The sequence below is a fragment of the Schistocerca gregaria genome, chromosome 2, assembly GCF_023897955.1.
Source record: "Schistocerca gregaria isolate iqSchGreg1 chromosome 2, iqSchGreg1.2, whole genome shotgun sequence".
Classification (NCBI taxonomy): domain Eukaryota; kingdom Metazoa; phylum Arthropoda; class Insecta; order Orthoptera; family Acrididae; genus Schistocerca; species Schistocerca gregaria.
Window position 1 is genome coordinate 1,027,244,408 of NC_064921.1, and position 288,358 is coordinate 1,027,532,765.

Sequence of the window (288,358 nt, forward strand, 5' to 3'; positions counted from 1 at the left end):
GCGCTAGAGGTGTTAACTAATCTTCGGCGTTGCTTTATGCAACCACCGCAACTCCTGACGTAAAGTTATGACTTCTATTAGGTTTAACAGTCATAAAACCTAAATCTTCACCTCATTTCCAAGTTCGAACTTGGTTGCTCACTTGAGTTGCTCCGAGTGACGCGATGCAATACACTGGACATTGACCGCATTTGCAGGTGGATAGGGGCTTAAATGAGTCTCCGGGCTACCCGAAAACGATTTACTTTCCTACTAACCACTGAAAGCCAACAGTGAAATGGTTGCTTCGGTAACGTTAAGACAGATTACATTACTTTATGTGTCCTATAACTGTGCTTCCTCGGTTATGTCCATGATTTTGATAGCGAAACAAAATCTTAACCTTTCTCGAGTCCATCTCTCTCAACACCACATGTTTACTGTTCAGGTTTTGCGCGACTTGCACCAGAGCCGTGTTTTGCACCGCTACATTGAGTTAGCAGCGCCGAAACGGCCTTCTTCATCGCATGGAACAAAGCTCCGGAAATAACCTTACCTTTAATTATCCTCACAATGAAACACGAAATTAACGGCGCACTCGGCATCCACATAAATGAAGCACCAAACAAAAGCTACATGCTGAACACATTTCAGTAACTGGGCGTTTAGAAGGCGTACGTTATGACCACCGAGTATTGTGTTCCCAGTATTTATATACAATGGGCGTCTAAGCGTAAGGGCCACAAGAAGAGTTTTTCAGCTGTTTTACGCGGCTTAGAGAGCATTATGACTACCAGCAAGCGTATGATAAAAGAGTATGTACGTAAGTACACTAGCTCTGTTTTAAGAAGAAATTTAAACAATAAATAAATCCATTTTCTTAATTACTGTCGCATTATTATTTTTCTGAATGACTTCAGTCGAATGCTAGGTTGACTTAGTCAGAGAACACCATCGCTTTTCATTCTTGCACTCTTGTCAGTTCGTCTCTTGAGCATTTGGTTTCCTAAGGGTCACGAAACTGTCATGTTCTCTTCTTTTCATTTCTTTCTTCTACAGCGAAAGATAAAGTTGTCGAAGTGTCTGCACTAACGATTTTTGATGCCTTTGAAACATCAATATCTGGGAGCATACGTCCGAAATGAACCATGTGTTACGTACACTCACAAGTGGACAGCAGTATCAAGTAAGCATTTATATGTGGAAATAAGAAGAGTTTCGGGAACCACTCAAAAATTCCGTGGCGCATAAAGCGCAAAAGTCGAATTGATGAATTAGAATTTTCACAGCCTTAGTGCTCCAATGTAGTAAAACAAATCATTTTTCGTTTGCATTTTTTATAGCATCATGAGCAGTGTTTTATAATCTTATGGGATCTTCTAGCTTATGTTTCTGTTGTAGTAAATGGTTCAAATGGCTCTCAGCACTATGGGACTTAACATCTGAGGTCATCAGTCCCCTAGAACTTAGAACTACTTCAACCTAACTAAGCTAAGGACATCACACACATCCATGCCCGAGGCACGATTCGAATCTGCGACCGGAGCTGTCTCGCGGTTACAGACTGAAGCGCCTAGAATCGCACGGCCACACCGGCCGGCTGTGTTTTACTAAGTTCCCAGCTGTCATCCATTGGCGTTTCTACTGAAAATTAGAACAACATTTAAATGTATCCATAACCCAATACAAAGTTCCAAATCTGTAACCGTTTCTCACGAAAAATGATGTCATTAACGATGCTCTTCCTCTAAACGTGACACGCCTATGAATTAAGGACTGTTGTAACGCAAAATGAGAAGAGGCGAATAATAAAAATAATGTATCGTCTGCTGCGGAAACTAAAGCACTACTACCGAGATAAATCACGTGTTTCCTGTGTTTTGTTACGTTTTCCAGTCCTTTGAATCTACACGGGCGCCAAAATTCTCTCTGGGGCTATTACAAATACTCCAAGAATAAGGGAACATTACTCGGAACATGAGTACATCCTAACTCATCTATTAGTACCAAAAACAGAATCGTTGATCAATTTAATTGTATAGCGTTTCACATCTCATCGCCGGTGATGGTATTACTAATAGATCTTTAGCAAAATGTGACATATACATTTATGCTTGATCTCATTCAAGGATTCTAATCGTCTGTTTCACTCAGTATCACAGTGATATACAGATGATAATGGAAGAAAGCCAGCGTGCTTTAATTACGGGTTGTCGTGAAAATGTTGAACTCAGGATTCAATACAAAAGGTTTCTAGCGCCCCTTATAATTGATAAGTGGTATAACTACGGTGCATACGGAGGAAGATCTGCAGCAGATAGGCACTTGGTGCAGGGAGTGGCAACTGAACATTAACGTAGACAAATGTAGTGTATTGCGAATACATAGAAAGAAGGATCCTTTATTGTATGATTATATGATTGCGGAACAAACACTGGCAGCAGTTACTTCTGTAAAATATCTGGGAGCATGCGTATGGAACGATTTGAAGTGGAATGATCACATAAAATTAATTGTTGGTAAGTCGGATAGCAATTTGAGATTCATTGGGAGAGTCCTTAGAAAATGTAGTCCATCAACAAAGGAGGTTGCTTACAAAACACTCGTTCGACCTATACTTGAGTATTGCTCATCAGTGTGGGATCCGTACCAGTTCGGGGTGACGGAGGAGATAGAGAAGATCCAAAGAAGAGCGGCACGTTTCGTCACAGGGTTATTTGGTAACCGTGATAGCGTTACGGAGATGTTTAGCAAAGTGGCAGACTCTGCAAGAGAGGCGCTCTGCATCGCGGTGTAGCTTGCTGTCCAGGTTTCGAGAGGGTGCGTTTCTGGATGAGGTATCGAATATATTGCTTCCCCCTACTTATACTTCCCTAAGAGACCACGAATGTAAAATTAGAGAGATTCGAGCGCTCACGGAGGCTTTCCGACAGTCGTTCTTCCCGCGAACCTGGAACACAAAAGGGAGGTAACGACAGTGGCACGTAAGGTACCCTCCACCACACACCGTTGGGTGTCTTGCGGAGTATAAATGTAGATGTAGATGTAGATGTAGGTATGAAGACATTTCTCCATCCCACTGTATAATAACAAGCAAAATATGTACAACGTTTTATAAATGCTCTTCCTGACCAATGAACTACGTAAATAAAGGTTTGGATAACAACGTCTGAATACGTAATGTTTTGGTAGTAGATAAATAACTCTCTAGTATTATGCGACCTACTTCTATTTTGTCTTGGTATCCAGCTGTCACTGGTGTGCAATTAAGCAGTTACTTTCTTTTTCTGCGAACGTAAATCGTTCGCTACAAACGGTGTTCCCCTACTCATTTTTGCATGAGTCAGCCACACTGACTGACAAAGCAGTCCTACCAGCAAACGAACCTGTCAACAACACAATGGGCTGGGAGACGAAAAGTATCTCTCCGGGAAATTCACGGCTTCCTGACGTCAATGGTTCCAGGTAACTTCCGTCGGGACGCCGAGCACAAGTCATACAGTCGAGCAGCGAGCGAAAGACCCACACGTAACGGTACATCACCGAGCTACAACGAACAAGCATTAGTTCAGGTTAGCCGAAGACGAGAGGCATTTCTGCGAGCGTATGTCACGCACCAGGACCCACGGCGTCGCAGGCGGTTCAGCGGCAGCGGCGTTGCAATTCCGCGAGGTGGCGTCCACTGGCGGAAGGGGGAGGGGTGAGGGAGGTGGTCTGTTAGCGCGGGACTGCGGGGGGGGGGGGGGGGGGCAGGAGGGGGAGGTGAGGCGCCGTGGCACAGAAACTGCGATTAAAGTCTCGGTCACGCGCCGGCCGGCAAGCCGCGTGCAGCACGCCTCACGGTTTAGTCGCCCACGGAAGCTTCGACGTTGCGCAGGAGTCAGCCCTGGGAGCGGAACGACACACCACTTCCGACGAAAGCTTCAGCCATCCCAGCAGGACAGGTACCCTCTCGTCTGCTTTATCAAGCCTATGAAGCCGTATAACCTCCATCGTGCGAGTAGTACTAAAAGTAAAGGAATGAGTAGAAACTACGACAAATGGGCACGATACGTTTCGACAGAATACTGACATCATCAGCAATCTGTTCCTTATCTCATATGTGGCGCATACTCACATTTGTATGCCTATCACCTTTCTCCTTTATTTTCTTACAAGTCACCTATTGAACACGTTTAAGCAGCCTGTTTAGATTTACCCTTTCTCCCACATCCTTCCTTCAGTTCAATTTTTCTTCTTACCTCTATTTCAACATCCACATTCGTAACTACATTCTTTCATTCACCTTATTTACTTCTTAATTTTCCCACTACATTTTATTCTGTCTTCCATTCCTTTTTGATAAAAGTTTTCTTTTCGTAAACTAAGTTATTTTTCAGTGTTCTATAGTTCTTCTTATGATGTGCTAATAATTAAAATTTTCCCCGTTACATGTATTGCTTACGAATCACTTTACATTTAAATGTTTCGGATGTGCTTTGGTTGCCTACATCTCGTCGCAACCTTCTTTTTTCCTCTGATTTCATTACTTTCTTTCATTCACACTGACGCTGATGTTTATGGTTCATTCCGGGCGAATAACTGTTTGCTATGTTCAGTAGCTAGAGAGTATTGTTGTTGTAAACATGCCGGCCGGTGTGGCCGTGCGGTTCTAGGGGCTTCAGTCTGGAACCGCGTCACCGCTACGGTCGCAGGTTCGAATCCTGGCTCGCGCACTAATTTGTGTGATGTCCTTAGGTTAGTTAGGTTTAATTAGTTCTAAGTTCTAGGGGACTGATGAGCACAGATGTTAAGTCCCATAGTTCTCAGAGCCATTTGAATCATTTTGTTGTAAACGTGTCTTTTCTTCTATTTGCTTTTACAATACACGTATTTCTGCCTGGAACACCTCGTCATTTTGCTTCAAAATCACAGACAAATGGCTTTCTATATCACATTAAAATTTTTCGTGCGTAAGAGAACATTAAGTATATTGATAAAATAACAAGTTCTGCAATCTAACCAATCATAAAACGTTACTGCAGCGTGTTTCAACCATTTATACCTTACCATCTGGCACATACCATCTACATTTCCCGTTTCCCATTAGAAGGCAAAGATGAGCATAAGTCTCTCAAGAAGGAGTATTCGCGGTGTAGATAATATGTGAAATGTAAAGACACAATATACGGTTCTGGGATTTAAAGGCGTACATCTTGCAGTGGCATAGTGTTCTACCAAAAAAGCGAACCAATCACGCCTCACATAATGAATCAAATTTCCGATTTTACCATTTCAAATTCTTCAAAGTCCACTGTCGCTCTTTCGCGATGCTGCTAGGCTGTTGTCACCGAGACATTAAATACAACACAGAGTTCAGCTTAATCACAGGATTATGACTGCGGCTGATGTGGAATATCTTTCTTTAATGAAATAGTAAACTTTGAGGTTATTGTGACAGCTTGATAGAGTGTCACCAAAGTTTGTTGTAGTTGAGCACTTCCTGTGCAAGTCTAGCACTCATTTCACAATGTCATATATAATCAATACAATACTTCTCGATTTTTGCCTGGGTAAAAGTCTGCGTTGGCATTATTATATTTATATTTCTGCCGATCTCCTGAATACATGGCACTCAATACATCAGAACGGTACTACACTGTGGTCAGATCGAAAAATGTTAAATGTTTGTGCATGACGATAAGGTGTTGAGGATGGAAACGCTTAGCAGGAAACACTGCATCAAACGTTGACTATTTACAACGTACACAGCCATACTAATATGTACACTTGTAAACCTTGCAAAACTGTTTTTTTACAATGTTGTTTTGGATTTTAAGAACTGTTTAAAAACACGATTAACTGAATACCCATCCTTGAGCAAAGCGGCTGTTTTCTTATTCGTTTGGCCACTTTAATTTGTCTATTCGGTGTGATAATACTACAACCACTGCAACACTCCAATCCCCTATTTAATTACTGTTGCGCTGGTGTGAAGTGTTACATACCGTATATAAGGCAGTATAAACGTGTCTGCTATGGGCAGCATGCACGATAACACGGCTCATAAAATCTTCGTGCATGTTTTACACATAATTCCTTTCTGTTTCCTCTAATATTTTCTGGTGTGGTGTAGATATCACTGGACACCAATACAGTGCAGCCGATGTTAAGCAAGCATGTTGACGTATATATTAGCAATTGAAAATTAGTCTGAATTCCATGTTGCATCGCCAGCTACGTCATTAAAAATTATGCGTTTCGATATCACGTCTTTTTGTTTATCTCCCTACTATTGTTGTTTACATACTCGTAACAATGCTGTAGCCATACCGAACTCTTATGACTAGTTGTTTAAACTTACAGAATATACGTACAAACGTACAGAATATGCATACCAGTACCCCTACATTTGTTAACATGTGTAACATCAAATCAAATGGCCCTGAGCACTATGGAACTTAACTTCTAAGGTCATCAGTCCCCTAGAATTAGAACTACTTAAACCTAACTAACCAGAGGACATCATACACATCCATGCCCGAGGCAGGATTCGAACCTGCGACCGTAGCGGTCGAGCGGTTCCAGACTGTAGCACCTAGAACCGCTCCCCCATCCCGGCCGGCGAGTAAAATCTGTTTCATCTGTTAAAGACGTATGTTTACAATATGAAAACACCCATACGTCATTCATCACGATCCCGACATGTGCAGTAATCGCCAAATTGACAGACGAGAATTACAACCAGTTGCGCCTCTTTGTTAATTCGACACAGACGTAACAGAAATAGTAAAAGAGTCCTGTTTTGCTCATGTGAAATACTCAGGAATTACGCCGACAGCATCCCTTTTGAGATCAGATTTGTTTGTTCTTGTTTTCTTCACTCAAGAAATTAATGAAACTGAGATCAGCAAACTCTTGAAGTTTTTTTCATTACTCATGTATGGTATCCGCTGAATACGTTAGTAAACAATAGTTCAATCACTACGTTCCATCGATCTCTGAGTCGCCAAATGACTGGCTGACTCTTCTTCCACCTCTCATTCATTCTCCGACTACAATAAAACTTCAGATAACGTAAAGAAAAAGACTCCAGATTTCCGAGTTTTCAGCCGAGTGTATTTTATTATTTTTCTCACGATATTTCCAAATCTTCCTTAGAGGGCATTTTGTGACGATTCACTCAAAGTTTGAAATTGTCAATTGTTATCTTCAGTGCGGAGGCTCCCTTGTTACTAGACTAGGGCTAGTAGAAAAATTGGCATACCAGTAATATCCCTCAGGCTGTGGTTACGTATAACTGGCCATTTTATCCTGTCTAATAGAGGTAGACTTTGCGGAGCTTGAAATGTTTGGACTGAAACAAGTGGCAAGTTGAAACTTCGTGAATGTCCTTGAGGAGAGCAAGGACAGCGGAACTCGGCGTGGAAAAGGAGGGGATCCGGGTCTGATACGGCAAGCTGAGGAAGACAGCCAAGGAAACAGTTGACATCGCCGAGAAATGTGATAACATCCCATCTGCTGCAAACTCGGCAACCTGGAGGTTATCAGTATGACAAGAAAACGTGTATTATCACCCCATCTCTAAGGAAGTATTACGTCCTGGTGAGCTAATATACTGTAAAAGGTTGCGAATGTAATCGTGTCTTATTGAGGAAACAGCCATCGTTACATCCCTCTATAGTTCCCTAAAACTTCTTACAGCCTGGGCACGATAGTCTTTGGAGGCGCCGTGGCGTTAATTCACAGATAATCTGTATTGGATCTTAATATGTTTTCAACAATGCCTGTATCAGCCGGAGTGATGAAATAGTGTTGCTGCTCGGGAATTCTTGCTTAAGGGTTAGCTATATCAGGAAATGAGAGCTTCTTTTATTCATAATGATACTGAAGAAAAATTAGCAATGCAAACTCAGTAAAAGAGAGGGGGGGGGGGATGAGAAGGGAGAAAGGTGGAAAGATTGATAGATGTAATTTTTTAATTCAACTGGCATTTCGTACTGCGAGTAACTTCTGTATCTCGATATGTCTAGATGTAACTGGGAAATGTGTTGGCTCCAATCACAATGAATGTTTGTATTTGATACTCTTTCTCTTTGAAAAAGATCTGGTGCATGTGTAAGTGGATAAGATGATTGCAACGGACGAAAACATTGCAAATTATTGGCAGCCACATACAGCCTTACTGCTTTCACTCGGCGTGAAAGACAGTCAGCAGGTTAACGCCGGCAACGAAATGGCACCTCTTTACAGCGTGGTCCACTGACCTTTCCCTTTCTCACATTTTAACAGAAGCAAGGACTGTAGTATACCTATGGCTGATTCAGGGGAAGTACAGATACGACGATCGTGAACAGATTTTTGTTGTTGTATCTGTAACGTGTTTTTTTAAAGCCTTTTATTTCTAGTAACCAGTAGTTCAGTCTACTTGCTGTAGATGCTCAAATCTTTGCTGTGCACACACAATGACGAATCACTACAAACCAACCTTTAGTGCTGGAATGTGCGGTACATATAACCAGGGCGTTTGACGTTATGTGAGTTCCGTCCGTTCTAGAGGAAGTGCCATAATTTCGTTATTTCGTTTTACTGCTTCTGTTTATGAGAAACTCGGATCAGTAGCTACTCTCTAACTGCAGCTAACTCGCTAAATAAATCGCCTTAGAAAAAAAAACAAAACAAAAAAACAGACCTTTCGTTAGTTTTTAGCGTATCCTTGTCAGTTTCAGCTCATCCTTTTGGTAGTTGCTTGCAATAACTTAATCGTATACATATTCGCGTGCGCAAATGCTGATAGGACTCTCACTATCTCTTATATATTGGGCACTGTATGTGTAGTTTGTTCGCGTAATGACGTACGTACAGTAAAACACCAGTTGAGCACTAGTTTTACAGAAAAGGAAATCGTAACTGTGACTGGAGTTTCCAGTTTCAGCATTTGCTTACAACTAAGAGAAACCTCCAGAAAAATTGGTCAGAATCGTGTGATGGGAACTGTTCTTAATGTAATTCTGGGACACTACATGGAGTATTACTGGATGTAGTTGCTTTCTTAGAAGAGTGCGAAATTCGAGATCACTATTGCTAGTTCTTTAAACCGTTCTACCGCAGTAACTGGACTTAGATTACGTAGACGTTTACTTCTCTCAGTAACCGTTAATATATTATAATTAGTGTGAAGTACGGGTTTTGTAGTAGGTTTGTGAGTAGTGGGTTACGGTGTGAGATTTGTTCAAAATATTTTCATTGGGCGAATGGAATGTGGAAGCCAGTGGGCGTTCTAGAGCTGGTAATGAAGAATTTGTAGCAGAAATAATAATAGGGGAGCAGGAGCGTAATATCTGTGCCATTCAAGTGCAGTTACAAAATGCAAAGATGGTACTAAATAGGATGGCGAGGGAGAAGGGCGCTAGGAATGGGGAGTGGCAGTTGGTTCAAATGGCTCTGAGCACTGTGGGACTTAACATCTGAGGTCATCAGTCCCCTACACTTAGAACTACGTAAACCTAACTAACCTAAGGACATCACACACATCCATGCCCGAGGCAGGATGCGAACCTACGACCGCAGCAGCCGCGTGGTTCCAGACTGAAGCGCCTACAACCGCTCTGCCACCTGAGCCGGTGGGCAGTTGGCAAGAAGGCTGCTAGAAAGGGGAGATATTCAGACAGCTGTGCTTTGCTTACCACCAACAGATTTGACCAACTGTCAGAGTTAGTGGAGAGAAGCTTCTTGTAGCTGTAGACGTAGGAAACATTCAGTAGACCTCAGCAGTTAAGGACCGTAAAACAGTTGCAGTTTCGGATAGAAAGAAGAAAGTTATGCGATTAGGTAGTTGACGTTGCAGAGGTGTAGGCCAGCAGATACAGGAAGTGTTGGGGAGTGAGTAACAGGTCACCAAAACTGTGAAGCCCGGTGCAAGGTTGGCTCAGGTGAGCGTTACCTTAGGGGAGTTACATAGGAATTTTACGAAAGAGGATAAGGTAGTGATTGTGGGTGGAGCTGGGAATAGTCTTGATAGGGAAGGGGGGGATGATGTAGGTGGTGACCTGGAAAAGATAACTACTCATAATGATGTCACAAATGCTCACTTCGCGCAATTGTTCCAGCGTCGTGATCGGCCTCAATGCTGCTGTTAGGCAAATTAACATGTGGCTTGAAAAGGCACTGATAGCGGATGGCGTGACTCACATTGCAGTGGTGCCAGTTTCGTCGGTCAATAGATCAGGTTTTAATAGGCATGGCCTGCACCTCAATAGGTATGGGAGGGTGTCGCTGGTAAAGCTTAAAGGTGACAGTGTGGTGGGATCACGCACGGGAAAATTCCTGTAGTATTTGGTGTTAGAGCTGCACATTTTTTTAGGCAAGTCAACTGTTAGGTATCCCTGCTTAAAGGAAGTCTCTCTAACGAAGAAATCACCTCCAAGGAAGGTCAGGCATCAAAGTAGTGTAGGAATCAGTATATTTCAGTAATATGTAAGAGGTATTAGAGATAAAGTCAGTGTACTGCTTGCACTTATTGACTCGGACATTACTGGTATATCAGAGCACCACTTAAATAACGTGACAGTTCAGAGGCTTCCTTTACCAGGATACAGATTAGCTGGCTGTTTTACAAGGAGTTCTTTGCAGTGTGTGGCGCAACGGCCCTGTACGTAAAAACCAGTATTCAGTATTCTATTTGAGTCGGTATATGTGTCAAACCAATGCATTGAACATGTATTTTAATGTTGCGCAGCGGCAGTTGAATTTAGTGAAACTACAAATCGTTGTTATGTATACGTCCTCCTACTCAGACTTCAGAAACTTTCTGCTCAATCGAAAGAGGTTTCTTTGTTTACTTTATAGGAACTACCAAAAATTAAATGTATGTAGTGACCTCAATGTTAATTTTGTATTTGCTTGTGCATGAATAAGGATGTTGGAAGATCTTCTAAATTCATATGATCTGACACAGACCGTGTTTTTTCCATCCAGGGTGCAGGGGAACAATAGCGCAACCACAGACAATATTTTTATTCATCCTTCATTCCTAGATTGGCATTATGTTAGTAAAAGGGTGAACAGACTTTGTACTCAGTCAAACGTTATATTAATTACAGACTAGATATAAAACTAATCGAACGGCAATATAGAATTTTTTGAACCTCGTTAAGGAACAAGAGTGGGGGGATGTTTATACAGCTGGTAACACCGATGACAAATACAATGCTTTCCTTTGATCGTTCTTCATGCTCATCGAGCAGTAAAAGGCAGCCTTCGTCGCTGAGTTGTGAGATAAGAATATGACGTCGAACAGAGTGGGAATTATATCAGAATATTAGAAGTAATCACAGTCGAGCTACAGTATCCCATTACAAACTGCGCTCAAAAATGTTATAAGGCAGGCAAATAGTATGTGGTGCACAAATAGGATAACTACTTCAGAAGATACATTTAAAACCATATGGTCAGTCGTGAAGCAAGTGTCTAGTCAACAGCACAAGGTCGATGATATTAGGACAGTATGTAACAAAAATGTTTTTGTTATGGGTAAGTCGGCTACTTCTGGAAATGGCTGGTGAATTAAATAAAATCTTAGTTTTTGTAGAGAATGCATAATTATCTTTTGCATAACGGCTTTCCGAGACTGATATCTGAAATACTCCCCTGTCATACTGACAAGAGGAAAATTGGGTTAATAATTAAATAAATGAAGACTAAGAACTCCCATGAAGATGATAGAGTATCTAGCAGAATACTAAAGTACTGTGCTACACATGTTAGCTCTGTGCTTTGCCATATTTGTATTTTTTTCTTTAGGAATGGTCAGTTTCCAGAACGATTTAAGAAGTCAGTCGTAAATCCGCTTCATAAAACGGGAGATAGGGATAATGTAGACAATTTATACCTATTTCAATGACATTAGTATTTGGTGAAGTTACTGAAAAGGCTGTCTTTGTAAGGATAACTGATCATTTACCTCCACATAATTTGCTGTCAGTTGTACAGTTTGGTTTTAGAAGTAGTTTAAGAATTGAAAATACTATATTATCTCTTCCCTCTTTGATACTGATAACATTAAACAAACTATTTTGAACGACAGGCAACTTTTTTATTTAACTAAGGCGTCTGATTATTATCACAAAATATTGTTCCAGAAATTGGACCATTATGGAATATGGGGGGTAGCTTTTCCAAATAGAGCACTGTAAGAGATAAGTTCATTGCCTGTAGAAAATAAACTACTGCTAAATCACGGAAAGCCTCAGTTAATGCTGTAATATTTACTATTAGAACACCTTCTGAAGTAAGTGATAGCTCAAAACGAAAAGTTGTCTTCTTTGCTTATTTTCATTCGCTTATGACTATGGTATTATAATTTGAGGTACGTCTTTCCATCTCAAAAGGTATTTTTGGCTCAGAAACGGGCTGTTCGGACAATGAGTGGTGTAAGTTCGCGAACCTCTTATCGACCTCTGTTCCTTGGTCTGGGTATCCTGACATTAGCCTCACAATATATATATATATATATATATATATATATATATATATATATATATATATATATATATATATGATGTCTTTTCTTGTTTACAGTATCAATTAGCAACTTACATTCAGTTACTACTAGGCAGAAATCCATTCTGTATTTGGATCGTACCTCCCTGATTCTTGTGGAGAAGGGCGTACAGTAATCTGCTGCATCCAGTTTTAAAAACCTACGACAAGAGGATAGTGTGGAGGGTAAAAATCGTGGAGGAAGACCAAGAGATGGATACACTAAGCAGATTCAGAAGGATACAGGATGTAGTAGTTACTTGGAGACGAAGAAGCATGAAGAGGATAGAGTAGCATGGAGAGCTGCATCAAACTAGTCTCTGAACTGAAGACCACAACAACTACAACAACGCCAAGAAGTCAAAAATCTTAGCAGTAATCCACGCGCCAAATCTAAACTGTAGAATTTCCTCATGGGTCACTTCTTCTGTTCTGTCGAGAAGTTCCTTCAAAAATTAACCTGGCTTCTATGTTTTATTGTTGATTGCATCTATATAAACTTATAGCTTGTTGTTCTTCTTAGGATTCATAAACGTTTTATTTTATCTATTAATACTTCCTGTTGTAACGTCATGTACTGACACGTTCCATGACCATGGAGATTTGCCCCTCATCTGGTCCTAAGAAACTACCCGCGTAAAATAAAATAAGGAATATTACACTGATCTTCCTGTAGAGTAGTGGAAAGTTCATGTTAACAACGGTCAGATAGTGATCACGCACGGAATGAAGAAGTGAAGGAAATCTGTTACCTAGTAATCAAAGTAACGCATGTTGAAAAAAACAAACACCACTCGAAAGCAATGGGATCTACTAGCATCACCATTGGCCTTAATATGCGGAACATATTCTTGAAAATGTAGGTCTGTAGCGCATGATTTTGTGGACGGAAGTAAATGATGATATGTGGGGAATTCGAAAAGAAGAAAATGGAAGTGTTTGATACGTGTTGTTACAGAAACAAACAGAAAATTAAGTGGACTCATAAGCTAATAAATCAATTGGTTTATCACACAATAGCCAAGGAACGGACAACACTACCTGGAAGAAAGGACAGGGTGACAGGAAATGTCTTAAGACATGGCCTTCCTTTAGCAGAGGATAAAAGCGGTAGGCGACATTGCGTCTAAGTGCTACTCTGATGTGGAGACCTTGGGGCAGGCTAACAAATAAACGTACACACACACACATACACACACACACACACACACACACACACACACACACACACACACGAACTGTCTTATACTAGTGGAATGTTGTTCAAACTCCAGAATGAGATTTTCACTCTGCAGCGGAGTGTGCGCTGATATGAAACTTCCTGGCAGATTAAAACTGTGTGCCCGACCGAGTGCTTCGGTAGCTCAGTTGGTAGAGCACTTGCCCGCGAAAGGCAAAGGTCCCGAGTTCGAGTCTCGGTCGGGCACACAGTTTTAATCTGCCAGGAAGTTTCGTTGTTCAAACTGTTGTGTATAGTTCGGAAGCGATTTCTCATTTGTGAAGAACCCACTAGCCCACTCGACCTTACTCCATGCTTTAGAATGGCGGTGCTCCTTCGGCGATGCTAATGTTTGTGACACTCGGTAAGCTGAGGTACGCATGCTGTGTGATGGCTCCCTCTAGCGATGGGCAGGGGTGAGAATGGGGCGGCTGATTACTACCTGTCGTCTATCGAAATGGCAAGTGATCTGTGGCACTGTGGCTCATCTCCTTGTTCTTTCAATCCGCAACATCTTGCAGCGACAGGTGTCAGCCATTGCTGATTGTGGCTGAGGCGGTTTTCTGCAAACTGGGGCCGGAAGGAGTGGCCGAGCGGTTCTAGGCGCTTCAGTCTGGAACCGCGCGACCGCTACGGTTGCAGGTTCGAATCCTGCCTGGGGCATGGATGTGTGTGATGTCCTTTGGTTAGTTAGGTTTAAGTAGTTCTAAGTTCTAGGGGACTGATGACCTCAAATATTAAGTCCCATAGTGCTCGGAGCCATTTGAACCACTATTTGCAAACTGGGATAAACATGTTAGCCGCTCGATCCTGAATAATTTAGCTCTGCATCACTTCGGTGTTGGAGTGTCTCACGTCTCAGGCATCTTTGGTAAATTGAGTTGATATCGCACATATTGCTGTCATGTCTTCAACTGTCACTACGCAGACGAATACACAATGGCAACATCTCTGTCACAAGCGACGTTGAGCAGTTTCATTAGCTATGCTGAGAGGATCTCTCTGTATCTCTGTGTCTATCTGTTTCTCTCTCTCTCTCTCTCTCTCTCTCTCTCTCTCTCTCTCTCTCTCTCTGTCTCTCACACACACTCTCTCTCTCACACACACTCACACTCTCTCTCTCTCACACACACTCTCTCTCTCCCTACATCATAGTTAACTATCAGTAATGCTGTTGTACATTGGTGAATGCTGCACCATCATGTAGAATTAACAGTTGGAATAGCCACGGGACAGGAAAGGCGAGTACTACTGAGTCGCATGCATGCATTGACTAGATGATGATCTCCAAAAGTGGAAACTAAATTCAGGATGTTAAAATTCGCTCAGTTCTTGGATTACATATTGGAAGTGAGATAGGCAGATTGCAGCGAACGTCATCAGCTATTGCTGAAAGCTTCTTCCTCACTTGTGACAGTTCTCGAGGCCTGTCCCTCCGTATGTGTGCATATCTTAGCAGTTCGTTCTTTTTGCTAGGGCCTCTTTGATGGACAGGATGTATGCAAACAAAACGAATGCATTACAGTATTAAATTGTAACAGTTCTCCGAGGTCAGTAACATTTCTGGACTGTCGTTATGGCCAATCACGGGAAATAAGCGAATACAATGAGACAAACCTGTTACGACTATAATCTGCGAAAACGTATTTTTTAAAATTTATATTAAGATCTGTAAGGCGTATTTTCTGATAGAGTTCATGTCGTCGGGCTGGTTCTATCAGAACAACGTACATTATCTGATCATCTGTGCCATACCGATACATCATAATATCCTTACCTCATTAGTAATTTCGTGCGAGCAACACTATCAGTAACACGGACTAACACATCAATAAGACGACCAACAGTTAGGCTTGTTTGAAGTAGCGCTAAAGAAAACTTCTGTCGAACATTTAACAGTTTCTCCAAAACTAATGTAGTTTCGTAATACTATGCCTTACTCAGGGAAATGTCAAGTGTAATGAGACTAGGGAAAGCCGCAAAATGAGCGTGAAATGAAGGATGTGGTTGCGAGGTTTTTGTATGTGGATAGCAATAAAAACGGCGAAAACGACAGACAATTACCACAGTCAAACATTCTTCTCCTAAACGACCGTCAAAAAGTTTGAGAACGGTAAATCTAACAGTGCTGAAATTAAACAAACTCCATTTGCAGTGTATGTCTCTAAAACGGTAATATCAGTGGAATGCGCTCACATGGAGCTTCAAATTTACTTTGGATTGTGTAAGGAAAAGATAAGTCTTTGTGTTCTCACAAAAGATACAGTTCTGTCCTTTCGGTAATGGAGAAGTATCAAGGAAAGTTTGATGAATTCGTTGCTCCTTTAGGTTGTCTTTAGAATCGTCACATAAAACAGTAATTGCAGTCGATTATATCACTAATGGATGGACATTTTTCAGAATTCTCTACAGGTTTCTCGATAACGCAGAATTCTCGAAAACACCAACTTTGGTTCTGTTGATATTTCATGCACTCACGAACCTCGTCTGATTATAGCAATCCCAGGACTCTACACGTGTTAACGTATTCGTGCTTACTTCACATACCTCGGTGTATTAGATCTCACTTCGTTTCCAGATACTTGTTTATTCGTTGCCGTATATTTTCTATTTCCTTGTTTTGCTTTTGTACCTTTTCGCTGTATTCTTTATCTTTTTTCTATTGTTATTTGTTTGTGCGCACAGTGGTCTTGTTCGTACATTTTAGTTATACACTGCACAGGCTATCCTATTTCAGTCATGACAGAAGCAGCATTGAACAACTGAGAACACGAGTGTCACATTTAATTTTTTAAGGAATCTGTAGCTACGAATCTATTCCATTAACGTCCTACGTCTTTTTCAAATTCTTCCCTTGGCGTTTATAGACTTCTTCCTTGATTGTAAACCCCAGCGAAAGTTGCTTGACAAAATTAGCTGCGGAACGTAACTCACTGCTCTGATGTAAGACAATATTTCTTCATCGATAAAGGAAACAAGAAATGTCACAGGCTGTCAGGTCAAGTAACTCTTGTGAATGAGACACCAGTTGCACTTCTATTTGCCGAATGCCAACTTTTCTCGCTACTGGGCGAGTTTGCGCCTCGTATACGTGCTAAAGGAAGCTTCGGAATCGACGACGAAATGACGTAAGCAAACCATTGTGTCGTATTTCATTCAAGAGATCCATTACGCTGGGCAGTCACAAGAAGGCAGGTCTCAAAGAAAAAGACAGCTTATGCCTTCTCATAACTTCCGCTTTGTTCGACGACCGTTAATGAGGAATCTCTACAGCACACTTTTGCTTGGAGCTCTGGGTTCCACTTCTCGCTACATGAGGTCTTTCCTCACAGTCTCCCCCGGTTAATTTTTTCGAAATAAATCGTTACTACTCCACCCATCTAGGTTTTTAAAGATTTGTCTGCTTTTGCAGCACGCAACGGAAAACACTGCTTTGTGAAAAATGGACAGTATCAGGCCCGTGTGGCCGAGCGGTTCTAGGCGCTAAATCTGGAACAGTGCGACCGCAACGGTCGCATGTTCGAATTCTGCCTCGGGCATAGATGTGTGTGATGTCCTTACGTTAGTTAAGTTTAAGTAGTTCTAAGTTCTACGGGACTGATGACCTCAGAAGGTAAGTCCCATAGTGCTCTGAGCATGGACAGTTCTTTGAGCTGTAATCGATTTTAGCGTCATATGTGCATCTGCATACATACTCCGCAAAGAACTGTAAAGAGCGTGGCACAGAGTACTTAACACTGTACTATACATTAGGGTTTCTTGCTGCTCCACACGTGTATGTATCGCGGGAAGTATGATTACTTCAGTGTCTCTGTGCGTTGACTAATTTTGGTTTCTACGGGAATTACACCTTGGCGGGGGGGCTTAAGTATAGCTCCACATCCTTCACTTAATACTGATTCTTCAAATTTTGGGACTAGACTTTCACGGATTAATTTGCATGAGTCTTCAAATGTCCGTCAATTCAGGATTTTCAACGTTTCCTTGACGCTCTCCCTTGAGTCAACGAAACCTGTGAAAATTCATCTCACCATTCTTTTAATCAGTGATTTATAATCATTGTATTGACTGTATTTTCCCCTTTTACTACCAATGGAACAAAGTCCGCCACTTGCCTTGCCTACTACGGAATTTACGCCATCATTCAGTTTCATATCCTTACAAATGGTTACACAAAGGTAACCTGTGAATCTTTGATATTTTATTCATGTGATACTACTTTAATTTCCTTCTGTGAAGTTCACAATTTTACATTTCGGTGCATCTAAAGCAAGCTGCCTATCTTAAGTTGCAACACTGTTAAATCTTTTCAAGAGCTGACTGAATATTATTTTTCAAATAGTATTTCATTATAGATGACTGCATCATCTGCGAAAAGCCTGAGGTTACAATTGTTATTAATACAAAACATGAAAGCAACGGTTCCAACACTCCCTGGGGCACACGAATTACTTCATTATGCAAAAGTCGTGCTACGTCATCCCTATTTTCCTCATCCCAGTTACCAATTCGCTTGATACCCCATACGAGCGTAGCTGTGGTACTGAGACAAATGCTCTTTAGAAATCAACATTTTCTGATGGTACGTTATGTGGGTATTTCGCAATATTTTATTTTGTCAGTAATCCTGTTTTATTGTAATATTGCTGTTACAGAGCGAAAACTACACAGGAGACACTCTATAAATCTTTTTTATACTGTAGCTCACCGAAAAGTAGAACCCTTATAGGCTAGTCTAAAACATCTATAGTAGTACAAAATTAGGATATGAAAATTACAGCAGGAAATAATATTCTTCGAACGTAAAAGGTGTCATAATCCAAAACTTGGTATTATATCCGTGTATTTCAGCTCCTGCTACCATTATACGTAAAGAGTTATTTGTCACTTGTTAGATTCTAAACCAAAGCATATTTCATATAATTTGTGGCTCTGTCATGAAGAATCAGTTCTAAGATTTTTGTGGTTCACTGAGAAAAAAATTTTGGAATACATTAGAAAAAATTACTGAATAAGATAGCGGATGTCAGTTCTTCATATACATAAATAATTCCAAAAATAATCTGACAGATGAAATAATCCGAAAGTCCTCGAATACGAAGAAGCTCGTAAACTTCTCCTGTGAAACTGTTCTACATACGTTGCCGCTGGTTTGAATAAAAATATATCCAAAACCTTCTAACATCAGGTGTTCAGAGATACAGCAAGTGGTAGAATGTTGATAGCCAGTGGTTGACTCATTTTACACTGGACATCCCAGGAGGAATGTCCACTACTTTAGGGATGTGACAGGAACGCTTATCTGAAGCGAAAAACTTCATGTGGACATATGACACATTCCGAATGGTTTCCAACAAAGAACGCATTTAATGTACATTTGTTTTTGGGCTAGTGGTTCAATTGCCTCTAAGCACTATGGGACTTAACATCTGAGGTCATCAGTCCCCTAGACTTAGAACTACCTAAACCCAACTAACCTAAGGACATCACACACATCCATGAACGAGGCAGGATTCAAATATGCGACCATAGCAGCAGCGCGCATCCGGACGGAAGTGTTTAGAACCACTCGGCCACAGCGGCCGGTTTGGGCTAGTGGTGCACACGCATGTGTCCTACCTATCCACCCTCTTTGACGTTTTATTCGAGCCCAATCTACCCCGTTGCTTTCACACTCTTTGCTTGGAAAGTCTTCCGGCCATTACAATAGCACATTGAATGTGGAGTGATCCATAGGAGTAGTAGTGCGCCGGCCGCTGTGACCGAGTGGTTCTAGGCCCTACAGTCTGGAACTGCACTGCTGCTACGGTCGTAGGTTCGAATCCTGCCTCGGGCATGGATGTATGTGATGTCCTTAGGCTAGTTAGGTTTAGGTAGTTCTAAGTCTAGGGGCTGATGACCTCAGATGTTACGTCCCATAGTGCTCAGAGTCATTTGCACCATTTCGAAGTAGTGCAAGGGATTGTGAGTATATCAGAGAAAGTCATCGGTTAACTGTGTCTGTATACACTCTGGCTAAAATGCCACACATCTGCACTAGTGAAAAATACGAGGATATGGTGTAACAAAACAAATGTGTGTGAAATCTTATGGGACTTAACTGCTAAAGTCATCAGTCCCTAAGCTTACACACTACTTAACCTAAATTATCCTAAGGACAAACACACACATCCATGCCCGAGGGAGGACTTGAAACTCCGCCGGGATCAGCCGCACAATCCATGACTGCAGCGCTCTAGACCGCTCGGCTAATCCAGCGTGACGATATGGTGTATATTAACTGCTTCAGTTAAGGCCGTGCTCCTCGTACTGTTGAAGGATACCGTAGGCGCGTTCCAATACGTCGAATTCATGATCGGTAGGTGGTTACCAGATATTTGTACACACTGCTTGAAATGGATATTCTTCTGAGTTCTCATTTCTCTTCTGAACTTGTAGTTCAACATGCTGCACTGAAACAGCAACACAATGCTGAAATGCTTAGTGTAGTCCTATTACCAGCACACGGCGATGTGAAAGATAATGCTTAGAGCTGAAAGTGTTAAAAATGCCTGTGTCTCATGTAGTAATGTTTAGTAATGCTGTACATACGTATTGTGTACTAAACCGGGGACCTAGAAACGAAGGAGAGGCTTCGGCCCCAACGTAGCCCTCAGTGGTTCACAACCCCACAACAAGCTACAGCAGTCCACCCACCCCACCGCTGCCACACCGAACCCAGGTTTATTGTGCGGTTCGCCCTCAGTGGAGTCACCCCCCCCCCCTCCCTCCCCCCTTCACCTACCTGGTAACGTCTCACAGCAGACGAGTGCAACCCCAAATGTTTGTGTAGCAGAGTAATGATGGCGTACGCATACCTGGAGACAGTGTTTGGGCAGCAGTTACCGACATAGTCTAACTGAGGCGGAATAAGGGGAACCAGCCCGCATTCGCCGAGGTAGATGGAAAACCGCCTTAAGAACTACCCACCAGCTGGCCGGCAAGCCCGGCCTCCCCACTAATCCGCCGGGAGGATTCGTGCCAGGAACCGGCACGCCTTCCCGCTCGGGAATCAGCGTGTTAGACCGCGCGGCTAGCCCGGTGGGCTTGTAAATACTGAGTGTTCAAAAAACAGTATAAATTTGAAAACTTAATAAACCACGGAATAATGTAGATAGAGAGGTAAAAATTTACACATATGCTTGGAATGACATGGGGTTTTATTAGAACAAAGAAAAACACGCCATACTGCTAGACGCGTGAAAGATCTTTGACGCGCGTCGTTTGGTGATGATCGTGTGCTCAGCCACCACTTTCGTCATGCTTGACCTCCCAGGTCCCCAGACCTCAGCCCATGCGATTATTGGCTTTGGCGTTACCTGAAGTCGCAAGTGTATCGTGACCGACCGACATCTCTATGGACGCTGAAAGACATCATCCGACGCCAATGCCTCACCATAACTCCGGACGTGCTTTACAGAGCTGTTCACAACATTATTCCTCAACTACAGCTATTGTTGAGGAATGATGGTGGACATATTTAGCATTTCCTGTAAAAATATCATCTTTGCTTTGTCTTACTTTGTTATGCTAATTATTGCTATTCTGATCAGATGAAGCACCATCTGTCGGAAATTTTTTGAACTTTTGTATTTTTTTGGTTCTAATAAAACCCCATGTCATTCCAAGCTTATGTGTCAATTTGTATCTCTCTATCTACATTACTCCGTGATTTATTGAGTTTTCAAATTTATACTGACTTTTTGATCACCCGTCATGTACAGGTCGACCAAAATATTATTGCACCTCATCTCGAGTCAGCGTGAAATCGGAGTTGATGGTGTACGCGCAACTCATTTGAAAGTGTTGATAGTGCGACGCGCTTTTCTTGGGGACACTGCACTTGCTTACTGTAATATGACCGAGTGAATCCGGTGACGATCAAGTGCTATATTATTCAGGGTGATCTTTTCCATCATGTACAAACTCTAGGGTTCGATTGGTGAGAGGATGAGGAACAAAAAAGGACTAATAAACTTATGTCCGAAAATGCATCGTTTCCGTGCTAGAGATCAGTTATCCAATCATACTTTGTTAGAGAGACTGCGGTGTACCATGCAGCCACAGACACAATACGCATGCTGTCCTCCTAGAGGGTGGTGATGCTGCTCATACGTCAAGCCCTAGCACTCTCTCCTGTCATAATAATTGGTAATGCTGTGTCCGATACGTCTTGCTGATTCACATTGTAGTAGATGTAATACAGAGCTGTACACAGTGGTTCATATTCGCGCCGAGAGCTTGCCGATATGGTGCTTACTTACTGAAAGGCAAATGACAACAGGCACAGGCAGCAAGGTTTTACCAGGAGACCTATTCCCCCCCCCCCCCCCCCCCCCCAACAGTGTTTCGCTGTTTGTCTGAGACAGGGTCGTAACAGAAACAGGGAATCTTGAGGGACGTACCCGAAATGTTCGGACACCAGAGATGGATGACAATGGGATTAACACTGTGGAAGGCGACCGCCGTATCAGTAGCACGCGGTTGGCCCGTCCGTAGAGGGTAAGCCAGGCGACCGTGTGCAACATTCTTCACAACAGTTGTTGCTACCTTCATCACTTACAGCGTGTACGGCGATTACTAGCTGGCTGGTCCCGGCGAAGGTTGGAGTCCTCCCTCGGGCATGGGTGTGTGTGTGTTTGGCGTTACGATAATTTAGGTCAAGTAGTGTGCAAGCTTAGGGACTGATGACCTTAGTAGTTAAGTCCCATAAGATTTCACACGCATTTGAACATTTTTTCGATTACTAACGACAGACTTTCCACATCGGGAGCAGTTTTGTTACTAGTTACTTCACTAAGCATTTGTCTCGTCCATGCTATACACATATGAGGCCACTTTTGTGCGGAGCAGTATCTTCAGCTTTCATAACAGTCATCTGTGGGATAGTATACAGAGCTCCCATGGTATAGCGACAGCGAATACTTATCATCGATGCAGTCGGAATGTATGGGCCGGGATAACTGGCGACTGCAGTTTGGGACCAGTCTTCCACGTCCCCTAACAGGCCGGAACTACCGGCGTTTCTTGCGGGTGACTTTGCTTCTCCTGCTGGAAGAAGTGGCATTGATGATTCGAAGGGTTATATAGCTGCTACATGATGGTTCTCCAGACCACTTCGCCGTTAACGTCCGGACGCATCTCAATCGTGTCTTCCCTGGTCAATGCATTGAGGAGGGGGTCCAGTTGCGTGGCCTGCTCGTTCACTGGATGTCGACCCGTGAGATCTCTGGTTATGGGCCATATCAAAAGTATCGTGCATGCACAGCCCATTCCAGATGTGGAGGCACTGGAGCAGCGTTTTCATGCTGCCTTTGACACTGTTCGGAAGCGGCCCGGCTGATGTGAACGTGTGGGACACAAAATACTACGGCGCGTACACGCATATGTTGAGGCACATGGAAACCGTTTTCGGCACTACGCTGACTGTGGCGGCATGGTGCAGCGCGTATTAGACCGCCGTCTCTGTAACAATGTATGACTGAATAAATGTTCTGTAACATGGAAACCAGGCATTTCCGTTCATAAATTCATTAGACCTTTTTCGTTCCGTATCTTCTCGTCGATCAATCAACAGAGTTTGTAGACGGTGGAAAAAAATCACGCTTTGGTGGCTAAGATGTAAATGTGTGAACCTGACAATGCATTGAAAACCGCAGAAAACAAACAACAATATACGTCAAATGCGTTCTGTTCAGGAAAAGCACGTGTCCATATGAAGTATTTTGCTGTAAATGATCGTATCTCTCATCTCCCTCAATATTGACCATTCCTCTTGGGGCATTCTGTGTTAGTTTCAGTATTCATTTTCCAGTAAGATGACTGCGAGCAAAGATTGATTAGGGCGCCTAAGAGATATTTTACCAGAAAATGACCATTATCTATGTAATACAGTGCCTTTAGAGTAGCACTTGTCCCGAACAGCTCTGAAAATAATGTATAAAGTACTTTAGGAATTAGTACTGAAATTTCTAGTGAAAACTGATTTAGCATACAGTTAGAGGAATAAAAGAAATACCATGTTACAGTAACGCTAAAACGTCTGAAAATCAAATATCGTGTGTTATTGCCATTACTTGTGTCTCGGTAATTCCAATTACTGCAGGGCAGCGGCACATATTTGCTTCTATTGCTCACCCAAAATCTTAATTATTGAATGCAACCGAAATTTTATGTGGATTGTTCGTGGGCCTGACTTTCATCATTGCGTAACCACGCAACCCAAGACGAAACTAGTACAAAATTAACTCCTGCAAAATAATACTCACAAAAATATATAGAAACAAAACAAACAAATTTTGTAAATCAAATTTCATAAAAATGTAATTGAATTGAGCATTTACAACGTGAATCCACATGAATGATTTAGGCCTTAGTCACAACTCAGTAATACCACAGCAAATGGAACCTAATAGCGACACCAAAAGAACACAAGCTCATTAATTTTTAAATTCGTGTCAACTATCTACATTGACCATAGAAAATTAGAACAGTATACTGCAGGGACAATGTTGTGATAGAAAATATATCTATATGAATGAGTTTTGACTAATTTTTTTGAAAAAATCAGTGGCTCATGATTGTGATTATAATTCACAACAGAGAAACAGCTATTAGTTGGGTGTTAAATATTCCATACGAAAAAACCGCACATAAAATCAATTTAAAGCAATAAGCTGTCAATTCTTCAGTGGGTATGATGTTATTAAGCGGCCAGTCTACAAAAGCGAATGGGGCCTAACTGAGGTACAGCAGTTCTTCAGCACATTACCGTAGTTCTTATATGTAGACAGATGTTGCCAGTTTCTCCAGCTTCGTTAATGAGCAGTTCCACACTTGCAAGGTCTTATTGCATCTCACAGATAACCCCCTGCACGCAGCTAATCTTCTTGATATGCCCGTTTTCAGATGGAAATTTTTGGAAATTTGTGGTAAGCTCTTATGGGACCAAACTGCTGAGATCATCGGTCCCTAAACCTCCACACTACTTGTTATAACTTAAACTAACGTACGCTAACGACAGCACACACACCCATGCCCGAGGGAGGACTCGAACGGGGGGGGGGGGGGGGGGGCTGTGAGGACCGTGACAAGGCGCCCTAGACCGCTCAGCTGCCCCGCGCGGCTACAGATGTTCAGCGCTCCATTACACGTCTGCACACATTCATACTTAGCCACCCTCCTGCTAACGTGTGTCTGTCTCGCAACAAATACTTATTTCAAAAGTTTTACAATGCGGTAACTAGAGATGACGTTTTCGTTGGAACTACTGGTTTTTGGTTACACCGGATGTTTTAGCGTCCACTTTAAACCAACAGTTAAAACTAATCAGAACAGTCGATTTCAGAAATAACCGATTTTCAGTTTTTTATTGCTATTGCTTCTAGTAATAAACGAGACTTTAAACAAAGATTGAAAAATTCTAATGAAGGCGAAGGACTAGGAGATCACGATATGTGTATGTTTGAAAGTGGGATAAAAATATGTACCACGGATTGTAAAGGTGAGGGAGACTCGTGCGATGATAGCGAGAGCCAAATGTCAGAAGCTGATGACTTCCCTGCATCATCACTTTTGCATGATATTAGTTCGGTCATGCTGCTGATACTGGTGCATGGCCACAATAGGTTACATTGCTGAAGTGCGCCATAGATCTCTATCACTTGAAAGCGTACAGAACTTAAAAATATTTGACGTACACCGTCCCTCATGGTATTCCTGGAATCTGTGTGAAAAATCTACAGACTTATCTTGCCTAAGATGAATCTACATTAAATTCGCAAGCACGTGGTGGTAAGATTCCACCAAAATCGTTTACAAATGCGCTATAATATTTCAGAATTTCCGTGATCAGTCCGTGGTATATGCGTCAGTGCTCCTACTGGACAAGTACTACGTACACGCTTCAGCTAAATCAATCTAACACAGATCCTATGACCACATCCCCCCTCCGGGTCCGGGAGTTAGAATAGGCCTGTCGTAAGAGGCGACTAAAAGGAGTCCCTCCCCCTCAAGGGGGTAGTTAGCACCTGCGTCCGGAGACGAACGGTTCCACGACCTATATTTGCGGTCATTTTCGTTTGTTAACTTCTTCTGGTTTCTTCCTTCTTTTGGTTCGTTTCTTTCTTTGTTCTTCTCCATCTCACTGTCTTACTCTTTCCCTTGCCTTCTTCTCCTGGCCTTCTTCTCCTTGCCTTCTTCTCCTGGCCTTCTCTGGTCTTCGCCTCGGCGTTTGAGACAGCCTGTCCTTTCTTCCCCTCTCTCCTTTCTTTTTCCTCTTCTTCCTTCCTCCCTGTGCGTGCCTGAAGGCCGACCCACGCTGTGACGCTGGGTAGACAAGTAAGGCACGCACGTACCCCCTGGTAAAGGCCAGGCCCAGGGAGGGGTGATTGCCTGAGCTGACACCTTCCGACCATGCCGATTGGTCCCTCCGTCCGTTTCTCGGGAGGTGTGCCCTTAGGTGTGAACACTCACCTAAGGCGGGAGTGCCCTCTGAGAGGGTCCCCACAAGAAAGGAGTGCGCCATCGGGGACCCTGGCAATCATGGGGGATACCTCCGCAATGGATTTCTCTTCTTCTTCTCTCTCGACTTCTGCCCACAAACGGAAACTTGACAAGCCACCAGTGACAAAAGTACTACCGCCTGCCCCACAGTTCCTCGTAGTTTTTCGATATGAGGACGGAAAGGATTTTTCCTCTGTCAACCCTTTCATTATCCAGAAGGGCGTAGATGCCATAGCCGGATGGGTCAAGTCTTGTACCAGGTTGCGTAACGGTACCTTGGTACTAGAAACTGAGAGCGCCTTTCAGGCACAAAAACTGCTTCGGGCCACACTCCTGTACACGTTCCCTTTCCGGGTGGAGGCTTATCGCACTTTAAATTCATCTCGTTGTGTGGTATATACTATATCACTCGACGGATTGACTGACTAGGAGATACAGTCTTTCCTCACTGAGCAGGGCGTGACGGCTGTCCATAGGGTCATGAAAAAGGTCAACAATGACCTTGTACTGACCCGGACACTTTTCTTGACCTTTGATAGTGTTCAGCTACCGTCGTGTATCAAAGCGGGCTACAAGGTTATTTCTGTTCGCCCCTATGTCCCGACACCTACGCGCTGCTACCAGTGTCAGCGTTTTAATCACACTCGCCAGTCTTGTTCCAACGTGGCTAAATGTGTCACTTGTGGCAGGGATGCCCATGAGGGTGACTGTCCACCTCCGTCTCCTCGTTGTGTGAACTGTCGCGGTGACCATGCAGCGTCCTCCCGCGACTGTCCCGTCTAAAAAGAAGAACGCTGTATCCAAGAAATTCGGGTCACAGAGAAAGTGTCCACCTCGGCTGCTCGCAAGCTATTCGCTAGTAGGAAGCCCACGCTGCTCCCAGCGAGGAAGCACAGTACTGTCCTCGCCTCTCCTCGGACTACTAGGGACGTGGCGACACAGACATTCGATCTGACCTTCAGCACTACGGTCGTCCGTTCGGCCAGTGCTAAGATCGCCCGGTCGACGTCTCCTCTTCCTCCCGTCACCCCTCAGACACAAGCACCTTCATCAGCTTCTGCCAAGACGAAGACCCAGAAGTGAGATGCACGGGCCTTCAAGAAGGAACCGTCTCATGCAGACCTCCTACGTACCTCGAACTCTCAGCCATCGACCAATACTTCCACAAAACGACCTTCCAAGAAGGCTCATAGGAAGCACAGTTCTCCTTCCCCGCCACGGTGCATTTCTTCTCCTGCGCCACCCAGCGGTTGCCGCCCCAGGCCGTCATCCGTTTCGCCTGGCCGCACCGCTGGTAGCCGAACATCTGGCCGTTCACCAGCGGAGCAAGCTCCCCCTCCCGGCCATCTTAACAAGATGGCCGATGAACCTATGAAACAAATGGACGATGACTGTCCGCCTCCTGCTAGCGGCGGCAGTGCTCGCTCGAAGCTGGGCCCTCAGCGGCCTTCTAGATGACCCCTTCTTGCATCTTCTTCTCACGATGGCAGTTATTCAGTGGAATATTCGCAGAATTCGCTCCAACCGAGAGGACTTGAAGCTGCTGCTCCGCCTGCACCGTCCGCTCGTCGTAGCCCTCCAGGAAACGAAGCTACGCCCATGCGATCACTTTGCCTTGGCACACTACACCTCTGTGCGTTTTGACCTACCCCCTGTGGCAGGTATTCCGGCTCATGGAGGGGTTATGTTGCTGGTCCGGGACGATATCTACTATGATCCCATCACATTGCACACCGGCCTGCAGGCATTTGCCGTCCGCATTACTCTCCCCACTTTTACATTTTCCATTTGTACCGTTTACACTCCATCGTCGTCTGCCGCTACCAGGGCAGACGTGATGCAAATTATTGCTCAGCTACCTGCACCATTTTTGTTAACTGGAGACTTCAATGCCCACCATCCCCTTTGGGGCTCTCCAGCATCCTGCCCGAGGGGCTCCCTGCTAGCAGACCTTTCCAACCAGCTCAATCTTGTCTGCCTTAATACTGGCGCCCCTACTTTTCTTTCAGACACATCTCACACCTATTCCCATTTAGACCTCTCTGTATGTACTACCCAACTTACATGCCGGTTTGAGTGGTATGCACTTTCTGATACATATTCGAGCGATCACTTCCCGTGTGTTATCCATCTCCTGCATCATACCCTCTCTCCGTGCTCAACTAGTTGGAACATCTCCAAAGCAGACTGGGGCCTCTTCTCTTCCAGGGCGACCTTTCAGGATCAAACCTTCACAAGCTGCGATAGTCAGGCCGCACACGTCACGGAAGACATTCTCACTGCTGCTGAATATTCCATCCCTCACACTACTTCTTCTCCACGTCGCGTACCGGTCCCCTGGTGGACCGCAGCATGTAGAGACGCTTTACGTGCTCGTCGACGTGCTTTACGCACCTTTAAATGCCACCCTACAGTGGCGAATTGTGTCAATTATTTCAATTTCCTTCTTCGTACTTACAATCGCATCTGGATTGAGGGACATGTTCCCGCATGCTGGCGCGAGTCTATTGTTGTACCGATTCCTAAGCCGGAGAATGACAAGCACTTGCCTTCCAGTTATCTACCAATCTCGCTTACCAGCTGTGTCTGTAAGGTGATGGAGCGAATGGTTATCTCTCGTTTGGTTTGGCTGCTCGAATCTCGACGCCTACTTACCAATGTACAAAGCGGATTTCGTAGTCGCCGCTCTGCTGTTGACCATCTGGTTACCTTGTCGACCTTCATTATGAATAACTTCTTGCGGAAGCGCCCGACCGCCGCTGTGTTCTTTGATTTGGAGAAGGCTTACGACACCTGTTGGAGGGCGGGCATTCTCCGCACCATGCATAGATGGGGCCTTCGCGGTCGCCTCCCTCTTTTTATTCGTTCCTTTTTAATGGATCAACAGTTCAGGGTACGTGTGGGTTCTGTCCTGTCAGACACCTTTCACCAGGAGAATGGGGTGCTACAGGGCTCAGTTATGAGCGTCGCTCTCTTCGCCATAACGATCAATCCAATAATGGATTGCCTCCCAGCTGATGTATCAGGATCCCTTTTCGTGGACGATTTTACCACGTATTGCAGCGCTCAGCGTACATGTTTCCTGGAGCGCTGTCTTCAGCATTCTCTTCACCGTCTTCGCTCCTGGAGTGTCGCCAATGGCTTCCGTTTTTCTGCCGAGAAGACGGTCTGTATTAACTTCTGGCGCTACAAAGAGTTTCTCCCACCGTCCTTACGACTCGGTCCCGTTGCTCTCCCATTCGTGGAGACAAGAAAATTTTTAGGTCTTACATTTGACAGGACACTTAGCTGGTCTCCACATGTGTCATATTTGGCTGCCCGTTGTACCCGTTCTCTAAATGTCCTCCGTGTTCTCAGTGGCACGTCGTGGGGAGCGGATCGAACCGTCCTACTTCGCCTATATCGGTCGATCGTGCGCTCCAAGCTGGATTATGGGAGCTTCGTATACTCCTCTGCACGGCCGTCCATCTTACGCCGCCTCAACTCCATAAAACATCGGGGTTTACGTCTTGCGATCTGAGCGTTTTATACTAGTCCCGTCGAGAGTCTTCATGCTGAAGCCGGTGAATTGCCACTCACCTTCCGGCGCGATATACTGCTTTGTCGTTACGCCTGTCGGCTACTGTCAATGCCCGACCACCCATCGTATCGTTCCTTTTTTGACGACTCTCTCGGTTGTATGTCTCTGCCCTGCTACCCCCTGGAGTTCGCTTTCGTCGCCTCCTTCAACGCCTTGATTTTTCACTCCCTGCAACCTTTAGAGTGAGCGAGAACCACACGCCACCTTGGCTCCAGGCTCAGGTTCGCGTTCACCTTGATGTCAACTCGCTCCCAAAGGAGGTTACCCCCGGTTCGGTATACCACTCCCGTTTTGTCGAACTTCGTTCGTAGTTCATTAATATGACCTTCATTTATACAGATGGCTCTAAGACCAATGACGGGGTCGGGTGTTCTTTTATTGTCGGGGCACAAAGTTTCAAATACCGGGTACATGACCATTGCTCCGTCTTCACAGCTGAGCTCTTTGCCCTCTACCAGGCTGTTCTTTACGTCTGCCGTCACCAACATTCTGTTTATGTCATCTGCTTCGATTCTCTGAGCGCCATCCAGAGCCTCAGTGATCCGTATCCGGTTCACCCTATCGTGCACCGGATCCAACGCTCTCTTCAGCAGCTGGTGGACGACGGGTCTCCAGTTAGCTTTATGTGGGTTCCTGGCCATGCCGGTATCCCTGGGAACGAAGCTGCAGATGCCGCGGCCAAGGCTGCGGTCCTCCAGCCTCGGACGGCTTCTTATTGTGTCCCTTCATCAGATTGTAGCACGGTCATTTGTCGGCGCATTTTATCGCTGTGGCATGCCGATTGGGCTGCACTAACGGACAACAAGCTTCGGGCCTTGAAACCTCTCCCCGCGGCTTGGACGTCCTCCTCACGTCCTTCTCGGCGGGAGGAGGTCGTTTTGGCCCGGCTACGAATTGGACACTGCCGGTTCAGCCATCGCCATCTGCTGACGGCTGCGCCGGGGCCGTTCTGTCCATGTGGGCAATTGCTGACGGTCCGCCACATTTTAACGTCCTGTCCGGATTCTACTACACTGCGTCTTGATCTTGGCCTGCCATGTATTCTGGATGCCATTTTAGCGGATGACCCAGGAGCAGCTGCTCGGGTTCTTCGTTTTATCAACTTGACAAACCTGTCTAAGGACACTTGATTATGCTGTTGTTTTTTAATCCTATGCCTGTTAATACGTCTTTTATAGTGTTGTCCCTTTTAGTTGCTGTTTTAACCTTGTGCCTCGCGGTACATTCCTAACTTAGTCAGGGCGCTAATGACCATTGTAGTTGTGCGCCCTAAACCTACAAAAAAAAAAAAAAAAAAAAAAACAAACAACTATGACCACATGGTGGGTGGACTCAACGGTCATAGGCCACACAAAGAAACCTCAGTAAAATCTGAATTAAATAGTCGGATAATTTGACGGCTATTATCTGCTGATAAACGGAGGATAGATAGTAGCCGAAATAACAATCACAGGACTACCTAAGCTAAAAATGTTACAGCAGCACGAACAAAGCTGAGTTTACAATTAGCCCCCCATCGCGGATTTTACCTCGAAATTTATCAAAAAAAAAAAGACTTTCACTTCATCGCGGACCGGTTCTGTTTAATTATTTGGGAAAATTTAACCTGCTTCCGAATAACTGTCCGTTTGTTCTAAAACACACAGCGGAGCTTACCTAAAGCGTGCGATACTCACCGTGTCCCAGACGGCAGTGTCGCTCGATCAAGTTTCTGCAGTGCAGTAATTAATAGCAATTAGTTGCTCGCAACAAATTGTGGTGTAATTTACGCACAGGCACCATGAAAGAAGGATGTACTGTCCCGCTTCAGCCGCTTTCTCCAATAAGGCGGTTCATATGCAAGGGGTGGACGAAAATATGACAACACCAAAAATACAACACATTAACATGCGTAACAGAGTGAAGAAATCTCACTGGCATTAAAAGAGGTTTCATTGATCACGGACTGTGTAGATACACTCCCTGTGTGATTTTCAAGGGAATCATATATAGTTCTTCTTGCAAAATAGTGGCAAGTTGAAGTAACGATGTGAAAGGGCTATAGTGATAAAGCGTCATTGTCTCCAAAGCAGACCACAAAGGCTTAGTAATAGAAGAACGACTGTTGTTACCTGGGGAAATGCGACAGTTCAATCATGTGTTCACAAAACGAGCCCTGGACGAAGCAAGCTGTGTGCACAGAGAACCTCTCGTATTGGAACACAGCATCATTATTGGGGAACAAACATCGTATCTGTGGGGTCCCGGCCACTCGTCGCTTATAGGGTGCTTAAAGAACGCTGCGTTCTCACAACACTGTACAACAGTTCAAGCAAATAAAATTAATAGTTTTGTTTCGATAAAGCAGACTGACAATACTTTGAATTTACAACGGTGTCGCAAGCAACGGGCGACATGCAAATAAGTCGGAGAGTGTAAATTTTAAGTTGACAGATCAGAATAACTCGAAAAATAAGCTTCAGACGAAAAAAAATATAAATCCAAAGTTGATTATTTTCGAGTGAGACATCTGCTGGTGCTAAAATTAGCCAGCCACCCGAGCCCCGTAGGGGTGGGTCGGGAGGCAACTTTAAAATTTCAAATGGAAACCCCAATTTTTCATTGCAGAGTCAGATTCTACATAAAAAACTTCGTACATTTTGCCCAGAGAATTTGTTTTTATTCTTGGTAGTTGGCGCTGTAATTAAAGAAAATACATGTTATTTTTGCGTGGAAAATGGTTACCGATAAATAAAAATGCTTATCTACTTCGCAAATTTTGATTCGCTAAAAGTAAAACTCTCGCTCTCTCCCCATAGAGTGGGGTCTGAAAGAGAGGAATTAGAGTTTTACAAATGTTGAGCCACATATTATTTTTTTTATTTATTTAGAACCATTTTCCACGCAAAAATGAGAACATGGATTTTCTTGAATTACAGCGCCAACTACCAAGAATCAAAACAAATGCTTAATACAAAATGTACGTAGTTCTTTATGTATAATCTGATTCTGGAATAAAAAGTGGAGATCCCATTTGAAGTTTTAAAATTTGCTCCATCCCCACCCCCAGTGGCGGGCTAATTTTACCACCACCAGATGTCCCCATCGAACATAATCAACAATTGGTTCTACACATTTTTTCGTGTGAAGCTTATTTTTCCAGTTATTCTGGTTTGTCAACTTAAAAGTTACACCCTGTACACAATGTACATGTAAGCAACGGATGTGGATCACACGTCACTGCTGTAGTAGTGCCGGTCTGCTACTCTGCGAATACCGTCCGCCCGAGTCTGGCAGGAGCGGCGCTTGTATTCTCTTCGGATAGAGGGCGCTCCTGTGAAGGCGCGGCCCTTGTTAGCGCGCCATTGGCTGACGTCGTCTCCCCTCCTTCTCTGCTCTTGCGAACTTCGTCCTCATGCCGCCGCTTGTCGATACGCCGTAACAGTGTCATGTAACGCATCTGATCATCCTGAACGGACACACAATCGTAAGAAGTAACGCGACTTAACAGAACAACGATGCGGTCCTTGGAATACTACGACATGTTATCACCGAACCACGGCCATGTTTCAGTCCTGGGACGTAAACTCGGCAAAAAGTTAGAGACAGTGTGAAATAAGTCCAGATGACTTTCTTCTAATATTCCACTGCCCAGGTTTTATGGCTTCAGCACAACATTTACCTGTTACGGGCATTAGCATCATTGGTGAGTGGTTCTGGGATTCCAAGTCGTCTTGGAATTCCATGCTTATGGAGCTCCACTTGTTTTGATTTGACGTTCAGGGTGTTCGCGAGTGCGATATTCAGTTCTACAGTGACTTATGTAGCTATCTAGCTATCGTTCTCTTACTTTTCGTCATAATCGTCTTCAACTATCGGCTTTCACGACCACTCAATATACAATTTAGTCCACGTTGTGACTTAGTGGGTGACTCTTTTGTGCTTCCACCGTATGCGACATAAATCTAAGATTTATCTCTCGAAACACCGAACACTTTGGCTGCTTTGGTTACGAAAACACGCACCATTCAAGCACCAACAATTTTCTTCTTTCGAATTCACTTAACTCTGGCATAAAGCAATCACAACTACACAATACACTGCCCAGAGCACGAACTACACGTGCAGCGTATTGAGGACATTGCACAGGCAACGTTCGTGGACAAATACAACACATCAACCAGCAGGCTTGGCTAGCATCTCTATTTATGTTCAAGCATGAGTTTCTAGTAGTGTTTCCATATTTTTGTCCAACCCTATATGTGCAAACGCTGTTAGTACCTAGAATCACTGCGTCATTTTTATACACATTACTGGATGCTTCACTAGACGCCAGAGTTCAAGCTCTGCCAACCTTCTGGCTGACATGTTAGCAACATTCGTGTTATACACTGAAGAGCCAAAGAAATTGGTACACCTGCCTAATATCGTCTAGGGCCACTGCGAGAACGCAGAAGTGACGCACCACGACGTGTCATGGACTCGTCTAATGTCTGAAGTGGTGCTGGAGGGAACTGACACCATGAATCCTGCGGGGCTGTCCGTAAAACAGCAGAGATCTGTTCTGAATAGCACGTTGCAAGGCATCCCAAATATGCTCAATAATGCTCATGTCTGGTCAGTCTGGTGGGCAGCGGAAGTTTTTAAACTCAGAAGAGTCTTCCTGGAGCCATCCTGTAGCAATCAGGGGCGTGTCGATTACCGCTTTTCCAGCTGTAATTGCACAAGTTCGTCAGAATACACAATGGAAATCAATGGATGAATGTGATCAGACAGGATGCTAACGTACGTGTCATCTGTCAGGGTCGTATCTAGATGTATCAGGGGTCTCATATCACTCCAACTGCACACGCCCCGCACATCTTTCCATTCATCAACAGTCCACTGTCAGTATCGACGGGCCAAGGCGAGGCGTAAAGGTTTGTGTTGTGCGGTCATCAAGAGTACACGAGTGGGCCTTCCGCTCCGAAAGCCCATATCGACATTTGGTTGAATCGTTGGGTAGTAGACACTTGTTGCTGACCCACCACTAAGATCTGCAGCAGTTTGCGCAAGCATTGCACTTCTGTCACGTTGGACGATTCTCTTCAGTCGTTATTGGTCCCAGCCTTTGAGGATGCTTTTCCGACCCCGTAGTGTCGGAGATTTGATGTTTTACCGGATTCCTGATATCACAGCACACTCGTGAAATAGTCGTACGGGAAAATCCCCACTTCATCGCTACCTCGGGGATGCTATCGCTCATTCGCCGACTATATCACCACGTTCAATCACACTTAGAAATTGATAACCTGCCACTGTAGCATCAGTAACCGATCTAACAATTGCGGCAGACACTTGTCGCCTTATTTAGGCGCTGCCGACTGCAGCGCCGTACTCTGCCTGTTTACATATCCCTGTATTTGAATACGCATGCCTGTATGAGTTTCTTAGGCGCAGCATTTTACGTCACCTGCTTTTTATGAACCCTGAGAAGATCAGTTTTCCCGTGTATTGCTACACAGATTCCAGTAATTTACTCGCAGTAGTGCGAACAGAGGAGATACGTTCGTGACAGAATACAGCGGATCTTGTAATTACCTAGTTCTGCGAATACAATCTGCGTGCACGGAAAATCACCAAGTGACAGCTATAAATACTCCACATTAACTGGATGCCACGGTCTCAATTGTGAAGGCTTTTCCGTTTATTTCTATGTCAAGATCCTTCTAACCAGCGTCTTGTGCATTTTAGAGCGTTCATCTCACCATAAACAGGTTTAGTCTTTGTTCCATCAGAGGGAATGTGGGAAGAATAATTCTTTAAATGTCTCATCGAGAGCTAAGATAGGTAAATCTCATTTTTTTCTATGTCTATTTGGGTTGTATTCCAATGTCTGTGTGTATTCCTGGCTTCTCCACTGAAAAGTTGCTACTCACATTTTCACAGAGGAAGTTTGCTTGCGCTGATGAGATTCCTTCTACACGTACCTGCCAGTTCAGGTGTTTTTGGTAAATGTTTGTCACTTACGCGATTTTAACACAACTGTGACGCACGTATCGCCCGCTGCGATAATCTAATTTTCGTCTTCTGTTCAAAGCAGTACAATGGCTACATTTTGCAAAAAAAAAAAAAAAAAAAAAAAAAAAAAAAAAAAAAAAAAATGTTCCGACTACCCGATCAACTGCACAAAATCTAGCCTTCGGTAAATGTACGAAAACTAGTGTGAGTGCATACGCACCTTCCTACATATAGACATCTGTATAAAACGAAATAATCCAGGTGTTTCACGAGTGCTGTAATTACAAATTCATACTTCGTGATATGCTGAATTTGAACCGTACCTACACTGAGAACAGGTATTCTTGTGGGTATATTGTTTTCGTATAGTTTCTGTCGGAAGACAATTGAATCATTAGACTATTACAGTCAATTCGTCTCGAATAATTTGAAGTCGGTACACCTCACCCCTTTCCTAAAGACGCATCCAAAATTCTTCATCTTGTTCTTCAGTCTGTCTCCTTGCACTGCCGGATGTATGTGTATAGCTCGCTCTTCAGAACATTCATGAGAACCCCCATCGTTAGCTTCGCAATGCGTCTAATTCAGAGTTAAGGACTGCTTAAATGTGAGAAGCTGCGGTATCATAATTACAATCAAAAACTAAATTCAAAACAATGAACTTAGCTTCAAACAACAAGACTTTCACTATGTCCAGGGACATTTAAAGCCCAGTCAGGTGCCTTAGACGTCATTATTCGCTGTTTCAGAGTTCTAATTAACACTATAGCTATAAAAAAAAAGGGAGCTTGTTGTGACTGCTCTCTGTTGAATCTGAAAGGTCATCGGTTCCGTAACCATACTGGAAACAATATATTTACGTTATTACTTTTTAGATTTTGATTAGTTCCATGCTAACCGTTTTTGTTGTTTACATAGTCAAAATTACGGTCCCCTTATTACTTTCATTTATATTCCTTCTCTTTATTTTACAATCATTAATTGCATGTACGATGGCCTTCACAGATGACGAACAAAGAAGCAATGTGCAACGGTCAAGAATTAACACAGATATTAAACAAAAGTGCTGTACCTGTGCCACCACGAACTGCTGGAACAGCCGATGTTTAATGCTAGCTTTTCAATAACAACAAAGCTATTTATCATGGAAATACTTGTTTATGGATGCAGTGTTATTCCCAAGGAGCGAATCACTATCCGTTGCCACCAAGCAAATGTAACCTAGTGGTAAGACACTGAGCTCCCAATCGTAAGGACAGTTCATATCGCATTCCAACCATCCAGATTTAGGTTTTCGACGCTTTTTCGACGTCCCTTGAGACAAATGTATGTATGATTCCGTTGGAAAAGATACAGTTGATTTGTTCTTCCACTCTTCCCAAATTTGGGTTCGTCGTCGACGGAGGACAAATCCTTAGTTACGCCCCCACCTCCCACCCCCCATCCCCCACCCTCAGCCCCGGTCTGATATCCTGGCGTTATTTTTCATTTAATGAAGGCAGTATTTTTCCACAAAGTATATTTATCTATATTTCTTCATTGCATAACAACACTAACGGAAAAAAATCACAGCAGCAAGAGGGAGTTGGGTGACATAAACGAGAGTTGGAAGGCGTGTTTCTACATTTGAAAGATGATGTCTACTCAGATTTCGTGCCAGTCGTGTAAGAGTAGCGCTGGCAGCGAAACTATGAGGATGCAAACCAGGCTTAAATAGGCGCTGTAACAGTCGTCAGCTTTTGTAGCTTTTGAGTCAGGACGTTGTGAGCTGATGTTAGTCAAGAACGCCTTTAAGGCGACAAAGATGCCATTATCAACACCTCACTGAGTTTGGACGAGATCGTGTAATATGGATACGAGAAACTCGATGTTCCTTCTGCCACGAAAGACTTTGGAGGAATGTAACCACTGTGTCAGTGGTGGTCACGATAATTTGTTTGATCGCAAGAAGCCGGGGCTACGGACAGCTACGTGGCACTGCCGAATGGGACGACCGTCGTGTCCGACGTATGACTTCGGCGCATTCTACTTCATCTGCAGCAGCAGTCTGAGTAGTAGTTGGCACCACAGGGACACAACAAACGGCTCGTAACCGCTTACTTCAAAGACAGCCCCGAGCCAGACGCCCTGTGCATTCCACGTAACCTAGACCACCGCCATTTGCGACTCCAGCGGTATCAAACAAGAGCTCACTGAAGGGCTGGGTGGGAATCTGTTCTGTTTTCTAATAAACGGACTCGATGACACTGATGGCTGTGTGTCGGTTAGAAAGAGGCCAGTTGAGAGCCAGCAAACAACCTGTTTGCTGAACACACAGGACCTGCACCTGGAGTTATGGTCTGGGATGCAATTTCGTATGACAAGGGAGCATTCTCGTGGCTATTCCACACACCATGACTGCAAACTTGGAGTTCAGTCTGGTGATTCGACCTTGCGTGCTACCATTCATGAACGGTATTGCAGAGCGCGTTTTCCAACAGGACAACGCTCGCCCACATGGCGCTGTAGTAACGCACCACAGGGTGTAGACATGTTGCTTTCGCTTGCTCGAACACCAGATCTGTCTCCAGTCGAACCTATATGGGACATCATCGGACGACAACTCCAGCGTCATCCACAAACAGCATTAACAGTCTCTTTATCGACCGACCAAGTTCAACAGGTGAAGAACTCCATCCCATAAACTGACATCCAGCACCTGGATAACACAACGTATGCACGTTTGCAAGCTTGCATTCAACAGTCTGGCGTTTACACCGGTTACTAATGTACCACCACTTCATATTTACAGTGGCTTATCTCACGCTCTTACAGGCCCCTGCTGACACGCAGAGTTCCATGGATTCATGAGGTTGTCTCCATACCCGCACACGTCTACCTTGCAATGTTTACCACTTAAATATACTACCTACACAAATTTATTCGCGGAATGTCACTACTTTACATTAATTATTTTTTGTTGTTGTGATTTTTTTCCCGTTTCTAATAACGGCTATGTATGACAGTAACAGCTTATTGGCATGGAGTGCTACCGTAAGTGTTTGTTTACAAATAGCACGTTTCTTGATGATTTCACAGATCTGTAAACCGACATTAACGGTAGCACATCCTAAGCAGACGCTGCCACTTAATGCATATGGCACGTTGTCGGACTAAAAACTCTGAGTTACAAACCCGAAACTAGTTGTGTGACGAAGAGGAGATCTATATGAATATTGAAGGTACTGGCGGAAGTAAAGCTGTGAGAAGGGGACGTGAGTCGTGATTGGGTAGCTCAGTTGGTAGAGCACTTGCCCGCAAAAGGCAAAGGTCCCGAGTTCGAGTCTCCGTACGGCACACAGTTTTAATTTGCCAGGAAGTTTCATACCATAGCCTTCCTCAAACGCCGGCCGCTGTGGCCGAGCGGTTCTGGGCGCTTCAGTCCGGAACCGCGTGACCGCTACGGTCGCAGGTTCGAATCCTGCCTCCGGCATGGATGTGTGTGACGTCCTTAGGTTAGTTAGGTTTAAGTAGTTCTAAGTCTAGGGGACTGATGACCTCAGATGTCAAGTCCCATAGTGCTTAGAGCCATTTGAACCATTTGAACCTTCCTCAAACATAGGAGTCTCTACGAGGTGATCCACGTTTGTGTGAATCACTACGCACGGCGAAACCACAACGGGATTCCCCAGCAGTGCGGTCAGCCTTGTGAATGGGCGCACCTCTGCAGGCAACACAGGGCAGGACGTACGGAACAGAAAGCACTCATTAACATTCAGATCATGGCGAGGCGAGGTTCCTGTGCGTAGCCAAATGTGGTTGACCGCATGCAGTAGCAAGAACATGCGTCACTTCTTGATTACAACAACAACAAAATGTCTTCTAGGAACTTCAGTAACTCTTTCCTGCCGGCCGCGGTGGTCTCGCGGTTCTAGGCGCGCAAGCCGGAACCGTGCGACTGCTACGGTCGCAGGTTCGAATCCTGCCGCGGGCATGGATGTGTGTGATGTTCTTAGGTTAGTTAGGTTTAAGTAGTTCTACGTTCTAGGGGACTAATGACCACAGCAGTTAAGTCCCATAGTGCTCAGAGCCATTTGAACCATTTTAACTCTTTCCTACTAGGAAACGCACATGTTTTTGTATCTTATGTTTCAGGTTCAGTGTATGTAAAAAGGAAACCAAGAATATTCTTGCTAATTAGCTTAAGAAGATACACCGGTAATATAAACTCGTGCCTGTTTAGTATAAATAATTAATCACGCTTGTGGTGTATCAGAAACTATGGTAAGTGCATTGTTCAATACTCATTTTCTGCTTCGGATAACTAGCGAATAGTAAATACTTCATCTAACGATTTTACCGTCTCAAAGATCGTTTATCGTTAACTGAACCCCGCCGATTTGTTTTCTCCTGGTCTTGAAGGAGACTTCGTGCCACGGTTCTTTTTAATGTTTCTATTCAGTCTGTTTTCGGTTTTTCTCTTCTCCTTGCGAGGATCCAGATTAAATCCTTTTGTACTTCTCCTTCTTCACGCGACCTTTCCATCAGGCGGTACCATTGGAACTTTAGATATGGCAGAAAGTCTTTTCGACACACTTTTAGTATTGACAGATTTGACATACCAGGTAGAGTAACATCATATTATCGGCTCCTGTAACACTGTTCTTGATTTTCACATATTTTAACGTCCACTGCTGGTGTCCGCATATAAGTAGGATTCGAAAAATTTGTTTGTCATATTATTCAATTTTTTTAGGGTATTACCATTCTCCTAAATATTTATGACCAACATTTTCGCATTTGTTCCCTCTGTCGTTACAGTAATTCATACGTCCTTACATTTTCAACTTTTTTCCAGTTTCCTTTATCATTTGTTAAATCAATGACCTTCCTGCCCAAGTACCACGCAATTTCTTTCTAATCTCTATGCTAAGTATTGTTCGTGTTTGCGTCACTTCATTCACTACAGAAATACAATAAATATTTTGGCTGAGTTTAAAGGAAGCTCGTAGAGTTACTAATTGATCTCATATTTGACTAAGGTGATTCTGTACTCCTAGGATATTCGTACAAAAGCTCACCCAGGCACTGGCTGGCGATGAATGCTCGTGTACAATACATGTGAGATGTACGCTCTTTTGTCCACATTAATTCTGCCTACGAACAATTGTTATGGCCACGGACCGATAGGTGTACAGACTAGCATGCTCTAGGTTTTCTCTATTGTCTCCTCAGTCACTACACTTCCTCTTATTTGTCTTATCTCTTACACTACTATCTGAACAGTGAAGCAAAAATACTCGTTGTCAACAAAGTAAAATTCTCTCTGGGCCATCACATTACGCTGCCATGTCTCACAAATCACCTTCTGTATGAGGAAGGCAACGTTGAAACAATCTTACTCAAAATATCAGAGAAATTAAATTCGCTCCAAACTTCAAAAGACAGCTAATGGTCCACCTTTTACCACAACAATCATCCCTCCCACATTCTTTGCAGCTCGCTCTCGTCAGTCCCCGCCCCCCCCCCCCTCCCACTCAACTTTTTCCTTCCCCTTATCGACAGAGTTCTCCATTTATATCCCGTTCTTTCATAACGGCTACTGTTATTGCCATTTCCGTCTTCTTTCTTAATCCCTTCCGCCTCTGATAATACTACACATTGCTTCAAATGTGCTAAGCTAATGTATATAATTTTAAATACCCTTTACTATTACTATTATCATTATTGCTGTTATTGTTATTATTATTAATGTCAATTATTATTATTATTATTATTATTATTATTATTATTATTATTATTATTATTATTCTGATATTCGCTAATATCTTTGGCATTTGTTGTTCTTGGTCAGATGTTAGAGAGAGCCTTTATCTGATCACTTCTAATAAGCAATAAATAAATATGTCTTTGTGCATCTCCAACACCCAAATTTCTGTATTTCATTGAGCATTTACTAAACATTCGACTGCTGAATGTCTTGTGAGCAAGATTAGTGACAAGCAGCAGCCTTCATTCTCTGAGATTTTATCTACAAAACAAATTTATTTCTTAATTTAGTTTCAGTTCCCTCCGTATACATATTCACGGAAGAGTCACTTTTTGTGTACAGTTACTTTTGTCGCTATCCGTAGGGTGATAGGAAACTAGGGATGAATTGTGTCGTCAGTCCTGACTCTGCAAAATAGTAATTAAGAAGTCTTGAGCATAACTTGTACTGAAATGTAAAATCTCATGATCTGAGAGTGTTTAGTATCTTCTTTGTTACTCGTCCTGGCGACATTCTTAGACTGACAAGTGGCATTTTTTTTTGTGGGATACGTTAGGGCACTGACATGAAAGAGCCTGTACGTAGATGGTGGAGGAATGGAGGCCCTGCAAGTATTTGAGGTGGTGGTACAGAAACATTAATATTTCCATAGAAATAGCGACTACGATGCTGTAGCGTTTATAAAATTTTGCGTAAAACACCCGTCTCAAAAAACTAAAATAGTGCAAATAACTCACTGCAGTAAATTATTGATTATAGAACATGCGAATAACTTGCTATAGTTTCAGTTACGTTATGAAAAATATAAGGACCTACTTCGATACACGTGGCATCTTTCTTCACAAAGTCAGTCCATGAAACTCGCATCGAGCTGTGTACAATCATGGAAATATTTTTCATCGCTCATTTTCTCTGTGCGATACTGGAATATTATAATAGCCCTCTAGTTCATTCTGTAGATCCTACGAACTACTGCCATGCTTTCTTCCATTACTATGTTTTATATATACATACATAATATAATTAGATATACACATCTTTTCTATTTAACCGATATTTAGGCATCATTTTTCATCGTTGTCGAAATGTAATACAGAAAATATGAATTATTTCCAGAGTTTCATAAGCCGCGCTGAAAGAGTAACAAATCTTGTTTGTTCTCTTTATTCGTTTGTGAGAGTGATTCTTAATGACCTTCTTATCAGAGGAAACTACTTTCTGGCATAAAGAAAAAGATGCGTTAATAAAGCTTACGCACTGTAATAACGTTCGATGCGTTGTACTTATTGCGGTAACATGGTAGTTAACTTCAGACAGTTTTAACGATCCCGTTATGTACTGCACGTTTACGGATGTGAATACACAGTAATGAATAAAACTATGGCTGCAGCGGCAGAAGCGAAAAATACAGACAAATAAATGTTCACTTATTGTTTCGACGCTCGTAAAGCCAACAACTAAATGTTACGGCAGGTAACCAAAATTAAAATATTAATTAATATAAACCGTACACGTCAGTTCTAACTGTGTTATTCGATATAGGATAATATCAACAGCAGTATGCATTATGAATAAGAAGGCAGGGCAAAGAGAATTGTCATTCTTCTGATCAGAGTTGACACCAAAGCAACGTCGTTAAGTTTTGTGGTTTATGTGTTGATATTACAAGCACAAGATATCGTGCTAGAATGTGTGAAGGAAATGAATGTGTAATACAGCGTGAGAAGGAAGACGAAAAGCGAAGTATGACGGGAAATTGGAACAGACGGCAGAGTAATGAAAAAAGTGTTTAGCAATTAGACTGAAAAACAAGAAATATGAGTTCTACAATGAGTTTTAGTTGGAAATAGCAACTATTTTGTTCAAATGTCACAACACGAGAATTGCTTGGACATGGCCACGATAGACGGGAAAATACCAGTTCGATTACGTCATGGTGAGGCACAGACGCCAAAGCAATATTTAGATTGTGTGACGTACCTAGCACCAGATATAGACTCAGAATAAAAGTATTGTATTGACGGATTGAAGTTTCAGAGAATCATCAGGAAGAATCAAATTGTAAACAAATTTGACACTGAGGGACTCAGAATGATGGTCTCGGGATGTTGATATTGTCATTATGAGGAGGAATGTGTATCTCTAAAAAGGACATTCCTAGAAGGCTGTTAGACAAATATGGATACCAAGGAAATATCTGTAGAAAGAGTATATTCATACTTCAGTCCATAGATAAAAGGAGGAAATACAAAAGTGCTCAGTGAAACGTAGGGATAAAGCCACACAAATCACAGTATCAACTACAAGGAAGCTGAAACGAAATGGCTTCAGGAAAAATAAAAAGAAACAGAAATGAAAGTGCTGAAATGTTCAAATGTGTGTGAAATCTTATGTAACTTAATTGCTAAGGTCATCAGTCCCTAAGCTTACACACTAGTTAACCTAAATTATCCTTATGACTAACGCACACACCGACGCTCGAGGGAGGACCAGCCGCACAGTCCATGACTGCAGCGCCGTAGACACCTCGGCTAATCCCGCGTGCCAATGAAAGTGTAAGGACAGGTTCAATGGACGGAAGCGTCAAAATAACATTAGGTTCATACCGTCTTCTGTGACTGTAATATAAGTCTTACTAAGACCAATAGCGTTTCGCTTTATTTTACAGCATTTTCGGTGGTCATTGTAATAATATGGCTTCTCTTACAGTTTTGTTTGCTAGGGTCCCGAAAAGTTCTCATATCTTAACTTCCTCCTAACAGCATCAAATAATTAGTAATACTCAGCGTTTTTTGCTCCTTACGTCATTCTTAATGTTCTTCTAGACATACATATTAGATTTTTGTACACAGTACTCTCACTGAGACGAAAGGGATTTATGTTTTCATATTGTGTTGGTCCGCCGTCATCTCGCCATTTCGTGTACTTTGTTTTGAAGCAAGAGAAACAAATATGTCGTAACTTCTATATCTGTAAATTATTACTTCACTGTAGTACAGTGGTGGGTGATCTAGGATGGATACATTGGTAGTTTATGTTATACTACTTTTGGTGTCCAGGGGGTTATTCTTTATTTGATGGATGTGTTGTTAATTTAAATTTTCTTTCGTTGTTCGTTTTTTTTCATTTATTATGTGTTTCTTTTCTGCCATTGCCTTTGGATTTGAAAGTTCTCTTGAACACATCGGAGATTTTCTTTTTTACTGAACCTATCTTCATGTCAATTTCTATTGGTGTGGGGTGGTGGCTGGTGACATATTACAATGTTCTGTTGTGTTCCTTATACCTTATGTCAAATGTTATGCTGGCCTATCCTACGTATAGAGAATCACAACTGTTGCACTGGGTTTAGGAAATGCGAGATGTTTAATACGTGTTATTGTCTTCCTGCTCCTTCAGACATTTCTGTATTGAGTAACTGATTTCGTAAGGTACTTTTATTCCTGGTTTCTAAAGGTTGATCCCAATTCTGTGTGTTAGTTTGTTTCCATATGTGAGTGTGTATCAGCTTGTTTGTTGGGTGCCGCTGTTGAGCGCTAATTGTGTAGTGGTGTTGTTGTTGGTATGTTTGTTTGTAGAGAGTGTTGTGGATCCCTGGCTTTGTGTGGTGTTTCTTTTCTTATTCAATTTTCTCACCAGGGATTCTTTCCATCCGCTAGTTTGCTGCTGTTTTTATTGTAACGTCTAGCTCCTTATTGCAGTTTGCCTTTGTGAAGCGATACTTTCTTCAGTCTGTGGAGCTGCTTGTTTTTAGAACTGTGGATAGTTAGCTGTTTGATGCAGTATTCTTTTTGTTATGATTTTCCTGTAAATGATGAATGAGTGGTTATTTTTCTCTGTGATGGATACAATTATATGGGAAGTTTATTTGCCCTACTTCTTCTTTCTCTAAAGTGAACTTCATGTTTTGTGTAGTGTGCTTATCTCTGCATGTAACCACCCATAGTCCCAGAAACAAGCAGCTCTCAGATACATACTCCACGTACTAAACACAGTACAACTTGACAAACACGTGTACACTAATAACTAGACATAATAATTCAAATAGTAAACAAATAACGAATAAGAAGTACCTCAATTTACAGAACTGAATAAGAAAATCCATAACAACATAAAAAGTTTAAAAAACTACAAGACAAATTCATGGATCTACAATATCTACCATAGACACACAAAACACCAACATCACCACTACACAACAAGGACACGATACCGGCGCTCAACAGACAAGATGGCACACACTTACATATTGAAACAGACTGATGTAGAGAACTGGGCAACATAATCTACAAGAACTAAGGAGGACCAATAAATGGAAGGTCAACAGAGAAGAGATCAGATTAAAAACGGCCTAAGGCAGGGATATAGTCTTTATTTCCGATCCTACAAGATCCAAGCCTATATCGAAGCAGTAATGATAAGATCTAAAGAAAGATTTAGAAATGGAATTACAATTCCGACGGAAACGGCAGAAATGAGAAGATTTACTGACGGAATTGCTTTGCTAAGTTAATGAGGAAGAATTATTGGACGGAATTACTAATCACAGATACGGATTGAGAATAAACCGCTAACATAAGTTTAGCGATAAATTTAATACCAAGATTCGGGACCACGATTAGACTAAGAGAAGGTAGTTTGCAATGTAGGAAACAAAATAACGAATGACATCTAGGAAGTGCACCAACACAGAGGAAGAAAACTTTATTCGCCGAAAAAAGTCGTTTAGTATCGAACATATATCTTAATTTGAGGAAGAAATTCCTGTATAATAAAAGTTGGACTAATAAATAAAAGTTTACCTTAATCGCAAAGAATGTTTTGCATTTGTAATGATGTTCTAAAGAATACGTGTTCGTCGTTTTCGTTCATAAACATCCTACTTCCAAAATATTTTAGATTTGATGTTATTGATGTTGAAGCATAGACTGAAGTTCAAGAGAATCCTCTGGATGGATTACCTTGCGAAGAAATGGAATATTGAAGTATTGAAGAATAATAATAAGCGTCTGAAGATCGCTAATGGTGCATATACTGCCATGATGAATACCACAATAGGCAGATCGATTGTAGGTGAATAGGCACCTCTAAAAGCAGTAATCACAGAAGGTGGACAGGTAATCGTAAGTACAAAGAAGGTAACTACAAAGAAACCTTCCGCAATAGAAGAAACACATGAATTGACCAACGACACAGAAATGTACAAAACGTTCAGGGTAAGACAGGAATGCAGCAATATATATCCCTTACAAATGAAGTAAATAGGAAGCACAAGAAACTCAAGGCGAAATGACTGCAAAATGCGAAGAAATCGAAAAATAAATGATCGTCGGGATAGATTCAGTATGTACAAAGCTCAAAACAATCTTCAGCGAAAATAAAAGCAATAACGTTTACATTAAGAGTACAAGAGGAATTCCACTGTTAAACGCAGAGGAGAAAGGGAGTAGAGGATAAGAGTATATTGAACGCCTGGTGTGATACGGTGATACAAAATGAAATGGGACTCGACATGGAAAACATAGGGACTCCAGAATTAGAGTAGCGCTAAACAGACCTTAAGAAGATCAAATATGGTAGAAGGGACAGGTGATATTCCTTCGGAGTTTCTAAAATCACTGAGGGAAAAGGTAGCCATTTTCGGAAAAAACAAGATTCTCGGAAAAGTCATCGATGCAATCCCGAAGATAACAAGAGCAGATAAATGTGAGAACTGTCGCACAGTCATCTTCACAGCTCATGCATCAAAACTGCTAACAAGAAGGACACAGTAGAACGGAAAACAAAACTGAGGATCTAGTAGACGACGATTTTCGGGGAGGTAATGCACCTTGAAGGCCGTTTTGGTGTTGAGCTTGATAATGGGAGCAACACCTTTTAAAAAAATGATGCCACTTTTTTACAGGATTTGTCAACTAAGAAAAAGAGTTCGACAATGTAAAATGATGCATGATGTTCGAAGTTCCGAGAAAACAGGAGCAATCTGTAGGGAACGACAGGTAACAAATTACATGAAGAAGAACTAAAGTTGACAAGGAGAAGCGAAGGTCATAAATTAAACGCTCCGATTTGAAAGAGTGTAAGGTACGAATGTAGCCTTTTGCCCCAACTGTTGATGCTGTATATTGAAGAAATGCTAGAAGTAAAAGAAAGGTTCACGAGTGGAATTAAAGATCAGGCCAAAAAGATATCAATAATAAGATTAGCTGATGACATTGCCATCCTCAGCAAAACTGAAAAAGACATATAGGGCTCGTTGTATGTAAAGAAGGAAGATAAGAGATGAAAGTGATGAGTAGCAGAAATATTAGCGATTAACATCAGCAGGTCGGGGTGGCTGAGCGGTTCTAGGCGCTACAGTCTGGAGCCGCGCGACCGCTACGATCGCAGGTTCGAATCCTGCCTTGGGCATGGATGTGTGGGATGTCCTTAGGTTAGTTACGTTTAAGTAGATCTAAGTTGTAGGGGACTGATGACCTCAGAAGTTGAGTCCCATAGTGCTGAGAGCCATTTGATTAATATCAAAACAGGTAACTATGAAGCTAAAGATGTCTTCCACCTTGGAAGCAAAAAGCACATGACAGATGAGGCAAAGACATTAAACTTAGACAAGCACAGCCAATGAGCGACTTACTTACCAACAGAAGTCTATGTACTGCCAGAAGTCTTAATTCGAGGAAGAAATTTCGGAGAACATATTTCTGAAGCATAGCACTGTATGGTAGTGAATTTTGAATTGTGGAAAAAGGGGATAAATAGAGAATCGAAACGTTTGAGATGTGGTGCTACAGAAATATGATGACAATTAAATGGGATAAGGAGATAAGGAATGAGGAGGTTGTCGGCAGAACCGACGAGGAAAGTAACATATGGGAAACAGTGAGAAGAAGAAGGAATAGGACAGTAGGATATGTATTAAGACTTCTATAGTATTAGGAGGAGCTTAAAAGTGTAGGAGAATACAGAGACTGAAATTTAAAGTACTAATAATTGTGGACGTCGAGTGTAAGTGATACTCTGAGACGAACACGTTGGCAAAGGGGAGGAATTCATGGCGGACCTCTTCAAATCACAAGAAGACTGATGAGGAAAGAAGTTATTTTGACTCTTATTTTGATTCTTGTAGGTGCTTAGGTCATAATGTACCAATGATCAAAAACGCATGTGCTCTCTTTGTGATTGACGTTTGGGCAGTGTTCAGTAACGCTATTAACACATTATTTTGCACAACCATAAACAGATTAATCATTTGCAGTGCAACCGGTGTTATAATGCCCTGAAACCTATGCAAAGAAACAAATTATGTATCTGAAACCTGGCGCAAATAAAAACATTGTTTATCTGCTTAGTGGAAGTTCTTCCCCTTATACTCAGCTGTGCACCTTGCTCATTCCACCCCACGTGGAAGATCACAAACTGGTGAAAAAGGATTCGAAAATCCAAGTTCATTGACCTCTCAGAAAAAAAAGCAGAATTCAGTATATTCAAGTGAACCGGAACGAACTCATTCAGTTCTCTGCACTACTAGAGGTGCAAAGTGTGATGCAAAACACGGTTTGTTAAGTGGGATGAATTGCGTTTTGGAACCTCAACAAGTAAAGGCGAAGGACTAGATGTACTTTCTAAAGTAGATACTTTCTTTTCTGCATCTTTACTCCCAGGTGAGGAACTGACATGAAGTTATTGTTTTTCTGTCTAAGTATCTGTGGTGGAATTCATATAATAATAATAATAAACGAGCTAAAGATATTTTGGGGGATAAATTTTTCTTGATGATGTATGAAGTAGCTGGTAATTTAAAATATAGGAGAAAATAGAGGCTACAAAATAAAACTACAGACAGAAAAGAGATCGATCGAGCTACATGATGCATTGCCTGCTTAGAAGTGGACGAAGTGATAAAGCGATACGGTCTTTGCTAGAGAAAAAGTCGTGAGGACATTTTAAGCCGAAAGTTTGCAGCTATCTGTGTGATCCAATAGTAGAAATGTGTGTCACTTTTATTTACGATGGTGCCATAGGGTCTCGAAAGACGAGAGCACATGGTTGCAGCTGCATAGACACGGTAGGCAAACAAAAGACGTATCCAGCGCCTGTTACCAAAGAATGTGAGGCCTACCATCGACTTAACGAGATGTTTCTTTATAGTCTGTAATTTTCTTCAGGTTCTTCCTCCGCCTCCGCTGTCTCCTCTTGTTTGAATTTAGTTGCAGGTTTCTCTTACTCCAAGTGGTCGTGAGGATTTGAAATGTACTTATCGGTTCACTTTTATCACCTACTTTTATGTGGTACTCAGTTTATAATCCACCTGTGCTAATCTTTTCAATTCTGCCGACCTGTTTGCCGAACAATCTCAACAGTCGCTTCTGCACGGTGCTCTAAAGTAGTGACGGTGATATTACGATTACAGTGATGATGTGCTTGCCTATTCGACATCGTTGTCAGTTCACTGTAAGTTCAACTTTTCCCCAGTTCCACAGCTTTTATGCCATTTCTTTGGTATCTGCGAATGGTTAATATATCTTTAGGTCACAAGTTGGATGGTATTTTCTTTCTGCTTTGGATCTATTTTGTCACCATTCCTTCTACTGCATCCTTTATTATAGCCTCTTCTGATACATATATTTGCAAATTTCTTTTCCTCCCCATAAACGTTCATAATATTTGTCTTTTCTCATTATCCTTGTCGATATAATCTAATTCCTTATTTTATATGTCCACTCAACAGCTGTCATTGTTGTCCATATCCACACTTCAAAAGTCTCATATCACTTGTCCTCGTTCCGTATGTGTCCATGTTTCGGCACCTGCAGGGGAGCGGTCCACACAAGACGTTCCACTAATCGTTTCCTCAACAATCTATTTTTATAGATCACGGAAAATCATGCTCTTTATTGTAAAACATTTAGCTTGCAATAGCTGGACTTGTTATTATTTCTTGATAATGTGAAGTGTTAGTTGCTACTCTGTATCCTAAGTCCTGAAGTTGTCAACTCGTTCCATTAACTCTAACGTAATAGCTTCTGTATTCCTTGTAAAAACCATTACCTTAATCTTCTTCACATTTATCTTCGTAATGTACTCCTCATACCTGTTGTTCAGTTCTTTTAATACATTATTGTCTTTGTCATCTAATAATACGATGTCATTACGAAATATTATAAATCAGATTATCCTTCTCGTCGCATCGCACCAATGTACTGATGGAGACAGTCTTTAACTAAATAATCGAAAAATGTATTGAACAGGTAATAGTCGAGAACTTCCTCTAATGTGACAAAAATAAACACCTACAGCCGTCGTTATGGTTTCATTTTATTTTGCTGCAACCAGTTTCAGTGCTTCAATGCGCCATCTTCAGGCCCTTGTTGATGCAGCACGGGTTGATATATATATATATATATATATATATATATATATATATATATATATATATATATATATATATATATATATCTGGTGTTTCAAAAATGACCGGTATATTTGAAACGGCAATAAAAACTAAACGAGCAGCGATAGAAATACACCGTTTGTTGGAATATGCTTGGGACAACTGTACATTTTCAGGCGGACAAACTTTCGAAATAACAGTAGTTACAATTTTCAACAACAGATGGCGCTGCAAGTGATGTGAAAGATATAGAAGACAACGCAGTCTGTGGGTGCGCCATTCTGTACGTCGTCTTTCTGCTGTAAGCGTGTGCTGTTCACAACGTGCAAGTGTGCTGTGGACAACATGGTTTATTCCTTAGAACAGAGGATTTTTCTGGTGTTGGAATTCCACCGCCTAGAACACAGTGTTGTTGCAACAACACGAAGTTTTCAACGGATGTTTAATGTAACCAAAGGACCGAAAAGCGATACAATAAAGGATCTGTTTGAAAAATTTCAACGGACTGGGAACGTGACGGATGAACGTGCTGGAAAGGTAGGGCGACCGCGTACGGAAACCACAGAGGGCAATGCGCAGCTAGTGCAGCAGGTGATCCAACAGCGGCCTCGGGTTTCCGTTCGCCGTGTTGCAGCTGCGGTCCAAATGACGCCAACGTCCACGTATCGTCTCATGCGCCAGAGTTTACACCTCTATCCATACAAAATACAAACCCCTCAGCGTCGCTACCATTGTTGCACGAGAGACATTCGCTAACGATATAGTGCACAGGATTGACGACGGCGATATGCATGTGGGCAGCATTTGGTTTACTGATGAAGCTTATTTTTACCTGGACGGCTTCGTCAATAAACAGAACTGGCGCACATGGGCAACCGAAAAGCCCCATGTTGCAGTCCCATCATCCCTGCATCCTCAAAAAGTACTGGTCTGGGCCACCATTTCTTCCAAAGGAATCATTGGCCCATTTTTCAGATCCGAAACGATTTAATTTCCTGAATGAATATTTCGATGATCGTGTGATTGCTTTGGGCTATCCGAAACATACAGGAGGCGGCGTGGATTGGCCTCCCTATTCGCCAGACATGAACCCCTGTGACTTCTTTCTGTGGTGACACTCGAAAGACCAGGTGTACCACCAGAATCCAGAAACAATTGAACAGCTGAAGCAGTACATCTCATCTGCATGTGAATCCATTCCGCCAGACACGTTGTCAAAGGTTTCGGGTAATTTCATTCAGAGACCACGCCATATTATTGCTACACATGGTGGATATGTGGAAAATATCGTACTATAGAGTTTCCCAGACCGCAGCGCCATCTGTTGTTGACAATTGTAACTACTGTAATTTCAAAAGTTTGTCTGCCTGAAAATGTACTGTTGTCCCAAGCATATTGCAACAAACGGTGTATTTCTATCGCTGCTCGTTTAGTTTGTATTGCCGTTTGAAATAAACCGGTCATTTTTGAAACACCTTGTATATATGTATATATACGGTTGTCAACATAACTGAATACGCAGATAATCTGAAAATTATGTGTCAGCACTCCAACCATGCGTTGCGTTTCAAAGGCTGTCATAGAGTTTAAGCCCATCAACATATGTCAATGGGTTATAACAATGTCGCCACTCTAGATGCTATGACCGATAGATTACAATAGTCACACGGCATTAGCATGTATGGCCATCAACATATGTCAATGAGTTATAACAATTCTCACCACTCTAGATTCTATGACCGATAGATTACAATAGTCAGACGGCATTAGCATGTATGACCCTTCTTATGGTTGGTTTAGCACAACATCTAAACGTTTTTATTTATATTTCATTTCTGTGTGATATCTATGTCTCTAGTTGAACCTTCTGTGCGCACGTTTCTGTGGTTGAGATTTCTAATCCTTCTATCTCTTTTCTAAAGTTTACTTAGACCTGAACTCCAATTACATGGTTGAAACGAAATATGAAAGTTTAAAGCCCCGTCCATTTCGAGTTATAGCTCAGTATAACATGGATTAAGGTACGATTGGGTCGCGGGGTTTTTGACGAAGAAAATACCCTACAGTTCACCTGAGATTAGTTCCTTTCCACGCAGGTTCTATTTAACTTATTTTTTGAATATAAAAAACGTTGTTTATGTCATACACCGAACTTCCTGGAACGTTAATGAAGAAAAATTTAACCTACTTGCTGGAACGTAGGGTATTTGATTTTGAAAAGCATGATACCAGGAATCACGAAACGAAAGTTATTTTATTGCTTTGCACTTGCTTTATAATTTACAGGAACGTTGTCATTCATTTTCTGGTCTATGTTTCACGTATTCAAAACGTTAATCTGTCAGTGCCTTCTTGTCTTTCACATCAGTTTTGATTCACAGTCTGCAGGAGGTATGAGAAGAAAATAATGTTAAGGTCACCAACTTCTCTGTGGCCCGTGTAATCAAGAAAAAGGATTTACAGTGAGGTACGTGAGTCATGGGATACCTTCTTATATCGTGTCAGATCTCCATTGGCCCGGCGGAGTGCAGAAACTCGACTTGGGATGGACTCAACGAGTCGTTAGTAGTCCTCTGCAGAAATATTGAGCCATGGTGCCTCTATAGCAGTCCATAATTGCGGAAGTGTTGCCGGTACAGGGTTTTGCGCATGAAGTGGCATCTCGATTACGTCCCGTTAATGTTCGATGGTATTCATGTCGGGCGATCTGGGTGGCCAAAATATTCGCTCGACCTATCCACAATGTTCTTCAACAAATCACGGATAACTGTGGCTCAGTGGCATAAAAATTCCATTGTTAGGAAATATGTCAAGTTCTCGAGTGGCTGCAAATGGTCTCCAAGTAGCCGAACAAACCCATTTTAATTAATTATCGGTTCAGTTGGACCAGTGGACCCAGATCGCCCCTGTAAACACAGTTCACTCCATTATCGAACCACCACCAGCTTGCACAGTACCTTGTTGACCACTTGGGTCGATGGCTTCGAGGGGTCTGCAACACACTCTAACTCCACCGTCAACACTTACCACCAGATATCGGGACTCATCCGATCAGGCCACTGTCTTCCAATCGTCTAGGGTCCAACCGCTATGGACACGAGCCCAGGAGAGGCGCTGCAGGCGATGTCGTGCTGTTGGCAAAGGCACTCTCGTCGATCGTCTGGTGCCACAGTCCATTTACGCCAGATTACGCCTCACTGTCCTAAAAGATACGTTCGTCGTCCTTCTCACATTGATTTCAGCCGTTATTTCACCCAGTGTTGCTTGCGTGTAGTACTGACAACTCTACGCAAATGCTGCTGTTCTCGGTCATTAAGTGAAAACTGTCGGCTATAGTGTTGTCCGTGGTGAGAGGTAATGCCTGAAATTTGGTGTTCTCGGCGTACTCTTGATGCCGTGGATCTCGGACTACGAAATTCCCTAACGATTTCCGAAATGGAATGTTCAGTGCATCTAGCTCTCAACTACCATTCCGCGTTCAAAATCTCTCACATCGGACAGCTGCTCATGTGAATCTCCTGAGTACAAACGACATTCCCGCCAATTGATGCCGTTTTATGTCTTGTGTAACCGATACTACCGCCACCTGTAAATGTTGCTGCCACTATCCCGTATCTTTTGACACCTCAGTGTAGCTGATGGTGCAGTGTAAGCTTATATGAGTATGTAATGTTCCTGCCGCATAGCTTCACTACGTTGATAATTAGCTTCTTCGTGTCGAAGATGAATTATTTCATCACTAGAATTATTAAATGAACGGACGGTTGAATTTCATCAAGAACAATGGATTGACAGTCCACTAATCATATTTTATATTCTTTTGTTGAAAGGTATTATTGAACCAAAATAGTAAAACTATGCCATTAGATTACATGAATCTTCAATCTTGGATGATACGCGATGTAGTGTTCGGTATTCTTCCGGCACGCTCTCGTTAAATTCAGTGCAGTATCTAGCTTACTCAGACAGAGAATTCGCACGCAACCACACCTGAAGGACTCCTAATTAATAATTGCTACGCTGGATCGCGCTCGAAAACAGGCAATTGTTCAGCCCAGAGATGCAAAGCTGCGAGTTGTCACAGTTATATTTGTTCTCGCATCGATCGATTTGAAGAAATGGTAAGCTCGCAACGGCTTGAACTTTTTTTAATGAGGGATTGAAACTTTACCTTTAATTATTTAAATTAAAATCAGTTGGTAAGCCTCATCGTTAAACGCTGAAACAACCACGCAACCGATGTTTCAGCCTCTTTGTAACGTCGCTTTTCAAGGCGATCAGACTCGAAAAAAAAATCTTTACTTATACATTGTAAGTCAAATAAAATGCAAAGCAGTAATGTTGGTTCAAGGGTCCGAAATCCAGAAGGTTTTGCTACTTTCTAAGTGACTACCTTTACACATACGCTGCCACGGCTAAACAGGATAAAGTATGTAAATTTTCAACTTTTCGCGGCGTAATGAATAGTCCATTAAATTTCGGGAATGTAGCAGCGCAAATAAAATTTCCTCCACTGATATTTCAGCCATCCTCAGAGTGAGTCACAAGAGTCTTGTAACTCACTCTGAGGTCTAGTAACTCACTCTGAGGATGGCCGGCCGAAATATCAGTGGAGGAAATTTTATTTGCGCGGCTGCATGACGGAAATTTATTGGACTACGATCAACTATGAGTTCATCAAGCAACACGAACTGTACAACATTTCACATCTGTATCTGTAAGACAGCTTGGATAGCCATATGTACTATAAGCCGCGATTCTGACGGTTGGGAAGGAATCCTTTAACGTGGAAATGGCCCTGAGCACTATGGGACTTAACAGCTATGGTCATCAGTCCCCTAGAACGTAGAACTACTTAAACCTAAGTAACCTAAGGACATCACACAACACCCAGTCATCACGAGGCAGAGAAAATCCCTGACCCCGCCGGGAATCGAACCCGGGAACCCGGGAACCCGGGCGTGGGAAGCTAGAACGCTACCGCACAACCACGAGCTGCGGACTAACGTGGAAATGAAAAAGCGGACTTCTGATTTCGGAATTTCACAGATTATAAGCAATGTTACTTTAATCAGCTTACAATTATACCACATGGAGCACACGCTCCGTCCAGAGGAGACCTTCGCTAAGACTGTCAGCCCAAAAAGTTTCGAGGCTGGACTAATTAAAAAAATAGAGAAAAATTAAGATGGTGGTTCTAATGCTTGAGGTGCTCTAGTTTCCTCCACGTGGATACAAAGCATAGAACGTTCATAGAACCATGCGTTACGTTCGCACCTTCTTTGGTCTTGGCGAACCATCTGGGACCCATTTTGCACATTGTCTTTTTGTGACAGGTTCGCAATGATAACACTTAGTCTCGTTACCGATGTTGATTCTTTCCAGAAAAGAATTTTCCACGTTTTTCATTTTAGTCACGTCGCAGCAAGGCTCTACGCATTTCTGTGTGCGTGACAAACTACGCACACACTTTTCTCTTCTTCACAAATTAGTGGAGAATATGATTTAGAAGTGTTCAGTTCTTTGCACCACTGCGACTTGTAGCAAAATAACGTTGAAACACTATGAATGCACGTCCACTACTTAACACCGTCTTCTCACAACTGAATGGCCGAATACACACTCATCTGTCGTTTACAGTTGCTAGTCCTAGCTGCCACCCTAGTTACTGCGCTTATATCGCTTGTACACGAGGCATAAAATCAGTCCCGGAACTTTTTAGAAGGAGGATGAGTATAATAAATGTTGCGAGATAAGGTTGCGGATGTTTATGGCGAACGTCAGCCTCCGGAGGAAGGAAACGCACGGAGCAGGCTATTTTTGTTCATTTCATCAGAAAACAGGAAAAGTTCCTCCTGTGAAATCGGGAAGTGGATATGACAGTCGCTTCATCGTGACCTAGAATCTACATCCGCACATCACAGGCAAGCTTTCAGAGAGTAATTTATTAGTTATGACAAGCAGATATACACAAAATTTTGGTATCAAAATTACACATATGACAGAAAATTGTAAACTACTTTTAAATCAAGATCTTATGGTCGTAAGTGATTTTTGTTTCATACATATCTTATATGGCACAGTCATAACTTAAGATCACGGTAACTGTTCAGATTCTTAACTACTTTTAAATAAAGAGCTGATGGTCGAAACTGATTTTTGTTTCATGAAAATCTTACACCACACAGCCATAATTTAAGCTCATGGTAACTGTCCAAAGGGAAGACCACCTGTTTCAACGTAGGTTTAAAACGACGCATGAAAGTTTATTCATTGTTCCAAATATCCCTGTTGTGCGTTGTACAATAAGACGCGCAGCTGGAAACTTAATAACTAGTTCCTCTTTAGTTTCCACTCTAGTTCCGTAAACTTTAGCTTCACGTAACTTCACTTTACATTAGTACCCGTTAGCACTTCAACAATACAGGGTGTTACAAAAAGGTATGGCCAAATTTTCAGGAAACATTCCTCACACACAAATAAAGAAAAGATGTTATGCGGATACGTGTTCGGAAACGCTTAATTTCCATGTTAGGGTTCATTTTAGTTTCGTCAGTATGTACTCTACTTCCTCGATTCACTGCTATGATTTCATGCGGGATACTCTACCTGTGCTGCTAGAACATGTGCCTTTCCAAGTACGACACAACATGTGGTTCATGCACGATGAAGCTCCTGCACATTTCAGTCGAAGTGTTCGTACGCTTCTCAACAACAGATTTGGTGACCGATGGATTGGTAGAGGCGGACCAATTCCATGGCCTCCACGCTCTCCTGACCTCAACCCTCTCGACTTTCATTTATGGGAGCATTTGAAAGCTCTTGTCTACGCAGTCCCGGTACGAAATGTAGAGACTCTTCGTGCTCGTATTGTGGACGGCTATGATACAATACGTCATTCTCCAGGGCTGCATCAGCGCATCAGGTATTCAATGCGACGGAGGTGGATGCATGTATCCTCGCTAACGGAGGACATTTTGAACATTTCCTGTAACAAAGTGTTTGAAATCACGCTGGTACGTTCTGTTGCTGTGTGTTGCCATTCCATGATTAATGTGATTTGAAGAGAAGTAATAAAATGAGCTCTAACATGGAAAGTAAGCGTTTCCGGACACATGTCCACATAACATATTTTCTTTCTTTGTGTGTGAGGAGTGTTTCCTGAAAGTTTGGCCATACCTTTTTGTAACACCCTGTATATACCCTCATGTCTCGAATGGAAGACGTTCTCTTGTCGTATGAGCAGTGCGATAGTCTACTTTCTAACTAGCATACGACAGCAGTACTCCTTCCGTTCAAATCATGAGGGTATATGCTGTTCAGGTACTAACAGGTGTTAATATACGGTTATTATTCTAAATGTAGCCAAGGTGTCACGGTACTTAAAAATCAACAGCAACGAAGTATTAAGAGAATTAAGCCTTGTCACTGACCGCAGAAAACTTTCGTAACAGGACAGTGAAACGAGTGTCCTTGCGGCTTGCCGCGTGTGCAGGGTGATCGCAAACGGTCTGAATAGCACGTGAGACTGTTGTTAAGTAAGTTGTTCCGAGAAATATTCGTTAAGAAAATATTCGATACGTTGTGCCATTTCCGAGTTAACTAGAAATGAAGTTAGTCAATCAGACCGTTTCGCGCGCGTATTCAAGCGGTCCGCTAGGTACGAGGGTCGCTCCAAAAGAAATGCACAATACAGTTTTCATTCTGCATGTGTAAACGTTTTACAGTGTGTAGATACATCCTTCCCGCTTATTTTCAAACTTAGTTCAACATGTTCCCGTGAGTGGCACCGTCACAGCATGTCTTCAAGATGGCTGCTACACTTGACGTTCGTCAGAAGCAACGTACTGTCATAGAACTCCTGTGCTGTGAAAACGAGACAGTGGGAAACACCCACAAGAGGTTGAAAAAGGTGTATGGAGATGCTGCTTTCGATAGCAGTACAGTTAGTCGTCGGGCAAGCAGGTTACGTGATGAAAGCGGGCTCAGCAATATTGAGGATTGTCCTCGCAGCGGCAGGCCTCGTACTGCACTCACTCCAGACAATGTGCAGAGAGTTAACGAATTGGTGACTGCTGACAGACGCATCACAATGAACGAATCGTCACGCTACGTTGGGATAGGGGAAGGAATTGTTTGCAGAACACTGAATGTATTGGCGTTAAAAAAGGTTTGTGTAAGGTGGGTGCCAAGGATGTTGACAGTGGCTCACAAAGAAACAAGAAAAACGGTATGCAGCGAACTTTTGGAACAGTACTAGAATGGTGGAGATGAATTTCTTGGAGAAATTGTGACAGGTGATGAAACGTGGCTCGATCATTTTTCACCAGAGACAAAGAGGCAATCAATGGAGTGGCTTCATGCAAATTCACCCAAGAAAAAAAAATTCAAAACCACACCTTCTGCTGTGAAAGTTATGGCTACGGTGTTTTTCGATGCCTAAGGACTCTTGCTTGTGGTTATTATGCGAAATGGAACCACCACAAAATTCTGAACCGTATGTGACGACACTGAAGAAGCTTGAAGCTCGACTGAGTCGTCTTAGGCCACACCGGCAAAAGTAGGATGTTTTGCTGTTGCAAGACAATGCACGGCCACATGTCAGTCAAAAAACCATTGAAGAGATGACAAAACTCGGATGGACATTACTGAAACACCCGCCTTACAGTGCTGTCCTGGCTCAATGTGACTATGATCTCTTTGGGAAACTGAAAGACTCTTCTTGGAGCAAGGTTTGAAGATGATGGATTCCTTGTGGACGCTGCCAAACAGTGGTTCCAACAGGTTGGTCCAGAATTTTACCGTGTGGGTATGCAGGCGCTGGTTCCAAGACGGGGTAAGGCAGGTGAGAGGGATGGAAATTATGTGGAGAAATGGAAATATTGTTCCTAAAGGATGTATCTACACACTGTAAAATTGTCAAACATGTAGAATAAAAGATGGATTTAGAAAACCAGTGAGCATTTCTTTTGGAGTGACCCTCGTACGATTAGTGTTAATTGTTCTTATAGCGTAGGTGACAGCGCACGACTCGGCTCAGCTTTTGGCTCGGATTCGATCTTTACTACTGCCCCAAGTTCTCACCAATGTGCGCACTATGGAACTTAACATCTGAGGTCATCAGTCCCCTAGACTACTTAAACCTAACTAACCTAAGGACATCAAGTTCGAAGCAGGATTTGAACCTGCGACCGTAGCGGTCGCGCTGTTCCAGACTGCAGCGCCTACAACCGCTCCGTCACATCGGCCGGCACACGATGTGGACATTTTACCTTGTAATAATACTCTTTTCCTGTCAGTGTTTGTTTTTTTTTCATTTTGCGGAAATGGAGTATCTTAACGTTCGAACTTACATCCTGAAGATACTTTTTTATTTATGTTCAGCATTCTGAGAAATGTCTGAAACTGCAAACAAGGGAACACGAGACCAGACATTTTGTTCTTTGAGACTGGGGTGGACGAACTTTTGTCACTGAATTTGAGTCGACAGTTGGCAATTGCGCGGTACTGTCATGTGCTAATTGTCAGACGCTATTGCTCTTGACGTGTTAGAATGACCCGTAAAAGACAGTCCACGTATTGATATATATGTGCAGTAAATTACTTTCACATGAAATTTATTGTACAAGCCATTACTAGTATCGCTCACTATACACTAACGCAATTTCACTTATTTTAAAAAAGTGTTCCCTTTTCGCACATCTTCGTTAAATAACATAGGAAACTAACAAACTAAAGTATACTCCTCCCTAACAGGCCATGAAGGTCCAACGGCACCGACCGGCCGCCGTGTCATGCTCAGACGTAGTCATCACTGGATGCGGATATGGAGGGGCATGTGCTCAGCACACCGCTCTCCCAGCCGTATGTCGGTTTACGAGACCGGAGCCGCTACTTCTCACCCAAGTAGCTCCTCAGTTTGCCTCACAAGGGCTGAGTGCACGCCTCTTGCCAACAGCGCTCGGCAGACCGGATGGTTACCTATCCAAGTGCTAGGTCAGCCCGAGAGCGCTTAACGTGGGTGATCTGACTGGAACCTGTGTTACACTGCGGCAAGGCCGCTGGCTTAAATAGTATAGCGCACTGTAAATCTCTTCCTGACGTAAATTACCAACATTGGTCACATCAGTACTCTTAAATTACAGCGAATCTTGGAACACAACACCGTAACTAACATCACGAAAGTATAAACAACGTAAGGTAACACAACACTGGGAAAAAAGTTAGGCTGTTAGAAACAACATTGAAATAGCGTCTAAGACTCCACAAATTCAAATTACATGAATGGCTGGCGTCTGTTCTTTCGGACATGTCTGAGAGTACCGACAGCATGTAGAATCCGCAGCTTTTCTATATTATATGTAAATTGAAGGTGGAGACGGGAAGGGTGGAAAGGAAAGGGAGGATGTTACTGCTTTCAGTTGCATTGGTACATCACGCGGAATCAGCGACAGCGAGTGAAGATGTGTACTGGACCGACATTCGAACCCAGGATCTCTTGGTTACTAGGCAGGTGCGGTAAGAAGGACACGGCGTTATCGCAACTGCATGGACTACCTCGGCACGCCTCAACGCACGTTTTCACTCGTCGCCGCTGATTCGCGTAATGTTCAGATGCAGCGGACAGCAGCGATCCCCTCCCTTCCCTTTCCTCTTTTCCCCTCTCCACCTTCAATATACACTCCTGGAAATTGAAATAAGAACACCGTGAATTCATTGTCCCAGGAAGGGGAAACTTTATTGACACATTCCTGGGGTCAGATACATCACATGATCACACTGACAGAACCACAGGCACATAGACACAGGCAGCAGACCATGCACAATGTCGGCAGTAGTATAGTGTATATCCACCTTTCGCAGCAATGCAGGCTGCTATTCTCCCATGGAGACGATCGTAGAGATGCTGGATGTAGTCCTGTGGAACGGCTTGCCATGCCATTTCCACCTGGCGCTTCAGTTGGACCAGCGTTCGTGCTGGACGTGCAGACCGCGTAAGACGACGCTTCATTCAGTCCCAAACATGCTCAATGGGGGACAGATCCGGAGATCTTGCTGGCCAGGGTAGTTGACTTACACCTTCTAGAGCACGTTGGGTGGCACGGCATACATGCGGACGTACATTCCCCGGTTGGAACAGCAAGTTCCCTTGCTGGTCTAGGAATGGTAGAACGATGGGTTCGATGACGGTTTGGATGTACCGTGCACTATTCAGTGTCCCCTCGACGATCACCAGAGGTGTACGGCCAGTGTAGGAGATCGCTTCCCACACCATGATGCCGGGTGTTGGCCCTGTGTGCCTCGGTCGTATGTAGTCCTGATTGTGGCGCTCACCTGCACGGCGCCAAACACGCATACGACCATCATTGGCACCAAGGCAGAAGCGACTCTCATCGCTGAAGACGACACGTGTCCATTCGTCCCTCCATTCACGCCTGTCGCCAGGAGCAACAGTGTCCCTAATTTGCTGGGAAGTGGCGGTGCGGTCCCCTACGGCACTGCATAGGATCCTACGGTCTTGGCGTGCATCCGTGCGTCGCTGCGGTCCGGTCCCAGGTCGACGGGCACGTGCACCTTCCGCCGACCACTGGCGACAACATCGATGTACTGTGGAGACCTCACGCCCCACGTGTTGAGCAATTCGGCGGTACGTCCACCCGGCCTCCCGCATGCCCACTATACGCCCTCGCTCAAAGTCCGTCAACTGCACATACGGTTCACGTCCACGCTGTCGCGGCATGCTACCAGTGTTAAAGACTGCGATGGAGCTGCGTATGCCACGGCAAACTGGCTGACACTGACGGCGGCGGTGCACAAATGCTGCGCAGCTAGCGCCATTCGACGGCCAACACCGCGGTTCCTGGTGTGTCCGCTGTGCCGTGCGTGTGATTATTGCTTGTACAGTCCTCTCGCAGTGTCCGGAGCAAGTATGGTGGGTCTTACACACCGGTGTCAATGTGTTCTTTTTTTCATTTCCAGGAGTATATATATATATATATATATATATATATATGTGTGTGTGTGTAATCGATAAATTCAACTAATTCACCTTCGAATTACACCCATCTGCAGCATGCCACTCTGTAAACACCATGAACAGTAACCTGGAAATCGTACATAATGCAGAGGCATTTATTTTTCCTAGATAATAGAAAACATCTGCACATAGCAAACTAATCAGTCAGTACCACATGTTAATCTGACAAAATAAATTATCTCGCTAACCTAATACGAATATTCTCAATCTATGTGGTTCCCTAGATAGCACGGGAATAATGTTTCTATGTCAATGAAAATGTAACCAGTATTAACCTTAACTTAAATATTTTGTAATCTCCATTAAAATAACTAATTATATAAAGATAATTTGTTAGCAGTGAGCATAGTCCAATAAAAAGTTACGTCACAAATTTCGTAAAAAAAAATCCGGTAAGCAATTATAATCAGTATAAGCCGTTATAAAAGACCAACTTCATAACCTCCAGATTGCGAGAATCGAATTTGACACTACTAATATCTTTAGTTCCATTGTTATCAAGAAACACTTCACATTTCTTTGATTTGAAAAAATTAATTTCTATGGCACTAAGGGGAGCCACAGACTGAAACCTCTGTGGGGGAAGACCAGTACAGGAATACTCGTCTGTCAAACAAACAACTGAGGTCATTGGGAGCAAGTCCTATTCCAAGACAAACTTGTGGCTGGCCGCAGTCAGAAGACTAAAAAACATTCTATCCATTCGAATAATCTTAGCTTCAAGCGAACAACATCTTTAACATGTTGACAATGGCATTTTTTTTTTAAAAAAAGTAAGTAGTGTTAGGCAATGACGTTATGACATCAGCTACGTTTATCAACAACAGCGGTCAAGTCCAAGGAGTAATGATTCACACATCACGTGCAAGAAAAACGAGATTGTTGACAAATCATTAGTAGATTTATAGCACTTTACCAACAAAAACACTGCACGTTATCGCACTTAAATTACTTAACAACATTCTGCAATAGCCCAGAGCAACACTAACTAGGGAATAAAATGGAAAAGGACTGAAACTTGAACCATTGTATCTTAGTCATTAACCTCTCGCCACTGCAACGAATCATAAAGCACTGGTAATACCGAGCTGTACATCGGATTTATACAAATAGCTACGAACCCTCGGTGAGCATCACAGGAGTACTTCCTAACCTCTCTCTTGTACCACGCCCACCTCAATCCGCTCTCAGGCTCCTTACCAAATTTCGCATGTTATGAGAATATTTTAATAAGTCAGCTGAAGCATCTCATTCAAGGAAATCATTTACTTTCTTAATATCCCAGTGCCAGGCGGCGACAAAAAGTCCTAACTGCCGTTAGCATTAAGTACTGGCATAAAGTGAAGAGGCTGTGAAGGAAGCCATGCTGAAGACATTTTACCAACACCTTCCTGAACAGTGAAATAAATTCGTGGTGATTTTCAGCACACCATAACAGTCAGTGTGTAACTAGGTATCACTGACCGTGGTTCAGTTGGACATCCACCACAGCCACAGGCATTTGTTTCAGGGATACGAGAATTTCCTGCAAACATTTTCTGTGGAGTTCGTAGAAGATCCGCCAATGAAAATTTGTGTTGTGATTCAACAATTTTTCTCCACTACTCCAAGTACCCTATTACGATTTTTGTCTAGTTCTACAGATATCCATTTTTTCCTTATTCATTTTACTATTACTATCCCTTGCCTACATAAAAGAAGAGACACTGTCGAACGATATCCATTATTGACGTATTGCAAATTTTCTTTTGTTTCTGACACAGTCACATTTCTGACACAATTATAGATGGTTTCGACCGACATTGTCTATCTTCAGATGTTACTGTATTCGTCACGTATGGCATTTGGTGAATAAAACGTTTATTACATTGACAACGTATGTAATGAGCAATTTGTTCACCAAATTCCACCCATGGCTATACGCGGTCTAGTCGCATTACTGTGATCACCGCGAATGTTCGACGTCAACGTGCTGTAACCACTCGCAGACGGCAAGTGTCAACTCTAGCACCTGCTCTGTCTACCCTAGCCGGTGAACATCTGATGTTTAAAAGAGGGCCAACGGGCAAGGACGGGCGTATTTCCGGACGACTACTTTTGTAAACGGTTCGTATGACGCTCTGCTTAAAGTATACTGTGCATGGCAAAATGGCGATATCCAAAACCGGTGCTGTGGCAATTGTGAGGCACCAAATAGAGTCCTGCATCACCGAGTAAGCGTGCACAAAATACGAGATGGGGCGAGCACAGCCTAACTGGATAGGCTACCCGCACTAGTTCTAATGAGCGAGCATACATTCTGTGGCCGAATACGTAGCACGTAACTTCAAACACATTACACGTGTCATTATCCGTGTGAGACTGCAGCCAGTACGGTCTTCTCATTTGTGGTTTGTCCGGACGACTACTTTTGTAAACGGTTCGTATGACGCTCTGCTTAAAGTATACTGTGCATGGCAAAATGGCGATATCCAAAACCGGTGCTGTGGCAATTGTGAGGCACCAAATAGAGTCCTGCATCACCGAGTAAGCGAGCACAAAATACGAGATGGGGCGAGCACAGCCTAACTGGATAGGCTACCCGCACTAGTTCTAATGAGCGAGCATACATTCTGTGGCCGAATACGTAGCACGTAACTTCAAACACATTACACGTGTCATTATCCGTGTGAGACTGCAGCCAGTACGGTCTTCTCATTTGTGGTGTGTCTCCCTCTGTAATCATGCAGCGCGAGGAAGCCAGTGCATTACGACGTAAGATTGAAACCAATGTTTATACATCGAAGAAAGGGAAGGCCTAAAAAGCCAAGTATGGAGTACATTTCTGTTGCTTGTAGACGAAAGCAGTGCTTCTACTGGGTACGTATCGTGCATAAACTGTTCCAAATTACTGTGTTTCCACTCATTTAAAGAAAAATAATTGCAAGAAACCTCACAAAGATACAACTCCTTCAGGGATACCGGCAGTAATAAAAAATACACTCCTGGAAATTGAAATAAGAACACCGTGAATTCATTGTCCCAGGAAGGGGAAACTTTATTGACACATTCCTGGGGTCAGATACATCAAATGATCACACTGACGGAACCACAGGCACATAGACACAGGCAACAGAGCATGCACAATGTCGGCACTAGTACAGTGTATATCCACATTTCGAAGCAATGCAGGCTGCTATTCTCCCATCGAGACGATCGTAGAGATGCTGGATGTAGTCCTGTGGAACGGATTGCCATGCCATTTCCACCTGGCGCCTCAGTTGGACCAGCGTTCGTGCTGGACGTGCAGAACGCGTGAGACGACGCTTCATCCAGTCCCAAACATGCTCAATGGGTGACAGATCCGGAGATCTTGCTGGCCAGGGTAGTTGACTTACACCTTCTAGAGCACGTTGGGTGGCACGGGATACATGCGGACGTGCATTGTCCTGTTGGAACAGCAAGTTCCCTTGCCGGTTTAGGAATGGTAGAACGATGGGTTCGATGACGGTTTGGATGTACCGTGCACTATTCAGTGTCCCCTCGATGATCACCAGAGGTGTACGGCCAGTGTAGGAGATCGCTCCCCACACCATGATGCCGGGTGTTGGCCCTGTGTGCCTCGGTCGTATGCAGTCCTGATTGTGGCGCTCACCTGCACGGCGCCAAACACTCATACGACCATCATTGACACCAAGGCAGAAGCGACTCTCATCGCTGAAGACGACACGTCTCCATTCGTCCCTCCATTCACGCCTGTCGCGATACCACTGGAGGCGGGCTGCACGATGTTGGGGCGTGAGCGGAATACGGCCTAACGGTGTGCGGGACCGTAGCCCAGCTTCATCGAGACGGTTGCGAATGGTGCTCGCCGATACCCCAGGAGCAACAGTGTCCCTAATTTGCTGGGAAGTGGCGGTGCGGTCCCCTACGGCACTGCGTAGGATCCTACGGTCTTGGCGTGCATCCGTGCGTCGCTGCGGTTCGGTCCCAGGTCGACGGGCACGTGCACCTTCCGCCGACCACTGGCGACAACATCGATGTACTGTGGAGACCTCACGCCCCACGTGTTGAGCAATTCGGCGGTACGTCCACCCAGCCTCCCGCATGCCCACTATACGCCCTCGCTCAAAGTCCGTCAACTGCACATACGGTTCACGTCCACGCTGTCGCGGCATGCTACCAGTGTTAAAGACTGCGTTGGAGCTCCGTATGCCACGGCCAACTGGCTGACACTGACGGCGGCGGTGCACAAATGCTGCGCAGCTAGCGCCATTCGACGGCCAACACCGCGGTTCCTGGTGTGTCCGCTGTGCCGTGCGTGTGATCATTGCTGTACAAGCCCTCTCGCAGTGTCCGGAGCAAGTATGGTGGGTCTGACAATGTGTTCTTCTTTCCATTTCCAGGAGTGTAGTATTACAGCAAACTGTGTTTCAAAGTGTGCTAACGATATCAGACCTTTTGATGCTGATTCCAGTGAAGGTTTCACAGAACTAGGCAAAGAATTAATACATCTAGTTGCGCATTATGGAGAAGATGCCAGCCAGTTAAATCCGGAACGCGTTAGTGATTTACTGATGAACAATAACTATAATTTTGTTCCTGTTGCAAACAATTGAAAAGTATGACAAGTTACGTCTGTAAATAGTGAATGTTCTTTGTATACTTTCTTTGTGAAGATGGTTGTCTTCTAGATTACAGGGACAGCACTTATTCAATGTTTCCTGTTAATGAAAAGAAACACAGATCTTCTTTTTGGAAATGACACTCTTCTTCTATCCGCGATTGTATTGAAATATCATTTTACTTTCCAAGTGCTTTAAGAATTTAGCTGTGTCGCTTACCCGTTCTTGGAAACGTTACTTTTAGTATTAAAGAGAGAGAGAGAGAGAGAGAGAGAGAGAGCTAAATAAATTGTGTGTGTGTGTGTGTGTGAGAGAGAGAGAGAGAGAGAGAGAGAGAGAGGGAGAAGCGTTTGATTTGTACAGTACAGTGCAGCGAGCCGGGGCGGTGCGAGGTGAGACGTCAGCGGTGACCGCTCATGCTGGGTTACCCGCGTGTTCGGAATCCGGACATCAGACTTGGGGCGAGTACGTGGCTAGTCGAGTCGTTTGGGGCCGGGCAGGAGCGGCTGGGTCCGCCCGTCAACGGGCGAGCCGTGACCGGTCAAACACTGAGCTTTGCAGCACTCTAGTACCAAAGGCCGTAGACGAGAGGTGTGAACGACAGCTGAGAAGACATGACGGCCCAGATGAAACTAGGGGCTCCTCAACTTTGCTGCGTGTGGGCGTCCGCGAGAGGCGCCTGCCTCATGCTTCATTCTGAGTGTTATCGTTGGCTATAAAGGCTGGAATTTTCACTCTTATACCGCATGTGGACATCCAATGGGTGGTGGTAGGTGGCCTTGTCACGTGAATCACGTTTCATGCTTCATCGGAGAGGGAAAAAAAACATTCTGAAACAATCGTTGTAAGGCTCCAAGCCGGAGCGGAGAGCGTTCATGTCTGAAGAATATTTTCGTGGCATTCTCTGCTTGACCTCACCATTCTGGTAGGCATAATGAATCGACACAATTACGCGTCTATCCTTTGGGACTACGTCGACTCCTACATGCATTTCGTTTTTCCTCGACACGACGGCATCTACCGGCAGGATAATGCAACGTGTCACACAGCTTGCAGTGTATGTGCGCGGCTCTAAGGGCACCAGGTTGAGTTTGCCCTTCTCCCCCGGCCACAATACCCCCCTGATTTAAACCCAACAGGGAACGTGTAGCCGGCCGCTGTGGCCGGGCGGTTCTAGGCCCTTCAGTCTGGAACCGCGCGACCCCTACGGTCGCAGGTTCGAATCCTGCCTCGGGCATGGATGTGTGTGATATTCTTAGGTTAGTTAGATTGACATAGTTCTGCTTTACGGGACTGATGACCTCAGCTGTTAAGTCCCATAGTGATCAGAGTCATTTTGAACCCGTAGGGCCAACTCGACTAGGCTGTTCGCAGCGTAGCTGGCCACAGTGCTGGAGACGGCATGGCTCTACATCCCTGTCGGTACCTTCCAGAACATCATTGACTCTCTTCCTGAACGTCTCGCAGCAGTACGAGCTGTAAAATGTGGTTACTTAGGCTTTTGACATGAGGTTACATTTATGTGACTGGACAGTGCACGTATCTAGAAATGGCCAATGTAGGACGAAAAAAATTATGATTGTGTGATATATCGTGATTGCGCCACAATTACAAGGAAGTAAAAGAGGAATTGGGTGCTTGCCCCTTTCTAGAGTCGAGCTAGCTAAGTCCAGTAACTTCGCAGTTTTCTTTCCAGATGTCCTATCGAAGTCGAAAAGTTAATAGTGTGTATTATCTTAAGAACTTTCCTGAGCCTTTCAATAGTATTAGAACCGGCTCTCGTAGAATCTCTTGCTACCGTAAGCATCCAATTTCATAGACATTGTGTAGCAAAGTTAGTATGTATGTGGTTTTACATGTGGTTCCTAAGTCGTCACTAGTTTTACTAAATAAGAAGATAACAATTACCAGTTCTCCCGGTGTATAAAATGTTCAGTTCACTTACGTGAATGCAGCCGGGTGACGTATTCGACAACCCCCATATTTCTACAGGTGCACACCTTGTCGCTTTCAAGGCAGAAATGCAACGGGCGAGTCTGTACAAGGAATTTGAAACCTTGATATGCAGAAAGTAAGCGGGAAGACACAAAGACACACACACACACACACACACACACACACACACACACACACACGCGCGCGCGCGCGCGCGCGCTATCGCCTATGGACGCTGTCAGCACTGGTGCCAACACACAATCAGATACAACCAAATCAGAAGTTCTCGACAGTGAATATTAATAACCAACGGTTTAGGTAGCAGTCCCTTTATTGTTTCACCAGGAAGAGAGCAGTATTCCATGCAGAATTTAGGCAAAACCCTCCATCTCTATTTATAACATTATGTAATTTAATCTCAAGGCTTTCCCTAATAACGCCATTGCGATAGCTGGAACTGCATGCCCGAATCTCCGTTTTGTTATATTCCGTAGGATGACCAGTACCAACACAAAGATTTCCGTTAGCAGATTTGCTGGGCTACTGCAAGCGTGTGGAGTTTTGTTCTCCTTACACTGCCCCTTCACAGCCCTGATTGTATGATCAATGTATAACATACCATGTCTGAACCTTGGATAGTGGGCTATAAAAGGTTTCCATAGAAATGTGACCAATAGTGTTCGAAATGTTTCAAGAAACACTTGATGAGACAGTTAGGTCTTCGCTTATTCACCGACGAAAGACCACCTTGCTGAGTGGCGCACTGGTGTTAAGCGAAATGAATCAGAATTTCGACGTATCCTGCCATCAACGTAGACTTACATCTATGTGAGTCGTCAGCCTAAGAGACGTTTTCCTATGTTGTATCGGTATATTATCCTCTAATGTGTTGCCGGCCGGAGTGGCCGAACGGTTCTAGGGGCTACATTCTGGAACCGCCGACCGCTACGGTCGCAGGTTCGAATCCTGCCTTGGGCACGGATGTGTGTGATGTCCTTAGGTTAGTTAGGTTTAAGTAGTTCTAAGTTCTAGGGAACTGATAACCTCAGATGTGAAGTCCCATAGTGCTCAGAGCCATTTGAACCATTTTTCTAACGTGTTGAAAGCAGAACAACACCCAGGGCGTTTGCTTTGTAGCTCATTGCGAGAATGTGATTCTCGATGGTATTAGTAAACAACAGTTGTTGTTCTTGTTATCCAGCACTGGAGTGATGTATTGCATTGTGGGCTGTCCATCACTGTTATTATCCACGACGGACCACAGCGACCTCTGCCATTTAGACGCCTGTCCAGGGCAGTTTGACGGCGGTGGTTATCCCCAAATCTATTTACGCGGCCCATTTTTTCGTTAAAGCAATGGGACAAAAACATTTTCGTTCAGATCGATTCATTGCTTTTGAAAATGTTAATCTATAAAATTTGTAGACTTCTTCGTGTATTTGATGTACTTCTTGAAAACATTTTTTCAGCACTGATATTGATACTTCAAAATATTGTTCTGGAAGAATTTGAATTCTGTAGCTTCTTGATTCTATAGCTTTTCGAGATGATGAAAATCGCTTCTGGTGCAATTTTTGTTTGAACATAAGGGAAAAAAGATAAGCTTTAAGCTATGAATCTGGAGATACAATATTTTTCTCTGACAAATTATCACTTGACGTGCTACATTACAGCTTGAGTTGTTATGATGAAGACTGATCGTTTTACACTTTTGCGAACCGCAACACTGAATATCACGCAAGCATGTCGCGGAAGTGCCAGATCACATGTGTACGTTCAGCTCACTTCCACGAAGCTCCAACTGAGGATGTGTTTCACTGAAGCTACTGCCTTACTGAAGATCCTGCTCACATGGGCCAGTGAACGAGACAAGGGTTCACATCAAAGCGTTCTAAAGCAGAAAATGTTTTAGGATGAGCTTATAGAATTTTTGTACGAATATATCGTGGAGTAAAAAGACTATGTTCCAACTAATTTTCCACAGAGCTTTATTGTTTACATAATTTGTGATCGATTTCGAAGTATTTTACGGATTCATCTTGAGGCGCTAAGGTACAGTTATCGAAATGGAAGACAGCTGCAAGTATATCATTTTGCTCTACCACAGCACACTCTAATATGGTAAATATGTCTTGTATGTACCACATTAGAGGCTATGGTACAGCAACAGAACATACTTTTGGGTGTATTGTATTTCCATAACTGTACCTAAGAGCCGAGAGATAAAGGCGTAAAAGGCTCGAAGTCGATGGCAAATTGTTATAAAGGCGTTCTCAAAAGTAATGCCTTGGAATTTTTTTATTTTGTTCTCAATATCGGTTGACGTTTTACATGTCATTCATATTACTTAGTGAGTGTCACACTTAGCTGATGCAAGTTATAACACTCTGCCGCTGGAGGGCTCTGAATTTTAGCGTTTAACATGGCCATGTGAAACGTAACTGTGCCGGTGCGCTAGAAATAACGTGCTGTGATCGATTTTCTAACAGAAGAAATCGCCCACAGATGGAGAGCCCTTCCCTTCAGCATGATGACGTCACACCAAGTATGAGTGCTGCGACGTCTTCAGATATCCAACGCCTCGTGTTCACTGTAGTCGATCGTCCTCGATACGGTCCCAACTTTGCCACATCCTATTTTCATCTGTTTCCAAAACTTAACGAACACCTTCGACAACTTCCCTTCGACTGTGAGGAAGCGATTCAAGCAGAGGTGAGGTTGTGGCATCGTCAACGAAGTCAAACATTCTACAGTGTCGATATCAACAAATTGGTCCCTCGTGGGGAGAAACGTATTCGTCAACAGGAGAGAGATATAAATATGTAGACATGAAGAATAAAGATGTAGGATATTAATATAGTTTGTTTTGTTTAAAAAGCCTTAATAGACTTCACATGAAAAATTCAGATGCATTACTTTTCAGAACACACTAATGATTTATCTATATTGACTGTGTGTAAAATATGTGATATTACTACTTACTTGCAAAATATGCCACATGACTTTCGTAACGTTCACATAACTTACTTATGATTCTTTCAGTGCTAGCCAGCCTCTAATCCACTAGCTAGATAACCATTCGTATTAATTACTAATGTACTCGTTATGTACCATTAATAAAGAGAACTACCTGCCAAATAACCTAGTACGTTGGATTACAGAATGTACTTTGTAAATCGAACATTTTCTTTCAGTTGCGTGAACATGTATCAAGTTTTAAAGGCAGCAAATATTTTTGTAAATGCGTCTCCAGAGGTGGTTCCGGAATGTGTAATGAAGTTGTAATTTGACCTCTTATGTAATTTCCGATTGTAAACAAAGCGTAAGTCGACCACATAAGGCGAAGAAGAGCTTCAAGTCTCAGGCTAACATTGCATGCACCTACTAATTATACGTCACTTGTAAACACGGAAAATTCGATAGGTAAAGCAATTATCAAATTTGAAGGAGCATTTGCAGCATTCCAAATGCTCTCCATAAAAACGTATTGGCAAATTATATGAATGTATTACCCCAATTTAAGGTGGGTAAAATTCCGAAACACGTCTTTGCTTAAATAGAACTATATGAAAATGCCGTGTTCCTATATTTATTCAAGGAAAATAAACAAAGATAGCGGCCTCGAAAATGTCCATGAAAGCACCTTTGTGCTCCATAACACAATAATTCACATTAGTTATTTGGAAGCAACACGATTGTACTTAAGTCGTCGCAGCTTGATTGGGTAGGAAACCAGTGTACGTCAGCTGTGCTGTTTTCCGAGCACATCGAGCGCAGGGAAAGATCGCACAGCAACGCTGCGAATTCCGACCGGCGTAAACAGTGCGTCAACTCAGAGCTCCACTTACCGCTGACTGCAGCTTTCTGTTGTCGATACCTTGCGCTATGTAACTGAATCGATGTTCCACTTTATTTTACTTCATTACCAATGTTTTGTTGTTACTTATCATTACTTCGGTGGCAAAATTTCCTCCATAACCCCTTTGTGATTCATGTATAAATACAACAATGGACACATGTGAACTTTACAAAATTTTACTATTACATTCCGTTAGTTCGTTTCTGATTTACTTCACTTTCTTGCCAATGTTTTCTCTCTACATGTTAATTTGGTGGCAAATATTTCCTCCACATGGTCCATGTCATTCATGCAATATACACAATGTTGGACACTTGTAAACTTTACAAAATTTTATTACTACATTCCGTTAGTGTGTTAATTACTGTTAGCTATAATATTCTACTTACTACATTCCGTTAGTTTGTTTATTACTAATAACTGTAGTATTCTACTCAAAGCTATGAATGATTCATTTAACTAAAATCGTACTTCAACATTGCGCTCACTATTTAGTGTCCCATTTATCAATGACAATAGTAGTTACATAGTAATATGCTAGTCACTAAATCTGATTGTTACTAAATAACGCGTCTGATGCGCAGTAACAAAGAAATATATTATGTGTCCAATTAATTTCCCCTGAGAGTTTACTTCTAAAATAAGTAATTTTTTTTACTCTATAACAGAAGGAAATCTTAAAGAGTATGTTAATTTTTGCTATGTACACGAGACTTTGTTTATTTTGATCACTCTTGTTATAAATGTTTTCCAGTACCCAAAGATACGTACAAGAGACTGTCCTCTACCCATGGAGGTAAAAAAAGGAGAGAGGTGGCACTACAGACTTAACGCTGTACATTATTTTTATGCGAGAATGAGCCCCGGATCTACTATATTTCCGTACAGGGGCAAAAAACTTGATAGTGGCCCCCCTCTCTTTTCCATGTAGCGTTTGAGATAAAGCGTCAAAAATAAAAAAAATCAATTTTTCAAACCATGTTCATTTTGTAGCGACATCTTTCTGAAGAGTTTGGTCTATAAAACACATATGTTTGAGGAAACGTAAGACGTGTTATTTTGGTCTTTAAGTGTGCCAAAGTGCGGTGCCACGCCTCTTCACACAGCATTCTTCTGTCGCACGTCACTGTATTTTGCTCCGTGGAATTCAAACGTGTATATTTTACAATGGAATCCATCAGACATACAGTCAGAACAGTGGAAATTTAAAAGTCCCGTGGTGCCTCTCTTGCTGCCATTCGGCCGGTTTGACATCCTACACCCCTTTAAAAAAAACTCACAATTAATTGTGATTGGGATTATTTGTGACTGGGGAAATAAGTTGCCTGCTAACTAATAACTTTCTGTGTTGTCCGACATAAAATTAAATATAGCAAACTTAAATCAGTAAAGACAAGAGACAAACTAGACAGTACACATTTCTTCATCCTTAGGTCGCGCATGTTTTTCCCCCTAATCTTGCAACAGTTATACACGGCGTGCATTCCTTTCTGCGGAAGAATCTATTACCTCATCAAACTTCGTCAGATGTTTTGCTATATGAAAAATCGAAATGTTTTCTAATGCTGAAAAACTGTTAATACGAATAGTACCCAAGACTGCTGTGGTTTCTTGATTTGATTACGTCTAAATTGTCACTGTCTGCTAGATAAATTGCAACCCATTCCAAATAAGCGAAACTGTTTTGGCACAAATGGTCGTATTTGTCTAATTCACCAAGTACCCATATCAAATGCTTATTAGGTGTACTAGAAGCAAATAAAAGGGCTTTATGTTAGGAAATAGTTGCACAATTCATTCTTATACCTCAGTTTCTCAAGCATGAGATCGAAAAGTATTAAGAGTACCAAATTTTTATATAAATTTGGAATCGTCATTTCTTCCAAATAATTTGTGTGATGTTCCCGTTTATCCTCCTTCCTCGATATAACAAACAATCTTGTCATCACTAATTCTGTAACTATTCCTGCCATTGTCAGTACTTATTCTCCAGTTAACTTCACTATCCCTGCCAGAATCACCAGTTCAGTTATCCCGTGTCTATTTTCCGGATAGGCGTTTCAACGTGTTCACACAACGCTATTCCGAAAATAGAACTTAAGTGGCTGCTAACCGGGGACTGTAGAACTGGCCGTTAGTCGTATAGCGTTGTCGCAAAAATTTTGTGTCAAAATTCAATTTCCTGGATACACCCAGAAGATAACACCTGATCTTACTTATTTGTTCTTCTTGTTATTGGTTTATTTTCACTCTGGTAATCTGAATCTAGGAATTTCGGTAATAATTATAACAACGCTTATCATTGGCACAACCAATCAACCACATAAAAAAGAGCATTTGGCATTCACGTATTCGGGTTTGATCGGCTCAGCTCTTATAGTCCCGTCTCCTTTCGTCTGCGGGAAAGCTTTGTATTTCTGGATGTGACGGGTTTCTCCTGGTAGAGACGTCACGTACATTAGGCACACATTCAAAAGTCAACCTGCGATTGGTTACAGAGATCAACTTAGAATGTGTTTACAAATCCAGGCCTGTCGTAATTTCAAACAGCCCAAAACATTAGCAGACCACTACTTTACGAGTGATTCATGTTCATTATTTCTGTCGTGGGCGCGCAACAACTGTATTAAATACTACGAGGGTCAGTCAAAAAGTAATGCCTCCTATTTTTTTTCTATGTTTAATTGTCAGGAAATTTAAATGCAATTACATAGGTTGAAAACCACAACATTGAGGATCATTTTGTCATTTTTCAATGTAATCTCCGCCCATCTCTACAGTTTTGGTCCATCTTTGAACAAGGGCATGTATCCCAGCACGGTAAAAATCACAGCTCTGCTTCCTAAGCCATTGACGCACGGATGTTTTGACGGCCTCCTCATCTTCAAAATGAATCCCACGATGAGCTTCTTTTAGTGGCCCGAACAGATGGAAGTCTGATGGTGCCAGGTCAGGGCTGTATGGGGGATGAGGCAAAACTTCCCATCCAATTTTGACAATCTCGTCAGAGGTGTGACGACTGGTGTGTGGTCTTGCATTGTCATGCAAAAGAAGAACATCTGCCATTGATTTTGTTGGGCGAACTCGCTGAAGACGTGCTTTAAGTTTTTTGAGGGTTGTGACGTATTGAACAGAATTTATTGTGCATCCCTGCTCCAAAAAATCAACCAGAATCACACCCTCTGTATCCCAGAAAACTGTTGCCATAACTTTCCCTGCCGATCGCACAGTTTTGAATTTTTTCTTCCTCGGCGAGCTTGTGTGACGCCAATCCATTGACTGCCTCTTTGATTCGGGTTCAAAAAAATGCACCCATGTTTCGTCCCCGGTCACAATTTTTTTCAGAAACTCATCTCCCTCCAAACGGAAGCGCTGCAAGTGTTGGGAGGCTATTGTTTTCCTTGCCTCTTTATTCTGATCGGTTAACATTCTTGGAACCCACCGTGCACAAACTTTTGAGTACCCCAATTGTTTAATAATCGTGATCACACTGCCTTTACTAAGAGAAATAATGCGACACACTTCATCTGCAGTCACCCGATGGTCACCACGAATGATGTCATCAACTTGCTGAATGTTGTGTGGAGTCACTGCACTCACCGGCCTGCCGCTCCGCTTTTCGTCAGTCAACGGTGTTTGCCCTTCAGCTTCCTTACAACGACGAACCCATCGTCTAACAGTGCTGACATCCACTGTCACAACACCATACACCTTCTTCAGTCTTTCATGAATGCGTATGGGCGTTTCACCTTCTGTATTCAAGAATTCAATCACACAACGCTGTCTCAAACGAACATCGATGTCGGCCATCTTACAAACTTCTGCTGTGCTGCCACCTGTTGACACAGATAGTTACTACTGCAGTGGATTGCAGAAGAAGGTTTGAGGAATGGCGCCAAATTCAAATTTTTCACTTAACTTAATTTTTTTAAGTAGAAAAAAAATGGGAGGCATTATTTTTGACCGACCCTCGTAAAAGTATGAGAGCTTACATGAATAACATAATGTCAGGAAGGCAGTTTTCCTGTTCCTGAACGCGTATTTGGTCTAGCAAAACGTCACGGGCAAGTGTCCTCATAGCGACCTATGGGGATATGAATGCGGTGAACCTAATGTTTTGGGCTAGTTAAGATGGCAACATCCGCTTCACGTTTGTGACGTAATACCACCTCCAGGTTTTACCTCCATGCTTCTACACATGGAGGTAAGAAAAGAAGGGAATAGTCAGCACATCACAAACTTGAAGCCGACGTCCGCTGTCTTAAGTAGGCCAAAACATTAGGTTCACCGCATTCATATCTTCGTGCTTCACCTCGATGATAGTTCCCCGTGACGTCACTGTGACGTACTCGTGCCCAGTTTCGACCGTGTTGGGTGCCTTGATTGCGTGGAGACGTGGTTGTTTCATCAAAAATGCCAGCTAGTGCTGTTTACGGGCGCACTAACCGATCCGATCGTAATCTAAAGTTTAAAGGAATCACATTTCATTCGTAGGAGCAGCCGTTCAAGCAATATTTTCTTTTGTATTAATCAATTATTGTTGCACTGTTTACTTTTGTTGTAGTGGTTTTATTTCTGTCATTTGACGTTATATTTGCCTTACTTTACTCAGTCTCTGTTCTTTCTCTTCGTCCCTGTGTTCTTCATTGCCTTCCTAATCGCAAAAGCTCCGACATCAGAGGCACACTGTATCAACGATCTCGTCCTCGCACAACACACGGCTGATTGTTCACATTGTCTCTACTTTATAAAAAAAATTCTAGCTGGAACAGCCGGAGACAACGGCCATGTGTGTGTGTGTGTGTGTGTGTGTGTGTGTGTGTGTGTGTGTGTGTGTGTTGTGCGTATGATTATATGAAAGTGCATGTGTGTTTTGCTTGTTTCCTAAAGAGGGTTTTATCTGAAAATTAATGTTAACACTCCTTTCGTCATGCTTGCCTCCTGCTCAGTACGTGAGTAGCACCCTATCCGTTTCAGAATATAGTTGATCCGTCATGAAGTTTTTGTAAATAATCCACTGCACTTCAACGGGAATAATGATGTATGTAATTACTATACCATAAGGAAAGAATGGCATTAATTACAGGAAATTAAGGTTATCTGTAGCACAAACAGGTTGACACTGCTGCAATCAACAGTTTTGATCACCTACCCATTGATATAAAATTCCTGACAGACAGCAAAGTAAAATTAGAAACTAAAATGAAAACGTGTTCCTTTGACAATTATTCCTGTTCCACAGAAGCTTGTCTATTACTGTAATGTGTGAATCGTGATGGATAGGAATTACTGACTAACATCTGTCTTTCTTTAAAAGAACAAAAACCTAGTAAATGATCAGCATGGAGTCACAGTTTGAAAAAAAAAAAAGGAGCTGATATATATAAAGACTCGTTCCACATTATTATGATTTATCGTGCAAATGTTTGTGTCTGCCGACTCGTCTAATATGGGGTGCCCAGGAAGTTATTTTCTCGGATCGCTAGATATCAATTCAAGCAAATCGTATTAATGGAGTTTATTAGAGTAAGTTAAATTGACAATATTTAACTTTGTGTATTCACAAAGGTGATGACGACATTCAAATAATCAATGCCCTTCGGTATATACAATTTCATTGCAAGCAACACAATGCAGTTCGTAAGTCACTGCTGCAGCATCTATATGACGGCTCGTCTTCCACTCCACAGGCGTCTAGGTAGCGCAGAGCTTATATTCTCTTTGTGTAGAGGCCGCTCCCGCCTTGGTGTCGACCGGAGAGGGGTTCGTCAGCGTGCTGTTGGCTGACGTCGTCTCACAGCCCTCTCTGCTCGTCCGTTGTTGATCCTCGTGCCGGAGCTTGTCGTTAGGCCGGAACACAAATAACACATGGAACATGAAACCAAGAAAGTAACTAACAATCGGTATATCACAAAGAATGGTATAGGCTTATATACTTCTGATACCACAAAATGAAATTCAAAAGTAAGGCCAAGCATAAGATGAAAGTAAACGTGGATTCCAAATCTGCTTTGTTTAGTTATTCCTGAAAAAGTGACGGAGTTACTGGCGGGAAATATTTCGCGAAAAGACGACATAGGCTACTGTTTGGAAAAGTAGGCCTACATCTTACACACTTTACGCCATTGTTATGAAAAAATTACTTACATGCATGTTACAGCAAAATATCCATTTTACAGGGTCTTACGCGTTTGAGACCTTTCCCTTAATCATATTTATAGCATTCCGCAATGCTGGAAGATGTTTAAAAAATTATATCTTTTTTTTCTGTAAATTGCTCTATTGGCCACACACTGAATGACACATCGTAAGTGAGATTTCAAAGTTAGAGAACGTGAAAACTACAGTAAGACTAACACACTGATAATTTAATAAAAGAAGAACTTTATTCTACATGGAGGTGCACTTCTACGCTGTTCTGGGTCTTTGATATGTCAATAACCTTTCACTTTGTTGACGCGCACGAGATACGGCAGCATGCCTTACTTCTTTCCTCATTGGGCGCGTTTATGGGCTAGCGAAGAACATTAAAAATGTTGTGCATACGAGATGAAATCTGTAAATGTGACGAACAAGAAGCAGTACCATTAACCGATCAAGCATTGAAGCTTCATTCGCCACCGATACAAATATAGCAAAAGTGGAATAAAATGCATTACGAAAATATCCTTTTCACATCACATCGTTTTCTTCATGCTTATTCGAAATAAATATCAGCAAAGAGGCCAAACGTGTCGTTTTATTAGAGGAAATATGCACTAAAGAACGCCCTTCTGACATTATGTTATTCATTCAGCACTGTAATTTTTAGTATTCAAAACAGTTGTAACATGCACACAGAAATAATGAGCACGAAGGAATCGTAGACAGTAGTCTGTTAATGTACTGGGCTACTTAAAATGGCGGCAGGCCCCCTACTCCGGCTTAAAAAAATGTTCGAATGTGTGTGAATTCCTAAGGGACCAAACTGCGGAGGTCATCGGTGCCTAGACTTACACACTACTTAAATTAACTTATGCTAAGAACAACACACACACGCCCATGCCCGCGGGAGGACCCGAACCTCCGGCGGATGGGGCCACACTCTAGCTTCAAAACAACGTACAGCTTAAGTCTGCCTCACGAAGTATGTATATCAGTGTGCTGCGATGTAGATACGCTCAGAAACTGCAGTCTTTGCCCTCTACGTGCACTGTTTTTATTAAGATGACGTGGCACCGTTCTTAGTTTTAGGCGAATACACACTAAACTAATTATTGATACTCTTAGACGATAAACTCGCTTCAATCAAACAGCTTTTCTTAAAAGCAAAAGTAAACTCTACGCAGTATATGTAGGAATATACAGACGCGACTTTATCTTCAATTTACTCACAGTAGCCGATTATCAGTTATATTTGATAGAACAATAGAAAAATAATTATAGGCGCACGACTGTTTATCAAACAGAAAAGACGCGTAAAACAATTAAATACGAGATACACTTACAAAAGTGTTATTTAGTAATTAATCACTCCTCACCGTAATTCAGTAAAATCCTCTTTCTTTCATCATCTACAGCTCACATATCAGCTCCTCTGTGGTCATACATTGTTTGCAGAACATCAAAAACTTTAATCACTCGGAATCACATGTTCCCCTTTAGACACCTTTTCCATTAATTGATAGTCCTTGAGTTAATTAAATCTTCGTTTTCATACATTCGATGTCCAGGTAATTTCACGCCATTCTTGTTTTTCTTCCCTCATTCTATTTTAATTCAGTTGTCGTTTTCCTATGATTTTACGCAGGTCACAGCAACCACACAATAGAAGATGTTCATATACAAGATTTACATATAAACAAATTGACAAACTTCTAGTAACATAGATAATATTAATTGCAGACATAAAAAATGTACATTTAAATAAATACGCCTGGAAAAAGTACGTTCCAACACGGTCAAGCAATGTGTGCCCCTGGCTATGGAAGTATAATTCAGACATGAAATGAGTAGCGTACATTAGAGAGCAACAAACGCACCAGATATATGAATCAAGAAAGTCATATATAGATGTAAATGTTGTGTGACTAGGGCCTCCCGTCGGGTAGACCGTTCGCCGGGTACAGGTCTTTTGATATGATGCCACTTCGGCGACTTGCGCGTCAATGGGGATGAAATGATGATGATTGGGACAACACAACACCTAGTCCCTGAGCGGAGAAAATCCGACCCAGCCGGGAATCGAACTCGTGCCCTTAAGATTGACATTCTGTCGCGCTGACCACTCAGCAACCGGGGGAGGACATATATACATGAGTATCGCCGGTAAGTGTCGTGTACACAAAAAGGGTGTCACAGTGGCGGAGCAGTCTACTCAGGTGATTCATATGAAACGGTTTCCGACGTGATTATGGCTGGATGACCGGAATCAACAGACTTTGAACGCGGAATGGTGGTTGGAACTAGACGCATGGGACATCCTATTTCGGAAATCATTAGAGAATTCAATATTCAGAGATTCACAGTGTCAAGAGTGTGTCGAGAACACTACATTTCAGGCATTACCTCTCACCATGGATAACAAGGTGGCCGACAGCCTTCAGTTAACGACTGAGGGCAGCGGCATATGCGTGGAGTTGTCACGGCCAACACAAAAGCAACACTGCGTTAAATAACCGCAGAAATCATTGTGGGATGGGAGACGAACATGTTCGTTTAGACAGTGCGGTGAAATGTGTTGTTAATGGGCTACGACACCAGACCACCGATGCGAGTGTCTTTGCTAAATGCTACGTCATCGCCTGCAGCGGCTCTTCTGAGTTCATGACCATGTCGGTCAGATGAGTCTCGCTTTGAGTTGGTAAGAGCAGATGGTAGGATTCGAGTGTGGCGCAGACCTCACGAAGCCATGAACCCAAGGTTTCAGCAAGGCACAGTGGAAGCTGGTGGTGGCTCCATAATGATGTGAGCTGGGGTTACATGGAGGCGACTGGGTTCTCTGGGGAACTCAACCAACTGGGACCATTTGCAGCTATTCGTGGACTTCATATTCCCTAATAACGATGAAATTTCTGTGGAAGACAACATGCTATGTCTCTGGACCGTAAACGTTCGCGATTGGTTTGAGGAACATTCTGGACGAATGATGCGAATCATTTGGCCGCACAGATCTCCCTACATGAATCCCATAGATCGTATATGGGGCATAGTGGAGAGGTCTGATGGTGCATAATATCCTGCCCTGGCAACATCTTCGCAATTATGGAGGGCTATCGAGACAGCATGCCCCGATATTTTTGCTGGGGACTTCCAATAACTTCCTGAGTCCATGTCACGTCGAGCTGCTGCAATACACTGGGCTAAAGGAGGTCCGACACGATATCACGAGGTATCTGAATCAAATGGTTCTAATGGCTCTGAGCACTATGGGACTTAACATCTGAGGTCATCAGTCCCCTAGGCTTAGCACTACTTAAACCTAACTAACCTAGGGACATCACACGCATCCATGCCCGAGGCAGGATTCGAACCTGCGACCGTAGCAGCAGTGCGGTTCCGGACTGAAGCGCCTAGAACCGCTCGGTCACAGCAGCCGGCCCTGAGTTACCCCACGACTTTGGTCACTCCAGTGTATGTTACACAAAACGGGCAGCGAAAGACGTCTCTCAAGGAAAAGCGACGGCCTTACATCACACGGGTAGTAGATGAAGCACTAATGAATGGGACAACAGAAAGAAATCTTGGTAATGACAAAGTTTAGGACGTGTGTAACATATTATTGATGCCATTGAGTGTTAGAGGTACATAGGTATAAAGAGATTACAAGTTGGAAATTATCGAATGATACAGTGAAACAAATCGAAAATCTAACGACACACAAAGAAAGAAGAGAAATGCCTCAGGATGCCTTTGCAGGATGTTTTGGTACATTATAAGTACCTCTTGTTCTATTTCTCAGATGCTGCGAACTTAGCAAATAACGTAACATCAAATCCCTTAATCTGTTAGTACATAGTGTGAAGGCTAAGTAATAGCTGTTGTTTGAAGAGACGCTTTGACACACAGATTTGCCACTTTGAGGCCTCATTGTAGCATCGACACGTTTGCATGCAGTTTCAGGTGCGTACCTGTGAAATTTGTGAATTGTCGTAATGTATGTGCTATTTATTAATGTGAAGGACAGATATTTCATGCAGGATTTCAGTCCTGCATGGTACATTCTGGGATGCCGAGGGCACAAAATACACATTACTCCGATAAGGAGATAGGTAGATGTGGACAAGTTTTCTTTTCATTCTTAAGCTACTCGGGCTTCTTTCTGTACTTTTACATCAGCACAGCGTTTTACGTGACACGCTACAGAATTAAAGCATATTGTCTTCCACCAGTCGCAACAGCCACTATCGAAGGTTTCTTTCAGCGAGGGCTGGAAACGCAGCTGTGGACAGCTCTTGTACCGGCTCGGATTTGTCAATAAACGCTAGGCGACCGAGCGAGGTGGCGCAATGGTTAGCACACTGGACACGCATTCGGGAGGGCGACGGTTGAAACCTGTGTCCGGCCATCCTGATTTAGGTTTTCCTTGATTTCCCTAAATCGCTCCAGGCAAATGCCAGGGTGCTTCCTTTGAAAGGGCACGGCCAACTTGCTTCCTCATCCTTCCCTAATCCGATCCTTCTATCATATTTTCTTTCAACTCGTTCACTTCAGTCTAAGAAAGATGGTTAAGTAAATGAGCAGGGATATGACCAACTTCAGATATACACTCCTGGAAATTGAAATAAGAACACCGTGAATTCATTGTCCCAGGAAGGGGAAACTTTATTGACACATTCCTGGGGTCACTGATGATCACACTGACAGAACCACAGGCACATAGACACAGGCAACAGAGCATGCACAATGTCGGCACTAGTACAGTGTATATCCACCTTTCGCAGCAATGCAGGCTGCTATTCTCTCATGGAGACGATCGTAGAGATGCTGCATGTAGTCCTCTGGAACGGCTTGCCATGCCATTTCCACCTGGCGCCTCAGTTGGACCAGCGTTCGTGCTGGACGTGCAGACCGCGTGAGACGACGCTTCATCCAGTCCCAAACATGCTCAATGGGGGACAGATCCGGAGATCTTGCTGGTCAGGGTAGTTGACTTACACCTTCTAGAGCACGTTGGGTGGCACGGAAAACATGCGGACGTGCATTGTCCTGTTGGAACAGCAAGTTCCCTTGCCGGTCTAGGAATGGTAGAACTATGGGTTCGATAACGGTTTGGATGTACCGTGCACTATTCAGTGTCCCCTCGACGATCACCAGAGGTGTACGGCCAGTGTAGGAGATCGCTCCCCATACCATGATGCCGGGTGTTGGCCCTGTGTGCCTCGGTCGTATGCAGTCCTGATTGTGGCGCTCACCTGCACGGCGCCAAACACGCATACGACCATCATTGGCACCAAGGCAGAAGCGACTCTCATCGCTGAAGACGACACGTGTCCATTCGTCCCTCCATTCACGCCTGTCGCGACACCACTGGAGGCGGGCTGCACGATGTTGGGGCGTGAGCGGAAGACTGCCTAACGGTGTGCGGGACCGTAGCCCAGCTTCATGGAGACGGTTGCGAATGGTCCTCGCCGATACCCCAGGAGCAACAGTGTCCCTAATTTGCTGGGAAGTGGCGGTGCGGTCCCCTACGGCACTGCATAGGATCCTACGGTCTTGGCGTGCATCCGTGCGTCGCTGCGGTCCGGTCCCAGGTCGACGGGCACGTGCACCTTCCGCCAACCACTGGCGACAACATCAATGTACTGTGGTGACCTCACGCCCCACGTGTTGAGCAATTCGGCGGTACCTCCACCCGGCCTCCCGCATGCCCATTATACGCCCTCACTCAAAGTCCGTCAACTGCACATACGGTTCACGTCCACGCTGTCGCGGCATGCTACCAGTGTTAAAGACTGCGATGGAGCTCCGTATGCCACGGCAAACTGGCTGACACTGACGGCGGCGGTGCACAAATGCTGCGCAGCTAGCGCCATTCGACGGCCAACACCGCGGTTCCTGGTGTGTCCGCTGTGCCGTGCGTGTGATCATTGCTTGTACAGCCCTCTGCAGTGTCCGGAGCAAGTATGGTGGGTCAGACACACCGGTGTCAATGTGTTCTTTTTTCCATTTCCAGGAGTGTAGTACACATATCTTTTATTTTATATTTTATGATCTCGCTGTTTGGTCCCGCCCGCAAATCAGCCAACCAAACGCTAGTCCTTCACACTCATTACTTCCCAGATTGCACCGAGATATTTTGCGTGAACTGCTTCAACAGCAACGAGAAGACAAGGACATGTCTAAGGGGAAGGAGTTATCTTCGAAACTACCTTCCCTATTTGAGGGAATTAGAGTTTACACTGTCGGTATGGGGCAATGAGGTCGCTCAATTGCTCGTATTATAGAAGTAACTGGCGTCTCATTGTTGTTGTGGTCTTTAGTCTTGACACTGGTTTGATGCAGCTCTCCATGATACTCTATCTTGTGCAAACCTCTTCATCTCCCAGTACTTACTGCAACATACATCCTTCTGAATCTGCTTAGTGTATTCATCTCTTGGTCTCCCTCTACGATTTTTATCCTCCACGCTGCCTTCCATTACTAAATTGGTGATCCCTTGATGCCTCAGAACGTGTCCTACCAACCGATCCCTTCTTCTAGTTACTTTGTGCCACAAACTCCTCTTCCTCCCAATTCTATTCAAAACCTCCTCCTTAGTTTTGTGAGCTACCCATCAAAGCTTCAGCATTCTTCTGTAGCACCACATTTCGAAAGCTTCTATTCTCTTCTTGTCCAAACTATTTATCGTCCATGTTTCACTTCCATATATGGCTACACTCCATACAAATACTTTTAGAAACTGCTTCCTGACACTTAAATCTATACTCGATGTTAACAAATTTCTCTTCTTCAGAACCCATTCGTGACTGTTACTGGAGTGGGCATGTCTGCCAATGATTGCGATTCCTGTCTGTGACGCCTTCATGGTGCTGGTTTCTATCACCAGGCTATTCATATTGTCACTGGAAGACATGCAAGCCGTTCCTTCTCCTGTACCTACAAGCTGGCCGAGACTTACGAGACCTGGTGATACCCCTATGATCTGGCAAAGCTATTTATTGGATGAGGATGTCTGTCTTTATGGAGACCCAATAATATTCGCAACTACCCGAATCACGTTTTTGCCATAACACAAAGTAGGAGGATTATTATCTCTGTTTTGCGCTAAATAACAGCATTTTGGACTGGGAAAATTCGTTGAAGTTTCATTCAGTATGGACTCAAGCTTATTGTCAAGCTCAATTTTACAAAATATGTATAATAATACACAAGTCGCAAATTTAAACAGTGAAGTTCAAAAGTATATCCACAATTTAAGTTTGCTCATTTATCAGTCTGGCTATAGCACCATATACCGAGCGAGGTGGCGCAGTGGTTAGCACACTGGACTCGCATTCGGGAGGACGACGGTTCAATCCCGTCTCCGGCCATCCTGATTTAGGTTTTCCGTGATTTCCCTAAATCGTTTCAGGCAAATGCCGGGATGGTTCCTTTGACAGGGCACCGCCGATTCCCTTCCCAATCCTTCTCTAACCCGAGCTTGCGCTCCGTCTCTAATGACCTCGTTGTCTACGGGACGTTAAACACTAACCACCACCACCACCACTATAGCACCATACGGTGCTAGGTGAGCTCATTGAATCACCGTTGTCGCTAGATGGGCAGCACCTTACGCTGTCTGACACCTCACTGCCCACTGCATATTGTTATCCATTGATGCATGGCTAATCCTCGTTACTAAAACAAAAATCTACATTATAAAATGAAACAATTTACGCAAGGTGGTAATGATACTTGCATCATTACAAGGTCTAGTGTATCTTGCACGCAGAGAGGTTGGTTGGAGACCCTGACCTCCTCCTACCCAACACACGACGCCGAGGCAGAGTCACTTTTCATTAGAAAACACTACAGACCTCTTTCCTGCCCAAGCTCTCGCTTGACATCACTGCAGTCGCAAATGGCGGTGGTTTGGGGTCAGTGGAATGCACGCTACAGGGCGTCTGGCTCGGATCTGTCCTCGAAGTAACTGATTTGAAACAGTTCTTTGTGTCCCTGTGATGTCAACTGCTGATCAAATTGCTGCTGCAGATGCAGTTACGTTGCGCCAGGGCCATAGGCCGAACACGATGGTCTTCCCTCTCGGTATTGCCACACGGCTGTCCGGAGCCCAGTCTTGCAGCGACCGTACGTTTCGTGACCACAGTCGCCAGAAAACATGTACAGTGGCTACATTCCTGCCAAGTCTTTCTGTAATATACAGAAGGAACATTCAGCTTCTCGTAGCCTTATGACACGTCCCCGTTCCCGAGCGGTCTAAGGCGCTGCAGTTATGGACTGTGCGGCTGGTCCCGGCGGACGTTTGAGTCCTGCCTCGGGCATGGGTGTGTGTGCGTTTGTCTTTAGGATAATTTAGGTTAAGTAGTGTGTACGCTTAGGGACTGATGACCTTAGCAGTTAAGTCCCATGAGATTTCACACACATTTGAACATTTTGAACGTCCTCGTTCAAACTCGGTGAGGTATTGATAATGGCATCTTTGTCGCCTTGTGGGCACTGTTCACTTACACCAGCACACCACGACCAATCTCAAAGGTAACTGCCGCTCGCGACCGATACAGCGTTTATTTAAAGCAAAACTGATTTCCATCCTCATAGTGGCATTACTACAGCCGCTCTTATGCGAAACCGCGAAATCTGATTAGACGCCATCTTCCAGATGTAGAAACACCCCCAACTACTTTCTTTTACGTCCCACTACAACACTTTGGTGTTGCAATTTTTTCCATCATTATAGTTCTTATTTACTGCAAGCGCTAAGGGTGAAGTATTGTAGCGTAAAGATACCATTTTGTTCAACAATATCTACGTTTTGTTATCGAGGGCGAACTGAATCGTTATTCATAGTTCTACAGTTAAGGTATTCTCTAATAAAAGTAGACAGCAGATTTGTAACGTAAATGCTGTTGGTCTGAATCAGTTTTCGTTGTGTATGACAGTACAAAGGAAAGGTCATGGTTTCATAAAGATTATTGTAAATTGAAATGCTGTTCGGATCTTTTCAATAACACAAAAATGACTGACATAAAATGAAACCACCATCTTTCTTCAAGCACTAACCGCCAAGTACTGTGTAAGTAGGCTGTTTAGGTTTTTTTATTGGTAACGCCGCCCGCCACGTAGCACTCTGTATGAAAATCACTGGCTGTGCTGTGTGCAGTCTGTGGCTGGTTGGCATTGATTTCTCCAATTGTTGGGCATCGGCAACTGGATGCTAACAGCGCGTAGCGTTGCGCAGTTGGAGGTGAGCCGCCAGCAGTGGTGCACGTGGGGAGAGAGATGGCGGAGTTCTGAAATTTGTAAGAATGGATGTCATGAACAGCTATATATATTTTGACTATTAAGGTAAATACATTGTTTGTTCTGTATTAAAATCTTTCATTTGCTAACTATGCCTTTCAGTAGTTAGCGCCTTCAGTAGTTTGAATCTTTTATTTAGCTGGCAGTAGTTCTGTTTCTACACGAAAGCAGAACTGACTTAACGGTATCGTGATCGCCGATTCCTTTTGATGTGGTGAGAGACGCATTCGAATCATTTTATGCGCCAGGATTAGACTCTTCGCTCATTTCAAAATAAGACAAAAAGAATCCACAACACAAAGCAAATTGGAGTACACAAAGCATTTGGTAGTGTCTACAGCGCAGTTTTTTGCTAAGGTTGGCAATCATAGTTCAGGTCCGACCTCTGCCGTATCTTATGTAACCATAGTTATAAACACTCCCCGCCTAATGTTGCCACGATATAGTCTCAACATTATATCTAGGACGAGTTATCAGGCGTCTTCAGAATCTTAATTACTATTCGTCACCATCGACTTACAAGTATGTTATAAGAAAAGCAAAGAGTAAATTTGTAACTTAAACGCTGTTTGTCTAAATCAGTTTTCATTGTTTACGATAACAAAAAGTTTATAGCCTCCTGTTAGTACGATTCACTTCTGAACTATTGAAAAGACATTACCGTAACTTCAGTTTAAAGTAATCTTTTCACTCATTTGCAAGCATTTCATTTAGTTACAGTTTGAATGCAAATCTATACACTGCTGCACTGCCATGCTATGTACTATTGCGTGGACCGTTAGCTGTATTTTGGGAAATATAACAAAATTCTCAGTGGCAAAGCAACCTAAAATAAGTAACGGAGGCATTTAGCCGTGCAGTCATTTATTTCAGGTAAATTTTGTTCAGCACTTCATATTCTTATTATTTAACAAGTTAGAGCAGAGCCGAATTATTCGTTTCAGGTAAGAATTAACCTTAGGGCCTAAACGTGCCTTGTGGGATGGACTTGGGGGACATTACTTAATTGCAACATTTTTTGCATAATACTGTAGGTGCATTTTCTAACAGGATATAGTTTCCGTTCGCGACAGTTACATGTGGCGGTTGAGACTTTGTTGTGGAAGCCATTCTGTGGACTGTCGATAGACATTCTTTGCATTCGACTTCATTTATGTCAGATGGTCAGATTCAATTTAGAGTAAATGGCACCACAACTACTGAATTAATGTTCGTGTTAAAAGCAAGGCTGTTCTAGATCAGAACATATGGGCAACCCTTTAATAGGAATGTGAAAGTTACAGAGTATTGGAATTACAAATTTTTTAGGTAACAAATTTCAACATGAAAATTTTCAAGTTGTATTATTATTCAAATCATCGTTATGCAGTAGAAAATTGAGCTTAAGTGAAAGTCTGCAAAATGGTCGCTTTGCCCTGTATGTGGGGCGAAGTGACCAGAGACAGATAAAAGGATAAGACTCCGATAATGTGGAGTGTGGTTTCCTAAGGGTTACATTTGGACGTCTCTTCCTAAACAGTGTCATCCAATCCTTGCCTACCATCTCTTTCTCTTTGTAGAAGGGATGTGATAGATTAATCCGCTCAGCAACTGAAATTCTTTTTTCGCTACGTATAACGGCTGTGCATACCTTGGGAGTCCTATGATTGTTGTAGTGACTATCTTAAATAATTTGATAGCATCCTAATATACAACCTGTAACAAGAGAATACAGCTTCTTATCAAGTTATTAATAAACTAATGCCTTATTAGACCACTTGAGTACTTTACCCTGTGAGGTGGCTGGCTACATGCCCGATTGCGCTTTACTGCGAATACGAAATTACATAATCTAAGCAATTCATGAACGTTCAGTTTCGAAGACTAAAATAGAACGTTGTGGGTGGCCTTTGTAGGAATTAACTGTCACAAAAAATATATTTTTTTAATACATGCAAATGAATTTTGCCACTTGCTTTCATCAGACGTAGACAAAACACAAAATGTTTCACTGCAGACGAGCGTGCAACTATCAGCGCAACACTCGCTAACAAAACTGAAGAAATGTCTATGAATAGCAATCTCCAAGTGAATAAAACGTGGTCACCCCTTTACCCACACTGGTCACTGCATCAGGGGCGGCCAAGAATTCTGCTCGTGAGCCATGTCCTGCCAAAGAGCGCCATGGCCTTCAGTCTGTCTGGACATTTCTCCGACCGCCTCAGTACGCTGACTGAGTGTCAAGAGTGGGAAGCGGCAAATGCGCCTCATTTAAATGGCAATGCAGTCGCACTGCATATGACTTGGTTTTACATTTCACATTTCTCAACAACATAGATCACAAACAAAACAAATTTTCAGTATAATTTTTTTTGAACATTTTGTATAACTTGTAAGCTATAGTGTGTGTTTCTGACGCGATTAAATAAATAAAGTATAATTTAATTATTTTTGGCTCGATGAAGGCGTAATATAATTTTTCTATAGTACGAACTGTAGGCATATGGACAGGGGCAGAACATTTCACAGATTTTCGACTTAGGTTGCCACGTATTGCTATACTGCTCACACAATGTTGTGTCATTTTTGGAACCTAATTATGGAGACATAGAGTTTCTACCTGAAGAAAACAATGTAGAAGTACTGGGCGGTTTTAACGTAATTGCATGTGTCTTTAAAACGGGAATTACATGACAGATCTGGACATGTATGGGGGAGGCTTCAGTTGAAACGACAAACGGTCTCGAAAAGAGCTCGAAGACGGGTGTAACACTGGCAGTGTTCTCGAAACGTTTAGGAAACTACCCTTGCAACTCTATCACGGCTACAAAGAATCATTCAAATCTTGCTCTTTCTGTAAAGCTACCGAGGTTATGGAACTGGAGTGTGTTTGCCAGAATAAGTCCCTTCTACAATGCGATCTCTTTTTAAATGCAGGACCATCAAATCAGAAGTAATTTTTCTTCTCACCTTGCAACGCTTACTCTGGACATTGTGCAGTCAACTCCACATAAAACGGAAGTTTGCAACCCATGCATGTTTTATTTTCGCCGTGCGGAGTCGCCGCGTGGTTTGAGGCGCCATGTCACGGATTGCGTCCCCCCATCCCCCCCCCCCCTCCCCACCGGAGGTTCGAGTCCTCCCTCGGGCATGAGTGTATGTGTTGTTCTTAGCAAAAGTTAGTTTAAGTTAGTTTAAGTGCTGTGTAAGTCAGGGACCGATGCCCTCAGCAGTTTGGTCCCTTAATATATATATTTTTTTAATTTTCGTTTCTGCACTTATTTTTCCTAAGATAATTCCACAAAGACGGGTTTTACATCCAAAAGTTGTTGAAGCCCTGTCCCCTGACAAAGTGCTATGTGGCAGTATAGAAAGTCTCTATAGTGCCACATTGTTCAGTTCCATCGAAAGCTGTAGCAAGTGACACTGGAATAATGTTCGTTAGACTTCAGAAATTTTACTATTTGCACCACCAATTTCTGCACGTGATGAATGCATTATTCAGAACAATGAATCCCATCTGTCGAGCACTATAAGTTTTTGCTCTTTCATTGTCGAAATTCTTTCTGCTTGGTGTTGTAATCTGGTTTTATGGTAATGCAGCTGCGTGACAGAGATACTGAAAATTCTCATTCTACTTTCTCTCATTTGCATTAAATTTTAGACTTGCGTCTTTCTTTGCAAACAGCCACCTGACTTGCGAACATCATTAATGTGTGAGGTCATCCACATGAGTGCTAAAAGGAACTCGTTAAACTTTGGTTACACGATAAATGAGTCTAATCCAAAAGCCGTAAATTCAACTAAATTCCTAAGTATTACAGTTACGAACAACTTAAATTGGAAGGAACACATAGAAAATGTTGTGGGGAAGGCTAACCAAAGGCTGCGTTTTATTGGCAGGACACTTAGAAAATGTAACAGACCTACTAAGGAGACTGCCTCCACTACGCTTGTCCGTCCTCTTTTAGAGGCGTTTTTCATTGCGACGGAATCTTCTCACGAAACTCCAATCAGCAACATTCTCCTCCGGATGCGAAAATATTTTGTTGACACAGACCTAGATAGGGAGAAACGATCACCACGATAAAATAAGGGAAATCAGAGCTAGCACGGAAAGATATAAATGTTCATTCTTTCCACGCGCTATACGAGATTGGGATAATAGAGAATTTGAAGGTGGTTCGATGAACCCTTTGCCAAGCACTTAAATTTGATTTGCTGAGTATCCATGTAGATGCAGATGTAGATGTAGATTATTCTTACTGCGGCGCGGCACGTTACTTTTTACCGCCCTGGCAATGTCCAGCAATGTTCATTTGTCTAGCTAACAGCTGTAGTAGACAATACTACACCACTACTGTCTACTGCAGGTCGCACCATACATAGAATTATCCGGTAAACGGGATGTGGCTAGTACTGAAATAAAAGTTTTAACTTGGCAATGTAAATTTTCAGGTGTATTTTTACGATAAAGATCACAGTTAATACTGCCAAGTCCGTACTAAGTGTCTACACAGTGTAAAGTTCCCACGCACACCACAATCACACACGTAGCCGGTTTATGGTATGTACACCCGTTACCGAAGTTAACAGAGTTCACTAGATCGTTTAGTTATGAAAATGCTAGCTCAAATGTTGTGCACTCTGCTCTACACATAATACCTGTTTCTGTCTTAGATCGCACAACACACCACGCGGTTTTAATTAACAGTCAAAAGCAATAATTCTGAGATTCCGTCTGAAATTTGACGCGACTTCCACTATATCGTTCACTTAAATACACTTTGTACTACTTCGCGAACTCGTAATTAGCATACTTCTCCGATGTTTCAGTACTTTCGTCGGAGCTGCTTTCAATGAGATGTTACTAGTTCAAACCCTCAGCCCTGACTTACTTAGATCACACCAAAGGCTTTGTTCCCACCATAGATTGGCGCGAGACTGCATTTCTCTGAGTGGCTGATATCACAAACAGCAAATCAGGTTGCAGTATTATCCCGCGCTAACCCGCGCTTTACTTCAATGACCAATCAGAGTAAAACATTTCTTTCTATGGCAATTGCTAAATAAATAAATTCAGAAAAGTATCAAATATAAAATTACTCCTTCTGACATTACCGATTAATTTGTGTTCTATTCACGATTCATTAGTACCATAAACTGGCTGCACATTTAATTATAGTGAATCCCCTGTATAGTTTAACTGGTTCTTTGTGAATAAACAAAACAATATTCATTTACTTCTGTTCTTCTTCACTCATGCGACACTCACACTGCTAATTACTACACATATAAAACAATTATAATTATGAAAATACCTTAAATATTAACCAAACATGACTTTACAACATTGTTTTGACTACGACTGCAAGCACTGTCCGTCAACTGCTGACGTCTGCCGCCTACTAGTACAACTACGAGCAGCTCTGTAACTCAGGTCCATGTCAGCTGGTGACATCTGTCGATGACCCATGCCTATAGCGATATCGTCCTAACAAGTGACAGGAGCGTTGCGTAGGCGCTACGCCTCATGAATAATTAGCGAGAGATAACAGTATTGCCACCACGATTTTGACGAACTGAAGAGAACTGTGCCGATCGAAAAGTGCCACAGCGCAGAGCTAAGCGAAATTTCGTCCTGTATCAGGCACTTGCGAGAAAGACCGAACAAAGCCGACAAGGGCCGAGCGCCGGCCATATGCGGCGCACACTCCCCGCCCGAGTGTCGATTGGCATAACGTGTCTAGTCTGTCCTACATCATGTCGGGGGCGTTACTTCCAGATGTTTTGTGCAGTTGCACTTGCATATCCTAGCATGTTGTGCACTTCACATAATTTGACGTTTTTTGCGTGCCGGCTGTGCAGTGTTGCAGTTTCAATGGCCAGCAGTGTAAGAGCGGTGTCCTCGTCGGCCGAAATGGTAGTGTTGGTGGCGGCGGTGTTGGCGGGCACCGCGGCGGCGGCGGCGGCGCTGTCGTCGCCCTCCGGCGCGGGCAGCGTGCACTTCCCGGCGTGGTCGGCGCTGCAGGAGCGCGCGCAGGGCGCCGGCGCAGGCCTCGCAGACCTGGCGGTGGCGCTGCGTCAGCACCTGCCCGCGGCGGCCGGCGGCAACGCGCTGCTGTCGCCGCTCAGCGTCGCCGCAGTGTTGGCAGCCCTGCAGATGGGCGCCCGCGGCGACACCGCGCGGGAGATCGGCCTCCTGCTGGGGCAGCAGGGCGACAGCAGCCGGGCCTACTGGGGGCAGCTGGGGGACACGCTGCGCGCCATCAGCAACTCCACGGTACGGAAGCGACGAGGCTCCCAAATCAGCCACCACTCGTCCACATGGTCCAAACCACATTTAAGTACCTTTGCAGAGGGTTCATCGAACTGTAACCTTCCCCTCACTTATCGACCATAATGACAGTGAAAAATTAAACCTCGTGTACCTAAGGGAAATTTGGGAAAAGCATTCGTCACCGAAGTTAATCTGTCGGTAAAAAGGAAGGGTTACATCTAAATGAAAGGAAAAATGCAAATGAAATTGGTGGTAATTAATTTTGATAAAAGGGTAAAATTAATAAAGTAAATGTGCGGTCGTTACATTAACAATTAACTGGCGTTAATTAGATATTTGAGATTTGGGGAGAAGTACAGTCGCCAGTCCTATGGACAACTACTATAATAAATGAAAATGAAAGGTTATTGCGCATATAATTAGCACTAAAAGCGAGGCAACTGAAGGTTGACACGTGTTGTGTGAAAACTGAATGTTTGTCAGAAATAATAAATTTCGCTACACTCTGACTTAATTTAGCAAAACAAATAATAAAACCGGAAAATTGAAAGACAATTTAGTGGCTCATATTAATGCTGAACTTAGTTTCTGAAGCACTACGAAATTAAATAAAATAAGGTTAGCCTTGGGCTGCCTCAACAATCATCTCAAAAGCAACTTTGAATCTACGCAATTTAGAAATAAGAGATTAAACTTTGAACTTGAATTAAATGATTTTGAACAATTAACAATAGTAAAATTTACTACGTACCAAGCTGGGCCACAGTCACAAGTAAGCTAAAATATGGTAACATAACTCGCACCCTTAATTTATGCGTGTGTAATCTAAATATTGTAGCCAGCTATGAATACCTTAACCGAACTTTGAAACTAAAGCAGTGAAATCGAATGATATTACTTTAATGCTGGTGTCTGAATTTCAACAACACTCGAGTTCATTTCGGAAAAGGAAGGGAGCCTGCTTGGTAATGCAATTGGGACAATGAGCAACAAATGTTCATGCTAAGTTGCTGTATTTTAGTGACGCTAATTGAATAGTTTGAAAATCTGAGGTCTGCCATACAGTTCTAAAACTTTACATGCTTTCAGCCTTCCTTGTTCGTTGATTGAAGGTTTGAAGTCATCGATCGAGGAGGTGGCGACAATCACTCATTGTCGGCCGTCGCTGTTGCAGAAGCTGGATGTTGGCGCGCCTTCTTCTCGACACAGTCGCCAGGCGAAACGGGCTCTTGATGTGTGCCAGCTGATGTTTTCCGTCCGCGACACCGTGTCAGAAACTATCATAGCAAGTCGAGCGCAATTACGTGCTGCCAAACCCCAAAAGCGCGGCAACTCGCGGGCGCGTCACACAACACACTTGCTCCACCGCCCTACTCCAGCCAGACTCTCCTCTGCCTGCGCTCCACGCGGCAGAGTTAACACTATCAAAGATCCTAAATACTTTGATTCTCCACACGACCTATCGAAGTATTCGTTCGATAGCATAGTTTTCCCTAGACAAGACCCAGGGGAAAAATACAAATAACATTTACAAAACAAACCAATTATACATCGACGTAAATATATATATATATATATATATATATATATATATATATATATATATATATATATATATATGCAGCAGGGTTTAAGAACATATATTGTGCTCGAACATTATGAATTGTGTCAAAGGAAACGGTCTATTGACACACAGTCAACATGGGTTTAGAAAACACTGTTCCTGTGAAACGCAACTAGCTCTTTATTCACATGAAGTGCTCAATGCTATTAACAACGAATTTCAGATTGATGCCGTATTTCTGTAATTCCGTAAGGCTTTTGACACTGTACCACACAAGCACCTTGTAGTGAAATTATGTCCTTAAAGAAAATCGTCTCAGTTATGTGACTGGATTCGTGATTTCCTGTCACAGATGTCACAGTTCGTAGTAACTGACGGAAAGTCATCGAGTAAAAGAGCAGTGATTTCTAGTGGGGCCCAAGGTAGTGTTATAAGCCCTTTGCTGTTCCTTATCTACTTAAACGATTTGGGAGACAATTTTAGCTTAGGCTGTTTGCAGCTGATGCTCTTGTTTATAACTAATAAAGTTATCGGAAGATACAAACAAATTGCACAACTGTTTAGGAAAGACATCTCTATGGTGGGAAGATTGGTAATTGACCCTAAATAACAAAGAGTGTGAGGTCATCCACATGATTGCTAAAAGGAATCCGTTAAACTTCGGTTACATGATAGTCAGTCAAATGTAAAGGCTGTAAATTCAACTAAATACCTAGGAATTACAATTATGAACAACTTAAATTAGAAAGAACACACAGGAAATGTTGTGGGGAAGGCAAACCAAAGACTGCGTTTTATTGGTAGGACCCTTAGGAAATGTAATAGATCTACTAAGGAAACTCCCTACTCTACGCTTGTTCGCCCTCTTTTAGAATACTGCTGCAATATATATATATATATATATATATATATATATATATATATATATATAGTAAATCTTTTACTATTTGTAAATGTACACAAATAGTAAAACAATTACGATATATAAAGACACAGAATGTCATATCTTCAGGTAACAAAATAAGGAAAAAATTTATAGTACAATAGATATAAATAGGAGGATATGCATTTCCGGCGTTACAAAACCACCTTCACAATTCTCTGTTATTCCAATCACGTAGAGCACGTGAAAATGACGAAAACCTATATCTTTCCGTACGAGCTCGTATTTCCCTTATCCCCTTATTTTATCATGGTGGTAAATTCTCCCTATGTAGGTCGGTGTCAACAAAATATTTTCGCATTCGGAGGAGAAAGTTGGTGTTTGGAATTTTGTGAGAAGATACTGGCTTTGTTTTAATGATGTCCATCCCAAATCCTGTATCATTTCAGTGACACTCTCTCCTATTTCGCGATAGTACAAAATGCGCTACTCGTCTTTCAACATTTTCGATGTACTCCGTCAATCCTGTTTGGTAAGGATTCCTCACAGCGCAACAGTATTCTAAAAGAGGGCGGACAATCGTAGAGTAGGGAGTCTCCTTAGTAGATCTGTTACAATTTCTAAGAGTCCTAACAATAAAACGCAGTCTTTGGTTTGCCTTCCCCACAACACTTCCTGTGTGTTCCTTCTAATTTAAGTTGTTCATAATTGTAATTCCTAGGTATTTAGTTGAATTTACAGATTTTAGATTTGACTGACTATCATGTGACCGATGTTTAACGGATTCCTTTTAGCAATCATGTAGATGTCCTCACGCTTTTTGTTATTTAGGCTCAATTGCAATTTTCGCGCCATACAGATATCTTTCCTAAACAGTTTATTTGTATCTTCCGATGACTTTATTAGTTGATAAACAAGAGCATCATCTGAAAACAAACTAAGACAGCTGCTAAAATTGTCTCCCAAATCGTTTACATAGATAAGGAACAGCAAAGGGCCTATAACAGTACCTTGGGGCACACTAGAAATCACTTCTCTTTTACTCGATGACTTTCCGTCAATAATCACAAACTGTGACATCTCTGACAGGAAATCACGAATCCAGTCACATAACTAAGACGATATTCTCTAACGACGTAATTTCACTGCAAGGTGCTTGTGTGGTACAGTGTCAAAAGCACTAAGCAGAAAGTAACACTAAGCAGAAACGTGAGCAATGAAGAGACCGCAGTAGGAGTAGATGAAAGGTGGAACAGGGTTGAAAAGGCTATTAAGGATGCTACAGACGAAATAATAGGCATAAGAAGGAATAGAAGAACGCAGGAATGGTTTGATGAAGATTGCAGGTCAGCAATAGAGAAAAAGAGCACGGCAAGAACAAAAGTGCCACAGAGAGAAACCAGAAATAATGTGGAACAATACAGAGATTTAAGGAGAAGAGCTAACAGACTGTGAAAGAGAAAGAAAAGAGAGTGGAATAAGAAGAAATTTCAAGAACTGGAAGAATTAAAGGAACAGAGTGAAATAAGAAAGTTCTATCATTCCACAGGCAAAATGAAGAATAGATTCCACCCAAAAACAATGGCCTGTCCCAGTAAAGATGGGAAAATGATAAGGGAGGAAGAACAGGTAGTGGGAAGATTGGCAGAGTATTTCAAAGATACACTAAGCACCAGCCTAGAAGATGAAGAGACAGCCACACAGGAGGAAAGAGTGGAGCCGAAAGTAGACAATGAAACCAATGAGCCAAGAAAGACAACACTACAAGAGGTCTCCCAGGCTGTGCACAAGTGAAAAAACAAATGAGACCCTGGGAAAGACATCATAATTGTTGAATTAATAAGAACTGGTGGTGAGGCTGTGATAAAGGAACTCCACTCATTAATATCGGATATATGGGAAACAGAAACTATACCAGATAATTGGAAAATTGGAATAATAATCCCCATTTATAAGAAAAGGGACACAACAGCATATGCTATAAAGGTATAATACTCCTAAGCACAGCTTATAAGCTGTTCATAAGTATACTAAACGAAAGGTGGTGGTGGTTAGTGTATAACGTCCCGTCGACAACGAGGTCATTAGAGACGGAGCGCAAGCTCGGATTAGGGAAGGATTGGGAAGGAAATCGGCCGTGCCCTTTCAAAGGAACCATCCCGGCATTTGCCTGAAGCGATTTAGGGAAATCACGGAAAACCTAAATCAGGATGGCCGGAGACGGGACTGAACCGTCGTCCTCCCGAATGTGAGTCCAGTGTGCTAACCACTGCGCCATCTCGCTCGGTAAACGAAAGGATACAGTACATCTACATCTACATCCATACTCCGCAAGCCACCTGACGGTGTGTGGCGGAGGGTACCCTGAGTACCTCTATCGGTTCTCCCTTCTATTCCAGTCTCGTATTGTACGTGGAAAGAAGGATTGTCGGTATGCTTCTGTGTGGGCCCTAATCTCTCTGATTTTATCCTCATGGTCTCTTCGCGAGATATACGTAGGAGGGAGCAATATACTGCTTGACTCTTCGGTGAAGGTATGTTCTCGAAACTTTAACAAAAGCCCGTACCGAGCTACTGAGCGTCTCTCCTGCAGAGTCTTCCACTGGAGTTTATCTATCATCTCCATAACGCTTTCGCAATTACTAAATGATCCTGTAACGAAGCGCGCTGCTCTCCGTTGGATCTTCTCATCTCTTCTATCAACCCTACCTGGTGCGGATCCCACACTGCTGAGCAGTATTCAAGCATTGGGCGAACAAGCGTACTGTAACCTACTTCCTTTGTTGTCGGATTGCATTTCCTTAGGATTCTTCCAATGAATCTCAGTCTGGCATCTGCTTTACCGACGATCAACTTTATATGATCATTCCATTTTAAATCACTCCTAATGCGTACTCCCAGATAATTTATGGAATTAACTGCTTCCAGTTGCTGACCTGCTATTTTGTAGCTAATTGATAAGGGACCTTTCTTTCTATGTATTCGCATCACATTACACTTCGCTACATTGAGATTCAATTGCCATTCCCTGCACCATGCGTCAATTCGCTGCAGATCCTCCTGCATTTCAGTACAATTTTCCACTGTTGCAACCTCTCGATACACCACAGCACCATCTGCAAAAAGCCTCAGTGAACTTCCGATGTCATCCACCAGGTCATTTATGTATATTGTGAATAGCAACGGTCCTATGACACTCCCCTGCGGCACACCTGAAATCACTCTTACTTCGGAAGACTTCTCTCCATTGAGAATAACATGCTGCGTTCTGTTATCTAGGAACTCCTCAATCCAATCACACAACTGATCTGATAGTCCGTATGCTCTTACTTTGTTCATTAAACGACTGTGGGGAACTGTGTCAAACGCCTTGCGGAACTCAAGAAACACGGCATCGACCTGTGAACCCGTGTCTAAGGCCCTCTGAGTCTCGTGGACGAATAGCGCGAGCTGGGTTTCACACGATCGTCTTTTTCGAAACCCATGCTGATTCCTACAGAGTAGATTTCTAGTCTCCAGAAAAGACATTATACTCGAACATAATACGTGTTCCAAAATTCTACAACTGATCGACGTTAGAGATATAGGTCTATAGTTCTGCACATCTGTTCGACGTCCCTTCTTGAGAACGGGGATGACCTGTGCCCTTTTCCAATCCTTTGGAACGCTTCGCTCTTCTAGAGACCTACGGTACACCGCTGCAAGAAGGGGGGCAAGTTCCTTCGCGTACTCTGTGTAAAATCGAACTGGTATCCCATCAGGACCAGCGGCCTTTCCTCTTTTGAGCGATTTTAATTGTTTCTCTATCCCTCTGTCGTCTACTTCGATATCTACCATTTTGTCAACTGTGCGACAATCTAGAGAAGGAAGCACAGTGCAGTCTTCCTCTGTGAAACAGCTTTGGAAAAAGACATTTAGTTTTTCGGCCTTTAGTCTGTCATCCTCTGTTTCAGTACCATTTTGGTCACAGAGTGTCTGGACATTTTGTTTTGATCCACCTACCGCTTTGACATAGGACCAAAATTTCTTAGGATTTTCTGCCAAGTCAGTACATAGAACTTTACTTTCGAATTCATTGAAAGCCACTCGCATAGCCCTCCTCACACTACATTTCGCTTCGCGTAATTTTTGTTTGTCTGCAAGGCTTTGGCTATGTTTATGTTTGCTGTGAAGTTCCCTTTGCTTCCGCAGCAGTTTTCTAACTCGGTTGTTGTACCACGGTGGCTGTTTTCCATCTCTTACGATCTTGCTTGGCACATACTCATCTAACGCATATTGTACCATGGTTTTGAACTTTGTCCACTGATCCTCAACAATATCTGCACTTGAGACAAAACTTTTGTGTTGAGCCGTCAGGTACTCTGTAATCTGCTTTTTGTCACTTTTGCTAAACAGAAAAATATTCCTACCTTTTTTAATATTTCTATTTACGGCTGAAATCATCGATGCAGTAACCGCTTTATGATCGCTGATTCCCTGTAGTGTTCAGAAGGCATACTAGAGGAATATCAGTGTGGCTTTCGGCCAGACAGAGGAACAACTGATCAAATATTTGTGATGAGACAAATGATGGAAAAGTTCTATGAATATGGTATAGATCTGCATCTCCTATTCATCGACTTCAAAGAAGCCGTTGACAGCATGAATCGGCAAGAACTATACAGAGCACTGGAAGAAGTTGGTATGTGTGCTAAACTAATAGGACTAATCAGAATGACAATGACAGAGACAAGAGCAAAAGTAAAGGTCCTTAGCAGAACAAGTGAAAGCTTTAACTTTAATAAAGGTGTGAAGCAAGGTGAAAGTCTCTCCACTGTCCTATTTAATATAGCCCTGCATAGTGTAGTAAATAAAATAAACAAAAGAGGCACCATATTTATGAAAACTAGCCAAATATGTGCATACGCTGATGTCATTGCTACAGTAGGAAGAAATACCAATACACTACTAGAAACATACCGGGCAATGGAAACAGAAGCCTTAAAATTGGCCTCATAGTAAATGAAAACAAAACAAAATATATGGTAATGTCACAATCTGAGGCCAGAAGAACCCCTAAAAAAGAAATGCTTCAAAGGAGTGTCCTCTTTTAACTATTTGGGAGCCCTAATAACTAATCATAACAGTATTGGAAAGGCTATAACGGAAATAATACAAGCAGGAAACAGAGCTTACTTTGCAAATAAGCAGCTTTTGAAAAATAGCCTCGTTACAAGAAAAGCTAAACTGCTTATATATAGTTCCCTAGTCCGCCCATTTATCACATACTGGTCAGAGCTATGGACGTTCATAGAATACGATAAAAATGCACTAAGAACCATTGAGCGGAAAATACTACGCAAAATCTATGGGCCAATAAGGGAGGAAGAAGGCTGGAGAATACGCTACAATGCCGAGTTGCAAGAGTTAATACTAGGCAGAGACATAGTAAAATTTGTGAAATCACAGCGAATACGATGGTCAGGACACTTGGAGAGAATGGCAGAGAATAGAATTCCAAAGAAAATAATGAAAGGTGTGATCCATTCAGTTAGGCGAAAAGGGAGACCTTGGATATTGCCAGTATGGGCGTCCAGGGGTGGAAAAGAGCAGCAAATAACCGAGAAGTGTGGGGGAACATTGTTGAAGAAGCTAAGTCCCACCACGGGCTGTAGCGCTCCTGAAGAAGAAGAATCTCCTAATGTCTTGCATTCAAATAAATGTCATAACTTGCACGCTCCATGCTATTAAGATTCTTTGATTATTGTTTCACCGATCACCAAGTTTTTGAATGCTTCAGTTGCCGGCAATTCTCCATCCAACAAAATGAATTCTTCAGTTACACACATAGTATGGAAACACGTATTTCTTGACATTTTCTGGCAGATTAAAACTGTGTGCCGAACCGAGACTCGAACTCAGGACCTTTGTCTTTCGCGGGCAAGAGATGTGAGGACGGGGCGTGAATCGTGCTTGGGTAGCTCAATGGTAGAGATCTTGCCCGCGAAAGGCAAAGGTCCCGAGTTCGAGTCTCCGTCCGGCACACAGTTTTAATCTGCCAGAAACTTTCATATCAGCGCACACTCCACTGTAGAGTGAAAATTTCATTCTAGAAACGTATTTCTTATACATCAAGTTAACCTGCTCACTGAAAGGAAAATACTTTTCTGTTATTTTCAACTTGTCAGGTCTTAAGTAACAGACATATTTTTCTAGAGAGAATGCCAGAATGAGTCTATAATCAGAGATTTCGTGTCCCATTGTAAAAGTTTCAATAAATGTTTATACGTTTCCACGTTTGTCACTATAATAGAAACATGCCCCGGCTTTATTTTCAATTTTTGATTAATCTTAGTTTTTTCCACTTGTTGAAACTGATAATTATAAAGTGAGCTTCGTAATTCGTCAGATTAACCTGTAAACCTGTAAAATACAGGTCTGCAATTTAAACTCCAACTAGCATTTGTAGCTCCTCGAAATCTTCCAGCAAAACGCAAAGATCTCTATGTTTAAAATCAGTTTGCTGGAAGCATTCCTTGCACTTGTGGTTAATTTCTGCTGTAGCTTCATTGTCATCAAGGCCATAAACACTTGCTTGTTTTGAAACAAGTAACAATCAGAACCTCAGTGCAGCTGAAACTCTGAAAATTGTTTATCATGACTGTAGTGAACATAGAGAGCAATGTCACAATGGTTTATGACATGAATTTCGCCACTGACACCTAGTGTCACATATCTGCATGTATGATAAACGATATCTTTCATTGCTTGCTGTACTTGCCGAATTTTACGTACTGTTTGTCTGCAGTGGAGACGAGGCTTGGACTGGTTTGGACTGCGAAGAGTCAACTAAATGGGCAGCCAACTTTGCTTTAGAACGAGAATAGCACAAACAGTGCTCAGACCCTACAATATAATGACGAGAAGTAATAATGTCGTTACATGCTAGCCTCTTAAGATTTTTTTAAGTAGCAGGAATGCTGTCGTGTTTCCACCGGTAGCAAAAAATGGTTCAAATGGCTCTGAGCACTATGGGACTTAACATCTGTGGTCATCAGTCTCCTAGAACTTAGAACTACTTAAACCTAAATAACCTAAGGACATCACATACATCCATGCCCGAGGCAGGATTCGAACCTGCGACCGTAGCGGTCACACGGTTCCGGACTGCGCGCCTAGAACCGCGAGAACACCGCGGCCCACCGGCAGCATTAGCACGTTTGCGTGTTTCTGTGGTTATGAGGTTTCGAGACTTTTATTCCCTCTTACAGCATCCACTCCTACTCAGAATACTATATAACATACACATTAAGACATACACATAAGACATATATTTTCGTAGCTTCTCTCAAATACTTCCGCTTGCTTCAGCTGGATAGGAAATGAAACGTCGGCAAAGTTTACTGCGGCTAAATAATCAAGATAATATAGGCCTCATCTCATTTAATCGGCACAAAGCGATTATAATTAACCACTTGGAGCAATAGTTATCTTTCAAACAACTTACAGGCATTCAGTCACGTGAAGTATTCGATAACTGCCTATATTCCGACAAGAGCACACCCCCGTCACTTTCGAGGCACGATTGCAACATGTAAGCAAGGAAATTCAATGCCAATGAATGCAGATGATATGCAGAAAAACAACAAACACGCACTTCAAACAGTAACGCCAAGACGCAACAAAATATGGCCAAGTTATCGGTAACGAATACTAATTTCCATTGAGTGAGCAAGCAATATTAACTATATCCTCGTGTTGTTTGACCAGAGAGAGAGAGAGAGAGAGAGAGGGAGACAGAGAGAGAGAGAGAGAGACAGAGAAAGAGAGAGCAGGAATGCAAGCAGAATTTAAGCAAAAATCTCGATTGGTTTCTTAGTAACACTGTCCAAGTAGCTGGAAGTGCATGCCAGAATCTCTCTGTGATTATTTACCATAGGCTGATTGACGCCTGTAGTCAAGGGGATGCCGGCATTGTAGCTCAGCGTGTTCGGTCAGAAGGTTGTCTGCCAGGTATAACAAAAAAAAAAAAGTTTGTGAATAGGTCAACGATGAACTTAAACGTGTTTCATGAGACATCCGCCTCAAACAAATGCAACGGAGAAAGAACAAATGAGACTTAAGAAAAGCGGGGAGCGGGGAAGGGAGGGGGGGGGGGGTGCGTCATTGTTCAAAAACCATTCCTTGCACTGTCCTGAGTTCGGAAGCTGATACCGTTTAAATTTTGAATAAAAATCAGCATTGGCGGCAGAAGACTTCCGGCATAAGAAGTTAGCCTCATTCTGCCAAGGGCCTTGTCAAAGAGGGCGGAAAAGTGGACAGAGGTTCAGGGCACTCTCTTGCCCATGGGGTGGAAAACTGTCGGTAAAGGAGAAAGAATCAGCAGTGATCAACGGCATAACAACGCAGAAGGCATGAAAACCACTGCATTGAAGACACGTAATGGGTATCCACAGAACATATAGACTGTAATTGAAAAAGCGTCATTATGATCTCTCCATTGATGAAAGATTTCTATATAGTCCCCCATTCGGATCTCCGGGAGGGGACAGCCATGACCAGGAGCAGATATAGGCTGAGTTCACAATGTAGTAGTGACGGAGAGCAGGCTGAATGTTAAGAAGACTAGTCAGGAAAAATCAATACGCGATGTAGAGAGACACGAAAGTACTAAGGGATGACGAGATAAGTTTGAAGTTCTCTGAGGCTATGGATACTGCAAAAAGGAATAGCTCAGCAGGCAGTACAGTTGAAGAGGAATGGACATCCCCGAATAGGGGAAAAGTTGGAAATAGAAACTCAGGTACAAAGAAGGTAACTGCGAAGAAACCATGGGTAACAGAAGAAATTTATAAGTTTATCGATGAATGAAGGAAGTCAAAAATGTTCAGGAAAAAACAGGAGTACAGAAATACAAGTCGCTTAGGAATGAAATACGTAGGAAGTGGAGGGAAATTAAGACGAAATGACTCCATGAAAAATATGAAGATATCGATAAAGAAATTACTGTCGGAAGGACTGACTCAGCTTGTAGAAAAGTCAAAGCAGCTTGGGTGAAATTAACAGCAAGAGTGGTACATTAAGAGTGCAACGGAAATTTCCCTCTTACATAAATTCTGGAGAGGGAGCGGATAGGTGGAAAGAGTCATTGAAGTTGTCTATGAGGGGAAGATTCGTTTGATGTGATATGAAAAGAGGCAGGAATAGATTTAGGAGAGACAGAGGATCCAGTAGTAGAATCAGAACTTAGAAGAGCTTTTGGATCACTTGGTTATTGTACGCATGTGTGACGCTTACACTCAGTACACCAGTCCTAAACATTCCTGATGGTCTGATCAATGTATACCATGCTATAACTTCAGTGGATACGGTAGACACCCGGCTTATGCATTATAATTTGCAGAACCTAAAAGATAGAAATGCTGTCTGCGTAAGGCGAAAAGGCAATAGATGTAGATGTAGCTATGTTATTTTCATCACTTATCTGATTCATGATTGATCGATAGCGCAATGCGTGCCTGAACTGTCTTTCACTACAACGAAACTGGCGATAGGTGACTTCACGGTGGGTTAGCTCAGCTGACAAACTTAGAGTGTCCGAGATGACGTAGGCCCTATGAAGCGAGGTACAATATATACCTTAACGTAACTTGGATAGTGAGTGCTATCAGCCTGAAGATTCTACGTACAACAGGATCCCCCAGGGTACCATCAATCTCCTTCCAGACCAACATATCAAAGAAGCGAAGGCAGACATACTTTTCAACCACCATCGTGAGGTGATACTTGGATGGATTAAATTCAGATGTTCTAAAAAGCATTTTAAATTCTTCCGAAAGTGTCGTCTATATATCTTAAAAAGTACGAAATTTTCAATGCTGCAATGATTGTTCCTCGAAATCTTCCATGAACAGATTGGCAATAATAGCTGAGAAAGGGCACCACATCGCTGCTCCATCTGTGTGTTCACACAACTGGTCACTGTATAAAAACGGAGTAGAAGTCAATATATGTTGAAGTAGGTTCGTTAATTCAATACCAAACGTAATCTAAATTAAGCCTAATGAGTCAGGCAGATGAAAGCAAGTGAAGAGAGAAACCACATCAAAATTGTCTAAAATGTTGCTGTCACTCAAATGCTATCCCTCTAATCCATGTAAGAAATTGGTCAAATTTTTAGTGTGATGGGCACACTAACCTGCTAGTGGTTTCAACAAAGCAACAAGGTGTTTTACTACGCACCACTTAGAGCACAAACGTTGTTAATATCAGGTCTTGTGGATCTTTGGAAGTCCATGTAATGTAGGGTGTACTAGACAATGAGAGTTAAGACTCTTGTTAGTCTCTTGCGACAACTCTTATTAAAGATTCAGCATTGAGTATCTGCTGGGTGTAGATTAGGAACAGGGCGAGGGTTAAGGGGAAGGATTGAGAGGGGGAGGGGAGGTGGGAAGGGGAAATAAAATGGGTGGAGAGGGAGGGTCCTCTTGAGTGCTAGTCACTTGGATCTGGCCCACGAGTACTTTGCTCTCTTACAGCACAACTCGCAACATCTCAAGAAGATTACTGGGTCCGTCACCAGATTCATTTGCATAAAATGGAAACAATAACTCTTCTGAATACCCACAAGCACACTATTAAAGAAATGGAATGACTCATTCATAGGTAAAGCAGTTGGTGGATTTCATTGGCAGGATATTGCTAATATACAGTGAGTCCACAGATGAAACAGCTTGAAAATCACTTGTGTCTACCTCAGAATACTCTTCATATGGTTAGGATCCATTCCAAATAAAACTAACAGTGGATTTTGAACACAAACCAAGAAGTGCGGTACGAACTGTCACAGGTTTTTTACGTCGTGGGAGAACGTCACAGAAAACTGAAAAAACTTGAACTGTCAAATGTTTTGAGGTAGACGCCAATTATCCCCCCCCCTCCCCACCACCCAGAAACAGGGGCCGTGAAAACAATAGTAGGTGTCCTAAGCACATCAGTGCGCAAGGCAAGCGAAAACTCAGACTGTGACAGTCTAGAAGACGAACTGAATCACTTTCAAGCCGTATTAGGTACGAACGGTTACAGCCACCGTCGGATACATGCCTTATAACCGACGAAGCCGAGACCACAGCCTGCTGGAGACGAGGATAAAACGGTTGCGGCGGCTATTATTTCATACGTCGGCAACACTTCAGCAAAAATCGGAAGAATACTCCGGAAGCACGACGTCAATTGCGTGTTCTGTCCACAAGCAAAGACGAAAATGTTATTGGGATCAGTCAACGATGATCAACAGCTCCGGAAACCGGCAGTCTGATGCATCCTTTATAAGTGTTGGAAAATGTTTGCGCGTGACCGCTACGGTTCGAAACCTGCCTCGGGCATGGATGTGTGTGATGTCCTTAGGTTAGTTAGGTTTAAGTAGTTCTAAGTTCTAGGGGACTGATGACGACAGATGTTAAGTCCCATAGTGCTCAGAGCCATTTGAACCATTTGAAAATGTATGTAGGCCAGACTCTCCGGACAGTATGAGGGGAGATGCACTGAGCATAAACGCCACACCGACAACGTTTAGCCGACAAAGTCTTCTGTGGCAGAGTAGTGCATATCCCACGGAAATACCATGAATGATGACGGGACCCAAGTTGTTGCAACAATCCAACCACTTCCGGGATTGTTTTCTCAAAGATAATGCGGATAAATAAGGGCAGCGGTTATCAAATAAGCTTGCCGTAGGACCCAGTCTTGAGCATTACTAAAGGACAGCGGAAATGTAGTGGACGTCCGCTCGTGTCGTGACAACTGAAGAGGACGAATCATCATTGTCGCCTCTCCAGTAGAGATACGCATCCGGCGCCGGTCGCTGTGTTACTGAGGACCCTGTATCGACGAACGACGACGCAATTCCGCCATCACCTCACCAGATGCGAGCCTGGAGAAGGTTTGCTGGAGGTGGAGGGGAGATGGGGGGAGAGGGGAGGACATAAAGGCAGCATCCAGCAGATGTCAGTCGTCAGAAATCCCTGAGGATGACAGATAGTAGGCTTGCCGAAATGTCATGTCTTTTGGACGACGCCACCCGGCTGAATAACTGAGAACTATTCATGAGCAGGTTAAGTACATAGCGCAGAGATGCATTCTAAGCAATCACTCTTCCTGTAACTCGTACGTGACTGGAACGGGAAGAAACTCTAAGGAATTGTATCCAGTGGCCTGCATTTGGTCTTAACTTGCAGTGTATGTACACTATTGACCATTAAAATTGATACACCACGAAGATGACGTGCTACAGACGCGAAATTTAACTGACAGGAAGAAGATGCTGTGATATTCAAATGATTAGCTTTTCAGAGCATTCACACAAGGTTGGCGCCGGTAGCGACACCTACAACGCGCTGACATGAGGAAAGTTTCCAACCGATTTCTCATACACAAACAGCAGTTGAACGGCGTTGCCTGGTGAAACGTCGTTGTGATGCCTCCTGTATGGAGGCGAAATGCGTACCATCACGTTTCAGGCTTTGATAAAGGTCGGATTGTAGCCTATAGCGATTGCGGTTTATCGTGTTGCGACATTGCTGCTCGCGTTAATCGACTGTTAGCAGAATATGGAATCGCTGGGTTGAGGAGGGTGGATCCCAACGGCGTCGTATCACAAGCAGTCGAGATGATAGGCATCTTATCCGCGTTGCTGTAACGGATAGTGCAGCCACGTCTCGATCCCTGAGTCAACAAATTGCAAGACAACAACCATCTGCACGAACATTTCGACGGCGTCTGGAGGAGCATGGACTATCAGCTCGGAGACCATAGTTGTGTTTACCCGTGACGCTGCATCACAGCTAGGAGCGCCTGCGATGGTGTACTTATCGACGAACCTGGGTGCACGAATGGCAAAAAGTCATTTCTTCGGACATTACAGGTTCTGTTTAAAGCATCATAATGGTGGCATCCGTGTTTCGCGACATCGCTGTGAAGCCACATTGGAAGCGTGCATTCGTCATCGCCATACTGGCGTATCACCCGGCATGATGGTATGGGGTGCCATTGCTTAAACATATCGCTCACCTCTTGTTCGCATTGATGGCACTGTGAACAGTGGACGTTACATTTCAGTTGTGTTACGACCCGTCGCTCTACCCTTCATTCGATCCCTGCGGAACCCTATCAGCAGGATAACGGAGGACCGCAAGTTGCAGGTCCTGTACGGGCCTTTCTGGATACAGAAAATGTTCGTCTGCTGCCCTGGCCAGCACATTCTCCACATCTCTCACCAACTGAAAACGTATGGTCAATGGTGGCCCAGCAACTGGCTCGTCACAATACGCCAGTGACTACTCTTGATGAACTGTGGTATCGTGTTGAAGCTGCATGGACAGCTGTACCTGTACACGCCATCCAAGCTCTGTTTGACTCAATGCCTAGGCGTATCAAGGCCGTTGTTACGGCCAGAGGTGGTTGCTCTGGGTACTGATTTCTCAGGATCTATGCACCCAAATTGCTTGAAAAAATAATCACAAGACGGTTCTAGTATAATATATTTGTCTAATGAATACCTGTTTATCGCCGGCCGCGGTGGTCTCGCGGTTCTAGGGGCGCAGTCCGGATCCGTGCGACTGCTACAGTCGCAGGTTCGAATCCTGCCTCCGGCATGGATGTGTGTGATGTCCTTAGGTTAGTTAGGTTTACGTAGTTCTAATTTCTAGGGGACTGATGACCACAGCAGTTGAGTCCCATAGTGCTCAGAGCCATTTGAACCATTCTTGAACCTGTTTATCATGTGCATTTCTTCTTGGTGTAGCAATTTTAATGTCCAGTAGTGTATGTAGATGCAGCTGAAATAAAACTTGTCCTTATAATAACAATCACGTATCTGTGTTCCTGTCAGCTGTAACAGGTAGTACTGAAGTAAGTGGGAACTGGAATTTTTACTGGGCGTGAACTTTCCAGAGCGTGATCGCGAACGTGGCCAGCGCGCTGTTCGTGGACGCGACGTTCCCGCTGAACGAGGAGTACCGGCGGAACGTGCGCCAGGTGCTGGCCAGCGACGAGTTCTCCGTCGACTTCGCGCGCGACCGCTGGTCCGCCGTGGCAGCCGTGAACGGCTGGGTGTCGGCGGCGACCCGCGGGCGCATCGCGCGCGTCCTGGAGGACGTGGGCGACGACGCCGCGCTGGTGGTGGCCAGCGCCGTCTACTTCAACGGCGCGTGGCAGCAGCCCTTCCCCGCCCAGCTGACGCGGCCCGAGCCGTTCCGCGTCAGCCCCGACGAGGAGCGGACCGTCTACATGATGACCCACGCCGCGCGAGTGCCCTACGCCTACAGCTACGACCTCCGGTGCCAGGTAACCGCTTCTGTCTAAGCAAACTTCCTCAGCTGAGTAGGTCTGGAGGCAAACGTATATCTCTGCAAGATGGAGTAGTGTCCGTTTAATGTTCCCTGTCGTCTCCTGCACAGGTGAGACGGTACTACGAAATAAAGAGTGGAGATGGAACAGGGTCTATGCGGTAACTCTCACGTACGTCAGGAGAACCACCTTGTAACAACCCTACCACAACAAAGGTCAAAAATTTAATAATGATTGTGGTGTTGCTTACGGTGCTAATTGCTGCATTTTCGGGCATCAACAAAGTTATTATGTGGCAGGTGTCATTAGAGCGCAGTTAATATGTAAGTAGGCTGTTTAGGTTTTAGATTGGTAACGCCACGTAGCGCTCTGTATGAAAATCACTGGCTGTGATGTGTGCACTCTGTGGCTAGTTTGCATTGTTGTCTGCCATTGTAGTGTTAGGCAGCTGGATGTTAACAGCGCGTAGCGTTGCGCAGTTGGAGGTGAGCCGCCAGCAGTGGTGCTCGTTTGGAGAGAAATGGCGGAGTTTTGAAATTTGTAAGACTGGATCTCATGAACTGCCATATATACTATGCCTTTTGAACACTATTAAGGTAAATACATTGTTTGTTCTCTATCAAAATCTTTCATTTGCTAACTATGCCTATCAGTAGTTAGTGCCTTCAGTAGTTTGAATCTTTTATTTAGCAGGCAGTAGTGGCGCTCGATGTATTGCGGTAGTTCGAGTAACGAAGGTTTTTGGTGAGGTAAGTGATTTGTGGAAGTTATAGGTTAATTTTAGTCAGGGACATTCTTTTGTAGGGATTTTGGAAAGTCAGATTGCGTTGCGCTTAAAATATTCTGTGTCAGTTTAAGCACAGTTATGTATAATTTTTCAAATAAAGTCATTTCATGTAATAATGAATAAATTAGGCACTCATCTTTTCGTGTTTCCCACGCTGGTCTCGTTGTAAAATCATGGCTCAGTCGTCGGAAATCTAGGTGGTGATGGTTCAAAGCTCGGATGGAAAGAGACCTAGGTTTTATTCTGCTATTTTCAAAAGTTTTGTGCATGCGCTTCACAAACCATTCTTGAAGATAAAATCTTTCAAAGTTAGCACCAATGGTGATGTAAAAAATAATCAGCACTCCGAATTTAAGTTACACTTCTTTTTTTATTTCTTTTGCTGCAATGTCACGTAACACACAAAAAATCACTTCACAATACAAAACATACTTGTAAACATCTTCCTCACTGTTTAAGTTCACATTATATAAGCTGTCTACAATATGCGTCTTTCCAACATGACGTCCAAGACTTGACCTTCTCAACGTCCGCCTCTCTAACTCTCAAATAATCGCACACGAGCCCAAAAATCAGTGTTACAAAAACGTCAAAGGTCATAGTGCCAAAAGAAAGAATACACATAAGAATAATATCATTACAATATAAACATATCGATGTATCAAAGTACCTCTGCATTAATGAAATCAAATCTGAATGTTGTCTGAGAAATATGTTAACTACTTTACAGAAACACAACATAATATTGCTGGTATCGAGAGGTTCAGGTGACCTGCCGTAATGGTTACGTAATTCAAGTACCATTACAACCACTTTTTGTGCATAGCTTACTTGTACGTAAAAATCCGGAGAAGTCCAAATAGGATTTGAGCACCGAGACATCAGTGCAAAAATGTGTATAATCTGGTCTCCAAGATTAAAGCAACAAACAGAAATTTTGCAAAGTTGCGTTTATTTTGCCACAGAACAGAATAAACAGGTGGTAGTAAAGTAGAAGCACCGTAGAGAATACGGAATGTAATCCACTGCAACATGTATAAGTCTAGACAAAAAGTCCTTTCTTTTTTTCCAACTAAACGGATTTGCACACACATTCTGACAACTGTTTAACACGTTCTGTGGGGTGCGACCACCTCTGGCACCAAAACAGCCCATGGTCTGAATGGTTGGTTGTTTTGGGGAAGGAGACCAGACAGCGAGGTCATCGGTCCCATCGGATTAGGGAAGGACGGGGAAGGAAGTCGGCCGTGCCCTTTGAAAGGAACCATCCCAGCATTTGCCTGGAGCGATTTAGGGAAATCACGGAAAACCTAAATTCAGGAGGGACGGCCGCGGGATTGAACCGTCGTCCTCTCGAATGCGGGTCCAGTGTCTAACCGCTGCGCCACCTCGCTCGGTGGTCTGAATGATGTCATCAATCTCATGTTGACGCCCATTCTTCTTGCACAACTGCTCGCGAGTCGTGGAGAGTGGTTGGTGGACGCAGACGTAGTGCAAACTATCTCCCTAGCACATACCAGACGTGCCCTATGGAATTGAAATTGGGAGAGCCATGCGTGCAATATCTTCCGTTAAAAAAAGAAAAAAGAACTACAACCATCAGTGCTCTATGAGGTCAGCGTTATCGTCCATCAACGCGAAGTCTGGGCCCAAAGCACCTCGCAACAACTGATCCCAAGATCTCCTCATTGAACCTGACTGCAGTTAAGTCTTGCTGATTCACCCATACAATTTCATGAAGAGGGTGTTCGAGCGGGCAGGCCTCAGTGGCAGAGCGGTTGTTGGTGCTTCAGTCTGAAACCGAGCTACCACTACGGTCGCATGTTCGAATCCTGCCTCAGGCGTGGATGTGTGTGACGTCCTTAGGTTCGTTAGGTTTAAGTAGTTCTAAGTTTTAGGGCACTTATGACGTCAGATTGCAACAATACTGTAGCGTTCTCGTCAATACGGTACCTGAACGTTTAAGTTCTACCACTGTAAAGATCCGTGATTCGGAATGTCAGAACCGTGCAGTAAGTAGCGGCAGGAACACCACCACAAAATCACGCAGCACTCCAAACCATCGACTCTCGCAGAGAGATTTTAACCGAGGTCAACCTAATGGTAAAGTATCGAACTATTTTTCCGAATCATACAGTTTGTGGGAAAAACAGTGAGAATAATTACTTTTGGAAACCTTTTATCAGACATAGCCTGTTATCACAATAAACTGTTTGGCTTAATATTTTGTTGAGCCCAACCTACATAGGTAGGGATTATCATCAAAATAAAATAAGAGAAATCAGAGCTCGAACAGGAAGGTTTAGGTGTTCGTTTTTCCCGCGCTCGGTTCGGGAGCGGAATGGTAGAGAGATAGTATGAATGTGGTTCGATGAACGCTCTGCCCAGCACTTAAATGTGAATTTCAGAGTAATCATGTAGATGTAGATGTAGATAAAATGGCTGCCAGCCCAAATCGGGCACAGTGTGTGCACAGAAAGATGCAGTCAGTTTTCGACACTGAATAAATAACTGCTCTCACTTACTACGGTCACTTGGCAGTAAGTACTATTAATCCCACTTTCTGTTACTTATGGAATTTTTCACTTTACGTCAGAAATTATTTAGGAAGACACACGTATGTTTCAACAAAAATGCAAAAAAAATATTAAACTTATAGCTATCATTCATATGACCAAAACTATTATTTAACACGACTAAATTTCATTTCTTTAGGAGAGTTATTTGTTAACGTTTTACTAACACCAATATTTGTCTGGCTTTCTTTGACATGGAGATGCAACACGAACAATTACTTTTAAGTGTGTTGCAGTTAAACAATTATGTTACTTTACTTTCAGAAATGCTATTTGAAAACTTATTCTCATGGTCACGCAAAGCGGAGGCACTTAAACTGATACGTGAAAACTTTAGTATTTAATTATGATTTTCAGAATTTACTACCAAAACAGTACTCTTGCCAGTAATTTACTATTATTCAAGTTTTAATAAAAAGAAGGATAATCGGAATAAATTAGTTTAGGTAAGGACCCTACTAAGGTAAATGACATGGGAAAATCACGGTTAAACACAAAGGAACGTTTAACACTTGTATTCCACTGATTGAAGATGGATGGTCCATACTGTGATACACTTCTAAACCAAGTACTTCGCCTGTTACTGATGTCGAAGGTGGAGTGTGGCGGTGCTGCGTAGTAACATTGCGCAGGTACGGCTCCTGATGTACATAGCTCTGTCTTCCTCTTGGTGGCGACGATAAAATTGCAGATTTCTGAGCTATTAATTTATTGCCGTACTGCGCCAATCATGTATAACACGTCCGAGGCCAAAACCCAGTCTTGCAGGTAAATTCGGGTCCTCTAGTGCCTGACCAACGTAATGCGTGTTGACCACTTGCAGGGCAGCTACCAACTCTCTGAGCCACTCGCGCGCCAAATCTCACTCTCGCGCCTCACCACCTCTTCCATTTCACCACAGAACGGAGTTCCGTTCTGCCTATGATCCCTTCACCTTTTCAATTTACACTTCTGCTTACGAAAAACCTAAGTATGTACCATCTACAATTGCATAACAGTATATATATCCAAAATTGATATAATTAATTACAGTTGTACTTGACATATTACCTAATTATTTACAAAATGTTTTAATACATTTATTCCACCTACGACAAAGAGGTTATTTGAAACAGATAAACTACACTTAACAAAAGCTTACTCTCGTTATAGTATTTTTTTAATTTAAAAAAAAATTCTTATGGAACGAAAAGAAATTAAAATATGCAGGTTAATGGCAGTATTATATTTATAATAGCATTAGAAGATGTTAAGTCCCATACTGCTCAGAGCCATTTGAACCATTTCTGTTCGAGCGGTCAACATAATCCCCGCCCACACCATTAGGGATCCTCCTCGATATCGGTCTCTTTTCACAATGTTTGGGTCCCGAAAGAGTGTTCCACGTGCCCATCCGTCGACAATCACCCTCCAGACAAAATCGGGACTCAACTGTGAACAGAATGTTGGCCCACCGTTCGACCGTCTACGTGGCTTCTTTTGATGGCTCCACTCAAGACGTTCCCTTCCGTGAAAGCACACCAGAGGTTAACAGACTCCAAATTTCCAACGAAAAAGGCCAATCTGCTGAAGCCCTCTGCATACCGTTTGCTCGACACAACACGTCCAGGGGATGCTGCGAAGTCAGATGCTAGCTGCAGTGCCCTTACATCCAAATAACGGTCCATTCTTTCAGATGCCACACGTGGTCGGTCCTGTCCTGATCTCCGGCATACAGTTTGGTATAAAGTGTCACCACTTCCGGGAACCAATAAAACGATTCACGTTAACCCATAGGGCCACATCAGTTTGCGCCTCTGGTGCTTCCATTATTCCTAAGGCCCTCCACCTCAGAGTCTGCTAGGGGTTTCTCAGTACCGCATTGCACCGTGCGACTGTAGACGTCGGACTACCCGGCAAACACTACCCCGTTCGATACGTGCCCTGAAGTCATAGTTACCGTGATTATCTGTTCACTGAATTGCCATCTTCCATGCAGAACACGATCGTACAGACGTCTGTTGACGGTTTGTATGATTATACCGTGAATTAGACACAGGACGGGGAAATAGAAGTTGGTTACTTTAATTTTGGACACTAATGTAGATAGTTCATCCAGCCGGGAAATGGAGAATTTCGACGATTTTTGTCTGTTAGCGGTATCGATACTCGCAAGATATCAAAATATGTGACGTAAATAGCCTGAAATGTTGAGTGCATTGACGCATAGGATCCACCTAGGGGCCATAGGCCTTATTATGACACATAAATGTCAACTTTATAATTTCAATCATTCCTTACAGAACTGGGTCTCAACATCAGTCGGATAATATGATAAAAAAATATATTTTCATGTCACATAATTACAAGTTAACAAGTTTCCTGTTTTTAGCTTTACTTGTGCTGTAAAATCTTGCTTCTTGCCAAAATTATTAGTTCTAGGTTAACGAGAAGTAGCCTAAAAGTTTTGATGGAAGAGTTTGAGAGTGTCGAAATATGTGACATAAATTACGTTTATTTTGATTTTATTGACTTAGAGGCGTAGATGTTTTAGACCACCAAGCGACCATTCGTCTCAGCGTGTGACAGAAAGTTCAATTTGGTAAGTTACCCGTTCCTAAGGAAAAGAGGACTTTGCCGATGGACAGACAGTAGGATAACAAATGACAAAAAATTGTGCGATGTACTTATAGATTAACAGTTTTCGCGTTTTTTTCCCTTACTTGTGGTATAAATCTTTGCTTCCTGCCAAATTACATGATTTCAAGTTAGTAGTATGTGGGTGTATAGGGACCACCCCCTCTTCTAGGGTTAAATTCAACCATAATTTTATTTAGCTTTTAAGGCTAAATGGGACCTTAAAAGCTAAATAAAATTATGGTTGAATTTAACCCTAGACCACCCCCTCTTCTAGGGTTAAATTCAACCATAATTTTATTTAGCTTTTAAGGTCCCATTTAGCCTTAAAAAATTATTTCACAATTTCTTTACTTATGCTCTAAGTATACCTTAAACCAATTTTATTTTTAAATCTTTTTTAAGATTAAAACCAACCACACCCTGTCCAATGAGGTTTCTAAAAGTAAATCTTGGTTAAGGTGAAAACTAACCATACAATTAAATCTCAATTTCTTTCACACTTGTGAAATTATTTATGGTTCAAAGTCACTATAAAACGTAACCAAAAGCTGTGATTAAAATCAACCATGAAAAAGTCACAAGATTTTATTAAAAAATATGGTTCAAACTAATCTTAAAAAAGATTAAAACGCATTGAAAAGTGTTGTGAAAGTTTATGGTTAAGCTTCATCTTAAACAAGTATTAAATGTGTGGTGAGAACCATCCATTCTATTTAAATAAAGAGTCTCAATAAAAAGTGTTAAAAGGTGTGGCTAATCTTATCCTTAAAATGTAATCGAAGATTTTTTCAAGAATTATTCCTATACTTAACCAACACTTTTTTAAGGTCCTATTAACCATAAAAAATTATCTTACTTATCTTTACAGTGTGCTCTAAGTATACCTTAAAAATTATTTATAGTCTACCATTTTTCTTGATCTTAATTAAGATTGTGTCTACCTTAAAAATTATTATACTTATCTTAATCTTGTTTAAGATTGTGGTTTGTGTCTACCTTATTTTCCTATTTATTTTTTATTCAATAACCCCAAGGATATGTTTCAATAATACCGCCAGCCTCAGGCTTAATCATTCTAAGAACAACATGTGAAAAAGTATTAAGAGAAGCTCCGCCTATTTTAGAACTAAAAGATTGTGAGAAATTTCGTGATGATGCTGGAAACACGTTTGAAGTTGAAGTAAGAGGAGTCAGAGAAGTTAATAAAATATACTTTAAAGCTATTGATATTGAAAAATTGTTTGAAATGGAAAACTTAATAAGAGATTTAACTCACAATACTAACAATTTTAATATAGATTTAGATTATATAAAATTTTTAATGCCCCAAAGCCGCCAAAATTAGCGGTGATGGGTCAGAAGAACAAAAACGAGTCAAACGAACATTTTTTACTTATAATGGTCTTTTAAAGGTTATTTTTAAATCCAATTCAGGTACAGGATATCGATTTCGTGATTGGGCTACTAAAGTAGTATATACAGCTCATCTCGGTACTGATGAACGAAGATTTGAGCAAGCTTTAGATATTGCTGGAGTAAACGCAACTCTCGTAAAACCTGTTGTTTCCATAAATTTTAATGGCTTGTGAACCATTAAAATTAAAACATCTCAGTAATTAAGCTATGCTTAATTAAAAGTTTTCAGTAATTAGTCCATGCTTAAGATCATAAGTCAAGTTTCTTTTACCATACATAATTATGTATGCTAAAGTGTTGTCAGGAATAGGCACATTAAAAGTAGCTGACAATTTCATGGCAGTTTTTTGTGCAGTGACAACATTCTTTCTCCTACTCATATTGATTACGTAAATAGGGTACGAGTTAATGAAACTGTATGCACTAATTTTATGGTCATCTTTCAATTCAGTTACTCTCTTAAAGTCTGCAAATGCATTGTATGCCTTCAAACAAGTACCCGGAGGGTCAATGTTCCACAGTTCTTCAGGAAATATCTCATTTCTACCATTCTTTAGATAAATGTTTTGGAGATGAACGTGATCATACACTGATGAATCAGCATCTTGGTTTCCTTTCCTGTTGGTCTGAAACACCACAAACACAAAGTAAGGCATGTCAAACTCCATAGAGTTGTAGTAATTCGTTATATCTAGCTCAAAGTTTCTCTTACCACTAATTCCTGCTATTTCCTGCGTCTGAAGATCAAAAAATGAAATCGGAATCTTAGGGTCCTTTAGCATCTTTTCTCTTAGCTCTAGTTCATAGTTAGGCTCATACTTAACAATGGGTACTCTAATCTCTAAACTGGTAATGGTTACTTTACCCAACTCTGGTCGAGAGCCTTCAATATCAGCACCACTATTATTTTGCGAAAACCATCTAAACAAGGCATCGCTAGCATTTGCGCTTCCCACAAATGTTACTGTTAACTCACCTTCCCACATGATTTCTTTGTAATCCTTAAAAAATCCACCCAACATTTTTAACGGATACAACACCTCGTTTTCCTTTCTTCGTAACTTACCATTGTTAATGAAATTACCCTCGAATCTAATGTCATCGTCGAGAGAAGAGGTAAGGTGGTATAAAACCGTTGAAGAAATGCTCGGATACTCTAACCTGTAGATAATGTGTCCTCTCTTCTTAACAATTACTGCACTCCATAACTGTGTCGGAAAGTTGTCAACTAGTTTTACATTCGATTTGCCTTCGTAAGAAGTATAGTCTGAGCCATTTGCATGAGTAACGTTATATGTCATATACAAGTAAGCATTGTTGTCAAACCAACCATCACCAACTTTGATGTCTATTTCTACATCTTTGTTCGGGAGGTTTAAATTATTTCTAGTCTTCTCGTTTACTGGAAAAGACTGCCACTGATAGCTTTCTATTTTATTCATTTTATTTACTGCAATATTTTAATTTTAAAGCATTTCTAAAAGAACAGTCACTGTAGCTCCACCAAAATCTATAACACATTCGTTCTCATCCGTTACACTTACTTCCAGGTTTTGAACTTTATCGTGCACAGGGAAAAATAATGGATAACGCGGTTCATATATAATTGGACTGCCAAACTGTAAGTGACCACACATTTCCAACTTGGGTTTAAAACAAGCAATAATATTTGTCTCTCGATGAAAGTGGTCGGAATCCTTTACAAACATACCATCAGCTAAGTTAAAATGCACTTTAATTTTTTCAAAAGGGATTATTTTCGGTAGCTCATTTGCTACAACTTTTGTTGCAGGTTCCACAATTTCGTCTCTAAAACCTAGCATCCTCCCAATACTACATTCCTTATTAAAATACAGCTTAAAGTCTAAGCTTTCTATCTCAACTCTATTTAGGATTTCGTTAGCCTTAATCTTTATATTACTAGCATTGAAAGGTTCCTGGCTCTGAATACACCTCTCTAAATTGTCTAGACTGTACTGCCCTGATGGAATATTTAAAGTATTAACCACACCATCTTTCTCATAGTGTAATCTGTTATTATCCTTTGTGACATTTGGAGTTAAGAATGTTGAATAAAATCCGACCAAACCAACCTTTGTATACATGTTTCTTATTGGGACATTTAGCCTCTTTTTTAAGTTTGAGGATGTACCACTAATTTCAAAAATTCTATTCATTTATTAATTAAGTAATAAGTAGTAAATAAAAAAGTAAAATGACTGATTGGGATCCAAAGATCAGAATTCGAGAAAAACGAATCAAAAGCAGACATGGGAAGTTATTACCTAGTTCAATTCGTTGCGCTATCGTTGGCCCAAGTGGATGTGGTAAAACAACTTTAATGGTTGATAATTACCTTCTGTGCCCAGGATGGCTTAACTGGAACACCATTAAACACTTGTACATCTACTCGAAAAGCTTAGAACAGTTTAAGTACAAACATCTTATGGAAAAATGTGAAAGAATTGAAAATGAACACAATGAGAAGGTAGCTACATTTGTTAGTAACTGTGATGACATTATACCATTAGACGAATGTGAAGAGTGCTCTGTTGTAGTGTTTGACGACTTTATATCAGAAAACCAAGATATTGTAAGAGAATACTTTACCAGAGGAAGACATAAGAACATTGACTGTTTCTACTTAGCGCAAACGTATTCTAAAATACCCAAGCAGTTAGTGAGAGACAACCTAAACTTTTTGAACATATTTAGACAAGATGACATTAATTTGAAACACATCTACGACGAATTTGTAGGTGGAGACTTTAAATGGAATGACTTTAGAGAGCTTTGCAGTAAGGTGTGGAATGAGGACTTTGGATTCATAACTGTTGACATGACTCGAACGCTGTATGACGGTAGGTACCGTAATAAAATTAAAACTTTTATAAGATTTTAATGGTTTTTTAACCATTAAAATACCACATTTTTTCTGTTTACCCAACTATTGTGTGAGCTATCAAAACCTAGCCACTTAACAAATACTTTGTCACCCTTTTTTCTTAAAACTTTTTCTACAAGATACACATCTGGATACTTTGTCTTTTCTTCCTTTAATTTCTTCTTCACTTGTATCTTTTAACTTGTATGTAGTCGGACTTGTGTCATTGATCTGAGTCACTTCAAATATTTCTGTCGACCAATTAGCAGTATAACCTTTTTCGAACAAGCCTTTAAGTTTACTTATCCTAACTTTGTCACCTATCTTGAACTTGGGCGCATCTGCTTTGAGTTGCATCGTAGGTACCACCTTTTTTGCATTCTTTTCGTTTACGTCTACTGGTTTCATCCCTATTGTCCTGTGTTTCCTGTTGTTGTAATCATACACCAGTTTTGGAAGTAGCTCAACCCATTTTTGATTGCCCTGGAGTGCAAATTGTTTCCACATTTTTTCCTTTAAAGTCCTGTTGAACCTTTCAACTACTGAAGCCTTAAGTTCTGTAAACGTAGAGTAATGATTTACACCTTCAATCTTCATGAGCTCTTTAAAGTGTTTATTGTAGAATTCTTTGCCATTATCTGTTTGTAAGTGTTTCGGCGTCCTTTCTTGTAGTATACCTTTAAAAGCGTTGGTAATACTTTCACCTGATTTATCTTTAACAGGAATAGCCCAAGCATACTTTGAAAAGACGTCTATTACAGTCAGTAAATACTTCATACCCTTGTTGAATTTTGATATACCTTTAAGGTGACCAGAATCCATCTCAACCAAGTCAGCCTGCCACAAATCATCTATACCATAGGATGTAACAGGTTTTCTTGGAAAATTCTTTCTCAGTGGTTTGTGAAGCTCTTGTATAATTTCTTCACGAATACTTTTACTTGTCGCAGACATTACTTTATTTTTATAAACTTACTTTTCTTGGTATTACACACCCCACAATAGCCCTCAATCCTATGACGACCGTTTTTCGTAGCAACAGTGTGAGGCTGAAGTGTAGCAGTAAATCTCTTGCACCTTAGGCACCAAATATGTTTCTGTTCTATCATTTATTTAATTGAAAATTAAAGATCAAGATTCTAAGTCCTCATCAATAGCATCTTTAAATGATGCTAGTTCGCCAAACAGTAAGAGTTTTACGTCCACAGGGACTGTCTTCGCCGACTCTTTTAGTCTTACGGTTAGGAAATTTCCTTTATGAATTAATATTGGGTTATGCTTATTCTCAATTACGTGTACTTTGTCATACATACTTACTGCAACATCAAAATCATTAAATGTTAAATCTTTGTTTATATCTTTTCCAATGACAATAACTTTCTTCAGTACAAAATCATACTCGAAGGTGTACGTTTGTTGTTCTAATCCAGTCATAAAAGTGAATTGAACTGTTTGTTTATCACATATTTTGTTCAGGCCTTGTTCAGTTTTGTTGATGTATTGAGATAAATCACCTTTTGTATAATAATCTGAGAAAACTTTTTCTAGGTCCTTTTTACTGTAATAATGGTCGAGGTTGGTTTTACTTACATAATTATTAAGGGTTGTTAGTATACTTGTGTATTTGGCGTTAGCAACATCATTAACAGCATCGAGCTGGCTTTTAGTGACTGCATCATATCCACCTATGGCATCTGCTATGTTTACAATGCGCCTTCCTTTCAATGATACCCAGTTCTTTGAAAATGAGAAATACTTCTTAATATTAAGTTTACTGATACTAGATTCTAGTCCGTTTATGGCGTCTCTGACATCGTCTAGTTGTTCAGTACCTTTCTTTATCTTGTTTCCGAAAATATCCATTTATTGTATCAAGAATTTTAATAAAACTCCATCCATCTGTAAATAGCTTCAGTACCATCACACACAAATGACCGCATATAAACTGATCGACATTCTGAATTCTTTCTGAGTTGTAAAACAGATTGTCAGGACCCAGGTATTTCACTAAAGTTTGTGGTATACTGCCACCGAATGAGTCAAAAACGTATTTTTCATTACCCTTCTTGTAATAGCATATCCAGTGAGTACCAATGTGATCAGATGTATCCAAGTTAACTACCCCAGATTCGATTTCTTTAGGTTCTAACGGTAGGTCGTCGGCCATGAATACACCTCTAAAATTTTTGATTTTTAAAGACTTTGCTAACCTCTCGATATCATAGTTGCTCAACGGGTGATCATATTTTTGCACAATTTTTTCGACTTTTTTTCGACTTTTTTCTTTAAAAAAATACCATATCCCGCTTTCTTTTCCATTTCAAGATTATGCCTCTTTTGCTCTGCTAACTCTGCGTCTTCCTTTTGCTTTTTGTGCACAGCACTTGTTATTGCCGCAGCACCACCAGCTAAAGAACCGATTGCTCCCAACGCTGCAAGTATCAGTGGTAGAAATCCACCTTCGTGCTTATTCAATCCAGAACCTGCTTTCAATCTCTTAGAGTTTAGGTACTCGAGTATCTTCTTCACAACAGGTATAGAAAATGTTATCAGTAAGCTACCACCTTTTTTAAGTTTATTAGCTTTCTGTTTCATTTGAGTCTCTGTAAGATAAGAATCTAGAAAGCCATGATTTTTCAGGTCGTCATTGGACAGTTTTATTTTAATGGATTTCGCTCTCGGATTCCCACTTGAGGGAATGTTATAGTCAATACTAAATCCTCTCATTTATTATTTCAATTAAATTAAAAATTTTAGTGCTACACTCGTATTAAATTTTAATGGGTTGTGACCCATTAAAATTACACCTCTTCATTCACATTCACAATACCCATCCATTATCATCTAAGCCTAGACCTAGCTTCCTTTTCCCAAACATTATTCCAGCTACAGCTGTTGAAGCTAATCTTTCTCCTAGGGAAGCATCTTTACTGAAAATCCTTTCCTTTGCCGCTTTCTGCAGTTCTTTATCAGCTTGATGTCTTTGTTCCAAATCTTTATGATCCCTGTATGCGATATCATGCCTTTTGCAAGCTTCATCTAGAGGATTTATTCCAGCATCTCCTCTTGCTAATCGTTCTTCTAGTTTTGTACCTGGCGGTACACCCTTCAAGTTTCCCCGAAGGCCGGACTGTATCTTAATGGATCACGGAAGCTGATCAAGCTTCTCACCACCACACCCGTTCAGTCTCTGAGACGGCTCCATACTAGACTGATCTGTGTTAAATTTCTATTCTGCACAGTTCTTTAAAAGTTTCTCTGTAGAACTTCTCTTTCCCACGTACTTCTCTCATTTTCAGTTTTTGCCTGAGTTTCTCTTTTTCGTGCCACTCCGGATCTTTCATGTGTTTGTAATAGTAGTCTCTTCTAACCTTTCTTTTTTTCTCTTGATCCCGCGTCTTATCACGATTGTAAGAATAAGCTAGAAGTACATTAAGCAACTCTGAGGGGTTGTATTTGTCTATTTCAACTTGCTCTACAATTCTCAGCTCTTTTCTTGATGACACTATAACAGACCTAACTAATTCTATTTTAAACTTGTCAACACCAAGGTTTCTCATATGTTGTGAAACAGGCTTGGCATTATTCTTTCGTGCATCAGATCTGTGTCCTGCCATTCTTCTACATAACTTATCTGTTGTGCTACCAATGTATATCAGTTTATCAACAGTGTTTGTTATCTTGTAAATTGTACCGTGCATTACGTTTATTTAAACACAAAAGCATATATCAATATTTGCTAGAACAGGAACTCGCCTGCGGATTACCCAATCCTAATCGTTTTTACCGTTGGAGCCGGTCATTACCCGGGTTCCCTCTAAAAGTTTCCAAATAGAGGTGGTAGATTAGGCTCTAAGGGCGTTCCCGCAACAAGGTGTGTATTGCCATGCTCTTTTCAAGCACAACAGTGGCCCAGTTGACCACAGTAATTGTATCCAGGTAAATGCATTTCAACAGGAAGATTATTAATTAACGTGTTCACTAAGCCCTTTCCATAACTTTCTGCCTTCCAGAATGTATGAGGGAGATTGTTTAGAAATCTAATTAGGTAAGGTATCCCCTTTGGATTATTTACTATGAAGTCATTAAATTTACTCGTAAGCATCTTGGTTATTCCAACCTTCTCATTGTGGAAGTTATTATTTCCCGCATTCTCTTCACCATGAATAACCATCAGCCTATCAATTAAATCTCTGACGTCATTCATCCACACGTACTCGACTGGTTTGTCTGTATACCTCTTTACAAAGCCCATACCACCCTTTGTGTTTGGTGAGTTACCACGTTCTTTCTTGAGTGACTGCCATATTGGTTTAATGATGTTGTTGTATTTTTCGCTGCTGCTTGACTTGGGTTTATTCCCCTTTGGATCATTGTTCTGATATATCGCATTGGTAACCTTCAGCATAGTTGTATAGGTATCAAGGTCGTCAGATGTGTACTCTTCAGGTGATACGGTTTTCTGAGTCAGAAGCTTCATAAACCCATTGGTGGCTTTAAAGGAGTTACCCTTCACCATAATATTATCGTTGTTGAATGTTACTTCGGAGTCACCCATGTAATGTCTTCCATTGTCAAAACGGAGACCAAAAATTGTGTCACCTAGAGCGCCTAAGTATTTTGAAACTTTTGGGCCCAGGTAAGTTGTTGAGTAGTCTGAAACAGCCTTCATCTTCTGCCGTTCCTTGTCTTCAATTTGTTCCAACATAGGCTCCAACCTCTTACGTGTCTTTGGTGTGATGGGGTCATCAACAAATAAGCTTCTCTCAAACGATGTTACCTCAGGAGTAGGTGGTATAGGGAACATATCGTCAAACCCCCCATCGTAAGGTAGTAGCTGCTTTTCAATCTCACGATTTTTTTCTATAGCGTCAATCACTTCTTTCCCTATCGCATCTAATTTGTCAATTACTGGTTGGTCCTCCTTTTTGTATTTTTCGTATTCGGTTATAGGCTTAATTTTCCATTCTTTAAATTGGTCTTTGATTTGTTCAAATTTCTTTCTGTTCTTTTTTGCTTGCTTAACAAGCTTTTCATCATATTTTGCAAACATTTATTTAAGGAAAAATAATAAAATAATTCGTTGGACGTTGACGTTGGGACGTTGGGACGTTGACGTTGGGACGTTGACGTTGAGACGTTGACGTTGACGTTGGGACGTTGGGACGTTGACGTTGGGACGTTGGGACGTTGACGTTGGGACGTTGGGACGTTGGCGTTGAGACGTTGACGTTGAGACGTTGACGTTGGGACGTTGACGTTGACGTTGGGACGTTGGGACGTTGAGACGTTTTACGATGTAGATAGTTAGTATAGATTTTAATCTCTTTAAAGAGATTAAAAACCATTAAAATCAATTTAAAAGAACTCAATATCGTGTACCTTCTTGTCGTTGTTTGTTTCTTTGACACCATTGTATAACATCTTTAATCCAACCAAAGTATTGCAATCATCCCAGCTTAATAATTTGGTGTATCTATCGGGTAATATAATCTTGTATTCACTGTCGAGTTGTAGACAAAACTTTTGGCCATATTTTGTACTTATATTCTCAGCATTTGTAATGGTATAAGTGTGTCCCTTTTGTAACTCATTCAGCTTCGTAAACGTTTTGTTGGCGCTGTTAAGTTTCAATAGCAGTTGATTTCGTTCCATTTATTTACTGCAATATTTTTAAAAAAAATTCTCGTTAGGGTTTTAATGTTTCTAGCTGAGTCACAGTATCTTTTAAACTCTTCACTAGTACCGTAAAAGAAGATGACTTCTTGGGACAGTTTATGCCAAATAAAGAAAGATCGAATTTACCTGCTCTTACTAGTACGTTTGAGAATTCATTGTATTCATATAATATGCCATCCTTGAAGAAGTACAGCAAACCGTTTATGTATCTAAAAACAGAATCAAATGCTGAAGGTACTCCTGGGAAGCTTTTACTAATCACACCATAAGCTTTTGCTTTCAAGCTACATTCATCGATTTCTGCAAAATATATATGGTCATAAAAAATGAAGGTTCTACCAGAGTAAGTGTTCACAGCTCCATGTACAACAGAATTTTGTCGCAACCCTATATCAGATACTCTTTTTGGGTAACCAGGTTGTAACGTTAAACTCGGTATCTGAACCATGTATATCATGTTATTAATGATAAGAACGACTTCACCTGATGGTCTCTGGTAAACAGCAGATACATTTTCGAATTGTTGAGGTAGAAACGTTAACCAGTCTGTGATTAGTTGCGGTTTTGAAAGCTCGTCATTACTATTAAGAGCAGTCATCCAAACCCACGTTCCATAAAAAATGTATAGAAACTCATTCACAATTACGGAACTTCCAAACTGCTTCAGTGTGCACAGTTCAGGCTCTTTTTTGGGTACTGCTTCAGGCGAGGGTGAAGCCGGAGTAGAAGTAGGGCGCTGTTCCGTATCGCTAGAAGCACGTTTCCCATATAAACTTTGAATACCACGTATATCATCTTCAGATAGGCTCAGGATAGTGTTATTGTAAAATGCGTACATCACCGATTCAGAGAAATCTGAATGTGCCATACCCAACGTGTGACCAATCTCGTGAACTAGAACAACAAACAGGTTTGTCTGTGAAGAAGGTGTGTTACCGTCCATTTACATGTACCAATATTCATCCTGATCAACGTGGATTTCAATGGGGTCGTTGTACAAATTAGGAAAATCTGCATGAGCTAGCACGCTTCCTCTACCATCAAAACTTCGTTGACAGAACTGTAGGGCTGAGTTTTGACGTCGGTGTGCTCCCCTCTTAGTCGAAATGATAATATCAGGACTTTGGTTGCTGTTCTCAAAAGTAAGATCTGTGTGTTCTTGCCACATTTTAAATGCAGATTGTGCCACCTGTAACATTTTTCTAGTTGCGAGATAGTAATGCCATTTTATATTCTTCTTATTCCACTTGTAGATGTGTGTAGTAAAGCTTAAAACGTTATCTTCCACGCCACACCTCGGGTTCTTCATTAATTGTAAAGTTTCATCAGTCAGCTCACCATTAGCCACGAGATGATATTTCTGTTGGAATAACGTAAGTGCATCTTTGTACGCTTCTTCACTCAGTTGAGAAAGTTGATCTTCTTGATAGTCCAAGTACCCAAAGCTGTGCAAATATTTTACTGCTGCTTCATCGTGAGCAGATACAAATGATAATATTGAAAGTAGAATTATTCTGTTCATTTATTTGAATGGAAATAATAAAAATGAATTTAAAAAGAAAATAAATAATCAATGATGAGTTGATGGATAACAGAAAAAATGGTTCACTTTTAACTGCAAAAGAAGTCTTGGAAGTTGTATTGATGGTCTTAAAGAATCTTAAAGAAAGGTTTGCTCTTTTCATTTACGCTAGAATGAAGTGACGTGTCTCGCCTCTTGCGACATCTTCACGGCCAAGGCTGCTCTGACTGCGATAGCCAGCTGGGAGGCCAACGGTGAAGGTCGGTCCGCCGATGTCATGAGTGCCTGCATTAGTCACAACAACGCTGCTCTAGCGTAATATTTTAACTTAAATGTATATTATTTACTTAAACGTAAATTTTCCGCTAATAAATTGTTGTTTTTGGGTGTTGTTGTGTATGTTACACTACGTAATGTAAGTAAAAATATACGGTAAGTCAGATGAAGCGTAATGCTGAGAGAGAGAGAGAGTAAGATTAATAGCTTACTCGAATGCATTTGTTTCGCCGGCGCGGTAGCTCAGCGCGTTCGGTCAGGAAGACTGGCCACCTTTCTGAAGAAAAAACTGAGTAAAGTTTTCATCGTGGAGTTTTGAGTGACGTCATGAGACGTCCGCACTGATCCGCTCTCCCTCATCTGCTAAGAAGTATGGGACGAGACGTGGTAACAAAGAGGAAAAAAACCCTGTGAGGCAGAAGAACAACGACAACGACGAAGAAATGTTACAAACAAAAGACCCCACAGGGTTCCTCGGCGCCGAGGTTTTGCTGTTTTCGACAAAAATTATTTTTTTTAATTAGATAATACATATAATAAATGTCTGTGAGCAATAAACTAATACCTCCTTGTAGCATGACGGCTATAATGAAAGGCAATGACAACCCCGCAGCACTTTGTTTTGATATAAATAAGGTGCCAGAAAATATGTTGTTTCCCGTTTTTAATTATCTGCGCAGCCTTCAGTACTTACAACTGATTATTATGGAACATGTAGAAGACGAGAGAGAACTCAACGCAATAGGTGAAGGTATGTCACAGCTAGAAAAACAATTTGAAAAGTTGATGGTTGAAATAATACCACAATCTGACTCTGAGGCTGAACAATCTGACCCTGAGGCTGAACAATCTGACTCTGAGGCTGAACAATCTGACTCTGAGACTGAACAATCTGGATGTTTAACTGATTTAAATGCTAAGCTTGAACAAGAAATTGAAAAATTAAATTTGACCCATGAACTAGAAAAGGAAAAAATTAACTTAAAAGATAAAGAAATCGAAATATTGCAATTAAAATTAGAAATTATGACTCTCGAAATATTGCAATTAAAATTAGAAATTATGACTCAATCATACAAACAACATCTGCAATATCCTGAGGCTGTACAATCTGACTCTGAGGCTGAACAATCTGACTCAGGCTAAATTCAAATATTATTTTTAAGGTCTACGAAACCTTAAAACTATTGGTAGCAAGTAGTAAGAAGATTTTTTCGAAATTAAAAAAATGAATTTTTATTTAATTTTTTAATAAAATAAATCAGTAAATAAATGAATATGACGGAAGGAAAGAAATATAACTATGCAGGTAAATACTGCAACAAGTGTGGAGTGGACATTACATATAAGAATTGGTCCAGGCACTTGAAGTCAAAGATTCATCTTAAGAATGACCCAAACAATGAAGAGAAGGAGGAGCACAACAAAGATAAAATATACCGTGAAGATCTTAAGATCTTGGCTAAGGATTATAATCTTAGTGGGGTTTCGAAAATGAAGAAATTGCAACTTAAAGAAGCTTTGGAAAAGACTAAGGACATGTTGTACAAGAAGCAGGATTTGGAAAAGCTAAGGGTACCACAGCTGCGAGAGATTGGAAGAAATAATAACATTAAGGCGACTGTTAGGATGAGGAAGGCTGAAATAATTGAATCCATTTTGAAGACGCAAGACATTGTCTTTCGTAATAAGGTAGCTCAAGAGTTAGGCTTTCACGAAGACTTGATAGAACCACCCAAGGAAGAAAGAAAACCACCCTACAAGATCACTGAAACAAACTCACGGTTCATTAAGAAATTTAATGCCACTGAAGTAGACTACACCATTAAAGTTGATAAGTTAATGCAAGTTGAGAATGCCATCAACGCAATGATTAAACTGGCCAAAGAGAAAGGAAACTACAAAAAAGGAGACAAATTAACAGTAGTAGCAAGCAACCCCAATTTCCCTCATGATATTTCAACCGTGGTACAATCTAATGTTAACGCCAGATCTTTCATGAGTCATATCGGTAGAATTCTATCTTCTAACGAGAACTTAAATATCACACAGACCAGGTTCAATATTAAGATTCTGGATGTACCTAGAGGTCAGGGGAAAGCACAGAAAATTATAAATCTATCTGAAGATGTGAGAACCAAAAGATGCATCACCCAAATAAAGAACAAAGATAACTTGTGCTGCCCGCGAGCCATCGTAACAGCCCTGACCTACCACACGAATGAGGTTCTCGGTAGGCAACTTAGTGACATTAATATTAAACATGTCAGAGGCGGCAGACGCATTCAAACAGAGTTAACTGAAGAGTTGTGCAAGAGGATAGGAAACTACAACGAGGAAGGTTTCACACTTGAAGATATTAAAAATGTAGAAAAATTATTGAATATTCAAATAAAGGTTGTGTGTGCCGAAAATTTTAATTCTGTTATATACTCAGGAGAAGAAAGAGAAACCAAAATTTATCTATACAAAAATGGGAACCATTTTGACGTCATAAACAGTATGAAAGCTTTTCTGGGAAGCTGTTATTACTGCAATAAGTGCGACTCACCTTACAATAATAAAGACAAACATAAGTGTAAAACGAAGGGAAATGTGTGTATTCTGTGCAAGAAACCTGCGCACTCCCCCGAAGAAAAGAATAAGGTTTATTGTAAGGAATGTAACAGATATTGTTACAACCAGGAATGCTTAGATAACCACTCAGAAGTTTGTAACACAGTTTATAAATGTAGAGGATGTAATTTAATTTTATCGAGATCTAAAGAGCATAAATGCGGATACTCCTTTTGCTACAATTGTATGGAACCTTATAAGACTGGTGAACATCAATGCTACATACAACATAAACATCAGAAAGGCGGAAGGTGTGAAAGTCGGTGTATTTGTAAGGCTACCGATAAGGAGAGTTTTTTGGAACACTTTGTTGCTAAAAACAAGGATAAACTTCTCAAAAATGTTAAGCTCACTACCCTTCAAAGACAATTTGGTAATGGAGATATTTCAGAACAAGAGTATAAAGTACTGTACAATAATACACTGACTGAAATTATAACGTTATTAAATGGTTGCCATTACACAGAAAAGTATATCTGGTTCGACTATGAAGCTGAGCAAGATACTGGAGTGCACATCCCCAACCTCGTAGTAGCCCACTATATTGACGGTACCAAAGTTTCCTTCAAAACAAATGAAGAGTTCTGCAAGTGGTTGATTTCTAAGAACCACCAAGGGTACACGGCTATTGCACACAATGCGAAAGGCTATGACTCACAATTCATTTTAAAATACTGTATAGAGAATACGTTGAAACCATACACTATATACAATGGAACAAAGTTGATGATGCTAGAGGTAAACGGACTAATAAGCATTATTGATAGCCACAATTTCGTAGCTTCTCCTTTGAGTGACTTCCCTAAAACATTCGGGCTGAAAGAACTTAAGAAGGGTTACTTCCCACATTTCTTCAACACAAGAGACAATCAGACTTATGTAGGACCTATTCCTGAGACCAAATACTATGGCGTAGACACGATGAAGACAAAAGCTAGAAAAGAGTTTCTTGAGTGGTATCATCAAAAGGTTAAAGAAAATTATATATTTGACTTTCAAAAGGAATTTATGGACTACTGTAACTCTGATGTAGATATTCTGCGTAGAGGTTGTTTGGAGTTACGGAAACAATTTTTAGAGATTGCTAACATAGATCCATTTCAGTACATAACTATTGCGAGTGTTTGTATGGGTATTTATAGGTCCAAGTACCTCCAGGAAAATACTATGGCTGTGATAAAAAGTGACAAGAAAGAAATGTATAGTAAAGAGTCGATAACCTGGCTCAACACGTTCGGGGGTGTACAACACGCTTTGAATGGTGGAGAAGTAACGATTCGTGGGGCAAAAGTAGATGGATTCAATAAGGACACTAATACAGTATACCAGTTCCACGGTTGCTTTTGGCATGGATGTCCTAATTGTTATCAAGAAGAGACTATTAACAATGTTAACCATGAGACTATGGGAGACTTGTACGAGAAAACAAAGCGAAGAAGTTACCAAATTAGGGAAGCAGGATACAACCTTGTCGAAATGTGGGAATGCAAGTGGGCTAAGAGTAAAGGATACAACAATACTACTCCAATCGTTGAACCCTTGAACCTTAGAGATGCTTTCTATGGAGGAAGAACAAATGCAAGCAAGCTTAAAGTGTGTGGTAAAAAGCTGAGATACATAGATGTATGCAGCCTCTACCCTACAGTTCAGTATTTTGATTACTATCCTGTCGGTCACCCTATAAAATTATACAAACCTAAGAGGTACAACAAAAATTGGTACGGTTTGATTAAGTGCAAAGTATTACCACCGCGTAAGCTGTATCATCCTGTTTTGCCTATTAAAAAGGATAAGTTGATATTTGGGTTGTGTGGAAAGTGTATTGAGGAAAAATGTGGTGCTTGTCAGCACACAGACGATGAAAGGGTGATAATAGGAACGTGGACTACAGATGAAGTGAAGAAAGCTATAGAGAAGGGGTATAAAGTGGTACAAGTATACGAGGTTTGGCATTTTGAAGAAAAGAGTAATGATCTGTTTAAAGGCTACGTCAAAGACTTTATGAAAATAAAGCTAGAAACGAGTGGGTGGAAAGAAGACTTTGAAACTATTGAAGAGTACACCACAGCGGTTAAGGAACATCTTGATATCGATCTGAATCCCGAAGAAGTGGTTCCGAATCCTGGTAAGCGTGCCGTTTCAAAGATTTGCTTAAACTCATTGTGGGGTAAATTCGGTCAAAGACAGAACTTGACCCAAAGTGAATACGTAGTGGATGTAGAGAGGTGGTACAAAATAATGTTAGATGATAGGGTTGATATAAGCAATATGATTTTTATTAATGATAATATTGTACAAGTCACCTATAAGTACAAAGATAATTTCGTTGAAGACTCCTCCTCAACCAATGTGTTTATAGCAGCATTTACAACTTCTAATGCGCGCCTACGGCTTTATGATATGCTAGACAGGCTAGGGTCAAATGTGGTCTACTACGATACTGATAGTATTGTTTATATTGATGATGGTACCAACACTGTTGAAACTGGTTGTATGTTGGGGGAGTGGACTGACGAACTGGGTAAGGATGATCATATCACAGGCTGGATTTCTACAGGACCTAAGAGTTATGGGTACGTGACATACAAAGGAAAGGAAACTATGAAGGTGAAAGGCTTCACGCTAAATTATGAAAATTCTAAAGCACTCAACATAAATACCATGAAAAATATTGTGGATAAGGAGATAGATAAGGTTAAATTAAACTACAAAATGATTACGAGAGATACAAAAACCAAAAGCTTGATTAATAAGAATGTTAGTAAGGAATTCAAATTTGACTATGATAAGAGAATGATTAAGCCTGAGGCTGGCGGTATTATTGAAACATATCCTTGGGGTTATTGAATAAAAAATAAATAGGAAAATAAGGTAGACACAAACCACAATCTTAAACAAGATTAAGATAAGTATAATAATTTTTAAGGTAGACACAATCTTAATTAAGATCAAGAAAAATGGTAGACTATAAATAATTTTTAAGGTATACTTAGAGCACACTGTAAAGATAAGTAAGATAATTTTTTATGGTTAATAGGACCTTAAAAAAGTGTTGGTTAAGTATAGGAATAATTCTTGAAAAAATCTTCGATTACATTTTAAGGATAAGATTAGCCACACCTTTTAACACTTTTTATTGAGACTCTTTATTTAAATAGAATGGATGGTTCTCACCACACATTTAATACTTGTTTAAGATGAAGCTTAACCATAAACTTTCACAACACTTTTCAATGCGTTTTAATCTTTTTTAAGATTAGTTTGAACCATATTTTTTAATAAAATCTTGTGACTTTTTCATGGTTGATTCTAATCACAGCTTTTGGTTACGTTTTATAGTGACTTTGAACCATAAATAATTTCACAAGTGTGAAAGAAATTGAGATTTAATTGTATGGTTAGTTTTCACCTTAACCAAGATTTACTTTTAGAAACCTCATTGGACAGGGTGTGGTTGGTTTTAATCTTAAAAAAGATTTAAAAATAAAATTGGTTTAAGGTATACTTAGAGCATAAGTAAAGAAATTATGAAATAATTTTTTAAGGCTAAATGGGACCTTAAAAGCTAAATAAAGTTATGGTTGAATTTAACCCTAGACCACCCCCTCTTCTAGGGTTAAATTCAACCATAATTTTATTTAGCTAAACCCCTCTTCTAGACCACCCCCTCTTCTAGGGTTAAATTCAACCATAATTTTATTTAGCTTTTAAGGTCCCATTTAGCCTTAAAAGCTAAATAAAATTATGGTTGAATTTAACCCTAGAAGAGGGGGTGGTCCCTATACACCCACATACTACTCAAGTTAACAGGAAGTACGCCTAGATTTCGATAGGTGAGTTTCCGAGTATCAAATTATGTTTCATAAACTGTTGAAATGTTGTTCTTTTTGACCGAGTTGGTGTAGAAGCTGAAGTTTTTTACAAAGCCAAGGAAGAAAGGCCTTAGTGATAGATTTCTACTTGCTAGGTGTACCCATTTCTGAGCAAAAGGATTCTTAACAGTCGGAGAGGCAGACAAACAGATAGACGGAACGGCGACAAAGTGATCGTATAAGGGTTCCGTTTCTACCGATTCTGATACGAAACCCTGAAAACTGAGGAGGTGTTCTGATACTGTGGAATTATGATGTCTACATCACTGCGAGAAGTAGAGAGACAAAATAGAAAATAAATAATTTATTAAGATTCTTCTACGTGCTGTATAAGGAAACTGACTATTCCTAAGTCTCAACAAGCATTTGTTTCACCTGCCATTAACATAGAGGTACTACGTTTTGTCACTGATGATACAAGTTTAGTAGTCGGGCACGAATATTTTAACAACGTTACTCAACGATAAACAGTCTTAATGACTCTTACATTTTTTTACGAGAGAACAACGAAATTAAATTCAGCAAAAAGCTCTCACGTCAGTATTAACAACTTTTTCTTATACAGTTCCATTCTTGTGGTCAGAGTTTACAGTAGCATTCCGTGTCCTGCTGAGGAAGAAATGGCAGCATCTTCAAATGTATTCCTACGACTTTCTGGCAGATTAAAACTACTCGCTGGGCCGCAGCTTTAACTCAGGTCTTCTGCTTTGCTGAAAATGTGCTCTATCGACTGAGCTACGCGAGCACGACTCGCGACATGTCCTCACAGCCTTACCTTATCTTCTACGTTCTAAACTTCACGGACGTTTTCCTGCGAAACTTGCGCTACTATCACTTCTTGAATAACGGATATTGGGGAGACCTGGCCGCGCCACAGTGTGAGGTATGTTTACAGAATGAATTTTTCATAATGCAGCCGAGTGTGCGCTGATATGAAACTTCTTGACAGTAAATCTGTGTGTCGCACCAGTACTTAAACCTGGGACCAAAAAGGCTTTTTGTTTTGCGATTGACACACATGACTGCTTGTTCAGATGAAGTACAGCATGGCATACATCTGCCACTGTGTTTCTTCTTTTTAATCAATTTACACTTTTCTTTCTTCTGTTTCACAACAAGAATTTTTAATAGCTACTTGGAATGGATGAATATGAGACACTTCGATCATACTGCGTTTAGAGATCTTACATATCTGCATTCACAACAACGTTTCAGCAGCACTTTACAATCACAGAAGTCAATTGTGTACACTGGATTTGAGTTCATAGCTTTAGTTGACTCAACAATTGTCTGTGAATCTTGCAGAACAAAGACTTGAACGCAATGCGGTCGAACGCCTTAGAACGTTTCTATCTTCGCTTATATTTGCGTTTTCCAGAGACAGCTGACTTGATGTCATATCCTCGAACGTCATTTTCCATAATCACAGAGGCTGTAAGGTTTATGTCAGCGCCGATATGGTTCTCCATTGGTATGATTTTAACTGTATGTATCAAAGTTTTTTAGCACAGCTCTGTTGGGCAGCACAGTGAAAAAATTTTGCCCGTTGAGATAGAGATCTGTGTGGATCAATAATATTTACGACTTTCAGCACTACAGTGCACCTAGAGAATGTTTTTAACTCCTAAATAAGTAACTTATCTAATACCGTCACAAAAAAAATTACGAACGTGAGGCCGTCAGACTAAACATTCGAAATTACGAAACACCACAACTCTTCGCGAACGCATTACGCTCACTATTGCGGAGAACGAGGAAAAATTAAACGTTAATTTAGTTGCTCGTAAGAGAAATAATAAAATGGACGGGAAACTCAATTGACTAAGTTTTTTTTTTAATTACTAACGCACAGCCTGACAATCAGTATAAGACACGATGGAAATGTTACACAAATGACGATTTTGAAAGACTGTCAAAAATCTATAACCATGTTGAAAATAAAAATAAAACTCACATGCACGTAGTCACAAAACAGAATAAAATTCATGATAGTAATGTAGATGTGCGTCTTTTTTATTTCCACATGCGCGAACATTCTGGCGCACAAAATACTTAAAATTTGGTAAGTAATTAACTAATTAATTTGGTTGAAAATTAGGTTCCTTTATAAATAATTAAAAAACTATAATTCATTTGTACAATGATGCCAATTATCCCGCGTTGCACCAATTGCGATAGCACATTAAAATTCTTGTGGATGTACTGCAGCGTCATCTTATTGTACAACACGTAACAGTAGTAACATGATCCTTTTGTATTGTGCTGCTTCAGGGCGTAGATGTAATTTCCGTGACAACGTACATGCACTAATGAAGATAACAGCCAGTCGCTGTTCTGTTGTGCTTGTTCACCTGCTCACGCACTTGGGCGTACGGGAATGCTCATAGCCGTCAGGTTCCCTTACCTGTCTGGCGTAAATAAATTCCCGCAGTCGTGTGAACGTTCTACCAGCCACGACGTTCATGTGCGCCAATAGCTGTTTGGGCGTTCTATCTGCTGGGCGTACATGTATGGCGGTAGCCGTGAAAGGGTTAAATATTGCACCATCTGTGGGGCCCTGCCTACCGTAGAGGCCTAAAGGATGCTATGTTCTCGGAATGCTATATAACAATTCATGCGTGTAACGTGACCCCACCATCTTAGCCTGTTCGCCCTGACTGCTACATCTATAGAGTTCATTCCCAGGTTTTCTTTGATTTCCTCGTTGTGGACACCCTCCTGCCATTGTTCCCATCTACTAGTACCTGCAATCATCCTAGCTACTTTCATATCCGTAACCTCAACCTTGCTGATAATGTAACGTGAATCCACCCAGGTTCCGCTCCCATACAACAAAGTTGGTCGAAAGATTGAACGGCGCACAGATAACTTGGTCTTGGTACTGGCTTCCTTCTTGCAAAAGAGAGTAGATCGTAGCTGAGAGCTCACTGCATTAGCTTTGCTACACCTCGCTTCCAGTTGTTTCACTATGTTGCCATCCTGTGAGAATATGCATCCTAAGTACTTGAAACCGTCCACCTGTTCTAACTTTGTTCCTCCTATTTGGCACTCAATTCGTTTATATTTCTTTCCCACTGACATTACTTTCGTTTTGGAGATGCTAATCTTCATACCATAGTCCTTACATTTCTGATCTAGCTCTGAAATATTAGTTTGCAAACTTTCAATCGAATCTGCCATCACAACTAAGTAATCTGTATATGCAAGACTGCTTATTTTGTGTTCACATATCTTAATCTCACCCAGCCAGTCTATTGTTTTAAACATATGATCCATAAATAATATGAACAACAGTGGAGACAGGTTGCAGCCTTGTCTTACCCCTGAAACTACTCTGAACCATGAACTCAATTTACCGTCAACTCTAACTGCTGCTTGACTATCCATGTAAAGACCTTTAATTGCTTGCAAAAGCACCGTTTTGAAATTTAAAAAAAAGATGTGCTAAGATATTTAGATCATTTAAAGATGGCTTCACAAATGTGGATGATTAACAACGGAGTGGGCGTCCTTCTGTCGTTAATGAAAGTTAGTTGCTGGAAGTAGACAATAAGGTGAGAGAAAACAGACACTTTACGATTTCCTCCTTGCGGGATGACTTTTTTAATGTTTGTCGTAGCGTTTTGTATGGCTTTGTGACCGAGCACTTGAATTACTGAAAATTGTGCGCACGTTAGTTACCGAAAATGTTGACGGATGTGCACAAAATCAAACGTTTATACAGTGCATTGACTTCCCTTGAGCGCTACCATAACGACGGTCATGATTTCATAAGCCAAATTCTTACGGGCAATGAAACATGGGTGGCCTACGTCACACCAGAATCAAAGCAACAGTGCATGGAAGTTGAGCAACGGCATCGTTTTGCTGCAAGACGACGCCCGTCCGCATGTAGCGAATCAGACCAAAGATCTCATCACATCTTTTCGATGGGAAACGCTAGATCATCCCCGTACAGCCCCGATCTTGAGCTCAGTGAGTACCATCTGTTCCTGCACTTTCTACCTGGGCGGTCAGCGTCTTCAAGACGATGATGAAGCCAAAAAGTCGTGATGCATTGGTTAACGAGTCAAGCGAGAGACTTCTATAAGGAGGGTATTAAGAAACTCAATATTGACGGCAACTGTGTAGGAAAGTAGATTAAGGTACAGGCTATCACGTAAAAATAAAATTATTGAGATATCTGAGCACGTCTTTTTTTAGTTTCAAAACGGTACTTACTTAAAAAACAAGCCTCGTAGTACCGTCTGGCCAAGGCTGGCAGAAGCGGTGCTTACATTCTCTTCGGACAGAAGGCGCTCTGTCGGCGGGCCATTGGCTGACGTCGTCTCACAGCCTTCTCTGCTCTTAACGATCTTCGTCTGCGTGCCGCAGCTTGTCCATACGCCGGAACACCGTCATGTTTACGAGGTTTGAGAAAAACAATTCTGAAAATATTGTTGGACAGTGATCGCTTCAACAAGACTCAACTGGAACCGAAAGTGCTCTTGTTAATATGTGCTCATCATTCTATGTATCACTGAAAGAAAAACTGCAATAAAAGAATATAACTCAGATGTTTCTACGCACTTCAAAACTCAACGTTAGTCCAACTCAGGAAAAGCTCCAACACTGTGGTTCAATGATGTTTTCTATGTCCGCAGTGCGTGAGGTCTTGCCTTTTATCCCTCCATTCCACTATTCTCATTCCGTCAGTGTTGTAGATGAATATTTTCTTCCATAGATATACAGAAAAAACTCAAATCGTTCTCAATTAAAATATGAGAGTTTTCCGCTGCAGCTTCTTTAGTTAGAAGATATCATGATGTCGTGTTTCTGAAACGGATGCTCCTTTAAACTATTCTGAAGCAAGAGATTCAGTATTGTGTTAAAGAACTCATCAGTACGTAATGACAGTGCTCTGTTAATCCCGTGAGTGACTGTATGGTGAAGCTATATGATCCTGAAATGTTCTAGGTCAGTGGGGGCTGAAAGAAGATACACACTGCCAGCACTTCCATTGCACGCTAGGCATTGCAAGTTTCCCTTTCTTCGCTATTTTGTAATGTTTTCTGCGGGAATTTGCAGTTATTAACTGTTGTTCAGTATCGGTAATTCCTTACCTCTTTAATGATGACAGTGGTGCCTAATGGCTGCTGTTTCAGGGCAAAGCATAATGAGTGTCAATGAGTTTTACTTGCACGGTAGAAGTCCAGAAATTTTGTCCTGCATTTAACTGGGTTATGTAGAGTAAGAACAACTTACATACATATAATGATTTGTATCTAAATGGAGCCATTTCACCACCTTCCATACAGGCTCGGGGTTTCCAACACGCTTACTCAGATCCTGCACGTTCATTTATGAAGAATATAGTCGACTGCAGGAGCTATTCCATTCTGAAAACAAGATGTGCATTATACTGATGTATTGCTTGAAAATGACACAAGCGTCTCAGAGCACATGATTCATAATCGGAGAAACAGGTACCACAGCATTACTAAACTTCTGGGGAACTGGCTACACTTTATAAGGACATTATTCATTTCATAGCAGTACAGTGCTAAATAATCCTTTCACTTATCCATAAAAAACATTTTCACTTTTTCGAACGGTGAAGAATGTTCCAAACCTATTCAGTATTTATTATTGACAGTGGTAGTAAGAAGCTTTAATGAGTACATCTTAACAGCTTTAATTTCATGTGAAATTATTTTTCTGTTGGATCATGTGTCTTCACTAAAAGTTACACAGGAGTCGAGATTGTTTGTGAAGAATTGATGGGGCTTTTCCCATGAGGTGGCTGTTCCCTAATTACGTCTTTCCCACTTAAATGGCTTATTTTACTGTAACACCAGTACTGTACGTGGACCTTTTGCAGTGAAGAGTACTTCATATTAGTGAGAAAAAGTTATTTTCCACATCACCTATCAACAAAATGCATGCCAGTCACTTATGTGCGAAGCATTTGGATGGTACTTCATTTTCTCTGTGTTGCGTGCCTCAGCCGGTAAAAACGGAAGCCTTACAGGATCCCTTCATTGACTATCTGTTTGTCTGTCTGTGTGTGTGTCCGACTGTTATCGCCCTTTGTATTCGGAACGGATAGAGATAGCGAGATGAAATTTATGAAACACACTAACGTCCGCGCTCCCTTGGTATTGTGAAACATTGAAGCCGTTTAGTCAATGCTGTAAATAGATACGGCCATTTGTGTAGCATTGATTCTCACAAACTCACTCATCAAAGCCCATAATGTACTTCCTGTTGATCAGGAATCATGAAATTTGTATCTTCCATTTTCAGATCGTACCTTCCTATGGGACCAAAGTGCTGAGGTCATCGGTCCCTAGGCTTACTACTTAATCTAACTTAAGCTAACTTACATTAAGGTCAACACATACATACATACAGACCCATGCCCGGAGGAGGACTCGAACCTCCGACGGGGGAGTCTCGTGAACCGTATCAAGACCCGTCGAACCGCTCGGCTACACCGTTCGGCAAAAATTTGTCAATAAGCAGGTTTCCACAGTACAACTAAAGAAAAAATCCGAAAATTGTTAATTTGTAATTATATCACAAAAAATTGTTATTTGTTGTTCGACAGTCTGTCTGTCCCTAGGTTACTACATCTTTCTCTCAGGAAGGGATAGATGTATGAAGCTGAAACTTACGTCGCGTACTAAGGTCTATGGTCCCCTGCTGGTGTAAGAAACGTAAACTTTTAATTCAGTGTAAGCAAAACATATCGCCAATAACGCCACACATTTTCAAACTGTCAAAGCTACAGGGTACTTTCCTTTGGCCTTGAATCATGAAATATGGCAAAAAGTAAGGTTTCGTAGTACAACTAAAGCGACAAAATCTGAAAATTGTAATCTGTAATTATTACAAACGAAAAAAACTTTGTCATATGTTATCGGACTGTCTGTCTGTTTATTAATACCCTTTTTCTAGAGAAAATTTGTGTCACATTCTAAGGTCCGCTGTCCCTTTGCAGTATACGGATTTTAGCTCCTGTGTCAACGCATTCAAAAGCTACGGCTATTTATGTTACATATTTTGATACGTTGCCAATATTGACATCGATAACAGGCAAACATCGGTGAAATTCCGACTCCCGGGATAGATGAGCAATCTATATACATAATTTATTTTCTACGGAACCCTCGATGCCTGACTCCTACTCGCACTTACTCGGATTTTTTTCATTGTTTCGCATTGTTATTCGGTGTACATACCAGGCAGCAAGTACCATTGTTACTTTAGGGATTCTTTGGGTTACTAAAACAAATTCTTCTAAGTGCGCTCGGGGTACATGGTAGGTTATAACAGACCATGGTAACATATCATAGTAACACATCATGGTAACAGATAACAAATACAATATTTTGTATTATTGAGGGAAAAAGGCATGATGAACAGTGCAGACACACATGATCATGTGGTACTGCGATATTACTTCTGAAAAAAGAATGGTTCAAATGGCTCTAACCACTGTGGGACTTAACATCTGAGGTCATCAGTCCCCTAGAACTTAGAACTACTTAAAAGTAACTAACCTAAGGACATCACACACATCCATGCCAGAGGCAGGATTCGAACCTGCGACCGTGACAGCAGCGCGGTTCTGGACTGAAGAGCCTAGAACCGCTCGGCCACAACGGCCGGCTATTACTTTTGATTGCACAATGACTTCTCAAATGTAAAGGTAGAGTTATTGCACAATCACCCCACAGACAGTTGGTGGTGCGGAGCAGAAGCTCTCTTTGCAAATAGACAATTATGTGTGGATGCTACAATGTTCTAAAAAGTGAACGATGATTTCGTAAGTTCTTGCATTTGATTATCAGAATATTGACTCAGTTTCCCACCTAAAAGTGATTAATTTTTAGAGCCTCTTTTGCTAGCAGATTAAAGTCGAATACGTGATGACGTCTCTACTGGCTTTTACTTGAAACTAACCACTCACTCCAGCTCTGCATGGTACTTCACTATCCAATGCGCATCTGTATTTACTGTGCTTTCCTCCCTACCTAGCGAAAGCATAGAGGAAGCCTTGGATACATCAAGTGTGAACAGTGGCCTTGGAGAGGAACGGAACTGCTAACGTACTTTACTTAATGCGGTGATCATCTACCTTGCTATGTAGACACTGATACAAGAGATACACAGACTTCAAGGTCTTTCTATCTGCAATCGCGATTACTATTTCATCCATGGTACCTTCTGAAGCAGTACTTCTACTATTTCGTTCCTCAATGGCTTTCTTGGCCGTCCTTTATAACCTTCTACCCTTACCTCTGCGAAACTGCAGGGGAAGACAGAGACTGGGACATAACCAACAAATAACTGAGGACGATGGGTGTGAGTGGTGCAGTGAGACGAAGACGTTGGTACAGGAGAGGAAGTCATAGTGGGCCGCATCAGACAAGTCAGAAAACTGACGATTAAAAAAAAAAATTAAAGAAAACCTTACGACCTTCGTTAACCTTGGCAGACCACCTTTCAAATGCGCCTCACATGTCAAAAACACTTCATCTGATTATTCTCAAGCCCTCTCCCCCAGCAGCTTTACATTTAAATTTTTCAAATTCCTCTTTTTTTATATTGCTTCATTATAGATAAATTGGATCATCTGCAAAGTGCCCGAGTTTACCGTTAGTACCATCTACTAGGACCTCTATATACGACATGAACAGCACACCTGAAGCTATACCTTTACCTGTTGATGATTCTCCATCGAGCAATCGCTGCTGTGATACGGAGTACAAAGTTTTATAAAGTAAGGAACTTTTGCTTCCGCTTGATAATCTTGAACCATCAATTCCAGATGTTCTGTTGGCTAATAATTCCTTCATGGACGGGTCCTCAGCCTCAATGTATAGTGTAAATGCTAGAGCCATTTTAACTACCGTATGCTATCAGTTTCATTCCTTTAATGCAAAGTGCATGTAAATTACAAAAATGGCCAGTTTTGGCCTTAGACTATTAGCAGGTTATGATACTGGTGATGTGTGTGTCGCAAGTAAAAACGTTTAAAAATCTGTTTTGTCTTGGTTAATCAAAAGCCTCATTTTGCTGGCACTGTGCCTGAGAGATCTGTACATGTCTTTCAGTTCTTCTTCAGTTTTACTCAGAAACACTATATCATCAGCATAAGCCAGGAGTTTTACCTCACTGTTTTCGAATTGGAGGCCATTGTATAGATGTAAATTACTCTCCCCAACCACTTTCTCTAATGCAAGGTTGAAGAGGAAACATGAAAGAGTGTCTCCAGGTCGTAAGCCTGATTTAATTGGAAAGGAAGGGGATATGGATCCTCTGAACTTCACCGCTACCTGGGAGCCAACTATGCACAGTTTTATCATCCTAATGATTTTACTGGGTATACTAAATTCTCGTAACGTGTTGTACAGGTTACTTCTGTGGATTCTGTCATAGGGTCGCTGGAATTCAATGAAGAGATAGTGGATGTTTTTGTCAAATTCCCAGTATATCTCTAAGATCTGTCGTATAGTAAACAAATTATCAGTTGAGGAACGGTTTGTTCGAAATCCAGCCTGGTAATCTTGAATAATGTTTTCTGCGTTACGTTTTAAGTTTTTAGAGAGTGATCATTGACAGGATTTTGTATGTTATGTTCAACAAACTGATTCCTCTGTAATTTCCACGTTCCATTCTCTTTCCTTTCTTGTGTATGGCACAAATTATTGCAGTTTTCCAATCTTCAGGCAGTGTTTCAGTTTTCCATATCATTGTGATAAGGTTATAAATTCCTTTGTGTAGTTTGCTTCCGCTTTCTTTTAACATCTCTGCTGATATCTGGTCCTCGCCGGCCGGGATAGCCGAGCGGTTCTAGGCGCTACAGTCTGGAACCGCGCGACCGCTACGGTCGCAGGTTCGAACCCTGCCTTGGGCATGGATGTGTGTGATGTCCTTAGGTTAGTTAGGTTTAAGTAGTTCTAAGTTCTAGGGGACTGATGACCTCAGAAGTTAAGTCGCATAGTGCTCAGAGCCATTTATTTTAACTGGTTCTCACCTGCTGCCTTGTTGTTTTTCAGCTTTTGAATGGTGTGGAAAGTATTAAGGCAGCGAATTGCAGGTGTTACACGCCCCTACATAAGTGCTAATAAGGCTACATAAAAGGCAACGTCACCCTATGACAGAGGGAAATTAGATGTGGAAACAAGTTTAAGGAACCATCTCTAGGTGGAATTATACATTAGCCAAACATGATGAAAGGTGTAGCTTTCATCGTTAAAAAGTAATGACTGAAAATGCATCAAGCGATCGTAACGAAGTGTCCGCTGGGAGCTCTTGACTGGCACTAACAAACACAGTTTGAATAATTAACTGAAATTTGATCCTGATGATCAAGAAAGCATCTGTGTGAAAAAATAATTTGAAAACCAAAGAGTATAGTTACAGTATAGTATAAGAAATCAGAACAGCTACATGTAGATTCGTAATTTCTCTTAGTTTTAGTTGTCAACGAAGGATAACGCTATTTTTGGCCGATACATCAATGATGCTCAAATAAATCACAAACTAATAGTCCCCAAGATGCGAAATGATACATTTAAGGTTTTTATTCGCTGAGAAGTCCTTGCGTACAGTCAAGAGACGATAAATAAAATTTGCCTATACAACATGTTGACCTTGGGTTACATTTCAGAGGTGTGACCTCGTAAGAGAGAGTTATTGGATACGCTTAGATCTGTAGCTCTAGCAGTAATATGTGCAATAAGTGAATTTATGAGTTTTTCAGCAAGAAATTGATGGCTATACAAGGGCAGTTGTTATATTGACGTGGTAACTAGTTTTTAAGAGCTAGTAGACGCAGACATATGCCGATGTGCAGTGCATCAGTCTCAACTGGAAACGGCTGAAATTTTTCGTATGTAAAATTTCTTAATCATGTCGTGAATTGATTAAAGTTTTTCGCAGTAGATTTAGTTGGTTTAAACGCCCAATTGCAGCTTGATGTTGAAGACTTACAAAAAGTGAATTCTTGAATGGGTTTGTGGATCAGTCTGTCGTTACACTCACAGCGTGCAAGTACACGCCAAGTACCCACTTTATTTAGTAAGTTATAGCTTCATTGTGTTATGACGATTTCATTCCCATACCTACAGCTTCCCTCTAAATTAGTCAGTTTGTAGGAGGCTAGATGAACAGTAATCGGTCAATGCGACGATTGTGTTGCTCGTCCCCTACACAATAACGTAGCCAACAAATGATGAAACCATTTTAACCACGGCAGGCTGTAAATATTATTCTTTTACTGCACCATGCATGTAAATTACATTACTGGTCAGTTTCGGCATTAGTCCATTATCAGATGCATGATACCGGTAATCTGTGTGTCACTCAATATGGAAATAGGTCCAGTCATAAACCCAAAACCTTACTTTGAGATTGACCAACATTCTAAATTCAGGAAAGTTCTTCAGTTTAAATACCTTTGATCACGTTTCAACAATCAAAATATCATAACAATGGATGTAAAAGAAAGAATAGCCTCAGGTTCAAGATGTCTGTACTCACTAAGCAACCCACTCAAAAGTAAAGCTTTGTCAATCACCACAAAGATGAAGATATACAACACTATCATCTGCCCTATAGAACTGTACGGTTCAGAAAGCTGGACAATTACAAAGAATGAAGGAGAAAAACTGAATGTTTTTGAAAGAAAAGTAATGAGAAAAACCTGGGCCCCTTGTTGGAGAATGGTGTATCCTAAAGAAAAATGAAATTTGTCAGCTAATGAAGCAACCCACTATCAGCCAGAAATTAGAAAGTAGGAGGCTGCAGTGCGCCGGACATGTGGCTAGGATGGGAAACAACAGAATCACCGAAAAAGCATCTGAAGCAACTCTCCAGCCAACACGACCATTGGGCCGGCCTCGTACGAGGTGGAAAGATGACACAGGGAAGGACACCGCAGCATTGGGAATTTCCGCAGAGTGGAGAGACGGTGGTGGAAGCACGTGGTCTGCAGATCCTGTGATCGCTGAGAGGAAGGAGAAGAATACTTTGCACGATATCGGCCTCCTCACGCCTTGAAACGACCACTCGACAGGACAAACCACAAGCGACAACCTTGCAGCTCACTTGCTGCTCCCTCATAGCCGCGGTCGTGAGCGGCAAATGTCGCCAACGGCAGTCTCTCAGTAATCGTGTGCTGCAGCACGCTGTCTTCCCACCACTGAGTAAGCTCCCCCGTCTCCTGAGTCAGGCCTCAGTTGTCAAACAAGCGAGCGTTCGGCAACGCTTTCGCATCTTACAGTATCAAAGATAGTGGATGGTAGTTTATGTGGATTTTTCTTCCCCTCTTGTAGACTGGTGTGACCTGGGATTTTCTGACGAACACTGGGAAAAGAGCCTTTCTTATTTTTTGTTTGTTGCTACTCTCGAGTGTCCGGGAGAGGAACGAAAATTAGAGTTTAAGATATCGTCGACCACGAGGTCCCTTAGAGACGGAGCACAAACTCGGATTAGGCAGGGTAGGGGGAAGAAATGAGCCATGCCCTTTCAAAGGAATCAGCGCGCCGTTTGCCTAAAGCGGTTTAGGGAACTTACGAAAATCCTACCTCTGGATAGACTGAAGAGGATTTGAACCATCATCCTCCAAAATGTGAGTCCAGTGTGTGGGAGAGAGATAATTGTAATTTTCACACAGCGAGATGAGTTTCTGAAAAGCGGTATCATCATGGGCAGTGAAAAAAAATGTAAACACCGAAAACACAGTTGATGCCTATTCTATAGGAAATCCGTTGGCAACAACTTTTAGTCATCTCTGAATTCAGGTATGTTCTTTAGGGAAATCTTATACCATGCTGATTACAAAATATTGACAAGTTCAGACAACTATGTTGGAGGTGGATGGCGGTCACATAACCTTCTCTCCAAAGCAGACCACGAAGACACAGTGGTGGCTGAAGGACTTCGACAGTTCATCCTCGTGCTCACAAAATAGTCCTCGACAACGAGAGCCGCCTGAACAGAGGCAGTCTCGTTTTGGAACACATCACCACCACTGGGGAACAAACATTTTACCATAGTACGGACCTCATTGGTGGAAATGGGCGCATAATCCTTAGCAGTAATTCGACATTGGGGGTATCCACGGGTCCATTGAATACCACGATATGGCTCCCCGAACCTTCATTCATCCCCCAGCGTGTTTCACTCTTGAGACGTAATCTCTGCCAGAGGTCGGAAACAATGCAGAAGAAGACTCATCCGACCAAGTGGTTACTTCCATTGGTCCACTGTCCAGATTGTATCGCTTCGGCACCACGTCTTCCCGTTAAGGGCGTTTGCATCACTAACGTGTGGCTTTTAATTCCAGCTCGCCCGGCAATTCCCACGTTATGGAGTTCCCTAGATAATGTTTCCGGTGCTGACAGGCGTCACGAGTGCGACATCAAGTTCTGTAGTGATCTTTGTAACCGTCGTCTTCTTGTTTTTTTGTCACAATCCTTTTCAATGTCAGTCCGTCATGATCACTCAACACTCACTCTCGTCCGTGTTGCGACTCACCGGATGATGTTTTTTCACTTTCCCTGTATGTGCCTCTTGAAACATTGAACACATCGGCTACCTTTTATACCGAAGTAACCACGGCACGAGCTCCAGCAGTTTGCCCAAGTTCGACTTCACTTAACTCCGATGTAATGCACGCACGACTACACAGAACTCTGTTACGACCATCATTAATACTTGCAACGTAAGGAGAACGTAGCACAGGTGCCGATCATGGGTAAATACAGCAGCGCATCGTAAAGAGTTCGCTAGCATCTTCATTTACGTTTGAGCGTGCATTTCTCGCCGTGATTCCATGTGTTTGTCCAACTCCTTTATACTTAAAACTAGCTGAGTACCCAGAATTGCCGGCGGATGTATTTATTCCAATCATGTATTAGCTTTTGTCCTCCTTCCCTGGCTTCCTATTCATCTCCACCAAACCCTCTCTCTGTCCGCCTCCTTCACTTCCCACTATTTATCCATCTTGACCTGCCCTTCTCTCTGTCCTTATCCTCCCCCCCCCCACCCCCCCCCCCCGCCCGGCCAATCTGCTCCTATTCCCCCCTCTGTCCATCAACACCTTCCCAGTCTGTCCATATCTTCCCCTCAACCCCCCCCCCCCCCACCACGGTAATTCCATCTCCTCCTCCCATCTCCTTGTCAACGTTCGCCTCCTCCTCCTCCTCCCTATATACATCTCCTCCTCCCCTCTCCTCGCCTCTCCTTTCTGTGTCCATCTCCTACTGTTCCCTATGTCTGTCTGTCTCCTCATCTCCATATTTAGTCCATTTACTCCTCCTCTTCATCTCCTCTTCTCTCATTTCTCTGCCTATCTCATCCTCCTACAGTCTCTGTCCATGTCCTCTTTCCTTTTTCTGTCCATCTCCTCATCTCCCCTGCGTCTGTCCATTTTTCCCTGCTCTATCTCTGTTAATCTCACCCTCCTCCTACCTGTGCTTATCTCCTCCTTTCTCCTTGCTGTCGGCCCATCACCTTTCTCTGTCAACGTAGTCACATTCACCCCTATATTATTTCTTTCCAGAGCGCATATAATATTTGTACCAAATTTGACTGAAGTCGTGACACAGTGTTAGAATGAGGTTTCTACCTGTGCCTTTGCCTATATATGCACATGTCACATGTATTTCACACATGTTTCACAAAGGTAGCTTGTAGGCCGATGTTTAGCGAATTTTGCACAGTAATTTAGTTTTCACGGAGCTCAGAGTTTATAACGTTGTATCTCCTTAAGTACTTGCCGTACAATGATATAATTTTGCAGGTACATCCTATTGTATATATGCCTACTGTCTGCGAAATGTGTTGTGAATACAGTTAGTGTTAAAAAAGTAGTAATCTGCCATGCAGTAGTCTTCCACCCATTTCAATGTTTATGCCGTCGTATTTTCTGAACTAACAGTCGTTCACCGACATGATTATTCTGGTTTATTCAATGGTATATGTGAATAATTCCTGTAAAATGTGTCACGAATACAGTTAGTAGAAAAGAAGTAATAAATTAAAAATCATACTTCATGTGGAAGTTTTATAATATGAACGGCGATGATGTACACTACTGGCCATTAAAATTGGTACACCAAGACGAAATGCAGATGATATTCATTGGACAAATATATTATACTAGAACTGACATGTGATTACATTTTCACTCATTTTGGGTGCATAGATACTGAGAAGTCAGTACCCAGAACAACCAACTCTGGCCGTAATAACGGCACTGATAAGCCTGGACATTGAATCAAACATAGCTTGAATGCCGTGTACAGCTACAGCTGCCCATGCAGCTTCAACACGATCCCACAGTTCATCAAGAGTAGTGACTGGCGTATAGTGACGAGCCATTTGCTAGGACACTATTGAAGAGACGTTTTCGATTGGTGAGAGATCTGGAGAATGTGCTGGCCAGGGCAGCAGTCTAACATTTTCTGTATGCAGAAAGGCCTGTACGGGACCTGCAACATGCGGTCGTGCATTATCCTGCTGAAATGTAGGGTTTCGCAGGGATAGAATGAAGGGTATAGTCAGCAGTAGTACCATATCTGATATGTAACGTCCACTGTCTAAAGTGCCGTCAATGCGAACAACAGATGACCGAGACGTGTAACCAATGGCACCCCGTACCATCACACCGGGTGATACGCAAGTATGGCGATGACGAATACACGCTTCCAAAACGCGTTAACTACGATGTCGACAAACATGGATTCAACCATCGTGATGCTGTAAACAGAACCTGGATTCATACGAGCTGATAGTCCATGCTGCTGCAAACGTCGTCGAACTGTTCGTGCAGATAGTTGTTGACTTGGAAACATCCCCATCTGTTGACTCAGGGATCGAGACGTGGCTCCACTATCCGTTATAGCAACGCGGATGAGATGCCTGTCATCTCTACTGCTAGTGATACGAGGCCGTTGGGATCCAGCATGGCTTTCCGTATTAGCCTCCTGAACCCACCGATTCCATATTCTGCTAACAGTCATGGGATCTCGACCAACGCGAGAAGCAACGTGACGATACGATAAATCGCAATCGCGAAGTTTATCAAAGTCGGAAACGTGACGGTACGCATTTCTCCTCCTTACACGAAGCATCACAACAATGTTTCACCAGGCAATGCCGGTCAACTGCTCATTGTGTATGAGAATTCGGTTTGAAACTTTCCTGATATCAGCACGTTTTACGTGTCGCCATCGGCGGCAACCTTGTGTGAATACTCTGAAAAGCTAATCATTTGCATATCACAGCATCTTCTTCCTGTCGGTTAAATTCCGCGTCTGTAGAGCGTCATCTTCGTGGTGAAGTAATTTTAATGGCCAGTAGGTTCCTACGCGTTCAACTTTTTTTCTTTATTCGTTAGCGAGAAAAGGTTTCGTAAAGGTTCGCAGTTATGATTAAAGTTTGTTCCAAAGCTGTAAGAGCTCTTGTTCTTAAGTGCTGGATCATTAAAGTATGGGTATTCTCGCCTAGTGGTCTACACTGTTCTTTCACTCCCACACCCGCCCTTTCAGAAAGTGGGGGGTTGTTATCCCGAGAGTAATTCACTCCAGACAGTTAATGGGGTGTGTACGAAGTTTGGCTGAAATCGGTCCAGTCGTTTAGAAGGAGATGTAGGGCATATAGGGCCATCAATCTTCATAATTCGTACGGATATCTATTCTATCTATCTATCGCTTGAGCCTTGTCCCGCAGTTACACAGTGTCAGCCATCATTAATCGGATTTGGCATGTTAATGTTTAAGGGGTGGCCAGATACCCTTCATGCCGCCAATTTATACGGATATCTATGTCTCACATTATATGTATGAGCCTCCCCAGTGTTCCAAAGCGGTCCCCTGTGGTCCATACTGAGTCACGTCAACCGTTGCACCCCACGTGGCCAACATTCGGAGGTATGGCAGGCAGGAGTGGAGCGCCGCCCCTGACGCCTAACGCCGGGCTCTTGCAGGTGCTGGGGCTGCCCTACAAGGGCGGCGAGTTCGCCATGTTCGTGCTGCTGCCGGAGGACGAGGGCGAAGCAGGGGCTCGTCGCCTGGGGGCAGCGCTGACGCCGGCGTCGCTGCTGCAGCTGCTGGCGTCCGCCAGGGAGCGCGACGACGTCATCTTCATGCTGCCGCGCTTCTCGCTGGAGGTCAGCTACAGCCTCAAGCAGCCGCTGCGGGCCGCCGGCCTCCGCAGACTGTTCGACCCCCTCCAGGCCGACCTCTCCGGGCTCGTTGCCGACGGCAAGTAAGTTCGACTCCGCCGAATTCTCTGCTGCATAAAGTTCTTTCACAGAGCGTCTCTGACCTACCGTGCCTCTTTTTAGAAGAACCGGCAGCGAGTAATGGATTTATTACGGACACTAAGCACTCATACGAGGGGTGTTTGAAAAGTACGTGCAAAAATAAAAACTACTTACGTGTTTGCGGTAAACCTTTTTTATTTTTCGACGTACTCTCATTTTAGACTTATACAGGGAGAGAAAGGCTATTTACAATTTGTACAGAGAGGAAATAGCACTTATAAGAGTCGAGGGACATGAAAGGGAAGCAGTGGTTGGGAACGGAGTGAGACAGGTTTGTAGCCTCTCCCCGATGCTATTCAATCTGTATATTGGGCAAGCAGTAAAGGAAACAAAAGAAAAGTTCGGATTAGGTATTAAAATCCATGGAGAAGAAATAAAAACTTTGAGGTTCGCCGATGACATTGTAATTCTGTCAGAGACAGCAAAGGACGTGGAAGAACAGTTGAACGGAATGGACAGTGTCTTGAAAGCAGGGTATAAGATGAACATCAACAGAAGCAAAACGAGAATAATGGAATGCAGTCGAATTAAGTCGGGTGATTCTGAGGGAATTAGATTAGGAAATGAGGCACTTAAAGTAGTAAAGGAGTTTTGCTATTTGGGGAGCAAAATAACTGATGATGGTCGAAGTAGAGAGGATATAAAATGTAGACTGGCAATGGCAAGGAAAGCGTTTCTGAAGAAGAGAAATTTTTTATCATCGACTATTGTGTGTGTGTGTGTTTGAGGTTTACGGGCGCTAAACAGCGTGGTCATCAGCGCCCAAGCACATAAAAACAGAAATACATGCAGTGAAGGGACGAAGACGAACAGCGATCAAGGAGAACGGCTAAAAGACGCAGACCTGACGCAGTTCCAAATCCTCACATACAGGGGCAAAACAAGAGCAGAAGGAACACACTAAAAAAGGAAACATAAGGAAAAGAGAACAGAAACAGATGGGAAACAAGGAGGTAATTGTGACTGGCGGACCTCTTACCTAAAACCTGGGTGAGCCAGTTACCCAGCAGCACATTAAAACCCTCTCCCTAAAATGCGAGGCAATAAATTGGACAGGACACAAAACCGTAAGACCTTAACCACAGTCGTTGCGTTGTCTTGCAAAATGGAGGGCAAATCCGGTGGCAAAGAAACCACCGCCCTCTGGTCAGAGAATAAAAGACAGTCAAGTAAAATGTGAGGGACAGTAATCTGGACGCCACAAGCACTGCAAATTGGGGGGTCCTCCCGCCGGAGTAAAAAACCGTGCGTTAAGGGACTGTGCCCGATGCGGAGGCGAGTGAGGAGAACCTCATCCCGCCTGTATGACTGGTTGGACGTACGCCATGGTCGCGTAGTGGCCTTTACCAGACGCAGCTTATTGTCAGAAACTGCCAGCCACTCCTCTTCACATTGATGCATAACACGAAAACGCAAAAGGGAGGTTGCAGCATGGAGGGGGACGGCACATTCAACAACGTGAGGGAGGGAACATGCATCTTTGGCAGCCACATCCGCCAGTTCGTTTCCCCTAATATCCACGTGCCCCGGCACCCAGCAGAAAGAAACCTCCTTCCCCTGCCGTTGCAGGTGGAGTAGGGCATCATGGATGTTCTGGACGACCGTATCCGCTGGGTTCAAGTGTTGCATGGTCTGAAGGGCACTCAGGGAGTCAGAACAGATGAGGAACTTAATACTGGGAACACATCTCATCTGCGCCAATGCCCTCAAGTTATCAAACAATTCGGCATAAAGGATGGTAAACGCCGCAGGAAGCTGTAACTTGACGACTCGATCAGGGAAAACAACAGCACAATCAACAGAGTCCCCCTGTTTAGAGCCATCTGTGAATTCAGGTACATGGTCCGGATGCTGGTTTAAAATATCGTAAAATAAGGAGGTAAAAACAAACTCTGGAGTGCAGTTCCTCCGGTTCTCCGACAAGTCTAGAAGGATGCTGGGCCTCTGAAGCAACCAGGGAAGCAGGCGAGTAACCTTGTCGTTGGGGGGCCACACGCTCCACTTGGCACGAATCCCCAATGGTCTCGTTGCCCTGGGACGACTGGAAAAGAGACGTTCCATAGGCGGTCGGGCAACGGTAGGGTACGCAGGGGAGGTAGGACAGGCAAGGAAATGACACTCCCGTCGCACCATGAGGAGTTTCCGCCGGATGGCGAGAGGCGGTTCCCCTGCCTCAGCACACAGGCTGGGGATGGGACTGGTACGAAAGGCACCAGTGGCCAGCCTGATACCCTCATGGTGTACTGCGTCAAGGATCTTCAGATACGAAGGCCTTGCTGACCCATACACGGTGCTAGCATAGTCAAGACGCGATCGGACGAAAGCCCTACAAAACTGCAGCAGACGCGCCCGATCTGCTCCCCAGGACCGATGGCTCAGACACTTCAAAATATTCAGTGCCTTCAGGGCCCGCACCTTGAGGTCTTTAAGGTGAGGCAACCACGACAACTTGGAATCAAAATTGAGGCCCAGGACCCTCACAGTGTCTCGAAAAGGAAGAACGGTGTCCCTCAGACGCAATTCAGGGGAGGTAAAAGGACGCCGAGAACGATTAAAATGAACACACACAGATTTGTCTGCAGAAAAGGTAAAACCCGTCTTTGCAGTCCATTCCTCTAAGCGCTTTATCGTAAGCTGCAACTGCCGACTAGCAGAGACAAGACTGGAGGAAGAACAGAAAACAGCAAATTCGTCCACAAACAAGGAGCATTGGGCAGGACTCCGGATAGTGGACGTGATACTGTTAATAGCGATGGCAAAGAGGGTGGCACTTAAAACGCTGCCCTGAGGAACACCATTCTCCTGCACGTACAAATCAGATAGCACATTACCAACCCGATACCGAAAGAGGCGGTGAGAAAGAAAGGACCGAATGAAGATGGGGAGACGGCCACGAAAGCCCCACTCATGGAGTTGATTGAGGATAAGACGGCGCCAAGTAGTGACATACGCCTTATTAATGTCCAGGAAGACCCTTAGACAATGCTGGTTACGTAGGAAGGCCTGCTGGATGGCGGCCTCAAGCAGGGTCAAGTTGTCTATAGTGGAACGACATCTCCGAAAGCCATACTGAGAGGGGCTAAGGAGCTGCCTGGTCTCGAGCAACCAAACCAGGCGGCGGTTGACCATGCGTTCCAACGTCTTCCCAACACAGCTCGTCAAAGCAATACTCCGATAACTACTGGGATGCGTGCGGTCCTTTCCTGGTTTGAGGAGGGGAATCAAAATCGCCTCCCTCCACTAGTCAAGGTACGTACCGGATAACCATATCATATTGAAACAGTTCAGGAGAACTTCCTTGGATGGCAGCAACAAGTACCGCAGCATGCTGTACCGGATTTGATCATGACCAGGCGCAGTATCATGAGCCACAGACAGCGCAGAATCCAGTTCCCACATCGTGAAGGGGCAGTTATAGGGTTCAGAATTTAGAGACCGGAAGTCCAAGTGACCCCTCTCGATGGCAGTGCGGTAGCGACAGAAATCTGGATCGCAGTTAATAGTGGCGGTAGAGTCCGCAAAATGCATGGCCAGTGTCTGGGCAATGTCTGTCGACACCGTGAGGAGACATCCCTGATGCAGCAATGCCGTGACAGGTAGCTGGCTGTTTCCCGGAAATCCTCCTGATGGTTTCCGATACTTTCGTAGAACTAGTGGAGCGAGAGATGGAGTTCAAGAACGATTGCCATGACCGTCGTTTGCTCTCTTTAATCACTCGCCGCGCTCTGGCCCTTGCCACCTGAAAGGCCGCAAGATTGTCAGCTGAGGGACGGCACTTGAAGCGGCGCAGAGCTGCACGGCGGGCTCGGATGGCTGAGCTGCACTCAGTGGTCCACCAAGGGACAGGACGCCTCTTGGGAAGACCGGATGACCGTGGGATTGACAATTCAGCAGCATGGGAGATCACGGCTGCAACATGGTCTCCAGTCAGCTCTGCAGAGGTGCCACCGGGGCGGCACTGGTAATGCCACAGCCTCATCCAGGAGGCAAATCCAAAGGGGGAAGTGGTCACTAGAATGGAGATCAGCAGCAGCCTCCCACAGAGCAGAATCCGCGAGTGCTGGAGAGCAAAAGGAAAGGTCAACAGCCGATGACGACCCGGAAGCAGTACAGAAATGAGTGGGAGCACCAGAGTTGAGGATGCACAGTTATTCAGACATCATGAGGCTTTCCAGAATGCGACCCCTGGGGCAAGTAGTCGGAGAGCCCCATAAGACATTATGAGCGTTGAAGTCCCCCAGAAGAAGAAATGGGCGGGGGAGTTGGCTAATAAGGTCCGTGAGAGCCTCAGAGTCTATCGCATCCTGAGGCGGTAAATAAACTGAACATACTGTGAGCCTCCGACCCACAAGAATGTCAACTGCAACTGCTTGCAAGTCGGTGACGAGAGGGAGCTCAGATGAGGGGTGCATGTCACGGACAAAAACCGCAACACCACCCTTTGCCTTTTCCCCCGTCAGATCATCTTTTCGATATACGGTATAGCCCCGTAAAGAAGGAGCATCAGTGGCCCGAAAATGTGTCTCTTGCAGACATAAGCACAAGGGGCACTCTCGTATAAGGAGCTGTAATTCGGCAACACGCGTCCTGAACCCATTCAGGTTCCACTGTAATATGGGAGCCAGTGATCAGGGTGGCTGAACTTTCACGCTGCCTCTGTGCTTTGGAGGTGAGCCCGTACTGGCCGGAGATTTATTTCTGGGGCGAGAAGATCGCCCCCGGTTGACATCTATGTCCATAAGCTCCGATGACGACCCACGGGAGATGTCAGACAGTACGATGGCCTCATCATCGGACTGACGCTGACTAGTCTCCTCAGGTGGCAAAACCTTCACCTTCTGAGGCTTTGTCTTGGGGGGCTTAGAATGCAGAGCCTTGTCAACAGTTGGAGCTGTACTCGCCTGGGCAGAAGGCGCCATATGGCGAGAGGCAGGAAGTACCCCAACGTCATCAACCATGGCCTTGTCGGACGTAGCGGGAAGAGCCGCAGGTTGCAAAACAACCGCAGCAGCACAAGTGCACTGGCAAGCGCAGGTATTAGTGCTAACAGTAGCAACCTCCGTTTGCGTAGCAACAGTGGCCAGTTGTACCGGTTTTTTGAGAGTGGAAGCGAAAGATGTTGAAAACACAGGAGGTTGCACGGCCTTAAAGAGCTTCTTGGCCTCACCATAGGGGATGCGCTTAGATGTTTTAATCTCCTGTACCTTCCGTTCTTCGAGATAGATGGGGCAGATCCGGCTCCAGACAGGGTAACTGCCAGAGCAATTCACGCACTTCACAGGCTATGAACAATCGGCTCCGTCATGGGCAGGCTGACCACATTTACCACAAGTGGCTATCCCATTGCACTCCAACGTAGTATGTCCAAAGCGCTGACATTTAAAACAGCGCATTGTGTTGGGGAAATATGGCCGTACTGGCAAACGTAAGAACCCCGCTTTAACATGCTCTGGGAGTCTCGGGCAACTGAACGTGAGAATAAACGAGTCAGATTTGACGAGGTCCCCATCGACTCGTTTCATAATATGCTGCACGTCAACAATACCTTCGTCAGCCCACTCAGATTTTAACTCGTCTATGGGGATATCCACCAAGTCCCTACACGTCACAACACTCTTACTATAATTCAAAGTGAGGTGGAGCTCGGTCTCGATAGCTTACTATCCTAGACAGGTTGCTTTCCGAAGGGCAGCGACTTGACGGGAACTAGAAGTCTCAACTAACAGAGTCCCATTGCGCAGTCGCTTTACAGATTTCAGTGTTCCTGAAATTCCCTCAAGACCCTTGTGGATGTAAAAGGGAGAAACCCTCTCAAAGCTACCCTCCTTCCTTTTAATAATCAAAAACACATTCTGATTATCAGCATGTGCTCCGTTACTACATTCTGTTAAATCTCTAGCAACACCAGGCGCTGGAGGACTCGCAGCGCGTAGCCGCTTTTTCGATTGGGTGTGTTTTCCTACCAGCGGCCCACCCAAGCCACTGGTAGGGGGAAACGTAGAGGTCGAAGGGTCCATTGCGGTCCCACGAGCAGCTAGGGAACTAAAGGTCCGCTCAGACAGAGCCCCGAATGCCTGAGGAAGCCTTTTACAACTGGGGTGCGGCAGGTGCCCCAGAGGTTGCCCGCTTGCGACTGTTCCACCCCAACAGCCATGCATCTTCTAGGCGCGGAGCACACCGAAAGATTGAGGTTTTTTTATAGAGGTTGGCCTTCCTCCCAATCCAGGCGGTCAAGCCAAGATTACCATTCCTCGCAGCACAAAACATTTAACCGCCGCGCCGTACGGTGGTCGCTGAAGCATGTCCGGGGGTTACGGTGACAGCACACTGGCGGCGCAGACCAGTCCCCAGCTCAGGACCCCGGGGTCGCCAAGCCCGTACTCAGCAAGTGAATGCTGAGCCCCTGGGGGAACATCGACTATTGTTTTAGGTGTCAGGAAGTCGTTTCTGAAAGTATTTGCATGGAGCAAAACTATGTATGGAAGTGAAACATGGACGATAAATAGTTTGTACAAGAAGAGAATAGAAGCTTTCGAAATGTGGTACTACACAAGGTTGCTCAAGATTAGACGAGTAGATCACATAACTAAAAAGGAGGTATTGAACAGAATTGGAGAGAAGAGGAGTTTGTGGCACAACTTGATCAGAAGAAAGGATCGGTTGGTAGGACATGTTCTGAGGCATCAATGGATCACCAATTTAGTACAAGAGGCCAGCGTGGAGCGTAAAAATAGTAGAGGGAGGCTAAAATGGCTCTGAGCACTATGGGACTCAACATCTGTGGTCATAAGTCCCCTAGAACTTAGAACTACTTAAACCTAACTAACTTAAGGACATCACACACATCCATGCCCGAGGCAGGATTCGAACCTGCGACCACAGCAGTCGCGCGGTTCTTGGCTGAGCGCTTAGAACCGCTAGACCACCGCGGCCCGCTAGTAGAGGGAGACCAAGAGATGAATACACTAAGCAGATTCAGAAGGATGTAGGTTCCAGTAGGTACTGGGAGATGAAGAAGCTTCCACAGGATAGAGTAGCATTGAGAGCTGCATCAAACCAGTCTCTGGACTGAAGACCACAACAACAACAACAACAATACTTCGTCCAACGCTGTTGTCATTTGTTGATCCCTTCCGAATAATAGGAATTTCCCAAGTCTGCAAAATAGCTTTTAGTTGCTGCAATCACCTCCTCGTTCAAATAAAATCTTTGTCCCGCCAGCCATTTCTTTAAATTGGGTAACAAATAGTAGTCCGAGAGAGCCAAGTCTGGAGAACAGAGGGAATGTGAAATGAGTTAGTGTCCTATTGGATTGTCGTGATGGAAAAGGATTTTTTGCGGTCCAATCGCCGCAGTAACCCATTGTTTAGATTGCTGTTTTGTCTCAGGAGTATATTAATAAACCCGTGTTTCATCAACAGTGACGAAACGATGCTTAAACTCTTGTGGATTCTTCCTGAACAGCTGCAAACCATCCTTGCAACACTTCACACGATGAGATGCACACAGCACTATCAATCTCACGATCCTTAACTCTTCTGTCATCCATCACCATATCATGGATTTTATCCATTATTTCTGGAGTCATAACCAACCGGCCCGAGTGGCCGAGCGGTTGTAAGCGCTAAAGTTTGGGATCGCGCGATCGCTACGGTCGCGGGCTCGAATCCTACCTCGGGCATGGATGTGTGTGATATCCTAGGATTAGTTAGGTTTAAGTAGTTTTAAGTTCTATGAAACTGATGACCTTAGAAGTTAAGCCCCATAGTGCTCAGAGCCATATGAACCATTTTTTGGAGTCGTAACCTCCACAGGGCGTCCAGAACTTTCAGCATCACTTGTGCCCATATGGCCACTCCGAAAACTTTAAAACTGCTTATAAACTGTTTTAATCGAAGGTACAGAGTCATTGTAATGTTTATCAAGCTTCTCTTTACTGTGCTGAGGCGTTTTGCTTTTCATAAAGCAATGTTTAATCACCACACGAAATTATTTTTCGTCCATTTTTTGACAATCACTCGATTTCCTTGATTAACACGAATGCCAAACACAAAGAAATAGACCAATATGGCTGTAAGTTGGTGTGCGTTCTTTGCAAAGATACTACTAACTAAACATGACCTCGATACGCGCCGGTGGTGCCATCTCTCGTATTTTGCATGAACTTTTCAAACGCCCCTCGTGCAAGATATACGTCGCGCCTTCGTAGAATAGTGGGTCCAGATCAAGACACCATATGAGGACAACGCCAATTATTGTATTCCAAGGTCTGGCAGGTACTATAGTTGCGAAATACATATTAGTAAGATCCCCTGCCAATATTCCGCAGGGCCAGAGAATGTATTCTAGGTGGCTGTGCGTCTCTAGGATCACGGGGACTGCTGTAGCGTCTGACTTGCTAAACAATGGGGCTGAGTCCATATCTGAGGCTAACACCAGCATATCGCCATCTCAAGTTACGTATCTGTAAGCTCTGATACTACATTCTCCCCTTCCCATAATTGTTACTTGTGAGATACCTACGCATTTTTCGTTTGGACTGACTTAGCGAAACCTCCTACGTCTGGTGTAGGAGGTGTACGAGACACCTTGATGCCCACAGAAAGTGGGTAAAATGTTGCTGATGAATGTCTTGGTTGAAGAGCTCTTTGTTTGGCAGTGCCAATTCCTTGGGAGATCCTGAAGTAGGATATTTTTGTAGGTTGCAGCTCATTTTATTTTAAGAAAAATATGGAACAAATCACGAAATCTCTTAAGAGACAGAGAAAGTATAAGGATACTGAAAGAGTAGTACAATATGTAAAGGGAGATGAAAATCTATTATGATGGGGCGGGGGTGGGGGGGGGGGGGGGCAATGCAGCTGCAGGGGAAGGAATAGAAGAGAAGGTTACACGACAATATGAGCTTGGGCCAACGAATGAGAGAGGAAGAAGACTGATTGTGTTCTGTAATAACTGTCAGTTAGTGATAGGGAATACTCTGTTCAAGAATCACAAGAGGAGGAGGTATATGTGGAAAAGGTGATGTAGGAAGATTTCAGTTAGATTACGTCATGCTCAGACAGAGATTCCGGAATGGACTGTAAGTCGTACCCAGAAGCAGATACAGACTCAGATCACAATCTAGTAGTCATGAAGAGTGGGCTGAAATTTTAAGAGACTAATCAGAAAGAATAAATACGCAAACAAGTGGGATACGGAAGTACTAAAGAATGACGAGATACACTAACGCTGAGATACAGCAATAAGGAACAGCTCAGTAGGCAGTAGAGTTTAAGAAGAACGGACATCTACAGAAATGGCAATCACAGAAGTTGGAAAGAAAAACAGGTACAATGAAGGCACATAACGTGTATCCATAGGACACACTGCTAATAAACCATAGGTAACAGAAGAAACACTTCAGGTGATCGATGATGGAAGGAAGTACAAAAATGTTCAAGAAGATTCAGATATGCAGAGAAACAAGTCGCTGAGCAATGACATTAATAGGAAGTGCAAGGAAGCTAAGACGAAATGGCTTCATGAAAAATGTGAAGAAATCGAAAAGGAAATGAGTGTCAGAAGGACTGACTCAGTACATTGGAAAGTCAAAAGAACCTCGGTGAAATTAAAAGCAGGAGTGGTAACATTGAGAGTGCAACGGGAATTCCAGTGTTAACCGTAGAGGAGAGAGCGGATAGGTGGAAAGAGTACACTGCAGGCCTGTATGTGGTGGAAGATTTGTCTGATGTGGTTGAAGAAGAAACAGGAGTCGATTTAAAACAAACAAATTATCCAGTATTACAATCAGAGTCTAAGAGGGCTTTGGAGGACTTACGGTCAAATACAGCAGAAAGCATAGATAACATTCCATCAGAATTTCTAAAATCATAGGGGGAAGGGGCAACAAATCGACTATTCAAGTTGGTATGTAGAATCTATGAGTCTGGCGACACACAATCTGACTTTCGGAAAAATATCATCCACACAATTCCGAAGACTGCAAGAGATGACAAGAGCGAGAATTATAGCGCACTCAGCTTAACAACTCACGCGTCGAAGTTGCTGATAAGAATAATATACAGAAGAATGGGAAAGAAAATTGAAAATATGTTAGATGACGATCAGTTTGGCTTTATAAAAGGTAAAGGTAACAAAAAAATGGTTCAAATGGCTCTGAGAACTATGGGACTTAACATCTGTGGTCATCAGTCCCCTAGAACTTAGAACTACTTAAACCTAACTAACCTAAGAACATCACACACATTCATGCCCGAGGCTGGATTCGAACCTGCGACCGTAGCGGTCACCCGGCTCCAAACTGAAGCGTAAAGGCAACACAGAGGCAATTCTGTCGTTTTGGTGATAATGGCAGCAAGACTACAGAAAAATCAAGACACGTTCATAGGATTTGTCGACATGGAAAAAGTGTTCGACAATGTCAAATGGAGCAAGATGTTCGAAATTCTGAGAAAAAAAGGGGTAGGCTTTAGGGAGAGATAGATAATAGACAAAATGTACAAGAGCGAAGAGGAAATAATTAGAGTGGACTGCCAACTACGAAGTGCTAGGTTTAAAAAGGGATGTTATCTTTCGCCCCTATTGTTCAATCGTACGCCGAAGAAGCAATGATAGACATAAAAGAAAGGTCTAGGAGTGGAATTAAAGCTCAAGGTGAAAGGATATCACTGTTACGATTCGCTTCTGAAATTGCTACCCCGAGTGAAAGAATTACACGATCTGCTGAATGGAATGAACAGTCTAATGAGTGCAGAATATGGATTGAGAGTAAATAGAAGAAAGAAGAATGTAATGAGGAGTAACAGAAATTAGAACAGCGATAAACTTAGAGTCAGGTTACAAAGTAAATGAAGTTAGGGTATTCTGCTATATAGGCAGCAAAATACCGAGTGACGGACGGCGCAAGGAGGATATCAAAAGCAGACTAGCAATGGCAAAAAGGGCATTCCTGCCTCAGAGAAGTCTACTAGAATCAAACATAATTTGGGGAAGAAATTTCTGAGAATGTACGACTGGAGCGCAGCATTTTATGCTAGTGAAACATGGACTGTGGGAAAACCGAAACAGAAGAGAATCGAAGCATTTGATATGTGTTGCAACAGGCAAATGTTGAAAGTTAGTCGGACTGATAAGGTATGGAATGAGGAGGTTCGGCGCAGAACCGGCGAGGAAAGGAACATGTGGTAAACACTGACAAATGGTTCAAATGGCTCTGAGCACTATGGGACTTAACATCTGAGGTCATCAGTCCCCTAGAACTTAGAACTACTAAAACCTAACTAACCTAAGAACATCACACACATCCATGCCCGAGGCAGGATTCGAACCTGCGACCGTAGCGGTCGCGCAGTCCCAGACTGAAGCGCCTAGAACCGCTCGACCACCACGGCAAGGAGCAGGTACAGGATATAGGACATCTGTTAAGACATCAGAAAATGACTTCCATTGTACTATAGGGAGCTGTAGAGGGCAAAAACTATAGAGGAAGGCAGAGAGCGGAATACATCCAACAAATAATTGAGGATGTAGATTGCAAGTGCTACTCTGAGATGCAAATGTTGGCACAGGAGAGGAATTCGTGACCAGCCGCATTATACAAGTCAGAAGACTGATGAGTCAAAGAAAAAAAAAATTGGATCCCAACAACATATATGTAGTCCATTTTTGCAATGAATGTGATGACCCTGTATCAACTTGTGACCTCTAACTTACTAGTAACTCTATTATCAGCTTTTGTGAAAGGCCATAAATAGATTTCACTGAGTTATCTCATTAAGTGGATGTCGGCAGAACACTGGCTGCAACTTGGACACTTCCCATTCGTCTACATATCGCTCTTCTGTTGTCTGTGTGAATTCCAAACTGTGAGCTATCCTTAGCACGTATCCTAATGAAGCGTCCTCATGCCTTAGCTCTTGCAGCGTGATCTATTTATTGGGGACTAATGTACCCGCAATAACTCGCGTCAGGGACTACATACAGAATTACTTGCTCTGGGGATTCTCACATCGGAATTTGCCGCGAAATTTGGAAAGTTCCTATGGGACCAAACTGCTGAGGTCATCTGGTCCTGCGCTTACATACTACTTAATCTAACTTAAACTAACTGGGACTAAGGATCACACACGTACCCATGCCCGAGGGAAGACTCGAACCTCCAACGGGGGGAGCCGCGCGAACCATATGAAGGCGCCTTAGACTGCGTGCGTACCCCGCGATGCTTTGCAGGGAAGACTTGTGGCTTGATAATCTACTCTTGACACAACTGATCAGGCCTCTTTCGACGCTGTTACCTTGTGGATTTTATGACTGCTGCAGTCAGTCAACAGTATGCAAATGTGTAAAACGGCTGCTAATCTACAAGAAAGTACAACTTCATAAACAGCTACACGACTTTCTCGGACTACCTTAGAGATACATGTCTCCCTGCACTGAACGGCCGGCCAGAGTGGCCGAGCGGTTCTAGGCGCTTCAGTCTGGAACCACGCCACCTCTACGGTCGCAGGTTCGAATCCTGGCTCGGGCATGGATGTGTGTGATTTCCTTAAGTTAGTAGGTTTAAGTAGTTCTACGTTCTAGGGGACTGATGACCAGATGTTAAGTCCCATAGTGCTCAGAGACATTTGAACCATTTTGCACTGAACGGCGCACTATTACACAACTGTTTCTTCCCAAATTTGTTCTGTAACTAACATAAAACGAAAGTTAAAAAGATCAATCAGCTGGAGCAATTAACACCACCAATAAATGAGATATGTATCAGTACCAGTGACTGCCATATCTTAGTTAACATCCAGGCTTATTGACCTGGGTTTCAAGCCAGTGGGAGCGCAGCAGGTCATTTTAGCTGACAATTGAGGTTGCCCCTGGAGAATTTCTGGCAGCTGTTGAGGTTTGCGCCTTTTGGTCAGACCAGTCTTTGCTTTGAAGAGCCGTACCTAGGCACTGCTTTCCGAAAGTCACAATTCAAATACAATTTCATATTGTGCACGGCCAACAGCAGAGTCTGTTTTAAATAACTGAACGTTGCAAGAGGAGCTGTGCCATTTTTGGGAAAGTCTGGAAGAATGCTGTTGTGATTATTACACAGTAAGCAGGGCTTCTTTGAAATACGTCTACTCCAATGGATAACATCGGGAAATGGAGTAAGAATTCGGGAGTTAGCAAAGCTATAAAGGTTTAGGATGCTGCCAAGCTCAGGTACTCCAAAGATCTGAATGTTTAACGCAATGTAAGTACAGCCAGGACTGGAAACGTCTATAATTTAGATATTAGACAGAGAGACTCGAATGTGCTGCCGAATTTGAACCTCACTGGCCTTAGTGAGATATAGAAATAGATCAGGACACTGTCTTTCAGCACCAAATGTTTTGGGGAGTGTTACTGGTTAACTAACTGAAGCAAGAGTCAGGGAAGTGGAACAGGTCCTTGTAAGGCTCTTTTTACTGGTCAGCACTCGTAATATCCATTGCTGAGCGCCGCGAGCGATAGCCGTGTGGTCTAGGTCGTCTTGTCACGGTCTGCGCGACTCCCCGTCGGGGGTTCGAGTCCTCCCTCGGGAATGGGTGTGTGTGTCGTCCTTAGCGTAAGTTAGTTTAGTTAGATTAAGTAGTGCGTAAGCTTAGGGAGGGATGAGCTCAGTAGTTTGGTCCCATAAGACCTTACCACAAATTTCCAATTTTGCATTGTTCAGCAAATTCAAACAATGCGACAAAAGATAAACTCAAAAGCACGAATCTTCCTTTTCTGAAGCACTGAGTACAAAATCTCTTCTCCGCCAGACTTCTCCACCTGGGTCCATCTCCGCCAGTCTTTTTGTTGCACATTTCCAGCCTGACGTCTCAGCAACCAGGTGCCTCTATGAGCTAATGAGTAGGGGACTCAGAAACTTTTCTGGCTAATTTGAACTTGGCTGTAGATGAAAGTTGTTGGTCCGAAATCGCCATTTTAATATGGATAGATCCTGCTACAACAGTGAGATCAACTGTTGGGAGAGTCAAAATGTTTTTACTGTGTTTTTGTAGTTTCAATCCTTATTCTGAAGATATGCTTGCAGAACTTGTGGTCAGTATCCTTTCAACTGTGGCCACAGTTACAAACGAACATCCTTCTCTAGCGCCATCTCTTTCAATATCAAAATTTTGGCAATCACAGTACTTCTCCACGAATATAATTGTTTCATACTGATATGCTTTTATTGGAATCAGACCCCAGTTCCCTTAACCAGTCTTGCCAATGCATTTTCAATATTTGTCAGGCTGAGTTACCATGAACTTTAATGTATTAAACTGGGTTAAATGCGATTCTTTCGTTAATTTCGTAGTAACGAGTTCCTTCTGCGTTATTGCGGAGGGCAACGATTACCGGCACACACACACACACACACACACACACACACACACACGCACACACATTCCACCATACCACCTCACTTCCACAGCTTACATCAGTGGTGGCGAGCCAAATGACTGCCTAGTTCGAGCTACGCACTACTAGCAGTTCAGGCGCTCAGTCCGGAACCGCACGACTGCTACGGTCGCAGGTTCGAATCCTGCCTCGGGCATGGATGTGTGTGATGTCCTTAGGTTAGTTAGGTTTAAGTAGTTCTAAGTTCTAGGGGACTGATGACCACAGATGTTAAGTCCCATAGTGCTCAGAGCCATTTTTTTTGGAGGGCAACGATTAATTGTGTCAGGAGAAGCAGTGCCACTTAGTACACCTCTAGTCAACATCCCTATCCCTATTCTTACAACGCTATCTTGAAAGCTTGGACGTGTTGCTGCTGTCTGTGAAGATACAACTCCCTCTAATCCAAGTCGTCGTTGAATCACAGAGATGATGGACTAACTGGGGCAGAACGTTACTGTGCACTCAAAACAGCTAATAGCGCTCGCTCTGTTTTCCAGTTGTAGAAGGTCTGTTTAATCCTGTTCCGTTTGCTGTTGATGGCATAAGCACAGCGGACAGAATGTTAATCATCCCCTTAAAACAGCACGCTGGTCGCTTTGGAACGCTGTAGATAGTGCATAGCTCGAACTAGGCAGTCATTTGGCTCGCCACCACTGATGTAAGCTGTGGAAGTGAGGTGGTATGGTGGAATGTGTGTGTGTGTGTGTGTGTGTGTGTGTGTGTGTGTGTGTGTGTGTGTGTGTGAGTGAGTGTGGGTTAAATGACTCGATTCAGCGGATTAAGATGCGTCGACGTGCAGTCATGACACACTGGCAGAAAGGAGCCATCGTGTTTGAAGGCGCCTTTACATCAGCTCTTTTAGTAATATTTCACCAGTTCTCATCCACTGTTTTAAAGTGTGTTCTCTTCAGCAAAAAATGTATTTTCCGCGAACTTTTACGCATTATTTTCAAGAGAAAGGTTTCTTGTAGTATACGATGCTACAGATGCATATCTGGAGGTGGTGAAGGTACCAGCAAGGATGATGTCTTCGTAGCTTCAAAAGCTCACTAGATAAATCTGAGAAATCGTTACAAGCATCAGTTAACATCGACGCTGGATTCGATAGGAAGTAAGCCCACAAAGTTGTGCAGGTGGGTCTCAGCGAGGTTAAGGTACTCGCTCAGGATTTCATCGTGCAGTTCCACCAAATTGCAGGGATTCTGATGTCGGCGTTTTGGCCTCTGTTCCAACACATCCCACAGATTTTCTGTGACTTCAAGTCAGGTGATTTTGCAGTCCAATCGAGATATAATAGCGTGTGAGCTTGTCCAAAAAACCAGTCACATGGTCTCCCTGCCCGATGAACTTCATTTGTGTCGTCTTCGTGAGCCTCTGCGAACCAAGGCGCATTGCGAGGTGACAGCCTGCAAATGTTCATTGGATGCAGTCCCCACCGCAGTGCTGTGTCGCTAATGAGTTGGGATGGACCTTCATTCACTGCCAACAGCAATTCCTGTCGGGTTTTAAACCGATTTTGATTCACAAGCCGTGAAACGCGTCTCCAGTCCCTCTCAGTCAAGATCTTCTTGTAGACCACAATTCTGACGTCGTGTTTCGTGACCACATATGTCACACCATTGCTTGTAGACCTGTTGAACATTTCGCCGCGAAACACCAACAAATATCTTAGTTTTACACACGGTGTTGGCTTGGGCACGGCTAAATATAGTTGTCCCTTTTTTCCACTCTGTCAGAGACCTCACTCATTTACTGAGAACCATGGATGAAGAGCAACACACAGTTTCCATGTTTCTAGCTTTCTGGAAACCATTTGACAGGGTGCTGCATTGCAGGCTGTGAACGAAGGTAGAAGCATTTGGAATAAGTTCACAGATATGTGAATGGCTCGAAGACTTCTTAATAATACAATCCAGTATGTTGTTCGCGACGGCGAGTGTTCATAAGAGACAAGTACATCGTCAGGCCTGCCCCAGGGAAGTGTGATAGAACAACTATCATTCTCTACATACATGAATGATTTGGCGGACATTGTGGGCAGCAATGTGCGGTTGTTTGCTGATGAAGGCGTAGTGTACGGTAACGTGTCGAAATTGACTTAGACTAAACTTGCAGTTGGTTTGATGAATAGCAGGTAGCCCTAAATGTGGAAAAATGTAAGTTAATACGAATGAGTAGGGAGATCAAACCTGTAATGTTCGGATACAGGTTTACTAGTGTCCTACTTCACACAGTCAAGTAGTTTAAATATCTGGGCGTAACAGTGAAAGCTATACGAGGTGGAACGAGCAAGCGAAAACTGTAGTAGGGAAGGCCAATGGTCGACTTCGGTTTGTTGGGAGAGCGTGGTTCACCTGTAAGGGAAACCGTATACCGGACGCTGGCGCGCCCTATTCTTGAGTACTGCTTGAGTCTACATCTACAGCTACGTGATTGCTCTGCTGTTCACAATGAAGTGCCTGGCAGGGGGTTCAATGAACCACCTTCAAACAGTCTCTCCACCATTCCAACCTCGAACAGCACGCGGGAAAAAGGAGGACTTGAATTTTTCTGTGCGAGTCCTGATTTCTCTTATTTTATCTTGATGATAATTTCTCCCTATGTAGGTGGGTGCCGACAGAATGTTTTCGCAATCAGAGGAGAAAACGTGTGATTGAAACTTCATGAGAAGATCCCGTCGCAACGAAAAACGCCTTTGTTTTAGTGATTCCCACTCCAATTCACGTATTATGTCTATGACACTATCTCCCCTATTTCGCAATAGTAGAAAACGAGCTGCCCTACGTTTTACTTTTTCGATATCATCCGTCAGCCCCACCTGATGCGGTTCCCACACAGCACAGCAATACTCCAGAATAGGACGGATAAGCGTGGTGTCAGCAGTCTCTTTGGTAGACCTGTTGCACGTTCTAAGTGTTCTGCCAATGAATCACAGTCTTTGGTTTGCTCCACCCACAATATTGTCTATGTGATCGTTCCAATTTAGTTTATTTGTAATTGTAATCCCTAAGTATTTAGTTGAATTTACAGCCTTCAGGTTAGTGCGACTTATCGCGTAATCGAAATTTAGCTGATTTCTTTTGGTACTCATGTGGATAACTTCACACTTTTCCTTATTCAGGGTCAACTGCCACTTTTCGCACCATTCAGATATCTTATCTAAATCGTTTTGCAAGTAGTTTTGATGATCTGATGACTTTACAACACGGTAAATGACTGCATCATCTGCAAACAATCTACGTCCTTGGGATCCGGACCAGATCGGCTTAAAGGAGGACATCGAAGCAATTGCCGGCCGTGGTGGCCGAGCGGTTCTAGGCGCTTCAGTCTGGAACAGCGCGACCGCTACGGTCGCGGGCTCGAATCCTGCATCGGCCATGGATGTGTGTGATGTTCTTAGGTTAGTTAGGTTTAAGTAGTTCTAAGTTCTAGGGGACTGATGACCTCAGCAGTTAAGTCCCATAGTGCTCAAAGCCATTTGAACCCATTTGTTTTTCGAAGCAATTCAGAGGTGGGTTCGAACAACACGTAAGTGTTACGGAGATATTTCGGGAACTCAAGTGGGAATGGCTCGAGGGATCGCGACGTTCATTTCGAGAAACACCACTGAGAAAATTTAGAGAACCGGCATCTGAAGCTGGCTATCGAAAGATTCTACCGTCGCCAACATACATCGCGCGAAAGGACCACGAAGATAAACTACGAGAAATTAGGACTTATACGGAGACTTACAGACAGTCGTTCTTCCTTCGCTCTGTTTGCGAGTGGAACAGCAGGGGAATGACAATTAGCGTACAGGGTACCCTCCGCCAAGCACCTTACGGTGGGTTGCGGAGTATCTATGTAGATCTAGCCGTAGATGCTACTGGTATGCTCACGTACATCTACATCTACATCTACATCCATACTCCGCAAGCCATCTGACGGTGTGTGGCGGAGGGTACCCTGAGTACCTCTATCGGTTCTGCCTTCTACTCCAGTCTCGTATTGTTCGTGCAAGAAGGATTGTCGGTATGCTTCTGTGTGGGCTCGAATCTCTCTGATTTTATCCTCATGGTCTCTTCGTGAGATATACGTAGGAGGGAACAATATACTGCTTGACTCTTCAGTCAAGGTATGTTCTCGAAACTTTATCAAAAGCCCGTACCGAGCTAGTGAGCGTCTCTCCTGCAGAGTCTTCCACTGGAGCTTATCTATCATCTCCGTAACGCTTTCGCGATTACTAAATGATCCGGAGTAGACAACATTCCATTAGAACCACTGACGGCCTTGGGAGAGCCAGTCATGACAAAACTCTACCAGCTGGTGAGCAAGATTTACGAGACAGGCGAAATACCCTCAGACTTCAATAAGGATATAATAATTCCAATCCCAAAGAAAGCAGGTGTTGACACATGTGAAAATTACCGAACTATCAGTTTAGTAAGTCACAGCTGCAAAATACTAACGCGAATTCTTTACAGACGAATGGAAAAACTGGTAGATGCGGACCGCGGGGAGGATCAGTTTGGATTCCGTAGAAATGTTGGAACACCTGAGGCTGAGGGAATTAGAGTAGGAAATGAGACACTTAAAGTAGTTAAGGAATTTTGCTATATAGGAAGTAAAATAACTGATGAAGGTCGAAGTAGAGAGAATATAAAATGTATACTGGCAATGGCAAGAAAAGCGTTTCTGAAGAAGAGAAATTTGTTAACATCGAATATAGATTTATGTATCAGGAAGTCGTTTCTGAAAGTATTTGTTTGGAGTGTAGCCATGTATGGAAGTGAAACATGGACGATAACTAGTTTGGACAAGAAGAGAATAGAAGCTTTCGAAATGTGGTGCTACAGAAGAATGCTAAGATACGGTGGATAGATCACGTAACTAATGAGGAGGTATTGAACAGGATTGGGGAGAAGAGAAGTTTGTGGCACAACTTGACTAGAAGAAGGGATCGGTTGGTAGGACATGTTTTGAGGCGTCAAGTGATCACAAATTTAGGATTGGAGGGAAGCGTGGAGGGTAAAAATCGTAGAGGGAGACCAAGAGATGAATACACTAAGCAGATTAAGAAGGATGTAGGTTGCAGTAGGTACTGGGAGATGAAGAAGCTTGCACAGGATAGAGCAGCATGGAGAGCTGCATCAAACCAGTCTCAGGACTGAAGACAACAACAACAACAACAAATGATCCTGTAACGAAGCGCGCTGCTCTCCGTTGGATCTTCTCTATCTCTTCTATCAACCTTATCTGGTAGCAGTATTCAAGCAGTGGGCGAACAAGCATACTGTAACCTACTTCCTTCACTTTCGGACTGCATTTTCTTAGGATTCTTCCAATGAATTTCAGTCTGGCATCTGCTTTACCGACGATCAATTTATATGATCATTCCATTTTAAATCACTCCTAATGCGTACTCCTTGATAATCTATGGAATTAACTGCTTCCAGTTGCTGACCTGCTATTTTGTAGCTAAAAGATAAGGGATCTATCTTTCTATGTATTCGCAGCACATTACACTTGTCTACATTGAGATTCAATTGCAATTCCCTGCACCATGCGTCAATTCGCCGCAGATCCTTCTGCATTTCAGTACAATTTTCCATTGTTACAGCCTCTCGATACAGCACAGCATCATCTGCAAAAAGCCTCAGTGAACTTCGATGTCATCCACAAGGTCATTTAAGTATACTGTGAATAACAACGGTCCTATGACACTCCCCTGCGGCACACCTGAAATCACTCTTACTTCGGAAGACTTCTCTCGATTGAGAATGACATGCTTCGTTCTGCTATCTAGGAACTCTTCAATCCAATCACACAATTGGTCTGATAGTCCATATGCTTTGTTCATTAAACGACTGTGGGGAAGTAAATCGAACGCCTTGCGGAAGTCAAGAAACACGGTATCCACCTGGGAACCCGTGTCTATGGCCCTCTGAATCTCGTGGACGAATAGCGCGAGCAGGGTTTCACACGATCGTCTTTTTCGAAACCCATGATGATTCCTAAAGAGTAGATTTCTAGTCGCCAGGAAAGTCATTACATACTCGAACATAATACGTGTTCCAAAATTCTACAACTGATCGACGTTAGAGATATAGGTCAATAGTTCTGCACATCTGTTCGAAGTCCCTTCTTGAAAACGGGGATCACCTGTGCCCTTTTCCAATCCTTTGGAACGCTACGCTCTTCTAGAGACCTACGGTACACCGCTGCAAGAAGGGGGGCCAGTTCCTTCGCATACTCTGTATAAAATCGAACTGGTATCCCATCAGGTCCAGCGGCCTTTCCTTTTTTGAGCGATTTTAATTGTTTCTCTATCCCTCTGTCGTCTATTTCGATATCTACCATTTTGCCATCTGTGCGACAATCTTAGAGAAGGAACTACAGAGCAGTCTTCCTCTGTGAAACAGCTTTGGAAAAAGACATTTAGTTTTTCGGCCTTTAGTCTGTCATCCTCTGTTTCAGTACCATTTTGGTCACAGAGTGTCTGGACATTTTGTTTTGATCCACCTACCGCCTTGACATAAGACTAAAATTTCTTACGATTTTCTGCCAAGTCAGTACACAGAACTTCACTTTCGAATTCATTGAACGCCTCTCGCATAACCCTCCTCACGCTACATTTCGCTACGCGTCATTTTTGTTTGTCTGCAAGGCTTTGGCTATGTTTATGTTTGCTGTGAAGTTCCCTTTGCTTCCGCAGCTTTTTTCTAACTCGGTTGTTGTACCACGGTGGCTCTTTTTCATCTCTTACGATCTTGCTTGGCACATACTCATCTAACGCATGTTGTACGATGGTTTTGAACGTTGTCCACTGATCCTCAACACTATCTGTACTTCAGACAAAACTTTTGTGTTCAGCCGTCAGGTAATCTGTAATCTGCTTTTTGTCACTTTTGCTAAACACAAAAATCTTCCTATCTTTTTTAATATTTCTATTTACGGCTGAAATCACCGATGCAGTAACCGCTTTATGATCGCTGATTCCCTGTTCTGCGTTAACTGTTTCAAATAGTTCGGGTCTGTTTGTCACCAGAAGGTCTAATACGTTGTTGCAACGAGTCGGTTCTCTGTTTAATTGCTCAAGGTAGTTTTCAGATAAAGCACTTAAAAAAATTTCACTGGATTCTTTGTCCCTGCCACTCGTTATGAACGTTTGAGTCTCCCAGTTCATATCCGGCAAATTAAAATCTCCACTCAGAACGGTAACATGTTGGGGAAATCTACTCGAAATATTTTCCAAATTATCCTTTAGGTGCTCAGCCACAACAGCTGCTGAGCCAGGGGGCCTATAGAGCCATCCAATTACCATGTCTGAACCTGCTTTAACCATGACCTTGACCCAAATTATTTCGGATCTCCGTCAAGTTCCTTCGATACTATTGCACTTCTTATCGCTATAAACACTCCTCCCCCTTCACTGTCGAGCCTGTCTATGCGGTATACATTCCAATCTGAGTTTAGGATTTCATTACTGTTTATGTCTGGTTTCAGGCAACTTTCTGTCCCTAGCACTATTTGGGCATTGTGACCGTTTATTAATGAGAGCAGTTCTGGGACCTTTCTATAGACGCTCCTGCAGGTTACTATTAGCACATCAATATTGTTATTCCCTGTTGCATTTTGTCTACTCCTACCTTGCCGCGTCTCAGGAGGCGTCGGGCCTAGAGAGGGAATTCTCTATCCTAAAAAAAACCTTATGTGCACTCCACACGTACTCCGCTACCCCTGTAGCCGCTTCCGGCGTGTAGTGCACGCCTGACCTATTCAGGGGGACCCTACATTTCTCAACCCAATAGCGGAGGTCGAGAAATTGGCACCCCAGCTCTCCGCAGAATCGTCTGAGCCTCTGGTTTAAGCCTTCCACTCGGCTCCAAACCAGAGGACCGCGATCGGTTCTGGGAACGATACTACAAATAGTTAGCTCAGATTCCACCCCACGAACGAGGCTTTCTGCCTTCACCAATTCCGCCAACCGCCTGTGCGAACTGAGGATGACCTCTGAACCCAGACGGCAGGAGTCACTGGTGCTGGCATGAGCAACAATTTGCAGCCGGGTGCACCCAGTGCTCTCTATAGCCGCCGGCAGGGCCTCCTCCACATCTCGGATGAGACCCCCTTCCCCCCCCCCCCCCCCCCCCCCGCCTCCCGGCAAGCAGACAGAGTGAACACTGGCCTTCTTCGCAGACCTTTCAGCTATTTCCCTAAGGGGCTCCATCACCCGCCTAACTTTGGAGCTCCCAATAACTAATAAACCCCTCCCCCCGTGTGCCTGCTCGGACCTTGCTGAAGGAGCAGCCACATGTCCGCTCACAGGCAGAGCGGGCGATGCCACACGGGCAGCCTCTACATTTACTCTCCGCCTTGTGCGCCGCAAACGCCGCTGAACCCGCCACTCCCCTTGGGGAGAGGGTGGCCCAACCGCGCCCGGTACCCGCGGAGGTGTCTCGACAGCAGGGACAGTGGGTGAAGCATGTAACACCTGGGGTGTACCATGCGACGCACCCGTCTCCCCACTGCCGCTACAATCCGATGCAACAGCCTGAAGACGGCTGACCGCGGCCATCAACACGTTCAGCTGTTCGCGAACAGTGGCCAGCTCCACCTGCGTCCGTACACAGCAGTTACACATCCTATGCATCCTAAGGAATCAATTTACTGAAGAGACTTAATCAACTTTTAACCAGACTGCTAATTCACTAAAGGCGGCTGATTGTTGACTAAACTGTGGATGCTAGCCACTTCGTGTAGAAAACAATGAAAATAGCACTACCTGTCTCTGGACTGTATTGGAAACAAACACTAGCACTACTGGCACTATGGCTGACTAAAGGGACTCTCTCTGACTGTATTCGAAACAAACACGAAATCTATGGAACACTATTAATAGCACTCGACAATTAAAGCTTCCTAAAAGCAAAAACACACGGAAGAAGAAGTGACAAGTAAGAAAATAAACTTAATACTTAAATTAAGGTAGCTCACTGCACAGCAGACGTGAAGCAAACGGCAATGCGGTCGCACTTGAGTACATACTAGATGGCTGGGTCATCTGTGCGCACGCTCTGATGTGACTATTTTTTTTTTTGTCCGTTCAGCTTGGTTGCTTAATCGACTAGACCACCAACACAAGTGCCTCCATTCCAAAACCAGCGGTACCTGCGGCAAGCCCTGTCATCGCTGTGGAGCATCACGCCGACTAATCTACGCACAAGCCTCTCGGATAAACCTGTCAGCTCAGTGGAGCTCCGGTAGAGACCTGAGTTTACTGCAGCTGCTTCACAGCTACGGCAACAGGCGGCTTCTGCACTACGACGATTGCCACTAACGTACGTTAGATTCGATCTCACGTCACGATCCAGCCGGCGTTAACCCAGAGGCTCCCGTATTCTACTTCTTCTCGTAGTTGTGACCATCTTGAGCATCTTGTTTGCAGAAAATCATTTAATCGTTAGTCTGCGTCGTTTGTTCCGAGGCAAGCATTGCATAACAGCTGGCGACATCGTGCTTCGTTGTTTTATATGTGAACTAGCAACCAGCAAAACAGCCTCTGCAGAAGCAGAGGTTTCTACACTGAAATACGCCAACAACTTCAAACGGAGGCAGCTGAAGTAAACATAGTAAACAAAAATTTCTTCTTCCCCTTACAGTTTTAGCTCCATATTACAGTAATTTTTTTAAATCTGTCTGTAGGTGGCTGAGCTCATATTTTAATTGTCCTATCCATCATTCTTCTGATTTTTATTTTGGATAATAGGTTCCTTGGGTGTCACATGACACTTACCAAGTTACGAGGAGATGCTGAAAAGTAATGTCTCCGAATCTTATATACTGCTCTCAGTATCGGTTTAAGTGTCATGTATCATGCATGTTACTAGGTCGACCTTCCCCTCTTCGGTGACGCGAGTTGCAACCCTCTATCGCTAGAGGGCTCCGAATTGTAGGGTGTAAAATGGACTTGTGGAACGTTAATTACGCCAGGTGCGTGAGAAAACCTTCAGAAAACTGAAAGCAAGAATTCGAAGACTTCTTCCACGCATTGAGCACCCTCTCCTTCAGTATGACAATGCTAGAACACACGCGACATTTACACCGATGTAATGTTGAGAAATAAATGTGCAGACTTGAAGAATAAAGATGTGGAATGTTAAAAAAGCTTATTTTATTTAAAAGCTTTAGGAGTTTTCGCATAAAACATTCGGAGGCCTTACTTCTCAGCACGCCCTGCTATATTTCGCGTTGACCGTGTGAGGTAACGGCAGAGTTGTGGGGCCCTGGAAATACTGTATGTTCGGAGTTGGGGCGGCCGCACAGGACGCTCGTCAAAGCCGCGGACCGGCAGCGACCACGTGGTGCCGAACGTTGGCTGAGCATGCGGGGAGCCCCAGCACGTGGGGCATCGAGCACGTGGCTGGGAATCCCTTGGTGGCACTGTGTGTGAGGAGGGCCAAAGATGGCGGACTTTGTGAAACCTTAATGGCTGACATTTCACAATTGGTATAGAAATCAATAGTAGCCAGAGGAATCATGATAAGTCAAAAAGAAACATGTACATTACCATTATTTGCACGAAGATTCTGATGGTGTAATCAGTTTACAGTATCTTTATTAGTTAAAAGTTTAGTATCTGATGATAAATTATACAAGTAACACCCAGCAACGAATTTCCAGAACCTAAACACTTCATGCAATTTCGCCGATGGGCGTGTCTTTAGAAAGCTATTAGTGTAAACCTGAATTGGTATCAATTACAGACATGCAACTTGCATAGTACATGAGTTATTGGAGGTCAAAGTGGCCAATTATTATCGATCGCATCAGGCCATACGTACTCCACAGTTACACGAAAAAACAGTAGCAGCATGCTTATAAACATATTTATTCATCTATGTCAGTGTTTATATCCGATGTATACTATTCATCATGAGATTGGTTAAATATTTACAGTGTTTTAGAAAGCACAGAGACATTAGGCTACTGGCCTACCTTTTGTCCTATTCCTTTGATGTATGTTTCTTCAATTTCTTTGTGTATACAATAATGTATGTTAGAGCGTGCTTGTCGTCCAGCTGTAGGAATATTTATTTAATTTCAAGCTATTTAAATGTCAATTCAGTGTTTAGTATGTGTTTCAATGTGTGAGTGTACATTGGCTTGGAGGCATGGAGGGAGCGCTCTAACCCATCACAGCGCTCCTTACAAAGAGAGACGTATTGAGGTTTGGGAGGAGCATCGTTTCTGGAGAAAACACGAGGTTGTTCTGAACAGGGCGGCGCGAAGGAGAGTCGCACAGGACACGGGAAGTCTTCGACAAAACTGCGCGACGAACGCACAGTCGCGGGAAAGACTTTGAGTCTTAGACAGTGGAGCAATTTGCGCTTGGTCGAGGAAGATATTTCGGAGTGCCAACTTGTGCTCTTGTGTGATTTCCGTGGCTTCTGCAGTGGAGACGTTGTGTGCGTTTATAAATGAATATCTCCTAAGCTATGTTGCTGTTCATAGCTAATTACGTGCAGTGGTAATCTATTCTTTCCCTGTTATTCAACTTATATTTTATTTAATTGCTGGACCATCGACACCAATAAGTGTTTTGCAGAACTATACCGCATTCCCAAAACTACTTCTACTGTCGTACTCATCATTTAAAGTCGTTAAGATAGTACCTGCAGATTTTATTTAATTGCTATCTTTCATTCATAAACTTCTATGTTACGTTCAAAATTCGGAATTGCCGAGTGATAGGAACTTTGCCCATTCGATTCGTGTGTCTATTCATGTTGTATACTGTTGACGCAGCATTATTTGACTTGTAAAGCTGCAACTACGTATCCCAGCCCCTAGACAACGAAACCATCCAAAACTTGTAATATTTCAACGCTGAGTCTGAGGGTGCGTAGTTGAGGGCCATACCACACCATTTTATATAATTAGAAAGCCCGCAACCACCTCGTGAATAGAAGTTCTCACAGCGTAACACTAGGCCCAAAAAGAATCTCATGTTTATGGACCTTAGGCGAGAGACCAGTTTGTGGATACCGTAGAATGTTTGTTGACGGAGCCATAACCTAACCTCTGCTTGCGCCTCTTCACCACTATTTAAGTAAAGTTCTATATGATGGAAGTTTTGGAAACTGATGAAAATCGGATGGGGCCAAGTCGGGATTCTATGGCGGATGATCGATGACAGTGAACCCAAGGCGTCGGAATGTTGCAAATATCGCAGCATTGTTATGCTGAAGGACAGGGTGCTTCATTTGCGGACAAACTCTTAGAATTCGTGGTTTCAGTTTACTGAGCGTTTTCTCACGCATCGACGAAGTTTACACTAAACAACGCCATTTTACTTACAACAATTCGGAGCCCTTTAGCGGCTGAAACTTAGATCACCGAAGTGGGAAAGTCGACCTAGTAATATGCCTGACATGTAATACCTCAACTGGTATCGTGAAAAGAATAAAAAAAAATTTAAAAAATGGATGCATTACTTTTCAGCGTCTCCGCGAAACTTGGTAAGACACATGTGACACACAAGGCATCCGTTATCCGAAACAACAATTAGAACGGTGGATAGCGTGAACTCAATCACATACAGACAGACTTTAAAAAATTGTTAGGCCCTACTGTAATAAGCTTTTGCAAGGAGTGAAAAAAATCCTTTTGGTCGTTAGGCTGTCTCATCACGAAACACTAAATTTCTTATGAAGACGACGTTTCGACTGCCTTTGCAGTGGTTTTCTGCAGGGTGGCAAAATTTAGTCTTCTTCTAGTTCTTTTAGTGTTTTATAACAACGCAGCCAACGTCCCCAAACATTGAAATTTTCATATACGGTGAAAGCCTGCGCATTTCTGTGCAGAGTTGTTTCTTATCGTCTTGAGGGGGTGATGACGTTATATCAGTTTCACACACTTTACACTGAAGCTGCAGAGAAACTGGTATAGGCATGCGTATTAAAATACAGATATGTAAACGGGCAGAATACGGCACTGCGGTCAGCAACGCCTATACAGGATGTACATAAAGTCTGGGAACATTTTCAGTTATTTATTGCACAAAAACCAAACATTGTACAGATATCATACATATGTCGTTTTGAAGAGAAACCCTGAAAGTTTTTCATGTATACACCCACAGTGTAATTTGGCAATTTGCCGATAGTCAGCGCAAGTCGCAAACATGGCTATGCATCGACCGTGCTACAGAAGGGGGCAGCTGTTTCATGAAATGGCCTCCTCGATCACCAGACCTCACTCAGTGTGACTTTTATCTGTGGGGACACATTAAATATCTGGTGTATGTACCGCCACTACCGTGTAACAGAGATCCGGGAGAGAATACGGCAGGCGACTGCCACAGTGTCGACGATACCTTGCTGGGACGGGTGTGGCAAGAATTCGATTACCGTATTGACGTCTGCCGAGTCACTCATTCTTGGCATATCGAATGTTTGTAAAGAAAACTTTCAGAGTTTCTCCTCAAAATGTCATATGAATGACATCTGTACAATGTTTAGTTCTTGTGCAATAAATAATTGAACTTGTTCCTAGACCTTATGTACACACTATATAAGACAAAAAGGATCTGGCGCAGTTGTCAGATCGGTTACTGCTGCTACAACGGCAGGTAATCAAGATTAAAGTGAGTTTGAACGTGGTGTTACAGTCGGCGCACGAGTTATGGGGCGGAGCATCTCTGAGGTAGGGATCAAGTGGGGATTTCCCGAACGACTATTTCACGAGTTTACTGTGAATATCAGGAATCCGGTGAAACATCAAATCTCCAACACCGTTGCGGTCAGGAACAGATCCTGCAAGAACGGGCCCAATGACGACAGAAGAGAATCATTCAACGTGACAGAAGTGCAATCCATCCGCAGATTGCTGCAGATTTCAACGCTGGGCCATCAACAAGCGTCAGCGTGCGAACCATTCAACGAAACATCATCGACAGGGGCTTTCGGACCCGAAGGTTCACTCGTGTATCGTCGATGACTGCACGAGACCAAGCTATACGCCTCAGCTGGGCCGGTCAACACCGACATAAGACTGGTCGGACGAATGTCTTTTCAAATTGTATCGAGTGGATGGACGTGTACGGGCATGGAGCCAGTCTCATGAATCCACGTAACCTGCATGTCAGCAGGGGACTGTTCAAGCTGGTGGAGGCTCCGTAATAGAGTGGGGGATGTGCAGTTTGAGTGACATGGAACCCATGATACGTCTAGATATGACTCTGACATGTACGAGAGCATCATGTCTGATCACCTACGTCCATTCATCTCCATTGTGCATTCCGACGGAGTTGGGGAATTCCAGGAGGACAATGCGACATCACACACGTCCAGAATTGCTACAGAGTGGCTTCAGGAGCACTCTTCTGAGTTTAAAAACTTCGGTTGGCCGCCAGACTCTCCAGACATGAACATTATTGAGCTTATCTGGGATGCCTTGCAACATGCTGTTCAGAAGAGATCTCCACCCATTCTTGCCCTTACAGATTTCTGCAGAATCCATGGAGTCAGTTCTCTCCAGCACTACATCACACGTTATTCCAGTCCATGCCACGTCGTGTTGCGGCACTTATGCGTGCTCGCTGGGGCCCTACACGGTATTAAGCAGTGTACCAGTGTCTTTGGGACTTCAATGAATAATGATAAGTGAGTGTACTGGTTGTAAGCAAGGTTTTAAACTGCTGAACGTTTTAAGGAGTAGATGTGGAGTAAGGACATACTTTATTGGCTATGAAATGCAAACTATAACGCAATAAAATTCGTAAGTGTCGAAAGATGAAATAATGACAGCAGCCACAAACAGAAAGAGATAATGCCCCTCAGAAAATTATCATATAAAACAGGAGATTAAATTTGATAAAAATAAAACCATTTAAAAATACAACAAATGAAGCAGGTGTAATGAAAGAAGCGTCTAAAAGACGCTATTAACAGAAACACATAGTCGTAAACCAGATATGGCTAAAAGAAACGGGGGAAAAGAGAAGCAGTTGCATGAATATGAAACACGCAGGTAGTAAGATATGAGTATTAACCGATAATAATCCTAATTAGTAGTTGTAAACTGCTCTACAGAAGGATGGAGCGACCGGTAGGAGCAGACTGGGGCGAATGTCAGTTTCGAGTCCGGAGAGATGTACGAAGGGCGTTCAATAAGTAGGCCTAATGCAAATATCGGTTGAAAAGATGCGCAATTTGTTGCGGCATGTCATGTAATATTCCCACGTCAGTCCATGTAGTTTCAAGAGTTCCCGACAGGCAGCGACACTGTACGTAGTCTTCAAAATGGCGACTGTAAAGGAGGTGCATCCTAAACAGATTTGTTTTGGGATGGATCTCCTCAGTACGCCTCCCACTAGGAGGTACAGGGAAGGCTTGGGCAAATGGGGATTGTTCGTTAACGTACATTTGAATTACAGCTAATTAAAATTACAAGATTACACAAAATTAACCAAACAAGCACTAAAAGAATGTCGCTCAAAACCAAAGCGTACATTTTACCATTTCGGAAAACGAAAGCACTGCACGGCAATATTCTTTACATCAATGAACTTTTGAGAGCAAAACTACATATTATTACCGGTATAGGCTTTAAATGAAATCAAATAACTCTTACAAGCTTTTAGCAGACGTGAATCAATGTACACAAACTCACAATAACACCCAGCTGAACCGTAACTGGTCACATCCAATGACATTTAAATCAATTTAAAGAATGTTGTGATAAAAGACGTATAAAACAACTGCAACAAGAAGTTTGCAGGTGTAGCTTTTACAAAATATTCTGAGCCATCTCCTTGTTTTGGAAACAGTTCGCACCTGGCGATAGAACCCGTGACATTCCGCAAAAACGCGTCCAGGTAACTCAAATTAACTGTTATGAAACAACACAAGGGTGTTATTACAAACACAATAGAACTAACACACGGAATACAGCGTGGCAATAAATAGCTAAAACTCACACTCTGGAGATTAAATTTAGGGATTAGCTGCACCCCTTCCTTGAATACCATTCTGTTTTACAAAACAAGAAAGTACAAGTAAAAATTCCTGGTAACAGCTGATATAACAGAGAGCTACAATAAGTTAAAACAATTTTGCTCTATTTGCAAGAAGAAGAAAATTTTAAAATTTAGAACATGGCTGGAGCAGCAACCGCAGGATGAATTCTTCTTGTAGAAATAGTAAACAGCCAATCAGTTACAACCTGGAAGATTTTAATAAACCTCCCACCTTAGAACTCATTCAAGAAGCAGAAAATATTTTGTTGGAAAACCCGTACTAGCGGTCTTAAATAAACGATTCCGTTGATATCTTAGGGAGCACAGTCTGGGCTAACTCCATAGGGAGGACCTGCATTTAAAGTGGCACCCAAAACTTTACGCTGTTCACAATGTCAAAATTTACTGAATGTAAGGTCCGTATCCATCTCTCTCACCAAAGGACCAACGCAATAAAGAGCAAGCATGTGATTAGAAAGAAGCTTTACGATGGGGGCTGAACTTTGTCAAGCAAATCAAGTGATTTAAATAGTGATATGATAATTATATCATAATTAATAAGTCACGGATGCAAAATACTAACGCGAATTCTATACAGACGAATGGCAAAACTGGTAGAAGCCGACATCAGGGAAGATCAGTTTCGATTCCGTAGAAATATTGGAACACGTGAGGCAATACTGACCCTACGACGTATCTTAGAAGCTAGATTAAGGCAAGGCAAACCTACGTTTCTAGCATTTGTAGACTTATAGAAAACTTTTGACAATGTTGACTGGAATACTCTCTTTCAAATTCTGAAGGTGGCAGGGGTCCAATAGAGGAAGCTAAAGGCTATTTACAATTTGTACAGAAACCAGATGGCACTTATAAGAGTCGAGGGACATCAAAGGGAAGTAGTCGATTCAGAAAACAACCTTTTAACAGTGTTGAGAACTACACACTTTGACCGGCCGCGGTGGTCTCGCGGTTCTAGGCGCGCAGTCCGGAACCGTGGGACTGCTACGGTCGCAGGTTCGAATCCTGCCTCGGGCATGGATGTGTGTGATGTCCTTAGGTTAGTTAGGTTTAAGTAGTTCTAAGTTCTAGGGGACTGATAACCACGGCAGTTGAGTCCCATAGTGCTCAGAGCCATTTGAACCATTTTGAACTACACACTTTGAAATTTTGAGGGTAGACCGGATAACATACGGGGTGTGAAAGCTTATCTGTAGCTTGTATACAAACCAGGCTGCAGTTAAAAAGAAAACGGAGGATGTGAGAGGAAGTAACTGAGAAGGGAGTGAGACAGGAGTGTAGCTTATTCTCCACGTTATTCATTTTGAACGGCGAGTAAACGGTAAAGGAAACTATGGAGAAATTAGGAAAGGGAATTACAGATCAGAGAGAATAAATGATAACTTTATGGCTTGCTAGTGACATAGTAAGTGTGCCAGAAACGAATATGGACTTGGTGGATCAAAAGAATGCCTGGTGTCTTGAAAAGAGACTGCAAGCTAAATATAAAAAAGTAAAACAAGGATACTGCCTGTAGTTTAATTAGCCGGCTGGAGTGGCCGAGCGGTTCTTGGCGCTACAGTTCGAAGCTGCGCGACCGCTACGGTCGCAGGTTGGAATCCTGCCTCGGGCATGGATGTGTGTGATGTCCTTAGGTTAGTTAGGTTTAAGTAGTTCTACGTTCTAGGGGCCTGATGACCTCAAAAGTTAAGTCCCGTAGTGCTCAGAGCCATTTGAACCATTTTTTAGTTTAATTAAGTCAGGCGATGCTGAAAAGATAGTTTAGGGTATCGGACACTAAAAGTCGCAGATGAGTTTTGCTACTTAGGCTGAAATATGACTGACGATGGTCGAATTATACAGGAGATAAAACGGGAATTGGCAACTGCTACTAAAGGTTTCGAGAAAAATACAAATGAGTTAGCATCTAAAACAAATTTTTGCGTAGGGAAATCTTCTCGGCAAGTATTTATTGGGAATGCAGCTTATATGGAAGTTAAATGTGGATGATAAATAGTACAGACTAGAAGTTAAAATCGACTTTAGGAATGTGGTGTGACAAAATAATGCTAAAGATGAGCTGTGTTGATCGATAATTAATGAAGAGATATTGAAGCGAACCGAAGAAAGAATGGTTTTATGGCTGGACTTGCCGAAAATAAGGCACAAGTGGATACATCAGGTGGATACATCGTACGGCATCGAGGTGTAATTAGGGTTGGGTAGGTGTTGCGTAGTATTTGCATAGGTCTTGCGTAGTATTTGCACATGAATAGCATGACTAGAATACATTGGGCACGTTCAAACAACGGTTTAAACTCAGTTTTTAAAGCGAACACAGTATACTGAGAGAGTTAACACATAAGATCTTAATGTAACGTTTCACAGAACTTTCAGCAGCTCTGACAAGAAAAGCTGTAAAATTATTAAAGAACTTCTCAAAGAAATGTACTACCGTTCAAGTGAAAAACTACCTGCATAGGCGCTTCCTCTGTTCAGGTGAAATACATTACCGTGTCGAGCTTTATGCGTAACCTCTTGGAGGTAGAAGATCAAGCGCGATACGACACTGTTTGCCCCCTTTAACTTTACAAGTGACCTATTCACCATACAGCAATTATGCTTGCTGCTAGTATCGCCAACTTTTAACTGGGGCAAAAATATTTCCCGGACCAATATCACAAGCAAAAATCACGTTCTCAGCTGATTACGCTACTGCAGCGGACGAAACGAACGTCCCTCACCGTCTGAGCTACAGTTCTCACGTCAGAGGCGTTCCTCCTATCGTTTCCAAACTGTTCACAGAATACCCAACAAATTGTACGGAACTGGCGGGCTTCGCAGCGAGGTGATTGAAGACGTAACTCAGCCAGCGAGATCGTATGTTTCACTCAGAAGTGGGAGGCTTCGCTGGAAGTTACTCCTTTCGAGTCGCAAACCCTCTTCTCCAGTTTCGTGGTGCTGCAAATACCAGTGACTTACTTTGATCCATCGCTGTAATTCTCTTCTTCAGTTTATTCCTCTTGAAAGAACTACTGCATTGTGAACACATCCCTAAAACATCCACAACGTGTCAACATTAATGTGCATAGTAAACACAGTTTCAAGGCTATTACAATTAGTGTTTCACGGAACTTATTTATACTTTCGTTCACTGAAGGCAGTTGAGTGTAAGACTACTATTATGTTTATTTCAAATGGTTCAAATGGCTCTGATCACTATGGGACTTAACTTCTGAGATCATCAGTCCCCTAGAACTTAGAACTACTTAAAACTAACTAACCTAAGGACATCACACACATCCATGCCGTGGCAGGATTCCAACCTGCGACCGTAGCAGCCGCGCGGTTGCAGACTGTAGCGCCTAGATTCGCTCGGCCACTCCGGCCGGCTATTTTAGGTTACAATTCACTTTTTCACAGCAGGATTTGGAACGACCGAAAGGTTTCTAGTAACCCACGACTGTCTGAAATTAATAACGTCATGTTACAGTAATTTGTCCATACTAAGTTTTATATTTACGTCACATGTACAAGTTACGTGGACACTCCGCAACGCAATACATTGCAACCGCCCAACGGTGACCTGATGTGTCTTCCTGGTTAAGCTGTGCAAAAGCTACAACACTATTTCACATTCCCGTGCGTTAGTCTAGCTGTTATCTATTGTTATTACTGATCCACTGAAGACGAAACTACTTCATACAGTTACACAACTGGCTATTAAAATGGCTACACCACGAAGATGACATGCTACACACGCGAAATTTAACCGACAGGAAGAAGATGCTGTGATATGCAAATGATTAGCTTTTCAGAGCATTCACACAAGGTTGGCGCCCGTAGCGACACCTACAACGTGCTGACATGAGGAACGTTTCGAACCGATTTCTCATACACAAACAGCCGTTGACCGGCGATGCCTGCTGAAACGTTGTTATGATGCCTCGTATAAGGAGGAGAAATTCGTAGCATCACGTTTCCGACTTTGATAAATGTCGGATTGTAGCCTTCCGCGATTGCGGTTTATCAAAAAAAAAAAAAAAAGTTCAAATGGCTCTGAGCACTATGGGACTTACCTTCTGTGGTCACCAGTCCCCTAGAACTTAGAACTACTTAAACCTAACGAACCTAAGGACATCACACACATCCATGCCCGAGGCAGGATTCGAACCTGCGACCGTAGCAGTCGCGCGGTTCCGGACTGAGCGCCTAGAACCGCTACACCACCGCGACCGGCTGCGGTGTATCGTATCGAGACATTGCTCCTCGCGTTGGTCGAGATCCAATGACTGTTAGCAGAATATGGAATCGGTGGGTTCAGGAGGGTAATACGGAGCGCCGTGCTCGATCCCAACTACCTCGCATCACTAGCAGTCGAGATGACAGGCATCTTATCCGCATGGCTGTAACGGATCGTGCAGCTACGTCTCGATCCCTGAGTAAACAGATGGGGACGTTCGCAAGACAACAACCATCTGCACGAACAGCTCGACATCACTTGCAGCCGCATGGACTGTCAGCTCGGAGACCGTGGCTGCGGTTACCCTTGACGCTGCTTCACAGACAGGAGCGCTTGCGATGGTGTACTCAACGAAAGTGCGTGCACGAATGGCAAAACGTCATTTTTCGGACCAATCTAGGTTCTGTTTACAACATCATGATGGTCGCATCGGTGTTTGGCGACATCACGGTGAACGCACATTGGAAGCGTGTATTCGTCGTCGCCATATCGGCGTATCACACGGCGTTTTGGTATGGGGTGCCACAGTATACACGTCTCGGTCACCTCTTGTTCGCATTGACGGCACTTTGAACAGTAGAGGTATCATTTCGGATGCGTTACGACCCGTGGCTCTACCCTTCATTCGATCCCTGGGAAAGCCTGCATTTCAGCAGGATAATGCACGACCACACGTTGCAGGTCCTGTACGGGCTTTTCTGGATACAGAAAATGTTCGACTGCTGCCCTGGCCAGCACATTCTCCAGATCTCTCATCAACTGAAAACGTCTGGTCAATGGTGACGGAGCAACTGGATTGTCACAATACGCCAGTCACTACTCTTGATGGACTGTGGTATCTTGTTGAAGCTGCATGGGCAGCTGTACCTGTACACGCCATCCAACCTCTGTTTGACTCAATCCCCAGGCTTATCAAGGCCGTTATTACGGCCAGAGGTGGTTGTTCTGGGTACTGATTTCTCAGGATCTATGCACCCAAATTGCGTGAAAATGTAATCACACGTCAGTTCTAGTACAATATAATTGTCCAATGAATACCCGTTTATCATCTGCATTTCTTCTTGGTGTAGCAATTTTAATTGCCAGTAGTGTATCCGCGTGACAGTGGTCTCAAATTGCCATATTTCAAAATACGACCATACGCAATTTACGACACTACGCGATGATATCTCGGTACAAAGTGTCATTTCGAACTACCCCTCTGGTCCTATTTATATGATGGCGCAGCGGACTGCCGAACGGAACATCTGCTATCAACCGCTATATGGGTACAGCTATCAGCACCTAAATGCTGTAATTAGAACTTTATGTAATAAATACAAATCATTCTATCTATTATGAATAGGGGCTATTTACTTCCAACTTCTGTTCATATTTATTTATGCATTTATTTTACCTGGCAAGATTAGGGCCTTCAGGCCCTGTCTTACACCTAACCAGGCATTCTCAGATTGCACAAATTTCAGTTTCTACAGAAACATTAAGGACATATAACATGTTATACAGTATTGATGTTAAAGAAAAAAATTGAGATTATAACAGCAGTACAATGATAATTATAACAATCAAAAAATAATTATAACAATCAATAATAATAATAATAATAATAATAATGCCTATGAATTTGAAAGTAAACATATTTTTCTTTTATTAATGTCAGTCCTATTGCTAGTTGGGAATTTTCTCGTTATATTTTTGCAGCTTGTGAGTTATTCTCATCGAGCAGAGACATAAGACGATAGAATGTGGTGAAAGAGATATAGAAGAGGTAGATAGGTTAGAGGAAGAGAAATAGAATGGTAAAATTAGAAGGTATGATGGAGAGGAGAGAGAAAGATATGAGAGGGGCACAACAATGCTGGCTATACCGTCCCTAATATATAAGTTTTGTGTTCCCTCTTGAATGTTGAGTGGTTCTGGATAAGACGCAGATCACAGGGGAGCGCGTTCCATTATCGTATGGCTGAGATGGAGAAAGACACGGAGAAAGATTTTTTGTTATGTAAAGGTACAGCCAAGATACTAGACGTATCGGATCTGGTATTGCTGTTGTGGAATGATGATAGGTGTTTAATGTGAGAAGATAAGTGTTGGGTGCACCAGTACCTAAGAATTCGATGAAGTAAGCACATCGTATGGAGATCGCGTGCCTTATGTGGGCGTATCCAACCTAGCTGGGAGTATGATCATACAACCGAATATTGCACACGTATCTAACGCAAGCATTCATCACTAGCTCGAGGCATTTAGAATTTTCACTATTTGTGCCGTGTTGAACTACAACGCAGTAGTAAAGATTAGGCAAGACTAGTGTTTGGACTAATTTTTGTTTAACATGGGTTGGAAATATTTTTCTAAATTTTTGAATTGCATGTAGGGAGGAGAGCGATTTCCGGCAAGCTGTGACCGTTTGTTCTTCCCAGTTTAGGTGTTCATCCAAGATTATTCCAAGGTCTTTTACTGTTTTTTGGTATGGTAGTTGGGAACCATTGAGGAGTATTTTAGTGACTGTTTCGCGAAAGTACCGGCTGATTAACTTTGGATGAGATATAAGTATGACCTGGGATTTCTTGGGGTTTAGTTTCAGACCTAGGTTCTGTGCCCATCGAGAAACAGAGCAAAGATCTGCATTCATACTCGCTACTGCGCCAGCAATGTTTTGGTGCTTGCACTTATGTACAGTTGGATGTCATTGGCATAAAGATGGTAGCTGCAGGAGTGAATCACTGAAGAAATATCATTAATGTACAGTGAGAAGAGTAGTGGACCAAGGACAGAGCCTTGGGGAACTCCAGAGCGCACGCTTTTCCATGATGACTTTTCCGACCCACAAATGACTTGTTGACTTCTGTTTTTGAGGTAGTTTTCGAACCAGTGTATTGCGCTGTTTGAGAAATTCAGCTGTTTCATTTTAATTAGTAATATATCGAAGTCAACTATGTCAAAAGCCTTGCTAAAGTCAAGCAGTGTTAGGATAGTAGCTTCACGTCTGTCCATAGCATGTTTAATGTCATCAGTTACTTTGATTAATGTAGTTGCTGTACTATGGTGCTTTCGAAAGCCTGACTGATATTCGTCATGGATGTTATGAGTTTTGAGGTAATCCGTCAGCTGTTCATGGATGATGTATTCTAGGGCTTTAGATATTGCAGGTAGTATGCTGATCGGCCTGTAGTCACCTGGCGACTTAGGGTTGTCAGTCTTGGGTATAGGCTGAATTAAACTTTGCTTCCACTCAGTGGGATATGTACTACTGACAAGAGTACCTACTTCGAATTTTTCTTTAGTTTCCTTTACTGCTTGCTCAATATACAGATTGAATAACATCGGCGAGAAGCTACAACCCTGTCTCACTCCTTTTCCAACCACTGCTTCCCTTTCATGCCCCTCGACTATTATAACTGCCATCTGGTTTCTGTACAAATTGTAAATAGCCTTTCGTTCCCTGTATTTTACCCCTGCCACCTTCAGAATTTGAACGAGAGTATTCCAGTCAACATTGTCAAAAGCTTTCTCCAAGTCTACAAATGCTAGAAACGTAGGTTTGCCTTTTCTTAATCTTTCTTCTAAGATAAGTCGTAAGGTCAGTATTGCCTCACGTGTTCCAACATTTCTACGGGATCCGAACTGATCCTCCCCGAGGTCGTCATTTACCAGTTTTTCCATTCGTCTGTAAAGAATTCGCGTTAGTATTATGCAGCTGTGACTTATTAAACTGATAGTTCGGAAATTTTCACATCTGTCAGCACCTGCTTTCTTTGGGATTGGAATTATTATATTCTTCTTGACGTCTGAGGGTATTTCGCCTGTCTCATACATCTTGCTCACCAGCTGGTAGAGTTTTGTCATGGCTGGCTCTCCCAAGGCCGTCAGTAGTTCTAATGGAATGTTGTCTACTCCCGGGGCCTTGTTTCGACTCAGGTCTTTCAGTGCTCTGTCAAACTCTTCACGCAGCATCTTATCTCCCATTTCGTCTTTTTACCTACTTGATTGTCTGCTGCCTTCACTACTTCATCCCTCAGAGCTACCCATTCTTCTTCTACTGTGTTTCTTTCCCCCATTCCTGTCAATTGTTCCCTTATGCTCTCCTTGAAACTCTGTACAACCTCTGGTTCTTTCAGCTTATCCAGATCCCATGTCCTTAAGTTCCCACCTTTTTGCAGTTTCTTCAGTTTTAATCTACAGGTCATAATCAATAGATTGTGGTCAGAGTCCATATCTGCCCCTGGAAATGTCCTACAATTTAAAACCTGATTCCTAAATCTCTGTTTTACCATTATATAATCTATCTGATACCTTTTAGTGTCTCCAGGATTCTTCCATGTATACAACCTTCTTTTATGATTTTTGAACCAGGTGTTAGTTATGATTAAGTTATGCTCTGTGCAAAATTATACCAGACAGCTTCCTCTTTCATTTTTTAGCCCTAATTCATATTGACCCACTATGTTTCCTTCTCTCCCTTTAGATTAGTGACTTAAATTGCAGCCTAGTTCACGTCGAAGTACAGTAGGTTTCACTCGGCTTTCCTACTGATGATCTGCTGAGACAATGTTCACAGGTAAGTGCAGGTACATCGTAAAGGGACGGAGAGAACCGCGCCGCCGAACTCAACAAATAATACCTTCAAGTCTATAGTGTTACACACAAGTGAAACTATAAACGGTACACAGTACATGACAACCTTAGTGAAGAGGTAAATAATGCAAAGTTACGTATGAAGGTAGTGTCCAGAGAAGTTATTCATGACGAATAAAAGGAAGCATTGTCGACGCATAGGTTGGTACGAATGCCTCACGTCCCACGTCAGCCATGCTTTGTCGGCGCTACTAATTTTCATTTCTCTGGGGGATGGAATGAAAAACGCAATCCCTCCGTCCACATTCCGAGGCCGCACTGGCTATATTATTCATCACACTGCGCTCAGTTAATCAGTGTAATGGAGATTTATTCGCACTACGCTCGCTGATCCATACTCGTTTATTCAGTAAGGTCCCGCTACGTCAGCAGTAGCTGCTCCTTTTTCCACATATCCACTGCAAGAATTATGCAAATAAGGGTAAGCGTACGCCTCCATGTTGTAATTCCGTTTTTCTGAGGCACAATGGTTCCTCCGAAATTTTGAATTTACATATGAATGGGAGTTTACTTACCATACTTTCCAGGCGTGGTTGAAATTAAATTTTAGCTTATATACTCTGCCTGACAGGAAAAAAGTGAAGACATTGTTGGATGTCAAGCTTCGTACATGTACACACCGTTGGTGGATAGGCAAATAATTAGAGCTCCAATTCTCCGTGACAGGTAGATTGGCCATTAGACACCGTTAGTACTGTTCATGTGTTGTGACCAGGCCTTGCAGTGTATATAAAGTGCGCTAAAAGCGTCAGATGTTGAGCGGTCATTGTGAAGGACAAAGAAATTTCGTGTACTTTTGTGGTACAGCGTTATCAGCATCTGGAGTAGTTTGAAAGGGGCTTCATTGTGTGACGTCAATTGGACAGTTTATAGAATCATTCAATATCCAGGTCTGTGGGGTATTCAGATATGACAGGACAGTGACCCTACCCTGAGGTGACAAATCTCATGGTGTACCTCCTAATATTGCGTCAGATCTCTTTTCGTCTTTTGTAGTACAGCACCTCGACGTGACATGGACTAAACAAGCCGTTAGAAGTACCCTGCAGAGATATTGAGCCATGTTGCCTTTACAGTAGTCCATAATTGTGGAAGTATTTCTGGTGCAGGAATCTGTGCACGAACTGACCTGTTGATTATGTCCCATAATTATTCCATGGGACTCATGTTTGGAATGTTCTTCAGACCAATTGTGAACAGTTCTGGCCCGATACCATGACGCATGGTTTTTGGGAACATGAAGTAAATGAAATGCTCTGCAGCAACCGAAAATAACCGTTTCCAGTCAACGATCGGTTTAGTTGGACCAGAGGACCAAGTAGTATACGAGTGAAACAGACGAGAATCTAAGTCATACGGAAACCCAGTAGTAGCCGTATGTGGCTAAGGAGACGTAGCAGTGTTAACTATGGCGGACCTAAGATCGGCCATAAAGGGAAACATTTATGAAAACTATTTCATTCTGTACTAATGTATGGAATCGAGCCACAGTAATTTTAATCTGCCATCCTCCACAAAGTTTCATGGTGATCCCAATAAAACTTGAATACTGATCATATCTATAAAAGTTTAGGATTTACTGTTAAAGTGAGATTAACAAGTTTTGTAACAAAGACATGAATGCTAAAATCTGAACGTTCTGGTCGATCTTAACAATCGACATATCATATGGAAACGCCTCAAGAAAATGACAATGCTAGTTTGCAACAGTCCACGCCATTGTGGAGCTACCACGAGCTTGCCCATGGTTTCATAGGGTCTGCGACACACTCTAACCCTATCATCAGTTGCCACCAACTGAAATCACGACTCACCTAACTAGGACACGGTTTTACTGTCATGTAAACCCAGGAGAGATGCTGCAAGCGATGTCGTACTGTTAGCCTATAAACGCCAAATTTCGCCACACTGTCCTAACGGATACGTTACCGTCTCACACTGATTTCTGTGGTTATTCCCCCACTGTTGCTTGTTTGTGAGCACTGACAACTCCACACAGCCGCCGCTGCTTTCGGTTGTTAAGTGAAGGCCGTTGGCCACTGCCTTTTCGTGATGAGAGGTAATGCCTGAAATTTGATATTCTTGGCACACTCTTGACACTGTAGATTTCAGAGTATTGAAATTCCTAACGATTTCCGAAACAGAATATCCCATGCGTCTAGCTCCAACTACCAGTCCGCTCTGAGTGTCTGATAATTACCGTCGTGTGGCCATATCAAGTCTAAACCTTTTCACATGAATCACGTGGGTACGATTGACAGCTACGCTAGTGCACTATTCTTTTATACTTTGTGTACACCGTACTGCCGCCACCTGCATGTGTGCATATCGCTATGCCGTGACTTCTTGTCACTTCACTTGACATCGTAATGCGTGAGAGTGAGAGAGCAAGCACATCCATTGTCGAGGATCTGATCGACTATGTTTGAACACCAACAGTGAGGACCACCCTATTGTTCACTAGGGACATCATAACCCGCTCACATCTGCGTATGCCGTCCAAGAAGAAGTAAGAGATACCCTGGAATATTCTATGGCATCCCACACCATTTGTCAGAGGCTAGGAGCAGCCGGACTACCGAATTGCTGTCTCATGCGTAAGCTGCAATTAACACCACAATGAAGACAGCTGTCTTCGGAGTAGTGCAGTAACCAGGAAGTTGGAATGCTGATGAATGGTGTTCCACTGTGTTTAGCGCAGATTTCATGTCCTGGATTATCCCAGATGATCATCATTGACGAGTAGAGTGGTGACCTTGAGGTAGGTCACATCCATCCCGAGTTTTGGAGCGGAACGGCGGTATTATACCTGGAATCATGGTGTGGGGAGTCAACGTCTATCATTTCAGCTCACGGCTTTAGGACCTCTTCTCAACTGCATCAGTGCATAAATCCAGGTTGGAGATGGTGCAACGCCATACTGACTAGCTGGCTCATACAGCCAAGTCCTTTATTAATTTGTTCTGATTTTGCAATCGCTGAAATAACATCGCATACCGTCTCAATCAGTGAACTTTCATTTAGTTTCTCTCTAACATTCTTCGTGGTGTCTGTTTATTCTATATCGTGTCTCCCTACCACTTTCGCGCAACGACGCTCTGAGCGTGTTTTTTAGGGAATTGACTAGTTTGAACCTGGGACCTGTTGCTGGTAAGGAGTCGCCAGACCACACATGTCATGTAGAATTCAGAAGAGTTCAGTGAGACTCGCGATGATATAACCAAATACTTAATGATTTCAGCGTCAGCTCCACTGCACTCTCTTTAAAAGAATCTTAATACTAACTAAATTTAGCGGAAGGGGTTCAAGGCTTTCCTATTTTTAGTTAGCTGGTAAAATAACGTCGAAAAAGCAGTTAAATTTACCATTGGAAATTTTATTCCGCTCACAAAAAATTGTTTGTAAATTGCACTATTGATAAAAGGAAATGTTTTAATACAGGATGGTAAAAACCAACTGCGTTCAACAAAAATGTGAACGAATATTCCCTGAATGGGTTTCCAAGTTCTACAATGGATCGAAGGCTGACCTACGCCATATCACATCTATAATCTAGGTTTAAATTAAGTTTCACAAAAGAGAAAACTATCAGAATGGTCTACAGTGACCCTCAATTATCGTTAATTACTTATCTATCTTGTCGTAAATTACAGTGGATGATGTGGCTTCTCAATAACTATATAACGGAAAAATCATCGCGTTTCAGATTTTTACTTCAAGTGGCAAATGTGAACACCATGAGCTTTAATTGACGATCGACACTAGTATTACGCGAAAAGGGGGTGTAACAGATGAGATTTCTGCAGTTCTGAGGGAAGCCTTATGCGCTCAAAAATGCAGCATCGCGTGCGTTCATTACCTTCTCGGTGTTTAGGCAGTGTCAGCGCGACAGCGGCCGGCGCAGCAGCCATCCAGCTCGCCGTCTCGGAAGTAACTCACCTCTAACTTCTCCTTACTACATTTACCGAAGTTGGTTTAAAAAAAAAATTCTGGCTGTGTTTTCATCTGACTAATCAGGGTCTTAATGTTAACCTTAAGCTCCGCCTACAAAGATTCTGTCTATCCAATGAGAAACGTTATACTTTTCATGTTGGGGCAATGTTTTTGAAGTTTGCAACGTAACAGAGACGCGAATTAGTCTGACGCTAAAACTTGCAGCTCGTGTGGTCCTTTTAGAGTTATCGTAAGATCTATACTGTTCTTCTGGAGGGCTCTAGCTTTCAACATGGGCTGGAGGGTGGTCCTCACATAACAGAGACTCGAAAAAGTCTCACGCCGAAACATGAGGCTGGGGTGGCCCTATTTATGTTATCGTAAGATCTATACTGTTCTTATGGAGGGCTCTAGCTTCTAACATGGGCTGGGGGGTGGTTCTTGACGTAACAAAGACGCGAAAAGTCTCACGCTAAAACTTGCGGCTGGGGTGTGGTCCTAGCGGTTAGCTGGCGACATGGGTGTCCGTCCATTATTGTAGGGCCTTCCAGCTTAACACGATTCTGCTCTCGGCTTCTGTTCTCGTTTCTCCCCTCGGAACTGCGTCTGTCTCATGGTGGAAAGGTATGACATGCATTTAGGAGTTCTTGTGTTAGTCTGTGGTATTCCGTTTGCTCACTCGTTACCCGTATTACTTTGGTTAATTTAATGTCACGATTTATTCGGAGCTATGTGACATACTACTGGATTTTCTTATCATGTCAGGGTTTTCATGAAAGGTGTTGGATTCGCCTGACACCTTACATCTCCTCACCTTCTGGATATTTCACTCTCTTTATCAGGCAGTGTATTTTCTTCGTTATGAAGTGTATCACCTGGTACAATTCTAACTGCAGTATTTTCTGTTTTCGAATAATCCTTTCTCTAGTTGCTTATGTAATTTTTGAGCTGGTCACTCTTAACCACATATAAATCTCTCATAGTCCTTCTCGATCTGCCTGTTTCAGTTTTCCTTGAGGTATCTGTGAAAGACACAACAATTGCAAATGTCAAGAAAAATTATTTACACGAATTACTGTTATTGCGTTATGACGTGAGTTCGTAGTGCTCTGATCATGAAATGTACAGATTAGGTAACAATTTTTGTTGGAGTACGCGGATCTTGTCACCGAGCGAGGTAACGCATTCTTGGGACATTGAGACTTCCACCTGAAAGGGTGCGTAATCTAATCTCTGTTCGGCCATCCATATTTAGCATTTAGTTTGTTTCCCTAATTCGGTTGTTGCAAATGCTGAGATCATTCATCTGCAAAAGCTGCGGAAAATTTCCTTGTGTTCCGTCTATAACGGCACCGTCGACGTTAAACTATAATACACTACCTCTCTCCGCTTCTAAGCACAGCACGAAAAACTCTGGAATTAGTCCTTTTACTGTGGTCAGACAATTTCCTTACGCCAAATTCATCTCTACATAACGTTTAGCTCTGTTGATGTTCGACTGACAGATGCTGGTAGGTGGTAGCTAGTATAGCATTCTCTTCAAATAGCAGAGATTAATCATCAAACTTTTATTCGGTAAACGCCTGGAACTAGGGCTAGATCTAACGGGTACATGCCACTTGCAGTATGTTCCTTCTGTCAACGTTGGGTATAATTGTATTGGTTGTTGTTGTAATCTTCAGTACTGAGACTGGTTTTATGCAGCTCTCCATGCTACTCTATCCTGTGCAAGCTGCTTCATCTCCCAGTACGTACTGCCGTCTACATCCTTCTAAATCTGCTTAGTGTATTCATCTCTCGGTCTCGATCTGCGATTTTTACCCTCCAATACTAAATTGGTGATCCCTTGATGCCTCAGAACATGTCCTACCAACCGATCCCCTCTTCTAGTCAAGTTGTGCCACAAACTCCTATTCTCCCCAATTCTATTCAATACGTCCCCATTAGTTATGTGATCTACCCATCTAATATTCAGCATGTATCAACACATTTCGAAAGCTTCTATTATATTCTTGTCCAAATTACTTATCGTCCATGTTTCACTTCCATACATGGCTACACTCCATGCAAATACCTTTAGATACGACTTCCTGAACACTTAAACCTATACTCGATGTTAAAAAATTTCTCTTCTTCATCAACGCTTTCCTTTCCATTGCCAGTCTACATTTTATATCCTCTCTACTTTGACCATTATCAGTTATTTTGCTCCCCAAATAGCCAAACTCCTTTACTACTTTAAGTGTTTCATTTCCTAATCTAGTCGAATACATTCCATTATCCTCGTTATGCTTCTGGTGATGTTCATCTTATATCCTCCTTTCAAGACACTGTCCATTCCGTTCAACTGCTCTTCCAAGTCCATTGCTATCTCTGACAGAATTACAATGTCATCGGCGAACCTTAAAGTTTTAACTTCTTCTCCATGGATTTTAATACCTACTCCGAATTTTTTTTTGGTTTCCTTTGCTACTTGCTCAATATACTGATTGAATAACATCGGGGAGAGGCTGCAACCCTATCTCCGTCCCTTCACAACAACTGCTTCCCTTTCATGTCCCTCTACTCTTATAACTGCCATCTGGTTGCTGTACAAATTGTACATAGCCCTTCGCTCCTTGTATTTTACCCCTGGCACCTTCAGAATTTGAAAGAGGGTATTCCAGTCAACATTGTCAAAAGCTTTCTCTAAATCTACAGGTGCTAGAAACGTATGTTTGCCTTTTCTTAATCTAGCTTCTAAGATAAGCTGTAGGGTCAGTATTGCCTCCCGTGTTCCAGCATTTCTACGGCATCCGAACTGATCTTCCCCGAGGTCGGCTTCTACCAGTTTTTCCATTCGTCTGTAAAGAATTCGCGTTAGTATTTTGAAGCCGTGACTTATTAAACCGATAGTTCGGTAATTTTCACATCTGTCAACACCTGCTTTATTTACGATTGAAATTATTATATTCATCTTGAATTTTGAGGGTATTTCGCCTGTCTCATACATCTTGCTCACCAGAGCTCTCCCAAGGCTGTCAGTAGTTCTAATGGGATGTTGTCTACTCCCGGGGCCTTGTTTCGACTTTCACGCAATATCATATCTCCCATTTCATCTTCATTTACCGCCTCTTCCATTTCCATAATATTGTCCTCCAGAACATCGCCCCTATATAGACCCTGTATATACTTCTTCCACCTTTCTGCTATCCCTTCGTTGCTTAGAACTGGGTTTTCATCTGAGCTCTTGATATTCATGCAAGTGGTTCTCTTTTCTCCAAAGATCTCTTTAAGTTTCCTGTAGGCAGTATCTATCTTACCCCTCGCGAGATAAGCCTCTACATCCTTACATTTGTCCTCTAGCCATCCCTGCTTAGCCATTTTGCACTTCCTGTAGATCTCATTTTTGAGACGTTTATATTCCTTTTCTCCTGCTTCATTTACTGCATTTTTATATTTTCTCCTTTCGTCAATCAAGTTCAATATTTCTTATGTTATCCAAGGGTTTCCACTAGCCCTCGTTTTTTTAACTACTTGATCCTCTGCTGCCTTCACTACTTCATCCCTCACTGCCACCCATTCTTCTTCTACTGTACTTCTTTCCCCCTTTCCTGTCAATAGTTCCCTTCTGCTCTCCCTGAAACTCTGTAAAACCTCTGGTTTAGTCATTTTATCCAGGTCCCATCTCCTTAAATTCCCACCTTTTTGCAGTTTCTTCAATTTTAATCTACAGTTCATAACCAATAGATTATGGTCAGAGCCCACATCTGCCCCTGGAAATGTCTTACAATTTTAAATCTAGTTCCTAAATCTCTGTCTTACCATTATATAATCTATCTGAAACCTTTTAGTATCTCCAGCGCTCTTCCATGTTGGTAGCGGTATGCCAAAAAAAGTCCCTAAATCTGCGACAGGGGTTCCAGCTGAAGGAAATTTTCTCCTGCTGACTGAGATTAGGCTGTCAGTCTCTGCATCCGGTGCAATGATCATTTGCATTGTACTCCTTTGGAGAACGACTGCTACGATGTTTTGCTATGCGAAATAATGTTTATTCTTACTGAATGGTATGTGTTTTGATACGGTAGACATTGCGTTTCGTGACATGCATTGTTCGTTGGTACTTAATGAAACAAAATGTGATTTTTGACTGTTGTTTCACAGTATGATCTGAGAATGGGCTATGAATAAAAATTCGAAATAGTCATCATAAAGTAATAACTATTTTGCAACTTCGGTTATTTGTCAGATTGAAACTAATAACTAGCTAAATTCATTCATACATTATTTACAAAACATAGTTGTAACTTAGGGAAATCAAGTAGCTGAAAAATGCATGAGGTACTTGATTGTAGTCTTAAAAATTGACTATAAAAGTACAACAGATGCCTGCGAAGAACACCGGAGCAGGAAAACCTACAACAGAAAAACCGACGTATTGCAGTAAAACTAACAAATGTTCGAGGGGTACCGAAAAAGTCCGCCAAATTGCTCACACTACTATATATTACATGCTAATATCATATACCTGAGAATGAATCAACGATCAACACTGCCCAGCTCGATATGAAGAAATGAAGGAAACTAAAAAAAACTTACGGATGTTATGCACTTTCCCAGGAAGATGAATGGTTAATTGCTTCGCCTAGGGTTAAGCCTAAACAGAAGTGAAATAAAGAACCTTTTTAGGATTAGATACAACTAAAGAATTAATGGGTTATTAATTCACGACACACCGTTGTGGTAAACGCGCATAGCAAATGCGAATATAGCCGCACATTTACAAACGTAATGTGCGTAACCGAGGGGGACTCAAATGACGCCATAGATAGGGGAACAGCTGATACTTTTATATACACAACATTGTACAGACAGTTGGAAAAATAACTGAATAAATCTGAAAAATAATTGTGTAATACGAAACAAGGTGTTACATAAAAATTAGGGTCATCGTAATTTAGCTGAGCAGCACAGCGACTGCTCCATCTGCTGAGCAGAGTGGAATGCAAGGGAGCAGCAACTTGGCCACCAGCTTCCAATTACGTTGAAAGCCAGCGCTGCGATCAGAGACGGAGCTCGTGCTGATATCGCAAGGCCATCGATGACACAGTCCAGGGGAGGAAACGGGGCGCGGTGCGGGGTTCACAGCGGATCGTGTAAAACACACACATACATACACACACGAAACATATGTATACACAAAAAAATTTGTGTTCTTGCTGGAATTTACGTCCAATGAGACCCTTGGCAATTGTTCCTATCCGCAGATGAAGCATATAGCCAGAAATATTAACTGGAGAGTTATGAACATAAGCCCAGCCACTCGTATTTTTCAAGAAATATAACGCCCACAGGTACTTAATGAATTGGCAATCACTATCGCACAACCTTAAGTAGAAATAAATGAATACAGTATTTGCAAATCAAGTTAATACGAGCTACATATCACTCTACGTTATTTTCATCTCCAATATCGATAATGTGAAAGTCAACGAAACTGTCAGTTTGATGTCCTCATATACTTTCTCTATCACGTCATCTTCAGCTTATGGTATCTACATCTACATCTACATCCATACTCCGCAAGCCACCTGACGGTGTGTGACGGAGGGTACCTTGAGTACCTCTATCGGTTCTCCCTTCTATTCCAGTCTCGTATTGTTTGTGGATAGAAGGATTGTCGGTATGCCTCTGTGTGGGCTCTAATCTCTCTGATTTTATCCTCATGGTCTCTTCGCGAGATATACGTAGGAGGGAGCAATGTACTGCTAGACTCCTCGGTGATGGTATGTTCGCGAAACTTCAACAAAAGCCCGTACCGAGCTACTGAGCGTCTCTCCTGCAGAGTCTTCCACAGGAGTTTATTTATCATCTCCGTAACGCTTTCGCGATTACTAAATGATCCTGTAACGAAGCGCGCTGCTCTCCGTTGGATCTTATCTATTTCTTCTATCAACCCTATCTGGTATGGATCCCACATTGCTGAGTAGTATTCAAGCAGTGGGCGAACAAGTGTAATGTAACCTACTTCCTTTGTTGTCGAATTGCATTTCCTTAGGATTCTTCCAATGAATCTCAGTCTGCATCTGCTTTACCGACGATCAACTTTACATGGTCAATCCATTTTAAATCACTCCTAATGCATACTCATAGATAATTTATGCAATTAACTGCTTCCAGTTGCTGACCTGCTATATTGTAGCCTAATGATAACGGATCTTTCTTTCTATGTATTCGCAGCACATTACACTTGTCTACACTGAGATTCAGTTGCCATTCCCTGCACCATGCGTCAATTCGCTGCAGATCCTCCTGCATTTCATTACAATTTTCCATTGTTACAACCTCTCGATATACCACAGCATCATCCGCAAAAAAGCCTCAGTGAACTTCCAATGTCATCCACAAGGTGATTTATGTATATTGTGAATAGCAACGGTCCTACGACACTCCCCTGCGTCACACCTGAAATCCCTCTTACTTCGGAAGACTTCTCTCCATTGAGAATGACATACTGCGTTCTGTTATCTAGGAACTCTTCAAACCAATCACACAATTGGTCTGATAGTCCATATGCTCTTACTTTGTTCATTAAACGACTGTGGGGAACTGTATCGAACGCCTTGCGGAAGTTAAGAATCACGGTATCTACCTGGGAAGCCGTGTCCATGGCCCTCTGAGTCTCGTGGACGAATAGCGCGAGTTGGGTTTCACACAATCGTCTTTTTCAAAACCCATGCTGATTCCTCCAGAGAAGATTTCTAGTTTCCAGAAAAGTCATTATACTCGAACATAATACGTGTTCCAAAATTCTACAACTGATCGACGTTAGAGATATAGGTTTATAGTTCTGCACATCTGTTCGACGTCCCCTCTTGAAAACGGGGATGACCTGTGCCCTTTTCCAACCCTATGGAACGCTACGCTCCTTTAGAGACCTACGGTACACCGCTGCAAGAAGGGGGGCAAGTTCCTTCGCGTACTCTGTGTAAAATCAAACTGGTATCCTATCAGATCCAGCGGCCTTTCCTCTTTTGAGCAATTTTAATTGTTTCTCTATCCCTCTGTCATCTATTTCGATATCTACCATTTTGTCATCTGTGCGAAAATCTAGAGAAGGTACTACAGTACAGCCTTTCTCTGTGAAACAGCTTTGGAAAAAGACATTTAGTATTTCGGCCTTTAGTCTGTCATCCTCTGTTTCAGTACCATTTTGGTCAAAGAGTGTCTGGACATTTTTTTTTTTTTTGATCCACCTACCACTTTGACATAAGACCAAAATTTCTTAGGTTCGGCATGTGTACCTGAAGTATCGTTATCCGTGTTAGTGTGTTGTCTATTCTGATGAGAACAACGCTATCACTCAACTGTTCATTGCAAATAATTCTCTGCCCTACCTTTCCATTCATAACTAGTCCTACGTCCATTACATTTTCTGCTGCTATCGATATTATCCTGTACTCACCTGACCGTAAATTCTTGTCTTCTTCTCATTTACCTCCTTGACCCCCAATGCATCTAGAGTGAGCCTTTGGATCTCCCCTCTCATATTTTCTAGCTTCCGTACCACATTCAACCTTGTGATATTTCATGCCTCGATTTGCAGGGCGTCATCCTTGCGTCGGTTATTCAGTCCTTTTCTCTTGGTCACCTCCTGCTTGGCAGTCCCATCCCAGAGATTCAGGCCACATGTCCTGTGCAAACATATTATGTGCTTTTAATGCAGTCGTCACCATTGCCCTCTGCGTCCTCATGCCATTCATCACTGTTGATTCCTCCTCCTTTAGCGGCAGTCTCCAATGAAAGGGGAAGAGAGTGCCCTGAACCCCTTGTTGGTCCTCTGCCCCGTTTGACAAGGCCGTTGGCGAAATGAGAGTGACTTGTAATGTGGAAGTCGACAGCTGCCCACGCTGATTTTTATTCACTATTTAAGTGGTGGCAGTGTTTGAACCCAGGAACAAGGACATTTTGATTGTATGTGTGGAATGCTGGAAGTCCACTGTTAAACTTGTAAACTTGTGCACTCACTCTCCTGATGCCAGACTTGAGTAAAGGAGTCAAGTTTTCGAGCACACAGAGACAGCGATTTTGGGGGTGACATCACATGACTCGATGGACCAAGAATACGGAGCTCATTTCTTTATTTATTCATTGCAGACGAGATATTTTAACTGGAGTGGTTACGGAGGCTGTGTAGTTCTCTTCCTCTAGGTGAGATTTTGTATGATCCGTTTGCAGGCTGACCACATGCATGCTACCTCAAGTCAGTATTGTCGTTTAGCAGTCAGCCTATTGAGGCGTAGCGCCGTATAACGATCCTGCCTTGGAGACGGTTATGTGGGAGATGTGGCTCAGAGCTGGATAGTGACAGATGGTGACGCGAGACTGGACGCACACGTAGCTTATGTATCAGCCGATAGAGGACTGTACTGGATAGGGGGACTGTGATTTAGTTTCTATTGTGCCCACTAGAGTGCACTAAAGTAATAGAATGTTTTTCATAAACTGTTCTACTATTTTCATAAAGTGTTATTATGTATTTTTGTGTTTTTAAAATTTTATAAATGTGTTTTAGCTGTATGACTGATGCGTGAGTGTGGTTTGGTTTAAGGTTAATATGAAGATAATTGTTTAACGAGTTGTGTAGTAGGATTTAGTGTGGGAACATTTCGAAGAAGTATGGATGTGGATAAAGGGGATTTCTGTAGAATAGATTTCTAAAGTAAGTTTATGGTAAAGGGAAAGTTAATTCGGGTATAAATAACAATAGTAAATAACTTTATGCATAAACAAAACTTCAGCATATTAGATAATTACGTCGGTAAAAAGTGCAGTCGTGAGGTTCACTATTTTGCGATTGGTTATGGATGAAAAGCGTAGACTGACACGGGAGAGTGTTGTTTTGCTATTTGTTGTTGAGTAAACTGACCAATGGTAAAGCAATATTCTTCACGCGCCTTTCTCTGCTGGTAGAGTAGACTTAGAGTATTCTAGAGAAGAGTGGGAGCCTAGCCATGAAACAGTTCGGACGTGTGTAGCAGTAGTTCCGATGGAAACGATAAGTTGTCGGATTTAGCAGTGTTTTGTACATCAAAAGTGTTGGAAAGTCGGCATAATTATTCCGATGTGTGTGTAGAAATATCGGAATTTTTAAGTGAATTTTGTGACGAGGAATGGCATATATTCCGCGTGGCGTATTCAGCAGGTCGGTGGCTAAAAATTGTGACTGCATTTGGTACCGACAGACTTAATATTTGGCGAGCACTGTCAATTAAAAACAAATAGTATTTTGTAGCTATTACGTTTCCGGGAAATGCAACGCCATAAACTTGTTAACGTGAGTGAAAAGGATTGTGAGTGAGTGTATTAAGACTAGCACGGGCTTGGCAGTGATACCTGTTCACCTAAGTTTCAGAACATATTAATTGAGTACAAAATTTCTAATCTTTCATTTCGTGTTTCTCCCGAAACGTAGATTGTTGTTGTTGTTGTCTTCAGTCCTGAGACTGGTTTGATGCAGCTCTCCATGCTGCTCTGTCCTGTGCAAGCTTCTTCATCTCCCAGTACCTACTGCAACCTACATCCTTCTGAATCTGCTTAGTGTATTCATCTCTTGGTCTCCCTCTATAATTTTTACCCTCCACGCTGCCCTCCAATGCTAAATTTGTGATCCCTTGATGCCTCAGGACATGTCCTACCAACCGATCCCTTCTTCTAGTCAAGTTGTGCCACAAACGTCTCTTCTCTTCAATACCTCCTCATTAGTTACGTGATCTATCCACCTTATCTTCATCATTCTTCTGTAGCACCACATTTCAAAAGCTTCTATTCTCTTCTTGTCCAAACTAGTTATCGTCCGTGTTTCACTTCCATACATGGCTACACTCCTTACAAATACTTTCAGAAACGACTTCCTGATACATAAATCTATATTCTCTTCTTCAGAAACGCTTTCCTTGCCATTGCCAGTCTACATTTTATATCCTCTCTACTTCGACCATCATCAGTCATTTTACTTTCTAAATAGCAAAACTCCTTTACTACTTTAAGTGTCTCCTTTCCTAAACTAATTCCCTCAGCATCACCCGATTTAATTTGACTACATTCCATTATCCTCGTTTTGCTTTTGTTGATGTTCATCTTATAACCCCCTTTCAAGACACGGTCCATTCCGTTCAACTGCTCTTCCAGGTCCTTTGCTACCTCTGACAGAATTACAATGTCATCGGGGAACCTCAAAGTTTTTACTTCTTCACCATGAATTTTATTTATTTATTTATTTATTTATTTATGCATTTATTTTACCTGGAAAGATTAGGGCCTTCAGGCCTCTCTTACACCTAACGAGGCGTACTCAGATTGAACGAGTTACAGTTTCTACATAACATTAAGGACATATAACGTATTATGCAGTATTGACGTAAAAGAAAAAAATAGATATTATAACAGTAGTACAATGATAATTATAACAATAAAAAATAATTACAACAATCAAGAATAATAATAATAATAATAATAATAATAATAATAATGACTATGTATATGAAAGTAAACATACTTTTCTTTTGTGAATGTCAGTCCCATTGTTAGTTCGGAATTTTCTCGTTATGTTCTTGCAGCTTGTGAGTTATTCTCATCGAGCAGAGACATAAGACGAGAGAATGGGGTGAAAGAGATATTTAAGAGGTAGATAGGTTAGAGGAAGAGAAATAGAATGGTAAAATTCGAAGCTGTGATGGAGAGGAGAAAGAAAAAGATGGGAGGGGAACAACAATGGTGGCTATACCGTCCCTAATATGTAAGTTTTGAGTTCCCCCTTGAATGTTGAGTAGTTCTGGATAAGACGCAGATCACAAGGGAGCGCGTTCCATAATCGTATGGTTGAGATGGAGAATGACACGGAGAAAGATTTTGTGTTATGTAAAGGTGCAGCGAAGATGATAGACGTATCCGATCTGGTGTTGTGATTGTGGAATGATGACAGGTGTTTAATGTGAGAAGATAAGTATTGGGGGCACCAATGGCTAAGAAATCGGAGAAGTAAGCACATCGTGTGGAGATCGCGTGCCTTATGTGGGCGTATCCTACCTAGCTGGGAGTATGAAGGACTGATATGATCATACAACCGAATAGTGCACACGTATCTAACGCAAGCATTCATCACTAGCTCGAGGCATCTAGAATTTTCACTATTTGTGCCGTGTTGAACTACATCGCAGTAGTAAAGAGTAGGCAAGACTAGTGTTGGGACTAATATTTGTTTAACATGGGTTGGAAATATTTTTCTAAATTTTTGAATTGCATGTACGGAGGAGAGCGATTTCCGGCAAGCTGTGACTATTTGTTCTTCCCAGTTTAGGTGATCCAAGATTATACCAAGGTCTTTTACTGTCTTTGGTAAGTAATTGAAAACTAATAGAGGTAGCTCAATGGAGTGACATAGTTAATGTTTTTATATCAAACAGAGGTTATACACGAATTTTCGTCTTTGAGACTCAAATATCTAGCGCCTTCAAATTTTCGTAAAAACGCCGATTTTGACCAAAATATTGCACCGATCAAGTTGAGGCTTGCAATGTTTGATTGTGACACACATTTGCACATTCTGAATAATCTTTGGGGTTATAGCTTCTTGATTTAGCGCCGCTTTTGTTCTTTAAGTAATATATTTAGCAAAACGTATTCATCTGATTATTCTGAGATTTAACAATTTTAGCGTTAATATACAGAACCACCCCCCCATGAACCATGGACCTTGCCGTTGGTGGGGAGGCTTGCGTGCCTCAGCGATACAGATGGCCGTACCGTAGGTGCAACCACAACGGAGGGGTATCTGTTGAGAGGCCAGACAAACGTGTGGTTCCTGAAGAGGGGCAGCAGCCTTTTCAGTAGTTGCAGGGGCAACAGTCTGGATGATTGACTGATCTGGCCTTGCAACATTAACCAAAACGGCGTTGCTGTGCTGGTACTGCGAACGGCTGAAAGCAAGGGGAAACTACAGCCGTAATTTTTCCCGAGGACATGCAGCTTTACTGTATGATTAAATGATGATGGCATCCTCTTGGGTAAAATATTCCGGAGGTAAAATAGTCCCCCATTCGGATCTCCGGGCGGGGACTACTCAGGAGGATGTCGTTATCAGGAGAAAGAAAACTGGCGTTCTACGGATCGGAGCGTGGAATGTCAGATCCCTTAATCGGGCAGGTAGGCTAGAAAATTTAAAAAGGGAAATGAATAGGTTAAAGTTAGATATAGTGGGAATTAGTGAAGTTCGGTGGCAGGAGGAACAAGACTTCTGGTCAGGTGATTACAGGGTTATAAACACAAAATCAAATAGGGGTAATGCAGGAGTAGGTTTAATAATGAATAGGAAAATAGGAATGCGGGTAAGCTACTACAAACAGCATAGTGAACGCATTATTGTGGCCAAGATAGATACGAAGCCCACACCTACTACAGTAGTACAAGTTTATATGCCAACTAGCTCTGCAGATGACGAAGAAATTGAAGAAATGTACGATGAAATAAAAGAAATTATTCAGATAGTGAAGGGAGACGAAAATTTAATAGTAATGGGTGACTGGAATTCTAGTGTAGGAAAAGGGAGAGAAGGAAACATAGTAGGTGAATATGGATTGGGGCTAAGAAATGAAAGAGGAAGCCGCCTAGTAGAATTTTGTACAGAGCACAACTTAGTCATAGGTAACACTTGGTTTAAGAATCATGAAAGAAGGTTGTATACGTGGAAGAACCCTGGAGATACTAAAAGGTATCAGATAGATTATATAATGGTAAGACAGAGATTTAGAAACCAGGTTTTAAATTGTAAGACATTTCCAGGGGCAGATGTGGACTCTGACCACAATCTATTGGTTATGACCTGTAGATTAAAACTGAAGAAACTGCAAAAATGTGGGAAATTAAGGAGATGGGACCTGGATAAAGAGTTTCAGGGAGAGCATAAGGGAACAATTGACAGGAATAGGGGAAAGAAATACAGTAGAAGAAGAATGGGTAGCTCTGAGGGATGAAGTAGTGAACGCAGCAGAGGATAAAGTAGGTAAAAAGACGAGGGCTGATAGAAATCCTTGGGTAACAGAAGAAATATTGAATTTAATTGATGAAAGGAGAAAATATAAAAATGCAGTAAATGAAGCAGGCAAAAAGGAATACAAACGTCTCAAAAATGAGATCGAGAGGAAGTGCAAAATGGCTAAACAGGGATGGCTAGAGGATAAATGTAAGGATGTAGAGACTTATCTCACTAGGGGTAAGATAGATACTGCCTACAGGAAAATTAAAGAGACCTTTGGAGAGAAGAGAACCACGTGTATGAATATCAAGAGCTCAGATGGCAACCCAGTTCTAAGCAAAGAAGGGAAGGGAGAAAGGTGGAAGGAGTATATAGAAGGTTTATACAAGGGTGATGTACTTGAGGACAATATTATGGAAATGGAAGAGGATGTAGATGAAGACGAAATGGGTGATACGATATTGCGTGAAGAGTTTGACAGAGCACTGAAAGACCTGAGTCGGAACAAGGCCCCCGGAGTAGACAACATTCCATTAGAACTACTGACGGCCTTGGGAGAGCCAGTCATGACAAAACTCTACCAGCTGGTGAGCAAGATGTATGAGACAGGCGAAATACCCTCAGACTTCAAGAAGAATATAATAATTCCAATCCCAAAGAAAGCAGGTGCTGACAGATGTGAAAATTACCGAACTATCAGTTTAATAAGTCACAGCTGCAAAATACTAACGCGAATTCTTTACAGACGAATGGAAAAACTGATAGATGCGGACCTCGGGGAGGATCAGTTTGGATTCCGTCGAAATGTTGGAACACGTGAGGCAATACTGACCTTACGACTTATCTTAGAAGAAAGATTAAGAAAAGGCAAACCTACGTTTCTAGCATTTGTAGACTTAGAGAAAGCTTTTGACAATGTTGACTGGAATACTCTTTTTCAAATTCTAAAGGTGGCAGGTGTGAAATACAGGGAGCGAAAGGCTATTTATAATTTGTACAGAAACCAGATGGCAGTAATAAGAGTCGAGGGGCATGAAAGGGAAGCAGTGGTTGGGAAAGGAGTGAGACAGGGTTGTAGCCTCTCCCCGATGTTATTCAATCTGTATATTGAGCAAGCAGTAAAGGAAACAAAAGAAAAATTTGGAGTAGGTATTAAAATTCATGGAGACGACGTAAAAACTTTGAGGTTCGCCGATGACATTGTAATTCTGTCAGAGACGGCAAAGGACTTGGAAGAGCAGTTGAACGGAATGGACAGTGTCTTGAAAGGAGGATATAAGATGAACATCAACAAAAGCAAAACGAGGATAATGGAATGTAGTCCAATTAAATCGGGTGAGGCTGAGGGAATTAGATTGGGAAATGAGACACTTAAAGTAGTAAAGGAGTTTTGCTATTTAGGAAGTAAAATAACTGATGATGGTCGAAGTAGAGAGGATATAAAATGTAGACTGGCAATGGCAAGGAAAGCGTTTCTGAAGAAGAGAAGTTTGTTAACATCGAATATAGATTTATGTATCAGGAAGTCGTTTCTGAAAGTATTTGTTTGGAGTGTAGCCATGTATGGAAGTGAAACATGGACGATAACTAGTTTGGACAAGAAGAGAATAGAAGCTTTCGAAATGTGGTGCTACAGAAGAATACTGAAGATAAGGTGGATAGATCACGTAACTAATGAGGAGGTATTGAATAGGATTGGGGAGAAGAGAAGTTTGTGGCACAACTTGACTAGAAGAAGGGATCGGTTGGTAGGACATGTTTTGAGGCATCAAGGGATCACAAATTTAGCATTGGAGGGCAGTGTGGAGGGTAAAAATCGTAGAGGGAGACCGAGAGATGAGTACACATAGCAGATTCAGAAGGATGTAGGTTGCAGTAGGTACTGGGAGATGAAGAAGCTTGCACAGGATAGAGTAGCATGGAGAGCTGCATCAAACCAGTCTCAGGACTGAAGACCACAACAACATACAGAACCATAACATGACAAAGCTTGGGAAAATTGTACTCTTAGGCTTCCGCGGCCGTTGTCACAGTCAATAAAATTCTTCTGGTTTTGGGACAGCATTGTCAACTATAAAATTTTATAGTTGACAAGGCGATCACAAACCCAGAAGAATTTTATTGACTTTGGAAAAGTTATTTTATTTTTTAATTTCATTCTTACATTATGGCGCAATACTTCGTACGCTATGCTATAATGACGAGGTGCTGGTGGTAGTGAACTGGGGTAAGTCCCGGCACACTCGCTCCCATATGTATCCCTCACAGTGACACAGCACTTGTTTCACCAGATGACATACTGAGAACCGTGACTATAGGATAAGTATGAGGATTGTAATTGAAACAGAAAACAGCTACGACAGTGGTTTTAAATAATTTATTTAAATCAGACGATTATCGCTTTCAGAGTTATTACAAATCCACTTCTAGATGGCTATTGCAAGGGTCGTTACTTTCCTGCTGGTGCCTCGTTTCGTACTCGGTACCGGTGTTGTGCAGTGGTGTGTATTTCCCTGCTACAAATTCGTCCTGTATTTGTTTTATCCATTTTAAAATTAACATATTTCAGCAAGTGAACGATATGAACGCTGTTACATTTTGTGGAAGCTGCGCTGATACACACACTCAACGTTTACAGAATGTTGCCCAATTTCACAATCATGTGAATATGGAAATGTTTGGACAAGCTGAGGGTGTGTTAAAGCACTTTCCAAGTAATCTACCAGCACTCTTATAGTGCATGGGAAAACAGGTTTAATTATAAAATGCCTAACACAAATACAAAATGATTCCGTGCAAAGAAATACACACCGCTACGCCACACCAGTAACGAGTGCGAAATGAAGCCCCAGCAGGAAAAGAAGGAAATCTGAGGGAGCCCTCTGAAGATGGTTTTGTAATAAATAAGAAACCGGTAACGGACTAATTTAAATAAAATATTTAAAACCGCACTTGTGGCTGGCTGCCGTTTAAATTAACATCCCATTAAAGCCAACGAAGTCTTCCCTAGCTACCTGAAGGAGTTGACGTACCTTAGTTCCAGTGCTTGTGCTGACTGAGATATTTTGCCACACCTATTCCATCCAGTTGTTTATCTCGATTGTATTTCAACAGTTGCTTCTCCGTTGTATCTGTGCTTCCATAGGAAATCAAGTACATCACTAATCATCATCATTATCATTATCATCAAGGACCACTGAACATCCACTACTGGATAAAGATCGTCTCTACATTGTTTCCGCCATTATGGTCTTCAGATACAAGCATGCATTTTGCTCCTACCTGTTTTGTAGTCATCTATCGTCCTTCCATTACACTGTCTCTTCCATGAACATACTTCATCTATCTGCCCTGTACATCACCAGTAGCATTACGGTCATAATTATTTGTATCACTTCAGTCTATTGTCTGACCTATTTATTCCTTTTCCTGTTTTCCCCGTGATTCTCAACCGTTACCTATCAATTTCTTACTGCTAAACCTTCATTCTACAAAACGCCTTTACACAGAAACTGCCGCAATAAAAAATTTTAACACACTGTGTGTAAAATTACCGTTTAATAATCACAGAAAGTTTAGTTTTGGTAACTCTCCTTAGTTTATTTAAAAGTGCAACTAGGCCATTTCAGCTCAATTTTCTCTTCCTTTCCATTCATTCACAGTAGTTACCTGTACAAGAACTCATCAGCCGATACTACTGCTAGTATGTTAATTTATATTTTCTTTGTGAGTCTTGGCCATTATTTATTTTAGTCTTATTTTAATTAATTTTCAGGTTTATTTTGTTCCTTGTTCTATTAAATATTTTCACTAAATGCAAAAGTATGTCACCAGCTAAATGAAGATGATGCAAATGTGTTCCAGTAACAGGTATTACTTCTTCCCCAGTTGAAGAATTTAAGCGTGTCTTAGCCAACTAGCAGTCACACTTCCATTGCTGTGTGCTGGTAACAGTTGTATAAATCAAGCACAATGTTATCATATAAAGCACGTCGGTGATAAACTGTTTTTTTCTGTAATCGTTTATGCCGTTAATTTGCTACTAGGCTCGTGGTTGAAATGATAATGTCACTGTCGCAACAGCTTCCATTATGAGGTTCTGGCACAGGGAAGGGCTTGTCGTTGGCAGATACTACAGGATACACTGCAGGAGCGAGAGCAGGTTTTCCCTGTCTAGTCAGCATTCTCGTTGCTCCGCAGTGTAATATCGTGGCGACTATGTTAATTTATAAATGTTGTTGTTCCACTCATTCTAAAATTGAACAAGTTTACCTTGAACTTTTATGTGTTGGACAGAAGTATAAACAGGAAAATGTACCTCATCTCAGTGACAGAAGCTAGAAGAAATAAAAAATTTCTAAACAATGTTTGCATTACATCAACAAATGATGATGGTGAAGAGACACCACACTGAGTCTGGTATCTCAAAATTTTAGCAGCAGAGTGTATACTTCTATGTTTACACACCACTTGAAGACAGTAGTTTAAACTTCATCGTTAATGTTCGCAATTTCTTTAGTAGGAAGTTAAGTGAGTCAAAACAACAAACATTTATCTTCCCTAGGCATTTGTCAATATTAAATTTTTTTCTAACATCATATGTATAGTTTCGAACTATAAAAAGTCACACAACCTCTCAAGAAAAACAAATTCACCGACTGCTGTAGATTTGATGAATATCATTATCAGCTAGCGGAGTGGCAATTTGCATTCACGTTATGGCTTTGCGTAAAATATCAGTTCATGATTCAATACATAGCTGAGTATCTAAATACAAAATAAATAAAAAAATTAAAAGGAAATAGATTTTGGTTGCAGTTCGATGATACCACAGTAAAAATAAGGGTGTATACTTGATTTGTTACATGAGCTCTTTACATGGTACTTCCACTTTGGAGGAAATTCTCTTTTGTAAAAGTAACATTGTAAGTACAATGATTCAAGGCTTTTTAGAGATACTGAACATCTCAAAGTTTGAAAATAATTTGGAATGGATAAAGTATTGATGGTGGTTGTTCAATGTCTGATTGTTATGAAGACTGCAGGCCCGTATTGAAAGAAAGCTCAAAATTTAGTGTGGACTTATTGGATTCCGCACAGAGAAGCACTCACATCAAAACATTTGAGTCATCCACTGAGTATGTTCCTATAACTTTTGCTGAATTTTGTAAACTACGTAACAACTGAGTGAGTGTAAGTAGGGTTTTTAAAAAAGCATGTGAGAGTATGGGAGTCGAACACATACATACTCATATCGACTTTCTCTCCTCAAGACGGTTTGAAAAAGATGCCACAGTGCACAATTCATATAAACATGACGTTACTGACAAGGCAGCCAAAACTGACTTTGACTCTCCTGTCATAGTATGTATTGCAGATACCCTGAAAAAACAACTTGAGTTGACAACAAATAATTGGGAAAAAATTGAAGGAAAGGTCACATGTTTAGTGAAATGATTTACGTAAATGTAAGAAATAAAACAGATTACAGAAACATTTGAGTAGCCTTTCAGTGATGCTCGAAATCATGTACATCAAATGAGACTGCGCGGTGTATATAACCCAGCAGACTAATATCCTCTGGTATTCTCCTATAATTCCAGGATTCTAAGTTAAAAATTAAAGTTTAAAATCTCAACCGTCACCTTATCTGCTGTCGTGATTTCGATTTATAGGCGCGTCAAATGTTTCTTTAATCTATTTTATTTCTTACTTTTTGACAAATAATTTTACAAAACCGAAACACTGTACAGTTCATTTTTCAAAGTATTTTATTTTAGATTTTTTATTGACAGTTATAAGTCGCATCAATACAACTTTTTATGCGTAAAATAATTAAGTCTTGAAGAGATGAACTTTGTGAGACTTCATTTATATCAGACAAAAATACGTTGTGTAATTTCTAGGGAGCCATGTTTTCGCCAAGAATGTGACAAAAAACAAGAAAAATGCATACTGGTCATTCTGGCAAACTTCTACGGTTGGTTTGTGTGAGTACAATGTATAGCAACGAAGAGGATATAGAAATGCACTCATCGATGGCGAATATAAGTTAGCAGAACAGTAATTCCAACAATGTTTTATTAGTGCCGTCTGGTAAACAAAACAGAAGTTTAGAGAGCAACAGACCAGTCGTGTGGTTGGACTGAAGAGTTTCTAGCAAAATAAACACAGCATGTCGTTTTAAATGGAGAGAAACTTTCAGACGTCAAAGTAGCTTCAGGTGTAGCCCCATGACCTACAGGATAGCGTAGGAAGTTCCATGAGGCTTTTCGCGGATGATTCTGTTGTGTACAGAGAAGTCACAACGCTAGAAAAATGTAGCGAAATGAGGAAGACATATTATTGTGATTCCACGATTGCAGAACAATCACTGGAAGTAGTTACTTCAATAAAACACGTACGTGCGTTCGTACGGAGCGATCTTATGTGGAACGATCAGATGAAACTAATACCGCTGTTGTTGTTGTGGTCTTCAGTCCTGAGACTGGTTTGATGCAGCTCTCCATGCTACTCTATCCTGTGCAAGCTTCTTCATCTCCCAGTACCTACTGCAGCCTACATCCTTCTGAATCTGCTTAGTGTATTCATCTCTTGGTCTCCCTCTACGATTTTACTCTCCACGATGCCCTCCAATACTAACTTTGTGATCCCTCGATGTCTCAGAACATGTCCTACCAACCGATTCCTTCTTCTGGTCAAGTTGTGCCACAAACTTCTCTTCTCCCCAATCCTTTTCAATACTTCCTCATTAGTTATGTGATCTACCCATTTAATCTTCAGCATTCTTCTGTAGCACCACATTTTGAAAGCTTCTATTCTCTTCTTGTCCAAACTATTTATCGTCCATGTTTCACTTCCATACATGGCTACACTCTATACAAATACTTTCAGAAACGACTTCCTGACACTTAAATCTATACCCGATGTTAACAAATTTCTCTTCTTCAGAAACGCTTTCTTTGCCATTGCCAGTCTACATTTTATATCTTCTCTACTTCGACCATCATCAGTTATTTTGCTCCCCAAATACCAGAACTCCTTCACTGCTGTAAGTGCCTCATTGTCATTTGGCGATACACTGTTGAAATGGTCGTAGGGGAAAATCCCCTCTTCATCGCTACCTCAGAGATGCTGTGTCCTATCGCTCGTGCGCCGACTATACCACCACGTTCAAACTCAGTTAAATCTTGATAACCTGCCGTTGTAGCAGGAGTAACCGATCTAACAACTGCGCCAGACACTTCCTGTCCTATATAGGCGTTGCCGACCGTAGCGCCGTAATCGGCCTGTATTTGAATACAAATGCCTATACCAGTTTCTTTAGCATCTACATCTACATACATACTCCGCAATCCACCATACGGTGCATGGCGGAAGGTACCTCGTACCACAACTAGCATCTTATCTCCCTGTTCCACTCCCAAACAGAACGAGGGAAAAATGACTGCCTCTATGCCTCTGTACGAGTCCTAATCTCCCTTATCTGTGTGGTCTTTCCGCGAAATGTAGGTTGGCGGCAGTGAAATTGTACTGCAGTCAGCCTCAAATGCTGGTTCTCTAAATTTCCTCAGTAGCGATTCACGAAAAGAACGCCTCCTTTCCTCTATAGACTCCCACCCGAGTTCCTGAAGCAATTCAGTAACACTCGCATGATGATCAAATCTACCAGTAACAAATCTAGCAGCCCGCCTCCGAATTGCTTCTATGTCCTCCATCAATCGGCCCTGATAGGGATCCCAAACGCTCGAGCAGTACTCAAGAATAGGTCGTATTTGTGTTTTATAAACGGTCTCCTTTACAGATGAACCACATCTTCCCAAAATTCTTCCCTACAACTGCCATTATATGCTTGTCCCACTTAATATCGCTCTGCGATGTTCCGCCCAAATATTTAATCGACGTGACTGTGTCAAGCGCTACACTACTAATCGGGTATTGAAACATTACGAGATACTTTTTCCGCCGGCCGGTGTGGCCGAGCGGTTGTAGGCGCTTCAGTCCGGACCCGCGCGACTGCCACGGTCGCAGGTTCGAGCAATGCCTCGGACGTGGATGTGTGTGGTGTCCTTAGGTTAGTTAGGTTTAAGTAGTTCTAAGTTCTAGATGTTGAGACTCAAAGTGCTCAGAGCCATTTGAACCATTATTGTTCCTAATCATCTGCATCAATTAACATTTATCTATATTTAGAGTTAGCTGCCCTTCTGAACACCAATCACAAATCCTGTCCAAGTCATCTTGTATCCTCTTCTAGTCACTCAACGACGACACCTTCCCGTACACCACAGCATCATCAGCAAACAGCCGCACATTGCTATCCACCTTAGCACTTCAGTGTGATAGTGCTCCGGTTCTTTTTTTTTTTTTTTTTTTTTTTTTTTACGAAAAGTAGACATACCTGATGCTAGCACCAGTGCCTTTAGTTTGGTAGAGCTCGTCGAGTGTGGTGCCGGTCGCTTACGGGCTGTGTTGCCTGCTGCAGGCTGTCGGCGGTGGACCGGAGGCGGCTGTCGGTGTCTGAGGTGGTGCACCGGGTGCGCGTGGAGGTGACGGAGACGGGCACCGAGGCGGTGGCGGCGACCGTTGCCTGGGTGACGCGCACCACGCACCCCACGGTCCGCGCCGACCGGCCCTTCCTGTTCGCCATCCAGCACCTGCCCTCCAGGGCGCTCCTCTTCTGGAGCACCGTCGTCCGCCCTTAGGCGGAACGCGCCAGCGGCGCCGCAGTGGGAGCAGCCTGCAGCTGGCGAGCGGCGTGACCGGAGCTGACCGGACCGTGGCGAGTGCGGCGAGGCAGTCGTCGAATGTGGACTGCTCTTACTCTCGTAATGGTCTGGAGTAAAAAAACGAGGACAAAACAGAAGGATGCCATACAAACTTACTGCTGTTTTTATCGTTTTCTATTTGCAATATGTGACAAACTACGTTCCCGACTGCAACTGTACTTGTTTCCAAACTTCGTTTCGTTTAGAACACATAATATTTAGTGCAGACGAATCAAGTCTTCAATCTGCCATCATGTTGCTTTATTATATATTTTATTTATGAAATATCACATATTAAACATTTTTTTACTCTGTAATATCTCTTTATATTCGACGAATTATTCTGATACAATTCTACCCTTGAATGACTTTCATACTCGCAGAATCCATGCGCAAAGTAGTTTCATACAATAGCTGTGCCATGAGCGCATAATTATTCTTTGTAGTACTCTCTCTGGTGGTTGTTAAAAAAAAAATCGCTTCCGAGATTGTCTTCGTGCCGATTAGCCTGAGCAGAATTGTAATCTGAATATTGAGATTTATGACAAAACATAACTGATACGAAACTGTACGATTAAAAGGGAAAAATATATATATTGTTCCTTCATACAAAAGGTGTGTAGCAATTTACATTATTTGACATTTGAGAATTAATGATATTCATCGATATATTGCGTAGTTGTTAATCAGAAGGGAACTTCCGAAAGACTGGATACGAACCTGCATTTAATCATCCAAGAGCTCCATTACTTCTTCGGAAGGTTCAACTTCATCAAAGCCAAATATCCGCTTGATCTGACGTTTCTCGACTGATTATACAACGCTCCCAAAAATACGAGGCATTTTATTTGTACAGATTAGCAGACTGCCGCAAAGCACGAGCCTGTAGAGAAGAAGAATCATCGCCTGAATTCATTCTAACAAGTTAAATTTCTGAATCATTTTGAGTGACTCAGTTGTGACTGTGTTTCCTATTACGAATGATTGATTGCTTGAACGAATTGAGAACTACATAATTACATAGATAGGAGGAAAATTTACAACTCCCTGTAGTCTTGTATAATAGGATCTTTGCTTTATAGAGGAACACGAAGTGAAGACCGGTTTCTTTTTGAGAATACCAGAAAAACTCACTGGCTTCTATTTGTCAGTTCTATTAAGTTTGCTGAAGCAGTAGCCATTGATGAATACTTCTCGGGTTATCAGCAGACTGGTGGCGTCGTCTTGTCGTAACGTTTCAGTGACTTTCGTACCCATCACGCATTGAAACGTTGCGACAAGACGACGCCACCACTCGGCTGATAACCCGAAAACAATTCATCAGTGGAATTGTAAGCAGGCTGTTTAGGTTTTTATGTTGATAACGCCACGTAGTTCTCTGTATGAAAATCACTGACTGTGCTGTGTGCAGTCTGTGGCTGGTTAGCATTGTTGGAATATTCGCTATTGTAGAGTTGCGCAGTTCGAGGTGAGCCGCCAGCAGTGGTGGATGTGTGGAGAGAGATGGCAGAATCTTAAGAGCGGACGATCTGGACGTGTGTCCGCCAGAAAGAGTAAATTTGTAATACTGGATACCATGAACTGCATTTGCTAACTATGCCTATCAGTAGTTAGTGCCTCCAGTAGTTTTAATCTTTTATTTAGCTGTCAGTAGTGGCGCTCGCTGCATTGCAGTAGTTCGAGTAACGAAGACTTTTGTGGGGTAAGTGATTCATGAAAGGTATAGGTTATTGTTAGTCAGGGCCATTCTTTTGTAGAGGTTATTGAAAGTCAGATTGCGTTGCGCTACAAATATTGTGTGTCAGTTTAGTGCTGATCAGATTAAGTAGAGATAGTAATGTCTAAGTACGTTCAGTTTTGCTCAGCTGTTTCAAAATCAAACGACGTAAGAGGTTTATCAGCACAGTAATTCATTAATTTTTTAAAGGGGACGTTTCAGAATACGGCGAGAAAGACTGAAACCGCATACAGCACTAGCCATGTTTAAAACTATTTTTGACTTTTAATTTTCAAGATAGAAGAATTTTAATATGGGGTGTTATGTTCGATTAATTTTTATTTTATTTAAGAGCTTATAACTTCAATTCTAATGCTGTCCGGAACCGCGCTGCTGCTATGGTAGCAAGTTCGAATACGGCCTCGGGCATGGATGTGTGTGATGTCCTTAGGTTAGTTAGGTTAAAGTAGTTTTACGTCTAGGCGACTGATGACCTGAGATGTTAAGTCCCATAGTGCTCAGAGCCATTTGAACCATCTAATGCTGATTTCTCACCTTCATTACTAATATGGTTCAAATGACTCTAACCACTATGGGTCCTAACATCTGAGGTCATCAGTCCCCTAGACTTAGAACTACTTAAACCTAACTAACCTAGGGACATCACACACATCCATGCCCGAGGCAGGAACTTGAACCTGCGACCAAAGCAGCAGCGCGGTTCCGCCCTGAAGTGCTTACAAGTGCTCGGTCACAACGGCCGGCCATTACTAATATCAGGAGACAATAATTTAACATTATTTCTCACAAGAGCAGGTGTGTTTTCATTTTAAACTATTGCACCATTTCAAGAGCATAGACGTTTTGTTTCCACAGAACTGAACACTTCTTCAGAGCCATAGAGTTTCACTGGAGCCTCCGTAGCTGAGTGGTCAGCGCGGCTGACTGCGACACGGAGGAATAGGTTTCGATTCACGGTACTGCCGAAGGTCTTTCCATGGTGGAAGGACTGGAGCAGAGGAACCCAGAGCCGTGATGCAAAATGAGGAGCTACTAAACCGACCAATGGCGGATCCAGTACGCGATTGCTGACAACGGCAGTGATAGCGGTGTGCTGACACATCGCACATCCACACCGCATTCAATGACGCCGTTGCCGAAGGATGATACTGTGCTCAGTTGGTACCGATGGGCTCGCCATTGCCACCTATGGCGCCACAAGCCTTATGGACAGGAGTTTATGTGCAGCAGAGAAAAATTATGAAGCAAATAATGGCATCAAAATCCTCCTGACTACGCCGATTGAGGGCCTAGTTGCCGAGAGCAACTGTAATTTTAAAGGATGGGTAAGCAGTAACAGAATTTAGAATGGTGGGTAGGTGATAAATGGATAATCACAAATCCAAAGATTCAGAATTCAATGCTTAGTCACTCTTTGGAATTTTTTTGTCATCGCTTGTTTGGAGTCTGGCATTCATTAGTAAACCTCAAAAATTCCAAGTTGCGCCGCTGATACAAATCCGTTGGCTGGATAATTCAGTGATTTTTAACTGACTTGTCCGAGGAAGACACAGGCATAGTGGCTCCAAGAATAGCGTGCGTAGAAGTGGTCAAAGCTTCTTTTGCATTATGAACAGCTTTATTTTCACAGGGCAAGAGACATACACTTGAGTGTACACCTCCAACCGTGATTAAAAAGCAATCACTAAAACACAAGAGTTAAAAACGTGGTTTTACCACAGAGTATTTAAAATTCCACAAACTACGTCAATGACACCTGAGTAAGTACTTAAGGTTGCGATCAGAGATCTACACTGAGGTGGCAAAAGTTATGAGATACTTCCGAATATCGAGACGAGCCCCCTTTTGCCCCGTGTAGTGCAGCAACTGAACGTGACGTTGACTCACCAAATCGTTGGGAGTCCCCTGCAGAAACACTGAGACATGCTAACTCTATAGCCGTTCATAAATGTCTATGCAGCATTTTGTGTACGAAATGAACTTTCGATTATGTCCCATTGGAAGCTCCCCCTACTAATTGGCCTATCCTTCTTGCGATATACACTCCTGGAAATTGAAATAAGAACACCGTGAATTCATTGTCCCAGGAAGGGGAAACTTTATTGACACATTCCTGGGGTCAGATACATCACATGATCACACTGACAGAACCACAGCCACATAGACACAGACAACAGAGCATGCACAATGTCGGCAATAGTACAGTGTATATCCACCTTTCGCAGCAATGCAGGCTGCTATTCTCCCATGGAGACGATCGTAGAGATGCTGGATGTAGTCCTGTGGAATGGCTTGCCATGCCATTTCCACCTGGCGCCTCAGTTGGACCAGCGTTCGTGCTGGACGTGCAGACCGCGTGAGACGACGCTTCATCCAGTCCCAAACATGCTCAATGGGGGACAGATCCGGGGATCTTGCTGGCCAGGGTAGTTGACGTACACCTTCTAGAGCACGTTGGGTGGCACGGGATACATGCGGACGTGCATTGTCTTGTTGGAACATCAAGTTCCCTTGCCGGTCTAGGAATGGTAGAACGATGGGTTCGATGACGGTATGGATGTACCGTGCACTATTTAGTGTCCCCTCGACGATCACCAGAGGTATACGGCCAGTGTAGGAGATCGCTCCCCACACCATGATGCCGGGTGTTGGCCCTGTGTGCCTCGGTCGTATGCAGTCCTGATTGTGGCGCTCACCTGCACGGCGCCAAACACGCATACGACCATCATTGGCACCAAGGCAGAAGCGACTCTCATCGCTGAAGACGACACGTCTCCATTCGTCCCTCCATTCACGCCTGTCGCAACACCACTGGAGGCGGTCTGCAAGATGTTGGGGCGTGAGCGGAAGACGGCCTAACGGTGTGCGGGACCGTAGCCCAGCTTCATGGAGACGGTTGCGAATGGTCCTCGCCGATACCCCAGGAGCAACAGTGTCCCTAATTTGCTGGGAAGTGGCGGTGCGGTCCCCTACGGCACTGCGTAGGATCCCACGGTCTTGGCGTGCATCCGTGCGTCGCTGCGGTCCGGTCCCAGGTCGACGGGCACGTGCACCTTCCGCCGACCACTGGCTACAACATCGATGTACTGTGGAGACCTCACGCCCCACGTGTTGAGCAATTCGGCGGTACGTCCAGCCGGCCTCCCGCATGCCCACTATACGCCCTCGCTCAAAGTCCGTCAACTGCACATACGGTTCATGTCCACGCTGTCGCGGCATGCTACCAGTGTTAAAGACTGCGATGGAGCTCCGTATGTCACGGCAAACTGGCTGACACTGACGGCGGCGGTGCACAAATGCTGCGCAGCTAGCGCCATTCGACGGCCAACACCGCGGTTCCTGGTGTGTCCGCTGTGACGTGCGTGTGATCATTGCTTGTACAGCCCTCTCGCAGTGTCCGGAGCAAGTATGGTGGGTCTGACACACCGGTGTCAATGTGTTCTTTTTTCCATTTCCAGGGGTGTAAAATATGATCGTAGATCGCGTGTATACTCAATGGAATTTTTCTAAATGGATAAGGCTATCTTTCCCGAAGAAGTAATACCGATAATTAGGGGGAAAGTGTACAACCGATCTTTCTGATAGAAAAGTCTACTAAAAATAAAAAGTTAATTAAACCGAACAGGGCTAAAATTTGGAAAAATGAAAGTTATTCTGTCCATTCACTGGACAGAAAAGGGGTACCACCTGATCATGAATCCAAAAGTAACACTAATGAACGGAAAGGAAATAATTACTGTCGCCAGCCCACTAGGGCGATTTACATCCAAAGTCCCGTACAAGATGATGGGAAAGAAAAACATGTATTATTAAACACTGACAGCGCAACTGAAGGTTGTCACATTTTTTTGACACTACTTTTAAGTGCGTATGTAGTAATAAAGAAAACTGAGAAGTCATTCTTACGTTAAGATTGCCATTAAATTTTGAAATAGGCAATCGTGTAATTGTTTGAAAATATGCACTTAAACTCTATGTTAGTACTGAACTGCGTTACTTGAACAATGACTTTCAGAGACCTCAACATAATGTCATCAAAGAAATTTAAAGAAAGGCAAGCACTTTTTACTTTGCAGTTACTTAATTTTCAAATTGGATTTCGTATTATTGACTGAACAACTGAGCCTTTGTTACTGACTTAAACAGAATTAAATACTAGAATACGTATCAAACCAAAGCCATATGCTCCAAGCTATATGTAAAATACATAAAACTTCCTTCGATTTTTTTCAGTGATAGATTCTCAAAGTTCGGTTAGCATATAAGGAAAAAAGGGAACAACGATCCTGCTTGGTAACAATGTCTGGGGGCAATGAGGACACAATCGCCCTGAATTTAAATGATTATTATTTAAATGAAGTTCATTACTCAAATCACATTCAGTTGTGCTGTTGTATTAGTCGCTAATACTTTCTACCAATGAACAGTGTTACTTCAGTGCTGTGCGTGCGACGAAACTCGGAGACGACGATGAATTTGTGTTGCTGGAACTGCTGCTGTTGTTGAAGACAGTGGCATCTTGTGGAGCCACGGCTAATTACAGGAACGGGCCATCGTAATTAATGCAGCCTCTTCCGCCCGTCCACTGTCCTTACTCCTGCTACTAGACATCTGGCCGGCGCGCGTACATGATGCCGCCGACATGGTACTCTCTACTGCGAGAGCGTTAACACTACAATTCCGCACACTACAAACGCGGGAACCCGTCTCCCTCTCTCTCCTCGCGCTCCGTGCACTAACTCCCTACCCAAAGATTTTACAACGCACAAGCAATCCTATTATCGTTGCTACTCGGTGCAAATAACAATTCCTTTGGCTTTTTCCCAGAGCTTATGAATTTCACAGCAAGACACAGAAAAATACGATGAAACGTCAACAGACTTCTACCTAAATGTACTCATACAGTGAAGCAATGTCCTGACTTATTAAAAGAAAGCATTTAAATTACAAATATTTACATACAATTCAAAAAAATTATATATCGGTAGCAGGTGCCATGCATCCTGCATTTTCAGTGTTACACCATGTCTGGGTGACCAAATCATTCTTTCGAATGTTCTTTAAACCAATCAAGAGCAATTGTGGGCCGGTGAGTTGAGGCTTTGTCAATCACGAAAATTTCATCAAAACTAGCCTGCATATCAGTGTAACCGAACATAAGCACTTCCAGAAATGATCGGTTCCGTTCGACAAGAGGACCCAGTTCATTCCATGTACATACAGCCGACAACGTTGTGGAACCACCACCAACTTGCACAGCGCCTTGTTGACAGCGGCTCCGTGGCTTTGTGAGGTCTGCACCACACTCGAACCTACCATCAGCGTTTACCTAATGAAATCACTGAGAAACCGGGATACTGTTTTCGAGTCGTCTAGGCTTCAACCGATGTGGTCAAGAGCCCAGGAGAGGCGCTGCAGGCGATGTGTTGTTGGCAGAGGCACTCGCATCGGTCGTCTGCTGCCACAGCCCATTAACGTCACATTTCACCGCACTTATCTAACGTATACGTTCGTCGTACGGCTCACATAGATTTCTGCGATTAATTCACGCAGTGGTGCTTGTCTTTTAGCACTGACAGATCTACGCAAACTCCGTTGCTCTCGGTCGTTAAGTGAAAGCCGTGGGCCACTGCTTTCTCCGTGATGAGAGGTAATGCCTGAAATTACATATTCACGACACATTCCTCACACTGGAGTGGCTCTCGGAATATTTGATTCCATGACAATTTCCGAAATGGAATGTCCCTTGCGTCTAGCTCCAACTACCATTCCACGTTCAAAGTCTGTTAATTCCCGTCGTGCCGCCGTAATCGCGTCGGAACGTTTTCACATGAACCATCTGAGTACAAAAGACAGTTCCGCCATTACACTGGCCTTCTATACCGTGCCTTGTCTACACGACACTACTACCATCATTGCCGGCCGGAGTGGCCGTGCGGTTCTAGACGATACAGTCTGGAATCGAGCGACCGCTACGGTCGCAGGCTCGAATCCTGCCTCGGGCATGGTTGTGTGTGATGTCCTTGGTTAGTTAGGTTTAATTAGTTCTAAGTTCTAGGTGACTGATGACCTCAGAAGTTAAGTCCCATAGTGCTCAGAGCCACTTGAACCATTTGAACCACCATCAGTGTGTATGATTATCACCACCTCATGGCTTGTTACCTCAGTACATAGCTATCCAGTAATGCAGGGAAAGATGGCGTATTTGCGACTACTAACTGATAGCAAAATTGAAGTAGAGGAGAACTTAGAAGGAAGAGGGAGTCTTTGCAGTCAGATAAAACAAGAGATCCGGGTGCAATAAACGTATTTTTCGGGCTACATAATTATTGAGATTCGGAACCACGAACTCTTGCGGACACATCTGGCTGCCATCGAATTTGGTCACCAACACAGGGCAAATGTTCAAGTTGTATAGTGATTGAGCATTCTCGGTGAGCGTGGAATTATCCACTTCCTTTAAACATTCCATTAGCTGAATCTCTGGCGTAATGGTCCCGCGAGATGGAATGGCATGCTGTTGGACCTCCTCGACAGATCCATTCTCCTTCTACATGTATGTGTGGTACTGCCGTACGAGTGGTAGAAATTTGGTGCCCGGCCGTGCGTAAACCATGTGCATTGTCTTCTTGCAAAGGCAACATTCTTCAACAGCACGACTAATGTGTCACGCATATATTGCTGATAAACAATGCCTGTTAATTTTTGCGGTGAAACTTATGGGCCCTATGAGTCCGTCACTCACGAATCTTACGCACATACTTATATCATTGTGGTATACACGACATTTATTTGCGGTTGCGGATACGGACAATCATCAGCTGTGTGAGGGTATGACGACAATTAAAATTTGTGCCGAACGGGAGTCGAACCCCGATTTCCTTTTTTACGCGAACGCCGGCTTAACCGCTTCCGTTAGCAGCGCTCGACTCAGAGCCTGACCCAAATTTTCATATGTCATCGTTCCTGTGTCATAAGCTGCAGATACCCGTACATACTTTAAGTAATCCCCGTACAAGGGAGGACATTGTAATTTAACGTTGTTGCCCGGTATTGGCAGATAAGTGCGATATTGTTGTGCACGAGATGTTAAAACGCAGGAACTGAGGTGACTACAACAGTTATGAAATAAATGAGCGCAGCCCCGAACCCTCCGGCGGTCAGAAAAATGGTACCGAAACCTCCAAAGCCCGCAAGGATCTGAGAAACGATGGGGCCGAATCCTCCCGTTTGAAGCAGGTAGGAGTTCTAAACATTATGAATACTCCAAGCAGAAAGGCATACGAAGTTACAGTAGAAGATCTAAAATCTTTTCGCGTGTATTGTATGTGCGTAAGTTCTACGTTATTGAGATAAAGTCCAGCCGGCAAAGCGCCATCGACCAAGTCCCACTCAAGGTCAGGCGCATAGCGTGCATAAGTGAATCAATATTTTTTGTTCAAAACATGGGAGTGGTAGGGGAAGGAGACAAGGAACATGACAAAGATAATTATACTGTTGTCTATAATACAACACACAATGTGTCCGTTTGGGAGGATTGGCTCCTGGTACCTGCTTACCGACCTGGTTTCGGGAGGATTCGGGACTGCGCCCCATTAAATGTATTCGCAGTAGCGAATATGAACATTGAATCATTCTTCTTAATGACACAGGCGCTGCAAATCTTGTTTATCGCCGATACCAGGCAGTGACTTTCAGTTACGAGGGTTGGAACTTTAATAGTGGCAACAATTTATTTACAGATGGTACAACGTAGATACGTGTTTCAAAGTTTTACTGACCTTCAAAGTAGTCACCAGCATTGTGTATAACCCGTTGCCAGCGGTGTAGAAGTCGTAGGATACTCTGAGCAGTGCCAGTTGTGTTGACAGTTCGAGCAGGGCCGTTTATTGCACGACGAATTTGTAGCAGCTCTGAAGCGAATGCCGCGAAGTGTTTCCTCCAGTTTAGAAATCGAGTTGAACTCACGAGGGCTTGAGTCAGGCGAGAGAAGTAGGTGGTATAGCACTTAGCAGCCCCGTCAGTCAAACAAATCAGTAACAGGTAGGTGCTTGAGCATTGTCCTGCAAAATGATGGTCAGGTACTGCAGAATGTGTCATCACTTCTGTCTCTATGCTGTTGATTTTTGGAACACAACCTACGACCAGCTTAGAGACAGAAGTGATGACACTTTCTGCAGGACCTGACCTTCATTTTGCAGGACAATGTTCAAGCACGTACAGTGCAACCTGTTACTGATTTGTTCGACTTATGGGGCTGCTAAGTGCTGTACCAATTAATGCACTCCCCTGACTGAAGCCCTCGTGAGTTCAACTGTATTTCTAAACAGAAGGAAACATTTCATGGCATTCGCTTCAGAATTGCTACAGATTCGCCGGGCAATGGATCGCGCCGCTCGAACTGTCAACACAACTGGCACTGCTAAGAGCATCCTACAACTTCCACATCGCTGGCAATGGGTTATAGACAATGCTGAACATCAGTGAAGCTTTGAAACACGTATCTATTTTGTACGAGCTGTAAATAAATAGTTGCCAACCCACATAAAATGTCCTCTCCTGTACGGAGAATAACAGAATGTATGTACGAATACAGGGTGTGACGCAGGAACAACGACGTATGGCAGCTTGGCTCTTACCGTGAGTTGTGATCGGATAACCAAAGCGACAGTTCGCGGTCAGTGACCTAGCGGTGAGGACGCTGCCGTTTATACGCCCTCGCCGCGAGAGTGTCTCACGGTTGTTTACTTCACAGCGCTATTCGCACGTTTTTCGATCAACGACAGAATGGCCAATTCTTACCGAAAAACCAGACTGAAGTTCATATTTTCGAACGAATACGCGCGACTAAAAGCACGCGCCATCGAAGCATTCCTATGTGAGGAAGTGAAGATCCCTTGAAGACATGATCGGAATACACATCGTCAGTGGCGTGGCTTTCGTCAAACCAACGAACGACGCAGGTTGCGACAAGATCTTAGAATGGACGAAACGTAGCCTCAAATTCTGGCACTCGGACTGCTACATCGACACAGTAATTGTTGAACATACTGGCCTGGGATTATGAACATCCATATCTTCGAACGTCCGTTCGAAATGCCGGCAGGAGACTTGATAGTGAGACTACGCCCTTGTGGAACAATACTGGAACATGTATCAGAAATACGGGTGCACTTCACTGCATACCCAGGTTTGAACGGGGTGTGGCAAGTCCGCATTGAGCTAAAGAAACATGTGCCATCCTATCTCTTTGTTGGAGGTTGCCGTGCCGAAGTTACATATGATGGGTGGCCGAAGGCATTAGTGGTGGAGTGCGTCAGAGAGAACTTGCAGACTATTGTTAATAAGCTTTCTGATCATGGCATTGTAATTAATGGTGACTTCAACTTGGCAAGTATAGACTGGGAGGGGTCATTCTATCAAAAATGGTCAGGAAAAAGGGATTCTTGTGACGTTGTACTGAATGTCTTGTTAAAACATTCTTTAGTTGGAGAACCAACTCGTGAAGGTAACGTCTTAGACCTCCTAGTTAGAAACAGACCTAAAACTACCAAATCAGTTAACATAAAGGAAGGTACCAGTGTTCATAAGGCCGGGATAGAAACTGTGACTATGTGTACTACAAGAAATGGTAAGAAAGGTAGGAAGATGTTTCTACTTCGCAAGAGCGATAGGATACAAACTACAATCTGAATAGCAAGCATCAAGTATTCAATTATTAGGACGACGACGTGGAGCACAAAGAAAAAAATTGAGAAGTGCTGTGGCCACCCACTTCATAATCGTAGCGCCTACTGCTTCGGCATCCCGTTTGACTATCAACCAACACGGGATGCCTGCATGACAGGGTGTATCTTCAGCAGGACAACCTTCATCGTTTATGTTGTCAATACAAATATTTACCGGCGGCCACAACAAAACAAACACACCAAGGCTGCATCAACGCAGCTGTTCCCAGAGCTTGCTGAACAGGTTCACGAGAGGTTGCAGCTAACGCAGGAACTACTTTGATACGCCAAGCATGTCATCGCAAATAGTTCCGGCAGATACATTCGCCAAATGAGCTTTATAGGGCGGCGCACTGCTGGCAAAGGGCATTTCGAGGCACCGCTTGGAAGGATACTGTGCTACCAACCCGACAGCCACGGGCAGACGCCTCTTCAAGCCGATCTCTCGCAGATGGACTTGGTATAGTCGAGTAACATCTTGACATTGTAGAATTGTTTCATTGTGATCTCATCCCGTGAGGACATGTGTCTTGTCTATTATTATTTGTTTTTTATCTTTGCGGCGATCCGCAGTTGGGATCGAGTCTGTTGTTATTTTCGAGATTATATTGTTGTTTCGTCTTTGTGAGTCCAATAAATTATTTTAGGACTTGTGCTTTCCGCATTTCATTCTGCTAGCGCAGATACTTCAAAAAGCGTCGTTCAACGCGCCTTCGAAATGTGTTTCCAGCAAGGCCTTAAGGTATGGGAAAGACTCACTGTTGTTTAATAGCCATGATAGAAAGCTGCTGCGTAAAGAGAGCCTCACCACAGATTAAAGTAACATCTAAACCTAGCAGGCAAATAAAAGCTGAACGAATCGAAAATGAGAGTAAGGGTATCAATGAGGGAAATGTTCAATGATGTTGAAAGTAAAATTTTGTCCACTGTTCTGACTAAACATGTTGAGGTTTCGAACTTAATTAAAATGAGTAAGTGGATCGAAATCATCTGTTCAGTCACTCAGTGATCATACAGACACCTAAATGGAAAATAAAAGAGAAAAGTTCTAAATACTGAATTCGATCTTTGTAAATAGGTTCACTGCGAAAAATCGCAATAAGGTGCCTCCTTCCAATCATCGTACGAACGTCTAAGTCACAGATATTGAGACAAACGATCACGGAATACAAAAGTAACTATGATCTCTTAGTAGTGGAAAGGCAGCAGGACTGATGAGATAACTGTAAGATTATACAAAGGTTGTGCGAAAGAACTTCTTTCCCTTCTAGCAATAGTTTATCGTAGTTCGATAGAGCAATGAAGGGTACTTAGCACAGGTCACTCCCTTTTTCAAGAAGTGATGTAATACATACGCACATAATTATAGACCTATGTTGTTCAGGGGAAATGTGTTATAAAATTATGGAATATGTTTCACGATCGAGAAATGTGAAAAAGCTCCTTTTTAAAAATGAACATGGATTCCGCAAACAGAGCTCTTGCGAAGCTCAATTTGCTCTGTTCCTTCATGAGATCCATAGAGCGGTAGACAATAGCGGTGAGGTTTATGCCTTGTTCCTTGTCTTCAAAAAGGCATTTGACACACTTCCGTACTGCCATATAGTGAAAAAAATAAGGGCCTACCGTGTATCGCATGAGATTTGAGATTGGATTCTGGACTTCCTTGCAGGCATAACTCTATACTTTACTCTTCACGGAACAAAATGTACAGATGTAAAGGTAATTTCTGGAGTACCCCAATGATCGTTATTGTTTGCAATGTATGTAAATGTTGTAGTAGAAAGAGCCGACTGTTCGCGTATGATGAGGTTATCTGTTAGACAGTAGCAATGCGTTGACGCAATACAGATTTGAAGAATGGCCTGCAGGGGAATGATGAATGGTGCACGTTCTGGCAGTTGACCGTGAACTTAGAAAAATGTAATATATTGCACGTGCACGGCGAAAGAAATCCGCTACTGCACAACTTCACTATTGATGAGAAATTGCTAGAAATAGTATATACCGTAAAATATCAAGGAATAACTATCCCCAGTGACTGTAAATGGAATGACCACATGAAACAAATAGTAGGAGAAGTAGACGACAGAGTGGTATTCATAAGAAGAATCTTACGGAAATTTGACTTATCTACGAAAGAAGGGGCTTACAAGGGCGATTCTTGAGTGTTGTTCTTCAGTGTGGGACTTTTACGAAGTAAGAAGAACAGAAGATATGGAGAAGATCCAAAGCGGGGAGGGGCCTATCTTCACGGGATCGTTTTTTCGCCGAGAGAATCGGCTCAACAAACTACAGTACCAGATCCTACAAGAGAGGCGGTGTGCATTACGGAAAGGGTAACTATTGAAATTTCGAGAGAGTGTTTTCCGGGAAGAGTCGAACAACATACTACCTTACCTTCACTTCACCTCCTCCCCCCCCCCCCCCCCGCCCCCCTTACACACACACATTACACGAAATGACCACGACGAGAAAATTCTAGAAACTGAAGCTAATACAGAGGCTTAACGACAATCGTTCTTCTGACGCTCCGCTCGCGAGTGGAACAGGGATGGGGGATCACGTTAATGGTAGTCTCCACCAGCTGGCTTTCGGAGTGTTGCTGTAGACGTAGATGCAGATGGTATTGTGCGACATGTCACATATTATGCGAAAAAATTGGAACAAAAAAGAACAAGACATACATTTGATTTCCGCCAAGTCTCCCCACAATGGAGAAAAACATACACTATACAAGGCAAAGAGTTTACATCTTTGTCAGAGAAAATCGCTGTTACACATTAACGCGGGGGTAAAAAAAGAAAGGGGTTGTCATTACGTCACAAAGTTGAAGTCGGCGTCAGACGTCTTACATAGCCTAAAACATTAGGTTCATCGCTTTTATGCCTCCATGTTTCACTGGGGCGATACTTGCCCGTGACGTCATCTGACGTGCCCGTGCTCAATTTCGACCGTGTTGGGTGCATCGGTTGTGTAGAGACGTAACAGTTCCATCAAAACTGTTAGATTGCGTCGTTTATGGTTGTACTATCCGAGCCGATCTCAATCTAAAGTTTAAAGGAATCGGATTTCTTTCTTAAATGGAGACGTTCAGGCAATATTTTTTTGTGTAATGGATTATGGTTGCGCTGCTTACTTCTATTGCAGTGGTTTTATTTCTGTAACTCTACTTTAGATTTCCTTTACTTTCTCAGGGTCCATACATCCTCCTCTTTCTTGTGTTTCTCAGTGCCTTGGAAATCACAAAGGCTCCCACATCCGAGTCACACTATATGAAAGGTCTCGTCCCCACACAACGAACGCCTACGTAACCGCACTGATTGTTGGCGCAGCATCTCAAGTTCCAAATTCCTTCCGCCGATAATTATTCATTGTTAACATTGCTTCCCTCTTCAACAGCCACAGACTGTGGTCATGCTTGCACGAGATCTGTGTGCATGATTGTATGAACGTGTGTGTACATTGTCACATTTCCTAAGAAGGCTTGGCTGAAAACCTGTGTGAACACACTTACCACCGTGCCTGCCTGCTGCTCTACGTGTGAGTAGCAATTTATCTGCTTTACAGTATAGTTATTACCCCATTAAGTTTCAGCAGTAACAACGATGTACATAATTACAACACCAGAAGAAAAAAAATTATTTTCATTACTGTACATTAAGGTTGTCTGCAGCGCAAACATGGGTTCATAAAGCTGCAAGCAAAAGTCTTGATCATTTACCACTGATATAAAATGTCTGACAGATAAAGTAAAATGTGCAACTAAACTGAAAACATTTCTCTTTGACAATTCCTTCTATTTCGCAAAAGACTATCTGTTACTGTAGTCTGTAAATGGTGATGGGTAGGAATTACTGACTAACATCTTTATGTCTTCAATTGCAAAACAAAAAACTAATAAATAATCAGCATGGAGGCATAATTACAAAAAATCGATGTTAATAGCGGAGAGTCATTCCCATCATTACGATTTATTGTGCAAGTGATACATGCAGCATGAAACTAACTATTGGTATATCACAAAGCATGGTATAAGCTTATATACTTTGGAAACCTCTGAACGAATTTCAAAACCAAAATAAGTCAGTGAATCAAAGTAGACGTATGTGAATTGTTAACTTCCGGCGGCGTAAATAGTAATCCTCTATATTTCGGGAATGCAGCAGCGCAAATATTACTCCTTGCAGTGATATGTCGCTCGCGTATGGCCCGGCCATCCGCAGAGAGAGTCGCAAGGGGCCAATTGCGGCGGTACCGCGCCTGCAGGTCACAGATGCTGGTGGCTGTAGAGAGATACTCTCACATACGCACCACCTGTGGTGGAAGTGCTCAGTCATGTATACTCCTGGAAATGGAAAAAAGAACACATTGACACCGGTGTGTCAGACCCACCATACTTGCTCCGGACACTGCGAGAGGGCTGTACAAGCAATGATCACACGCACGACACAGCGGACACACCAGGAACTGCGGTGTTGGCCGTCGAATGGCGCTAGCTGCGCAGCATTTGTGCACCGCCGCCGTCAGTGTCAGCCAGTTTTCCCTGGCATACGGAGCTCCATCGCAGTCTTTAACACTGGTAACATGTCGCGACAGCGTGGACGTGAACCGTATGTGCAGTTGACGGACTTTGAGCGAGGGCGTATAGTGGGCATGCGGGAGGCTGGGTGGACGTACCGCCGAATTGCTCAACACGTGGGACGTGAGGTCTCCACAGTACATCGATGTTGTCGCCAGTGGTCGGCGGAAGGTGCACGTGCCCGTCGACCTGGGACCGGACCGCAGCGACGCACGGATGCACGTCAAGACCGTAGGATCGTACGCAGTGCCGTAGGGGACCGCACCGCCACTTCCCAGCAAATTAGGGACACTGTTGCTCCTGTGGTATCGGCGAGGACCATTCGCAACCGTCTCCATGAAGTTGGGCTACGGTCCCGCACACCGTTATGCCGTCTTCCGCTCACGCCCCAACATCGTGCAGCCCGCCTCCAGTGGTGTCGCGACAGGCGTGAATGGAGGGACGAATGGAGACGTGTCGTCTTCAGCGATGAGAGTCGCTTCTGCCTTGGTGCCAATGATGGTCGTATGCGTGTTTGGCGCCGTGCAGGTGAGCGCCACAATCAGGAGTGCATACGACCGAGGCACACAGAGCCAACACCCGGCATCATGGTGTGGGGAGCGATCTCTTACACAGGCCGTACACCTCTGGTGATCGTCGAGGGGCCACTGAATAGTGCACAGTACATCCAAATCGTCATCGAACCCATCGTTCTGCCATTCCTAGACCGGCAAGGGAACTTGCTGTTCCAACAGGACAATGCACGTCCGCATGTATCCCGTGCCACCCAACGTTCTCTAGAAGGTGTGAGTCAACTACCGTGGCCAGCAAGATCTCCGGATCTGTCCCCCATTGAGCATGTTTGGGACTGGATGAAGCGTCGTCTCACGCGGTCTGCACGTCCAGCACGAACGCTGGTCCAACTGAGGCGCCAGGTGGAAATGGCATGGCAAGCCGTTCCACAGGACTACATCCAGCATCTCTACGATCGTCTCCATGGGAGAATAGCAGCCTGCATTGCTGCGAAAGGTGAATATACACTGTACTAGTGCCGAGATTGTGCATGCTCTGTTGCCTGTGTCTATGTGCCTGTGGTTCTGTCAGTGTGATCATGTGATGTATCTGACCCCAGGAATGTGTCAATAATGTTTCTCCTTCCTGGGACAATGAATTCACGGTGTTCTTATTTCAATTTCCAGGAGTGTATATTCGGCGGCGGAAGCACCTTGATGATGTTTCTGATGTTTAATCACACAAAAGTCGGATACCATGCCTTAACGAAATTAAAACCATTACCTCTATTTGTTAAGTTATTGGTTAATGTATTTTCTATTGCTTCCTCGAACATTGAAATCAAAAAAAGCGGTGAATCTTAAAATCTTCATGTCACTATTATAGTGGCACAACCGTTTAGGACAGGGAAAATTAGTTTTGTGCACTGTTCTGAGCGCAAGTTACAGCCATATATGCGTCGGATTGTAGTGAGTTAAACATACCAACAGTTGCGAAATAGAATTAAGGCCACAGGGCTGTCAAATTGCTGAAAGAGTATATGTAGCGGTTTTGCATGTCGCTAATCACAGGCAGAAGGGACCCACTGGCCGACCTATCGTGTTATGAGTACATGACGCGAAGTGGTGCGTATGACATTCGACCCTCTGAAGCTAGCCAGCGGCAGGCCACTCCATGGCTTGCAACCACGGGCAGTCGTCCTGGCTTCCAGCACATGTTGGAGCCACCCCGAGGTGAGAGCCGCAGATTCGGACACCAGACTGTGGGGGCTTGTTGTCGCTGTGAACTCAGCCACGCTGGCGAGAAGCATGCAGCTGGCCACCTGTGGCTCACACTGAGCGGCGCTGAGTCAGCAGGGTCACAGATCACTTGCGTGGACTGCTGGCATCCTGAGAATGCGCAACTCCGCTGGCACACAAGGTCGACACACAGCAGTGCGTGTGCGGGTCACGGAGGCAGCCATTCCGCGCCAAGCCATTTCACAGACGGCGAAGTGGTGTCCTCAGTATTGTGGGACCCAGTGACGCAGACCAAGATGAACAGGGGCACTGTAGTTGTAAACAATAAATCACTTGGATAGCTCGGACCAGTCTTAATACAGTGCCTTCTATCTCTTCCCCCTACGTTTGGTGTTGCTGTCGCTACCGTGGACAGTCGGCTTGGCTCCCGAGACATGCCGGAGACTTACAAGGCGGGGGCCGCAGGTTCGGACGCCAGAACGGGAGCTATCATTGCCGCTGCATTCCCAGCTAAGCCAGCCGAGGAAGAAGCAGCTGTGCTTTCGGCCTACGGCTCCCGACGGAGCAGTGCGTAGTCAACGGGGACAGCGGCCACTGAGTAGGATGCTGGTGCAGCCAGCCTGACCTAATCGGAACTCTGCAGATGGCGAACAAGGCTGGTACGACACAGCGTTGCGTTGCACAGGCCAGTGGGGGCACATCCTCAGCAATGCGGGACCTGTGACGTGGACCAAGGTGAAGGAAGCTCTGTCGTGCAAAAGAATAAATCATTTGGAAAGTTCTTGCCGGATTTCAATACGGCACCTCCAGCCACTCATCCGCTACATTTGGTACCAATACGCCGCATTTGGCGTCTGATGCCTCAACAATCGTTTAGGATAGGGAAAGTTAGTTTTGTGCAATATTCTGAGCACAAGTTACAGCCAGGTGCCAGATTGCAGTGAGTTATGCATACAAACACTTACGAAGTACAATAGACGCCACAGGGCCATCAAATTGCTGAAAGAGTATACATACTGATCTTGCGTGTCGCAAATCACAGGTAGAAGGGACCCACTGCCCAATCTAGCATGTTATGAGTACGTGACTTGAAGCAGCATGTATGGCAAAACAGAAGTGCACAGCCACGTATAAATAGGTGCGCGTTTCTAACGAGATTCATTCAAGTTAGGCAGCTCTCCTGAACGGCGAGGCATGACGCGCCACCAACTACAAACAGCAATAGTTGGGGCGCCAGCATTCCAATCCACAACGGCTCGTTGGTTCGAGCCTCTGAGGCTGACGCGGTGTCCGAAGCCAGCCAGCAGTGGGCCACTCCATGGCTTGCTACTGGGGGCAGCCGTTCTGGCTTCCAACACACTGGATGCATCCTGGGGCGGGGGCCACACATTTGGACGCTGCATCGCGGGCGCTTGTTGTCCCGGCGAGAAGCACACAGCTGGCCGCCTGCGGCTCACACCGAGAGGCGCTGAGTCGGCAGGGACGCAGACCGCCGAGTCGACTCCCAGCATCCTGACGACGCCGCAACTCTGCTGGCATACAAGGCCGACACACAGCAGTGCGTGCACGGGTGGCCATTCCGCGCCAAGCTGTTTTGCAGACGGCGAAGTGGTGTTCTCAGCATTGTGGGACCCAGTGACGCAGATCGAGACAAACGGGGGCACTGTAGTTGGAAGCAGTAAATCACTTAGAAAGCTTGGACGAGTCTTAATATGGTGCCGTCTACCTCTTCCCCCAGCATTTGGTGTTGCTGTTACATTCTGTGGCAGAAGTTGCCACTACACTATAGTTCCTATACAATGTTCTGCAACAGCTGAATTGTCTGGCTATAATAAGCTTGTGTATCTTCAGTGTTCTACATTCCTCTCGTAGGTGGTGCATTTTATCTGACCCATATACGAAGGTTGTCCAGAAAGTAAGGTCCAATCGGTCACGCAACGGAAACCACTGGGAAAATCCGGTAAAGCCTTGCACAGGTGTGTTGGGCAGTGTCTCTAGTATGCCCATCGATCGTGTCGGGTCACTCTTTCCAGTTTTGAGGGAACAGTGGCCACCATAAGATGTGAAGGGAATAGCGTCTCCTGCCAAATATGAGGGCCTGGTTAGTTTTTGCCTTTGTCATGCAGCCCATATAATAGAAAAGTCGAGCAGTTCCTTCTTCGTGCCAATTCTTGGCAGCAAACTGCAGGGACAATGAAGACGCTCCTGCTGCGTTTCCAATGAGAGGTGTTTGATCACCCACACTACATTATGTAATTGACTCCCCACTGAATCTCACAACAACGCTGGCTATGAAGACAAAATTTTTCAACAGACAACGAGCAGCCGACCAGTACAGATAATTGGCTAAAAGCACAGGCACCTACTATCTGTGACAATGATATTGGATGGTTGAAATGACTCTGAGCACTATGGGACTTAACATCTATGGTCATCAGTACCCTAGAACTTAGAATTACTTAAACCTATCTAACCTAAGGACATCACACAACACCCAGCCATCACGAGGCAGAGAAAATCCCTGACCCCGCCGGGAATCGAACCCGGGAACCCGGGCGTGGGAAGCGAGAACGCTACCGCAAGACCGCGAGATGCGGGCGATAATATTGGAAAAGTGATACAACACTACGACAAAACTCGAAGCTGGAGCGGCGACTATGTAGAGAAGTATGTGGAAAGTGTGCCTAACTGTTACAAATAAAACGTTTCTGCTTTTCACTGTGGTTTCTATTTCGCGGCCGATCGGAAATTACTCACTGGACAATCTTCGTATCACAGATCGCTATTCCCGCGAGGAATCTGATATACATTCTCCTCTTTTTTTATTTTATTTTTTGGGTCATAAGTATTCTGACTGGTTTGATGTGGCCCACTACGAATTCCTCTACTGTGCCAACCTCTTCATCTCAGAGCAGAACTTGCAACCTGTGTCCTCAATTATTGGATGTATTCCAATCTCTGTCTTCCTCTACAGTTTTTGCCCCTTTTTATTCCCTTATGTCATAACAGATGTCCTATCAATCCTGTCCCTTCTCAGTGTTTCCCACATATTCCTTTCCTCTCCGATTCTGCGCAAAACCTCCTCATTCCTTACCTTATAAGTCCACCTAAGTTTCAACATTAGTGTGTATCACCACGTCTCAAATGCTTCGATTCTCTTCTGTTCCGGTTTTCCCACAGCCCGTATTTCATTACCACACAATGCTGTGCTCCAGAGGTACGTTCTTATAAATTTCATCCTCAAATTATGTTTGATACTTGTAGACTTCTCTTGGCCAGGAATGACCTTTTTACCATTGTTACTCTGCTTTTGATGTCAGCCTTGCTCCGTCCGTCATTGTTACTGCCCAGTTTGTAGAATTCCTTAACTTCATCTACTTTGTGATGGTCAATCCTAATGTTAAGTTTCTCGCTGTTCTCATTTCTGCTCCATCTCGTTACTTTCGTCTTTCTTCTATATACTCTCAGTCCATATTCTCTACTCATTACATTGTTCATTCCGTTCAGCAGATCATGATATTCTTCTTCGCTTTCACTCAGGACAGCAATATCATCGGCGAATCGCGTTATTAATATCATTTCTCTTAGAATTTTAATTCCACTCCTGAACCTTTCTTTTATTTCCATCATTCCTTCTTCGATGTACAGATTGAACAGTAGGAGGCAAAGATTACATCCCTGTCTTGCACCCTTTTTAATTCGAGCACTTCGTTCTTCGTGGTCCACTCTTATTATTCCCTCTTGGCTCTTGTACATATCGTATAAGACTCGTCTCTCCCTATAGCTTACCCCTATTTCTCTCAGAATTTCGAAGACCTTGCACCATTTCATATTGTCGAAAGCTTTTTCCAGATCGACAAATAATATTAACGTGTCTTGATTTTTCTTTAGCATTGCTTGCATTATTAACCGCGATGTCAGAATTGCCTCTCTCGTGCCTTATCCTTTTCTAAATCCGAACTCATGGTCATGTAGCACATACTGAATTTTCTTTTCTATTCTTCTGTATATTGTAAGCAATTTGGATGCATGAGCTGTTAAGCTGGTTGTCCGCTCATACTCGCACTTGTCAGATCTTGCCGTCTTCTGAATTGTATGGTCGTAATTTTTCCGAAAGTCAGACGGTATGTCGGCAGCCTCGCAGACTCATACATTCTACACACCATCGTGAATAGTTGTTTTGTTGCCATTTCACCCTATGATTTTAGGAATTCGGATGGATTGTTATCTATCCCTTCTGCCTTATTTGATCTTAAGTCCTCAAAAGCTCTTTTAAATTCTGATTCTAATACTGGATCCGCTATCTCTTCTAGATCGACTTGTGTTTCCTGTTCTATCACATCATACAAATATTTCTCCTCAAAGAGGCTATCAATGAATTCTTTCCACCTATCCGCTCTCTCCTCTGCATTTAGCAGTGGAATTTCCGTTGCACTCTTAGTGTTACCACACTTGCTTTTAATGTCACCGAAGGTTGTTTTGACATGCCTGTATGCTGAGTCTGTCCTTCCGACAATCTATTCTTTTTCGATTTCTTACCATTTTTCATGCAGCCATTTCGTCTTAGCTTCCCTGAATTTCCTATTTACTTCATTCCTCAGCGACCTGTAATTTTGTATTCTTGAGTTTGGTGGAATATTTTTGTACTTCTTTCTTTCATCGATGAAATGTACTATATCTTGTGTTAGCCAGGGTTTCTTCGCCATTACCTTCTTTGTACCTATGTTTTACTTTTGCAACTTCTGTGATGGGAATATTTAGAGATGTCCATTCCTCTTCAACTGTACTGCCTAGTGAGTTATTTCTTATTGTTGTAACTATAGCATTAGCGAACTTCAAGCGTATCTCATCATTTCTTACTACTTCTGTATACCACTTCTTTGCGTTTTAATTCTTCCTGACTAATGTCTTGGACTTCGGCCTGCTCTTCATCACCACTATATTGTGATCTAAGTTTATATGTGCTCCTGGGTACGCCTTACAGTCCGGTATCTGATTTCAGAATCTCTGTCTGACCATGTGTAATGTAACTGAAAATTCCCGTATCTCTCGGCTTTTTCCAAGTATATCGCTTCCTCTTGTGGTTCTTCAACAGAGTATTTGCTATTACTAGCTGAAACTTGTTACAGAACTCACTTTCTTCTCTCTCATTCCTTGTCCCAAGCATTCCCCTGTAACATTTCTTTCTACTCCTTCCCCTAAAACTGCATTCCAGTCTCCCATGACTATTAAATTTTCGTCTCCCTTTACGTACTGTATTACCCTTTCAATATCCTCATACTTTCTCTATCTCTTCAGCTTCAGCTTCCGACGTCGGCATATATACCTGAACTATCGTTGTCGGTATTGGTTTGCTGTTGATTCTGGTAAGAACAACCCTGTAACTGCACTGTTCACAGTAACACACTCTCTGTCCTACCTTCCAATTCATAACGAATCCTACTCTCGTTATACCATTTTCTGCTACTATTGATATTATCCTATACTCATCTGACCAGAAATCCTTGTCTTATTTCCATTTTACTTCACTGACCCCTACTATATCTAGATTGAGCCTTTGCATTTCCCTTTTTGGATTTTCTAGTTTCCCTATTACGTTCACGTTTCTGACATTGCACGCCCCGACTGGTAGAATGCTGCCCTTACTTAATTATTCAATCCTTTTCTCATGGTCACCTGCTCCTTGGCCGGCCGAAGTGGCCGTGCGGTTCTAGGCGCTGCAGTCTGGAACCGCGAGACCGCTACGGACGCAGGTTCGAATCCTGCCTCGGACATGGATGTGTGTGATGTCCTTAGGTTAGTTAGGTTTTAACTAGTTCTAAGTTCTAGGGGACTAATGGCCTTAGACGTTGAGTCCCATAGTGCTCAGAACAATTTGAACCTGCTCCTTGGCAATTCCCCTGCCGGGATCCGAATGGGAGACTATTCCAGAAGCTTTTTGCCAATGAAAAGATCATCATGGCACTTTCCAATTACAGGCCACATGGCCTGTGGATACACGTTACGTGTTTTTAATGCAGTCGTTTCCATTGCCTTACGCATCCTCATGCCGTTGATCACTGCTGATTCTTCCGCCTTTAGGGGCAATTTCCCACCCCTAGGACAAGAGAGTGCCCTGAATCTCTCCCGATCCTCCGCTTTCTTTGACAAGGCAGTTGGCAGGACGAGGGTGACTTCTTATGCAGGAAGTCTTCGGCCGCCAGTGCTAATTATTAATCCAAATTTAAGTAGTGGCGGGATTCTAACCCTGGTGCGAGGACGTATTGATCACTAATCAAAGACGCTACCAAGAGAGCATTGAGATCTGCCTTACGAAGCAATAAATATACCTTCACGGAAGAGTGTAAGTCTGCGATCTTCTTAGGAGGCCGGAATATCACATTATCTTGGCGTTCCTCGAGAATATGGCTTATCTTTAAGAAAAGAGCGCCCACAGAAGACAAAAACGCTATTGATCTAAAGGTATTACTTTCTTCTTCCAGATGACGTATTTGAATGCTAGGATTCATATTAAATGCTCTGCAAATTTGTTGCTGGGAGCAGCCATTGGCTTCAAAGATGCTCTAAAGGTTTGTGAGCTCTTCCTGCTCAAAGGTCTTAAGAACATTACGATTTGTGAATGTTGATGGCGGCTACAGCCATGTAAATATAGATTAGCAAGCGTTGTTTTACGATATACAGAATGGCCTAATGTGCTATCAACTTAATGACGAACGGAAACATCCGAAAAGGGGAGGCATCCACCTGTTTCTATTTCCATAGTAAATAGATAGTGGATAGAATTCAGATACTCAAGAAATCGATGTAATTCACCATTCACTAGAAATGTTACCCAAGTACTTTGCCGACTCCAGGGTCTTGTCCTCGAAGTCTCCCATAAATAAATTAGCTACCAGAGGGGTGAGGGGGCTTTCCACAGCAACTGCATCAGTCTGCTCATAAAATGCACCATTAAAGTGAAAATAAGTTTACAGGACTATGTGCTCAAATAAGGCCGTACGTTTTTGTTACCACGTTGGCTGATGAGAGACAAAGAATCATTTAAAGATGCCTTAGTACATAATGCCACCACGTCAGAACTAACCAGCACACTCGTACTGCTTAGCCTGAAGTTGCTACGTCTCTGAATGAAGTCCATAAAATTACGAATGTGGTGAACACATTTTGCTACCAATGGTTTTAATAACGAAGCTAAACATCTGGCAGAAAGATGCGCTGGTGAACCAAAAGTCCCCATTATTGACCGCATAGAGACGCTCACCCTGATCCACCTCCTGAACTTTAGGAAGCCCACAAAATGTCGGTGGTACTGCACCCCGCGCTTTTAAACTTCTTATAACTTCCTTTGGGAACGATGAAGCTCTCAGTGAGGCAGCAGTCCCTTCATCTTGTTGGTAGGACCTTTGTTAATCTCCCTTTCCGCAACATGACCTAACAGACTATATATCTTTTCCTTATAGACTGCCTGAGGCAGTAGACCAGTAGGTTTACCTTTGTCAGCATGTAGGACGACCGCGTCAGTAGCCTGTCGCAACTTTCATATAGCAAATATCTCTTCCTTAGAAATATTACTTCTTTGTGGACGACATTTCGTAACTGCTCGGCAGCTTTCACGTCCGATTTCTCCAACTGAATACTGAGACAGCTGTCGGGCAGCTTCTTCAATGGCAAATGATGAAACACGATATCGGCAAAGTCTGATGAGTGGGGTAAAATGTAGCCCTTTACTTAAGACAGAAAATGTAACTTCGTCCATATTCTTACCCGACAAATTTATAGCAGGGCGACGGGACTGATGAATTACATCGATTTCTTGAGCATCTGAATTCTGTTCACGCTACTATTAATTGTACTATGGAAGTAGAGAAAGATTGATGCATCCCTTTTCAGATATTTTCGTTCGTCGTAAAGTTGACGCCACATTAGGACATGCTGTATATCGTACAACAACCTATACTTACATGCAAGTAGCTTCCATCCTCCTTCACAAACCGTAGGTTTCCTTAAGATCTTAGTCTGCCTCGGGATATTGAAGTACTAATGAACGACGAGAAGCGCTTGTAGTTCTCTAAGGCTATAGAGACAGCCATAAGGAACAGATCAGTAGGCAGTACAGCTAAGAGAAATGGACATCTCTAAAACGAGCGCAGCGGTCTGTGACGCCAAGGGGCCAGGGTTCGCTTCCCTGCTGGGTTGGAGATCTTCTCCACTCAGGGACTGGGTATTGTTCTCATTATCAGTTCATCATCACCAGTGGAAGGCAACGGGAAACCACCACTGGAATCACTGCCCTAGACGCTCATGCGGTGGACCTCTCTGACGATGCTTACCCCATGACAAGACCTGCCGTATGGCAGATCACAAAGTTTTAAGATCTTAATGTACAGGGCACACTGTATACCCGACAATGATAACTGTCCTCAAAGACGATTTTAAAACAAGGATATTTCTAACAAAAAATGCTCAAAGCATTGAATGTGATCCAAGACTGCAAATACGTGATCTCGAAGAAAAAAATAATGCCTTCATACGAAGTGTGTTTTGCCTTATATGGGTGCACTTTCCTTGAAGATAAGATGTATTGTACAGAAATATCGTGTTAAGGTGATCCTCCGCCATCCTATGAAGATTGCAGTCTTACTCTCTTCTGTGAACGGCGATTTATTGCTTCGTAAGGCGGATGTGTATCACATTCCTTGCAGGAATTGTGATGTGTGATGTACAGGTCAGCCATCACGCACCGTCCACGAGAGGTGCGTGGAACACTTACTACAGCCAGACAAGTCAGCTGTTGCAGAACATTGTATAGATACGGGTCATTCGGTGAACTAAAGCGACCTGAAGATTTTGACATCCACCTCTTCCTTTTAGGACTCAGAAATTAGATTAATTAACACCTTAACAAATACAGATAACGGTTTAAATTTGGATAAGGCATGGAATCCGGCACTTGGTGAATTTAACTGGAGAAAACTCGTGAAGATGCGTCCGCTGCCGAACATACATTGATAAGTGAACCAAATGTCTGAACGCCTTCACCACAGGTGGCACGTGTGTTAGGCTATCTCTTCACCACGACCAGCATCTGCGACACGCATGTGCAGTACCGCTGCGGTGAAGTAAACAAGATTGCACTTGGCATCTTGCCGGCACTCTTGCGTCTCATTATGAGGATGACCAGTCGCTACGGAGCCGAAATGATAGTGAGATAAGTACTATTTGCAGGACTGACTGCCCGAAATTTAATGGAAAGTAGATGTACATTCCAGTTGTGATACGTTTGGTTATTCCTGAAACAGAGTGTTACTGGCGAGAAATATGCCGGGAAAGAAGCCAATACGCTAGTGTTGGAAGGTTTGTCCATCAGAATAAAATTTTCGCTCTGCAGCGGATTGTGAGCTGACATGAAACTTCCTGACAGGATCGAGACTCGAACTCGGGAGCTTTGCCTTTCATGGTCAAGTCCTCTACCGACTGAGCTACCCAACACGACTCAGGATACCTCCTCACAGCTTTACTGCCGCCAGTACCCTCCAAAGTTTCATACCAGTGCAGATCCGCTGCAGAGTGAAAATTTCATTTGGTAATCACCCCCATCACCCCCCCCCCCCCCCCCCCGGGCTGTGGCTTAGCCATGTCTCCGCTATTACATTTTTTCCAGGTGTGCTAGTCGCGCAAGTTTCGCCGGGGAGCTTCTGTGAAGTTTTGGATATAGAAGACGAGGCGGAAGTAAAGCTGTGAGTCGTGCTTGGTTAGCTCAGTCGGTAGAGCTTTCGTCGTGCTACAAAAGGCCAATGTCCCGTGTTCGAGTCTCGATCTGGCACACAGTTTAAAATCTGAAAGTTTCACATTAGGCTATCATTACTAAAAAAATTACTCACATACACGTTAAAGCAAAATATCCAATTTACAGGGTCTTAAGCGTTTGAGACTATGCCTTAATCACACTGATGGCATTGCACAATAGTGGATCATGTTTAAAAAATTATGTCGTTTTCTTTTTTTTTTTTTACTCTGTAATGCGCTATTATTGGCCACACACTGAATGACACATCATGGGTAAGATTTCAAAGTGAGATGTGTAAGCCGCTGACTGACTAACGCACTAACACTCTAATAAAACAAGAACTCTACACCGCATGGAGGTATACCTCTATGCTGTTGTGTTTCTTCAACTTTTCAACAATAGTTCACTTTGTTGACATGCACAAGATACGATAGCACGTCTTGCTTCTTTTCTCATTCCACACGTTTACGACCTATCTCAGAACACGTATGTAAGTTTTGCAAACGTGAACATTGGAAACGTTGTGCGTCAGAGTTGGAAGCTGAAAGTATGACGGACAAGAAGCGTTACTAGGAAGCAAACAAACATTGGTTTCGCAGTTCCGGCTCCATTTGCTATCGATACACATACACTAAAAGTAGATGTAAGTGCATTACGAAAGCATTGTTTTCAGATCACGTACTTCTATTCTCGAGTACTCGAAATATGTCATCAACAAACAAGTTACATTAACGATGCCAAATGTGTCGTATTACCAGAGCAAACACGCATTCAAGAAGAGAAAAACGTTCGAAATTGGCTTTGTATACTATGTTATTCATGTAAACAGTTTATTTTTTAGTGGTTATAACAGCTGTTGCTTACACATGACAGAAATAATAAACAAAAAGCTATTGTAAACAGTAGTCTCCTAATGTGTTGGGCTGTTTAAGATGGCGGCAAGTCCCGCCCGCTCTGGTTTCAAAGCAACGTACAGTGTAAGTGCCACCAGCCTTCTTTTCTTACTTACATGTATATTTAACAGAACTAAGTTCACGAAATTTTTTGCTAAAACGTCGATATTATTTTCACCCTCCTTTTCCTACTTCCAAGTATATTTAAGAAAATTAAGTTAACGAAATTTTATGCGTAATTTTAATACGTGGAAAAAATATTTATGAGTGAAATAATACACTTTTATGGACACAATTTTATACGAATTGTTATCTGTGTGAACGAAGATATTGACACTTATTGATATCGTACGATTCCTAATGTATGATTGGCTCGATTGCTTTACAAGGCGCATACCTGTTCCTTTATTTCCTAACACGAATTTTGGTTACTAGGCAACGAGGCACAACCGTATCGAAGGGATTCTTCGAAGTCAAGAAACATGATCTCTGCCTGGGTTCCATTACTAAAGCATTAACAGAAAAAGGAACGTAGTTAAACAAAATGATATATGAAATGGATAAAATTTCCGATTAAAAATAGAAGTTCATTGTAATAGCGCGTGCATACTCATAATTATGTCCATCATGCACTTTGTCGCACATTTGTCATAATTTTTCCGCACGCAGTAGCATTATTACTTTTACCATGTGCTCTGGAAATGTGGATCAGGAGAATGTCTGATCTGATATGACGATTTTAAAAGGCATCTTATGGATTCAGCCACCTATCCTTACCGTGTTTTTCTTTTTGGTGTTTTCTTTCTCCTCGAGATCCCGAAACATACAGACGCTGTTCTATCGACCTCTTCTATCTTCAGAAGAGGAAAACATATAGCGACATTTCCCTTTACTGTATCCATTTTGTGGATGCGACAGTCAGACATGTGCTTCTCCGTTACGATTTTGCAGATTTACGCTTAAACTCCCAGATCACATGGAGACTAGACGGTTTTCCCCAGCGGTGAATCGCTAATACGAGGCTGGCGGCCAAAAGGATAGTTACATAAATAATGATTATGATAATTATCATTGCAAGTTGTTTAAAACTCATGCTGTACTTGCTGTACCTTTGAATCGTGATCGCCCACCTCAAGTGAGCTTTCAGTCTCGCTTATCAGTAATTAATTTCAACAACGTGAAACCCTTTCCGAAAAAAATGGGGGACAGATCCAGAGATCTTGCTGGCCAGGGTAGTTGACGTACACCTTCTAAAGCACGTTGGGTGGCACGGGATACATGCGGACGTGCATTGTCTTGTTGGAACATCAAGTTCCCTTGCCGGTCTAGGAATGGTAGAACGATGGGTTCGATAACGGTATGGATGTACCGTGCACTATTCAGTGTCCCCTCGACGATCACCAGAGGTGTACGGCTAGTGTAGGACATCGCTCCCCACACCATGATGCCGGGTGTTGGCCCTGTGTGCCTCGGTCGTATGCAGTCCTGATTGTGGCGCTCACCTGCACGGCGCCAAACACGCATACGACCATCATTGGCACCAAGGCAGAAGCGACTCTCATCGCTGAAGACGACACGTCTCCATTCGTCCCTTCATTCACGCCTGTCGCAACACCACTGGAGGCAGTCTGCAAGATGTTGGGGCGTGAGCGGAAGACGGCCTAACGGTGTGCGGGACCGTAGCCCAGCTTCATGGAGACGGTTGCGAATGGTCCTCGCCGATACCCCAGGAGCGACAGTGTCCCTAATTTGCTGGGAAGTGGCGGTGCGGTCCCCTACGGCACTGCGTAGGATCCTACGGTCTTGGCGTGCATCCGTGCGTCGCTGCGGTCCGGTCCCAGGTCGACGGGCACGTGCACCTTCCGCCGACCACTGGCGTCAACATCGATGTACTGTGGAGACCTCACGCCCCACGTGTTGAGCAATTCGGCGGTACGTCCACCCGGCCTCCCGCATGCCCACTATACGCCCTCGCTCAAAGTCCGTCAACTGCACATACGGTTCATGTCCACGCTGTCGCGGCATGCTACCAGTGTTAAAGACTGTGATGGAGCTCCGTATGCCACGGCAAACTGGCTGACACTGACGGCGGCGGTGCACAAATGCTGCGCAGCTAGCGCCATTCGACGGCCAACACCGCGGTTCCTGGTGTGTCCGCTGTGCCGTGCGTGTGATCATTACTTGTACAGCCCTCTCGCAGTGTCCGGAGCAAGTATGGTGGGTCTGACACACCGGTGTCCAGGGGTGTAAAATATGATCGTAGATCGCGTGTATACTCAATGGAATTTTTCTAAATGGATAGGGCTATCTTTGCCGAAGAAGTAATACCGATAAATAGGGGGAAAGTGTACAACCGATCTTTCTGATAGAAAAGTCTACTAAAAATAAAAAGGTAATTAAACCGAACAGGGCTAAAATTTGGAAAAATGAAAGTTATTCTGTCCATTCACTGGACAGAAAAGGGGTACCACCTGATCATGAATCCAAAAGTAACACTAATGAACGGAAAGGAAATAATTACTGTCGCCAGCCCACTAGGGCGATTTACATCCAAAATTCTGTACAAAATGATGGAAAAGAAAAACATTTATTATTAAACACTGACATCGCAACTGAAGGTTGTCACATTTTTTGACACTAATTTTAAGTGCGTATGTAGTAATAAAGAAAACTGAGAAGTCATTTTTACGTTAAGTTTGTCACTAAATTTTGAAAAAGGCAATCGTGTAATTGTTTGAAAATATGCACTTAAACTCTATGTTAGTACTGAACTTCGTTACTTGAACAATGACTTTCAGAGACCTCAACATAATGTCATCAAAGAAATTTAAAGAAAGGCAAGCACTTTTTACTTTGCAGTTACTTAATTTTCAAATTGGATTTCGTATTATTGTCTGAACAACTGAGCCTTTGTTACTGACTTAAACAGAATTAAATACTAGAATACGTATCAAACCAAAGCCATATGCTCCAAGCTATATGTAAAATACATAAAACTTCCTTGGATTTTTTCCAGTGATAGATTCTCAAAGTTCGGTTAGCATATAAGGAAAAAAGGGAACAACGATCCTGCTTGGTAACAATGTCTGGGGGCAATGAAGACACAATCGCTATCAATTTAAATCATTATTATTTAAATGAAGTTCATTACTCAAATCACATTCAGTTGTGCTGTTGGATTAGTCGCTAATACTTTCTACCAATGAACAGTGTTACTTCAGTGCTGTGCGTGCGACGAAACTCGGAGACGACGATGAATCTGTGTTGCTGGAACTGCTGCTGTTGTTGAAGACAGTGGCATCTTGTGGGGCCACGGCTAATTACAGGAACGGGCCATCGTAATTAATGCAGCCTCTTCCGCCAGTCCACTGTCCTTACTCCTGCTACTATTCATCTGGCCGGCGCGCGTACATGATGCCGCCGAAATGGTACTCTCTACTGCGAGAGCGTTAACACTACAATTCCGCACACTACAAGCGCGCGTCTCCCTCTCTCTCCGCGCGCTCCGTGCACTAACTCCCTACCCAAAGATTTTACAACTCACAAGCACTGCTATTATCGTTGCTACTTTGTGCAAATGACAATTCCTTTGGCTTTTTCCCAGAGCTTATGAATTTTACAGCAAGACACAGAAAAATACGATGAAACGTCAACAGACTTCTACCTAAATGTACTCATACAGTGAAGCAATGTCCGTACTTATTAAAAGAAAGCATTTAAATTACAAATATTTACATACAATTCCAAAAAAATTATATATTGGTAGCAGGTGCCATGCATCCTGCAGTTTCAGTGTTACACCATGTCTGAGTGAGCGAATCATTCTTTCGACATGTTCTTTAAACCAATCAAGAGCAATTGTGGCCCGGTGAGTTGAGGCTTTGTCAATCACGAAAATTTCATCAAAACTTGCCTGCATATCAGTGTAACCGAACATAAACACTTCCAGAAATGATCGGTTCCGTTGGACAAGAGGACCCAGTTCATTCCATGTACATACAGCCGACAACGTTGTGGAACCACCACCAGCTTGCACAGGGCCTTGTTGACAGCGGCTCCATGGCTTTGTGAGGTCTGCACCACACTCGAACCTACCATCAACGTTTACCTAATGAAATCACTGAGAAACCGGGATACTGTTTTCGAGTCGTCTAGGCTTCAACCGATGTGGTCAAGAGCCCAGGAGAGGCGCTGCAGGCGATGTGTTGTTGGCAGAGGCACTCGCGTCGGTCGAATGCTGCCACAGCCCATTAACGTCACATTTCACCGCACTTATCTAACGTGTACGTTCGTCGTACGGCTCACATCGATTTCTGCGATTAATTCACGCAGTGGTGCTTGTCTTTTAGCACTGACAGATCTACGCAAACTCCGTTGCTCTCGGTCGTTAAGTGAAAGCCGTGGGCCACTGCTTTGTCCGTGATGAGAGGTAATGCCTGAAATTACATATTCACGACACATTCCTCACACTGGAGTGGATCTCGTAACATTTGATTCCATGACAATTTCCGAAATGGAATGTCCCTTGCGTCTAGGTTCAACTACCATTCCACGTTCAAAGTCTGTTAATTCCCGTCGTGCCGCCGTAATTGCGTCGGAACGTTTTCACATGAACCATCTGAGTACAAAAGACAGTTCCGCCATTACACTGGCCTTCTATACCGTGCCTTGTTTACAGGACACTACCACCATCATTGCCGGCCGGAGTGGCCGTGTGGTTCTAGACGCTACAGTCTGGAACCGAGCGACCGCTACAGTCGCAGGTTCGACTCCTGCCTCGGGCATGGGTGTGTGTGATGTCTTTAGGTTAGTTAGGTTTAAGTAGTTCTAAGTTCTAGGCGACTGATGACCTCAGAAGTTAAGTCCCATAGTGCTCAGAGCCACTTGAACCATTTGAACCACCACCAGTGTGTATGACTATCACCACCTCGTGGCTTGTTACCTCAGTACATAGCTATCCAGTAATGCAGGGAAAGATGGCGTATTTGCGACTACTAACTGATAGCAAAATTGAAGTAGAGGAGAACTTAGAAGGAAGAGGGAGTCTTTGCAGTCAGATAAAACAAGAGATCCGGGTGCAATAAACGTATTTTTGGGGCTACATAATTATTGAGATTCGGAACCACGAACTCTTGCGGACACATCTGGCTGCCATCGAATTTGGTCACCAACATAGGGCAAATGTTCAAGTTGTATAGTGATTGAGCATTCTCGGTGAGCGTGGAATTATCCACTTCGCTTAAACATTCCATTAGCTGAATCTCAGGCATAATGGTCCCGCGAGATGGAATGGCATGCTGTTGGACCTCCTCGACAGATCCATTCTCCTTCTACATGTATGTGTGGTACTGCCGTACGAGTGGTAGAAATTTGGTGCCCGGCCGTGCGTAAACCATGTGCATTGTCTTCTTGTAAAGGCAACATTCTTCAACAGCACGAGTAATGTGTCACGCATATATTGCTGATAAACAATGCCTGTTAATGTTTGCGGTGAAACTTATGGGCCCTATGAGTCCGTCACTCACGAATCTTACGCACATACTTATATCATTGTGGTATACACGACATTTATTTGCGGTTGCGGATACGGACAATCATCAACTGTGTGAGGGTATGACGACAATTAAAATTTGTGCCGAACGGGAGTCGAACCCTGATTCCCTTTTTTACGCGAACGCCGGCTTAACAGCTTCCGTTAGCAGCGCACGACTCAGAGCCTGACCCAAATTTTCATATGTCATCGTTCCTGTGTCATAAGCTGCAGATACCCATATATACTTTAAGTAATCCCCGTACAAGGGAGGACATTTTAATTTAACGTTGTTGCCCGGTATTGGCAGATAAGTGCGATATTGTTGTGCACGAGATGTTAAAACGCAGGAACTGAGGTGACTACAACAGTTATGAAATAAATGAGCGCAGCCGCGAACCCTCCGGCGGTCAGAAAAATGGTACCGAAACCTCCAAAGCCCGCAAGGATCTGAGAAACGATGGGGCCGAATCCTCCCGTTTGAAGCAGGTAGGAGTTCTAAACATTATGAATACTCCAAGCAGAAAGGCATACGAAGTTACAGTAGAAGATCTAAAAAGTTTTCGCGTGTATCGTATGTGCGTAAGTTCTACGTTATTGAGATAAAGTCCAGCCGGCAAAGCGCCGTCGACCAAGTCCCACTCAAGGTCAGTCGCATAGCGTGCATAAGTGAATCAATATTTATTGTTCAAAACATGGGAGTGGTAGGGGAAGGAGATAAGGAACATGACAAAGATAATTATACTGTTCTCTATAATACAACACACAATGTGTCCGTTTGGGAGGATTCGCTCCTGGTACCTGCTTACCGACCTGGTTTCGGGAGGATTCGGGACTGCGCCCCATTAAATGTATTCGCAGTAGCGAATATGAACATTGAATCATTCTTCTTAATGACACGGGCGCTGCAAATCTTGTTTATCGCCGATACCAGGCAGTGACTTTCAGTTACGAGGGTTGGAACTTTAATAGTGGCAACAATTTATTTACAGATGGTACAACGTAGATACGTGTTTCAAAGTTTTACTGACCTTCAAAGTAGTCACCAGCATTGTGTATAACCCGTTGCCAGCGGTGTAGAAGTCGTAGGATACTCTGAGCAGTGCCAGTTGTGTTGACAGTTCGAGCAGGGCAGTTTATTGCACGACGAATTTGTAGCAGCTCTGAAGCGAATACCGCGAAGTGTTTTCTCCAGTTTAGAAATCGAGTTGAACTCACGAGGGCTTGAGTCAGGCGAGAGAAGTAGGTTGTATAGCACTTAGCAGCCCCGTCAGTCAAACAAATCAGTAACAGCTTGCACCGTACGTGCCTGAGCATTGTCCTGCAAAATGATGGTCAGGTACTGCAGAATGTGTCATCACTTCTGTCTCCATGCTGTTGATTTTTGGAACACAACCTACGACCAGCTTAGAGACAGAAGTGATGACACTTTCTGCAGGACCTGACCTTCATTTTGCAGGACAATGTTCAAGCACGTACAGTGCAACTTGTTACTGATTTGTTCGACTTATGGGGCTGCTAAGTGCTGTACCAATTAATGCACTCCCCTGACTGAAGCCCTCGTGAGTTCAACTCGATTTCTAAACTGCAGGTAACACTTCCCAGCATTCGCTTCAGAATTGCTACAGATTCGTCGGGCAATGGATCGCGCCGCTCGAACTGTCAACACAACTGGCACTGCTAAGAGCATCCTACAACTTCCACATCGCTGGCAATGGGTTACACACAATGCTGCTAGCTGATCTGAAGATCAGTGAAGCTTTGAAACACGTATGTATTTTGTACGAGCTGTAAATAAATAGTTGCCAACCCACATAAAATGTCGTACGGGGAATAACAGAATGTATGTACGAATACAGGGTGTGACGCAGGAACAACGACGTATGGTAGCTTGGCTCTTACCGTGAGTTGTGATCGGATAACCAAAGCGACAGTTCGCGGTCAGTGACCTAGCGGTGAGGACGCTGCCGTTTATACGCCCTCGCCGCGAGAGTGTCTCACGGTTGTTTACTTCACAGCGCTATTCGCACGTTTTTCGATCAACGACAGAATGGCCAATTCTTACCGAAAAACCAGACTGAAGTTCATATTTTCGAACGAATACGCGCGACTAAAAGCACGCGCCATCGAAGCATTCCTATGAGACGAAGTGAAGATCCCTTGAAGACATGATAGGAATACACATCGTCAGTGGCGTGGCTTTCGTCAAACCAACGAACGACGCAGGTTGCGACAAGATCTTAGAATGGACGAAACGTAGCCTCAAATTCTGGCACTCGGACTGCTACATCGGCACAGTAATTGTTGAACATACTGGTCTGGGATTATGAACATCCGTATCTTCGAACGTCCGTTCGAAATGCTGGCAGGAGACTTGATAGTGAGACTACACCCTTGTGGAACAATACTGGGACATGTATCAGAAATACGGCTGCACTTCACTGCATACCCAGGTTTGAACAGGGTGTGGCAAGTCCGCATTGAGCTAAAGAAACATGTGCCATCCTATCTCTTTGTTGGAGGTTTCCGTGCCGAAGTTACATACGATGGGTGGCCGAAGGCATTAGTGGTGGAGTGCGTCAGAGAGAACTTGCAGACTATTGTTAATAAGCTTTCTGATCATGGCATTATAATTAATGGTGACTTCAACTTGGCAAGTATAGACTGGGAGGGGTCATTCTATCAAAAATGGTAGAGAAAAAGGGATTCGTGTGACATTGTACTGAATGTCTTGTTCAAACATTCATTAGTTGGAGAACCAACTCGCGAAGGTAACGTCTTAGACCTCCTAGTTAGAAACAGACCTAAAACTACCAAATCAGTTAACATAAGGGAAGGTACCACTGTTCATAAGGCTGGGATAGAAACTGTGACTATGTGTTGTACAAGAAATGGTAAGAAAGGTAGGAAGATGTTTCTACTTCGCAAGAGTGATAGGATACAAACTACAATCTGAATAGCAAGCATCAAGTATTCAATTATTAGGACGACGATGTGGAGCACAAAGAAAAAAATTGAGAAGTGCTGTGGCCGCCCACTTCATAATCGTAGCGCCTACTGCATCGGCATCCCATTTGACTTCCAACCAACACGGGATGCCTGCATGACAGGGTGTATCTTCAGCAGGACAATCTTCATCGTTTATGTTGTCAATACAAATATTTACCGGCGGCCACAACAAAACAAACACACCAGGTCTGCATCAACGCAGCTGTTCCCAGAGCTTGCAGAACAGGTTCACGAGTGGTTGCAGCTAACCCAGGAACTACTTTGATACGCCAAGCATGTCATCGCAAATAGTTCCGGCAGATACATTCGCCAGATGAGCTTTATAGGGCGGCGCACTGCTGGAAAAGGGCATTTCGAGGCACCGCTTGGAAGGATACTGTGCTACCAACCCGACAGCCACGGGCAGACGCCTCTTCAAGCCGATCTCTCGCAGATGGACTTGGTATAGTCGAGTAACATCTTGACATTGTAGAATTGTTTCATTGTGATCTCATCCCATGAGGACACGGGTCTTGTCTACTATTATTTGTTTTTTATCTTTGCGGCGATCCGCAGTTGAGATCGAGTCTGTTGTTATTTTCGAGATTATATTATTGTTTCGTCTTTGTGAGTCCAATAAATTGTTTTAGGACATGTGCTTTCCGCATTTCTATTCTGCTAGCGCAGATACTTCAAAAAGCGTCGTTCAATGCGCCTTCGAAAACTGTTTCCAGCAAGGTCTTAAGATATGGGAAAGACTCACCGTTGTTTAATAGCCATGTTAGAAAACTGCTGCGTAAAGAGAGCCTCACCACAGATTAAAGTAACGTCTAAACCTAGCAGACAAATAAAAGCTGAACAAATCGAAAATGAGAGTAAGGATATCAATGAGGGAAGTGTTCAATGACGTTGAAAGTAAAATTTTGTCAACTGTTCTGACTAAACATGTTGAGGTTTCGAACTTACGTAAAATCAGTAAGTGGGTCGAAATCATCTGTTCAGTCACTCAGTGATCATACAGGCACCTAATGGAAAATAACAGAGAAAAGTTCTAAATAGTGAATTCAATCTTTGTAAATAGGTTCACTGCGAAAAATCGCAATAAGGTGCCTCCTACCAATCATCGTACGAACGTCTGAATCACAGATATTGAGACAAACGATCACGGAATACAAAAGCCACTATGATCTCTTAGAAGTGGAAAGGCAGCAGGACTGATGAGATAACTGTAAGATTATACAAAGGTTGTGCGAAAGAACTTCTTTCCCATCTAGCAATAGTTTATCGTAGTTCGATAGAGCAATGAAGGTACTTAGCACTAGAATAAAGCACAGGTCATTCCCTTTTTCAGGAAGTGTTGTAATACATACGCACATAATTATAGACCTATGTTGTTAAGGGGAAACCTGTTATAAAATTATGGAATATGTTTCACGATCGAGAAACGTGAAAAAGCTTCTTTTTAAAAATGAACATGGATTCCGCAAACAGAGCTCTTGCGAAGCTCAACTCGCTCTGTTCCTTCATGAGATCCATAGAGCTGTAGACAATAGCGCTGAGGTTGATGCCTTGTTCCTTGACTTCAAAAATGCATTTGAGACACTCATGTACTGCCATATAGTGAAAAAAATAAGGGACTACCGAGTATCGCATCAGATTTGAGATTGGATTCTGGACTTCCTTGCAGGCATAACACTATACTTTACTCTTAACGGAACAAAATGTACAGATGTAAAGGTAATTTCTGGAGTGCCCCAAGGAAGTATAATCGGATCTTTATTGTTTGCAATGTATGTAAATGTTCTAGTAGAAAGAGCCGACTGTTCGCGTATGATGAGGTTATCTGTTAGACAGTAGCAATGCCTCGACGCAATACAGATTTGAAGAATGGCCTGCAGGGGAATGATGAATGGTGAAGGTTCTGGCAGTTGACCGTGAACTTAGAAAAATGTAATATATTGCACGTGCACGGCGAAAGAAATCCGCTACTGCACAACTTCACTATTGATGACAAATTGCTAGAAATAGTATATACCTTTAAATATCGAGGAGTAACTATCCCGAGTGACTGTAAATGGAATGACCACATAAAACAAATAGTAGGTAAAGTAGACGATAGAGTGCTATTCATAAGAAGAATCTTACGGAAATGTGACTTATCTACGATAGAAGGGGCTTACAAGGGCGATTCTTGAGTGTTGTTCTTCAGTGTGGGACTTTTACGAAGTAAGAAGAACAGAAGATATGGAGACGATCCAAAGAGGGGAGGGGCCTATCTTCACGGGATCGTGTTTTCGGCGAGAGATTCGGCTCAACAAACTACAGTGCCAGATCCTAGAAGAGAGGCGGTGTGCATCACGGAAAGGGTAACTATTGAAATTTCGAGAGAGTGCTTTCCGGGAAGAGTCGAACAACATACTACCTTACCTTCACTTCACCTCCTTCCCTCGCCCCCCCCCCCTCCCCACACACACACACACACACACACATTACACGAAATGACCACGACGAGAAAATTCTAGAAACTGAAGCTAATACATAGGCTTACCGACAATCGTTCTTCTGACGCTCGCGAGTGGAACAGGGATGGGGGATCAAGTTAGCGGTAGTCTCCACCAGCTGGCTTTCGGAGTGTTGCTGTAGACGTAGATGCAGATGGTATTGTGCAACATGTCACATATTATGCGAAAAAATTGGAACAAAAAAGAACAAGACATACATTTGATTTCCGCCAAGTCTCCCCACAATGGAGAAAAACAGACACTATACAAGGCAAAGAGTTTACATCTTTGTCAGAGAAAATCGCTGCTACACATTAACGCGGGGGTAAAAAGAGAAAGGGGTTATCATTACGTCACAAAGTTGAAGTCGACGTCAGACGTCTTACATAGCCTAAAACATTAGGTTCATCGCTTTTATGTCTCCATGTTTCACTGGGCGATACTTCCCCGTGACGTCATCTGACGTGCCAGCGCTCAATTTCGACCGTGTTGGGTGCATCGGTTGTGTAGAGACGTAACAGTTCCATCAAAACTGTCAGCTTGCGTCGTTTATGGTTGTACTATCCGAGCCGATCTCAATCTAAAGTTTAAAGGAATCGGATTTCTTTCTGAAGTGGAGACGTTCAAGCAATATTTTTTTGTGTAATGGATTATGGTTGCGCTGCTTACTTCTATTGTAGTGGTTTTATTTCTGTAACTCTACTTTAGATTTCCTTTACTTTCTCAGGGTCCATACTTCCTCCTCTTTCTTGTGGTTCTCAGTGCCTTGGAAATCACAAAGGCTCCCACATCCGAGCCACACTATATGAAAGGTCTCGTCCCTACACAACAAACGGCTACGTAACCGCACTGATTGTTGGCGCAGCATCTCAAGTTCCAAATTCCTTCCGCCGATAATTATTCATTAGTAACATTGCCTCCCTCCTCAACAGCCACAGACTGTGGTCATGCTTGCACGAGTTCTGTGTGCATGATTGTATGAATGTGTGTGTACATTGTCACATTTCCTATGAAGGCTTGGCTGAAAACCTGTGTAATCACACTTACCACCGTGCGTGCCTGCTGCTCTACGTGTGAGTAGCGATTTATCCGCTTTACAGTATAGTTATTACTCCAATAAGTTTCAGCAGGAACAATGATGTACATAATTACAACACCAGAAGAAAAAAATTATATTCATTACTCTACATTAAGGTTGTCTGTAGCGCAAACATGGTTTCACAAAGCTGCAAGCAAAAGTCTGGATCATTTACCACTGATATAAAATGTCTGACAGATAAAGTAAAATGAGCAACTAAACTGAAAACATTTCTCTTTGACAATTCCTTCTATTTCGCAAAAGACTACCTGTTACTGTAGTCTGTAAATGGTGATGGGTAGGAATTACTAACTAACATCTTTACGTCTTCAATTGCAAAACAAAAAACTAATAAATAATCAGCATGGAGGCATAATTACAAAAAATCGATGTTAATAGAGGAGAGTCATTCCCATCATTACGATTTATTGTGCAAGTATACATGCAGCATGAAACTAACTATTGGTATATCACAAAGCATGGTATAAGCTTATACACTTTGAAAATCTCTGAACGAACTTCAAAACCAAATTAAGTCAGTGAATCAAAGTAGACGTATGTGCATTGTTAACTTCCGGCGGCGTAAAGACTAATCCTCTATATTTCGGGAATGCAGCAGCGCAAATATTACTCCTTGCAGTGATATGTCGCTCGCGTATGGCCCGGCCATCCGCAGAGAGAGTCGCAAGGGGCCAATTGCGGCGGTACCGCGCATGCAGGTCACAGATGCTGGTGGCTGTAGAGAGGTACTCTCACATACGCACCACCTGTGGTGGAAGTGCTCAGTCATGTATATTCGGCGGCGGAAGCACCTTGATGATGCTTCTGATGTTTAATCACACAAAAGTCGGATACCATGCCTTAACGAAATTAAAACCAATACCTCTATTTGTTAAGTTATTGGTTAATGTATTTTCTATTGCTTCCTCGAACACTGAAATCAAAAAAAGAGGTGGATCTTAAAATCTTCATGTCACTATTATAGTGGCACAACCGTTTAAGACAGGGAAAGTTAGTTTTGTGCACTGTTCTGAGCGCAAGTTACAGCCATATGTGCGTCGGATTGTAGTGAGTTAAACATACCAACAGTTGCGAAATAGAATTAAGGCCACAGGGCTGTCAAATTGCTGAAAGAGTATATGTAGCGGTTTTGCATGTCGCTAATCACAGGCAGAAGGGACCCACTGGCCGACCTATCGTGTTATGAGTACATGACGCGAAGTGGTGCGTATGACATTCGACCCTCTGAGGCCAACGCGGGGTCTGCAGCTAGCCAGCAGCAGGCCACTCCATGGCTTGCTACCACGGGCAGTCGTCCTGGCTTCCAGCACATGTTGGAGCCACCCCGAGGTGAGGGCCGCAGATTCGGACACCAGATTGTGGGGGCTTGTTGTCGCTGTGAACTCAGCCACGCTGGCGAGAAGCATGCAGCTGGCCACCTGTGGCTCACACTGAGCGGCGCTGAGTCAGCAGGGTCACAGGTCACTTGCGTGGACTGCTGGCATCCTGAGAATGCGCAACTCCGCTGGCATACAAGGTCGACACACAGCAGTGCGTGTACGGGTCACGGAGGCAGCCATTCCGCGCCAAGCCATTTCACAGACGGCGAAGTGGTGTCCTCAGTATTGTGAGACCCAGTGACGCAGACCAAGATGAACAGGGGCACTGTAGTTGTAAACAATAAATCACTTGGATAGCTCGGACCAGTCTTAATACAGTGCCTTCTATCTCTTCCCCCTACATTTGGTGTTGCTGTCGCTACCGTGGACAGTCGGCTTGGCTCCCGAGACATGCCGGAGACTTACAAGGCGGGGGCCGCAGGTTCGGACGCCAGAACGGGAGCTATCATGGCCGCTGCATTCCCAGCTAAGCCAGCCGAGGAAGAAGCAGCTGTGCTTTCGGCCTACGGCTCCCGACGGAGCAGTGCGTAGTCAACGGGGACAGCGGCCACTGAGTAGGATGCTGGTGCAGCCAGCCTGACGTAATCGGAACTCTACAGATGGCGAACAAGGCTGGTACGACACAGCGTTGCGTTGCACAGGCCAGTGGGGGTACATCCTCAGCAATGCGGGGCCTGTGACGTGGACCAAGGTGAAGGAAGCTCTGTCGTGCAAAAGAATAAATCATTTGGAATGTTCTTGCCGGACTTCAATACGGCACCTCCAGCCACTCATCCGCTACATTTGGTACCAATACGCCGCATTTGGTGTCTGATGCCTCAACAATCGTTTAGGTCAGGGAAAGTTAGTTTTGTGCAATATTCTGAGCACAAGTTACAGCCAGGTTCTGGCCACATTGCAGTGAGCTATGCATACAAACAGTTACGTAGTACAATAGACGCCACAGGGCCATCAAATTGCTGAAAAAGTATACATACCGGTCTTGCGTGTCGCAAATCACAGACTGAAGGAACCCACTGCCCAATCTAGCAAGTTATGAGTACGTCACGTGAAGCAGCACGTATGGCAAAACAGAAGTGCACAGCCACGTATAAATAGGTGCGCGTTTCTAACGAGATTCATTCAAGTTAGGCAGCTCTCCTGGACGGAGAGGCATGACGCACCACCAGCTACAAACAGCGATAGATGGGGCGCCAGCATTCGAATCCACAACGGGTCGTTGGTTCGACCCTCTGAGGCTGACGCGGCGTCCGAAGCCAGCCAGCAGTGGGCCACTCCATGGCTTGCTACTGGGTGCAGTCGTTCTGGCTTCCAACACACTGGATGCATCCTGGGGCGGGGGCCACAGATTTGGACGCCGCATCGCGGGCGCTTGTTGTCCCGGCGAGAAGCACACAGCTGGCCGCCTGCGGCTCACACCGAGAGGCGCTGAGTCGGCAGGGACGCAGACCGCCGAGTCGACTCCCGGCATCCTGACGACGCCACAGCTCTGCTGGCATACAAGGCCGACACACAGCAGTGCGTGCACGGGTTGCTGAGGCAGCCATTCCGCGCCAAGCTCTTTTGCAGACGGCGAAGTGGTGTGCTCAGCATTGTGGGACCCAGTGACGCAGATCGATACAAACGGGGGCACTGTAGTTGGAAGCAGTAAATCACTTAGAAAGCTTGGACGAGTCTTAATATGGTGCTTTCTACCTCTTCCCCCAGCATTTGGTGTTGCTGTTACATTCTGTGGCAGAAGTTGCCACTACACTATAGTTCATATACAATGTTCTGCTACAGCTGACTTGTCTGGCTATAATAAGCTTGTGTATCTTCAGTGTTCTACATTCCTCTCGTGGGTGGTGCATTTTATCTGACCCATATACGAGGGTTGTCCAGAAAGTAAGGTCCAATCGGTCGCGCAATGGAAACCACTGGGAAAATCAGGTAAAGCTTTGCACAGATGTGTTGGGCAGTGGCTCTAGTATGCCCATCGATCGTGTCGGGTCACTCTTTCCAGTTTTGAGGGAACAGTGGCCACGATAAGATGTGTAGGGAATAGCGTCTCCTGCCAAGTATGAGGGCCTGGTTAGTTTTTGCCTGTGTCATGCAGCCCATATAATAGAAAAGTCGAGCAGTTCCTTCTTCGTGCCAATTCTTGGCAGCAAACTGCAGGAACAATGATCACCCACACTACATTACGTACTTGGTTCCCCCCTGAATCTCACAACAATCGTTGGCTATGAAGACAAAAGTTTTCAACAGACAACGAGCAGCCGACCAGTACAGATAATTGGCTAAAACCACAGGCGCCTACTATCTATGACGATGATATTGGAAAAGTAATACAACACTACGACAAAACTCGAAGCTGGAGCGGCGACTATGTAGAGAAGTATGTGGAAAGCGTGCCTAACTGTTACAAATAAAACGTTTCTGGTTTTCACTTTGGTTTCCATTTCGCGGCCGATCGTAAATTACTTAGTGGACAATCTTCGTATCACAGATCGCTATTCCCGCGAGGAATCTGATATACATTCTCCTCTTTTTTTTTTATTTGTTGGGTCATAAGTATTCTGACTTGTTTGATGTGGCCCACTACGAATTCCTCTACTGTGCCAACCTCTTCAGCTCAGAATAGAACTTGCAAACCTATGTCCTCAATTATTGGATGTATTCCAATCTCTGTCTTCCTCTACAGTTTTGCGTCTTTTTGTTCCCTCATGTCATAACAAATGACCTATCAATCCTGTCCCTTCTCAGTGTTTCCCACATATTCCTTTCCTCTCCGATTCTGCGCAAAACCTCCTCATTCCTTACCTTATAAGTCCACCTAATTTTCAACATTAGTGTGTATCACCAAGTCTCAAATGCTTCGATTCTCTTCTGTTCCGGTTTTCCCACAGCTCGTATTTCATTACCACACAATGCTGTGCTCCAGAGGTACGTTCTTATAAATTTCTTCCTCAAATTATGTTTGATACTTGTAGACTTCTCTTGGCCAGGAATGACCCTTTTACCATTGTTACTCTGCTTTTGATGTCAGCCTTGCTCCGTCCGTCATTCTTACTGCCCAGTTTGTAGAATTCCTTAACTTCATCTACTTTGTGATGGTCAATCCTAATGTTAAGTTTCTCGCTGTTCTCATTTCTGCTCCATCTCGTTACTTTCGTCTTTCTTTTATATACTCTCAATCCATATTCTGTACTCATTACGTTGTTCATTCCGTTCAGCAGATCATGATATTCTTCTTCGCTTTCACTCAGGACAGCAATATCATCGGCGAATCGCGTTATTAATATCCTTTGTCTTAGAATTTTAATTCCACTCCTGAACCTTTCTTTTATTTCCATCATTCCTTCTTCGATGTACAGATTGAACAGTAGGAGGCAAAGATTACATCCCTGTCTTGCACCCTTTTTAATTCGAGCACTTCGTTCTTCGTGGTCCACTCTTATTATTCCCTCTTGGCTCTTGTACATATCGTATAAGATTCGTCTCTCCCTATAGCTTACCCCTATTTCTCTCAGAATTTCGAAGACCTTGCACCATTTCATATTGTCGAAAGCTTTCTCCAGATCGACAAATAATATTAACGTGTCTTGATTTTCCTTTAGCCTTGCTTGCATTATTAACCGCGATGTCAGAATTGCCTCTCTCGTGCCTTATCCTTTTCTAAATCCGAACTCATGGTCATGTAGCACATACTGAATTTTCTTTTCTATTCTTCTGTATATTGTAAGGAATTTAGATGCATGAGCTGTTAAGCTGGTTGTCCGCTCATACTCGCACTTGTCAGTTCTTGCCGTCTTCTGAATTGTATGGTCGCAATTTTTCCGAAAGTCAGACGGTATGTCGGCAGCCCCACAGACTCATACATTCTATACACCATCGTGAATAGTTGTTTTGTTGCCACTTCACCCTATGATTTTAGGAATTCGGATGGATTGTTATCTATCCCTTCTGCCTTATTTGATCTTAAGTCCTCAAAAGCTCTTTTAAATTCTGATTCTAATACTGGATCCGCTATCTCTTCTAGAGACTTGTGTTTCCTGTTCTATCACACCATACAAATCTTTCTCCTCAAAGAGGCTATCAATGAATTATTTCCACCTATCCGCTCTCTCCTCTGCATTTAGCAGTGGAATTTCCGTTGCACTCTTAGTGTTACCACACTTGCTTTTAATGTCACCGAAGGTTGTTTTGACATGCCTGTATGCTGAGTCTGTCCTTCCGACAATCTATTCTTTTTCGATTTCTTACCATTTTTCATGCAGCCATTTCGTCTTAGCTTCCCTGAATTTCCTATTTACTTCATTCCTCAGCGACCTGTAATTTTGTATTCTTGAGTTTGGTGGAATATTTTTGTACTTCTTTCTTTCATCGATGAAATGTACTATATCTTCTGTTAGCCAGGGTTTCTTCGCCATTACCTTCTTTGTACCTATGTTTTACTTTTGCAACTTCTGTGATGGGAATATTTAGAGATGTCCATTCCTCTTCAACTGTACTGCCTAGTGAGTTATTTCTTATTGTTGTAACTATAGCATTAGCGAACTTCAAGCGTATCTCATCATTTCTTACTACTTCTGTATACCACTTCTTTGCGTTTTAATTCGTCCTGACTAATGTCTTGAACTTCGGCCTGCTCTTCATCACCACTATATTGTGATCTAAGTTTATATGTGCTCCTGGGTACGCCTTACAGTCCGGTATCTGATTTCAGAATCTCTGTCTGACCATGTGTAATGTAACTGAAAATTCCCGTATCTCTCGGCTTTTTCCAAGTATATCGCTTCCTCTTGTGGTTCTTCAACAGAGTATTCGCTATTACTAGCTGAAACTTGTTACAGAACTCACTTTCTTCTCTCTCATTCCTTGTCCCAAGCATTCCCCTGTAACATTTCTTTCTACTCCTTCCCCTAAAACTGCATTCCAGTCTCCCATGACTATTAAATTTTCGTCTCCCTTTACGTACTGTATTACCCTTTCAATATCCTCATACTTTCTCTATCTCTTCATCTTCAGCTTCCGACGTCGGCATATATACCTGAACTATCGTTGTCGGTATTGGTTTGCTGTTGATTCTGGTAAGAACAACCCTGTAAGTGCACTGTTCACAGTAACACACTCTCTGTCCTACCTTCCAATTCATAACGAATCCTACTCTCGTTATACCATTTTCTGCTACTATTGATATTATCCTATACTCATCTGACCAGAAATCCTTGTCTTATTTCCATTTTACTTCTCTGACCCCTACTATATCTAGATTGAGCCTTTGCATTTCCCTTTTTGGATTTTCTAGTTTCCCTATTACGTTCACGTTTCTGACATTGCACGCCCCGACTGGTAGAATGCTGCCCTTACGTTGATTATTCAATCCTTTTCTCATGGTCACCTGCTCCTTGGCCGGCCGAAGTGGCCGTGCGGTTCTAGGCGCTGCAGTCTGGAACCGCGAGACCGCTACGGTCGCAGGTTCGAATCCTGCCTCGGGCATGGATGTGTGTGATGTCCTTAGGTTAGTTAGGTTTTAACTAGTTCTAAGTTCTAGAGGACTAATGGCCTTAGAAGTTGAGTCCCATAGTGCTCAGAGCAATTTGAACCTGCTCCTTGGCAGTTCCCCTGCCGGGATCCGAATGGGAGACTATTCCAGAAGCTTTTTGCCAATGAAAAGATCATCATGGCACTTTCCAATTACAGGCCACATGGCCTGTGGATACACGTTACGTGTTTTTAATGCAGTCGTTTCCATTGCCTTCTGCATCCTCATGCCGTTGATCACTGCTGATTCTTCCGCCTTTAGGGGCAATTTCCCAACCCTAGGACAAGAGAGTGCCCTGAATCTCTCCCCGATCCTCCGCTTTCTTTGACAAGGCAGTTGGCAGGACGAGGGTGACTTCTTATGTAGGAAGTCTTCGGCCGCCAGTGCTAATTATTAATCCAAATTTAAGTAGTGGCGGGATTCTAACCCTGGTGCGAGGACGTATTGATTACTAATCAAAGACGCTACCAAGAGAGCATTGAGATCTGCCTTACGAAGCAATAAATATACCTTCACGGAAGAGTGTAAGTCTGCGATCTTCTTAGGAGGCCGGAATATCACATTAACTTGGCGTTTCTCGAGAATATGGCTTATCTTTAAGAAAAGAGCGCCCACAGAAGACAAAAACGCTATTGATCTAAAGGTATTATTTTCTTCTTCCAGATGACGTATTTGAATGCTAGGATTCATATTAAATGCTCTGCAAATTTGTTGCTGGGAGCAGCCATTGGCTTCAAAGATGCTCTAAAGGTTTGTGAGCTCTTCCTGCTCAAAGGTCTTAAGAACATTACGATTTGTGAATGTTGATGGCGGCTACAGCCATGTAAATATAGATTAGCAAGCGTTGTTTTACGATATACAGCATGGCCTAATGTGCTATCAACTTAATGACGAACGAAAACATCCGAAAATGGGAGGCATCCACCTGTTTCTATTTCCATAGTAAATAGATACTGGATAGAATTCAGATACTCAAGAAATCGATGTAATTCACCATTCACTAGAAATGTTGTCCAAGTACTTTGCCGACTCCAGTGTCTTGTCCTCGAAGTCTCCCATAAATAAATTAGCACCATTAAAGTGAAAATAAGTTGACAGGACTATGTGCTCAAATAAGGCCGTACGTTTTTGTCACCATGTTGGCTGATGAGAGACAAAGAATCATTTAAAGATGCCTTGGTACATAATGCCACCACGTCAGAACTAACCAGCACACTCGTACTGCTTAGCCTGAAGTTGCTAAGTCTCTGAATAAAGTCCATAAAATTACGAATGTGGTGACCACATTTTCCTACCAATGGTTTTAATAACGAAGCTAAACATCTGGCAGAAAGATGCGCTGGTGAACCAAAAGTCCCCATTATTGACCGCATAGAGACGCTCAGCCTGATCCACCTTCTGAACTTTAGGAAGCTCACAAAATGACGGTGGTACCGCACCCCGCGCTTTTATACTTCTTATAACTTCCTTTGGGAACGATGAAGCTCTCAGTGAGGCAGCAGTCCCTTCATCTTGTTGGTAGGACCTTTGTTAATCTCCCTTTCCACAACATGACCTAACAGACTATATATCTTTTCCTTATAGACTGCCTGAGGCAGTAGACCAGTAGGTTTACCTTTGTCAGCATGTAGGACTACCGTGTCAGTAGCCTGTCGCAACTTTCATATAGCAAATATCTCTTCCTTAGAAATATTACTTCTTTGTGGACGACATTTCGTAACTGCTCGGCAGTTTTTAGGTCCAATTTCTCCAACTGAGTTCTGAGACAGCTGTCGGACAGCTTCTTCAATGGAAAATGATGAAACACGATATCGGCAAAGTCTGATGAGTGGGGTAAAATGTAGCCCTTTACTTAAGACAGAAAATGTAACTTCGTCCGGATTCTTACCCGACAAATTTATCGCAGGACGACAGGACTGATGAATTACATCGATTTCTTGAGCATCTGAATTCTGTTCACGCTACTATTAATTGTACTATGGAAGTAGAGAAAGATTGATGCATCCCTTTTCAGATATTTTCGTTCGTCGTAAAGTTGACGCCACATTAGGACATGCTGTATATCGTACAACAACCTATACTTACATGCAAGTAGCTGCCATCATCCTTCAGAAATAGTAGGTTTCCTTAAGATCTTAGTCTGCCTCGGGATATTGAAGTACTAATGAACGACGAGATACGCTTGAAGTTCTCTAAGGCTATAGAGACAGCCATAAGGAACAGATCAGTAGGCAGTACAGCTAAGAGAAATGGACATCTCTAAAACGAGCGCGGCGGTCTGTCACGCCAAGGGGCCCGGGTTCGCTTCCCAGCTGGGTTGGAGATCTTCTCCACTCAGGGACTGGGTATTGTACTCATTATCAGTTCATCATCACCAGTGGAAGGCAACGGGAAACCACCACTGGAATCACTGCCCTAGACGCTCATGCGGTGGACCTCTCTGACGATGCTTCCCCCATGACAAGACCTGTCGTATGGCAGATCACAAAGTCTTAAGATCTTAATGTACAGGGCACACTGTATACCCGACAATGATAATTGTCCTCAAAGACGATTTTAAAGCAAGGATATTTCTAACAAAAAATGCTCAAAGCATTGAATGTGATCCAAGACTGCAAATACGTGATCTCGAAGAAAAAAATAATGCCTTCATATGAAGTGCGTTTTGCCTTATATGGGTGTTCTTTCATTGAAGATAAGACGTATTCTACAGAAATATCGTGTTAAGGTGATCCTCCGCCCTCCTATGAAGATTGCAGTCTTACTCTCTTCTGTGAACGGCAATTTATTGCTTCGTAGGGCGGATGTGTATCACATTCCTTGCAGGAATTGTGATGTGTGATGTACAGGTCAGCCATCACGTACCGTCCACGAGAGGTGCGTGGAACACTTACTACAGCCAGACAAGTCAGCTGTTGCAGAACATTGTATAGATACGGGTCATTCGGCGAACTAAAGCGACGTGAAGATTTTGACATCCACCTCTTCCTTTTAGGACTCAGAAATTAGATTAACTAACACCTTAACAAATACAGATAACGGTTTAAATTTGGATAAGGCATGGAATCCGGCACTTGATGAATTTAGCTGGAGAAAACTCGTCAAGGTGCGTCCGCTGGCGAACATACATTGATAAGTGAACCAAATGTCTGAACGCCTTCACCACAGGTGGCACGTGTGTTAGGGTATCTCTTCGCCACGACCACCATCTGTGACACGCATGCGCAGTACCGCTGCGGTGAAGTATACAAGATTGCACTTGGCATCTTGCCGGCACTCTTGCGTCACATTATGAGGATGGGCAGTCGCTACGGAGCCGAAATAACAGTGAGATAAGTACTATTTGCAGTACTGACTGCTCGAAATTTAATGGAAAGTAGATGTACATTCTAGTTGTGGTACGTTTGGTTATTCCTGAAACAGAGTGTGACTGGCGAGAAATATTCCGGGAAAGAAGGTTTGTCCATCAGAATAAAATTTTCGCTCTGCAGCGGATTGTGAGCTGACATGAAACTTCCTGACAGGATCGAGACTCGAACTCGGGGAGCTTTACCTTTCATGGTCAAGTCCTCTACCGACTGAGCTACCCAACACGACTCAGGGAACCTCCTCACAGCTTTACTGCCGCCAGTACTTTGTCTCCAACCCTCCAAAGTTTCATACCAGTGCAGAATCCGCTGCAGAGTGAAAATTTCATTTGGTAATCACCCCCCGGGCTGTGGCTTAGCCATGTCTCCGCTATATCATTTTTTCCAGGCGTGCTAGTCGCGCAAGTTTCGCACGGGAGCTTCTGTGAAGTTTTGGATATAGAAGACGAAGCGGAAGTAAAGCTGTGAGTCGTGCTTGGTTAGCTCAGTCGGTAGAGCTTTCGCCGTGCTACAAAAGGCCAATGTCCCGCGTTCGAGTCTCGATCTGGCACACAGTTTAAAATCTGAAAGTTTCAAATTAGGCTATCATTTCTAAAAAAAATGACTCACATACACGTTAAAGCAAAATATCCATTTTACAGGGTCTTAAGCGTTTGAGATTATGCCTTAATCACACTGACGGCATTGTACAATAGTGGATCATGTTTAAAAAATTATGTCGTTTTTTTTTACTCTGTAGTTCGCTATTATTGGCCACACACTGAATGACATCTCATGAGTAAGATTTCAAAGTGAGATGTGTAAGCTGCTGTCAGACTAACGCACTAACACTCTAATAAAACAAGAACTCTACTCCGCATGGAGGTATACCTCTATGCTGTTCTGTTTCTTCGACTTTTCAACAATAGTTCACTTTGTTGACATGCACAAGATACGATAGCACGTCTTGCTTCTTTTCTCATTCCACACGTTTACGACCTATCTCAGAACACGTATGTAAGTTTTGCAAACGTGAACACTGGAAATGTTGTGCGTCAGAGAGGGAAGCTGAAAGTATGACGGACAAGAAGCGTTACTAGGAAGCAAACAAACATTGGTTTCGCAGTTCCGGCTCCATTTGCTATCGATACACATACACTAAAAGTAGATGTAAGTGCATTACGAAAGCATTGTTTTCAGATCACGTACTTCTATTCTCGAGTACTCGAAATATGTCATCAACAAACAAGTTACATTAACGATGCCAAATGTGTCGTATTACCAGAGCAAACACGCATTCAAGAAGAGAAAAACGTTCGAAATTGGCTTTGTATACTATGTTATTCATGTAAACAGTTTATTTTTTAGTGATTATAACAGTTGTTGCTTACGCATGACAGAAATAATAAACAAAAAGCTATTGTAAACAGTAGTCTCCTAATGTATTGGGCTGTTTAAGATGGCGGCAAGTCCCGCCCGCTCTGGTTTCAATTCAACGTACAGTGTAAGTGCCACCAGCCTTCTTTTCTTACTTACATGTATATTTAACAGAACTAAGTTCACAAATTTTTTTGCTATAACGTCGATATTATTTTCACCCTCCTTTTCTTACTTCCAAGTATATTTAAGAAAATTAAGTTAACGAAATTTTATGCGTATTTTTAATACGTGGAAAAAATATTTATGAGTGAAATAATACACTTTTATGGACACAATTTTATACGAATTTTTATTTGTTTGAACGAAGATATTGACACTTATTGATATCGTACTATTCCTAATGTATCATTGGCTCGATTGCTTTACAAGGCGCATACCTGTTCCTTTATTTCCTAACATGAATTTTGGTTACTAGGCAACGAGGCACAACCGTATCGAAGGGATTCTTCGAAGTCAAGAAACATGATCTCAGCCTGGGTTCCATTACTAAAGCATTAACAGAAAAAGGAACGTAGTTAAACAAAATGATATATAAAATGGATAAAATTTCCGATTAAAAATAAAAGTTCATTGTAATAGCGCGTGAATACTCATAATTATGTCCATCGTGCACTTTGTCGCACATTTGTCATAATTTTTCCGCACGCAGTAGCATTATTACTTTTACCATGTGCTCTGGAAATGTGGATCAGGAGAATGTATGATCTGATATGACGATTTCAAAAGGCATCTTATGCATTCAGCCACCTATTCTTACCGTGTTTTTCTTTTTGGTGTTTTCTTTCTCCTTGAGATCCCGAAACATACAGACGCCGTTCTATCGACCTCTTCTATCTTCAGAAGAGGAAAACATATAGCGACATTTCCCTTTACTGTATCCATTTTGTGGATGCGACAGTCAGACATGTGCTTCTCCGTTACTATTTTGCAGATTTACAACTTAAACTCCCAGATCACTTGGAGACTAGACGGTTTTCCCCAGCGGTGAATCGCTAGTATGAGGCAGGCGGCCAAAAGGATAGTTACATAAATAATGATTATGATAATTATCATTGCAAGTTGTTGTTTAAAATTCATGCTGTACTTGCTGTACCTTTGAATCGTGATCGCCCACTTCAAGTGAGCTTTCAGTCTCGCTTGTCAGTAATTAATTTCAACAACGTGAAACCCTTCCCGAAAAAAAATTGTCACATTCTGCCATTGTTATTAATTAGGTTCCAGAACACCCACAAATAATAAAGTTACTACTCAAATCAAATGCATAATTATGAATGTAATTGAATTTGCCGTGGAGTCCGTAATTTTGCCGGTAAACATTGTGAACGAACGTTAAGAGAAATATAGAGACTTCAATAAATGCCAAATATTTGCAAAAAAACTAACTTTGCTAACTTAGAGATTACAAGTATTGAGAACATACTGGAATATCTTCCCCGTGATTTATCACTGAGTATTCTTCACATTAGCGCAGTTAATTTGTCGTTCCTAGAACTGTACCGTTTCTTGAACAAACACGCTTTAATTAATGTATACAAACTTTTGCCCCGAATTTACGTGAAAACACGATATCACTTCGAATCGGTGCTTTTTCGTAGCATACAAATGCATTGCTCAGTTCTCGAGAAATCGTTCAGCATCTGGAGCTACGACTTATTTGTGCAAATTTGACATTTACATTCCTCTAGAGATTGTTATAATGAATTTAACCGGACTTCTGGTAAAGATCGCAACTAATATAATCTAATAATATCTGCAGACAGATTATTTACACAGAAATCTATCATTTGGTATGTCTTAGGACGATGCGACGTGTGTGAACAGGAGTCCCGCCGTCTTGGAACAGAGCATCACACCTGGGGAACAGACACTGGACCCTTGTGATTGACCTGAACAGCCATAATGGTCACATAACCCTTGGCAGTATTGCGATCTTGCAGAATAACGGTTGGGCTTATGGAATACTACTATATGCCTGCCCAAATCATCACTCAATCCTCACTTGGAGCGTTAGCTCGGCCAGATGTTTGAAGCAATGTGAAACTGTATTATACAGGTCTGTCTTGATCACACATACTTTTACACTTCACTATTAGCGGTTTCGGCTGCTGCCATCTTCAGATCTGTTACAAACAGAAACAATGTGTAACCAACTATGTTCAGTTTGCTGACGCTAAATCTGTAAAAGTCCTGGTGCTACGTAAAAAAGATAAAGTGTTTACGTGATTAGTAGCCATGTAAACGAGCCACACACACTATCAAATATTCTGTTGTGGTGCCAACGTGAAACTACACCTGTAGGTACATAGTAAGTGTCGGTGATGGTAAGAATGCATGTGGAAACTGAGGCCACCACCAGGACTTTTACAGATTTAGTGTCAGCAAACTGAAATTAGTTGGTTACACAATGGTTTTGTTTGTAACAGATCTGAAGATGGCAGTAGCCGAAATCAGTAATAGTGAAGTGTAAAAGTTCGAGTGATCAAGACGAACCTGTAAAATAAAGTGCCAGAAATATGATCACGGGCTCTTTCAGACTTTATGTCTTCAATTGATACATGTGCTCTGACTACTGTCTTCCATTGTTCAATGGCTCCGGTTTTAAGGTTTCGGCAACACTTTTTCCTGTTATTTGTATCGCTGATAGTGGATTCGGAATTCCACCTTTCTCTACAATTCCCTACCCATGGACGTCCCTGAGTGTCGTTTCGGTGCTGACAGTGTGGCGAGAGGGACATTCAGATCTGCAGTGACTTTTGCAGATGTCGTTCTCTTGTTCTTCGTCACAATACTGTTCAATGAGCATCCGTCGCCGTTGCTGGATAGACACTTTTGTCCGTTTTGTTAATTAGTGGAAACGTTTATCTGTTTTCACTGAAAGCGCTGCAAAACTTCGATACGGTACCTATAGAACCGCAGACGCTTCGGCTATCTTGCTTCTGGAAGCATCCACGATACTAACGATGGCTACCATCCAACAAGACAGGAAGAGCTATTAACGCCGAATGCCGACTTTGGCGCGCAGTCCGTATCTCTTACTAGTTTCGTCACAGTTCATGGATTTCCGATCAAGTTCGTACTTACTAAGATATGCATTTGTTAATGAACGGGTGTGAATTTTAACGAGGCAAAATTATGGCAAATAGTTTTATACATCCAGAGGCTCCTCCTAGTATTCATGTTGTCATAAATGACTTTCATTATTAAAAATAAATCAACTTTGGCGCTAAGATGGCGGCACTTCCCGTCATGTATATTTCCCAGGCTAACGCTTGTAGCTACGGTCCAGCGCCGAGCCCCACCCCACTACGCGCGACATGCGGTCGCTGCGTCACCTAGCCAGCCAGCGTGGGAAATGCTCTCCGACATATGGCCGGCTACGGACTACAGCACTTCCTAACTATCGTAAATACATGAATAAGAGACAATAATTTATTAAAACTGGTAAAAATGTTTTCCTCACGTAAGAGGCACCTTACAACTATCCCCAACTCCCGACTTCAGAAATGATTACCACCGTAAAATACGAATTCCGTCTCTCAGAGCAAAGACTTTTCTCATAACCCCACGATGGTTCCTTGCCAACTTCAGATTTCCCGACCTTCGAACTGCTCCAACTGACTGCATTGCGCAACGAAATTAAGTTATGACTTTTCCGTAACCCCGTAATTGTGTGCAATTGCGAATATGTAAGTTTGGAGTTTGGCTCAATGTGCCTACGACCTTCCTCCCTAATGGTAAAAAAGCGTGGTGTGCCCTACGACATCACCCTAGGGCTCGGCGAGACTGCAAGCTGTAAAATGTCGACACTAAAGAAAAAAAAAAGAGTAATACATGAAAAACTCATGTGAGCTCTAAGGTGTCTCATGATGTCATACTGGCACCAAATTTCACAACAACTCCTCCCAGTGCCATCTTGACTTGCCATACCTTGAGAAGATGATCATCACAAGCCCTCTTACCCACATGTTCACCCACTTCTTTTGACGTCTCTGTGTCACCAAGGGTTGAGATCATGCGGTTTTCTTAGGGATGGCCCAGGAAAACATTTATGATAGACAGTATCTCAGACTCGACACGAAAAGGCCCCAGCGGGTGACATGAATGGCGTCAATGGAAACATGCCTTCCAATGGTTCATTGATTCCCACACATTTCGTTGTCGAAAACGACAGTTCACATTTCGATGAGCAACGAGAAAATGTTCCTGACAACCTCTGACACTGCTCTGACGCCCTCGGACGTTTCAACACTTGTCTAACAGCAGTGGCAGCTGCATCCCTAATGGGCATGACCACACCCATTTGGAGTGCAGCGTGACCACAATTTTTTGCTCTCGTTTACACGTTTGAACGGCTAGGGACCGTTCATCAATAAAACTGAAACGTCCCCTTAGAAAAATTATACAAAACTGTGCTTAAACAGACACACAATATTTTTTAGCGCAACGCAATCTGACTTTCAGTAATACCTACAAAAGAATGGCCCTGACTAACATTAACCTATACCTTTCACAAATCACTTACCTCACAAAAATCTTCGTTACTCTCAGACTCGACACGAAAAGGCCCCAGCGGGTGACATGAATGGCGTCAATGGAAACATACATCGAGCGCCACTACTGCCAGCTAAATAAAAGATTCAAACTACTGAAGGCACTAACTACTGATAGGCATAGTTAGCGAATGAAAGAATTTAATAGAGAACAAACAATGTATTTACCTTTATAGTCATAATATATATATCAGTTCATGACACCAATTCTTACAAACTGCAAAACTCCGCCATCTCTCTCCCCACGTCCACCACCGCTGGCGGCTCACCTCCAACTGCGCAACGCTACGCGCCGCTAACAGCCAACTGCCCAACACTACAATGGCAGACAACAAAGCAAACCAGCCACAGACTGCGCACAGCACAGCCAGTGATTTTTCATACAGATCGCTACGTGGCGTTACCAGTAAGAAAATGTAAACAGCCTACTTACAAAACATGTGGATCAATAAAACGGCAAATGAATCATCTAAGGCTACTCAGTTCGGCAACACCCTCTGTGCCACCCAGCAACTTTAATGGGCACGTTACAAATGTAGCTCTCAGGAACTTTGACACCAGTTCAGACTGGCGGCTGCTCTAACGCCTGATGTTAGGCAAATACCCTCCAACTGACTGTCGAAGAGGCTGCCTGATCCTTAGGAGCTACGGCAGTCGCCAGGCTGATTTGCTGTCGAAATTTCAGAGCTAGGTGTCTCGGCCGTCAAAAGGCGTGAAATGTGGGTCAGAGGGGCTGTGACGACTTCCTCATCGAGTGACAGCGTTCGACAGAATTGTGGTGAAATTTGGTGCCAATGTGACACCGCTAAACCAGGTTACAGTCACACTAATATTTGAGCTGTTGCCTTTTTTATCATCTGTTGACTCCTTCGTGTATGAAGAGTCGCAGCGGCATCTTACAGCCAAATTGCAAACTTACACGTGGCAAGGGGAGACAATTACAGGGTTCCGAAAAAGTGATCATTTAGTTTTGTTGCACCATGTGTTTACCATTTAAGCCTTACAGGCAATCTGGGTGAGGAACAGATTGTAGGTATTTTCATTGGCCATTTCCTGTTCCAGAGAATAACGCTTCTTTAAATTACTGCTTCCTGTCAAGATTTTCAGAAGTTTCCACTCAAAAGGTTCTGCAAAAATCATTCCGTCGTGGAAAATCACAAACTTTTAAGCCACCATAGTAGATTCAAACTACAAATGATTCAGAAGGATTAGGAAGGGACTTGGCATTCATCCGAGGGTGACCAGATGACCAGACGCCCCAGATACCCAGAAACGTGGTGTAGTATTCACAACAGCGAATGAGGCAAGCTGTCGGATGAAATCTGGAAATGGTGTGCGTAGCGCTTCTGTTGCTGTTTACCAGCTCCACATTATTTCCTCTTTATAGATTCATTGTACATTTTTTTCTTCAGTTGAAGGTAGGGTTAGCGCATTTCTTCGCATCTCTCGTCAAATACACTTGGGTGCGAAACCGAAGGATGAAAGCAACTTTCTCATGATGTGTCATCACGTGGATGTGTGCCCGCGTTCATCTAGGGCCGAGTTTGGGTCCGGAGCATTCTTATAAACGCTACACTTTCCATAGGCAATGTCATTACGGTCCCTTCAAAGCTTTTCATTTTAAAGCCTCCAGCTCGTTTGCTTTTCTGTTACTGTAGGACGTACCTTCCTATGAGTTACTAAACTCAATTTCTGTGAAAAGTTGCAAGATCTTTTGTAGAGAGAATAGCTAACAATAGCATGAATTTCCGCTTTTTAAGTAAAATAGCTTCTGGTGTATAAAATATTGCTTAAAACACAGACCTTATAACTTTCTTTTGTAAATAAGATGCTGAAATGTTCGTTTCATGTAGAAATAAGTGAAGATTGTTAACAAAATATCTCATCTTTAAATAACGAATTAAATATCATTATGATGAAAAAATGAAAATTTATATCATAATTTCAGTTTTAGTTTGCTATACTGGTGTGCAAAACTTAGGGCGACAGTACTTTTGCGTGATGTGTGACTACCAAATAACAAAGCTAGACGAAATTTGGACCGTACATAGAAACTCTATCACCAACGTTTCTGCGTGGATTATCATACTCTGACAAGGTGAGAGATGGGAATACGTAATACACCCAGGAATATAGTCGAACATGATTCGTTTGGTGGTCTAGGTGCTATGGTATGGAGAAGAATAGTTTAGGACCTGCGTGTTGACCCCAAAATCCTTAAACACGGCGTACCGTTTGTTCAACGTTGTTGCGACACCGTACGCCTATCCGAGGTGAGTCTTACTTAAGGTGCATTCGGCCCTCACTTCCGCGAAAGCACTGAACTGCGCATGTGGAGTAGCTCTTGGAACGAGAAGATGTTCGGCGATTGAACGGGCCTCCCCCGATCTCTCGACTGAGATCCCGTGGAGGACGTGTGGGAAGCGTTGTGAAGGCTTATTACGGTATGTTCACACTTGCCAACGACTGTCCAACAGTTGTCCAGCTCACTGTTGAAAGAATGGAAAGCCCTGCCACGAGAACTCCCTACCAAACTTCTGGTCGCCAACGGAACACGTTGCAGAGCATACGTTGGTGATCACACACCCTATTAATAACGTAGTCTCGCCTTTTGTGATGTCCAGGGGACCGTCATAAATCGCGGAGACATCAATGTAACCATTTTTTTTAAATAAATGAGTCGTTTCTTTGAATATCTATTGCTTTCTATATTATACTGTACTACACTACACAACAGTACTGTAGTGTACTACACTCTTTCACCATAGCTTCATCGAGCGGTGTTACTCAGCAGACACTTAATGCGAAAGTTAATTTCGTCCTTACGTTTTCCGACTAGTGTACGTTTATATACCTATACTGAAACTCTGTCTGTCTGCTGTCTGCTTGTCTAATCTCCAAATCTACCTGACGAAAATACATGGGGTTTCTCAGGTAACTTGAGCGTATCTTTGGGAGACATAAACGCTTTATTTCATCAAAATCTGATCACGAAAAAGAAAATATAGCGTAATTTAAATTCTATAACTGCGGAAGTGTGTTTGTCTGTTACCTTTTCACCACTAAACCGCTGAACGGATTTTGATCAAAGTTGGTATGCTGAGAACGAACATAGGCTACTTTATAAAGTAAAAAATAAAATAAAATTTTACATCAGTGAACATAAACCACGTTAAATGTTATTAAATCTGTTGCATAATGTATCCACTGTATAATGTACAACTATATCAGTACCACTATGCATAGATGCGCTCTTCTGCCCACTTCCGTCTGTAAGCACTTCTCAGCAGCAACGCTGTATGCACGCCACGTCATCGCCTGTTGGGGTAGTTGGAGGGCAGGCGGTGCATCTACTCATCGTGCTTCGCTTATTCAAATAGACAGACAGGTGGAGGTAGTTGTTGTTGTCGCATGTGCAACTCATTTTAACAGAACTACTGACATGCGAGCGTAGCTTTGCGTGATAGCTAGTAAAGCCCAAAACTACGGAATCGTCTCCGTATTTTATGTTATAAATCTATCTGGTAGCTGAACTTTTCATAAAATCTTAATAGCTAATTCACAATAGAACTTAATTCATGCATATTCACAATACGTTACCAGCTGTTGCAATAACACTTAAAACAATATCCGGAAGATATACATGTGCTCTATTACACGGGTTATCCATGAAGTATCGGGCTATTGGACATTCTCGATACACAGACTAACAATTAGGCTTTTGCAGAGGTAAAATGGTACGTTGTGTAGAGTATAACACGCTGTTGTTTAAGTGGCTGCTATTATTACTGGTGGTTGCGGTTTCAAACCATTTTCACCGTATCCATATACATCTTCAACGTCCACACATACAGCTAATGCTGCCTCATGCAGCCACTGCTGGGAATTACTACCAGATACTAAATAAAACGTTGAATCTAGAAGTACAAAGAAAATAAAACTTTTTACTACGAAATTACAAGTCAGTTGTACAACATTGTAATGAAAAGAGAAAAACAATAACATATCAGAATCAACTATAAAAATGAAACCACTATGGAACAGCTTATAGGTATGTACGACAGAAAAGTAATCGCACGTAAGTCATATAACTAGTACAGCACATTTAAAAAGTAATCACAATGTAAAGATAAAAGAATAATAATAATAACTTAGTGTAATATGTTTTTATAATTAGCCTCACTGACTAGGTGGTGTACAAGATCATTTCTCATTAAAAGATAATACAAGTTTTGGATATTGATCTGGAAACATTACATCCAATACAAAAGGCAATATATCATTTATTTTATTCTGCATCCAACTTACAGGAAAAGGGAGGAAACAACTGTCTCATGATATAATGGAAAATCCAGGATGGAATGTAACAGTATTATGAAAAGTATAAGTGGTATTCACCATGTAGTGGAGACGATGAGTGGCATAGTCACGTGTAGGGTCAACAAAAAGACTGTCGGAAAGTGAGCTTTCAGCCAATGAGGCCTTCATCGAAAATAGACAAAACACACACACACACACACACACACACACACACACACACGCACGCACGCACGCACGCACACACACACACACACACACACACACACACACACACACACACCTTCAAGTAAACGCGACTTACACACACACACATGACCGGAAACTGTGGTCGTGTGTGTGTGTGTGTGTGTGTGTGTGTGTGTGTGTGTGTGTGTGTGTGTGTGTGTGTGTGTGTGTGTGTGTATGTGTGTATGAGTGGCATTTGGGCAAATGAGTGAGTGTGCATCTTGTCTCTTCGCGTCGAAGACTTTGTTGGCTGAAAGCTCCTTTTCTGACAGTCTTCTTGTTGTGGCTATATGCGACTCAGCATCTCCGCTATATGGTAAGTAGCAACTATCTTCTTCATAATATTGTCTCATGATAGAAAATTATAGAGGTTATTATATGAAGTTGAGACAAGAAAAATATCACTATCGAAGTACAAAATCAGATCCAAAATCTCGCACAGTGATGGTTTGGTGTCATGATATACATACTATTGTGAAGAAAAATAGTGCACATCGTGGCGAACATCGATTTCTATGGCAGACTGGAGACAATAAAGCAAGTGCTTGTATGAAAGAACAATCAAAAACATTTTAAAAATTTAGTGTTCAGATGTCTGATTTTCGTTGTTTAATTTGCTAGCACGATATTTGATAGGAGCCATCATGTCTGTGTTAACGTGAGAGACAGAAATAATGGCTACAGCGCATAACAAGTGTTAATCAGAACAAATATCAAACCCTATAGTAGCATAGTTTCTGGATTGATGTTAATAGAAAATCAGAAGTATGTGAGTGAAGGAAGTGCTAACATAAAAGTACAGGTACATTACATAAAAGTAAAATGTCCAAGCATCTTGCCTCGCATTAAATATCCAGTATTTATCAGAGTAATGAGTTGGAACAACTACCTATGTGCTAATGTGAGAAACAGTACTAGCAATCAAGTTACATAATAAGAGTTAAACATGACACCTATCAAGCCCTAAGAGAAGGCCGGAGCCATATCCTTGGGGAAATATCAGCAAACCTCAATTGCCACTGTCATTTAGCAAGTATTGTACATTCACCTGTTGCTGGCATAAGTAACATGCAACATCTTTTCTCAACGGAAGTAAGAGTTCAATTTTCACATGAATCAAATAGTACCATGTGACAGAAGGGTGAAACTGTTTCTAGAAGGATTATCTTTGTAGATAAAATACATTGCTGCACCTATGTATGACATTTGCGTGATGGTATCTAAGCCTGCAAAAATCGTGTTATCGCATAGTGGTTCATAAGTAATGGGAACAAAAGTCGATAACACATAATCCACTACCAGAAAACAAAGTCATAAGTTAAGACTTGCTGTCATGAATGAGGGTTTAAAAAGTAAGTGATTTTTATTACTTATAGAACATGACAATGAAGTTAAAAGTAGTTCCTTTTTTAAGAGAAATTTGTTCATTCGTGATTTTTCCCTTGGTAATTATGCATGTAGGAGAAAATATTTGTTTATTCAAGTAAATTCATTCCTTTTCCTTTATTTCTATATTGTGTAACATCTCCATTTGTTCATTTATATAATTAACTGAGTGTTGTGAGTTTTTAAATGAGTGCCTACAGGTGAAAGGTTGCTTTGGTGAGAATGTTCCTGGTTTTTAGCTTTCTCCCTGTCTGACAAATATGAAATTGGTCATACTGTAGATATTTGATTTTATTACTACCTGAGTGATTACATATGAAGTCCTCCTCAGTACTATTTTCAATTTTTAGTCTGGAGCGAAAGAATGACATTACTTCTGCTGAATAATTGACTAATTTTCTCTGGAACTCTTCCAAATATATCGGAGACCAGCATGTTTAATTTTGTTTCTATCATCTATATTATGCAACATAATTGTCTTTCATTTTAAGTTTTTGTTATATAATTATTAATTAAAATTTGTTCACAACCATTGTGCAACGTGATGTACTGTAATGTAGTTAGTACATTAATGGTGGTGTCTTCCAACAGCGCTTATCTGATTAATCCATCTAACAATGAGTGAAAAAGGCATGATTGTATATGAGATGGTGAAAACAAGTTTCATGTACAATAACACCATTGCTTATGTTTCTGTAGACATTCTTAAATCTGTAAAATTAAACCCTCCTTCCATTTTCTTTATTTTATACTACAAATTTAATACATAGGTGTAATTAATTAAGTAATTAATATACTTCAAGAAAATTTAATATATGTTAACTGACTTACTACTACAATTTCATATACTTTTATGTTCTCACTATTTTCTAAAAATGTGCTTTACTTGTTATATGACTTAGATGTAATTACTTCTCCCTCATCTAAATCTATGCCCTATTGTACATTAATTTAAAGTTCACAATTGTACACTGCTGACTCTTCAATGTTATTGTTTTTCTACATTCATTATACACTGTAGATCTGACTTGTATTTTTAGAAAAAATCTTCTCTCGTTTTTATGTCCAGTGTAAATGTTTTTGTATGAGAAGCATGTTGCAGTAACTCGCAACACTGAGAGTATGAAGCAAGATTAATAATTCCTTTGCATTGGCGTGTTCATAACACACATCGGTGGTTAGGTACACTTTGATTTGTTTACTATTTGCTGATGATCAGTTATAACGTAGCTTTCACACTGTAAACACTAATTCTTGTGTAAGGATAGCTGTCTGCTTGTTTACTTGTTCAGCAGATGAGGGACAATGTGGACTTCCATACCGAAATGATATGCTCTTATATGTGGACAACATTTGATCTTTGTAAATTTTAGTTTTCATAACGTCAAGTGCGATTGAAATTCATACATTTCCGGTTTTTACATGCTTCGTTTCGTTGTATTAGATAAGGTGATGGTGGTTTCGAACTGCAACCGTTAGTAATAATAAAAGACACTTAAACAGCTGCGTGTCATGTATTTCATAATCAGCTTCAAAAAAAAGTCGAAAATGGTATCATCGACCACTTATCTGTGTACAGAGTGAGTTCCAGTCAAAACAAGCTGTTGTCGTGTATTCTGTGATTACTTACAGAACTAATTTCTGGGTACTGTGAGGCCAAAGTGCTATTCTGTTTCAGTGTGCTGGGAAGTTGAAATATGCATAGAGTTATCGTAAACTAAAGGGAGTGTCAAATGTTCAACAGTGGGTGAATAAATCGAAACCCGACCTGGATGTCCGCTTGTAATCACAGATGATATGACGAATTAAATGAATAACAAATTTGTGCATTTAATGTAGATAAATAAAGTAAGCACAAATTTTGTGACACGTTTTTCGCTAGTAAAATATACACTGCAGGAAAATAGTACACAGAAGGATGTCATCATTTTATTGACATATGAGGTGAAAGGTAGTTCATCATTGCAATCCAGATTAAATGACAGATCTCTGTCACAGCAAAGGGTTCCCAAAATGTCGCATCAAAGCACAGTGTAACCCGCTTTGGCAACAACACAGACGTGAATTCTCGCACGCAAACGATCTTAAAGTTGCCGTATGGCGTCCTGTGGAAGATTGTCACAAGCATCTTGGCCTTTCGTTGCAATTGGGTAGTGGTTTAGGCAGATCCTCGAGAACGAGTAGCTTCCTGCTCCATCATATCCAAAACGCGTTCAGTTGGCATGGCTGTACCCTAGAATGAATGTTGCAAACACTGTTCACCTCTTAACTGAGAAGATCTGCTGCATGCTGAGCCGATACGGAGGGTCCATAGACAGGCCTCCTGATCGCCAGTGACTGTGAAGTATGAATTACTAACACCGAAAACGCTCAGTGTGCACATATTACATCCTTGTGCCACTGAACACAGTCGTTGAGGGTGTTGCATTTTTATCGAGTAGTGTATTTCCAGAATTTAATGAAGACAACATTTTAGTGTTACTCCCGTAGGCAGCTTTCCGAATTACAAAAATATTTTACCATTACTGAAGGACGTCAATTGAATCATCTAGGACTCTCAATCATGGTAGTGGTGCACGCCTGAAGAATGATTGTGAAGCAATGCTGGATGTGAGGAATTCTTGGTAGGCTTTGTAATTGATGATTCTGATGTAGTGGTGGTGGACCAAGTTGGGATTGAGGTCAGAACTGTTCAAGGAATAGTTCAAAGTCAGGTTTGTTGTTGTAAAGGTTTTGGGATTGGGTTGCAAAGTAATATTTCGAGTTGACATTATATGCTCCTTCTGCACCCACCTCCCTACCCTATGGCTCCCACGCCTGTGACCATCCCCAGTGCAAGACTCGCCCCATGCACCCTCCTACCACCACCTATTCAAGCCCTGTAGCTGGCAAAACATATACTATCCAAGGGAGAGCCACCTGTGAAACGACACATCATAGAGCAGCTGTTATGTAAACACTGTTCGGCCTTTTACATTGACATGACTACTACCCAGTTATCATCCAAGATGAATGGTCATATGCAGAGGATATATACAGGCAACACACTAGATCCTGTTGTAGAGTATGCTTCACAATTTGGCAGTCATGACCTCAGTTCCTGTTTCACCACACATGTCATCTGGATTCTTCCCCAGACAACAGTTTCTCAGAACTCCGAAGGTGGGAACTAGCAATACAACATGTCCTTGGTTCTTTCCACTCACCTTGTCTTAATTTATTTTAATTTCAACTATCTAAGCATTTGTTCACTACTTTCTTCACTCCATTTTAGTTTCCTATATCTTCCATTTTCTGACTTGTTTATTTTTCACCATCCCCCCTCCCACCTCTGGTAAATACAATGCACTTAGCTTTCCACTCTTTTTAACTCATGCATGACACTTTAGTAAATCTCTGTCATGCATATTACCCTGTCTTCCACATTTAAGCTCTCAGGTTTCCAAATCTTGTCTGGTACATTCCCAACAATCAGCATTTCCTTCTCATCGTGTCTGGTATGTCACCCCTGATCTGCAGTTCTGGGTGGCTTTTCTGAACTGAATCCCCTTCCCTAAACCTCTCTAGTCCTTTTCCTTCATCCCTGTTTCTTCCACTTTAACTTATACCAGAAGGAGCCACTAGCCCCGAAAGCTTGTAAAAATTGAAATCCTTTTGTGTATGTGTGTTTGCCAGCCACCACCTGATGAGTAGATTTTTTTTATCTATACATTTTTATTATATTATCAGTACTTGATTGTTATATCATATTCTGATTTTGGTCAAGATATAGATACTCATTATTCAACAGCTGGTTGTGTTTGTGTAAAACTTGTAAGAAATGTACAAAAATCATTAGCTGGTGGCTCCATGCAAAAAAATACAACAAATGAACAAATAATATAAATAAATAAATGTCAGGGTATTAATCAGTAAACTTGTCATATGGACATCTCACAGACAAAAATGTGTTCTCAGATCCGCAGTGGAAGTAGAGTATGTTTCAGTATATGACACAGCTACTGAAACACTTTGACCAATGGACGTTACATTTCAGATGTGTTACGACCAGTGGCTCTACCCTTCATTCCCTACATTTCAGCAGGATAATGCACGACCGCATGTTGCAGGTCCTGTACGGACCTTTCTGGATACAGAAAATGTTTGACTGATCCTTGCCCAGCACATTCTCCACATCTCTCACCAATTGAAAACGTCTGGTCAATGGTGGCCGAGCAAATGGCTCGTCACAATACGCCAGTCACTACTCTTGATGAACTGTGGTATCGTGTTGAAGTTGCATGAGCAGCTGTACCTGTACACGCCATTCCAGCTATGTTTAAGTCAATGTCCAGGCGTATCAATTTCTCATAGGAATACATACCACATAAGTCATTTTTCTTACATATTGCATGTGGTGTCGTACAGTATCGACTCGACGCCAAGCAGCAAACATCAAGACGTTAGCAGTAAGTCATGCGTCCACACCGCCAATCAGCGCCTGGCTCAAACACTCCCCTTCTGTTGCATGCGCGTGTAACTCCATCACCGAGACGACTTACAAAAGACGACAGCCCAGTCGGATAGTGGAGTTCATTAGTTGCTACCAGTTAGCCACACCTCTTTGTATTATTACCCAACACGAACGTGCATTGAAACCTTCCTGTCTAATATTAGATGAACGTTTGCTTGCTGACTGAACGCTGCGTCTCTTAAAATCTTTTAACTGCTGCTCTGTCAAGACTACCTGCTGATTATTACGACGAAACATAAAATGTGTTGTCGCCGTGGCCCTCAGTCGTTACCTGAAATTATTAAGACTGATTCTTACCTTTAATTATTTATACTGGATCGCCATCTGACTGCTACAGCAAACTGTGGAATGAATATACTTACTTCTCTTTAACATAATTATAAGCTGCTGGTGGAGTTTCATAATACTTTGTGACTGGAATTCTTTAAGTTGAAGTTAATTTAGATTTGATAAAAGCTGAAGCTCAGTTTAGACTTTTCTTTTAAGATAACAATAAATTCCGTAAAGCATTTACGTGAATGATTTTGGGATAGAAAATTCTTAATGCATTTAATCTGGTAGAAGTTAACTATATTCTGAGAACGATCTTGACAAACAATTACAAGGGGCATAGTTCTTTACAAAAATTCTTAAAAACTAGCATTGCGCTACATATAGCGAGTGGCTGGCGAGCACACCGCTTCTTTCAAAGTGTTAATTCATACCTCGCTTACAGCGACCTCCTCTCGTGTCTCGCTAGCTACGACTGCCTCGTCTCACATCTTACTCGCAACTGCTCGCTTCCAACGCTCAATGCTACAAAAGTGCGGTCTCGCCGCCAACAATGGTTTTTGGTGCAGACAATCCCTGCTACCATTACAGATGTATTACTGCGCGCTGTTTCCCGCTCTTTCTCAAAATGTATCTATGCGCGGTTTCCCGCTCTTTCTCAATAATACACAATGCAATTTAATTAACAAAACAATTTAAATAAGAAACAGTTCAGATAATTACATGCTAAAACAGTTTAAATACGCCTATTACATAATTACATATGCCGCTACTCGGCTTTCTTAAAATTTTACTACGTTGTTGAGTCATATGGACTCAACATAAGTATAAAATTTGATTATAGAAAATAGTTTGAACAAAGTGTATACACAAATGCTGTCATACGAAATGATTTGTCTATCTCTAATAAAGAGAATATGTAAATAGAAAGGGTTTTAGTAGGAATTGTACATAAAGTAAAATTTGGTTCCCTTAAATTTAACAACAAGAATAAGAGTAAATGTGAAAATCAATATACAGATCATATGAAGCAATTGAAAGTTTACATTATGAAACATTTAATTCAAATTGGCATCTCTTAGTACCACAATTAAGGAAGGTACAAAAGGAATTGGATAGCATGGTCAAAGCACTGGCAACTGTCTGTGAATGCACTCAAAAGTCTGTTCCTTTCCCTCACATAGCACAACACCAGGTTTCGCCATGTGGTTCCATCATCGCCTTGCTCCATAGTTTTAGTGTACCCAAACACTAAGTACGTCGTCGAAAAGCCTGAGTTGCCGCAGCCACATCAGGATTAAGTTCCATCTCCAATGGTCCATTAAGGTTGGTGGTGTGCATCTTGGTATGCAAACACCTATTGTCGTACATCATACTGTGGTGTGTATCTAGGTATGCAGGCACCAATTGACATACGTCGGGCTGTGGTGTGCATCTAGGTATGCAAACACCTCGTCGAGAACATCATTGGTTGAAGTCACGTGTTTCACAATTCACTGATTCTGTGCTCAATAACCATGGGGATGCACAGGAATTAAGGTACGGGTAAAATTGTTTTGGCAATGGGTTCACGGACATTGTTGGTACCATAATTTGACTACCAAATAATTTTCCCTATGACAAAATATGTTGTGTCGTAATTTGTAACAATATGTAGTTTTAATTTAAGAATTCTTCCAGAAAATTATTCCCATATATAAAAGACATAAAAGTTCCTACTTATTCAGTATTTGATAGTATACAGATTTGTTATAGACAAGTACATTATTACTTATTCTGTATTTACATATCTTAGTTTCTTACATCATTAATTATAAATTTTGTTGACAATGCATTTCTTGACTTACTGTCCTAAAATTTTATCTTTCATTCAGGGGTGTAGTCGTCAGTTATGAGTCGTCAAATGTCAGGTCATAATATACAATAAAATTACTGTCATAAAATTATTTAAAGTATTCTTTTGCAGCTGAAAATTAAGGTAAACATTATTCTGGTTAGACATTGTAATGTGTGGTCCCCATCCATAGTGTTGCAATGTGTCACATGCTAGCAAAATTATTTCTTAACATTATACATTTCTTATATACTAACATAACATACACATTCTTCTTCTGCATCTGTGTCAACTCTCTGCATAACCTGTTATAAACATTCACCATTAATTAACGTCAGCGCACGGCATGACTTATTATAAAACAGTCAGTATTAATTATCGTCAGTGCACGGCATGACTTCAATAAACATCTTCTGGTACTTCTCGTCCGCTCCTGGCATGACCTATAAAACACTTTATCATAATATTAACTGCTGCAAAATCACGTCAGCTCCCGGCATGACCTATAAAATTTCTGTAATGACAATTAGCGTCAGCTATCTGCATGACCTAAAG

At 42.7% G+C, this 288,358-nt stretch overlaps 1 protein-coding gene across 1 annotated transcript; it reads left to right on the forward strand.

Annotated features, from left to right (window-relative positions):
• The first annotated feature begins 3,757 nt into the window (after positions 1–3,757).
• LOC126335546 (leukocyte elastase inhibitor-like) lies at positions 3,758–218,753 on the forward strand. Its single transcript, XM_049998934.1, has 5 exons — positions 3,758–3,923; positions 94,683–95,097; positions 111,471–111,863; positions 153,098–153,378; positions 218,154–218,753. Exons 2-5 carry the CDS (start codon positions 94,696–94,698, stop codon positions 218,371–218,373), a joined length of 1,296 nt encoding a protein of 431 aa, XP_049854891.1. The 5' UTR covers positions 3,758–3,923; positions 94,683–94,695; the 3' UTR covers positions 218,374–218,753.
• Positions 218,754–288,358: the final 69,605 nt, after the last annotated feature.

Bases quoted from the DNA above. Each gene is read 5' to 3' on its own strand.
- LOC126335546 (XM_049998934.1), top strand. From the start codon at position 94,696: ATGGCCAGCAGTGTAAGAGCGGTGTCCTCGTCGGCCGAAATGGTAGTG. The intron at 111,864-153,097 runs GTAACCGCTTCT...GGGCTCTTGCAG, and splicing joins GCTACGACCTCCGGTGCCAG to GTGCTGGGGCTGCCCTACAA. The intron at 153,379-218,153 runs GTAAGTTCGACT...TGCCTGCTGCAG, and splicing joins GGGCTCGTTGCCGACGGCAA to GCTGTCGGCGGTGGACCGGA.